This window comes from Lynx canadensis, chromosome A2 (genome assembly GCF_007474595.2).
Source record: "Lynx canadensis isolate LIC74 chromosome A2, mLynCan4.pri.v2, whole genome shotgun sequence".
Classification (NCBI taxonomy): domain Eukaryota; kingdom Metazoa; phylum Chordata; class Mammalia; order Carnivora; family Felidae; genus Lynx; species Lynx canadensis.
In genome coordinates, this window is record NC_044304.2 from 45,971,359 (window position 1) to 46,215,151 (window position 243,793).

At 38.8% G+C, this 243,793-nt stretch overlaps 2 protein-coding genes and 1 pseudogene across 2 annotated transcripts; 1 reads left to right on the top strand and 2 right to left on the bottom strand.

The window, feature by feature from the left end:
* Nucleotides 1-36,285: 36,285 nt before the first annotated feature.
* On the bottom strand, nt 36,286-40,065 carry LOC115501283 (annotated as a pseudogene).
* Nucleotides 40,066-113,873: 73,808 nt separating this feature from the next.
* On the top strand, nt 113,874-124,838 carry LOC115508501 (histone-lysine N-methyltransferase SETMAR). The gene is made up of 2 exons (XM_030307278.1): nt 113,874-114,312; nt 123,701-124,838. The coding sequence occupies exons 1-2, from the start codon at nt 114,196-114,198 to the stop codon at nt 124,484-124,486; spliced, it is 903 nt and encodes a 300-aa protein (XP_030163138.1). The 5' UTR covers nt 113,874-114,195; the 3' UTR covers nt 124,487-124,838.
* A 22,050-nt stretch (nt 124,839-146,888) lies between these two features.
* Nucleotides 146,889-241,804, bottom strand: SUMF1 (sulfatase modifying factor 1). Its single transcript, XM_030307279.1, has 9 exons — nt 241,507-241,804; nt 223,985-224,158; nt 220,010-220,084; nt 195,409-195,491; nt 193,398-193,520; nt 192,531-192,645; nt 186,887-187,000; nt 158,915-158,974; nt 146,889-148,022 (listed from the first exon to the last, which is right to left on the bottom strand). Exons 1-9 carry the CDS (start codon nt 241,780-241,782, stop codon nt 147,912-147,914), a joined length of 1,131 nt encoding a protein of 376 aa, XP_030163139.1. The 5' UTR covers nt 241,783-241,804; the 3' UTR covers nt 146,889-147,911.
* Between the last annotated feature and the right edge of the window lie 1,989 nt (nt 241,805-243,793).

A 243,793-nucleotide genomic window follows, 5' to 3' on the forward strand; every position in this document is an offset into this window, starting at 1 on the left:
GTACTTATTCCACTAAATGAACTTTCAAGTTTATCAAAAATTAAGTGACTATAAATGTAAATTTATTGGTGGACCCTTTGTTCTATTCACTGGTCTATAGTTCATGATGCCAGTATCACACTGTCTGAATTATTGTTGCTGTATAGTAAGCTTTGAAAATTAGTATAAGTCTTCCAACATTGTCCTTCTTTTCAAAACTGTTTGGTTTATTCTAGGTACCAGGCATTTCCATTTAAATTTTACGATCTATATGCCAATTTCTATAAAAAGACTGCCAGGAATTTGATAGGGATTCTGTTGAATCTATAGATCAATTTGAGAAGAACTGCTGTTTTAACTAAACTAAATCTTCTAATCTATGAATATAGTATACCTCTCCACTTACTTAGGTCTTCATCAATTTCTCTCAGTAATGTTTTGTATTCTTCAGCATACAGTTTTTTACTCTTTTTTTTTTGTTAAATTTATGCCTAAGTATTTTATTCTTTTTGGTTCTATAATTAAAATTTTATGTTATTTATTTTTGGGTTGTTAATTGCTAATAGATAAAAATAATTGATTTTTGTAAAATGATCTTGTACCTTGTGACCTTGACAAATTTGACTGTTAATTCTAACAGCTTTTTAACAGATTCCTTAAGATTTCCTACATATAAATCATACTATCTGTGAATAAAGTTAATCTTACTTCTTACCCTACAACGTATGTCTTTAATTTCTTATCCTTGCCTTACTGTACTGAGTAGAATCTCCAGTGCAACACTGAATAAAAGTGGCTAGAACAAACATTCTTGTCTCCTTTCAAATGTTAAGGACAGAAGGCATTCAAGCTTTTAATATTAAGCATGATATTAACTACAGCCCTTTTATCAGGATGATGAAAGTCTCATCTGTTCTTAATTTGCTGAGAACTTTTATCATAAATGCATGGTGTATAATTTCATTTTTTTTACATCCAGTGAGATAATCATATGGCTTTTGTCCATTATTCTATTGTATCACACAAACTACTTTTGATAATAAACCTTGGAGTATGAGGAACTTAGAAGTCACTACTCTATCCTAATAACAAATAAAATGCTGAAGAAGAAGAAGAAAAAGAAGAAGAAGAAGAAGAAGAAGAAGAAGAAGGAAGAGGAGGAGGAGGAGGAGGAGGAGGAGGAGGAGGAGGAGGAAGGAGAAGAAGAAGAAGAGGAGGAAAAAGAAGGAAAAAAAACCCTGAAAAATCAACAACTCTTCTTAGATCCATCAGAGATGTGAAGCCACAGGACAAACTTCTACCCCAAAAGGTGGAGACAGAGAGGTAGAAAGAGAGAATCATGGCTTACTGGAGTAGAAATACAAGAGTAGAAAAGTCTGCAGGGACTAGTGCTGGCATAAGAAAACCTAGACAAAAACCTGACAACTGTTGGAAGCTCAATATGGATAAATCTGAGAGATTAAAACCTCTAGAGGGACCCAGTCTTCAGGGGCCCCACACTTTTGTGAATTTTACCTACAGAAGTTCTACCATTTTCTCACTGTGAAGAGTGGAGAAAAATCACCTAATGCTTCTGGGCAGGAGGAGAGGAAATGGAACCATTTCAAAAAACAACAGGTCATTCTGTTCTTCTTAACAAAACTTGCCCTCAGCAGAAACAATTTTACCAGAACCTAACCTGCTGAGGTTTAACCAAAGTCTAACCTACCTGGGGAAGGAAAGTACCAAACTCCATCTCCCTGTAGCCATCATGTTCCAGTTAAGTAAGGGAAAAACTAGGAGGCACCAGAGAAGTTTACACTCACAACAGAGACCTAATCCTAGGATGGCACCTGATCCCTACATTACTAAAGCCCTTCTTACCATAGTTCCTTTTACCCAGTACTTCCTGTCCACTATCACAAAAAATTAAAAGGCATACTAAAAGGCAAAAAGCATAGTTTGAGGATATTCACAAAGCACCAGAACTGCAGTCAGATATAGCAAGAATGTTGGGATTATCAGACCAGGATTTTTTTTTAACTGTGATCAACATACTAAGAGTTTTAATGGAAAAAGTAGGCAATATGCAAGAATAGATGGAAAGTGTAAGCAGAGAGATGGAAATTCCAAGAAAGAATAAAAAAGAAATGCTAGACATCAAAAACACCATAACAGAAATGAATACTGGACACAGCTGAAGAATCTCCCAGCTTGAGAAAATGACAAAAGAAATTTTCAAAACTGAAAAGTAAAGAGAAAAAAAAGACTGGAAAAAAAAACAGTATCCAAGAACTGTGGAACTACAAGAGGTATTAACATTCATATAATGGAAATAATTGAAGGAGAATAAAAAGATAAATCAACCTCACATTCCCAGAATAAACATGATTTTTTTCATGGTGATAATCCTTTTTATATGTTACTAAACTCAGGTTGCTAACATTTTGTCAAGGACCATTTGCTTCTATGTTCATAAGAGATACTGGTCCATAGTTTTCATTTCCTGTTATTTCTTTAACTGCTTTTGGTATTAGAGTAACAGTGGCTTCATTAAATGAGTTTTGTTGGATCTATTTCCTGAAAGAGTTTGTATACAATTAGTATTATATGTTTTTTAAATATTTTATAGAATCTTACAGTTAAACCACCTAGACCTGAGCTCTTCTTTGTGGAATATTATTCTTTCAATTATTCAACTTAATAAACCTTTATTGGATACCTATGATATATGCAGTTCTGTAGCTGTCTTTGAAGAAATACAATTTCCTATTTTATGGAGTTTGCAATCTAATATAAAGAAAAAAATATTCCACATCACAAGTCAATCATGCCTTAATATAAAGCACTGTTTAATGGAGACACCATGGTGAATAAAGCAGTGTACTGAGGCTTACATTCAAATTCAGCCTCTGTCATTACCTAGTAGTTTGGCCATAATCACTCAGACATTCTAAGCCACAGTTTCTTTATAAACAGATTGAGTTTATACTAGAATATGTGTAAGATCCTTCTAGTATTTAAATAATTTGGTCCATGGTGAAAGCACAAAAATGAATTTTACCACAAATGGTAATGTGAGAAAAACTTTTATTATAACTCATACCAGAGAGAAAATAGTATTCCTAGTTTATGAGGAGATCCCAAAAATCAAGAAGAATCTCACAAAACAACATAAAAAATGGCCACAAATGGTCCTCAAACACATGAAAAGTTTTTCAACATAGCAAATCAACTGTATACTAAGAACAACCAACTAGAAAATGTAGTCCAAAATGTATTGTAGAAAAATATAAACATTTAAATAATAAAAGACATCAAATATCTTTGAATTCATCCAATAAATTTGTGAGCTAACCACTGAAAACTCTAATATATTGCTAGGAGAAATTTTTTTTAATTTTTTTCTAATGTTTATCTATTTTGGAGAGAGAGAAAGAGAGAGAGACAGAGAACAAGCAGCGGAGGAGCAGAGAGAGAGGGAAACAGAGGATTCAAAGCAGGATCCAGGCTCTGAGCTGTCAGCCCAAGAGCCTGAAATGGGGCTCAAACTCACAAACCACGAGATCATGACCGAGATGAAGTTAGCCACTGAACCGATTGAGCCACCTGGGCACCCCACTGAGCCACCCAGGCTCCTCATTGCAGAGAGAAATTAAAGAAGGTTTATATAATATTTATAGATTGAAAAATGAAAAGTGTTAAAAGGTCAGTTCCCCCCCCCCAATTTATCCATAAATTCAATGTAATCCAAATTTTGAGCTGAGATTTTCCACACTTACACATTTATATGGAAATGCAAAGGACATAGAAAAGCAAATACAGTATGAAGGAAGAATAAAACTGGTGGATTTACATAACCATGCATCAATACTTAGAAAAAACCTACAATAATTAAGCCAATGTGCTCTGTGTAGTGATGGAACAGAATAAAGAACCCAGAAATAAATTCAGACACACATGGTCACCAGTTTACAGAAAACACACCACTGCAGTTCAGAGGAGTAAGGATAATTCCTCTTTTCCTCTGTAAATGGTGCTGGATCACTGGATATGTAACAGAAAAAGATGAATCTTGACCCTTAACTTACATAATGCACAAAATTAATCTGAAAAGAGTAATAGACTTAAATGTGAAAGATAAAGCAAAAGAACTTCCAAAAGAAAACATAAGAGAGAATCCTCATGACCTTGAGATAAGCAAAGACTTCTTAAACAAGATACAGAAAACATCAGCTATTAAAAAAAGATTGATAAATTCATCTTAATTTAAATTAAGACCCTTAGTACTCCAAAAGATAGCATTAAGAGTGAAAAGGCAGGGTATAAACCAACTAAAATAAACAATAGGTTTGAAAAACAACCATAAAAAGGAAGCATGGAAGATGGCAGTGTAGGAGGACGCTGGGCTCACCTTGTCCTGCTGATCGCTTATATTCCACCCACATCTACCTAAATAACCCAGAAAACCACCAGAAGACTAGCAGAATGGACTCTCCAGAGCCAAGCGTAGACAAGAGGCCCACAGAAGAGTGTAGGAAGGGCAGAGAGGCGGTGCACACTAAACTGACTGGTAGGAGGGAGCCGGGGCAGTGGAGGAGCAGCCCATCTGGCAAGGCAGAGCCCCTGAAGTCTGGCTTGCAAAAGCAGAGGGGCCAGACTCCGTGAGTTCTGAAATCCAGCAGGACTTAACATCTGGAATGTTAAAAGTCAACAGCTCTGCTCTTGGAGAGCAGGGAGGGTGAGGGGACACTGGGAGGGAAAGTTCTTGAGCCCTGGAAGACAGAGTTCAGCTCAGTAAAGGAACAAAGGTGCTGGCAAGCACCATTCTCCTCTCCCATCCCCCAGCCGAAATTCCAAAGGGAACCAGTTCCCGTCACCGAACTTGCTTGCACCACGCAAACGCCCAATGCTGTGCTTCTGTGGTTCCATCCCTCCGACGGGGCTGATCCTTCCCAGTGTGGCAGGACCCCTCCCGCAGGGGACCACCAATGGCAAAGCAAGGTAAGTCTGCCCCTCCCACCCCTGTGCACCTTGCAGATCCACCCTGGCTAATATGCCCTTGGCCAGATCCCATTGAAGCAGCACCACAGCCTGGCAGTGTGCAAGTAGCCCAGACTGGGGCCACACCACTCCACAGTGAGTCCTGCCCCTGGGAGAGGGGAAGATAAGGTACACATCAGTCTGACTGTGGCCCCAGCGGTGGGCTGGGGGCAGACATCAGGTCTGACTGCAGTCTCGCCCACCAATACAAGTTACTGTGGACAGCAAAGTGCCCTGCAGTTTGGAGCTACTGCAGGGACCACCCAAAGTGACAAAACAGAAGAATTCTCCTCAAAAGAAATTCCAGGAAGCAGCGACAGCTACAAATTGATCAAAACCGATTTAAGCAATATAACAGAATAAGAATTTAGAGTAATAGTCATAAAATTAATCACTGGTTTTGAAAAAAGCATAGAGGACAGCAGAGAATACATTGCTACAGAGATCAAGGGAGTAAGAAATAGTCATGAGGAGCTAAAAAATGCTATAAATCAGGTGAAAAATAAAATGGAAGTGGCCACAGCATGGATTGAAGAGGCAAAGGAGAAAATAGGTGACTTAGAAGATATAATTATGGAAAAAGAGGAAGCTGAGAAAAAGAGAGATAAAAAAATCCTGGAGTATGAAGGGAGAATTAGAGAACAAAGTGATGCAATCAAACAGAACAATATCCATATCACAGGAATTCCAGAAGAAGAAGAGAGAGAAAGAGGCTTAAGGTGTACTTGAACAAATCCTAGTTGAGAACTTCCCTGATCTGGGGGAGGAAAAAGGCACTGAAATCCAAGAGGCACAGAGAACTCCCTTCTGAAGTAACTTGAATCAATCTTTTGCACGACGTATAATAGTGAAACTGGAAAAATACAAGGATAAAGGGAAAATTCTGAACACAGCTAGGCATAAACACACTCTAACATATAAAGGGAGACCCATAAAACTAACTGCAGACCTATCTACTGAAACTTGGCAGGCCAGAAAGGAATGGCAGGAAATCTTCAATGTGATGACCAGAAAAAAAATATGCAGCCAAGAATCCTTTATCCAGCAAATTTGTCAATCAAAATAGAAGGAGAGATAAAGGTCTTCCCAAACAAACAAAAACTGAAGGAATTCATCACCACTAAACCAGCCCTACAAGAGATCCTATGGGGGATTCTGTGAGTGAAATGTTGCAAGGACCACAAAGTACCAGAGACATCACTACAAGCATGACACCTACAGACATCACAGTGACTCTAAACCCATATCTTTCAATAATAACAGCGAATGTAAATGGGCTAAATGCTCCAACCAAAGACATAGGGTATCAGAATGGATAAAAAAACAAGACCCGTCTATTTGCTGTCTACAAGATACTCATTTTAGACCTGAAGACACCTTCAGATTGAAAGTGAGGGGATGGAGAACTGTCTATCATGCTACTGGAAGTCAAAAGAAAGCTTGAGTAGTCATACTTATATCAGACAAACTAGACTTTAAATTAAAGGCTGTAACAAGAGATGAAGAAGGGCATTATATAATAATTACAGGGTCTATCCATCAGGAAGAGCTAACAATTATAAATGTCTGTGTGCCAAATATGGGAACCCCCAAATATATAAAACAATGAAAACATAAGTAACCTTATTGATAAGAATGTGGTAAATGCAGGGGACTTTAATACCCCACTTACAACAATGAATAGATCATCTAGACACAGGATCAACAAAGAAACAAGGGCCCTGAATGATACATTGGATCAGATGGACTTGACAGATATATTTAGAACTCTGCAACCCAAAGCAACAGAATATACTTTCTTCTCAAGTACATATGGAACATTCTCCAAGGTAGATCACATACTGGGTCACAAAACAGCCCTTCATAAGTATACAAGAATTGAGATCATACCATGCATATTTTCAGACCACAATGCTATGAAACTTGAAATCAACCACAGGAAAAAGTCTGGAAAACCTCCAAAAGCATGGAGGTTAAAGAACACCTTACTAAAGAATGAATGGGCCAACCAGGCATTAGAGAAGAAATTAAAAAATATATATGAAAATGAAAATACAAAAATACAAATGCTTTGGGATGCAGCAAATGCAGTCCTGAGAGGAAAACACATTGCAATCCAGGCCTATCTCAAGAAACAAGAAAAATCCCAAATATGAAATCTAATAACACACTAAAGGAAATAGAAGCAGAACAGCAAAGACACACCAAACTCAGCAGAAGAAGAGAAATAATAAAGATCAGAGCAGAAATAAACAATCTAGAATCTAAAAAACCTGGAGAGCAGACCAATGAAACCAAGAGTTGATTTTTAGAAAAAATAGACAAAATTGATAAACCTCTAGCCAGGCTTCTCAAAAAGAAAAAGGAGATGACCCAGATAGATAAAATCGGGAATGAAAATGTAATTATTACAACCAATCCCTCAGAAATACAAGCAATTATCAGGCAATACTATGAAAAATTATATGCCAACAAACTGGACAACCTGGAAGAAATGGACAAATTTCTAAGCACCCACCCACTTCCAAAACTCAAACAGGAAGAAATAGAAAACTTGAATAGACCCATAACCAGCGAAGAAATTCAATCAGTTATCAAAAATCTCCCAACAAATAAGAGTCCAGGACCAGATGGCTTCCCAGGGAAATTCTACCAGACATTTAAAGCAGAGATAATACCTATCCGTCTCAAGCTGTTCCAAAAAATAGAAAGGGAAGGAAAACCTCCAGACTCATTCAATGAAGCCAGCAATGCTTTGATTCCTAAACCAGACAGAGACCCAGCAAAAAAAGAGAACTACAGGCCAATATCCCTGACGAATATGGATGCAAAAATTCTCAATAAGATAATAGCAAATCGAATTCAACACCATATAAAAAGAATTATTTACCATAATCAAGTGGGATTCATTCCTGGGCTGGTTCAACATTCACAAATCAATTAATGTATACATCACACTAATAAAAGAAAGATAAGAATGATATGATCCTGTCAATCAATGCAGAAAAAGCATTTGACAAAATTCAGCATCCTTTCTTAATAAAAGCCCTTGAGAAGGTAGAGATAGAAGGAACATACTTAAACATCATAAAAGCCATTTATGAAAAGCCCACAGCTAATATCATCCTCAATGGGGAAAAACTGAAAGCCTTCCCCTGAGATCAGGAACATGACAGGGATGTCCACTCTCACCGCTGTTGTTTAACATAGTGTTGGAAATGCTAGCATCAGCAATCAGACAACAGAAGGATATCAAAGACATCAAAATTGGCAAAGACGAAGCCAAGCTTTCACTTTGTGCAGATGACATGATATTATACGTGGAAAACCCGATAGACTCCACCAAAAGTCTGCTAGAACTGATACATGAATTCAGCAAAATCACAAGATACAAAATCAATGTACAGAAATCAGTTGCATTCTTATACATTAATAATGAAGCAACAGAAAGACAAATAAAGAAACTGACCCCATTCACAATTGCACCAAGAATCAAAAAATACCTAGGAATAAACCTAACCAAGGAGGTAAAAGACCTGTATGCTGAAAACTATAGAAAGCTTATGAAGGATACAAAGAAATGGAAAAACATTCCATGCTCATGGATTGGAAGAATAAATATTGTTAAAATGTCAATACTAGTCAAGGCAATCTACACATTCAATGCAATCCCAACCAAAATTGCACCAGCATTCTTCTCAAAGCTAGAACAAACAATCCTAAAGTTTGGATGCAAACACAAAAGATCCCGAATAGGCAAAGTAGTATTGAAGAAGACTAAAGCAGGAGGCATCACAATCCCAGGCTTTAGCCTCTACTACAAAGCTGTAATCATCAAGACAGCATGGTATTGGCACAAAAACAGACACATAGACCCATGGAATAGAAGAGAGACTCCAGAATTGGACCCACAAAAGTATGGGCAACTAATCTTTGACAAAGCAGGAAAGAAGATCCAATGGCAAAAAGTCAGTCTCTTTAACAAACGGTGCTGGGAGAACTGGACAGCAACATGCAGAGGGATGAAACTAGACCACTTGCTCATACCATTCACAAAAATAAACTCAAAACGGAAAAAGGACCTGAATGTGAGACAGGAAACCATCAAAATCCTAGAGGAGAAAGCAAGAAAAAAACCTCTCTGACCTCAGTCGCAGCAATTTCTTATTTGACATATCTCCAAAGGCAAGGGAATTAAAAGCAAAAATGAACTACCGGGACCTCATGAAGATAAAAAGCTTCTACACAGCAAAGGAAACAATCAACAAAACTAAAAGACAACCGATGGAATGGGAAAAGATATTTGCAAATGACATATCAGACAAAGGGCTAGTATCTAAAATCTATAAAGAACTCACCAAACTCCACACCTGAAAAGCAAATAATCCATTGAAGAAATGGGCAGAAGACATGAATAGACACTTCTCTAAAGAAGATATCCGGATGGCCAACAGGCACATGAAAAGATGCTCAACGTCGCTCCTCATCAGGGAAATACAAATCAAAACCACACTCAGATACCACGTCACGCCAGTCAGAGTGGCTAAAATGAACAAATCAGGAGACTATAGATGCTGGAGAGGATGTGGAGAAACGGGAACCCTCTTGCACCGTTGGTGGGAATGCAAACTGGTGTAGCCACTCTGGAAAACAGTGTGGAGTTTCCTCAAAAAATTAAAAATAAATCTATCCTATGACCCAGCAATAGCACTGCTAGGAATTTACCCAAGGGATACAGGAGGACTGATGCATAGGGGCACTTGTACCCCAATGTTTATAGTGGCACTTTAAATAATAGCCAAATTGTAGAAAGAGCCTAAATGTCCATCAACTGATGAATGGATAAAGAAATTGTGGTTTATATATACAATGGAATACTACGTGGCAATGAGAAAGAATGAAATATGGCCTTTTGTAGCAACGTGGTTGGAACTGGAGAGTATTATGCTAAGTGAAATAAGTCATACAGAGAAAGACAGATACCATATGTTTTCACTCTTATGTGGATTCTGAGAAACTTAACAGAAGACCATGGGGGAGGGGAAGGGAAAAAAAAAAGGTTAGAGAGGGAGGGAGCCAAAACATAAGAGACTCTTAAAAATTGAGAACAAACTGAGGGTTGATGGGGGGTGGGAGGGAGGGGAGGGTGGGTGAGGGGTATTGAGGAGGGCACCTGTTGGGATGAGCACTGGGTGTTGTATGGAAACTAATTTGACAATAAATTTCATATTAAAAAAAATAGATCTACCCTATGGCCCAGCAATAGCACTGCTAGGAATTTACCCAAGGGATACAGGAGTGCTGATGCATAGGGGCACTTGTACCCCAATGTTTATAGCAGCACTCTTAACGATAGCCAAATTATGGAAAGAGCCTAAATGTCCATCAACTGATGAATGGATAAAGAATTTGTGGTTTATATATACAATGGAATACTACTTGGCAATGAGAAAGAATGAAATCCGGCCATTTGTAGCAACATGGTTGGAAGTAGAGAGTGTTATGCTAAGTGAAATAAGTCAGGCAGAGAAAGACAGATACCATATGTTTCCACTCATATGTGGACCCTGAGAAACTTAACAGAAGACCTGGGGGGAGGGGAAGGGGGGAAAAAAGTTACAGAGAGGGAGGGAGGCAAAACATAAGAGACTCTAAGAGACTCTTAAATATTGAGAACAAACTGAGGGTTGATGGGGGGGTAGGGGAGAGAGGAAAGTGGGTGATGAGCATTGAGGAGGGCAGCTGTTGGGATGAGCACTGGGTGTTGTATGAAAACCAACTTGACAATAAATTTTGAACCCAAAAATTAAAAAAATAATAATAATAAGGATGTATAAATTACAGCTTTGTGTAACAACATGATGAATCTCACAAACATGGTGTGGATCAGAAGAAAGCAGATTCAAACAATTTCCTACCACATGGTTATGTTTATGTAAATACAAAATATCAGGCAAGCTAAACTATAGCAGGTAAGGATGCAAGTGTAGGTGTTAAAACTACAAAGCAAAGTAAGAAAGTGTTAAGTAAAATAAGAATTGTTAACTTTGGAGTGCACAGAGAGAGAGAGAGAGAACAGGGAAGAGCAGGGGCGAGTCCTAAGGTGGTGACATTGTTCTATTACTCTGTTTTTGACCTGGGTGGTAATTAATTGGTTGTTGGGGTTCTATAAATGTGTGCTATATTTTCCAATTAAAAAAATTGTTTGTGTGTGACAGAGAGAAAGAGAAAAAGAGAATCAAAAAAAATTGTGGTTTTAGTTTATACTCCCTGATGATGAATGATGTTGAGCATCTATTCATATGTTTATTGATCTTTTGGATATTCTTTTTTATGGTTGTCTTTCTTTTATTTTTTTTAATATGAAATGTATTGCAATACAATAAATTACAATTTATAAGCAATACAGGGAAAAATAAACAAAAAGAAGCCAAAGACGCAAAATAACAATAACAACAAAAACAAAAGCAAAACCCAGATTTTGGCTCATCAAGAAGTCACAATAAAGTCAGCTAAGGTCACTAAGCTGTGACTGTTCAGAACAGAGCAAACCCCAGCCTGTGCAAGTGTTCTGTGAGTGGGGTCAAGGCCAGAACATCAAATCAGACTTTACATGAGGGCATCAATTTATAAACAACCAGAAGCCTATTTTTCTTGTAATTCCTGTAGGCAATGAACATAGTATCCAAACTGAAAACTAGACCAAGTAACCATGAAGTCTTCAGAGACAACATTTTGTACATATTTCATGATTTCTTTTTAGGGAAATGCACAAGGTCTAATTACACAAGCTGTTTATTCTCCTCATTAGCCTTTTGGGTTTCAGCATATGTGGATTTTCTTAAGCTTTTCTCACTATTAAATCAGCCAAATTCATACTCACAAAGGAAGTTAGATTCCAGCATGCAGCTCTACAGCAGGTCCCCAAGCTACCCAAACCCATGGGGTAATCAAAAACATTCTGTCTGCTGCTATATGACTTTTTTATTTCCTCCTACAAATAGCTGTAGCAGGATTAATGTCAACACACATGCCCCCACAGGTTTAGCCTGTTTAACTGCAATTAATCTCCTGAGTGAGATCTTTTGTGTCACTTGGTAAAGGTGAAGAGAACAGAGGGCAAAGAGAATACATTATTAATAGAAATAAATACATAATGCCTTATATTATTCAAATTATTTACCTTATGTTATTCCAAATTTCAAAGCACTTCCACATATTTGATCTTTTATAACTCAATGAAGAAGCAAGGTATTTTGCATTCCCATTTTACTGATGAGGAAAACTAAGGTACATGGAAGTCAAGTGGCTAGCCAAAAAGTTATATGGTTTGTAGGTGGCTGAAACCCATACTCATATCTTCCATTCCAGAGTTCTTTCCACTATGCCAAATGTCTAAGAGGCTCAAGACAAAAAAGTGGTGAAATGGCTTTACAAATTTCTTTCCATCCATGAGATGCAAATTCTCACACAGTCATGGTTTGCAGTAGACACAATTCCTTGATGCTTTGGAGACCAATCTTCACCTAAATTTCTCTTTTACCTCTCTGGCTTGCCACAGATCTGCATTTTCAACATTAAAGGTCATTCCTCTGGCTATAAAGCTGGACTTAACTATGTAAGCCAATTTTTCTCAGTATTTTTCATGAGGAAATACTTTCATTTCCCAGAAATAAACTGGGAATATGTTAAGAATATAAATTCCTGGGCATCATCCTAGATCCATGGAATCAGATTCTCTTGGGCAGGTGTGTTTAGGAATGAGCATTTTTAACAAGCTCCCCACCATGGACTTGTTCCTAGTTTTCAAGTTGAGAAGCAGTGCTCTCAGCAATGAAAAGCCTGAGATGTTTTGAGCCAAAGACTAGAACTATCAACGGATTATTTTTAAAAGATAACTGTGGAAGCAATGTTTGACATGTATTGGAGTGAAAAGAGACTGGAGAACTGATCTGACATTACAGCAGTAGCCCAGGTACAGGATGGGTGGGAAGGGTAAATATGGGAATAGAAAGAAAAACTGTAGGGGTATTGCATAAGTCACTATAATTTCCTCCCTTTGTCTTCTACAAAATGTCTACAACTACTGTACATTATTTGTTTCATTTTACCTAAGCTCCATTACCCATTACTAAGAGGCAGAGTTGATTCTGGGAGCATATTTCATGGGTGCCACAGTTCAGCTCCTCTTCCTGTGTGTGCTATACTTCACATAAGGGGATTTAGCTATGGTTCATGCAAGATGGCTTAATTAGTGTCCTGTGACTAAAATTTGACCTCCTTTGCTAAATTCATTTAGATTAGAAGAAAAGGTAGTGAGTTACCAATACTGGAGTCCAAAGCATTTCAAATTCATTTTTAAAACTATAACTCTCCAGGCTTCTCATGTGTGTTGGAGAATTTCATGAGAGCATCACTTTCCAAATCATTGTGTGTGACTCACATTTTGTTCCCTCAAAGTTAAAACCACAGAATGTACCATCCAGGAAAGCTCTCATTTTCATTTGTTTCCCTTTGCCTTTTGTTCTCACTTCCCCTCTTCTCTATCTTGCCTCCTTTCTCTTGCTCTATTTATAAAACACATTTAAATAGTGTCAAGTGTTGTTCTTGGATGATTTAAGTTTTTATCTTCCTCAGAAACTCAGAAATCACATCAGCCTAGATCAGAATGCTTGAGTTCTTTTCTTTTTAATTATTTTAAATGTTTATTTATTTTTGAGAGAGAGACAGACAGAGCGTGAGCAAGGGGGACAGGCAGAGAGAAGAGAGGGAGACACAGAATCCAAAGCAGGCTCCAGGTTTCGAGCTGTCAATACAGAGCCTGACGTGGGGCTCAAACTCACAGAACAGTGAGATCATGACCTGAACCAAAGATGATGCTCAACCGACTGAGCCACCCAGGCTCCCCCAGAATGCCCGAGTACTAGTTCATTTTACCACTAACTTGCTATAGGAGCTTGAATAATTCAACTCTCCCTCCTGGAGCTCAGTTTCCTTATATGTAAAATGAGAAGACTGTACTAGCAGTTATTCAAAGTCCCTCCAGTTCAAATATTTTACAATTCCGAGTCGACTTTTCTGGATCCCTTCCAGCAACATGAAAGTTTAAAATCTCTAGATCCAAATTACTCTTTGGTTCATTTGAGTTCAGAGCATTTAAAATGTCTGTAAGAGTGTGCAGTAGAGTCCTGTGCTACAGCAGCGGAACTATAATAAAGTTGGTTTAGCTACTTAACTGTCTGCCCACACATATTTCTCATTGCAACTTCTTTAATCAGGTCTAGTAAAACTAGGTAAGGGAAAGGAATCTTAATGAAATAAGCAATCATCTTAGCATCTGGCCACATCAGAGAAGCGCTGTATGCCTTCTATTCACCACAAGGCTTCCCTATGGGTAATTTCCCATCGTCTTCCCCCTCCAACCATCACACAAGAAACATGTGCTGATGCCAAGGACACATATGGCATAACATTAGCAGTACTAAGATAAACATGTTCCCTGTTTTCCTAGAGCTAGCTCACAAGATCAGTACAGTGAAAGGAGGAAGTGGTTTAAGTTGTCCTGAATCTTAAGAGTCAAAATGTCCTTTCTCATTAAGTTAAAAGCAGCATAAAGTTTGGGTTTGGCTTAGTTGTTTTTGGCTTGTTTGATTGTTTTTCTTTCCCCTTTGGCTTTAAAAAAAAATGCACTGCTAACTATACATAAGGAAAAAGCCATAACCTGGTATCCATACTTCTGAAAGCCTGATCCCATTTCCCAGTGATTAGACAGCACTCTCATTATCTCCTAATTTAAGATCCACCACAAAATGGACATGCCATTCATTTATATGGCATTTGAAAAATATTTATTAAATGCCTATTATGTGCCAGGCACTATACAAGGAGCTAGGAATACTCTGGTGAATGGGAGAGACACAGTCTGCTTTCATGATGGTTAAATTCACTTGGGGGTGGATGAAAAATATTAATCAAACATCTACAGGAATAAAATGTAATATGTATTATACAGATATATTTTACATACATACATACACACACACACACACAAGTTTAGTTTTAGTATATGTGCTGCTGAAGTGAGCACTCACACACACATTTAGAAAAAAGTCACGAAGTATATGCATTCAAATGTTAATGGTAGCAACTGCCAAGAGGGAAGGTTATGTAACTTTTTTTTTGTTTTCTTCCTTATAATGTCTTAAATATCCTCTGTGGGTTTTTTTGCAAGCATTGGATTTTTAACAGAAAAAGCCAATAAAAATATTTCATGTTTTTGAAGATTTATTGACAGAGAGAAATGTCATATATTGTTAAAAATTAAAGTTGTAGAGCAGCATGTATAAGATTTCATTTTGATTATATAATGCAGTAATAACAAACTAGAAAGATATATAGCAAAATACTAATAGCAATTACCTCTGGTGCTATAAGAGATCATCTCATTTCTTATTCTTTTAAAAAATTACCCAAAATCTCTACATTGAGCATGTATTAACCTTTTATTTATTTTATCTTACCTCCTCTGGGGAGCATTCTTTGACCATCAGCACCCTTAGCCCACATGCTCGTTCTGCTGAACGCCTATAGCACTTGGTGACTCTATGGCCATTTTAACACCATGACATAATGTTCATAATTATTTTCCTTGTGAGAAAGGTATCAGGTGTTTTATTTCTTTCACCTACACTAGTATTTGATCATGGTCAGTAAATGGCGGGAGCTTAACTGATTACTCTCAAATCCTACTAGGACACATTGCCAGCAGTGTATAGAATCAGGTTGTGAGATACACAGACAGTAGCACTCCCCAACAGCCCCACACCTTATTCCAAGCTCTTTCCCAGAATGCCTATCATCTTTGTCCTCTCACACAGAGGGTACCTCCAAGGGGTAAGAACTCATTTCTGAAGTGTGAGATTTTCTGCCTCAACCCATCAAGGTTCACTGCAAAAAGGAGTACCAGCAGACACAAGAAAAGGGCTCATTATTATAGAACATAATTTATTACCCACAGGATCCCTGAGTCACTGCTGCTGGGCAAGGGAATAGAGATTCAGAGAATCTTGAACCTTGAAAGGAGGCAAGTGTGAAACTCAAGCTTACCAATGAAGAAAGAGGGTACAGAGATAATAAGTGACATGCCCTGGGTCCCACAACAAATTGGTGACAGAGTCGCTTCTCCCACTCCAGCAGGCTGAGAGATAAACTAAAATACAAAAATCTGCACAGAATGAAAGAACAACAATTGAAATGGGAAACTGTCACATTTGCCTCTGATTCTGTATTGTTAGACTCTTTTATAAGGAAACCACAATATTTCTTAATAAAGATATATCTTTTTAAAATAAAAATACCAGACAAACAGTATGATTTTTACTAATATCAGCTCTCTGGATGGATTTCATGGGACTGTTTGTTGGCTTCTTATCAAATTCATGCAGCACCCTCCAGCAGCAGAGCATTGTGGTTAAGGAAAAGGACTTCGGGGTCAAACAGGTTCAAGTTTGTATATAAACTTTGCTTCTTAGTAGCTGTGCAATTCGGGCAAGTTAATTAACTGCTTTGTGCCTCTGTTTCCTTAGCAGGAAAACAGAGATAATAATATTACATAGCTCACAGGGTAAGAATGAAAAAACATGATGCATGAAAGTGCTCAAAACAGTGCCTGGAGCAGAGCAGCTGCTCACTTTGCCTACTCGTTTTTCATCATCACATTCCTTGAGGCCACTGTTCCTACTATCACCACTCCCAGGCTGGTTTTGTGACAGAAGACAGAAGCCACTTCTCACTCAGCTGCTTTATTCAGGTTGCTATTATTCCCTAGAACGGCCTCCCCTCTCCTTTCTATCCACCAAAAGTCTGCATTTTCTTCCAGACACAAGATTCATCCCTCCAAAATTATCCCTAAATCACTGTCACAAAAAAATTTAAAAAAAAATTATTGGGATGGTGGCCATATGTTTAAATACAATGAGCAAACACGATAAGAGAATATGGGGAAGAGGAAAGACCCTGAGCTTCCGAGTCAGAAGGCTCTAAAAACTGCTAATCTGCCAACCACCAGCTGTGTGACCTGGAACAAATCACCTTAAATTCTCTGAGCCTTCATTTCTTCAATCTGTTCGATAAATTTCATAATCCCTCCAGCCATTTTTTCTGTCAGGAACTGCCTGATATAGAAAAGCATTAAGGATAAGAGCAGGCAGAAAAGATCAGGAAGAAAAACAGAACAATCAAGCGTACTCAAAAAAAAAAAAAAAAACAAAAAAAAAAAACTGGCAAGGACGGTGTGACGGCTGATGAAGATGGAAAGAGCTCGGCTGAGGGGAACCGTGCGGGGTCTATATGTCCGTCCTTAGGAGAAAAAGCAGTTATGATTCCTTTGGGCAGAGTCAGAGGAGCCTCATACTTCCAGACTGGTGAATAAAAGAGCTTCTATCAGAAAGAAAGCAGGTGACCTTGGTATTGGTTAAGAAAACACCTAGAAAGGGAAGGAAAAGGCAAGAACTGAGCTTTACAAGTATCAGTTGAGAGCCTGGTTGCGATGCTTAGACCCAAGCTGTGTAACTAGGGACTATTTTTTAAAAAAATTTTTTAATGTTTACTTATTTTTCAGAGAGAGAGAAAGAGAGTGGGAGGGGCAGAAAGAGAGGGAGACACAGAATCCAAAGCAGGCTCCAGGCTCTGACCTGTCAGCACAGAGCCCAACGTTGGGGGGGTGGGGGTGGGGGAGGCTGTAACTCGAGAACCTCAAGATGATGACCTGAGCCAAAGTGGGATACTTAACTGACTGTGCCTCCCAAGCGCCCCAACTAGGGGCTATTTTATTATTGAATTCAGCATATAATGCTTGAGGCATATTATGATACCGCACAAATTTTTTAGGTCCTCAAAACATTTCCCCCTCTTATTTTTATAAAAAACCATGCCATGTATGGGACGCCTGGGTGGCGCAGTCGGTTAAGCGTCCGACTTCAGCCAGGTCACGATCTCGCGGTCCGTGAGTTCGAGCCCCGCGTCGGGCTCTGGGCTGATGGCTCGGAGCCTGGAGCCTGTTTCCGATTCTGTGTCTCCTTCTCTCTCTGCCCCTCCCCCGTTCATGCTCTGTCTCTCTCTGTCCCAAAAATAAATAAACGTTGAAAAAAAAAATTTAAAAAAAAAAAAACAAAAAAAAAAAAACCATGCCATGTACACCCCGACCACTACTCTGAGTTCACTGAGATAGACACATGATTAGATCTGGTCAATAAGAATACCTCACTTCTAAAAATGCTACTTAGGATGTTTCAACCAGCACAGCAAGGGCTCCAAGAGTGAGGATAGGCTCCTGCCATAAATAACCATTATGACTATACTGGCTAAACGTAAGCCCTGCCCACTTCCCTGGGCACATGATGAATCTAACCATGGATCCATGACAAAGTAGGGCCAACTGGATCCTTTTCTGAGAATGACAAATGGGCGTTGGGAAAAAGAAGCAAAGCTCTTTACAATGGAATCGCTAAGACATAAAGCTAGATATAAGACAAAAAAAATGAAAACAATCAGGGACAGGCAGAAATGAGAAATGAGCAGAAAGAAAATCCTGGTGAAATTGTGTCCTGATTCTCAAGTCCCTGGGTCCTGCAGTTCTTTCTTTAATTCTGTGGTCGGCACCATCATCCTTTCCAGTTATCTGAGCCAATCAACTCTATTTTTTCTTAAGTTTGTTCAAATTCGACTTGTCACATACAATCAAGGGTTCTAACTAAAATCCTTCTGCTCACTGTGGCAAACCTCAGCTTGAACAAGAAGTGACCATGTACCAAACTAATTACTCTAGAAAGACAAGGAATCATTAAAGCAAGAAAGGAAGTTAAGTCCCTGAATCTGGGTATTCGATCTTGTGTGAAAAAATCTCCTCTCCACCTATAGCACATTTAACCACTGGTGATAGTGTGATAGTTAATCTTAGATTAAGTGTCTGCTGATAATTGTGCCCAAGAGGCAACCCTGTACCATGTTAACCCTCACCCCAGGTCTCCAGTTTTCAGTCAGCTTCAAGTTATTATGCACTTTCTCCTGTGTGCAAATACAACTGGCTCTAGATTGTTTCAAACAAGTAAGTCCCATGGTGACAAGCTATTACTTTCTTAGCATTTCCCAGAAATGGAGGCTCAAGGACTTATATACAGTAAACGCCCAATGAAATGTTTACATCTAAAAGAGTGGCCACATACCACATTACAAAGTTCTTCAGTCTCCCACGTGCCTCAGTCTACATTTATAGACCCTGTTGATATGCATGCAAGCAAACAGCACTAAATAGTCCAAATCCTTGGGGACCAGAGCTCAAATGACCAAAACTGATGGGCTTGTTAGATTGGAATCTGGGTGATCTTGAATGTGAGCAGTGAGTAGGGAAAGGTCAGCCGAGGTTAGAAAAGCCTCAGTAGTTTCTAAGAAAAACCCCTGAAGTGAAACTACTCAAAAATGCAGAGCTCAGGAAAAGTCTATACAGCAAACACCTTCAATTAATCCCACCTGTAAGAGTTCATTATTATGGTCATATGACCTTGGTTAGAGATCACTAGGCTTACAAGTGCTTGTGGCTTATTGTAATGCTATGCATCAAGGGCAGCCAATAAGTTAGGAACGTACATGATAGATGACTCATCAGAAAGTGGTAAAGTGGGAACAGACACAGAATAGGAGGTTAGACATTACACCCACTATGTCCCAGGTCATACAAATGTCTGATCAACCTTTACCAATGTTCCCTGGACTAGGGAAATTTTTGACCCACTCCAAATAGACAAGATCCATTAATTCTCCATATATAAGCAATAGTGGTAAGTATTCAATGAATGTTAGCTACGTGCTAGGCACTGTGCCAGTAAGCACTTTGTAAACATCAAATAAGTTAACACTTGGTAAAAAGTTGGCATCATGTTTGACACTTATCAAGAGTTGAATATATGTCAGTTACTATAATCATCATCGTTTTTAATCTTCACAGTTCTTCCATGAGTTAGGTACTTATTTGTTATGTTTATTTTATAGATCAGGAATTGGAGACTTAGAGACATTGAGTGAGCTGTACAAAGTTACTCTATTAACAGAAGAACCAGGATTCTAAACCAGAAAATCTGACTCAAGAGCTCTTAAACTTTATACTCTACTGCCATCCTTCAGCTCAAAAAGGAGTTTTCAAAATCCAGATAGCAGCCATTGCCCATAATGTTTATATGACACAGCTGTAGAAGTATGATCTTGCTTCCTTCTATCCCCTATTCCAATGGTTCCAAACATTTCTATGAATCAAAATCACCCAGGGAGCTTGTTAAACACAGGTTTGCAGGTCCCATCCACAGAGTTCCTAAATCAGGTGATGCGTGGGGCAGGGCCTGAGAATTTGCATTTCTGGCAAGTTCCCTGGTGATGCTGCTGCTGGCCTAGGCACTATACTTTAGCAGCCAGTGCCCTATTCTTGCCTTCAACTCTTGTCTCTACCAACCACTGAAATGGCTAGATTCCTCAGGAAATACTCCACAGCTTCTTTAGGTGTAAAGATATGATCACAACAATCTGTCTCCCTTCTTCTCCCATACTCTGATTTCCTTGACTATTTAATTCATTCATTCCACATGTAATTACCAAGCTCCTATGTGCAAGCACAGGCACTAGAAAGTACCACAAGAACAATGTAGAACTGATTGCCAACCTAGAGAGGACACAGCAGACATTAACCAAATGAACACACAAAATACACTAAATTTCCAATTGGACAAGTGCTATGAGGAAAAACAACCAAATTCTGTAAGAGAAAAACCATGAAGGAGACTACAGTGGAGCTTTGTTGGCTTTCACCCATTCAGTATGCATTCTTCCCTGTGTCTCCCTTCCACACTCCTCACCCCACTCCACCCCATGCACACACATATAAGTTCTCCACACTACATTGGTAGAATATCTCAAACACAGGACTCAATGCACTCCTCTAATCTAGGCCTAGCCAGGCCCAGGAAAGAGGGATGTAATAAAGTGGTCTTTAGACATGCCTCCTCCTCCTCCCCACCACCTGGTAAAGTAAGTCTCCAGACAGAGAGAATGAGTTCAACAGTGAACCAAGCTGAGAGATGAGAAAGACAGAGGAGACGCAGAACCTAGGAAGTATTGTTTTTGACTGCCTGGATCCAGTCATGCCTGAAGCCAACTCCATCCCTGGGCTCCTTGGTTCAAAGACCCCTGAATTCCTTTTTCTGCCTAATTTTTATCATCTTATTAAACATAACAATTACAAACATAGAAACCTTAATCGTATTTGAGAGCAATATTTCTTTGAAGAAGTAACATTTGAGTTGAGACCTAAAGTATAAGCAAGAGATGGGGCACCTGGTGACTCAGTCGGTTCAGCGTCCCACTTAGCTCAGGTCATAATCTCACAGTCAGTGAGCTGAAGCCCCACATTGGGCTCTGCGCCAACAGCTCAGAGCCTGGAGCCCACTTCAGATTCTGTGTCTCCCTCTCTCTCTGCTCCTCCCCTGGTCACACTCTGTGTGTGTGTGTGTCTCTCTCTCAAAAATAAATAAACATTTAAAAAATTAAAAAACAAAAACAAAAAAAACAAAAAGAAGAAGCAAGAGAAGTAGCCAAGGGAAGAGTTAAAGGCTAAGATTTTAGGTAAAGAGAACAAATATGCAACGACCCTATGATGGGAAAGAGCTTTCTGAAGGAACTAAAAGCGGGAGTGGCATGGGGGATGGGTGTGGTGGGCAAGGAGGTAGGTGAGTTATGTGGGGTCAGATCCTACGGGCTGTGAAGAGGACTTTGTAACTCATTTTTACAATATTATCCATGACTATAAACTTATGTTTAATAGCATGATTTAAACTAAAATTAGTTAAACCAATATAAATTTTCCTAGACACCTGCTCTAACTCAAAACACAACTATAACCATACAAAGCCACTCTACCATGCCTCCTTGATTCTTTCAATATGCATATTTCCTCCTGCATTCAGCTGACTGAGTCCAAATATCCCTCATCCTATACTAGAACAAAGCACACATCCTTTGGTAGCAGATGGCAGGGGACAGAATACTCAGGATAACACTGCTGTTCCAATAACTAAGTTCATGGAAAGTGGCCCCCATGGGGCCAGTTAGAACCAATACCCAACTTTAATTAATGGCAGTAGCCACATTCTCTGACATGCCCTCACCTTTATGCAACTCTGCTTCGCTGCTTGTCTAGATCAAATATAAGCAGAATTTAAGGATGGTGGAAAATATGGTTACAGAGAAATTCAAACACCTGATACCTCTAAGTAAAGAACATTCTTTCCTCCAGCTTCCTAAGGTCCAAAATCAAAAAAAAAAAAAAAAAAAAAAAAAAAAAAAAAACCCTGTAAATTCTTAGACCTCTGACATATCAATTCTTTTATTTTTTTCAGTCCTTTTAAATGGACCTCTTTAAGCAGGAGCAGCAGCACTAGATAACTTTCATAGCCATTATGAGATGTCAGGCACAGAGAGAAGCCTCTGCATGCTTTGTCTCAGAAACCCATGAGGTAAATGTTATAATTTTTCCCAAATTACAAATAGAGAAAATGAGGCCCCCCAAAACTAAATTATTATAACTAAGGATACCCAATAAGTACAGATAGGAAATAAGAATCAAACCCGATGCAAAGACGATGCCCATAACCACTGTGTTATGTAAACTTCACCATCAAGAAAGAGTGCTGACTGGTTTACAAATCAATCAGTCAAGGTCAAGACAACTAGTTCTAGGAACATAAACTCTAAATGAATAAAACCTGTAAAGGATATACAGACAGATAAGTAAAACGCCAGATAAATAAACACACACTGTATGGCCAATTTCTCTCTGGCTGGTCTAAACCTAGGGCTCAGGATAAGGCCTATTCCTTCCTGCATTCTTCCCTCATCACATGCATATATTGCCCATCCCACCAATAATCTGGCATCTGGCCGCATACATTTTACTCCTGTGAGATCCTCTGATGAATCTTTGATGACAATCCACCTTTTAGTTAAATGTTTACAGCCCCAAAAGTCAAGATGAGAAACTACTGTAGCATGCCTTACTCAAGTCATTTCTCCTAAGAGTTTCAGCCCCACTCCTTTCTAACTGAGTAATATGAGGCACATTATTTAACCTCTCTGAGCCTTAGTTTTTCATCTGTGAAATTACCTTCCTTATGGAGTTGCTGTGAAGATTACATGAAATAATTCATAGTTAGCATTTGGCATTTGGCATTATGCCTAGCACATAGTAAACATTTAATAAATTCCAGCTATTATTGGCCATATTATTATGTATGATATGCTCTAAGGAAATGTAATTTATGAAAATCAGAATTTGCAAATACATAAATTAAAGATTATTAACAATATTAAAAGAACTTTCATTTTACAAATATTTCTCATGGGAATTTTTTTTCTTTTTAGATCAAAACTTCTCTAGGAGACAAATGAGACTTGGTCTGTGCTGTTTCTACTCACAACACTTCTGATACCAGATGGGTGGGTTTTTTTCCTCACATCAAACAAATTCTCCAACTCTCTAAATACCAGCTGAGTGGCCTATAATTCAATGCAATTCCAACACTAGGCAGAGTTGGCGTCAGACTCCACAGGTTTAAGAGCTGAATCCCATAAGACTACCCTCACTTCTGATGCCAGTTCCAAGTATTTGGTGCCCACAGTACCCACACTTCTATCTGATGTGGCTACAAAGTTGACAGTTCCCACAATACCCCCCTTCAGGTTTGGTAATTTGCTAGAACAGCTCAAAGAACTCAGGGAAAGACTCTACTTACATTTACTGGTTTATTATAAAGAATATAGCCAGGAAGAGCCAGATGAAAGAGATGCGTAGGCCAAGGTAGGGAGGGGGTTCAGATATTCCATGCCTTTCTGGGTACACTACCCTCCAGCTCCTCAGTGTGTTCACCACCCTCCAGAAGCTCTCCAAACCCTATCACTTAGGACTTTCTGAAGGCTCACTAGGTAGGCATGAGTGATTAAATCATTTACTGTTGATTAACACCAATGAATGCTGGAGGTCACAGGTTGGACTGAAAGTTCCAATCCTCTAATCATGCCTTAGTCTTTCTAGTGACCAGTATTAATCCTGAAGCTATCTGGGGGGTCCTCAGCTACCAGTCATCTCATTAGGTTACAAAAGATACTCTGATTATTCCAAGGATTACAGGGCTTTAGGAGCTATATGCCAGGAACCCAGGACAAAGGCCAAATACATACTTCTTATTGTATCCACATTTGGGTACCCAAAAGTTAATTTACCACAACATTTGAATTACAGAATTTAATAACCTTATGCCCACAAAGATTTATAGCAAGGAAAAGAATATCATAAAAAAGATATTCTCATTTCTAGAGAATTCAAGCCAGCTAGCAGATATTCCCAAATAATTTATTGTGCAAGAGAACAAAAGAAAGTCCTTCTGCCCTGGAACCAACTAGAGAGCTGGCCTGCTAATAGCTGGGCGCCACCCAGTTTTGAGAGGTGAGAATGAGTTTATTATAAGAAATTGAGGAAGAGAAGTATCATGTAGCCAACCATTCAATCTTAGCTGAATCACAAAACCTTTATGAACTTGAGTTTCCTCACTAATGAAATGAGATAGTTATAAAATAGATGATTTTTCAGGCCCCTTTTTGCTTCCAAATGCAATCATCCGTTGCCTGGGGCGGGGAACAGTACAAAGAATTTGTCTCAAATAACACAACTCTTCCTTCAAGTGGAAAGCATGCTGTTTTATTTCAACCTCTCACTCTATCCCTTGCTGTAACCCAAACTAGGCAGCAATTTTATCTGCAAGAAAGGAAATGAACTGATGATTTTAAGGATCAGGTCACAGAGGTGCCATCCTGACAGCCCCAGTGATATGCCCTTTACAGCTTATACATGCAAAGAAGAGACATCTTCTTTTTCTTCCTTCCAGTTTTATTGATAAGTTCTGGGAAAGAGAGATTTTAAGCAGTCAGGGGCAGGTGTAACAACCTTCCCTTAAAAAACCACTACGCCTTGATAACATAGCTCTTTATGTTACAAAATCACGGTATTTATCAGAGGAGTAGGTCAACAGTGCATGCTATTATCCTGGCAAGGGAGAATCCTCACAATGGGAGGGAAATATGTATGCTGTATGGGAATCTTGGGTATAAAAATCACCCTACCTTTATAGCATGGTCATCGATATTATATTGACTCTCAGGGTGATCTCATTACAGAGGAATTCATTTCATGTTTTATTAAGCCTAGGGAAAAATATGTATTTCTTAATCTGTCAAGTGGTAAAGAGTACAGGTGAAAATTAAATTGGAATGATCAGAAGATGTAACTACAACTAGTGAGTATCCAATGAAACTACTCCCAGACACTCATTCATAAATGTAAAATGAGTTCATTTTAGGCCACTAGACTTGGACATCAGAGTTCTTGATCATAAGTAACACAATCAAGGTTGATTAACAATCAAAAGCCAATATATTGGGTAGAATGTCACAGAACCAACAGGAGCCTGGAAGAGCAGGCTTAGCATCATGCAGCAACCAAGCAAATCCCAGAAAGCCAAGAAGCAAGAAACACAGCAAGCACACTATTGCAGTTGGAGCAGGAAACTACTGCAGCTGCTTCCCAGAATGAATTATTTCCAACTGTAGTTTGTGTCCTTAAATCACTCACTCAAGAGAAAAAAAAGAATCTGATTGCCAGGGCTAGGTCACATGTCAACCCCCCAGAGCACAGAGCAGAGGCTCTGTCTTCTTCAGATTCCATGGAGGGAGACAGGCACCTGGAAATTTACTGTCCCAGCAACACTAAATGAAATGATGGAGGGCAGTTCTCCCAAAGGAAATCAGGGTACTCTACAGGAGGAAGAATTTATGCTTTCTTGCAGCCAAAAGAAAAAAGAAAGCTATAAACAAAATCTGTACGTGTATTTGTTCATTAATCATTCAATAAAACTTTCAAGGTCATATGATATTATAAAGATAATCCCAGGGCAGAGAAGATCTCACCAGCCAAAAAGTACAATCTCTGATACACTTTCACTACCAGAGATATCCCAAACTGTTGTGCATTAAGGAAGAAAGAGATTCTGATATGGTTGCTATGCCTGTAGTCAAAACAAGAATGTTCAAGCACTTGAGGGCTGGACCAATCCCCACAAGGTCATTGGGTTATTTTACTTCCTCTCCTCCTTCATCTATAGAAGGATAAAAAAATTAGGAGATTGCACAGGTCTAAGAGTCCCTAACTCTCAAATTTAGTAATTCCATGTGTGCAGATGCAGTTGAAAAAGCCTATGGACTTAAGTAAGGCAAATATCTGTACCCTCTGCTAAGCTAGGTTTTCAACAGTGAATCTAAAACAAATGATGTGGACTTATGAAGACTCATCCTCAGATCCGGGTACAAATGGGGTGTTTGGCAGCAGTATGCCCTTTGTAGATCAATGGGTAAACACCTCACCTTCTGTGGGAGCTTGGCCAGTGTTTATACTGAGATCTGCAGATGGCATCATGAGAGATGTCATTATGGCCTATCATGTCAATGTGAGTTGATGTGCTTCAAAAACCATCTACATCAAATCTTCCTACTCTGCTGAACAATGAGTTATAAGTTATAGCAATAAAAGTCCTTGTAGGGAGTTTTTACCTACAGAGGGCAATTTTCTTATTTTTTATAACCCATTTTAACTTTTTAATTTAATTATCACAAGCTGTTATTCCTATTCCATGAGGAAGTAGTCAACATAGATAATTTCAGTCAGTGATTACTAAACTACAAAAAGTGCCACTTTAATATGGTCATTGTTTTTTAATATCCACAAAAGGCTACTCTGCTCTGCTAACAGAACACACTACCAATTTGAACAGTTGAAAATAAAGTATGCAATTCAGTAAGGCCTTAAACTATCACAGTGCAGTTTCAAAATGACTGAGTCATGAAAAATTGTTTGGGCACAGAGGAGCCAACATGAAATGCTGTTAAAGAAGTTTCTTGAGGTAGTCCCTGAATCTGGGTGAGTTAGGTGGGAATATGAGTTATGAAACTGAAGTCAATACTAAATAAGCCCCAGAAAGAAGGGTAGATGGGAAAAGCAGAGTATTGCTGTTCCCTTCCCCAAATAAAAGCGCCAGTGTTTCCAATGATACACCAATAAATATTTCAAGTATGCCAAGACGTGCCCCAACAATTACCAGATTCTCCCAGGGACTAACCAGATCACCCCTGCCTAATTAGTTATTAGCTCCTTGTTGTCCATCAGTGTCCCATATGTACTGGACTGATTACATCCTAACCTAAAAGAATTACTCCCATTTGTCTAAGGTATCTAAACTGAGAACTCGGATAATTTTCTACAAGAAACATAATGCTATTTTATGGGTGCTCATGTATACATGGTGCCTGAAAGTATGTGGCATCTGGTCCTGACTGTTTCGAGAACAAGTCACTTACCCTCTGTAAACCTGTGTTTTCTTACTTTTAAAATTAGTGATTAGGTGAGGCACCTGGGTGGCTCAGTCAGTTAAGCGTCTGACTTCGGTTCAGGTCATGATCTCACAGCTTGTGAGTTCACATTGGACTCTGTGCTGACAGCTCAGAGCCTGGAGCATGCTTCGGATTCTGTGTCTCCCTCTCTCTCTCTCTGCCCCTCCCCTGCTCACACTCTGTCTCTCTCTCTCAAAAACATTAAAAATTTTTTTTTAATTAGGGATTAGGGAGAGGTAGTTCAAGATCACATCATAGGAGGATCCTAGACTTACCTGTTCCCATGGACATAACAAATCTACAGCTACATATGAAACAATTCCCTCTGTAAAAAACACCTAAAAACTAGCTTAACAGATCCTCCACTGCAACCAATAAAAAGGCCACATTAAGACAAGAAGGAGAAGCAGAGACACAGTCTCATCAAAAATCCTACCTCTGGCACAGCAACCCACAGCAGCAGGAATTAGGAGGGACACACAAATATAGAGTTTCTCTCTGAGGAGTGAGAGGGTTTCTGGCCCACATCAGGCACCCCACCCATTGGGACCTGTTATGGAGAGATGAGCACCCAAAACATCTGGCTTGGAAAACCAACAGGCTTAAATCTAGGAGAAACATATGATTGTGGAGAAAGGATATTCCACTCTGACAGGGCTCAAATGCAAGCTTGTTCACTCTGGGACCCAACATAAAAGCAGCAGATTGAAAAGCATTTATATCATATGTGAAGGAGATTCATTTTCTAACTTTAAGGTGTCTGCCAAAGAGGCATAAACCTTTGGGACCTTCTCTGAGGACAGGGGAGCAGATGAGTACTATTCTCGGCATTCTGCCTCTGCCTTGCTAGTGCTGACAAGGTAGGCACCATCTTTGTGCTCTCCCTCTACATTTCTGGCACTGGCAGAGGCAGGTGTCATTTTCACTCTAGCCCACTAATACTGGCAAGCAAGTGCCCTGGCCCTCTGTACTGTTCATACAGCTGCTTCTAGACCCAGGAACCCGCACAAGGGACACTTATTGAGTGCGTGGCCCTAATGGCCTGGGGGAACTGCATTTCTGGGCTCCGTGGGTTGGAAACAATCAGAGAGACAGTTAAAGAGACAACCAAGAGCTAGAGCAAACTTAAAAGATAAAGTTCATCCCACATACAAGTCCCTTCCTTCAAGACTGTAAGAGATAGCTGTTTAACCTAATATATAGAAACAAACACAGAGAGTCAAGAAAAATGAGAAAACAGAGGAATATGTTCCAAATGAAAAGAAAAAAGATAAACCACCAGAAAAAAAACTTAATGGAACAGAAACAAGTAATTATGTAATAAAGAGTTCAAATTAATGGTCATAAAAATGTCAGCAAAATGAGAAGAAGAATGGAAGAACACAGTAAGAATATTAACAAAGAGAAAATATCAGAAAGTACCAAACAGAAGCCAGAGAGCTGAAGAATACAATAAATGAACTGAAAAACTGGGACAACTACAAGTGAAATAACATTCATGTTATAGGGGTCGCAGAAGGAAAATACACGAAGGAGCAGAAAACATTTGAAGAAATGGCTGGTTTTCCTAACCTTGGGAAGGAATCAACCTCAAAATTCAGGAATCCCAGATAATTCTAAACAAGATGTACTTAAAGAGACCCACACCAAGATATATTATAGTTAAAATGTCAAAAGTTAAACAGAGATTCTTAAAAGCAGCAAGAGGAAATAACTTGTTACATACAAAGAAACCTCCATAAGGCTATAAGTAAATTTTTTTCCACAAAATATTTGCAGGCCAGGGGTGCCTGCGTAGCTTAGTTAAGTGTCTGACTCTTGATTTCATCTCAGGCCTCATGATCTCATGGTTGATAGGATCAAGCCCCACATGGGGCTCTGCACTGATAGCATGGAGCCTGCTTGGGATTCTCTCTCTCCCTCTATTTCTGCCCCTGCCCCACTCACATGCACACTCTCTCTCTCAAAACAAACAAACAAACAAACAAACAAACAAAAAACTTTATAAGCCAGAAAAGAGTGGCATGATATATTCAAATTGCTGAAAAGGAAAAATTTCCAATTAAGAATATTGTACCTAAAAAAATTATCATTCAGAATTAAAGGAGAAATAATTTCCCAAACAAGCAAAAGGTAAAGGAGTTTGTCACCATTAAACCAGTCTTACAAGAAATGTTAAAGAGACTTCTTTAAGCTGAAAGGGCACTAATTAGTAAAAAGAAAAAATATGAGAGTAAAAATTTCACTGATAAAGTTAAGTATATAGTAAAAGTGGTCTTACAAAGCTAGTATAAACTTTAAAGATAAAAGGAGTAAAAATAAATATAACTATAATAATTACTTATGGAATACACAAAATTCAAAGATGTAAAATGTAACATCAAAAACATAAAACAGGGGCGCCTAAGTGGGTGGCTTAGTTGGTTACACATCTAACTCTTGATTTCAGCTCAGGTAATTTGTGAGATTGAGCCTCGAGTCAGATGTCAATACAGCACAGAGCCTGCTGTTTGACAATGTACAAATTCAGTGCAATCTCTATCAGTGGAATCTCTCCTCTCTCTCTCTCTGCCCCTCCCTCTCTCTCTCTCTCTCTCTCTCTCAAAATAAATAAATAAACTTTAAAACACACACACATACACACACACACACATACACACACACACACACACACACACACACACACACATAGGGGCACCTGGGTGGTTCAGTTGGTTAAGCATCCAGCTTCGGCTCAGGTCACAATCTCAAGGTTCATGAGTTCAAGTCCAGCATCAGGCTCTGTGCTGACAGCTCAGAGCCTGGATCCTGCTTTGGATTCTGTGTCTCCTTCTTTCTCAGCCCCTTGCCTGCTCACAATCTGTCTCTATCTCTCAAAAAATAAAATAAAATGCTAAAAAAATTTTTTTTAATTATTAGCAAACTGAATTCAAAAATATATAATAAGTATCATACATCATGATTAAGTGGGATTTATTCCAAGGGTGTAAGATGGTTCAGCATCCACAAACCTGTTAATGTGATACACCACATTAACAAAATAAAGGGTAAAAATCATATGATCACCTGAATAGATGCAGAAAACCAATTGACAAAGTTCAACATCCATTTACGATAAAAACTCTCAAAAAGGTGGGTAATAGAATGTACCTCAACATAATAAAGGCCATATATTAGCTACAGCTAACATCATACTCAATGGTAAAAAGCTGAAAGCTTTTCCTTTAAAAGCAGAAACAAGACAAGGATGCCCACTCTCACCACTATAATTCAACACAGTATTTAAATCCTAGTCAAATCAAGAAAAAAGAAATAAAAGACATCCAAATTGGAAAGGAAGAAGTGAAACCATCACAATTTGTGTACAACATGATTTTGCATATAGGAATCCCTGAAGACTCCAAAAATAAAACAAAACAAAACAAAACAAAAACAAAAATAACACCTGTTAGAACTAATAAAAAATGTTGGTAAAGTTGCAAAGTATAAAGTCAGTATACAAAAATCTGTTGTGTTTTTATATACAGACTCTCAGAAAGAGAAATTAAGAAAACAATCCTGTTTATAATTACATCCAAAAGAATAAAATGCCTAGGAATAAAATTTAACCAAGGAGGTGAAAGAGCTCTACATGGTAACGTGTAAGAAACTGATGAAAGAAACTGAAGGAAAAACAAGTAAATGAAAAGTTATTCCATGATCATGAACTGGAAGAATCAGTATTTTTTAAATGTCCATATTATCCAAAGCAATGTACAAATTCAATGCAATCTCTATCAAAATTCCAGTGGCATTTTTCACACAAATAGAAGAGCCACAAAAGACTGAAGAGTCAAAGCAATCTTGACAAAGAAGAACAAAGCTGGAGGCATCATGCTCCCAGATTCCAACTGTATTACAAAACTTTAGTAATTAAAACAGGGTGATATTGACATAGAAACAAACACAGAGATCAATGGAATAGAATAAGGACCCCAGAAATAAACCCATGAATATAGGGTCAACTAATTTATGACAAGGAGATAAGAGAATACAATGAAGAAAAGATGGTCTCTTCAATAAAAGGTGATGGGAAAGCAAGACAGCCACATATAAAATGATGAAAATGGAACTTTCACCATACACAAACATTAACTCAAAATAAATTAAAGATCTGAATATAAGCCTTGAAACCATAAAACTCCTAGAAGAAAACAGGTGGTTTTCCTTGACATTGCTCTTGGTGATATTTTTTTGGATCTGACTCCAAAGGAAATGGCAACAAAAGCAACAGTAAACAAATGGGACTACATCAAGCTAAAAAGTTTCTGCATGGTGAGGGAAACCATCAACAAAATAAAAAGGCAACCCAGTAAATGGGAGAAGATATCTGCAAATCACATATCCAATAATGGGCTAATATCTACATATATATAAAGAACTTACACAACTTAATATCAAAAGAACAAATAATCTGATTTTAAAGTGGACAGAAGATCTGAAGAGACATTTCCCAAAGAAGACACACAGGGGACCAACAGACATATGAAAAGATGCTCAACATCACTAATCATCCGGAAATGCAAAATCATGATCAAAATCACAATAAGGTATCTCACAACTGCCAGAATAACTATTATTTAAAAGACAAGAAATAACAAGTGTTAGAGAGGATGTGGAGAAAAGGGAACTCTCATGCACTTTTGGTGGAAATGTAAATTGGTGCAGCCACTATGGAATGTAGCTTTCTCAAAAAATTAAAAATTGTACTACCATATGACTCAGCAATTATACTTCTGGGAATATATCCTAAGAAAATGAAAATACTAATTTAAAAAGATAGACGTATCCCTATGTTTATTGCAGCATTACTTACAACAGCCAAGATATGGGAATAACGTAGGTCACCACTGATGGATGAATGGATAAAAAAAAGTCATGGAATACACATATATATAGCAGAATACTACTGAGTCGTGAAAAAGAATGAAGTTTTGCCATTGTGAAAATATGGAGAGACTTTGAGGATATTATATTAATTAAATAAGTCAGAGGTAAACATACACTGTATGGTTTCAGTTATATGTGAAATCTAAAAAAAAACCAAACAAACAAAACAAAAGTCACAGACACAGAGAACAGATAAGTGGTTGCCAAAGGGAACAAGAGCTAGAGGGATGGACAAAATGCATGAAGGAGACCAAGAGGTACAAAATTCAAGTTATAAAATAAGTAAGTCATGGAGATGTAATGCACACTATGATGGTTACAGTTAATAATATTGTATTGCACATTTGAAAATTACTAATAAAGTAGATCTTAAAAGTTCTCATCACCAGAAAAAACAATTTTTTTGTAACTTCTATGAGGACAGATGGCAATGAGACTTGTTCAGATGAATACTTCACAATGTATACAAATACTGAATCGTTATTTTCTATATCTGAAACTCATACAATGTTATCTGTTAATTTTATTTCAATTTTTAAAAGGGAGAAAAAATACTTCAATCCTATTTCCACTATTCATTTTTCTCAAGAGAAAATATTTTGATCCTTTTTCTACTACTCATTTTTCTCAGTATTTTATGGAACTTTATACTTCTTCCTGAAAATGGCCAAATTGCTAGAATGGCTCCTGGAATATAGTAGGCACCAATAAATAGTTATTGAATGAATGAAAAAAATCATGGGTCAGACTAAAAATGAATAATTTTTATGATTAAATATTTCTATTTTATGAATTAACATTCAGAGAAAAGAACCAATTTATCAAAGATCAAAGGGAGTATGAATTATTTCATGTCTTTCTCACTTTAAGTAGAAGCAATAATTGGAAACTTTACCTTCTGGTATTAAATGTTTTCTTTCATATTCTTGCTTTTATTTTTTTTCCTTTCACAGACTTCTTTTTAACACCAAAGTCCTATGTAGATGCTAGATAGAATCTTTCCATTTCTCAGTTCGCCTACATACTCACTCAATAAGCATGCATATAGGGGCGCCTGGGTGGCGCAGTCGGTTAAGCCTCCGACTTCAGCCAGGTCATGATCTCGCGGTCCGTGAGTTCAAGCCCCGCGTCAGGCTCTGGGCTGATGGCTCAGAGCCTGGAGCCTGTTTCCGATTCTGTGTCTCCCTCTCTCTCTGCCCCTCCCCCGTTCATGCTCTGTCTCTCTCTGTCCCAAAAATAAATAAACGTTGAAAAAAAAATTAAAAAAAAATAAGCATGCATATAAATACTTACGTGTTTTAATACATGCACAGAACTCAGCCTGCTGGGATCAAACATGCAAACAAGAATTATTATACATCATGACAATATACATTGATGGAAAAAGCAAGAATATTTCCCAGGGAGGACCTCTGAATGATACCTATTCCAGAGTTCAGTGATAAAGGAAAGATTAAAGGAGAAAAAGATATGTAAACCGAGTCAAGACACAAAAGATAAGAATGAGTTACCAATTAAAGAGGGGTAGGACAGACAGTCCAGGCAAAAGAAATAACCTGTGTGACATTCCAGAAGCACAAGAGAGTAAGATGGCCAAGGAAAAGAAAGAAATTCTAGCAAGAGGAGGCTATGAGGTCTGTAGGCACATGTCCTCAAGAACATGTCTGTGTATGTGTGTATGTATGTGTCTGTATGGAGACATAGATGGTACATAGATATAGATGATGTAGATATTAGGTATCTCCATATTATGATAATAAATTTTATAAGTCAACTTGACTAGACTAAGGGGTGTGCAGATGGGTGGTAAAAACATTACTTCTGGGTGTGTCTCTGAGGGTGTTTATGAAAGAAATTAGGATTTGAATCATTAGACGGAGTAAAGCAGATGGCTCTTACCAATGCAAGTAGGTATAATCCAAACTGTTGAGGACCTGAATAGAATGAAAACATGGAGAAAGGAGAAATTCATTCTTTATGCTTGAACTGATACACTGATCTTCTGCACCGGTGCATCAGTGCTCTGATTCTTGGGCTTTTGGATTCAGATGGAGGCTTAGACTATCCATCTGTGGTTCTCATGCCTTAACACATAGCCTGAATTACACCATTTCCTGGTTCTCCAGCTTAGAGACAGCAGATCATGGGACTTCTGGGCGTCTAAAACCACATTAGCCAACACCTATAATAAATCTCCTCCTATATATTTCTCTACCTATATCTCATCAGTTCTGCTTCTTTGGAGAACCACAACTAATACATACATTTTTATGTTAGAGATTTAAGCAGGAGAGTAACACTGATTGAATTTGTATTTTAAAAAGATCACTCTGGTTGAACACAATGAGCAAATCAGACAGAAAGCAGCTACAGTAATCCACTTGAGAAACACAGTAGCCTGGACCAGGACAACAGTGGTAAAGATAGACGTGAATGGAACAGTAAAAACAAACAAACAAACAAACAAACAAAGAAAAAAACAATAAAAAAAAAACATGTAGCAGGTAAAATCAACAGGACTTGAGGACCAACCAGATGTGGGGAGGATAAAGGAGACAGAGAAATAAAGGATGACACACATTTTTTTTTCCCTGAGCAATTGTTTGATAGTGGTCATATTCATTGTACTATGGAAGATTAAGAAATTCTGGAAAGAAAGGACAAGAGCAGTCATGAATTTCCTAAGTCTGAGGAACATGTTCAAGGAGAGTAATAACAGATGACACAAGACATGCAGATTTGGGAGGTATCAGCATTCTGCAGGTAAGATCAGTGAGGGAGAATGTGCTAAGAAAGAAGAGAATACAACTCAGAAAAAAAGCTCTCAGGGATAATCAGTAAATGACTAAATTAACTATTATACAACTCTGTAGAAATGATGCAAGTCCTGAAACTATAATTAGGAAAAATGCTTTATAATATTCTGTTGAGTACCTCATGTCCTCACCTTTCTTACAAAAGTAGAAGGTTGGGACAAGAAGCAAGGGAGGCTATCCCGCTGATTTTTTTTTTCCAGTTTACTGCAGCACTTTATTTTCCTCAAACAATGACATGTTGCTGAGAGCCTAATGTTCTCACATGACAGGAGAAAACCAAAAAATGTTATCTCTTGAACAATTGAGAATTGTGTACAAAACCTTAGTATATTAAAAGGATGAATAAATTTACAGGTGTAAATGTAAACTGTTTTCCAACACAAGGCAGTTAGTAACAACCCACAGTGTTCTGGTAGGAAAACACTGGATAAGAAAGGAAAGTGGGTCCTAAACCTCAGACCTTCCTAATCCTGTCAGACCAGAAAGACAAAGAAATTTCAACTGGTTCAAAAATCTTGCCAGCCTCTAGATAATCCTGAAATAGGCAGCTCTCACACATTAATACCCAACTCAGATCAAGAACGTTATGGGGGCGCCTGGATGGCTCAGTCGGTTGAGTGTCTGACTTCAGCTCAGGTCATGATCTCACAGCTTGTGAGGTCAAGCCCCACATCAGGCTCTGTGCCGACAGCTCGGAGCCTGGAACCTGCTTCAGATTCTGTGTCTCCCTCTCTCTCTGCCCCTCCCCTGCTCACATTCTGTCTCTCTCTCTCTCTCTCTCAAAAAATAAACAGTAAAAAAAAAAATTTTTTTTTAAAGAACCTTAGGGAGGATTCTCATCAAACCAATGGATTTCTCTTCCATAAACATGTTCTCCCCTCAGCCATGAAATGACTAAGCCACATTCTATAAAAGAGGTTTAAATCAAGGTTATGTACAAGGTATTAAACATATACCAAGAGAAAATTTAATTTGAATACAAAGTCAAAATCAGCAACAATCTTCCATCCAGGGCTGACATCAGATACAAGCTTCAAGGACAAATTTATTTTCAAAGGCGTATTCCAGTTTATGAGGCTAGCATGAAGTGTACACATTTGCCAGGGTAAATTTATACTTAGGAATTAACTCATGCAGCAAATGCTACATAACTGCTTGCAAGGCATTTAGAAGCATCTGCAGTGGGAAGTGGAGGGGCCCAACTCTTCATACTCCTGTTTGCTGATTCACATCTGCTTAAAGGTGAACAGCAAGGCCAGGATGGAGCCCCTGATCCACACAAAGTATTTGCATTCAGGAGAAGCAATGACTTTGATCTTCATAATGCTGGGTTCCAGGGTAGTGCTCCCTTTCTGCATTCTGTCCAAGATGCCTGGGTACATGGTGGTCCCACCATTCGGCACTGTGTTAGAGTACAGGTCCATCCAGATGTCAGAGTCACACTTCATGATGAAGTTGAAGGTGATCTCATGGATACCAAAGGACTCCATACCCAGAAAGGATACCTGGGAAAATCCCACAGGGCAGTGGTACCACTTCTTGCCCATAGTGATCAGCTGACTATCAGCCAGCTCATAGCTCTTTTCCAAGGAGGAGGAGGACACCACAGTGGCCATTTTCTGCTCAAAGTAGAGGTTGACCTAGTAGAGCTTCTCGGTTATGTCACACACGATTTCCCACTCAACTGTGGTGGTGAAACTGTAACCACTCTCTGTGAATATCTTCAAGAGGTAGTCCATCAGGTCCTGGCCAGCCAGGTCCAGGCACAGGATGGCACAGGGCAGGGAGTACCCCACAAAGATGGGCATAGTGTGGGTTACCCTGTCCCCAGAGTCCATGACAATACCAGTGGTGGAAGTGTTGTAGTGCTCCTTGGGGGCCATGTGCAGTTCATTGTAGAAGGTGCGGTACCAGATCTTCTCCATATCCTCCTTGTTGGTGATGATGCCAGGCTCAATAGGGTACTTGAGGATAGGATGCCTTGCTTGCTCTGGGCCCTGTTGCCCACATAGGAGTCCTTTTGGCTAATGCCCACCATGACAACACCTTGGAGGCAGGGGGTTTCTGACAATGGATGGGAATATGGCGGGGGGACAAGGGACATCATTCCCAGCAAAGCCCACTTTGCATATACCAGAGTTATCATCAGTGATGAGTGCAGGGATCTCCTCTTCCAGGGTGATAGGTGGAGGTGGCAGCAGTGGGCATGAAAATGAGTGGTGGGAGGACAAGAAGCATGGGTGGACTGCAGTGAGCGAGACCCTCAATTTTCTTAATGTGTAAGCATCTCAGATCTTTTCCAGTTGACATTGCTAGAGACTAATGTGCCATCTCCCTCCCTTCTTTTAACTAAACGCTGCCCTGAATTACTGCATCCTTCCCCTAGTACCACCATGCCAATTTTTTTTTAACACAAATTCACTGGAACTTCTTAAATGTACCAGTCTTCAGGAAAAATGCATGATAAAGAAATATATTAAATGACACAAAGAGCATATGATCATCCAAATTCAAAAGTGGGTCAAATGGTTGTTTCTATAATTAAAAAGTGGCATTTTAAAAGAAAGGGAGCATGAACCATATGGATTACAAGACTCTTAAGAGCCACCCCAAACAAATGAAATATATGGATTTTACCTGAGACCTGATTTAAACAAGCCAACTGTAAAGGTGTTTTAGACTTACAGAAAAGTTGCCATAGTGCAAATAATTGCTTCCCCTAGATTTCCCAAATGTTAACAATTCATTATATTTACTTTAGCATTTTCTCTATATATATCCACATTCACTGTTTGAAAGTAAGTTGCAAATAAATGCTCCTTTACCCCTAAGTTTCATTGTGTATTATCTAAAGACAAGGACATTCTCTTACAGAATCACAGTACAATTATCAAAATCTGGAAATTAACACTAATTAACATTTACCATAGGCTTTATTAAAATTGTCCCATTTGTCCCACTATATCTTTTATTAAAAAAGAAAATACATTTTTTTCTTAATCCAGAATCCAATCCAGAACTACATGTTGTAGTATCTCTGTAGTTTTCTTTAATCTAGAATAATATTTCAGTCTTTGTTATTCATGACTTTGACTTTAGAAGAATAAAGGCCAGTTATTTCATAGACTATCCCTCAACTTTAGTTTGATTACTTTTTCTTTATTATAGTCACGTTACCACCATGCCTATTAATCTTTGAGGTGGCTTTCATGACAGTGGTGAAGTACTGAGAAGGAAAGCCAAACACTTCGCTAACCCAAGGTGTATACTACATTAAGATTAAGATACCAAAATATAGTTTGAAATGTACAAAGGAAACTACTGGTAAAACTATATAGCAAACAAAATTAGTGGGGGTAGAGGATGATAAATATGAGCTGAATTCCTCATCTTTCTTAGCACAGCAACAAGAGAAACCTCCCAAAGCTGAAAAATCAAGGGTTAGATATAAGCATCTTACAATTACCAGAATAACTAGCAAGAGAAATGAGAAATGAGAAATGGCCAAAGATGATTCTTTTCTAATAAACGGACCTGTAGAAATAGAAGGCTGGGGTGGAGGGGCTTTTTTTATTAGATAGACTCTGTCTTCTAGAGTAGTTTTAGGTTCACAGTAAAACTGAGTAGAAAGTTACAAAGAGTTCCATATATGCCCTGCCTCCACTTAATGAACACACAGCGTCCCTGTACCACAGTGATACATTTATAACAACAGATGAACCAACACTGACATACCATCATCACCTAAAGTCCAGAGTTTAAATAGGACTCACTCTTGGTGTTTTAAATTCTATGGGTTTGGACAGACATATAATGGTATGTATCCACAATTATAATATCATACAGAATAGTTTCTTCACTGCCCTGAAAATTCTCTATGCTCTGCCTATTCATCCCTCCCCCCATTCCCATCTTCTGGCAACCACTGATCTTTTTACTATCTCCATAGTTTCCCCTTTTCTAGAATGTCATGTAGTTGGAATAATCCAGTATGTAATCTTTCAGATTGGCTTCTTTCACTCAGTTAAGCATTCAAAGTTCCTATGTTTCTTTTCATAGCTTGACAGCTCATTTACTTTTAGTAATGAATAAGATTCCATTGTCTGGATATACCACAACTTAATTATCAATTCACCTACTGAAAGTGAATTCACATACTTTTGGTTCCAAGTTTTGGCTATTATAAATAAAACTACTATAAATATCCGTGTGCAGAGTTTTGTGTGCATAAGTTTTCAACTCTTCTGGAGAAGTACCAAGGAGCACAACTGCTGGATCATATAGTAAGAGTATGTCTAGTTTTGTAAGAATATGACAAACTGTCTTCCAAAGTGGCTCTACCATTTTGTATTCCCACCAGCAAAGAAAGAGAGTCCCTGTTGTTCCACATCCTCACCAGGATTTGGTATTGTCAGTGTTTTGGATTTTTGCCATGCTAATGGTGGTATCTTACTGCTTTAATTTACAATTCCCTAATGACATATTATGTCACATATCTTTTCATATGCTTATCTGCCAACTATAGATCTTCTTTGGTAAGGTGTCTGTTCAGATATTTTGCCCATTTTTCAAACAGATTCTTCATTCTCTTATTGCTGAGTTTCAAAAGTTCTCTGAATATTTTGAATTTAACAGTCCTTTATCATAAATGTCCTTTGCAAATATCTCCTCCCAGTCTGTGGCTTGTCTTCGCATTCTCTGGACAGTGACTTTGTAAAGCAAAAATGTTTTAATTTTAACACAGTCAAAATTATCACTTATTTCTTTAATAGACTGTACCTTTCATGTTGCATTTATAAAGTCATTGCCAAACCTGAGATCATCTGGATTTTCTCTTATGTCATCTCCCAGAAGTTTCATAGTTTTTCATTTATATGTAGGTCTATGGCCCATTTTGAGTTCATTTTTATGAAGGTTAAAAAAAAGGCTTTTAATTTTTATTTTGAACTCTTTGGTACTATTTTATTATTGTTCCCAATTTTATGTTTTAATTTTAGAAAAAGTGATGATTTTTTTCATTATTGCCCATGAACCTGATGATTCAACTTCTAAGCAATTTCCTAAGAAGATAATCGGAGGTTTGGGGAAACAAGTTCATCCAACACCATTTATGATAATGAGATATTAGAAACAACCTAAGTATTATAAAATTGCAAGGATGGTTATATAATTATATTCAAATAATAGAATGTTATAAATCTATTTAAAATAGTCTTTTTAAATAATTTTTACTTTCCTGAAAGGGATTATACTAAATGTTATCATTAGAATAAGAAATATGGATTATGTTTATTCTTTATACTGTTTTATATGATGTGTGTTAGTTTTGTAATCAGAAAAGAATAAGATGTTCATAAAGCCCCCTCAAAATGAGATTTACAGTGACAAATTTTTCAGCACCCTGGACCAAAATAAAGATACGATGTTCTTTCCCACTGTTATCATGTAATAGATTTAAGTATCCAAAACACACATAAAAGTCCAATGCAGAAGTCAGTGGAAAGTAATTAATAGAATTTGGTTTATTAGGGAGATAATTCCAATGATTAGAAGGGGGCTTGGGAGATAGGAAGGATAAAATGACAGAATTATAGTCAGGAACCAGAAAGGGATCTTCAGGTATCTCTGTGAAACATGGTATCTCAACAGAGAACAAAAGATCTTCAACTTCGGAAACCTGTGATATAAACTACATCCAGCCTATCCTGATATCTATCATTTACCTTTATTGTGGACAAGGGGCTACCAAATGAAATTCACTGATTCCTTGTTTCCAAACAATATGTCCACTTAGAGAAGAAAAAAGCTTGGCACTGGTAGACTAGGTTATGGATTGAAGTCTAAGGCCCAAGCTTAAGTCCCAGCCTAACTGCTTATTTAGGGCATGATGTGGGTAGGTCGCATAACCAATATGGGACAGTTATCTCATTTGTTAACTATACCAGCTCTGCCTCTATAGTAGAGCTATCATGATGACCAAATGGGATCATATGAATGAGAGCTAAGAAATGTTAAACAAAAAATTAATAATAAAATAATTCTCACCCTATCAATAATTGTTTGCCCTCCAATACTAATTCAGAAGATAAGAAATTAAATCCATGGTTGAAAGAGAAATTGACATATTGATCTGGCTGCTGTTCCATGTGTAGTGTAACTAAATCTGGATCCAAAAGGCAGGTCGACAGAGAACATTCTTTGGCTAAAGTTTATGTGTAGCTGTGCTTCCAAGATGGTCTACCAAACAAGTTCTCAAATGTACCACTAGCCATTCATATTGTTTTGCTTGATCTGAATCATTCATTTATTCATTGAAGGCAAATTATGTGCCAGGCACTGGAAACAAACAATAAGGAACACAAATCAGACAAAGCCCTGCCCACTTGGAGCTCATACCAGGATGGAGAAACAAATATTAATCACAGAATCACATATGAATGTATCATGAAAATTGTGATGACAATAAAAAGAAAGAATATTTAGTTGGAGGGGCTAAACAGAGACATCATTCCTGAGTTGAGATTTGAGATGACCCAGTGGGGACACAAGAGCCAAGGATCAAGTAGAGGAATCAGAGTTACTAAAGTTCCTGTGGCCCAAAACAGTGATATTCAAGAAACCAAAAAGGGGACAGTATGTCCAGAGCAAAGAGAGTGAAAATGAATGAAGTGTAAGATCAGAGTAAACAGGTAGGCTGTGTTAAGGATTTCTGCCATTATTCTGAGAGCAATGGGAGCCACTGAAAGCTACTAAGTAGAGAAGTGACAAAATCCATTTTGTGTTTTGAAAGACTGCTCTGACCATAATGTCCCAGGATGCCAGGTCACTGTGTATGAGATTCACATACAAGTTTGTTTTACACACAGAGTTAGGTACAGGGTCCTACAGTTGAAATTTTTCTATTTAAGTTCTAATTTCAAAGACCTCTGTATTTCCTTGACCCTATTTCTACAAGACAATATTGATGAGCACACACAAGAGATTCTTGATGATTCCTAACATGATCAATGCTGCCTAGGAGGAATTAATAAAATGTAATGAGTTTTTAGCCCCACGTTTCTCATCCTTTTCCAACATGGTATGCCAGCAGGTTTTGGTTAACGAAAAGAAAGAAACAGATTAAAAGAAGCAAAGGGGCCCAAGTCTGAAAAAACTGGAAAATTCTAGCAAGCAATGTGAATTTAAACGTCAACAACTAGAATGGAGTTCTTATCCATAGTGTTAAGATATACTAATATGTTAATCAACAGTGATATAGCAAAAGTAACTGGATTCTAATAACAGCACAAGTAGTAATACACTGAAGTTAAGAGATGATCAACATGTTTGTGGACATCCTTATAATAACTTCAGTCTCACTCGTGTCCGTTCGGAAATGTTTTCTTGAACTAAAGAGAAAGGAGCTACTATAGGCTGGGACATTACACACACCCTTCATCTGTTCTGAAAACTCACTGTCCTCTTGTTACTAACATATAATTGGAAATTGAAACTATTTAAAAAATTATTGTACCACATGCTGTCAATAACTTAATTTTTTTTTATTTTCTCACATAGGCATAAATATTTAGTAATAAATCAAGTACAGATTAAGAAAGCATAAGTGGTACATGCACATTTACCTAGGGCAAATGTGAAGAGGCTGCCAAGAACAAATAATGACACAACAATTACAATTTCTAGGTCAAAAACCATGTGATAGTACAAGTGAACTTTGTAGTAATGCTAGTCACACAGATAACATAGTTAAAATCTTGAAATTATAAATCTTATAATCATCACAATAAAATAAAACATTTTATGTTTATTCTTTGATGATATATGCTTATTTCATTACCTTGTAGAGCATAACTCCTCTACTAAAGTGAAGATAAAAATCAGATTAGTCATGTTAACTGATTTTCTTATGTAAATTATAATTTTGAGATTATAAAATCGGTAAACTGTATTACTGACATGCCAGAAAAATATCTTACTGAACGCCATGTGAAATGAATATAAATTGGTGGTACTATTTGCTTATATACTATGGATTTTATCGAACTCTGGGGTGTACTTGTAGAACAGTAATATACACGGGAATAACACTCATCTTGTGCATTCTGTCAGTAAAAGTCTGATGTCCAGGGGCCATGGCAAGACAAAGTAAAGTGGGCAGCCCAGATTAGAGAGACAGGAGATCAGCACAGGTGGGAAGGAGAAAGTTGGCATCAAAGAGCCACAGGGTCTGGCTTTTACCACAGTGTGGACATCATTAGCATAAAGTGAGGGTACAGGGAGCAAGAAGCAAGAACTTCAGTTAGAACAGAGGGAGCACAGAAGTAGTGACACAGACACTGAGACTGACAAGAAACAGAATTCAGGCTCAAAGACGCTAATAATACAAGTCAGAGACCAAACCTTGAGAGCACAGAGTGCAGGACTTCAGCAGGAGCTGGAAGACATAGATCGAAAAAACTGACAGGAGGAACAGAGGGGTGATGACACTGACTGCAACCTTGATTGGCTAAGGGCAGGAGGACAAAGGTGTATACTGGTAGCCATGGAGGGGCATATACTTCTCGTGACTGGAAGGTTTAAACTTCTAAGGAAATCTGACCTAGAAACTCAAGAAAACCCAGGGGAAACCTACAATGAACAGAATATCAATTGGGAAAGATTCATTGTGTGACATGCTTCAGATGGAGGGATGAGGAACCACCACTGGGTTCAAATCCTGGCTTTCTTAACTGCAGCTCAAATTTAGGTCAGTTCTTCAATTTCTGTGTGCTTCAGTTTCCTTTCCTAAACAAGATAAGTAGGGCTAATAATTCCCATTTTTCAAGGCTGTTAAGGAGATTAAATTAGAGAACACAAGTGAAAGATAATGGATCTTGGCAAAATAAACACTCATTTCTGTACCTTCTCCCCTACATCTACCAATACCTATTACCTTTCATCAACTGGGCAGTAGTGCTGACTTCTGTTCCACATGAACTTTACAAAGCTACAGTGGCCTTTTCTACATGCATTTGTTACTTCCTCCCTTGATTTTTTTGTGATGTTTCTTTCTATACATGTTGTCATGATTAAACAATATTCTTAGTCTTAGAAATAAGTGACTTTGCTTGAAATAATCTGTTCATTAGCTGAACAGTGTGTTATCCATGGAATAATGGAAAAAAATCACTGGTTTGCAATTCTTTTTGCCAAGGTAGCTTCAATGCTCAAAGTAGCTAATTGGCTCTAGGAGTCTTTTCTACCAAAATCACACCTCTCATTCAAATGACAGGCAAAAGAAGTAGCTGGATCATAATAATGTAAAATCCCTGCTGCTTCTAAACAAACTTAATTAAACTGCTCCATTTTTGTATAAAGAGCTTCAAATGCAGATAAGCATAACTCACTGAAAATGCCAATTTAATGACAGCATTGTCTAAACTGGTCCCGTTGGGAGCAGAACATTTCAGAGAAACATATAGAAAATAAAGGGATTAAAAAGAAGAAGAAGAAGAAAGAAAAGTTAACTGTAAAGTTGTTTAGGTAGCTACCCTCTCTTATGTTTTAATAGTAAATACATCCCTTTCCCCATATATGTCATGCTGAAACATCAAATCCAAAATCAGCTCTGTAAACTCCATGACCTCAATCAATTTTTGCCATAAACCTGATAAGTTAGCTAGCAATCATGGCAAATAAAAAACTACAAAGTGGGGCGCCTGGGTGGCTCAGTCGGGTAAGCGGCCGACTTCGGCTCAGGTCATGATCTCGCGGTCCGTGGGTTCGGGCCCCGTGTCAGGCTCTGTGCTGACCGCTCAGAGCCTGGAGCCTGTTTCAGATTCTGTGTCTCCCTCTCTCTGACCCTCCCCGTTCATGCTCTGTCTCTCTCTGTCTCAAAAATAAATAAACGTTAATAAAAAAAATTTTTTTTTAAAACTACAAAGCATTACAATAACATAAATCCTGTATTTGCATTATAATTCTTGATTGATTCAGTCATTCATTCAATTTAACAAATAGTTATTGCGTGTCTACCACACATTTGTGGCATGTAACAAATTATGATTTTGCCCCTCAAATTAAAAGATAAAACAGGGGCACATGGGTGGCTCGGTCAGTTGAGCGTCCAACTTCAGCTTAGGTCACGATCTCATGGTTTGTGGGCTCCAGCCCCACGTTGGGCTCTGTGCTGACAGCTCACAGTCTGGAGCCTGCTTCAGATTCTGTGTCTCCCTCTCTCTCTGCCTTTCCCCCACTTGCACTCTGTCTCTCAAAAATAAACAAACATTTAAAAAGATTTTTTAAAAAAGATAAAACATTAAAAAATGTTACTGCAAATGAAGAAGGAAAGATGGAAAACACAGCATTCTGAAAAGCCAAAAATTTTTAAATTCCTTTAACTACTCCAAGTGACAGTGTTTCTCTCTCATTCACAGTCTATTTCAAATCCCTAACTCCCATAAAAGTTAAATAATTCTGATAACTAATTTACTAAAGTCATGATCCTGTTCTTAGCAGAATTGTTTCTCTCTTTCTGAGGTAATTATTAGAACCTCTTCTATTCTGCCTCAGAGTGGAAACCAGTTCCTGATTTGCATTATTTTCATTGAATATATCTACCTTACTATGATAGAGAAAACTGTTAAAAATCCTTCTGCCAGACCCCACCATCTTTTGTTGTTTTGTCCACTGATGTAATTACATTTTCACATCTTTGTCCACAATTTGTATGATACCTGGTCTTGGTAAACAACGTTCTAACACAGGTATTCATTAGAAATTCCCACAGTCACTTGTCACTCCTTTTTAGTTGCCACTGTCATCTGAGCTTTTTGTTTTTCTGTTTCCCAATGTCTTTTATTTAAGCACTTTTTAAAGCTTTTTTTTTTTTTTTCATTTTAGGGACAGAGCACACAGGTGCGAGCAGGGGTGGGAACAGGGAGAGGAAGAGAATTTCAAGCAAGCTCCATGCTCAGTGCAAAGCCCAATGCAGCGCTCGATCCCACAACCCTGGGATCACGACATGAGCTGAACTCAAGAGTCGGATGCTCAACAGACTGAGCCACGAGGCGCTCCTGTTTCCCAATGCTTTCTTTTTTAAATTTTATTTTATTTTTCATTTACATCCAAATTGGTTAGCATATAGTGCAACAATGATTCAGGAGTAGATTCGTTAGTGCCCCTTACCCATTTAGCCCATCCCCCTCCCACACCCCCTCCAGTAACCCTCTGTTTGTTCTCCATATTTATGAGTCTCTTATTCTTTGTCCCCCTCCCTGTTTTTATATTATTGTTGTTTCCTTTCCTTATGTTCATCTGTTTTGTCTCTTAAAGTTCTCATATGAGTGAAGTCAAGTGATTTTTGTCTTTCTCTGACTAATTTCCCTTAGCATGATACCCTCTAGTTCCACGTAGTTGCAAATGGCAAGATTTCATTCTTTTTGATTGCCGAGTAATACTTCATTGTATATATATGCTACATTTTCTTTATCCATTCATCCATCAATGGACATTTGGGCTCTTTCCATACTTTGGCTATTGTGGATAGTCCTGCTATAAACATGGGGGGTGCATGTGCCCCTTTGAAACAGTACACCTGTATCCCTTGGATAAATACTAGTAGTGCAATTGCTGGGTCATAGGGTAGTTCTATTTTTAGTTTTTTGAGGAACCTCCATACTGTTTTCCAGAGGGGATGCACCAGCTTGCATTCCCACCAACAATGCAAAAGAGATCCTCTTTCTTCCCATCCTCACCAACATCTGTTGTTGCCTGAGTTGTTAATGTTAGCCATTCTGACAGGTGTAAAGTGTTATCTCATTGTGATTTTGATTTGTATTTCCCTGATGATAGTGATGTTGAGCATTTTTTCATGTGTCAGTTGGCCATCTGGATGTGTTCTTTGAAGAAGTGTCTATTCATGTCTTTTGCCCATTTCATCACTGGATTGTTTTTTGGGTGTTGAGTTGGATAAGTTCTTTATAGATTTGGTACACTAACCCTTTACCTGATATGTCATTTGCAAATATCTTCTCCCATTCTGTTGGTTGCCTTTTAGTTTTGGTGATTGTTTCCTTCACTGTGCAGAAGCTTTTTATTTTGATGAGATCCCAATAGTTCATTTTTGCTTTTGTTTCCCTTGCTTCTGGAAATGTGTTGAGTAAGAGACCCAATGCCTTTTAATTGAAGATATTTCACAAGTCTCTAAGAGATGTGGTTATGTTGCCAGCTTTAGACAGCAGCCCCCAAATCTTGACATTTTCATAACTCTTTATGACATGAGAATAAGGACAAACACAACAGTAATCAAAGGAAGTACAGCACTAATTCTATAGATCACAGACCCACTGTTTTTTTTAATTACATATTTTTTAACACACATTTCATTTTTGGTTAAGTTCAACCAATTTTTTCAGGGCTAATGAGTCCCTAGAAGCTAATGAGCTTTAAGTATATATCACATACATTGATTTCAGGCCATGTCTATGAATTGACTTTGTGTTTTAAGCATGAACTTCCATCCTGCTACTTAAATGGATCCTATGTAAATAGTAAAACAATAAAAAGTACATGGCACAAAGACAAATATTCTGCACTGCCCCATTGCCTAGATGTTGAAAACAATGAGTCAGCAGCAGAAGTGGCACCAGAATCAAGGCCAACTAATTAATTCACTGTGCAACATTCATTGCATGAAAGATACAGCACTTAGGAACATGTGTTCTACAATTTCCACATTTGGCCCAGTCTCCTCTGAGCTAATATGTCCTTGATGTTCCCCACAATGAGAAAATCCATTAATTCAACTCTTCAACTCTATGTTAGACTAAAATCAGCAGACCCCAAAACACCAATAAAGATTTCTAGGTAAAGCTATATTAAACTCAATATTAGGTTGTAAAATTATAATTCAGGATTTGGGAAAGTGGAGATGTTCACTACTTACTACATTAATCATCCAGGAAATCTGATTATAATCTACATTAAACAAGCAGAGGAGGATGAGATGGGTGAGAAACCTAGATGGAGCTCTGAAATGCTAACTGTGGGAGAGGACTGGCTTAGATTTGTTGTAGGCAAAGAAAGACATGAATTGGAGAGAGCAGCCAACAATCAGACTAAAATTAAAAGTGCACGTTTCAACATAGAGGGAGTACATCAAGAACAGAAAAGCAGTGGCCCACTAGACCTAGAAAAGCATCAAGCTGAATTTAGTGACCCAAACAAGTCACCACAAGACTTATTGATTCAGAAACCAAGACTCTGATGAAGTGCAAAGAGTACATGGAATCAGAATGCCTCAGTTCCAGTCTAGAATTGAAATTCTTGACACACGTGTGCTTGGGATAGCCTCTTGATCCCTCTGAGTCTTAATCCCCTCATACAAAAAGGGAATTTTAAAAAGCTACCTTGACAAGTTGTGGAAGGTATTCAGTATTTCATCAGAAAATGGTCTGTAAGATGCAAATTGACACACAAATGTGAACTGTGGTGGTGGCATTATTATGGCTCTTGATTTTAGCAGTATTGACTTGATGAGCTAACATTTCGAATATTGTCTGCTACATTTTCATCCTGTCTAAATTTTGTTGACCTTGTGATCCTCTAGCCACTGAGGCTAAACATCCACAGCTGGAGGGCAGAAAATAAAGAAGTCATTGCCCAACCTTGACTTTTTTAAGTAATAAAAAATGTAACAGTCATGAATGCAATAGGTATCAGCTGTAAGAGCCATATAATAAGGAAGGGGGGAAAAAAGCTTTTCTAAGTCACAGAAGCTTCTCTTTATATTAAAAACCAGACATTGACTAAATCAAGGCATCTGGTTTTTTCCTGTAAGCAATAGAGTAAGAAACATATAGGACACAATGCAAGAGGAACCTTCCACTACAAAAGAAAGCCTTCAAAACCATTCAAAAGCTTAATTAAGGAGGTGAGAGAAACAAAAGAGCATTAGATTTAAGTGAAGGCTTCTTTCACATCCTCCCACACATCCCCATAGACCTGGGGTTTCATTCCTGGAATGGGAGAATGGGTAGTTGAAATATCCTTCCTGGGAAGCCTGAATGGCTCAGTCAGTTAAGCTTCTGACTCTTGATTTCAGTTCAGCTTGTGATCTCACAGTTGAAACTGAGCCCCAAATCCAGCTCTGCACTGGGTGTGGAGCCTGCTTGAGATTCTCTCTCTCTCTCTCTCTCTCTCTCTCTCTCTCTCTCTGTCAATCTCTCCCAAAAATCAACCAACCAACAACAACAAAAAAACATTTTGGGGGCGCCTAGTGGCTCAGTCAGTTAAGCGTCTGACTTCGGCTCAGGTCATTATCTCATTGTTCATGAGTTTGAGCCCCACATCAGGCTCTGTGCTGGCAGCTCAGAGCCTGGAGCCTGCTTCAGATTCTGTGTCTCCCTCTCTCTCTGCCCCTCTCCTGCTTGCACTCTGTCTCTCTCTCTCCAAAAATAAATAAACATTAAAAAAATTTTTTAAAAACACACATTTTTTCCCTTACCTACACTTTGAGTATGTAAGCGTAGAAGGGACTTTCTTCCTGCTTCCACCTGGACTCCTGGGACAAGGCAAACTTTCAGAATATATTCCACCAAAAGCAAGGGTGTAGTAGAGAAAAATGGCTATAGACAGAGGGAGAGAAGGTACATGCAGAGAAAAGGTCTGTGAGAGCAACACAGTCCCAGAGCCTACATGTGGTATAGAGGAAAACCAGAAGCACCCAACTGCCCCTCTGGGGCCTGCAGACTTGCTGAGAGAATCAAGGGATTCAAAGAGGCTTGACATAGAGTTGAGACACAGATAGCATTTGCATGAGCTTTTGTCTCCTTCTCCTAGTTTCTTCTCTTCTCCTTGGGCTACATAAGTGTCATCTGTGGACAAACAAATCCCCTAAAAAGTCAACAAAAAAGTAGCAAATAATAATTCTGCAGCCATTTTTGGATTCCCCTTCTAATGTGCAGGCACATGCACATGCATGCATGCATGTGTGCACACACACACACACACACACACACACTCCCACACATACACACACACACTGTGAGCTGTTGAAAAACATTTGTACAACCTGCCCACATTATCTTTATCATAAAATAAAAAAAAATAAATAAAGTAATCCCTAAATATATTCACACTTAGGAAACTACTGAACTTTCAAATATTGAAAAATAAAACCCTGAGTGGCAAGAGTAGGGAATGAACACAGCCAAGCTCATTACCAGCCTGCCTTTTTGCCTTTTTTTTTTTTACAGATACAGTGAACTCAGAGGTCTCAGGAAGAGAATGAAAACTAGGAAAATTGAAAGTTACAACCTCAAGCAGTTTCCATCAAACCACTTTCTTCCCAATTTGTTATATACACCCAGCCTACCCCTTCAATGGAGGAGAAAATCTGTTTTTTCATCAGATACAGTGGGAAACCATAGCAAAGCAAGGAAGTCTACTTCCAAGAGGAAAAACTGCAAATTGCCTGATTTGGTGAATAGTCAGGCACTCAACAGACAATCTCAAATTGCACTCCTGTATCTTTATATTTAAACACAAAAATGCACCCTAAAACAAAAGTGTTCATAGTACAATCTTATCTAAAATGCCAACTTTTCCACTGACTCATTGCACTTCTGAAATCATAATTTGGGAACATTTGATTTAGATCATGTGACTTTCAAAGTAATTCATCACCAATTAGACTTTATTTGTACTTTTTCAGAAAGGTTTTCAATTTTTTAAAAATCCAGCTAACTTTTATATGTCCCATGAGTTGTAGTGTGAAAAAAGAAAAAAAAAGTCACCGTTAAAAAGTTTTTAAGACATAAGTTCAATTTATGTAACTAATTTATGGTTTGCTTTCCATCTCTTATATTCTCTTCAAAATGGGATCACAGGTTGAGGACGAGTCTTGCCTATCTCTAGCAAAATTTCTTTATATTATTCCCATATTTTCTTAATTTAAATTAATATTACCATGTTTGACCTATATAGTACTAAGGCAAAAAGCTTTCCGGAAATCTGCAGTTATTTAAAATGGTATGACCATTTAACATCACATGAAAATATCAGACATGAGTTATTTACATGTTCCTGCCTTTTCAACAAAGTAATATTTGGATTAGATGTGGGATATGTGACTTTTTTGGACTATGGACTGGTTTTTGTTTATTTTTTTCAATCAACAAATCTCAGCACCTTGCCTTTTGTTTATAAATGACTCTGAATAATCTAGGAAGGGAATTGCAAGTCTCAAAATATCAAGCAATGAATAATTTTCCATTCAACTCTCTTGCCTAGAGCTTCATAGTGGTAGCACAAAACCTAGTGGCAAAAGGATGTTCTTTAAATAAATAATTTCCATTACATTTTTTCAGATTATACAAGTATCACTTGCACTTAGGACAGCTGGAAAACATTTTCAAACAAACATGAAACATAGGTTTCAAAACAACCTATGATATACTACCTAGAAACAAAGAATTATCACCTATTTCCTTATTTCTTTTTTTTACAAAAAGAAGGAAGTCAAAAATACTGAAAACCTTGAGAGGCCTGAGTGGCTCAGTTAGTTAAGTGTCTGACTCTTGATTTAAGCACAGGTCATGATCTTGTGGATCATGAGAATGAGCCCTGAGTGTGGCTGTGCACTGACATAGCAGAACCTGCTTAAGATTCTCTCTCTCCCTCTCTCTCTGCCCCTCCCCTACTCATGTACACATTCTCTCTCTCCACCCCTCAAAATAAACAAACATTAAAATAAATATTGAAAACCTCAATTAACTGTCTTGCTCAAAAGAATGGGTATAGTTGTAACGAGTTGGAAAATTTTCTCAAATACGATATGTATTGTTTTTGAAATCAGGAAAAAAAAATAAAATACAGTAATCGGTTTTCTAGCTCAATAATTAATAAACATAGCATAATTAATGACTCAGGAACTCTTAGTACTCCTAGTCATCAGGGTAAAGTCAATTTTATAGTAAGGATGAAGTTACAGAAGGGATAAGAATATCCCCTTCTTAGGGATACAGAAGCTTGAAAATTCAAATGTTTATACAGGGACCAAGCAGATAATATAAATAAGCAACTACAAAAATCCTGTCAAGGGGGCGCCTGGGTGGCTCAGTCAGTGAGGCATCTGAGTTTGGCTCAGATCATGATCTCGGGTTTGTGAGTTTGAGTTCCACAGCAAGTTTTGCACTGACAGCTCAGAGCCTGGAGCTTGGTTCAGATTCTGTGTCTCCCTCTCTCTCTATCCCTACCCAGCTCATGCTCTGTCTTTCCCTCCTTCAAAAATAAACAAATATTTTTTTAAAATCCCATCAGGACAGCAATTGGTAGACACTCCCTAGTGTTATTAAATTCTCCTTTTTGTTGATCTTGTTGTTTCTTCAAGAGAAACCAGATATTTGTGTGCTTATGTGACATCTCCCAATTTAAAATTTTTCAGTTAAGCAAACATTTTTAAAATAAGTCGGCCAATCTGAATGACTATAAGCCTAACTTGGCCTATCAATTACCAGTGTGCAGCCCTGCTTATCAAAGACTGAGTCGAATCTGAGTTAACTCTAGACCATATTCTTGATTTACGAAACACTACTGGAAAAAAAGTAAGCTTCCATACAATATTGAAAGGGACTTTCAGAAGGCAGATGAGGGGCGCCTGGGTGGCGCAGTCGGTTAAGCGTCCGACTTCAGCCAGGTCACGATCTTGCGGCCCGTGAGTTCCAGCCCCGCGTCGGGCTCTGGGCTGATGGCTCAGAGCCTGGAGCCTGTTTCCGATTCTGTGTCTCCCTCTCTCTCTGCCTCTCCCCCGTTCATGCTCTGTCTCTCTCTGTCCCAAAAATAAATAAACGTTGAAAAAAAAAAATTTAAAAAAAAAGAAGGCAGATGAATAACACACCCCCCGTCAAAGATGTCCATACCCTAATCCTCACAACCTGTGAATATGTTACCTTGCACAACGAAAGGGACTTTGCAGCTATGATTAAGGTTAAGGACCCTGAGGGGGGGGGGATTATCCTGGATCATCAATCTGGTGGGCTCAACCTAATCAGACCAGTTCTTTAAAATACATGAGTAAGGCAGAAGAGTAGATCAGAAAGATATGATATGAGGACTTGATCTGCCATTGCTGACTCAGAAGATGGAAGAAAGGAGTCATAAGCCAAGGAACACAGTGGCCTCTAGAAAGGCAAGGTAACAGATTCTTCCCTGGAGCCTACAGGAGAAAAAACAAGAACAAAAAACTAGTAACATCCCTGCTGACAGCTTGATTTTAGCCCAGTGAGATTCATATTGGGCTCCTGACCTACAAAACTGTGAGGTAATACATTCATATTGTTTAAGCCACTAAGTTTTTGATCATTTATTATGGCAGCAAAAGGAAACTAATATAGTGATCCTAGTTTGACATTTTACAGATTGGAACACTAGGGTCCACAGACAAAGCCAGGAGAAAAATACGTTTCAACATTCCCGGGCCAGTGATATTCCCACTTTACCAGCCCATGTTGATTGCTTTTGTGTTTGCCTTTATGTGATTCTCTCATAAGGGAAGAGCTATTAACTTGCAAAAAATGGAGGAATGGATGGGGAGAGAGGAGGGAGGGAGGAAGGGAGGGAGGGAGAGAGGGAGGGAGAGAGGGAGAGAGAGACAGACAGAAGGAGCTGGGGAGAGGGAAAGAGAAACACTCTAAGTAGGACTTACTAGAGTAGTAACATTTGGTTTGGGATTCACAGCTAGATAAGAGGACAAATAAGTAGAGGGAAGAAAGAGATGTATTAAGATTAAAAATGCAAAGCTGCTACAATATATAATCAGTCTACCTTTTTATTATTACTTAAAATGCCTGCCTCTAATCCTTAGCTGTCTAACCAGTTTGGAATTTGCAGAAATTTAAACAGGCTGGGCATGGATTGCACGTCCTGCTGTCTGTGAAGGATTTGTAAGGATCTGTTAGCCCAGGATTATGCACATTTTCTGTTGGCTTAGGTGTCAACCATCTGCAATATAACTAAAGCTGTGATATGCCTGCCGAGATCATGATTGCAATCACAGCTCAACAGCAAGAGCAATGCCAGAGTCAGCAGCGTGAAGGACATCAGAGCTCAAGCTTGCTTGGAAAATCTGTCCACTTTCACGTCTGTTCCCCCTTCCAGTGTGTAGTAGAAGAACCACCTTGGTGCCACATATACACTTCTCCCAAAGGCCCCACAATTAGTGTCTGTGCTGCTGGCACCTGAGCACTAATACAGAGAGACAGGTGGAAAGGACAGGAGATGCTTCTGCTCTTTGGTCCTAAAAGTACACAATAAGTCCACAAATAAGGCTGTCCTTGATGTTCATTTTAGGCAGATTCGATCAGGAAAAATATTCGGGATAAGAACAAAAGGGAGAAAACCACGCATATGACATGATCTGCACCTCTTTTTCTCAAAATGGCCAAAATTGACCACATCTCCAATCCTCTCTCTATACACTCAGAGCTATTGTAACCAAAAGCATGTCTGTGCCTTGTCTCATCCCAGGCATACAGTTGAAAGGTGGGGTGGCTGCCCACCTTTTCTAAAAGCTGACCTCAAGGGTACCTAGAAATGCCCCTTCCTTGGCCAGGTAGGCTGAAGCACACTGCTCAGCAGAACCCCCAGAGCATGAAGGACAGAGCTGAGCCCAATCCAAACCCATTCTTCAAAGTTCATTAAAAATGCCATCTCTAACATTATGACTTCCCAAACCTTTTCAGTTCCCATGAACAGGCTTCTTCCTTTGAGTTTGAACCCTAACACCTAGAATATTTCTTTAATTGCATTCATCAGTAACAGAAACACAGTTCAAAATAGCCAAGGAAATTATCTATCTATCCTTACCTATCTATCTATCCTTATTATCTATCTATTCTTATTATCTATTCTTATCTATCTACTCTTACCTATCCATTCTTATCTATTTTTATCTATCTATTCTTATCTATCTATTCTTTATCTATCTATCTATCTATCTATCTATCTGGGCAGACATAACTAAAAGAAAATCCAGAGTATAATGCCAATTTCTAGCATGGCTGGTACTTAGTCAAGATCATTGGTAATCTCTCTCTGGCTCTTGGTTCTGTTTTTTCTGCCAGTTGGCTTCATTCTTACCTAAGTGATAGCAAAATGGCTACCAGCAGCATTAGGCTTATATTCTATTTTCTCAGCAACCCCAGTAGAAATGCTTCTTTTCTAAAAGTTCTAGCAAAAGTCACAGAATTGAATCTGTGGTTCTGAATGGCTGACCCGGCATGAACACCTGCCCATCTCTAAGCCAAACATAATAGGCAGGATAATGCAACTGTTGAGTTGGCTAGTCAGGATCCTTCAAGATGTAGCGTAAGTCAGTTCTATACTAACTCCATGGCCCAAGAGTAGTTTGTTTCTCCAGGGAAAATCAGAGTGCTACATAAGGAAAAAAAAAAACAAAAAAAACAAAAAAAACAAAAAAAAACAATGAATGCCAGGCTGGCAAAACCACACAAGTCCAACTTTGCCCTAATTCCTGGCGAGAGTGATAGCAGTAGTTCTATGAGAGGAAAGGACTCATGGGTATGTTTTTCTCTCTGTTTCTAAACTTTCCATAATGTTATTATATTGTCTTTATCATTTAATTGAAGGTGGAAGGCATGGAATAAAAGGAAAGAAAGGCATTGCTAAGTTTTAAATAAATGTAGATATGATAATATAAAGGTCAAGGCTTTCCTTCAGAATAGAAGAATCTCCAATTTGTAATAGATATTATCCTTTTCAAAGTGTCTCCTTGTATATTATCTCATTTGATCAGGTTTAAATGATTAAATAAGACAAATGGCATCATGAACTTATTTTCCAAATGATTTCTGTTTCACCAAAATGTGTTTCTCTGAAAACAAGAGCATGACTCTGAGACCCTTGGATAGCTCAGTCAGTTAAGCCTCTAACTCTGAGCCTATAACTTTGGCTCAGGTCATGATCCCAGGGTCATGGGATCGAGCTCTACACTGGGCTCCAGCTGAGCATGGAGCCTGCTTACAATATTTTATATCTCTCCCTCTGCCCCTCTCCTGCTCACACATTCTCTCTCTCTCTCTCTTTAATAATAATAATAATAATAATAATAATAATTTAAAAATTTAAAAAAAAACACATGACTCCAAAATAATTCAAGGAAAAGGTCTGTGATGTTTTTTAAAGAAAAAAATAATTCAACTGGTTCTAAACTCTGTGGGAAGAGATCTAGATTCCCCAGACTAAGACCCTCCTGGCTCCTGCTCCAACATGTCTCTTTAGTTTTGTCTCCTAGTACACACAACCATGTACCCGACACTCATTAATAATGGTCTGTTTCTACTCCAGCAACCCATCAAGCATTCTTAAGACGCCTGTCTTTTTCCACTCAGTTCACTGACTAGGAAATGCCCCCAGCCTCCTCTTGGCCTATAAAGTCTTTTCATCTTTAAAGCCCTACATAAATACCACATTTTCTAGGGAGCACTCCCTGATCCCCTTTTAAGTACTCTGAGCTCTCAAAGGACACTATGAATACTCCTCTGTGATCTTCATTTCAGTCTGCTTTATATTACAGTAAGCACTATAAGTAGGCAAGGCTGTGTCATTTTCTACAGTGTCACTTTACCATACTGAAGATTGCAAATGAACTGCTTATTTTATTTTACTTTATTTTGTTTATTATATCACTGCATGATAGGAGACCAAAAGAAAAGAATAGAGAGTTGTTCCTCCAAAATCTCCAGAGAGGAAAAATATATAGCAAATCTTTAGTATTATGTATATAACATTTTCTAGGTAAGTCTAACATTTTATTGCCTTCTCCTAGTGGCAAAATACAAGAAGAAAAGAGTTATGAACTCCACTAAATAGGGAGGAAATTGTCTAAAAATGAAAGGGAGCTCTCCTCACTACGATCAGACTTCAGCAATCATCTGAAAGAGAGGCGAGTTAAAAATAAAACTCTCACCCAAAAGGCAGCCAGGATACAACCCAGTTGCTTACGCTGAGCCAGCATCTTTCCAGAGCCACTTCCCAGGTGGTTAAATACAGCCATGCAGTCCTCTGGGCCAGAGCCTGAGCTAATTAGGGAGTCTCTGGAAAGGAATACAAGGACTTTTAATAAAAGAGCCACCACAAGCCACTGCATTGGTGTTATACCTCTTCAAAATGCCATTCCCTTTCTTACCATCAAGCATCACCACACTAACAAACACAGGAAAGGGGAGTTTGGGATGACAATAATTCTCTGAGTCATAAATGTTTCTGTGATCTACAGCATCAGAATCCTTTTTTATGGAAAAACAGCAGGGAAAGGCACACACTTTACTTTTCTATAGATATGACTTCTAAACGTCTAACTTGGCTGTCTTTGACTCTTTAAAGTGCTTTTTTTTTTTTTAGAGAAATAACATCCCATTTAGGTTTTCCATAAAGCTTATTAGTTTAAATGATAAAACAGATAGTATTATAAAGTACATCATTGGAAAGTAGGCTCATTGTAAATGTCAGGGAAAGACAGCCCTGACTCTCTCAGAGTATAAAAGTGATGCTTAACCAATATCAGATGTCATTACAGGAGCAATTTCTAACAAATCTGAATCCAGCTCTCATCAGTTAACATATAGGACAAAACTGTGCCCTCTGTATATGGTAAGAACAGGGAGAGCCATGGTTGTGTTAATATTTTTGTTATTTTTGAATTATTGCTTGTGTTTTCAGAGAATCTCAAGGTTGATTACCATAAAGATCACCTTGTCAAACCTTGAATCCAAACACCATAAAACTCGTGGAACACACTACTCTTCTTTAAAATTCCTTTAGTCATTTATAAGTGACTTCAAGTGTGGTTTGTCTATTTTTCTTTTGGCAATAATGATTATGATTCCTCATAATAAATAATACTCTATAGCTTACAATACACTTTTTCACAAATAATACTATCTAAATTCTCACAGCATATCTCTGTTAATTGCCCCCAAGCTTACCTAACTAGCCCCCGCAAATAATAAGACAGATATTCTGTATCTTCCCAATTTATTTTTAAATACTAAAATATGATTTTTTAAAGAAGCAAAGAACTATAGAATCACATTTCAGAAATGTGAGTGCTTAATTAGTTCATTTTTAGCAATACACATTTACCAAAGTATATAAACCAATGCATTGGAACTATGGCATTCCAAATTTCCAAACCTTAAATGCAGAAATATAATTTTAATTTGGTTTACTCATAAATTATAATTAAAGGATTTTTAGTAAATATATGCAAATATAAGGCAATTTCAACAAAAGTGCCATATTTCAAATTATTTGGTATATGCACAAGATAGGGCAGCACTAACAGGAAAGAGAGCCTTAATAAAGTCCATAAAGGAAAGGAAGAATGAATGGGTAGTCATCCTGATAATCAAAAATTCAAGTTTCCCAAAGCCCAGCAGTCATGGCCAAACACAAAACAGGTAAATTCCTTATGTGGAATAATGTTGGAAGTCACGAAGAAGCTAACAAACACTCCATGAGATCCTTCCATTTGACTAATTAATTTGACTAATTAATTCCACCAGAGATGCATCCCTTCTGTTTGAGGATTTGGCCCTGTTAGATTTCCATTCTTTGCATGATGTAGTAGGAAATGCAGGGTGTATAATACAAGCTGCTTTTGGTTATCTATACTCCGTGTAACTGGCAATCTCAAAGAGGGAAATTTTGAAGGTAAAGAGTTGATAATTATATAATGAGTGAGTGTTATGTGCTAAGCATTTTAGAGCTACCATCTCATTTAATCCTCACATCAATGCTATGAGTTAGGTGTTCTTAACCACATTTCATATATAAGGAAACAGAGGCTCAGATAAGTTAGATGATTTACCCAAGGCTCAGGGGGAACAAATGAGAACCTATGGTCAGAGCTGGACCATTAGGAAAGATAAAGAGATGCTAAACTGATACTAAGTCAATGGCTTTGGGTTCCTTAAAAAGAAACCTCAGTACCAAAAGCACTGTTGAAGCATGACTGACTCTTCAGGTGATTAAGTGGCCTCTGTCTGAATCTAGAAGAAAACAAACAGGAAGACCAACAGAGAAAATATCTTTCTCTTCTCTTTTCTTTCCTCTCCCATCCCTCACCTTACTCCCTTCCTCCTCCCCCACACACTCTCTCACACACACACACCACTTAAATTCAAAGCACACTGATAAAGAGATAGAAAACTTAAATCACCTAATAAGCAATGCATGTATAATTACACCTCCTAATTCTTTAGGATTCTGCCACAACAAGGGTACATATTTACAGAGACAAAAGGAATTGAGTGTAAGGGGAATTTTAATTTGTGGCAAGAAGGTCATCAAAAAATAAATGGCACTGAACTTTGCCTCAGATTTGAACAAAGGACAACCAGCATGTGGGATACTCCCTAAATATAACTGGAATTAAAACTTAATCGGGTCTGGTAGCAGAGTACTTCCTGGTTTTGCCAAGCAAAGATGTTAGATAATTTAATATTGATATTAACAAAGATAAAGGGAGTAGTTATTTGATTTTCATCATGTTAAGAACTTCCCTAGAGGGTTTTATATTCTTAAACTGTAGGATTTCACCCAGAAGAGTTTTGGACACCACAAAATAAAACAAGGTCATGAAAGATGGAAATTGGTCAACTAGATCTGACTTAGAAATAGAAAGTGATTTTAAATATGAACAGTCACACGCATCAAAAACAGTAGTATTAAGAATGACTTGGGGCGCCTGGGTGGCGCAGTCCGTTAAGCGTCCGACTTCAGCCAGGTCACGATCTCGCGGTCCGAGAGTTCGAGCCCCGCGTCGGGCTCTGGGCTGATGGCTCAGAGCCTGGAGCCTGTTTCCCATTCTGTGTCTCCCTCTCTCTCTGCCCCTCCCCCGTTCATGCTCTGTCTCTCTCTGTCCCAAAAATAAATAAACGTTGAAAAAAAAATTAAAAAAAAAAAAAAAAAAAAAGAATGACTGGAAATGCAGAGGAAAACAAATCCTGGAATATGCCAACTCAGTAACTGAAAAGACCATTGTTAGCCTGATTTGCCAATGCTAATACCTATTACCAATCACATTCATGAGTTATCTGTAGTGGTTTTTTTTAATGAATTAAAATTTTTAGCTCCATGAAACAATGGAAATAACCAAAGTCCTGTAATACAAAAAGGAGAGCAAGGTTTAACTTAAAAAAAAAAAAAAAACATTTGACCAAATTTTAGGCCTTGTTCTTCCTGGTGTTTATGAACCAAGCATTCCAAGTCTTCTGAGTCATGTATTCTTACCTATAAAATTAGGAGGTTGAACTAGATAAACTTGGGAGTATTGTAAGTCTTTTTTTTTTTATTGCTTATTTATTTTTAAGAGAGAGAGACAGAAACAGAGTGTGAGCAAGGGAGGAGCAGAGAGGGAGACAGAATTCGAAGCAGGCTCCAGGCTCTGAGCTGTCAGCACACAGCCTGGCACAGGGCTTGAACTCATGAACCATGAGATCATGACCTGAGCCGAAGTTGGAAGCCCAGCCGACTGAGCCGCCCAGGTGCCCATTAAGTCTTCTTGATTAACTTTTAAAAATCCACTTTATTCAAATGTTTCTATACTATCAATGGAAATACTAATTAGTTAAAAATTAAAAGCATAGCCTATGCTGACAAGTGTCCTTAAAAAAGGAATTCCTTGGAATTCTGCTGTTTTTTAGAGTATACTAAATGAAGTTTATTCCTACATATTCTGCAGATCTCTGGATGATATAGGAACATCCAACAAAAATAATTATTTTGGAGAACAAAGTGCTGGAAATTTCAGAAATAATTAAATTCTCCTTTTTCTTACCACATGTTTGCTAGTTTAACTAGCATCTCACTGCCCTCTCTTGGTAGATTAAAATAACAGAAGCTGATTTCTTTGCAGGGATTGGAATCTGGCCTCAAGCTTCAAGAAAATAGTCTGATTATTGCCAGTAGGGGGATCTACTTAATAAGACAAGTGTCAATGTAATCTGTAATATTTAAAAAGTAAGAATTTGTTAGTTTCAAGGCTAGCCTCTTCCAAGAACCAAATTAGAGAAAGAGTAACATGCAGAAAGTTTAGTAGGGACTCAATACTTGCGGAGAAAAGAAGGAGGAAGGCAGAAGCTGGGCTGTAATGCAGTTCCAACAAGGGCTGAAAATGACCCCAAAGTTCTGAAGCTAGAGGGCCTTTGGAGCTGACCTGAGTTGGGGCAAGAAGACCCAAGGCCCATGTACTTCATAAGCCACATTTCAACCACTTATGGGATACTGACTTACCTTGGAAGCAGCTCTGACCATGGGCAAGGTGACTCTTTAGCCAGGGACAATTTCTGGGGAGGGCTGACACCTGAGGACTGTCAATTAGCACTTCTGGAAGCTGGAGCAATAGAAGACCCTTCAGTCCTGAAGGAGAATCAGAGGTGTCACATCATAGTGTCTGCTATATACTGTCATTAATAACTCTCTGTTTCTTAATAAACACCATACAACTAATCTTACAATAATTACAAAAATAAAAGGTAATGAATACAGGAAATGGTAATAGCCACTTTGGAAAGTAAACTGGTACTTCCTTTTAAAAGTAAATATAGGGGTGGGGCACCTGGGTGGTTCAGTTGGTTGAACATCCCACTCTTGATTTCGGCTCAGGTCATGATCTCACATTTCATGAGACTGAGCCCTTTGTTAGGCTCTGCGCTGAGAGCACAGAACCTGCTTGGGATTCTCTCTCCCTCTCTCTCTGCCCCTCCCCAATGCATGTGTGTGCTCTCTCAATAAATAAACAAATACTTAAAAATGTTTTAAAAAATAAATATAAATTTACCATGTGACTCAGTAATTCCACTCCTAGGTCAAAGAGAAATGAAAATATATGTCCACACAAAGATTTATACAGAAAAAGCTCATAACAGCATTATTCCTAATAGAAAAAAATAAAACAACAATTCAATGCTAAATGGATAAACATAATGTGTTATATGCAAAAAATGGAATAATACTCAGCAATAAAAAGGAACAAAGTACTGATACATATATGCTACAACATGGATGAACCTCAAAAACATTATGCTAAGTGAAAGTAGACAAAAGCAAAATACTACATATTTCTGATTCCCTTTAAATGAAATGTCTAGAAAAGGCAAATCTATAGTGAGAAAATAGAACAAGGACTACCTCAAGTTGGAGATGGAAACGTGAAATGACTGAAAATGGGTATGAGCAGTATTTTGGAAGCAATGGAAATGTTCTAAAGTTGGACTGTGGTGGTGACAATACTATGTGAATTCACTAAAAATCTTTGAAATGTAAAATTAAAGAGTATATTTTATAGCAAGTAGATTATACTCAAGGAAGTGGAAAGAAGAAAGGCAGACAGGCAGGCAGGCAGCGAGGCATCATTCATCAAACACTAGGTGGTGTGACCTGATAAATGGGGTTTTTTCTCCAAACTTAAGACCATAGGGTTAAAATAACAGCCTAGTTTACATCTCAGAATATGTCATATCAGCAAGACCTTGAACATTAATGTTAGTGAATATTTGAATTCATTTTGGGTAAGGATCAGCATAGTCTAGGGCTCGTAAATAGTGTGACAGATACTTCCCTAAGGCAGCTATAGAAGACTAGCCTATAGATCATATTTAAAAAAAAAAAAACAAAAAAACAAAAAGAAAAAGAAAAAAACACAGAGGCGCCTGGGTGACTCAGTTGGTTGGGCGTCCGACTTCGGCTCAGGTCATGATCTCATGGTTGGTGGGTTCAAGCCCTGTGTTGGGCTCTGTGCTGACAGCTTGGAGCCTGGATGGAGGAGTCTGCTTCAGATTCTGTGTCTCCCTCTCTCCCTCTGCCCCTCCCGCTCATGCTCTGTCTCTTTCTGTCTGTCTCTCTCTCAAAAATAAATAAACTTAAAAAAAAAAAAAGTAACAAACAACTCTGATACATACCAATGTACCTCTAAAATTTCCAACTTCACCCGGACTGACAAAGAGGATGGCTCTTCCTCACTTCTACATATAAGTGTGTGTATGTATATATGTGTGTGTGGGGGGGGTATATATATATATAATTCATAATAATTATAATTAAGTATAATCATTATAACATTAAAATTATTACTTAACAGTATTATTATTTAATAATTATTAATCTTCAATATTATTGCTTAATAATATATATTTACACATAAGTATGTACACTTAATATATATAAGTACATTTAATATATATAATATATATTTATATATAAGTGTACATATATACTTAATAGTACTATGTTTGACTTATTTCTTCCTTCATGATCAACCTTGATGTTCACTGTAATTTTATTTCATTAAGATACAGAATTCAGGGGCACCTGGGTGGCTCAGTCGGTTAAGCGGCCGACCTCGGCCCAGGTCATGATCTCACGGTCCGTGAGTTCGAGCCCCGCATTGGGCTCTGTGCTGACAGCTCAGAGCCTGGAGCCTGTTTCAGATTCTGTGTCTCCCTCTCTCTGGCCCTCCCCCATTCATGCTTTGTCTCTCTCTGTCTCAAAAATAAATAAACGTTAAAAAAAATTAAAAAAAAAAAAGATACAGAATTCATATGGGGTTAGCCAGGAGTGAGAATTTTAAGAAATAAGAAAAAAGAATCTAGCCTCAACTGAGAACATACTATATTTAACACTCTCCTAGGCATTCTTCATATATCATTTATTTTAACTACATTGTGATGGGAATAATTATTTTTATTTACTGAATGAGAAAGCTGAGGCTCAGAGGATTAAGCAACTCACCCAAGGTAACCCAACATGGCAAACAAAACAACTATGGATAACACTATATAAACCTGACAACACACAAATATCACACTCTTTTGTAGTTGTCTTTTTGGAGTTATACAGTGAAACCCTGCCCCTATGAATAGGGATGGCAGTTCCCTTGGCGGGGTGGGGGGGTGGGGGGGGGACAAAAACTGAATACCCTATTGTAAAATATCCTGGGAAGCTGCAAAGAAGTCTTTCCTGTGCTTGGAATCAATCTCTGAAAAATTAAATTTAAAAAAAAAAAAAAAGCTTCTGTGTGGTCAATTTGCCTAGGACACCAAAGTTCAGAAGATCTTGGGACATGAGCTGTCCCTGGTCACACAGAGACAGGACAGCAGTTACACAGGAAGCTGGCCTGGAGTCTCAGGTGGATTCTCTAGAAGCAGATGCCAAGATGGTGTTTGGGGTGTGAGGCGTTTCTTAGGGAACTCTGCCAGTGAAAGGAAGGATGAGGAGGCAGGACTGAAAAGAGGAACAAGTTCAAATGTGATGCAGGCCCAATAAACCCCTGATCAACCTGTTGGGAATATCTGCAGGAGGCATCACACTTGTCCTGTACTGCATCTGTGTCTACCGAACCTGGGAAGAGACCTTAGAGTGGGTTTGGCTTTATGAGTCTTTGAAAATTATTCTCTGCACTGCATATTCATTTCATTAGAGTCTAGTCTGTGATCTAAGCATTTGGAAAAAGAGCCTGTGACCATGCTAGCATAATAGACGCAGCAGCAGTATCACCATGAGAATGACTTCAGCTGCAAATACAGATTGTTTCAATGTGTTGAAACAATATATTGTTTCCTATACAAGGCAGTTCAGAAGTAGAATGATTCCAGAATTTGTACCATCAGGGTTCCAGCTCCACATCCCTGTGATTATCATGCTTTTCCTCTCATCTGTGTTGGCTTTATCCTTAGGCTGGTGGTAAAACAAAAGATAGTTCCAAATAAAACATACAACAGTATAATGTCAAGAAGCAGAAGAAGGATGGTCTTTTCTGGTATATCCTCCACAAAAACAACAACAAAAAACTCTTCCCAGTACCTGCCACTGCTACCCCAGCAGTCCTTCCCTCACACCTTACTGGCCAGAACAAACCATACTGCATCCCTAAACCAACCACTGACAAGTGATTCATTTAAAACCATTATGACCGGGGCGCCTGGGTGGCTCAGTTGGGGAAGAATCCAACTTCAGCTCAGGTCATAATCTCATGGTTTGTGAGTTCCAGCCTCACATTGGGCTCTGTGCTGACAGCTCAGAGCCTGGAGCCTGCTTCGGATTCTGTGTCTCATTCTCTCTCTGCCCCTCCCCTACTCGTGCTCTGTCTCTCACTGTCTCTCAAAAATAAATAAATGTAAAAAAGTAAATAAGTAAAAACATCATGACCAGGACACCTGGGTGGCTCTGTCAGTTGAATGTCTGACTCTTGATTTAGGCTCAGGTCATGGTCCCAGGATCGTGGGAGCAAACCCCACATCAGGCTCCACATTCAGCATGGAGACTGCTTGGGATTCTCTCTCCTCTCTGCCACTCCCCAACTCACATGCACTCATGCTCTCAAAATAAATAAATAAACTTAAAAAATAAAATAAAATCTTCATGACTGGCTCACTCTAATCAGGATCTACCTACTATACTACACATGAGGCCAGCTTCCCCTAAAGCACATAGCTCTGAGAGGAGGGGTGGATATTTGGACAAAATCAGAATTCTCTTAGGAAGAAGAGAAAAGCAAACTGTTGGTTGGGCATGCAACCAACACTATTCCCTGTATAAGAGCTCTATTGCTGAAATCAGCAAATGTCACCCAGCCAACTATGCCACAAGGGTCAGAAGTAGCAGAAGCAGCATCTTCAGAACAAGAAAGGAAAAAATCATATTGGCTAGTTTCAGCTCATCTCATAGTGTCCTAACAGAATGTGTACCCTGAAAACATCTCCCAGGAGGCTAATTTCCCCAATCACTTTCACCTTACTGTGGTTCTGGTTATCTAATACATGACAAGCAAAGTATGTGAACTCTGATCTGTCCGAGTTCATGGGTTCAAGCACGGGTGCTAATTTTTCTCAGATCCCAAGTCCCTTGGGGGAATTTAGAGACCAGACCAAACACCATTCTCTGACAAGAGATCTGAAAGGGTCTTATACAAGAGACAACAAGGATGCTTAAGCTTAACTGCTGCAGGAATGGGCAGAAAATACTCTTTACTGCATTTCCTAAAACTGAAGCCATATGACAGCACCCTGTGAATGTGTAAGTTAATTTAAATGAACAATTTTTTCATTTGTAAAAAGCAGGTGATTTCTAGGTTCTTTCTAAGCCTCTCAATCTAGGACTGTAAGATATTGATTCCAAGAACCAATAATACTATGCTACACTATACATCTCATGTAGTTCTTGGAAACAAGGTATTTCTTTTTGTTTTCTTAGTTACCAAATATGGTTTCATAGGCCATTGGGTGGTAATGTATGTCTCTCATTAGTAGTTTTATTTTCTAGGATTAATTGCAATGCTGTACATTTTATTGTTAGCCATTGAATTAAACTGAATCATTGTGTAAACGTTAACAAAATAATTATATAAATATTGATACAACAATAATCCTCCAGTGCTTTAAATGGGTTCATACTTTTAGCTTTCAAGACTTTCTAATAGAAAATAGGGAAGATGAAAGACAAAGAAAGATGAAGTAAAATATCACACAAATAATTTCAGAACTGCAAAACACCTTGGAGGTAATCTAATCCAGTGGCTGGAACACTTAGATATGTAATCTAGTGACATGCAGAACTGGATTAAAATAAAACTCTCCCCCACCAGCCATTCCCAGCCTCCCATCTCCAAAAGAGACTCACTAGTTTTAAATTAAAGCAAGGCTGGCCATCTGTATTTTTATCAAATTCCTTGAGTGATACTGAAGCACAGGCAGGTTTGGAAACCAATGATAGAAACCAACTGAATTATATAATAAATGAGAAAACTAAAAGTTCAAGTAGTTAAAGAACAAAAGCAAAACCAAATTACTCAGTTCTCCTTTACCAAAAGTCGAGGGTTCTTTCTATTACCTCATCAATATACATCTTAATTATGTAAAAACAGTATGCTCAACATTAAATTAAGAACTAGTTGTAATTATTCAGATCCAGGAAGAAAGATTACCCAAGGAAGAGCAAGAAAATGAGGATTAATTAGGGGAAAACAACTGCATGGAATGAGGTAAAGCACATAGAGTAATCCAGACCTAATAAGAAAGAGAGAACTGGAGAGCACCTGGGTGGCTCAGTTGGTTAAGAAAGAGGGAACTGGAGGGGAAAAAGTAGGGTACAGGAAAGGCAGGGATGCTATCCAGGTTAGTATAGAAAAATAGCAGGGCAGAATCCTGAATTGAACTGAAAGTGAAGAGCACTTAAATTCTTTACCTCCAGAAAAGATGGACAGAGCTAACATAAATAAGAATGACTTCATATGTACTATTTTTGTGTTATACTTTCTGATTCAGCATAATAATCTGAGAAAGTATAGTTATATTGGAAAAAAAGACCTAAAAGCTGTGGTAGAGGATCTCCATTAAAAAACAGGCCAATACCTAGATCACTGGTGACAAAAGTAGAGCTTCCCCTGAGGGTCTATCATTTCCAGGCAATTAACTTTAAGCAGGGCCCATCCAAAGATTTAAGATACTGATGGGATGACTTAATCATCATCATCATCATCATCATCATCATCATCATCACCGTCATCAAGTATGTACTACATACCCACTATGCCAGGTGCTAGAGATTAAGGGACAAAAAAACTTTCTTCCTGTTTGGCCAGGAAGGTTGAAAAGCACAGAATCAGGCCTGAGACATCTGGAAGCAGTAGTACACTGGTAATGTTGAAGAACCATGGGAAAGCCCTGATTAGTCCATTTGCATGCTGTAAATACTCCCATGACGGTCAGTTTCATGCTACCAGGATGATATCAACCAGCTAAAAAAATACCTATAAATTTAACAATAGATTCTTATGAGCTGAAATGAGCTAGCCTCAGTCCACCACTGTTTAAAGACCATAAAAACCAATGCTTCTATTCTCCTCATATCACATTCAGATAAAAAAACAAAGAGATAAAGTGACTTGTCAAAGGCCACATAACTAGGTTATGACAAAACTAAGAATAGAACCCACGTCCTTGCTTTTTCCATTATAACTCACCTCGTAAGTTCAAATATGGTATTTTATGGCATTTGAATTTAGTGATTGAAAAATCAGGTCCTGAAGTCCACATGCCTAGGCTCAAATCCCAGCTCCAACTGTGAATGAAGACTATGACCTTAGAAATTTAATGAATTTGTCTGAGCCTTATTTTTTTATCTGTAAATTGAGGATGATTACACTACCTACATCTAACTAGATTGTAGTGAATATTAAATATGATAAAATGTGTAAATTGCTTGCCAAAGAGCCTGGCATACAATACAAATTCAGTATACATTGGCTATTATTATTATGGCATATTAATATCTGCTAGGCCAGCACTGATTCACAGACTGTTATGGTCCTTGACAGGATAACTATAGAATCTGACAGTAAATGTTTAGCAATGTGTGGGGCACGTGGGTGGCTCAGTTGGTTGAGTGTCCGACTTCCACCCAGGTCATGATCTCGCAGTTCGGGAGTTCAAGCCCCGAGTGGGGCTCTGTGTTGACAGCTCAGAGCCTGGAGCCTGCTTCGGATTCTGTGTCTCCCTCTCCCTCTGTCCCTCCCTTGCTCACAGTCTGTCTCTCTCTCTCTCTCTCTCTCTCTCTCTCTCAAATAAATTAAAATGTTAAAAAAAATTTTTTAAAAGAAACTTCTTTAGCAATTTGACATTGACACAATATCCAAGCATAGGACCGTGAACTCATTTTGATAAACGGTATAAACAAGTATGGATGCTGTTGAACTCAAGCAGTGATCAGCATAGGGCCCAAAATGCATGCTAGTTAAGCACAAAAGATTGCTTAAACACATGATATTTTATGTTAGTTTATCACCTGTAACCCACAAGTCAATGAAAATCTGATAAAATATAGGTATTTGTTTATCTTAAAAATGCATTATTTTTACAATCATCGCGATTTTAGGTCAAGCTTATTTTCTAAATTAATACTTTAGTAAGCTAAATTAGGAAAATAATATTATTTTATTTTTAACTCTAATTTACATATATTGAGATAAGCCTCACTGAACTTCTGTCAAGAGTAGACACTCATTTTTCTGAATGCAGCAGTGCTAGTAAATCAAATGATAATGATGGAAGCTATTCCTAATAAATGAGAACCAAAAAAGTTTGTACTAATTCTCTTAGGAATATGGTTGGTACCTTGTATATTGACATTGGTTGTATAGCCATAATTCAGAGTGAAGTACTAACATAACAGTGTGATTATTTTTGAGATGTACTGACTAATCAAACTTAAATGGATCTTACATATAAATCATAACTAAATAAGCTCAAAACCAAAGAATTGTTTTAAAGAAAGGGCAATGAGTTAAAAAGCTAACAGAAGCATGTGCTCAATATCCCACATATAAATATTAGTAATTCTCAGCTCTTTTTTAGGTAGCAATTCAAGTTGCTAACACTAAAAGATTACAGACAAAAATGTTTGCTTGGAAATACAGGTGAATCTAAGGCAAAGAATGTAGCTCAAATACCACTTTTCAAGGTATCTGAATAGCCCAACATAGCTAGGCACTGGCTAACGATATAGAAGACCAACTCACACAGCACATAAAGCCAGTTGAGTAGTTTTCATTGTTAATATAACTATTTTTTAACTATGTTTTAATTTTTTTCCAGCTTCACTGTTGATAAACACAACTAGTTCTGAACCGTATAATATCCTAAGTTGTCAACATTGTCAACATATGGAATTTGGAATTTTAATTTTGTATAAGTGTGTTCAGATGGCATAGCTCCAATTACAGGAAATGTTTTTGAATAGCTAATCAGATTAAGGAGTTTGAGTGAAAACATAAATCATCACACTACCTCCTTCAATGACAAAGTCCTGTTATTCAAAAAAAGTCAACAGAATTAAACAGTGTGCTTATAACGTAGCAAAATGGTGTCATAATAAGAACTAATTCACTTAAATCTTATACAATTCTGTTTTTTAAGTATTGATATAAAAATTGATAATAAAGGGGAGCCTGGGTGGCTCGGTTGGTTGAGTGACCGACTTCAGCTCAGGTCATGATCTCAGGGTCCGTGTGTGTGAGCCCCTGGTTGGGCTCTGTGCTGACAGCTCAGAGCCTGGAGCCTGCTTCAGATTCTGTGTCTCCTTCTCTCTCTGCCCCTCCCCTATTTGTGCTCTGTCTCTCAAAAATAAATAAACATTAAGAAAACTTTTTTTAAGATAATAAAAATACTTGTATGTGTAAGTACAGCACTTATCAACTGGAAAAAGTCTGTAAAGAATGTTTGAACTCAAAAATGAACTTGTTGTGCTGCTATGATATAAAGAAATAGATGGATCCCAATCTTTTAAGGATATAAAATGAATGAACAGACTTGCCTGTTTGTCTAATATTTTTGGCATTTTAAATTCTCTTAATATCTCTATTGAAAGGAGTGCAATAAGAACAAAAGACAAAATAATTTTAAAATCTTGGAAGTACATACTATGACATTCTATAATTTATCAATATTATCAAAGAAATAAGTAGTCTTGATGTACCAAACACCTTCCCAATTTGATAAAATTTCTAGATTTTAGTTTCCATTAAAAGGAGATCTACTCGGGGCGCCTGGGTGGCGCAGTCGGTTAAGCGTCCGACTTCAGCCAGGTCACGATCTCGCGGTCCGTGAGTTCAAGCCCCGCGTCGGACTCTGGGCTGATGGCTCAGAGCCTGGAGCCTGTTTCCGATTCTGTGTCTCCCTCTCTCTCTGCCCCTCCCCCATTCATGCTCTGTCTCTCTCTGTCCCAAAAATAAATAAACGTTGAAAAAAAAAAAAAAAGGAGATCTACTCATAAGAAATTCATTTATTTAGGATCTATTAATTTAATTGATTTATCAATAATTTTAAATGATAAAATTGTTAGAATTTGTGAAACTGATGAAAAACTGAAGAGGAACTTTAAAAATGTGGGATCACTTGCTTAATTTTGAGTCAAATGTTAAAAATTAGTACCCTGAGCTTGATGAGCTTGTTTTAAAATTTCTTCTTACATTGTCATCAAATACTTCTTGAGACTGGTGTCTATACTAGAATGTTGTTAAAACAGACCATAGACACAGTTCAGATATACATTACCTCCTACAATTAGCATTATCATCAAGCTAACCAAGATGAAATAAATTTAATAAGCAAAAAGCAAGTCACATTGAATTTCAATATGAGTTTGTCACATTGAAAGTGTTAAATTTTGATATAAATGGTATTCTTTTTTTAAAGTTTATTTATTTTGAGAGACAGAGAGAGAAAGAGAGATAGCACGTGCACAGAAGGCAGGGGTAGAGACAGGGAGAGAGAGAATCCCAAAACAGGCTCCGTGCTGGCAGTGAGGAGCCTGACATGGGGCTCAATCTCATGAATCGTGAGATCATGACCTGAGCCAAAATCAAGAGTCGGACACTTAACCAACTGAACCACCCAGGTGCCCCATAAATAGAATAGGTGCTATTCTATTTATGCTATTTAAATAGCATACTATGAAAAAAATAAATAAATAAATAAATAAATAAATAAATAAATAAATAAATAAATAGCATACTATGTATGCTATTTAAAAGTATGCTCTTCTTTTAAAGTGGGCATAGATATTTAATACAAGGAGACACTGTTTCACTTACAACATGCTGTGTAGTTATAATGGGAGAAAAATTAAAACTCATAATAGAAATTCTGTGTCAGCTGTTCTTAAACTTTTTGGTTTCTTTACATCTGAAAAATTATTGGAAAACACTTTGAGAACCACTCCTCTATATCATATAGACTTTTTATTTTGTATGCTTTTTAAATTTTTATTTTTCTGATTATTTGTTTTTACTGCACTTTACAAATCTATCAGTCTGAAAAGGACTGGAATTTTTTAAAAAATCTAAATCTATCACCACAGATAGTTTGAGAACTGCTCTAATTCAACCCTGTATGACTCAGTTAGACATTTCTATTTTAATACTGAATAATTCATCAGCAATTTCACTTGACAGATGAAGTTTATTAGTATTATATTGAAATACTACATGAAAGCCATGATGACTGAATAGCTCATTAAAAACCAGGTATGTGAAGAAAATCATCTAAATGCTCTTAACCTTTTATTCTATTTCAGAATGCCAATGTTAAAAAGTCTAATCCCTTTAAGAGGTCAAATATGTGTTTTTAACAGTTAAACGAATGACAACAACCTTCATGTCCATCAACACACCTATAGCCCATATCATGGCTTTTAAATATCTTTCTCCACTGAAAGGAACCAAGATTCCCTGGAGAAATGGCTAATTACAGGACTGTAGTATGAAAAACATAACATAAACCTGTAACATCTTTTTTTTATGCCAGAAAACTAAATAAAGGCTCAAAGGATAATGGCAACGTGTCAAAAGAACCCAGAGCAAGCTTGAAGGGGGTTCCCACTGGCCAATTCTGAGATAATATGAGCATCTATATAAATAATGATGGTAATCATTTAAAAATTAGGCATCTATGAGATTATAACTTACATAAATAATAATGAATAAATCAGTAGGAAATGAGAAAGCTCTTTCCAACTGATGAATCTAGAATGAAGTCATTAGAAAATCACTATTTTCAACCATCATAGTTATAATTAATTCAGCCAAAAAAATATTTATGGATGCTAAAGCCAATGGATAAAAGTTTGAAGAATAATAAGAAATTTACAGGGAAAAGACAGTCTCTTCAGTTAACAGTACTGGAAAAACTGGACAGCTACATGCAAAAGACAGAAACTAGGACTACTATCTTATACAATACACAAAAATCAATTCAAAACGGAGGCATTTGACTCTTGGTTTTGCCTCAGATCATGATCTCCTGGTTTCCTGAGTTCGAGCCCCAAGTAGGGCTGTGGGGCTCTGCTCTGGCAGTGCAGAGCCTGCTTGGGATTACCTGTCTCCCTCTCTCTCTGCCCCTACCCCATTCACACTGTCTCTGTCTCTCTCAGGATAAATAAATAAACTTCAAAAAAATTTTTAACAAAAAAATCAACTAAAAATGGATTTAAGCCCCAAATGTGAGACCTAGAACCATAAAACTCCTTAAAGAAAATATAGACAGGAGTGCCTGGGTGGCTCAGTCAGTGAAGTATCCTACTTTGGTTCAGGTCATGACCTCGCCATTAGTGGGTTAGAGCCTGCGTAGGGCTCTGTGCTGACAGCTCAGAGCCTGGAGCCTGCTTCAGATTCTATGTCTCCCTCTCTCTCTTTGCCTCTCCCTCACTCATGCTCTATTTCTGTCTTTAAAAAAATAAACATTAAAAAAAATTTTAAAGAAAATATAGATAGTAATCTCTGGACAGTGGCATTAACAACATTCTCCTATATATGTCTCCTCAGGCAAGGGATGCAACAGCCAAAATAAACCCCACCCCACCCCCCAAAAAAAAACTATTGGGACTACACCAAAATGAACAGCTCTTGCACACTGAAGGAAACCATCAACAAAAGGAAAAGGCATCCTACTGAATGGGAGAAGATATTTGCAAATGATGTGTTCAATAAAATGTTAATATCCAAAATATATAAAAGATTACACAAGAGGAGCCAAGATGGCAGAACAGCATGGAAGCTTTTTGTGTGTCTCACGTCCGTGAAATACAGCCAGACCAACACTAAACCATCCTACACAACTAGAAAACTGATTGGAAGATTAACACAAAAATCTGCACAACCTGAACCACAGAATTCAGCAGGTACACAACATGAAGAGCTGAACTTAGGGAGCAAGAAGCTGCAAAAGGTAGGGAACCCCTTTTGCAAGCAGAGAGAGGATGAAGACTGGGGAGGGGGGAGCATACAGGAAAAGCACCCCTCCCCAAAAGCAGCTGGAAAGAAGGTGGAAAATTGGAAACAGCTGCAGGGACTAAACTAAAAAGGGAGAAAGGAGGAAGGAGAGGGTTTAAATTCCATTAAGACTGTAAACAAGGGGAGCGCAAAGGCTGCAACTCCACAGCTCCATAACCGGCAGTGCTCTAGTGGGAAAGGTGAATCCCCAGGAAAAGAGTGAGGTCAGGGAGGTTCTTGGGCCACACGGGAAAAATCAGTTCCACTGCTGGAAGGACATTTGGTAGAGACTGTTGAAGCCACCTGGTCACAGCAGACCCCAGAAGGCAACCACATTCACTGGTGCTGGGCAAGGTCGTTGAGGGTGAAACCTGGTGCCAGATGTGTGTTGCAATTTTCCACAATCCCTGAAACACTGATGCCACACTGTCTCGTGATCTTTTTTGGGGGCAGGCTGGCACCTGGCCACAGTCTTGGGGCACGTGCAACAGCAGGGTCCAGTGAGCGTTGCTGGGTGCAGCCAACATTTGACCATTGCATGTTCGGCCATTGCTCAGCAAGACCCTCCACAGAGAGGTGGAACAGGTCAAAGCCCCAGTTCTTTGGAAGTAAGGGGCCGGGGAAAACAGCCACATTTGAGACAAAACTTGGGAGAGAGGTACTGCCTGGGGCCTGGTCACAGAGAGTGGAAAAGCGGGGAGGGAGCGAGAGCTGAAGACACAGGACCAGTGCGCGATTGCTGATCCGGAAGAACAGACTGGGTAGCTGGGTGGCGCCATTTTCACCGCTCCCGCGCATACGCACCTACCAGCACCACAACAATCCACCCCAGTAGGCTAGCAGCGCCATCTAGTGGAGAGCAGAGCTGTTACACCGAGCCTCACCCAACTGGGCAACTTCGCTCCTCAAGAACACAAACCTCACCACCGGCTTAATTTATGGACTATAAAGAGCTACATGGACTGACCTCTAGGGGAAAACGAAGCAATTTCAGGCCTACTTCAATCTTTTAGCAGTTTCATCTATTTAATTTTTTTCTTTTTTTCTTTTTTTTCTCTTTTTCCTTTTTCTCTTTTACAATTCTTTCCTTTTTCTTGAATACAGAAAGAGAAAAAAAACTCATTTTTATTTTCAACTTTTATTAAAGATATCTGTCTTTAATTTTTATTACTATATTTTTTGCTTTTATGTAAATTTTTTCAAATTCTATCTTACTCCCATCATTTTATTTCAGTCTACCACAGTGTATTCACTTTTTCAAATTTTTTTCTTTTTTCTTTTTTATCTTTTTTCTTTTTTGTTTCTTTTCTTTTTTCTTAAATACAGAAAACAAAAAAATTCATATTTATTCTTAATGTTTATTAAAAACATTTTTCTTTAATTTTTTATACTATATTCCTTACTTTTGTATATATTTTTTCAAATCTATTTCACCCCCATCATCACATTTTAGTCTACTTCAGTGTATTCATTTTTTCAAATTCTCAAAAGATCTCCTTTTTTTTTCTTTTCTTCCCCCCCCCTTTTTTTTCCTCTAATCTGTCAAACCACTTTCTTTCTTTTTTTTTTCCTTTTTTTTCAATATATGTAGTTTATTGTCAAATTGGTTTCCATACAACACCCAGTGCTCATCCCAAAAGGTGCCCTCCTCAATACCCATCACCCACCCTCCCCTCCCTCCCACCCCCCATCAACCCTCAGTCTGTTCTCAATTTTTAAGAGTCTCTTATGCTTTGGCTCTCTTCCATTCTAACCCCTTTTTTTCCTTCCCCTCCCCCATGGGTTTCTGTTAAGTTTCTCAGGATCCACATAAGAATGAAACCATATGGTATCTTTCTCTGTATGGCTTATTTCACTTAGCATCACACTCTGCAGTTCCATCCACGTTACTACAAAGGACCATATTTCATTCTTTCTCACTGGCACGTAGTACTCCATTGTGTATATAAACCACAATTTCTTTATCCATTCATCAGTTGATGGACATTTAGGCTCTTTCCATAATTTGGCTATTGTTGAGAGTTCTGCTATAAACATTGGGGTACAAGTGCCCCTATGCATCAGTACTCCTGTATCCCTTGGGTAAATTCCTAGCAGTGCTATTGTTGGGTCATTGGGTAGGTCTATTTTTAATTTTTTGAGGAACCTCCACACTGTTTTCCAGAGTGGCTGCACCAATTTGCATTCCCCCCAACAGTGCAAGAGGTGTCAAACCACTTTCAACAACCAGACCAAAACACACCTAGGATCTAGCGTCATCTATTCGATTTTTGTGTGTATGTGTGTTTTTAATTTTTAATTTTAATATTTTTTTAATTTTAAGATATTTTAACTTCACTTTTTCTACCTCATTAATTCCTTTTCTCCCTTCAAAATGACAAAACAAAGGAATTCACCCCAAAAGAAAGAGCACAAAGAAACGACAGCCAACACGGATACAAGCAAGATGTCTGAACCAGAATTTAGAATCACGATAATAAGAATACTAGCTACAGTTGAAAATAGATTAGAATCCCTTTCTGCAGAGATACAAGAAGTAAAAAATAGCCAGAATGAAATTAAAAATGCTATAACTGAGCTGCAATCACGGATGGATGCAGCGGCAGCAAGGATGGACGAGGCAGAACAGAGAATCAGCGATATAGAGGACAAATTTATAAAGAAAAACGAAGCAGAAAAAAAAGAGGGAGATTAAGGCAAAAGAGCACGATTTAAGAATTAGAGAAATCAGTGACTCATTAAAAAGGAACAACATCAGAATCATAGGGGTCTCAGAGGAGGAAGAGAGAGAAATAGGGGTAGAAGGGTTATGTGAGCAAATCATAGCAGAAAACTTTCCTAACCTGGGGAAAGACACAGACATCAAAATCCAGGAAGCACAGAGGACTCCCATTAGATTCAACAAAAACCGACCATTAACAAGGCATATCATAGCCAAATTCACAAAATACTCAGGCAAGGAGAGAATCATGAAAGCAGCAAGGGGAGAAAAGTCCCTAACCTACAAGGGAAGACAGATCAGGTTTGCAGCAGACCTATCCACAGAAACTTGGCAGGCCAGAAAGGAGTGGCAGGATATATTCAGTGTGCTGAATCAGAAAAATATGCAGCCAAGAATTCTTTACCCAGCAAGGCTGTTGTTCAAAATAGAAGGAGAGATTAAAAGTTTCCCAGACAAACAAAAATTAAAGGAGTATGTGACCACTAAACCAGCCCTGCAAGAAATTTTAAAGGGGATTCTCTGAGGGGAGAAAAGATGAAAATAAATAAATACATACATACACACACACACACACACACACCAAAAGCAACAAAAGATTAGAAAGGACCAGAGAACACCACCAGAAACTCCAACTCTATAAGCATGATAATGGCAATACATTCATATCTTTCAGTACTCACTCTAAACGTCAATGGACTCAATACTCCAATTAAAAGACAAAGGGTAAAAGAATGGATGAGAAAACAAGATCCATCTATATACTGTTTACAAGAGACACACTTTAGACCTAAATATACCTACAGATTGAAAATAATGGGATGGAGAACCATCTATCATGCTAATGGTCAACAAAAGAAAGCCAGAGTAGCCATACTTATATCAGACAATCTAGACTTTAAAAAAAAGACTGTATCAAGAGATGCAGAAGGGCATTATATCATAATCCAGGTGTCTATAGACCAAGAAGACCTAATAACTGTAAACATTTATGCGCCAAATGTGAAAGCACCCAAATATATAAATCAATTAATCACAAACATAAAGAAACTCATCGATAGTAACACCATAGAGTAGGAGACTTCAACACCCCCCTCACAGCAATGGACAGATCATCTAATCAAAAAATCAACAAGGAAACAATGGCTTTGAATGACACATTGGACCAGATAGACTTAACAGATATATTCAGAACATTTCATCCTAAAGCAGCCGAATATACATTCTTCTCCAGTGCACATGGAATGTTCTCCAGAATAGACCATATACTGGGACACAAATCAGCCCTCAACAAGTACAAAAAGATCGAGATCATACCATGCATAATTTCAGACCGCAATGCTATGAAACTCGAAATCAACCACAAGAAAAAATTTGGAAAGGTAACAAATACTTGGAGACTGAACAAAAGTCTACTAAAGAAGGAATGGGCTAACCAAGCAGTTAAAGAGGAAATTAAAAAGTATATGGAAGTCAATGAAAATGATAGCACCACAACCCAAAACCTCTGGGATGCAGCAAAGGCGGTCATAAGAGGAAAGTATATACCAATCAAAGCCTTCCTAAAGAAGGAAAAAATATCTCAGATACACAACCTAACCTTACACCTTAAGGAGATGGAAAAAGAACAGCAAATAAAACCCAAAACCAGCAGAAGACAGGAAATCATAAAGATTAGAGCAGAAATTAATGCTATCAAAACCAAAAAAAAAAAAAACAAAACAAACAGTAGAACAGATCAATGAAACCAGAAGCTGGTTCTTTGAAAGAATTAACAAAATTGATAAACCACTAGCCAGTTTGATCAAGAAGAAAAAGGAAAGGACCCAAATAAGTAAAATCAAGAATGAAGGAGGAGAGATCACAACCAACACAACAGAAATAAAAACAATAATAAGAGAATATTATGAGCAATTATATGCCAATAAAATGCGCAATCTGGAAGAAATGGACAAATTCCTAGAAACATACACACTACCAAAACTAGAACAGGAAGAAATAGAAAATTTGAACAGATTCATAACCAGTAAGGAAATTGAATTAGTAATCAAAAATCTGCCAAAAAAACAAGAGTCCAGGACCAGATCGCTTTCCAGGGGAATTCTACCAAACATTTAAGGAAGAGTTAACACCTATTCTCTTGAAGCTGTTCCAAAAAATAGAAATAGAAGGAAAACTTCCAAACTCTTTCTATGAAGCCAGCATTACCTTGATTCCAAAACCAGACAGAGACCCCACTAAAAAGGAGAACTATAGACCAATTTCCCTGATGAACAGGGATGCAAAAATCCTCAACAAGATATTAGCCAACCGGATCCAACAATACATTAAAAAAAATTATTCACCATGACCAAGTGGGATTTATACCTGGGATGCAGTGCTGGTTCAATATCCACAAAACAATTAACATGATTCATCACATCAATAAAAGAAAGGACAACAACCATATGGTCCTCTCAACAGATGCAGAGAAAACACTTGACAAAATACAGCATCCTTTCTTGATAAAAACCCTCAAGAAAGTAGGGATAGAAGAATCATACCTCAAGATCATAAAAGCCATATATGAATGACCCAATGCTAATATCATCCTCAGTTGGGAAAAACTGAGAGCTTTCCCCCTAAGGTCAAGAACAAGACAGAGATGTCCACTCTCACCACTGTTATTCAACACAGTATTGGAAGTCTTAGCCTCTGCAATCAGACAACACAATGAAATAAAACGCATCCAAATCGGCCAGGAGGAGCTCAAACTTTCACTCTTCAAAGATGACATGATACTCTATATGGAAAACCCAAAAGATTTCACCAAAACACTGCTAGAACTGATTCATGAATTCAGCAAAGTTGAGGGATATAAAATCAATGCACAGAAATCGGTTGCATTCCTATACACCAACAATGAAGCAACAGAAAGAGAATTCAAGGAATCAATCTCATTTACAGTTGCACAAAAAAATATAAAATACCTAGGAATAAATCTAACCAAAGAGGTGAAAAATCTATACACTGAAAACTATAGAAAGCTTATGAAAGAAATTGAAGAAGACACAAAGAAATGGAAAAAGATTCCATGCTCCTGGATAGGAAGAACAAATATTGTTAAAATGTCGATACTACCCAAAGTAATCTACATATTCAATGCAATCCCTATCAAAATAACACCAGCATTCTTCACAGAGCTAGAACAAATAATCCTAAAATTTGTATGGAACCAGAAAGACCCTGAATAGCCAAAGTAATCTTGAAAAAGAAAACCAAAGCAGGAGGCATCACAATCCCAGACTTCAAGCTATACTACAAAGCTGTAATCATCAAGACAGTATGATACTGGCACAAGAACAGACACTCAGATCAACAGACACTCAGAAATGGACCCACAATGGGCCAACTAATCTTTGACAAAGCAGGAAAGAATATACAATGGAATAAAGGCAGTCTCTTCAGCAAGTGGTGCTGGGAAAACTGGACAGCAACATGCAGAAGAATGGACCTGGACCACTTTCTTACACCATACACAAAAATAAACTCAAAATGGATGAAAGACATCAATGTAAGATGGGAAGCCATCAAAATCCTCAAGGAGAAAGCAGGCAAAAACCTCTTTGATCTTGCCCGCAGCAACTTCTTACTCAACACGTCTCCAGAGGCAAGGAAACAAAAGCAAACATGAACTACTGGGACCTCATCAAAATAAAATGTTTCTGCACAGGGAAGGAAACAATCAGCAAAACTAAAAGGCAACCAACAGAATGGGAGAAGATATTTGCAAATGACATATCAGATAAAGGGTTAGTATCCAAAATCTACAAAGAATTTATCAAACTCAACACCCAAAAAACAAATAATCCAGTGAAGAAATGGGCAAAAGACATGAATAGATACTTCTCCAAAGAAGACATCCAGATGGCCAACCAACACATGAAAAACTGCTCAACATCACTCATCATCAGGGAAATACAAATCAAAACCACAATGAGATACCACCTTACACCTGTCAAAATGGCTAACATTAACAACTCAGGCAACAGATGTTGGCGAGGATGTGAAGAGACAGATCTCTTTTGCATTGTTGGTGGCAATACAAGCTGGTGCAGCCACTCTGGAAAACAGTATGAAGTTTCCTCAAAAACCTAAAAATAGAACTACCCTATGACCCAGCAATTTCACTACTAGGCATTTATCCAAGGGATACAAGTGTGCTGTTTCAAAGGGACACATGCACCCCCATGTTTATAGCAGCACTATCAACGATAGCCAAAGTATGGAAAGAGCCCAAATGTCCATCAATGGATGAATGGATAAAGAAGATGTGGTGTATATATATACAATGGAGTATTACTCAGCAATCAAAAAGAATGAAATCTTGCCATTTGTAACTACATGGATGGAACTGGAGGGTATTATGCTAAGTGAAATTAGTCAGTCAGAGAAAGACAAAAATCATATGACTTCACTCATATGAGGACTTTAAGAGACAGAACATAGGAACATAAGGGAAGGGAAACAAAAATAATATAAAAACAGGGAGGGAGACAAAACAAAAGAGACTCATAAATATGGAGAACAAACAGGGTTGCTGGAGGGGTTGTAGGAGGGGGGATGGGCTAAATGGGTAAGGGGCATTAAGGAATCTACTCCTGAAATCATTGCTTCACTGTATACTAACTAATTTGAATGTAAATTTTAAAAAATAAAAAATAAAGTTAAATTATAAAAAAAAGAAGGCACCCATATGACAACAAATGTTTTCTTAAAAAAAAAGTTTATACAACTTAATGTTAAAAAATAATCTGATTAAAAATGAGCAGAGGACCTGAAAAGACATTCTTCCAAAGAAGACATACAGATGGCCAATAAACACATGAAAATTTACTCAATACCACTAATCATCAGGGAAATACAAATCAAAACCACAATGACATATCACTTCAGTATGGGTAGTACCAAAAAGACAAGAAATAACAAGTGTTGTTAAAGTTGTGGAGAAAAGGGAACCCTCATGCACTATAGTCAGGAATGTAAACTGGTGCAACCACTGTGGAAAACAACATGGAGCTTCCTCAAAAAGTCAAAAATAGAAACATCATATGATCTAGTAATTCCACTATTGGGCATTTACCCAAAGAAAATGACAACACTTATTGAAAAATATATAGGCATCTCTATGTTTATTGAAGCATTATTTAAAATAATAATCAATATACAGAAGCAAACTAAGCATCCATCAATAGACAAATGGATAAAGAAGATGTGGGGTTTGTGTGTGTGTGCATATGCACATGCACACACGTGCAATGGAATATGGCATGTGCCATAGAAAATAATGAGATCTTTCCATTTGCAACCACATTGATGGACCTAGAAAGTGGTATGCTAAGTGAAACAAGTCAAACAGAGAAAGACAAATACCACATGATTTCACTTATATGTGGAATCTAAAAAACAAAACAAACAAAGCAGGCCCATAAATACTGAGAACAAACTGGTGGTTTCCAGAAGAAAAGGGGTATCAAAATGGACAAAATGGGTGAAGGGGGGTGGAAGGTATAGACTTCCAGTTGTGGAAGAAGTAGGTCATGGGGATGAGAGGTACAGCACAGGGAATATAGTCAATGGTATTGTAATAGCGTTGTATGGTGACAATGGTAACTACACTTGTATTGAGCACCACGTAACATAAAGAGCTGTCTAAGCACTATGTATGCAAGCAATAAATGTAATATTGCATGTCAACTATACTTCAATAAAAAAGAAAAAAGAGATTTACATATTTTCAAAGTAACTCCCCACAAATATTTACTGATTAGAAATGGAAAATGAGTAACTTTCCAATGGAGAAACTTGGTAAATATTATCTTAAAGAAATGACCAAGGTTAACACCATCAATAACCAGTAAAGTAAAGTCTAGCATCACCTGATGGATGAAGCAAGAACATAGCATCATTTCTGTTGATATTACTGACCAAAATGAATATAATCATGAATAAATATGATACAAATCCAAATTGAAGGACACTCCACTAAATAATTAATCTTTAGCCTTCAAAAGCATCAATGTCATAGAAGTCAAAAAACTAAGGAAATGTTCCAGACTAAAGGAGAACAAAGATATATGACAGCTAAATGCAACATGAGAAATTAGACTTGGTAGTAGTGAACAATGAATAGAAAAGATTAATAAAACTAAAAGCTGATTCTTTGAAAAGATAAACTAAATTGGCAAACCTTTAGCCATACTTATCAAGAAAAAGAGAGAGGAGTCAAATAAATAATTTAAAAGGTAAAATAAGAAGTTACAACCAACACTAGAGAAATGCAAAGGATTCTGAGAGACTACTGTGAAAATTACATGCCAACAAATTGGTCAACCAATGAAAATGGATAAATTCCTAGAAATATATAATCTACCAAGACTGAATCAGGAAAAAATTAAAAGTAGACCAATAACTAGTAATAAAATTGAATTGGTAATCAAAGAAACAACAAAAATCCAGAGCCAGATGACTTCACATGCGACTTCTGCCAAACTTTTAAAGAAGAGTTAATACCTATTCTTCTCAAACTATTCCAAAAGTAGAAGAGAAAGGAATGTTTCCAAATTCATTCTACAAGACCAGCATTAACTTTTACCAAAACCAAAGACACCACAAAAAAAAGTTACCAACCAATATCCCTGATAAATATAGATGCGAAAATCCTCAGCAAAATATTAGCAAATCAAATTCAACAATATATTAAAAGGATTATGCACCATGATCAAATAGAATTTATACCAGGGAGTCAAGGACAGTTCAATAGCCACAAATCATTCAATGTAACACACCACACCACAATAACAAAATGAAGGTTAGAAATCATATGATCATCTCAATAAATATAGAAAAAGTATTTAACAAAATTCAACATTCATTCACAATTAAAAACAACTCTCAACCAAAAGGATGTAGAGGGAATGTACCTCAATATAATAAAGGCCATATAGGACAAGCCTATGGCTAATATTATATTCAATGGTGAAAAGCTGGAACATTTTCCTCTAAGACCAGAAGCAAGACAAAGATACCCATTTCTGACCATTTCCTGACCTATTTCTGACCCGTTTCTTGACTTTTATTCGATATAGTATTGGAAGTCCCACCCAGAGAAATTTGGCAAGAAAAAGAAATAAAAAGGCATACAAATCAGAAAGAAATAAATAAAACTATCACTATTTGCGGATGACATATTATATATAAAACACCATAAAGACGCCACCAAAAAACTGTTACAACTAATAAACAAATACAGTAAAGTTGCAGTATACAAAATCAATATACAAAAATCTGTTGTATTTCCATATACTAACAACAAATTCTCAAAAAAAAAAAGAAATTGAGAAAACAATCCCATTTATAATTGCATTCAAAAGAATAAAATACCTAGAAATATATTTAACCAAGGAGCTAAAAGACCTATACCCTAAAAACTATAGGTCATTGATGAAAGAAATTGAAGAAGACCCAAATGCATGGAAAGATATTCCATGCTCATGGACTGGAAGAATTAATAATGTTAAAGTGTCCGTATGACCCAAAGCAATCTACAGAACAATATAATCCCTATCACAATTCCAGTGGCATTTATTCACAGTAATAAACCTAATCCTAAAGTTTGTATGGAACCACAAAAGACCTTGAATAGCCAAAGCAATATGGAGAAAAAACAACAAAGCTGGAGGCATCACACATTCTGATTTACAAAGCTATACTAATCAAAAAAGTATGGAGGCACCTGGGTGGCTCAGTTGTTTGAGCATCATACTCTTGATTTTGGCTCAGGTCACAATCTCAGGGTCATGGGATGCAGCCCTGTGTAGGGCTCTGCACCAAGCATGGAGTCTGCTTAAGATTTTCTCTCTCCCTCTCTCTCTGCCCCTCTCCAGCTTTCACTCTCTCTCAGGGGAAAAAAAAAAGTATGATATTGGCATAAAAACAGACACAATTAACATATATCAATGGAAGAGAAGAGAGAGCCCAGAAATACATGGTCAACTAATTTATGATAAAGGAGCCAAGAATATACAACAGGGAACAGACAGTTTCTTCAACAAATGGTGCTGGGAAAACTGGACCACCAGCAAAAGAATGAAACTGGACCACTCTCTTATACCATACTCAAAAATTAACTCAAAATGGATTAAAGACTTGAATGTAAGACTGGAAACTGTAAAACTCCTAGAATAAAACATAGGCAGTAAGGTTTTTGGTATCAGTCTTGGTGATGACTTTCTGGATTTCATACCAAAAGCAAAGAAAACAAAAACAAAAATTAAAAAGTAGACTACATCAAACTAAAAAGGTTCTGCACTACAAAGGAAACCATCAGCAAATGCAAAGCCTCAATGGGTAAAAGTGGTCAAAATGTACAAACTCCCAGTTATAAAATAAATAAGTCATGGGGATATACAGTCATGGTGATTGCAGGTAATACTCTATTCCACATTTGAAAGTTGCTAAAAGAATAGATATTAAAATTTCTCAGCACAAGAAAAAAAATTTTGTATCTGTATGTTTATAGATACTAACTAGACATTTTCTGGTAATCATTTTAAATATATACAAATATTGAATCGTTATGTGGTACACCTGAAACTAATATTATGTTATATGTCAATTATACCTCAATAAAAAAATAAATCAAAAAATCCTAAAGCATCCACTCATACACAAAAAAAATTAGAATGAATAAAAGTAGTTCAGCAAGTATACAGGGTACAAAGATCAACATACAAAAATTAGTTTATATACCCAGAAATGAACCATGTGAAAATGAAATTAATAAAACAATTTCCTTTAAAATAGCACCAAAAAAGGAGACAAAAACAAGTATAAGACTAATACGCTAAAAACTACAAAACAATGTTGAAAGAGATTAAAGACCTAAATAAGTAGAATGACATCCCATATTTACTGACTGAAAGATATAATACTACTTAGATGGTAATCTTTGCAATTCTGGATTAGGCAACAATTTCTTAGAAGTCTAAGAAACTAAAGCACATGAACACAAAGGAAAAATAGATAAACCATAAAACATCAAAATTTATAACTTTTGCATATCAAAAGACACTATCAAGAAAGTAAAATAACAAGCCACAGAAGAAAATATTTGCAAATCATATAAATAGGGGTCTAGAATAAAGAATTATTGCAACTCAACAACTAAAAGACAAATAACCCAATTTTAAAATGGTCAAAGGGGAGGCACCTGGATGGCTCAGTCAGTTGAGCATCTGATTCTTGATTTCAGCTCATGTCAAGATCTCACAGTCATGAGATTGAGCCCCAAGTGGGGTTCCACACTGGATGTGGAGTCTGCTTAAGATTCTCTCTCTCTCTCTCTCTCTCTCTCTCTCTCTCTCTCTCTCTCTCTTCTGCTGCTGTCTCCCACTTGGACTCTCTTACTCTCTATAAAATAAAAACTAAAAAAAATTTTAAAAGATTCTCTCTCTCTCCCTCTTCCTCTGCCCCTCCCTTGCTCTCAGGCTCTCTCTCTCAAAAAAAAAAAAAAAATGGGCAAAGGATCTGAATAGACACTTCTCCAAAGAAGACATACAAAATGCCAAAAGGCACATGAAGATGCTTTACATCATTTGTCGTTAAGAAAATACAAATCAAAGGCACAATGGGATACCACTGCATACTCACTAGGATGGCTATAATAAAAAGACAGAAAATAACAACCATTGACATAAATATGGAAAAAAATAAATGTTTACACATGGCCAGTAGAAAGATAAAATGATGCAGCTGATTTGGAAAAATGTTTGACAATTCCTCAAAAGGTTAAACATCATATTTCTATATGACCAAGGAATTCCACTCCTGGAATTGAAAACCTATGTTCACACAAAAACTTCACACAAATGTCTACAGTAGCATTATTCACAACAATCAAAAAGTAGAAACAATCCAATTGTCCATCAGCTGGTGAACAGCTAAGGGAAAGGTGGTATCCACACAGTGGACTACTATTCCATAAAAAAAGCATTAAGTACTGATACATGCTAAACATAGTGAACCTTGAAAACACTATGTTAACAGAAAGATATTAGATACAAAAGGCCACATGATGTGTGATTCCATTTATATGAAATGTTCAGGATAGGCAAATCCATAGAGACCAAACATAGATTAGTAGTTTCCAAGGGCTGGGGGAGGGAAGAATGGGGAGTGACTATTAATGGTGTGGTTTATTTTTGAGGTAATAAAACGTTCTGCTGTGAGATGGTGGTAATGGTTGCACAACCTGGAGAATGTACCAAAACCACTAAATCGTAACCTGTAACAAGGGGTGAATTTTATAGTATGTGAATTGTAGTTGAATAAAATACATAGGTAGGTAAATAGGTAATTAGGTAAAGAGGTAGATAGATAGATGATAGATAAGGATAATAGGTCTTTGGTTGAGGTAATTAATAATAACAATAATAACAATAATAATAATAATAATAATGGCATTTTGTACCCTAGGTGGACATCAGACTAGTCAATTAACTTGCTAACTTTACCCAGTATTATCAGTGAAGAGGGAAAGAGCATCAAACAGATATGGCCCTGAAAGGGCCAATTCTGCTCCCAATCTGAAGTAATCAGCTCCCAATAATTATGTACAATGGATCCCAATCATGCCAGCAAGTTCAAGAGTTGGCCAGACAAAGCAGATGAAACTACATTCTTATTGAGGGTCATCACATAATTTGACAAAGAGGATGTGATATGAAGCTGTCAACTGAGGTCAGCCAGGGAATGTAGTCTAGTCCTGAAAGGGGTAATTATTGTCTAGGGGACCTGAGACTTGAACATACTTGAGAGTAAGACATTTGTCGGCAGAACCTGTTGAAGCCACCATACTTCCATGGTGTTCACTAACCATAAATGTTAAGGCCAAAAGGCTGTAAATCAGATATGAGATTGAAGTGTTTAAGTGAAAAGTACTAAAAAGAAAGGGAATGAGACTATTCTGACAACAGAGTACCTGAAAAGTTATGCAATTGAGCTGTGACTATATTCTCTATGGGAGATGGAGGTTCATCATAGCAAAACTGGGGGTAACAAATGTCAAAAAGAAAAAGAAAGAATTTTTTGTTTATACTTTGAGAGAATGTTCATAATATGATCCAAATTACATATGCCAGTTCTGCAGGCTGGAAGATAACTTTTTTAATGTGACCACTTTTTCCCAGCTCTCAGCTGTATTCAGGGAGCCCAGTTGCTAAGATTCTCAACTTTAGTACACACAAAAACTAGTGTACCAGATGGTACATACCAAAAAACTGCACATACTATATTTTATGAGGTATTTTTCAAGATTTTAAAGAGAATTTGGACAATACCTTAAAGATAACTTTAAAGAATCCTTAAAGCTGTATTCTTTAGAGGATTTGGCTCAACTGCAATAAAAACATATACATAAGAAGTGACAATATCCATCTATAAAAAAGAACAATTCCAAGAAACATTTTATGAAAATGCACTGCTAATGAAACCAAGGATCTGGGAGGAACACCTTAGGGTTTTAAAAACACTTTAACTTAGGTTTACTTAGTCCATACTATGTGTTATGGACCACATGAAATTCAAAAGTGAAAACACACAATGCCTGTCCTCAGGATCTAGAAGTACTTAATGTACCTTAACTTAAAATTTTTTAATAAAACAAGATAATCCAATAGAAAAAAGAACAAAGAACACAGAGGCAGGAACGCTTTATATGGGAGGAAGGTCAGGAAAGCTTTATAGAGAAGGTGACATTTGAGACAAAAATTTTAATTTTTTTTAATGTTTACTTATTTTTGAGAGAGAGAGAACACAAGTGGAGGAGGGGCAGAGAGGGAGAGGAAGACACAGAATCTGAAGAAGGATCCAGGCTCTGAGCTGTTAGCACAGAGCCCCATGTGGGGTTCAAACACTTGCACCACGATATCATGAACTGAGCTGAGGTCAGACGCTTAACCGAATGAGCCACCTAGGCACCCCTAGGATGAAATTTTTAAAGACTGCATTAGTTTCCTGAGGTTGCTGTATAACATACCACAAGCTGGCTGGCTTAAACATCCGAAGTTTATTGGAGGAGGGGTGGGGGAGAAAGAGGGGAAAGAGGAAGGGGGGAAAGAGAAGGGGGAGGAGGGAGAGGAGAAGAAGAAGAAAAAGAAATTTATTGTCTCATGTTTCTGGAGGCCAGAAGGCCAAGATCAAGATGTCAGCTGGACCACAGTCCCACTGAAGGTGCTAAGGAAGAATCTGTCCTAGGGCCCTCTCCCAACTTCTGGTAGTTCCTTGGCTTGTGGCAACATAACTCCAATCTTAAAATGGCATTCTTCTTGTGTGTAAACTGTCTGTGTGTTCAAATTACCCCTTAAAAAAGACATCTTATTGAATTAGGACCCACCCTAATAACCTCATTCTAACTCAATCATCTGCAAAGACCTGATTTCCAAACAAAATCACAGGCACCGGGGGTTAGGACTTCAACATTCTTTTGAGAATGGGAGGCACATTTCAACCCACAACAGCTTGTTAAACGGATACGCAGGTACTGAGAAGTATGAGCAAGGGGGAAAAAAGACACGCGCAGAAGAGCAAGAAAGAGTACTTGCATGAAAACAAGGGTGAACAGGTAAGAAGAACCTAGATCATGAAGTGTATCACATGATCTCTGAAGTATATCCTCTGTGCAGAGGATAAAAGTCACAGAAAATGCTCTACCTGCAGTGTGACTGATAGATGGACAGAGGCTGTACTAGAGACAGGGAAAGTGTGAGCTTACTGTAGCTTTAATTCAGTGAATACTTATGGAAAAGGGTGATTGCGCTTTGGGAGAGAGAAAAGGCCAGAGTAAACGGAATAGAAACTGACATATATTAATTGCCCACCAGAGGCTACTAGCTATGTATTACCTCATTTAAATCTCACAGCACATGTCATACGTCCTGATTCTTCTATTTTCATAAGTAACTGAGAACCTTAAGTTTAACCCAAGATTACACACTTAGTAAGTAGTAGAACCAACACTCAAATACAGGTTCATCTAACTAAAAGGCCAAAAATTCTAGTGCAAATATTTAGTGTTCAGGAGTGAGAGGAATAATTAGAAGAAATAACAGTAACAAAGATTCAGAACGGTCAATATGTTAAGTGAACTTTTAGGGGAAAAACTGGGCTGGAGAGAATAAATATATGTATTCATATAAAGAATAATTTAAAGATTTATCAGAAACTAGTAAAAGTTGTTACCTGGAAGTAGAGTGTAGACAGCAGAGAAAGAAAAAAAGTAGAAGTAGGAGTAGGAAGAGAACACCTGACACATACTTTTTATACTGTTTTGATTTTTTATCCATGTGACATACTTCCTTTTCAAAAAGCAGCATTAAACATTTTACAAAGAAAGAAAAATTCACTGGATTATGTGTTTTTTGGGGGGTTGAGTTTGGTAAATTCTTTATAGGTTATTGATAGGCAGAATACAGAAGATTATACAGGTACTTAGAAATTGCCTTTGGCCTTTTGGTAAAATCCCACAATATTGATCTTGTTTATTTAACATACCTGATTTGTCATTATCACTATACATTTTATTTAATGTTGTTTAGAGAAAAGAGAAAACATCTTTAATGACTCTGTGCTGGTTAAAAAGACAACTAAATCCGGTAACAATGTAGAAAAAATTAGAATCAATAATCTCTTATTTTGTTAAACCACTAATCTCCATGAAACATAAAATCAATGTACTTATTTAGACATAGAAAGAAATTGCATGCAAATGAATGGGATGGTTGGGGGAGAGCTTTATTACAGTTATACCAGAAGTAATACCGGGCCATTAATAAAATACAATACTAAGAATTTAAAACCTTGCTGTTTACAATGAAAAAACATACAGGGGGAAAGGATGTAGAATTAATGCACTTCTATTTCTATTTAATTTCTTTTTTTTTTTTTAGTAGGCTTCACACCCAGTGCAGCGCAGAGACCAGTGTGAGGCTTGAACTCATGAACCTGAGATCAAGACCTGAGCTGAGATCAAGAGTGGGACACTTAACTGACTGAGCCACCTAAGCACCCCTATTTAATTTCTATACTCATTAATTAAAATCAAAAATTGATTCACACAAATCTTCCACAACTTCTCTACTATACAATTCTTGTCTTATCAGAGCAAGGAAATATAACTAGTTGGTACTGAGAGTGGGAAGAAAACCCTTATAGCAACATGAATGGCTCTTAGACCACAGTTATTATTATTTCAACCCTTTTACACTAAATGGCCCTTTCAGTGAAAATGATAGCCACACAAGAGTGGAAGATGAGAGAGCTGGTGCTTAGCCAACCCTTATTTTTAAAAAACCTTTAAAGAAAATTTTATTTTAAAATTTAAAGGTCATAAAGCACTTCTCTTAAAAGAAGTTGTCTGGTTTTTGTCCTGCATCAATCATGTATTCCTTTCTCCTGTAACTGCTATTGGACACATAATATCTTCAAACATACTGTCAAACAAGAACTCCAAAAATGTCTTTATTGATTGGATGCTCTGCCCAATGAAAAATTATCTTTTTATTGGAAATGGCTGTCAGAGCTATTTTTATTGCTTTCCTAAGGGCTCAGTCTGTAATCATGTACACACTTCTCTACTCTGAGAAGAAAATGAATTAGATGACTGCATCTCTTTTTCAGACTGCATATTTATGCCATTTTAGGAGTTCAAACTGTGGATGTGAAAGTAATTGATACTCTGCATTTGGTGCCTTTTCCTTGAAGATCTTTAGAGTCATAGAGATAGAAAAATCACTAAGGACAGAAGGCTTGCAAATCTGCTACAAGTTCGTTACTTTTAGTTTAAATCTCTTGAGGAAAATTGTCCCCATATTTAACTTCTGGAGGCAACAGTAAAGCCTATAAAACCTTGTAGAAAAGGATTTTCCACATGCCTATTTGCATTAAAGGCCACAAGTAGCACTTCCCTCATCTATTCTTTTCAAAACAGAACTATCTATTCAACTGGAAGTGTCTAGCTGTCCATACGATGAACTGAAGGGTCTGTGTTCACAGACTGGTCTCCAAATATCTTCTCCAACACATCTGAAAATTTAACAATAAATATTTGTTCATCTTAGTTAAAGCTTTGCCTCCCCAGAAATTTTTTGTCAAACTTCAAATAGGCATAAAAGATTAACAAATTTAAATATCCTAAAAACATCTTTGGGGAAGTCAGCCTATTGGCTTGTTTTCCAACACGATAACCAAGAAAACAGCCAACAGTATGTGTTTAGCTTTAATAAAGAGACAAAGCATAGGTCTAAGTAATGGCTACCATATAAATAGGACAGGAACAGGTGTTACCCACCAAAAAGGAACTACAGAAAAAATAGCAAAGGAGAGCTAAGAATGGGGAAAGCTAAGAGAAGATGTGCAAGTACAAAAAAATGGGTTTGCTCTGTTCTTCCATTATGCATACTGGTGGCCCTGCCATCAACTGTCCATTACCTACATGTGAGTGACCCACTTGAAATACTATTTTTGAACTATTGTTCACTCCATTGTGATATTTTCTTGACACCAAAAATGTCTTTAAGCTAGCTCCTCCAAGGAATTCATACTAGTATCAAAAATTACTTAAAAGATAAAACAGGAAAGGGAGAGAAATCTACCAGGGGAAAAAAATAGATTCCAACACAAAATATAAAGAAGCATGGAATCAGTTGATTTTTTTTTTAATGTTTATTTATTTTTGAGAGAGAGACAGACAGACAGAACGTAAGCAGGGGAGGAAGAGAGAGAGATGGAGACACAGAATCCAAAGCAGGCTCCAGGCTCTGAGCTGTCAGCACAGAGCCTGACGCAGGGCTCAAATCCACAAACTGTGAGATCATGACCTGAGCTGAAATCAACGCTCAACTGACTGAGCCACCCAGGCGCCCCTCAGTTGATATCTTAGACTATCTGTGACAAGATGCTTTTAAGTGAAAAAAATTGAAGAAAAAGGAATTTTTTAATATATTTTCCTATGAATAGAAAATCTTAATAAAGTGAATGCCAATTCAAATACAAAGATTAACTGCTAACTTTTATGTGGGCTTAGTAGATGTGCTAAGATTTCACCTCTCATGTATAATGTCTCTAAGAATCAACTGACAGTCCTTCTCTTCTCTGAAGAGAAGGTTCACTTTTGTTTCTGAGTAGAACCTATCATATTCTTAGAACTCTATGAATGAAATTTTCCTGTTCCTAAGCCAGCAAGTGAGAAAGCTGCATTCTCTTTCGATGTCTTGGGCACAACTATGAAGTTAAACCCATAATCATGGCCAAATCACTACTGTCCATAAAACTATGTATGATTAAAGTAACTTGTCCTAACAGCATTTCCTCTTCCAAAATCACCAATACCAAGGGTGGTATGTAACATTTGCATTATTCCTAGAACTATACTGGAATGAGCATCCTTACAAAGCACTTTTCAAGAGTCTACTTAAAATAATGAAGTGGATGGGGCGCCTGGGTGGCGCAGTCGGTTAAGCGTCCGACTTCAGCCAGGTCACGATCTCGCGGTCCGGGAGTTCGAGCCCCGCGTCGGGCTCTGGGCTGATGGCTCAGAGCCTGGAGCCTGTTTCCGATTCTGTGTCTCCCTCTCTCTCTGCCCCTCCCCCGTTCAGCTCTGTCTCTCTCTGTCCCAAAAATAAATAAACGTTGAAAAAAAAAAATTAAAAAAAAAAAAAATAATTAAGTGGTTAAAGCAAACACCAAAATATTAATGATGATAATTGTTATGTGAAATTTAAAATTACAAGCATTTTTTCTTCTTTTTGACTTCCTAGAGTATGAATTTTTCACAATTAGAATATATTATTGTAATAAGGAAAATATATACAGTTAATTTCAATCTTTGACAATAAAATTTCCCAAACAAAACTAGTATCTCTCCATGAATGTAATTTTTGTTACTAAAACTTCTTTTCTAGTACTTAGCATTTTCGTCCATATATTCTATTTTCTTGTGCAGATATGTCATAGATTATAAGCTCTCTGAGGACACATTCTGGGTCATACATGTGTTTGTACCTCATATTTGGTAAGTGAGAGTACCTCATGTTTGGAAAATGATCAGTAGGTATTTGAGGAATGAATACTTCCATGAATGCAAAAGGTTAGAATTTATATATTCATCAGATATTTACCAGAACTGGTAAAATGTTGAAATACTTCTGTACTAATCAGTAAATACTATAATAGTAATATACTAAGCAGAAAGATTTACTAAAAGTATCAATTATACCTTAAATTCATTAAAGGTGCCTGGATGGCTCAGTCAGTTGAGCACCCAACTCTTGAATTAGGCTCAGGTCATGATCCCAGGGTCATGATCAAGCCCCACATTGGGCTTTGCACTGAGCATGCTGCCTGCTTAAAATTCTCTCTCTCCTTCTGCCCTTCTCCCCTGCTTACACACACACTCTCTCTCTCTAAAATAAAATAAATATATAAATAATTTAAAAGTAATACATAATAATTTAAATTCATTAATTCAAGGTAATTGTCAGGGTATATCATGAAAATAAATCCTAAATGGTCCTCCCATATGAGAGATAAGAAATATAAGCAATAACCACCTGTGTGGCCCACATCACAGTACACAGCAAGAGTATACTGCACAGGGCACCTGGGTGACTCAGTCGGTTAAGAATCTGACTTCAACTCAGGTCATGATCTCACAGTTTATGGGTTCAAGCCCATGGGTTCAAGCTGTCTGTACTGACAGCTTAGAGCGTGGAGCCTACTTCAGATTCTGTGTGTGTGTGCGCGTGTCTCTCTCTCTCTGCCCCTCCCCCTCTCACACTCCCTGTCTGTCTCTCAAAAATAAAATAAGCATTGGGGCGCCTGGGTGGCGCAGTCAGTTAAGCGTCCGACTTCAGCCAGGTCACGATCTCGCGGTCTGTGAGTTCGAGCCCGGCGTCGGGCTCTGGGCTGATGGCTCAGAGCCTGGAGCCTGTTTCCGATTCTGTGTCTCCCTCTCTCTCTGCCCCTCCCCCGTTCATGCTCTGTCTCTCTCTGTCCCAAAAATAAATAAACGTTGGAAAAAAAAATAAAAATAAAAATAAAAATAAAAATAAGCATTAAAAAAAAGTAAAAAATAAAATAGTGTATTATATTCCCAAATTACATAGTTACTTCTATTTTTAAGTGGTTTAGTTTTTTTTCTTTGGTTTTATTGACAGGACTTCACATTTTTAAAATAGTAAGTGCATAGTTTCTTGGTATTTACACATGCAAAACTTTATAATAAAATATTAAATACTCAGAATTAAAAGACTATAAAGTTAGAATAGTTTCACACTGTTCCTTATGAATATTATAAATATTAATTTTCTGGATCTGTAGGAAAACAAAGCAGAAACCATACTAATAAAGAACATCTTCTAACACTGTACAAAGTGATAATAGTCTAGGATATCTTTTGATGCTGAATATGAATCCGTGCAAAGAAAAAAATTTTACTTCTGGAATGAAAAATGAATTATTTGAACAAAAATATGACTGGCTTATTTTCTTAACAAAATTTTGAATAAAAATGATGATCAAAAGTGTTATTGATTAAAATTCATTTTCATCAGCACAACACTCAAGTTCCAAAAGAGAAAATGCAATTAATTAAGGGTTACTGCATATAAATTTCACACACTAAAGCATTTAAAATAATTATAAGGTCAAAAGATATTTAATCAGTATCAATAAAGCAAATAAAAAATATTAAGATCTCTCATCACATAATACTTAACATGCATTTATAACACTATGCACAATAAAAATCATCAAGCATTTTTATATGTGAAATATTTACACATAACTTGAAAAAAAAAAGAACACTGCTATTGTATATCACTACAATCCAAATTTAGATTTTCACTTATTGTAAAAACTTATCTACTGCAAATGTTCTCAAAGTGTGGCCCAGGGGCCCCTGGGATCTCTGAGACCATTACAGGGAGTGTGGAAAGTTAAAATTATTTCATAGTAATACTTGGATGTCATCTGCCTTTTGTAACTATCATGCCCTGTTTTCATAAAACTTTCATAAAAGTGAGCCCTCCCATCCTTGCATGTTTAAATAAGTTAATATGCATACATGTCTTATAAAAGCATATCCTTGACAAATATAAAAAGATATTATTTGGTTGCTAATGAGCTACCTGGGAAGGAAATGAAAAGGTAGAAGAAGGAAGAGGAAAGCTAGCAAAAATAGAATAAAATACATTTTAAAATAGGTAGATGATTACATTTGTACATTTAGATAAAATAATGGGGAAAAAATACAAGAGCTTTTCAAAAGAAAAAAAAAGGCCACCCAAACAAGTTTTTAAAAAGAATTTAAACTATTGGTTGCCAGGGGCACATGGTGAATTAGTCAGTTAAGCATCCAACTCTTGATTCCATCATGATCTCATGGTAGGTAAGATCAAGCCCCATGTTGGGCTCTACACTGACAGCATGGAGCCTGCTTGGGATTCTCTCTCTTTCTATGTCCCTCCTCCATGAGCCTGTGCACACGCAAGTGTGCTCTCTCTCTCTCTTTCAAAAACAAACCAAACTAAACTAAACTAAAACTACTGGTAGCTAAACTTTTTGGTTCACGGTAACCTTTAATGTTACCTTTAATGTCATTGACTTAATTTTTTCATGACATCTGTAGTCCAGAAGAAATACATAAGAGTTCTGTTAGGTACAAACAACTTAATAACTCTTTATATCCCAACCGCTCAATTGCTATTTAGAAGGACAATTAACACAAATTGAAAAAAAGAATATTTTAATTTCAACCACATTTACTTACTAATGGGATGCTTGTGTCTACTGATCACTGCACAACTTCTCAAGCCTTAGAATCAGTTAGAAAACTGACACTCTCATTTCCTGCCACACAATGATTGGCAACGGTACCTGCTTTATAAAAGAGTAGTCACCAAAAACCCAGGTTCCTGAAGATACTACCTAATCAAAAGGAATGTAGGATAAGGATAATCTAACATTGAAACTATGAACCATCCCAGAGCAGTAATTTGTGTATCACTGTGTTTCCCTTGAACATTTAAAATATCCTGCAGTACCTCTGTGAGTTGTCTTCAGTGCCCCAAGGCACTTCAGTGCATTTTTAAAGCTTTAAGTGCTTTTCTTTGTCACCATGGTTAGTTCTGCATTAGCCAATTGTCTGTGGTTAGAAAATTCCATTATTAACAACTAAGCAAAGTTTAAAGTAAATTAGCAAATCTTCCAGCACAGGGAAACAGGATGTTTGAGAAGATTTTTGACAGCTCATGGATTTGGAAAATTCATGCTGCTTGCTCTGATACACATGCTTTCTTTTCTCCTCATCTTCTGAGATCCCTTTCCCAATTCAACAGTGGTATGAAAAATTTAAAGATGATTCCATGTAAAAGTAAAATAATGACCCTGGAGAGTTCAGGAACCTACTATCTTCGATACAGGCCTATGACCATTTAGAACTACTGCACCAGAAAACACCTAGGGAAGGTAAGGAATATACAATGATATAAACCAAGTTCTTAATTGTTTCATTATTGATGCATAATTCCAGATCCCCAATCTCAGTGAATATGTGTGAGCAGCACACAAATAGTACTGACAAGTAGAAACACTATGTATGCATGGACAGAATTTCCCTCTTGGCAAAGCACAAAAATATCATCAGCTTTAGGCAAAGAATAAAAAAGCAGAAATTATTGTTTTGCACAATTTCCACTTAAAAAATAAATATTCTAAAGCTTTTGACTACGTGGAAGGAGTCTGAGAGAATTACTATGATTGGTCTCCATCCCCAAACAGTTAACTGTTCTTGTAGGGTTAACATTTAGTTAGCCCCTCTAACCTAGTTTAGGATTACAATATAAACACCTCACTCAGAAACTACAAGTTATGCAGCCCTCTATCTCTAAACAAAATTTAATTTCCACCTACCAAAGAAGGTTTCAAAACTGCAAACTTCCCTTTATTTTGCTCCTTTCTTATTTATTGTTTATCTATGACAATCAAGAAGAATCACAGGCCCACAGAGTGTTACTATTCTATCAACTCTATCTCACTCTTCATTGCTATCCAGCTTTTTCTGCTACAGTACATAGCATAATTTTCTCCTGGTGGGATGTAATGGCATTACAATTAGAGTGAGGGCTATTTTCACCTTATCTCCATCAAACCAGAACTGAACTAGATTAAAAACAACTGGAGGGTTGAGGGTAGAGATAGGGAAAGGGCTAATGACAGAAAGGAATCCTGAGAAACTCCAAGTGAAGGCGACAGAATAGCTGAAGGCTGAGACAGGGTCACTTGGGGATGGGGGCAGGAATCTACACATCCCCTTCGCCTCTTAATGCTTAAAAATCACTTTCCAGTTCCCATGTCCCACATTTCCTTCCTAGTTAAATCTTCAGGCCTATCCTATAAAGGCTGCGGAAATGCTCTGTGAGAAACTGGTCACTCACAGATTGTGTGTTGGGGGCATGTTCTCACATTGCTGTTCCAACATTTAGAAACTTGCAATAAGACTGAAAGGAACCTGAGACAGGCCATAATTCCTTGCTTTCAAGCAAGTCTGTGTTTTAATCACACCACTTCCGTTCTGGAACATTTCTGCAGAAGCACCACCCTTCACATTAGCCCTCCATCACCCAATCCACTACTGTTTCTGCTACTGTAGAATGGACCTACCATCTTTCTTAATTTAAACCCATCTCCTTTGGAGCTATCATCCATGTGGGATAAAATGTCTAGTTGTAAAGTTTCCAGCTGGAGCATTCAGTGAACTAAATGATCATTTAAAATAGCACCTAGCACAATCGATGACACACAGCAGGTACTCAATAAATGTGTATTAAATAACCAAATAAAAAATGCTACAAGTTACAAGTAACTCTAGCATCAAATAAACTGTGTTCTTGATAAAAAACACACACACACACACACATTTTAAAACTTACACTGTAATTGGTTAAGTTGCATTTTTGCAACTATTAGCAAATCTAGACACAATGAGATTCAGATACAAAACATAACAGGTAAAAACACGTGGCATAATGACTGGCACACTTTAGCCATTCAAATCTGATGGCTGAATTTAAATTATGTTAGACTGGGGTTTTTAATCACAGTGAAACTTAGATGTCAGCAATTCTTAACCTCAGACAAAATGCATTCCCAAGGTTAGTACCTCTGGACAGTACTTTATATCTTTGTCAAATTTATTCCATACCTACTCAAGTTATATCTTCAACATGAAATTCTCTTAGATTGTTAGAAATGAGCAGAAGACACGAATAGACACTTTTCCAAAGAAGACATCCATATGGCCAACTGACAGATGAAAAGATGTTCAACATCACTCATCATCAGGGACATACAAATCAAAACCACAATGAGATACCACCTCACACCTGTCAGAATGGCTAAAATTAACATCAGAGAAAACAACAGATTTGGCAAGAATGCAGGGAAAGGGGAACCCTCTTGGACAGTTGGTGGGAATACAAACTGGTACATCACTGTGGAAAACAGTATGGAGGTTTCTTAAAAGTTAAAAATAGACCTATCTTATGACCCAGCAATGGCACTACTAGGTATTTACACAAAGGATACAAAAATGCAGAGTTGAAAGGACACATGCACCCTGATATTTATAGCAGCATCATTAACAATAGCCAAGGTATGGAAAGAGTCCAAATGTCTATCAACTGATGAATGGATAAAGATGTGGTATATATCTCCAATGGAGTATTACTCAGCCATTAAAAAGAATGAAATCTTGCCATTTGCAACAACATGGACAGCACTAGAGTGTATTATACTAAGCAAAGTAAGTCAATCAGAGAAAGACAAATACCATATGATTTCATTCATATGTGGAATTTAAGAAACAGAAAAACATATGGAAGGAAAAACAAAGAGAGAAAGAAGCAAATCATAAAATGCTCTTAAAGATAGAGAAAAAACTGAGGGCTGATGGAGGGAAGGGTGGGGATTAGGTATTAAAGACAGCACTTGTTGTGATGAGCACTGGATATTATACGTTAAGTGATGAATCACTAAATTCTACTCCTGAAAACAGTATCATGCTATATGTTAACTACACAGCAAAAGAAAGCATTTCTCTGAAATTCCTCATCATGATTCCCACAAGAATTTTTTAACTCTTTCCTTATTTTCAACAGAGAAAAACTTCTTGTCCAGTTATGTAAAATGGGTAGTTTGTCATTTGCATTTAAAATGAGCAAAGGATAGAGTTATCCCACCACCTTGTGGACTATTAGGGTATTGCTACTTCGGAGCCAAAAGCACATTTTAATGGGAAGCTTGTGAACACTGAACACTGAACAGTGGTTTGCTCATGCTTTTCCAAATCCCCGCAGCTGTGCTGTCCCTGATTCCACATCATCAAATCTTACCCATTCCTCAAAGCACAGTTTAAAAGTCCCCTAATACAGCCTTCTATAACTGCAAATTAAAATTACAAGAAAATAGCTAAGTGAACATGTATCTCTGCTCTAAATTTCCATTCCACTTATCTGGTTCCTCTTATTTTCTAGTTGTATTACATAGTTTTATCTTCCCTATTGGACTTTAAATATTTTTAGAACAAGTAGACAATCCCTTTCAGTGGGGTACTGAAGCCAGCTCACACCTGCTCTCATGAACGGTTTAATACACAGAAATTTTGCAAGCCAGTTACTAAACTGTTGAAAGCTTAAAATCATCCAAGCTTGTATGTATATTTATACAACAGAAATCACAAAACATCACAAATCATGACACTTTAAAAAAAATTATTTATCTTTAACTTCTCCACATCTCATTTTCTCTACATGTAATACATAGTGAGAAGTAGCAGTAACTTCTACCTCACAAGATTGTTGTAAAGATTAAACAAAACCTACATAAAAGGCTTTGTCTAGCATCTGGCATATGGTATTTGCTCACCAAATATTATAATTATTCCCCATACTCCATCACAGTTCCTGGCAAGAGTAAATCCTCAATATATACTCAATTGTTGAATGACAAATAAAATCAAGAATTCCAATGGGAAATTTTAAGAGACTTTAGTTAACAGTGATAATAGTCTCAGGTTAACAATAGGACAAACCATTACCAGGGACATAAGCTCATACTTAGAAATAACCCAGACATTTTCTTTCTTTCCCTCTTCCTCTAAATCAATCTCTGAGAGAGAGAGACAGAGACAGAGAGAGAGACAGAGAGAGAATATCCTTATCTCCTTCAGTATCTCTCCGATTCTCATTTACTCTAAAGCGCCTTCCTTCCTCATTTCTCTTTTAACTTTATTTCATAATGCAAAATAAATAATTTATGCTGTACTCTGTTCCAAAAAAGCTTTGTGGTGAATAATAGATAACTTGGTTTCATGTTTAGTGAAGAAGCATTTTAAGTCTCTCCAAGGGAAGAAAATGAAGTAGGTTTTTAACCACCTCTTTCATTGATCCCATGCTCCTGTTTGGCTTTTGGCAGAAAATGGGTTCTTTATATTGACTTTTGGGGAAAGACAAAATTAATTTTGCAACTACAAAGCTGAAAACCAAATTACCATTAATTCCAGACACTCTCCAAAAGAGGAAGCAAGAAATGACCCTGTCTTTTAAAGTTGATGTCACTCTTTTATCTCTACACCTATCTCATCCCAATCGTAATATGGTGTTTCTTTAGATATAAGGCAGCTTCTGGTAGTTAACTATGTCCAAAGATCTGCCATAGCTTTACTTGCTTACTGAAAAATAAAACCAAAAAATTGGAACAACCAATTAGTTGTACATAGAATATTATTTACTCCAGATGGTTTGAAATAAAATTCTAACTGTTCAAATATAAATTTATTCGCCTAAAATAAATTTTCCCTTGCTTAGATATTATTAACTACTATGGAATTTTTTAATGGTGAAAAATTAAAGTATTATAATACTACCTCTAAGATGACCATTTGCCCTAGAACATATAAATTCTGTCCATGATCATTTCTAGTTTAAAAATACACATAGGTTGAAACAAAGAGCAGGTCCACAAGGTAGTGCAAGGCACTCTGTTTAGTGGAATATGTACATCATTGTTGGTCTACATAGTGCCCTTGTCCAAGAACATGTGGATGACAATGTGTGACAGGAAAGGGTTTCCTCCAAGAAGTGGAAATAAGGTGGGTGAATCAGAAATTAAAACTCCAACTAACCTGCAGGCACCTATATTTAAGATAATATATTGTGTTTGACTCAACTCCCAGACTGTTTCCAAAGGACACTGTCAAACACAACGATTCTTTTCTCCCACCAGCTGTCACCACCAAGTTGGCTATACTTTGTGTTTTCCCTTTGTGTTTGAAAGTCAGACCTAAAGCAGATGGCTGGACTCAGTGCCAGAGCAAAAGTAAAATTTGTTGTCTCACCTCAGGAGATACTGCCAGACTTCAGTAAGACAAAACTTGTAGCAACAAACACCTACAAAATCTGGGGTCTGGAAAACACAAACTGAACCTCCTGTTTAATTTACCAAGTAAAAACAAACAAACAAACACACAAACAAACAAAAAACATGTAGGGAGGAATTGTAATTAGTTTGCTAAAAAATGATGAGAAAACTCACATATTTCATCTTCAGTGAGACACTGTTCCTGTGTCCTCAACTCTATAATTTCCAGGCTCTGTAAAAAAGCAAATTATATTCAATGTTCTTCTAAACTGAGCTCACAGATAAATTCTAAAACATGAAATATAATCTTCCAGAGCTGAAACTTTACTAAAGCAAATATATGTTAAGCTATTTGACTAAAAAAATACTGCAAATTAAAATTACAAGGGAACTAAATGGAAGGTGAGACTGTCCAACTAGGGTATTAAAGCTAGAATCAGGATTAAAGAGGGGAATCCAGAACTGCAAGAAATGACCATTCATTAACCACAGTGTAATTATAACATATAACTGAGAGTGGAAGAGTTAGGATCAGTATAACACTGAAAAACCCCTCTTACTATTGCAAAAAAAAAGTTTTACTTCCCATAAAAATAATCTTCTGGCCTTCCATTTTGAAGCTGAATGGTTTCTGAGTTCAAAGAGCCACCTATTTGGTCTGTCCTAGGTGGCACAGAAACAGAGCAATTTGTTGCTCCCATTAACTTATTAAAAATGTCTAAAAAGACAAGAAAATAATTAACTTAGTAAAAATGTCTAAAAAGACAAGAAATCACTTTGACAGCCATTCATAAATTGGTGATTTTCTCTGCATTTTTATTACTACCAAGAGAGATGAAATCATATATGCAATAGATTTCTCTTATTCAGTCCCCTAGCTCAGATTACTGAAGACTAGTAAATTTATATAATAACAGCTGACTGTCACAAGGCGGAGACCTCAGTGGCCTAACTGACCATTTTCAGTAGTCAGGCTTCAAGAGTAGGATACCCAGCAGTAAGATAAAGGTTTCTTTTGAGGCAGACTAATTAATCTGATTATTTAATCAAAGACCAAGGGCAACAGCCCTCAAAATAAAACTTTTTTCAGACCTTAAAAAAAGAATCTCTCAAATTACATGGTGCCCTTCACTACAGAAATTACTATACAATTAAACAATGTGAGGGTTAGAGGCACTGACCCCTCACACAGTTGAAAATACACATATAAATTTTGACTCCAATACTTAACTACTAATAGCCTACTGTTGACTGGAAGCCTTACTGATAACATAAACATTCTATTAGCACATATTTTGTATGTTATATGTGTTTTATACTGTATTCCTACAATAAGCTGGAGAAAAGAAAAGGCTATTGAAAAAATAATAAAAATACATTTACAGTACTGTACTTTAAAATATCCATGTATAAGCGGACCCATGCAATTCATACCTATGCTGTTTGAGGGTAAATTTTACTTTCAAATAAGATGAAATATTGTATATATTTTTTAATTTCATGATTTCTAAGCCTTAACTTCCTCCACAGCAGCTGGTGGAAAGGTAGCCTCTGAACATGGCTAAGACTTGGCAACACAACTTGTGAGAAACTTTGTCTTCAGAGAGGCAGCTTCAGACCTGGGCCCAAATCCCACTGTACCACTCATACATATAGGAGAGACAAAAAACAAAAAACAAAAAAACTATTTATCTGAACTTCGGTTCCCAGATTTTATCCAAGACAGCAAATATTGCCTACTTCATGAAGTGATTGTGAAGATTAAATAAAAATGTATAATGTTTAGCATAGTGTGTAGAAATGTAGCATCCAATACAGTAGTCATTAACCTCTATGTGACTATTTAAATCAAATCTAAATTAATTACAATTACATTTTTTGATGTTTATTTATTCTTGAGAGAGACAGACAGACAAACAGAGCATGGGTGGGGGAGAGGTAGAGAGAGAGGGAGACAAAATCCAAAGCAGAGTCCAGGCTCTGAGCTGTCAGCACAGGGCCGGATGCAGGACTCAAATCCACCAACCGTGAGATCATGACCTGAGCCGAAATCGGATGCTTAACCAACTGAGCCATCCAGGTGCCCCTAAAGTAATTACAATTAAATAAAACTTAAAATTCAGTTCTTCATTCACACTAGCCATATTCCAAGTAATCAATAGTCACAAGCAGCTTGTGTCTACTATACTGAACAGCATAAATACAGAACATTTTCATCATCATAGAAATATTTGGACATTGCTACAGAATGTAAGTGCTCAATAAATGTCCATTTAATCTGCCTAGCATTTTTTCCTTCTCCTCATCAATTTCACTAAGTTCTCAGGATGCCCAAGATATTTCCATATCAGGAAAGAAAGCAGTATGATAAAACATATATGTGTTTATCACTTCTTTTACTTCCAGGAATATTGGAGTTCTAAAAGAGGACCAAAGTGCTTACCACAAATGGGAGTTTTACTGATGGGGATTTCAAGCCTTGCAGTCAGATACTGGAGAAGGTCTTTTTGCAGAAAAAGAGTATCCACAATGTTCAATTCATACCTAAAAATCTACCTATTCACAGCAATGACATTGATTTTAACACATTAACATTTACTGAGATGATGAAAAAGAAAAGAGCTTTTTCCCCTATAGAATTAATTTCACAACATTTTTTCCTGGTTGGAATATCTAAAAATAAACATAAATTATCAGCATTTTTCCAGAAATACTTTAACCATGTTCGTTTGGGTATTTGAGTAGAATTCTTTGCATCAGTCTTTTTGTTTCTTTGATTTAATTTCCTTTATCCTTCCAAATAACCAGAATTGGAGCTGGTAAGCTACTAGAGTGAACATACTGACAGAGGTATAGAAAGTTGCAGGAATTATAAAACATTGAAATTTAATAAAACTCCTAAGAAAAATCCTGGTGTCAGATGATACTTGAGGGTATCTAGTGAAATTATCTCATAGATCCTTGTAGACATGGGCTTAAATGTTCCAGGTAGATTTCTCTGCAACACGACATTTGTGGCACTAAACTTCAAAGGATACACATCTTTGCTTTCAAAATTATGAGTAGAAGAGGCTGGCCTATGTGCCTTATTATAAATGAGGAGAAAGGAGATGTAGTACTTTTTAAAAATCATGACCTTCGCTTATGCATGGCATCTTTCTAGGTAATATGCAAAGCTACATTCTCGAGTCAAAATGAAAATATGTGAACCTAACTCCTTGAATGGCTTTTGCAAACAAGTTGCAAACACAGCCAATCTATTCTCATAGCCTTGGTCATAGTACTTGAATACACCTGGTAATAAATCTGATCATAGGTCTTTAATGAGTGAAATAAATTCCCTGCTGGTGATGTTTCAGGTTAAATAAGTACATAATTCTCTTCTTTCACCTCTTTTACCTATGTTACTTATGCTAACAATATTCTGTACTTATGCTAACAACATTCTGATTGTGATTATTCCTCGATGCGTTTTGTTGTCAATATCAACAAGGTATGGATTTCATTAAACTACAATGCAATGCGAAAAATATAGGACATGAGCAAGTTTTTTATTCTTCTGAAACCATATATTTGCTAGCAGTCTAAACACAAAAACATAAGCCACTGTCTTGTTAAAAGTACAAATAACACAGGATCATAATTTTGTAAACTACAACTCTCAAGTTATTTTAATCAATAGCCATATTTTTTTCTTACTGCAAAATGATCCACATGCCATCCACTTTGACATACAATTTCAGCTAGTAAAAAGACACATTTTCTGAACAATTTACTTTCTATTCTGCTATCATTTTACAATATTGGGCACATATTATGTACAGTATAACTCATTATTATCCCTTCCACCAGGTATAAATTTTATGTTTCTTACTATTGTTGGATGTAAATTTCTACTCATGTTATCTTGGGAGGCATTCTGTAGTGAAAACCCATCAAAAAGACAAAGTATTCAAAATAAAACACATAACTTACCAACTTGTAAAATGAATACCAATTCATAAATATCAACTAACTTCTGTACAGAGCAGAGTGGCTGATATTCTAGCCTGAACCTTCTAATAATGATAATGGTAATAATAGTGCCGTCATCTCCAGTGGTCTAAATTCTTTGACTACAATTAAAGAAACCACACTGACTTCATCTAAATCCAAAGGAAGAATTTATTATAAGAATACAAATATGTAGTGTGAATTAAAAAGCGATCAGAACCAGAAATATCCAGGTGTTAGGAACTAAGAAATCCTCTCTCCTTGTCACTTATCTGCCTTGTTTTTCTCTGAGAAAACTATCTGCCTCTCCATCAATATACCTCTGCTTCTCCACCAATATACCAAATAAAGCTACCTCCTGCTCCCAAATTATACATATAGTTTTAGCTGGGTTTGGTCTCAGTTACTCACAAAAACAATCTTAGTGGCCTAGTGTAAATAAAGTATGCATCAAGAAGTCAAAAGTATGAGTTAAGACTTAGGAGTCGTGTAATACCAGCAAGCCCACTCCATGATTGGGATGGGATGGGATGGGATGGGATGGGATGGGATGGGATGGGATGGGATGGGATGGGATGGGATGGGATGATGGGGAGGGGCATGTTCTCAGAAAGTAAAGAGTCAATAAGTAGGGCAGAAACCCCCAGAAGTATCAACAGCTGTGCTTTGTTCTCTTCAAAATGATTTCATTTACACAATCTTATTTGATGAGAGGATCCAGGTGCTTATACTAGGCCTACTTAATATTAGGTAGTGATAATTATTATGGGAAAGTTAAGATTTCCAAATTATTCTATTCATGCTGTCATTAACACTAACAACTATATAACTTGTGCTTACTTTAGGCCTTTCATCACTGACTATAAAGTATATCCAAGATTAAACTCAAATAATGCTAGTAAGACTTTGAGGAAAGAGTGGCTTCTTAATACAAAATCATGCAGAACTTCATTAAAACATTGCAAAAAAGTAAAAAATAATATATACATATATATATGAATAAAACTATGTCTATTATAGTCTATTTTTGTTAAAAAAAAATGGTAAGATCATATGGTCATACTCCATAATTTAGCCAAACATCATTCAACCTACATAATGTTAGAGTTTTAGTATACTGAATTATTTTTTATTAGTGATCCAAGATTCATTTTTCTTCTGCCAATGAAAAAGCCAAAAAAAATTTTGAATAATCAATGTAATATTCAGGTCCAAGACTATTCATAGCAATTTGGGCTACTCATTAATGTCCAGGAATACATCTTTTTCTTTTTACCTGTAACAGTTTTCAGAATAAATTTTGAAGATCTAGGTTTCTGGTAGTGAAGAGCAGGTGGCTAGAGAAAGCAAGGTAAGTTTTTAGACGTGGAAAAGATGAAAGACTGACTGCTTTGCACTCTGAAGATTGGATATATCAGTCTGCAAACATCCTCTCATTATTTTAATCTCACACAAAAGTATATAAAATACTTTTGGATCCTTTGTTAGCAAGATAAAAACAAATTAAACTGAAGGGCTGACATGAACTGAATCTTATTCAGGAAGCACCGTCACCAACAGCTTCAGGAAAAAACCAAAGTGGATCCTTCAAAATATCATTCCAAAGGGCAGATGATACTACCACGAAAGAGTAAAAAAATAAAAACAGCATGATAATTGCAAATACAGGATAGTGGGTCTTCTCATTCCTCCTATAATTCTTTCTTCATAACACTCTTATTATTCTTATTAATTTCTGGGTATATGCAATTATTTGTTTGCTGGAATGGAACATTCCTTGGACATCTTGTCTTCTTCATGAGTACTTTCCCCAAATTGGTAAACAGACCACTATGCATGTAATCATTGTTCAAAACTTTTCTTAAAATGGAAAAATAGCATGTTCTTTAGGTATTTGCAAAATTTTTTCATTGTTTACAATTCCTGAAAAATGAAATGAACCTATCTTCAGCCAATCTGAAATTACTCTTTTCTATACACATCTTTCTCTTTATTCCTTTACTCATGCTATTCCTTTTGCCAGGAATGCCCTCTCTTAATCTTCCTAAATCCTATCCATTCTTCAAAGCCTATGGTAAATAGACTCTTCTCTGTGAAGATTTCCCTGGTCTCCCCAGCTAAAAATTTTTCCTTCTGTTGAAGTTCCATAGCATTTTACCTAAACCTTCCTTATATCCCTTATTTATATTATAGCCGATTGCATTACATAAATGAATATCTCCTAAGTTTAAGAGTAAGTACACAACCATGTCTGATGAAGTATTTACTAGGCAGCTACCTTTAAGCCTATGGCTCTTAGGGGTATAAGACTTCGATTTCAGGAAGCTCCCACACTCTATTAATGAGGTTCTCTTCTACTTGCATTTGAGCCATTCTCTGGGAAGACAAAGAAGAATGCTCTGAGGCACCTTTGTGACCTGCCGTGTAACTGACCACATGCACTATTCCCTCAAAACATCTGAAGCCTCTCTGATGGCAAGCTGAACATTCTCAGTGAACCTAATGCCACATGTGGCCTATGAGAGTCCTGTGAGTCTGAACATTTAGTTAAATCTAACTAAAATGATCCTTGGTAGGCCATTTTAATAAGGATTCAAATACCTAATTATGGAAATTAAATAATTAGTACATGGAAAGATTTTAGTGGTGTCTGGCACATAAAAACAAATAAATAAATATTAGCTACTGCTTCCCATGGTCAGAAACTGGTCCAGTAGAACTATAAACTTAGGCGTGTCTGATTCCAGATTCTATGCTCCATTTCTTTGGGGCATTTTACTACATAGAATCGATTTCCTATTTTCCCCTCTAAACCTGCTCTCAAAAATGAATTTTTTTGGGAATGCAAACTGGTATATCACTCTGGAGAACAGTATGGAGGTTCCTCAAGAAACTAAAAATAGAACTACCCTATGATGCAGCAATTGCACTGTTAGGTATTTACCCAAAGGATACAAAAATACAGATTTAAAGGGGTACATGCACCCCAATGTTTATAGCAGCATTATCAACAATAGCCAAACCATGGAGAGAGCCCAAATGTCCATTGACTGATGAATAGATAAAGATGTGGTGTGTGGGTGTGTGTGTGTGTGTGTGTGTGTGTGTACACACACACAATGCTATATAACTCAGCCATCAAAAAGAAATCTTGGGGCACCTGGGTGGCTCAGTCAGTTAGGGGTCCGACTCTTGATTTTGGCTCAGGTCATGATCTCCTGATTTGTGAGATGGAGCCCTGTGTTGGGCTCTCAAAATAAATAAACTTAAAAAAATATGAAATCTTGCCATCTGCAGTGACGTGGATGTAGCTAGAATGTATTATGCTAAATGAAATAAAGTGAGTCAGAGAAAGACAAATTCCATATGAGAAATTCAAGAAACAAAACAGATGAACATATGGGAAGGCAGGGGGAGAAGAGAGTGAAACAAACCACGTGAGACTCTTAACAATACAGAACCAACCATGGGTTGATGGAGGGAAGTGGGTGGGGGATGGGCTAGATGGGTGATGGGTACTAAGGAGGGCAGTTGTTGTGATGAGCACTGGGTGTTGTATGTAAGTGATGAACCACTGAATTCTACTCCTGAAACCAAAATCACACTGTACATTAACTAAATTTAAATTTTAAAAAGAAAAAAAATGGGTTTTTATATCACACGTGTACTTCAGTGCAAAACTAAGTTACTTTCTTACTTGTTCCTGGATACACATTATAAGCCTGATTATCTATTTCTAAACCTATTGGGTATGGACTGAATGTTTGTGACCCTCTAAAGTTCACTTGTTGAAGACCTAATGTGATGGTATTTGGAGGTGGGGCCGCTGAGGGTAATTATGTAATGAGAGTAGAGCCCTCATGATGCGATTTTATAAGGAGATGAAGGGAAAGCTAGCTCTTTCTCTTTCCCCCACATAAGGATACAATGAGAAGAGTCAGCCATTGCAAACCAAGAAGAGGGCCTTCACCAAGAAACTGACCATGCTGGCACTCTGATCTCAGACTTCCAGCCTTTAGAACTGTGAAAAATAAATGTTTGTTGTTTAAGACACTCAACCTACAGTATTTTGTTATAGCAGCATGAACTAAGACACTATTAATACCAAGGGAATGGTATGAACTATGAGTGTAAACAGTTTCTTCCCTCCAGAAAAACTAAGAGCAACACTCTGGAAAACATGGGGAAAAAAAAAGAAGACAAGTCACCAAAAACTATTTTGTATTGAAATGGGTCTAAGAAAAGTATAAAAAAATGGGGCAGGGGGGAATGGGACACAAATCATGAACTCAGATTTCTTCACTGTCTTTTCGTTCCTGCACCATTTTAAAGACCCCAAACTGGAATTGAGAGTAAGCATGGCATGGATTCTAATCAGTATACCCCACACCACCCCCAGGACACACACACACACAGACTTTGGCCCTGTATCAAAAGACATACAAATAAATGTACCAAAATTACTTGTTAAAATGTTTCTCTCTCCCTCCCTCTTTTCTATATCTCTTCCATGTATATGTAATTTTTATGACTTTAATAAGAGAGTTTTGCCTGCGAGTATACTAAAAAGTTTCAGAAACCAAGAGAAATACCTTATAGAGTAAATTGGGAGCCCAAAGAAAAGAATAACCAAACCTATAGAAAGCAGGATCAGGAAAGATAGAGAAATGAAGACACTTGAGCTGAGTAAACAGACAGTATGGGGAAAAGGCAATGGAGACACAAGAATAATGTGACCAAAGGTACGGAGGCCCAAGTAGCATGACTGGTTGAGAAAATGTAAGTAGAACAAGGAGTTAAAATTTGAGACCAAAGAAATAGGCAACGGCCTTATAAGCCAGGATACAGAAGGTGGACTCTGAGAGAAACATGGAACAAACACGGGATTTTAATTATTATTTTTTAATATAATTTATTGTCAAGTTGGCTAACATACAGTGTATACAGTGTGTGCTTGGCTTTGGAAGTAGATTCCCATGATTCATCGCTCAATTACAACACCCAGTGCTCATCCCAACAAGTGCCTTCCTCAAGGCCCATCACCTATTTTCCCTTCTCCACTGCCCTCCCACCATCAACCCTGTTTGTTCTCTGTACTTAAAAGTCTCTTATGGTTTGCCTCCCTCTCTGTTTGAAACTATTTTTCCCCTTCCCTCCTGCCATGGTCTTCTGTTAAGTTTCTCAAATTCTACATATAAGTGAAAACATATCTGTCTTTCTCTGACTGGCTTATTTCACTTTGCATAATACTCTCCAGTTCCATCCACATTGTTGCAAATGGCAAGATTTCATTCTTTCTCATTGCCACGCAGTATTCCATTGTATATACAAACCACATCTTTATCCATTCATCAGTTGATGAACATTTGGGCTCTTTCCATAATTTGGCTATTGTTGATAGTGCTGCTATAAACATTGAGATACATGTGCCCTTATGAATCAGCACTCCTGTATCCTTTGGATAAATTCCCAGGAGTGCTATTGCTGGGTCATAGGGTAATTCTATTTTTAATTTTTTGAGGACCCTCCACACTGTTTTCCAGAGCAGCTGTACCAGTTTGCATTCCCACCAGCAGTGCAAGAGGGTTCCCGTTTCTCGACATCCTCACCTCCATATCTGTTGCTTCCTGACTTGTTAATTTTAGCCACTCTGACCAATGTGAGGTGGTTTTCAATGTGGTTTTGATTTGTATTTCCCTGATGATGAGCGATGTTGAGCATCTTTTCATGTGTCTATTGGCTATCTGGATGTCTTCTTTGGAAAAGCTTCTATTCATGGCTTTTTTCCATTTCTTCACTGGATTATTTGTTTTTCGGTGTGGAGTTTGGTGAGTTCTTTACAGATTTTGGATACTAACCCTTTATCCAATATGTCATTTGCAAATATCTTCTCCCATTCCATCGGTTGCTTTTTAGTTTTGCTGAAGGTTTCCTTAGCTGTGCAGAAGTTTTTTTTATCTTGATGAGGTCCCAATAGTTCATTTTTGCTTTTATTTCCCTTGCCTTCAGAGATGTGTCCAGGAAAAAGTTGCTGCGGCTGAGGTCAGAGAGGCTGTTGCCTACGTTCTCCTCTAGGGTTTTGATAGTTTCCTGCCTCACATTTAGGTCTTTCGTAATTTTGAGTTTATTTTTGTGTATGGTGTAAAAAAGTGGTCCACCCATTCCTCTGTATGTTGCTGTCCAGTTCTTCTAGCAACGTTTGCTGAAGAGACTTTTTTCTTGGATACACTTTCCTGCTTTGTCAAAGATTAGTTGGCCATACATTTGAGGGTCCAATTCTGGGTTCTTTATTCTATTCCACTGGTCTATGTGTCTGTTTTAAGTAGAGATTTTAAACAAAGTATAATAAAGTAGGGGTGATTTGGGAGAATGTTAGACTCGAAGAAAAGAATTTCAAGAGTCAAAGGAAGAAACCACAACCTGAGACTAAATAGAAATGAAAATGTGAAAAATTACAAAAGTAGAATCAACAAGATTTGGCCAGGAAGCTCCTAGCTATGGAGGTCTAAAGCGAGGAAGAAATACAGGGAAATGCCTTGGTTTGTTGCTTTAGTAACTCTGGCAATCATGGACAAATTACTGTCCCGATTTATTTTAAAAGAGAAAAGGAAGATTTGCAGAAGAATTAGTCACCTAAGGTCCATATGAACTTGTGGTGTCTGTAAGACAGGAAAAATGTTCAATAATCAGGGGCACCTGGGTGGCTCAGCTAGTTAAGCGTCTGACTTGGGCTCAGGTCATGATCTCCAGGTTCGAGAGTTGGGGCCCTGCGATCCACTCTGCTGACAGCTCAGAGCCTGGAGCCTGCTTCAGACTCTCTCTCTCTCCCTCTCTCTCTCTCTCTCTCTCTCTCTGGCCCTCCCCCGCTCACGCTCTGTCTGTCTTTCTCTCTAGAATAAAAAAACATAATTTTTTTTTTTTATGTTCAATAATCGGCTATCCACAACCAGAGCGAAGCAGATATCCACGTCTGAGCTGGAGAGAGAATACCTAATACTTTATAACAGTATTTGAAGCTATGTGGGGAAATGCTATTACTGAGGAAGCCCAGACAAGGCAAGGGAGAAGGAGCAGAGGCAGAAACCTGAGGGACACCCACCAATATTTCAGAATCAGGCGGGAAAGGACAGTCAGCCAGAGGGCAGCCCATCCAGGGCAGGTGCCACAGAAGCTGCAATGAGACGGGGTTTCAAGTAGATGCGACAGGACAATCAGGTCAGACAACTTGGGAAATATCCCACTGGATTCAGCAATTTCGAGTTTTTATCAGAATCCTTTGTTGAGGCAGAGTTTTTTCTAGGAAACGGGAAGCTGATGGGAAACAGATACCGCAATCAGGGCGTTCCCACACATGCCTTACGACGCCCTAAAGGCTATTCTGCCGCCTGAGAGCAAACCCCTTCACACGTCACCCAACTTCCACGCAAGTTCCAGAACCTGAAAAACCCTGGTGTGCAACTCCCCACTCAGCTTAGAGCGCGCTCCTCCCCCCACTTCCCCAATCTTCCCAGCCCTCAGAAACCTACACAAATGACTTCACCTCCAACCCTCCCTGAGGCTCACAGGAAAAATTAAAGCACTTCATTTTATGGTTCCAAAGCTATGTCCGTACCTTACAAAGCTTTGTATTATGTGTTGTGCATCTGGCTCAAAAGAGAGCGAGCCACACCAAAACGTAGAGGAAAGCTGAGAAGACGCCCTCACAGGCCACTTGTGAAAGGAGAGAGAAAAACTACGACTCCCAAAAGGCAGCGGAGGCGCACGACCCGTGATTCCCAGCATCCTCTGCAAGGCTCAAAGTCATCTAGGTGGCCAGCGCCTCGAGACGACAGGAAATGTCCGCGGGAGAGTAGAAAGAGAGTCTTGCGGGAATGGCAACGTCTAAGGAGGGGCCTGAGAGACCGACGGAGCGCCTGGATATTGCGCGCGGCCTGGAGAACGTGCCCGTGAGCGCGTGGCCCCCGGGGGCGGAGCCAGAGCCTTTCCAGGTAGGGGGCGGGGCTCGGCCGCAGAGAGTGGGGCTGGTGGGTGCCGGCGCCCAGCTCTCCGGGGAAGTTTGCACGCCACGGGCACTGAGGGCTCAGCCACCCGGGTGGAGCTGGCGCAGGTCCAGGTGGGGGGCGGAGCTGAATAGCCCCAAGGACCAAGTGCGTTGCTTCCCCACCAGGCCGAAGTTCTGTGGCGCTCATACCGCAAGTTGTACCCGTACTTCTCGCCGTTCTTTCTTACCCCATCGCAGAGCTGTTTCGCGCAGGAATAGCTCTTACATGCTCAGGTTTTCGTCTTTATCTTTTTTATTTATTTATTTTTATTTTTTTTAATGTTTATTTTTCAGGGAGAGAGAGAGAGACAGAGCATGAGCGGGGGAGGGGTAGAGAGGGAGACACCGAATCCATCTGAGCTGTCAGGGCAGAACCCGACCTAGTGCTCCAACTTACGAACTGTGAGATCATGACCTGAAGCGAGGTTGGCGCTCCACCGACTGAGCCACACAGGCACCCCGGTTTTAGTCTTTTTCTATGAACCCTCCGTAATGACCTTAACAACAAGAATATTCCTCTTTTCTGCCCGTAGACTGGCAGTTCCCTGAAGGGCAAAGCCAAGCGTTTCGTGTGGTCCCTTGGAAACAGCCCTGAGAAACTGGCCTTTTTTCCCCCTGGTTCTGCCCCCAGAACTCATTGAGGGATCGGGGCAAATCATTTACCTCTTTGGTGTCAGGTGTCTCATATGTAAGATAAGGCATGGGCCGTATTAACGGCCCTCAGCCTAGTGGTAGGGTTACAAACTTAGGTCCTAGTCCCTAGGATGAGACTTTGCTGAGTCTCCCTCGTGGTCTGAGGTCTTTTGCAAATATAAACTAGCCTCAGCTAAGCCTTGGAATCCTCCCGTGTACGATTAAAATAATAGTGCCTCTCCCGGATTGCTTTGAGAATTACAAGTAAAATGCACTTCTGGTTTGCTAAAAGAACTCAGGAAATGTTCTGCACTGTTACCACATCAAAACCTTTCCTGAAATAACTTTCCCACTCCTGTGACTTTGGACTGCTTGTTGTCTAAATAATATGACTAAAAAACAATGATGGGGTGAAAGGAGCGCTGGACTTGGAAGTAGGAGAGGGTGAGTTCAGGGCTTGGCCATCTTAGCTATTTCTTGGAGCCTGAGCTTCTTCATCTGTAAATGAAAATAATTAAAAATGTATAACCCTTGTCATGTACATTGTCAGAATTGAGCCCCGTGTGCCTCTCCTTCCTAGGGTTGTTGTGAAGCTCAAATAAAACAGTAGATTCAATAGCAATTTTCAGAGTGGGCAGGATATTAATGTCAGAAAAGGTTATTTTTCCTCAAACTACCTCCGGCAGTTTATGGTTAATAATATAGTTGGCTAGGACCAAACACTTTAGGGATTCAACTGTAATCCCTAAAAGCTTATTCAGTACCAAACATTGCCGAATATGTGGTCCAAAATCCTGACAAATGTTTTCTTTATTCAGCAAATAATTGATTGTGTATAATGTGCTAGGCGTTAAGCTAGACATAGAAGATAAAATGGTGACAACTTTTCTTTTGAGCTTACAAGACCATATAGAAAGCATTCATTTGCTATGGGGGTCAGGAGGAGAGGGTAGAGGGAGGAGAAAGGAAGCCTTATGACTGATACTTACACCTACAGTTAATGGGCATAAGTGAAAATCTGGAGACCAAGACTCAATCCCACAGTATTCTAGCTGCCAGCCTATATGCATAGCTCTGGATAGAGTCAGGATTACTAAGATCCTTCCTCAAGGAGCTTATAGTCTTACCAAGAAGATAAAACATGCTTGAAACATATTTATGACAAGCCTGAAGTGCCTTTAACTAGTTTGCTTTCATATATTCATAGAGCACAAAACAAGTCTTATGAAAGGTCAAAACAGCTTGCTTACCCCAAACCCTGCCTTCACAGGCATGTACACACATAGGAATTAAGGCATGAAAAACTCAAGTTAAAAATAACTTTGTGTCTAGTTTGCCTTTGAGTACTGTGTGAAAAGGCAAAAAGAACATTCACATGTTCATACTGGAAACAAGCCTATCATAATGCCATCTGTGTTGAAAGCCAAACAGAAAGTAAACTAATTGATTTTCTTCAACTGAGTGTTGAATCTAGCCTTTTTTTCAGGTTTCTGAAACCAGCTTTCAGGTTTCTGAAACATTAAGATTTCAGCTTGGCCTTGACAAGAATTATCTGGCTCACACGCTCTTAATAGCTGCTTGAAGCAAAAACAAACTCATGGGGTAGAGGCCAAGTACAAAGATTCATGTAGCTGGTGTTTCAACACAACCAAAAAAGGAATGAAGATTTTCACAGTACTTCCTTAAAATTCAGAATCAAGGCCTAGGTTTTAAGCCCAAAATATTATGCAGTGTCATAGTTAAGTTTCTGGGGCTTTGATATAGAATGTGACTTAGAAAAGTCAGACTTCTGATCAGAAGTTATCAAGAAGTGCAGTCAAGCAGCCAAAAAATATTTCCTAAGCCAGCTGCCCTGTGCCTAGCGCTCTGAAAAGTAACTCATCCCCCATTACCGTGTCATACCCCAAATCACAGCACCATTTCTTTGAGACATATATTTGTTAGAAAAACAAGACTTACACTTGTAGTAGAACTGGAGACCCCTACAGGCCATGCCATTTAAATCCCAAAGTTCATGCTTTTAATAAGTGCAGGTCTAGTTCAGAAAAAGAGAGATTGCGTTTGAGACTAGCCAAGGAGGTGTATTTGCTTTTCAACATGATGTCTCCTGGGCTTCTTGAGTGATGATGGTTTATAAAAAAGTTTTAAGTTTTGTGTCAAAAAACTTGAAATCTCCACCCAGTTCTTCAAGGATCTGGTTTCTGCTACATGATTTTGCCTTTGTCATTTTGCATTTATTCCCAACTCTTGCATGATCAATGTTTGCATTTTGATACATACCAAGAAAAAGTAAAATTTATGTTATTACAATACAAAGAAATGATAAAAATCCCATTCTTTGTGTCCTTTTTGTATTTTTCTGACTGGTTCTTTCTAAATCCTGGCACGTGAACATAATGGGCAATAAGGCAATATTTGTGGATGAATGAAAGATGTGTGTGCTGGGTCAATTCTTAGTTTCCTCCCTTTCAAGATGAATAAGTAATGGAAGATAGGAATATAGTCACATGGTCTCCTAGAGATAATTTTGGTTTGACTATGTTTGAACCTGGAAAATTTAACTTCAGAATCTGTTGTTTCCACCACCCTACTAGATAGCCTACATAATTCATATTGAACACTTATGTGCCAGCCACTAGAGTAAGCTTTGTACATGGATTCTTTGACTTTATTTTCCTTCACAGCCACCTTTGAGATAGACAGAAAGGAAATACTTAGATTAAGTAATGTGCCAGAAATATATGATGTTTTAAATATAAAACCTAGAAATAACATCTAGAAGCATTGAAGGAAGCTACTATTCTAAAGATATAAAGGGCCTGGCACTGAGTATGGTGTTAGTTATTTAAATTTAGTAATACCTGGGGTGGGGGGCAGGTACAGGTATTATTCTTGTTTTATAGGTGCTTCCCTGAAGCTTGCCCTAAGTCACAATGCTAACAAGACGATTGTATATGTGTCTATGTTCTGTACGTGTCTCCTTTAGGACATTCCATGCTCTACATTAAGAAGTTCTCCACTGGGGAGCCTGGGTGGCTCAGTTGGTTAAGCATCCAACTCTTGATTTCTGCTCAGGTCACGATCTCATAATCTGTGGGATTGAGCCCTGTGTACGGCTCTGGACTGACAGTGCAGAGCCTGCTTGGGATTCTCTCTCTCCTATCTCTCTGTCCCTCCCCCAGCTCATGCTTTCTCTCAAAATAAGTAAAAATTTAAAAAAAAAGCTCACCATTGCCTGTCACAGGCATCTCTGGCCTCCTGCACATTTTGCCTTAGCCTCATCTCCTAACTGGAGACCTGAATTCTCATTACCATTTATATCTTTGACTAAATTTTTCAGCCATCTCCTGGAACCATTGTCAGCTTCCACCATGAGTATATCAATAAAGAGTCATTTGTCTGTGGGGCACCTATGTGGTTCAGTGTCTGACTCTTGATTTCAGCGCAGGTCATGATCTCACAGTTCATAGGATCAAACCCTGCATCGGGCTCCACACTGACAGCACGGAGCCTGCTTGGGATTCTCTCTCTGTCTCTCTCTGTCTGCCCCTCCTCTGCTCACTCACTCTCTTCTCTCAAAATAAATAAATAAATTATAAAAAAGAAAAAAGAGTCATTTGCGAGAAATAAAAATACAATATAAACTAACTCAAGCATAAAAAGGAAGGAATTGCCTCATAACAGCAAAGTCCAAGAGTGGTAATTATAGGCATGTCCAGATATAAGAACTCTAACGATGTCATCAGGTATTTCTTTCTACCACCTCCACCCTTTGCACACCTGCTCCTCTTTCCACTGGTTGGCTACACATTCAGTAGGTCTTACGTATGCAGTAGAATTTGAGATTTCCAGGTGAACAGGTAGAATGAGAATGTCTCTTGCTGATTGTTTAAGCAGAAATCCCAGAATCTTTTTTTCTTTATGTTTATTTGAGAGAGTGAGCATGAGTGGGGGAGGGGCAGAGAGAGAGGGGGTAGAGGATCCAAAGCCCGCTCTGCACTGACAGCACAGAGCCCAATGTAAGGCTCAATCCCATGAACCGTGAGATCATGACCTGAGCCGAAGTTGGACACTCAACTGACTGAGTCACCCTGGCACCCCAAGAATTATTTTTCATTGATCTGGCTTAAGTACCGAGCAGATCCAACCAAACACTGTTGAGAGGAACAAATGATGACCTGATTAACCAAGTATCCCCCATCCTAACCACTGAGACAGTAGTGGGAAGGTTTCCCTGAGAAGTCAAGGTGCTGTTATCAGAAGAAAAGGAACAGATGCTGGATGAGTAAAAACATGTCCTCTGTGGTCTCATTCCTCAAGCTTTGATCTCTCCTTGGTTGAAGGTAAGCACAAAAATCCTCAGAGTAACACCCTTTTTTCTGAATCAGTTTGGTCCTGGGCTTTGTTCCAGGAAGTAGAGGACAGACTATGGAAAGAGCTACAAATTGGGAGCCTTTAAACTCAGGTCAACTGACTCCCCATTTATGATGCACTTAACATTAGCTTTCAGATTCTCAAGAGTTAACAATTTGCATAACATAATATTTGAATAGAATATCAGGTCAGTGACATCAGATTATTTCTGAAAACAATTTTTCAATATGTAGTTAGATACCTGTAAATCGTGTTAAATTAGAAATGGTTTTCAAAAGATTATTCTTTAGCCATTTTTCTAAGTCAGGTGAATCATCTTCCTGGAGTGGTATTTTACTGACTGTTTATGGAAGAGAAAATGGAAATATATGGAGATAAAATGATTTGTGTTAAGCATTGGTATCAGGGTTAAGGATTACATCCATAAGGGAAAACAAATATTCTCTTCAAACAAGAAGTTTATCCAGAGGTCTCTATTATCTTTTGGAAGGTGTCTGCAGCTCATTTGGAATTATTTATAATCTATCTCTAAAAGACCTTAGATTGTGCATCAAGTTTAAATTCCAGAATTTAAAAAAAAAAAACAAAAACTGTATCACTAGATTCTCCAATATATTTTTTTAAATATGTAAATAAAAATAAGCAAATAAATGTATTTTTCCAAACCTCACCACACCCAAATAAATTCAACAAAGAATAATATGCTCTTCTGGTTAGAAAACGGCAATAAGTCAGACTTGATTTTAAAAGGAATTATCTGTATCCAAAAAAAAATCACTTTAGACTTTAGTGATTTATATGGTACTTTAAAAATATGTGCACTTTTAAGAAGAAATTAATTTAATAGAATTCTTCATGAGAAGTTTAACAGAGAAACAGTAAAATCTTCATTTTGCAAGTACTTTTTTAAAATGTCTCATAACCATTTATGTTTCAACCTTGACTCTTTCAAAAGCTGGAAGTAGATTCTGTATAAAACAGCAGCCATTGAATTTGACTGATAGGGCATCTTTTTCTAAGCCATTCTTTATCCCTTTAGGACATCTCTACTAAGCTAAAGCTGTAAGAAATGACACAAACAAGAGAAGCTATTTCCACTCTCCACCCCCAAATCACTTTTTAAGCAGAGTGTTGGCCTTCCCCCGCAGGTGCTCCCACTCATACTCCTCATCTTACACAGAGGATGTCAATCCTTACCCCAGCTCAACGTTTTTTAAAATGTAGGGTTTTGAGCCTAACTGCATAGCTCCACCCAGGCTCCACCACAAGGTATGTAAGTACATGTTGTTTAATACTTTCTCCAAAGCTTAGTCCTGAGAGATAGGCCGTTCAGACATTCCTCTAGATACTCTTAAAATCTATCCCTGAATTAAAGCCTCTGCAGCTGGTCCCTCACAGTACTGTTCTTACTCTCTCTGCATGGGCAGCATGCCAGTAGCCTTTGTTGAAAGTCAGAATGAGAAACAGCCCATGAAACTGCTTTCTGGAAGAGAATGGTTTAGACAGACACAATGGTGAAATTTCCCTCCAGTTTCCATACTGGAAAAAGTCAGTACTTCTGAACAGTGAGAATGTTCTTTATGGATAGTGTAAGCCATATGTCATATCGTATTTCCCTCTTGGAAGTGGCTGTGCTCAGAACCAAACATCCAGTTTACTTCTGGATAGGCACACTTTGTGTGCCTAAGTTCTCTCAACTAGCTCTTCCTGTTCTTCACCTTACATTTCCTATGTATTCATTTATCTTATATCTTTGTAAGTCTCATTAAATCCTTTTTGGAACAACGCAGCTGTGCAGCTGTGATTTTGTGATAAGAAATACATATGTGATCTTTGTCCCCATTTCTGGCACCAAGTTCCTAGAACCCTTGTTGTTCACTAAGTGATGAGAGCAGCCAAAGGTATCTTTTGTTATGTTAATGAGGCAAGTTTTGGAAAGCACCTGAAGGTGAGAGCTGGTTGCCAGTGGAGCCAACCAGGTGATTTGAGAGTTGGAACTTTCAGTACCCTCACCCCTAACCTCCAGCTACAAGAGGGGCTAGAGGTTGAATCATTTGCCAGTAGCCAGTTTTAATAAATCTTGCCTCTGTGATCAAGCCTCCATAAAAGCCCAAGAAAACAGGGTTCAGAGAGCTGGGAGCAAAGGTGCTTCGAGTGTGGCATGCCTGCGGACAGCATGGAAGCTCCTCTCCCTCTCCCCATACCTTGCTCTATTTATCTCTTCCATCTGGCTGTTCTGAGTTGTATCCTTTTACAATAAACTGGTGTCTGCTATGTAAATTTTTTCTCTGAGTTCTGTGAGCAATTCTAGCAAATTAATCGAACCCAAGGAGGGGATTTTGAGAACTTCTGATTTACAGCTTGTTGGCCATAAGGTCAGTAACAACGTGGATTTGTGACTGGTGTCTGAAGTCCAAGGAAGGGGTCATGGGAACCTCCAGTATACAACCCATCAGTTAGAAGCACATATGACAACTTGAGCTTGGGACTGGTTTCTGAAGGTGGTGGGAAGCAGTCTTAGGACTGACTCCTTAGACTGTGGAATGTGATGCTATTGGATAGTGTCAGAACTGAGTTGAATTATAGTATACCAACCTGGTGTCCGATGCATTGCTTGTTAGAGGTGTGGGAAAACCCCACCACTACCACCACACTGAAATTGGGTCCAAGAACACTAACAGCAGGTATAAATAAATGAATTAGTTTCCATTTAAGGAAAAATTATTCTATACATAAGGAAATATTTGGGCTTATAAGAGATACTTTAGGGGCGCCAGCGTGGCTCAGTCAGTTAAGCGTCCGACTTCAGCTCAGATCATGATCTCATGGTTCATGAGATCAAGCCCTGTGTCGGGCTCTGTGCTGACAGCTCAGAGCCTGGAGCCTGCTTCGGATTCTGTGTGTGTGTGTGTGTGTGTGTGTGTGTGTGTGTGTGTGCGCGCGCGCGCGTGTGTGTCTCTGCCCCTCCCCTGCTCATGCTCTGTCTCTCTCTGTCTCAAAAATAAAGAAAAACATTAAAAAAGTAATAAGATGTACTTTAATCTTTAAGGTTTGGAAATATGCTTCATTATGCTAGTGAGGAAATAACCGGAGATCAGTTTTCACACAGAGATTTTAGACTTGAGACTTTCTTCTTTTTCTGTAATGTAAGAAACTTTTCCATATTATCTCTTTACCATTTAATAAAAACAGGATTTCTTCACATGTATGTAATACATCTACATTTATTAATATCTATATAACAAGTATGATTTTTGGAATTCTGTCTGCAATTTCTTGGCCAATTTTGCTTACTTTTAACATTGTGAAGACTCAAGTAAAACTCTGAAGTAATAGTGTCTTTTTTGAACATCAAAGAATATTTAGGAATTTAAGTAATCTTCAAGTTAAGAATTCCTTTAAAAATCAATGGAAGACTTTCTTCCACAGTCCACTTTTCATTAAGTTATTTATCATTTATGACTTTCTTAGCCCCAAAAAGCATCTGCGATGACTCAATAAAATACATACATGCAGGGGTGCCTGGGCGGCTCAGTCATTTAAGCATCAGAATCTTGATTTTGGCTCAGGTCATGAACTCATGGTTTGTTGAAGCTCCAAATGGGATTTTCTCTCTCTCCCTCTCTCTCTCTGCCCCTCCCCCCGCTTGTGTGCGCACACATGCACGCACTCTCTCAAAATAAGCAAACATTTAAGAAAAATACATACATACATTTATATTGTCAGATAAATGTGAAAAGATCAAGAGCCAAGGGCAAAATTCTTAACTGCATTCAAAAACTAAACTCAGCACTGATTTTTCTGATATTAAAGAAGAAAACAAAATGAGTTACCAATCTTCCAATTTCTGATGAGAGAAAAACTTCTCTTTTCTTTTGTTACCCCATACCTAAAATAAAACCACAGAGTTTTAAATGTAAAAATTAATCTTGGGGTGCCTGGGTGGCTCCGTCAGTGAAGCATCCAATTCTTGACTTCAGCTCAGGTCATAATCTCACGGTTCACAGGTTCAAGCCCCACATCAGGCTCTGCACTGACATTGCCAAGCCTGCTCAAGATTCTCTCTCTCCCTTTCTGCCCCTCCCCCACTCACTAATTCTCTCTCTCTCTCAAAATAAATAAACTTTAAAAAAGTAAAAATTAATCTTTTTAAATTGAAGAGGTATGTTTTCAAAAAGTATTTTAACAGATTGTTGTTCTTTGTTAGTTTCGTTTGAACCTATTTTTATATATGTTGGAATTAGGAAGTGTCTCATCCAAAAGCTGCTTGAAATGTGTATGAAATACATGCCATGGCATGCTGACTTACAGCATTTCTGGTTTTGCAGTATACTCCTGACCACATAGCTGGACCTGGAACAGACATCGATCCCACACAAATAACCTTTCCCGGATGCATTTGTCTCAAAACCTGCCTCCCTGGTACTTGCTCCTGTCTCCGTCATGCAGAGAACTATGATGATAATTCCTGCCTTATAGATACAGGATCCCAAGGCAAGTGTGCCAACCCGGTTTTTGAATGCAATATCCTGTGCCAGTGCAGTGACCAGTGCAAGAACAGAGTGGTCCAGCAAGGTCTACAGTTCCAACTCCAGGTGTTCAAGACGGATAAAAAAGGCTGGGGACTTCGTACCTTGGAATTTATACCAAAAGGACGGTTTGTCTGTGAATATGCTGGAGAAGTTTTGGGATACTCTGAAGTACAGAGAAGAATTCAGTTACAAACAATACAGGACCCAAATTACATTATAGCCGTCAGAGAACATGTTTACAGTGGGCAGGTAATAGAAACATTTGTTGATCCTGCCTCTATAGGAAATATTGGAAGATTTCTTAACCATTCTTGTGAGCCAAACCTGTTGATGATTCCTGTCCGAATTGACTCAATGGTACCCAAGTTGGCACTTTTTGCAGCCAAAGACATTTTGCCAGAAGAAGAACTCTCTTATGACTATTCGGGAAGATTTCTTAATTTAATGGACAGCAAAGACAAAGAAAGGCTAGATCAAGGGAAAACAAGAAAACCTTGTTATTGTGGCACCAGGTCGTGTGCTGCTTTCCTCCCTTATGACAGTTCACTATACTGCCCCTTAGGAAAGTCAAACATAAGTTAGGAATGAAAAAATTCCTAAGAGTCAAAAGAGTCTATTCCAAGTCTTTCCTAAACACTGAGTTAAATGCATTTACTTTATTACCATGTTTTTAAAAATGGTGACACTTCTATTTTTGAGAACAAACATTAATAGCTATGCTTCTGTGTAACTGTTAATATAATAATATGTAAACATTTTATAATTATAAATTACTGTAAATTAGAAGGTTAAAAGGTAGCATATATCTTTATGGAATTAAAACATAAAAATTGGCTTCAATTTGAAGTCAATTTCCACTGACTTCGTTGAAACTGGAAATGTGTACCTTGGAAACAATTTTGGCCCAAGAGTAATGAAGATCATACTTGGAAAATTAGGCTTTTCAAATTGATTTTTAATGATTTTTTAAAATTCCAAATTTATATTTACAAATTATCAGTGGCTAAATGGAAATTTTTGCTTTAATTGGAACTATTTCCTTCTCCCTCTTATTCTCAATATTATGTCTCAGTACCAGTTAGCTCTGAAGCATAAAGCAGGAGTAGATTCAGGATATCAACGGGAGACTAACTTGGATAGAACAGAAGATTTTAAACTCAGGAAGGTCTTGTTAAAAGGGTGGGGGGAGGTGAAACTTGCCCAAATTGTTTTCATTCTCCTGAGTGTTCAAAGAGTATTTGTGCAACATATTTCTAATTTCAGCTTTGGCACTTTTCAGTGTATTAGTGTTAAGCAAGTTACTGAACCTCTCTAAATCTGAATTCCCTTTTCTGGATATAGCAATATTGGGAAGATCAAATGAGTTAAACCTTGTAAAGGGTTTACCACCATTACTCAGTACTAGGATAGCTATAACAAAAAAAGACACAGGGGCACCTGGGTGGCTCAGTTGGTTAAGCACCCAACTCTTGATCTCAGCTCAGGAACTCGATCTCACGGCTGTGAGTTCAAGCCCCACACTGGACTTAAAAAATTAAAAAAATTTTAAAAGACACAAGTGGTAACAAGGACATGGAGAAATTGGAACCTTCATATATTGCTGGTGGAGGTGTAAAACTGCACAGCTATTTTGTAAAGCCTTTGGGTTAATTCCTTAAAACATTAGATATAAAGTCAACCACATGTTCCAGTAACTCCATTCCTAGGTATGAGCTCCAGAGAAACAAAAACATGTTCACAGAAAAGCTTGTACACAAATATTCATGGTGGCATTATTCATAATAGCCAAAAAGTTGACCCACCCCAAATGTCCATTGACTGATGAATAAATAAACAAAATGTGGTATCCTTACTGTGGAACATAATTCACCCATAAAAAGGAATAAAAAGTATTGATATACACCACAACATGGATGAACCTTGAAAATATTATGCTAAATGAAAGAAGCAAGATACAAAAAGGCTACATATTATATGATTCTGTTTGAATGAAATATGCAGAATAGGCAATTCCATAGAGATATAAAGAAGATTAGTATTTGCCAGTGGCTGATGGGGAGGGAGGTATAGGAAGTGATTCCTAATAGGTACAGAGTTGCTCTTAGGGTAAATGTATGTACTAAAAAACACTCTCAAGGGGTGAGTTTTCTGTTATATGATTTATACCTCCATTAAGCTGTTATAAGAAAAGGGAAGAAGACATGAATGCCTCTCCTTTGGAAGCTGATAACCAATGATGCTGAACATTGCTCTCAGAAAAAACTCTTCAGGTCCCAGAGAAATGCTTCTCCAGTCACCTTATGCCCTAAAACCAGACACAAGTGTGCCTAATGCTGTGATTGTGGCCATTACCACTATCAGAGATGACCACTGCTTCAGAGTACAGTGAGATTTTGAAGCACACAAGTGTTTGGTTTGATAAGAACATAAATGAAGCCATTAACTTGTCAGGTCCTTCCTTTCAGATGGCATGAATGCAATTCTTAAATAACAAAGTGTGGTTCCCTTGTAGTGTTGAATGCTAGTTTTCTCCTTTCTCTTTCTGTTTGTTTGTAGTTGCAGGCATACTCACACATTAGCACTGTATTCATTACATTTGCACATGGAGACACACATTTGGCAACATTAAACAATTCGTATTACTTTTAAACTTGTAGATGTGCAGTCTAGAAGTTTGATATTGGTTCTGCACATTACTTCACACTACTTGGTTGTCATTATATTACTTTTAAGAAACAGTTAAAATTGATAGTTGTGATAGTTTATTTTTTAAAATTAAAATATTTTCTGCAATAATAATTCATTAAATGCAATCCCATTACAGTGTTTGAACAGGATAAGTAAATTCCATGGTTTATTTTCAAATCTGTCTTTGCAGAGTGAAGCTTTCTCAAATTGAAATTAATAAAAAAAAATATATCAAAGAGCTACACTGACTCAGGAAAGATGGTCTTATTTATTTATTTATTTAGTGTTTATTATTTTGAGAGAGAGATAGACACTAGTGGGGGAGGGGCAGAGAGAGTGAGGGAGACACAGAATCCAAAGCAGGCTTCAGGCTGTGAACTATCAGCACAGAGCCCAACGCAGGGCTCAAACCCATGAACTGCAAGATCATGGCCTGAGCTGAAGTAGGGTGCTTAACTGACTGAGCCACCAGGTGCCCCAGGATAGTCTCATTTAGTATCATTGTTAATAGAACACGAACTATATGAAAATCTTGCTTATAACAACACAGTTTATGATTTTACTAAAAAGAAAATAAGAAAAAATAGAGTCTTTGAAATAAGTATATAATAATTTATGACTCAGGTCATTATTTTATTATCCATCTAAACATTGCCAGTTCGGTTGGGTGCCCATGCATGAGCAAGGATAATTAAGTTTAGTCATATCTGATATTTTGCCTATTTTCAGTCATATAAAAAAATGACTTTATACATGCTTTCCATTCTTGTGATTATGAAGATATTTTTGTCCAAGTAGGAAGATAACTTGGTTTGTAACTCTTAACTATTTCTACGTATTGCCTATAGCTCTCCCACAAGCTGTCTGGCCTTCACACTTATAAGGAAGGGATGAGCTAGCTTCCCTAGCAAGGCTCACATAAAATAATGGATGTATATAGGCTATAACATACTATATAAATTTTGATATCATTTCAGACCTATTTCTGTGTTAACACTGCTATACAGAATAGAACAGATAGCATATTACCATAGACATCTTTGGTTACATCAAAATTCATTTAGATTCAATATAACAGTAGGAGTGTCTTGGTGGTACAGGTTATGAAAATATTAGAATAAACTCCTAAAGGAGGTCTGTGAATCATTTAAGTGAAAGGACACCTGTCTTTGGCCATTTAAGTGTAGCTAAAATTATAGGCAAAATCTGAAGTTGGAGTTCCTTTTTGCTTTAAAACTATTAGGGATTTCCCCAGGATAATAAAAATCTCTATTCTTGTGTATACACCTATTCAGTTAATAGGATTACTTTTCACTTCATTGGCTAAAGCTACAAGCTGTCCGTGCCTCTTCCTCCTCCTCCTCACTTCAACCACGAAGTCCTGCAAATCCCCTGCAGATGTGTCTAAAACCTGTTTTATTCACCTGTTTTATCATTTTGTGCCACGTTTCCATCATTTCTTCCCTGCAACAGCCTCTCGGCCTCCAGCCTCACCATCCCTACTGTGCATTCTCCCCACCTCTAAACCTTCCCATGACTTCTCATCACACTCAGGATGGAGCCCAAACTTCTCAACATGGCAAGAAGGCCCCTTCCTACCTTTCCACATCATCTCTCACTTCAATTCTCTGTGGTCCTCTTTGAAAAACCATATGCCCTCTCTCATCCCCCACCTTAACAACTGGTGTTCCCTTTGGGAAGAAGCTTAAGGAAGCAAGTTGCTTACCTTTGCCTTCAGAGGGCATTAGAGGGGTGGGGGTGGGGGGGAGGAATTTTGCTTTATTTTTTTTTAAGTTTATTTTGACAGAGACAACATGAATCGGGAAGGGGCAGAGAGAAAGGGAAAGAGAGAGAGAATCCCAAGCAGGCTCTGAACTGTCAGCACAGAGCCTGATGCAGGGCTCAATCTCAGGAACTGTGAGATCATGACCTGAGCCAAAATCAAGAGTCAGATGCTTAACTGACTGAGCCACCCAGGCGCCCTGAGATATTTTACCTTTTTTGTTGTTGTTGTTGTTGTTGTTGTTTTTACTGTTTATTTATTTTTGAGAGAGAGAGGGAGACAGAGCACAAGTAGGGGACGGGCAGGGAGAGAGACACACAAACAGAATCTGAAGCAGGCTCCAGGCTCTGAGCTGTCAGCACAAAGCCCTATGCGGGCTCGGACTCACGAACCACAAGATCATGACCCGAGCAGGAGTTGGGAGATTTAACGGACTGAGCCACCCAGGTGCCCCGAGATATTTTACTTTAAATTATTCTTACCCTTTCCTTCTTTGTAGAATACTCTGGAGTTTCTTCATCCTGATATTTTTTTTTTATTTATTGCTGGGATTTCTTACATTCCATTTCCTATGCTGCGTATTTAAAGGTGGCTAAAATAACAAAACAGCCAACGATATATTCTGTTTTATTTCCCTTTCTCTTGCTCCTTCCTTCTCCTGTTTCTGTTTGCTGCTAGCTGGCTATTCACCACTCTCATCAGCCTGCTGTCTCCTTGTCATTCATTTTCCTCCGCCAGCTTCCCAGGTTGTCCTCAATGCCACATTCCCATGGTTGAACTGGGAAAATACGAATTACTTGATTTACTGTATAACCATCCCTGCTGCGTACTGCTTTGCTAACTTTGTTAGTTCTCTGGTCCAGACACACCCAATGCTCCCTGCTTATAAGGGAAGCCAATTACAGAGTGCTGATGCCACTAATTACAACCCCATATGTCCCATGGCCTCTGCTCACCATGCCCCCCTCTGGCCAGCCCACATTCTACCCTACCTCCACCCCTTGTCCACTTCTGTCTTCTTTTCTGAAACTGCCAACACCTCAAAGCATTTACGCATAGTAAGTGGACACAGAGAAGTGCTTCCAAACAAATTTGAGACCTATTTCTCCTAACCTGTATTTGAACATAATGGAATCTGCTCAGAGCTTCCATTTGCCCTCAAGGAGTTTTACAAAGTGCATTTGTATTTGCTGTTTATTTTAGAGGTGTTGGCTTTTTTATCAATCTGTTCCTCCTATCTTCCCCAACTCATGAAAATAACCTCCTTCCCCTTTCCTCACTTCCTCCCACCCCACCTGCAATCCTAGACTCATTGCTATACATCCGAAGCTCTTTCAAGGGTGGGAATTAAGAACAGCTCAAAGACTAATCCTTGACCTTCAACAGACACCAGAACCTTTCACTATCTTAACTGACCCTGTAGAATTGTTCCCAAATTCTGGCTGGTTTAAAGCAATTTTAGCTACTTTTTTTTTTTTTAATTTTTGCATAGTAAGAGTATTTAAAAATAAATTAATACTATCATCATCCTTCCAGGAAGAAAAGGCATTTTAACACAGGTAAAGGGGCACATAATCACTTGAAATCTCTTAGCAATTCTTAAAATGAAGTCAGTGTAGCTTCAGAAATATGACACCTTGTCCTTATCTTTCTTTGTTAAGACTACCACTAGGGAAGGAGTTCTGGCTGAACCATCTAGGCAGCTAAGCAATTTTATTATTCATTCATTCATTCATTTCATTCATTCTTTCGGTCACAAACATCTGCTATGTGGTGCGAAGTCGAGTTTCTGAGCTCATAATTCATTCAGCAAATGTTTCTGAGTACCTACTATGCTACATTCTAGAAATGGGGACAAAAAGTTATCTTTATTCTCAAAGCATTCATAGTCCAACTAGAAAAAAACAAAAAACAAAAAAAATAGAGAGGGTCTCAACTTAGGGTCCACGCATCGTGTCTACACTTCATAGGTCTTTGGAACACTTTAATTTGGTATGTGTGTGCAAATTTGACATTTGTGTGATTGGTTTATGTCTAGCCCTGCATTAGACTGTTAGCTCCTTGAGGACTAGGACCAGATCCATTTTTGCTCACTGCTGTCTGTCTAGCACTTACTGGACACTGTTGAGTGAACAAACTAATAAATGTTAGTGTCATGAATCTGACATTATCTTTAGGATCAAGTCCAAATTCTTTACCAGGGCACCTTAATGCTTCCACAACCTACTTTTTCATCAAAGCCCACAAGTCCCTTCTCATTTTATCATCTGGCCTATCTGGGTAGTTCTCCATTTCCTAAACAAGCCTTAGGATAAGTATGGCTCACAATGCTTTCCTCCTGTGGAACATGTCCCATTTCAGATCCTACCACCCCCTCCCTTCGTTGCTAATTGACTTCTTTCCCATCCTTCTTTAAAGCCTCAACTCAAATCCCATTTCCTCTTTGAGGCATGTGTTTGGGTTCCTGGAGAAGGAAACTCTGAGAAGAAGAGGGGGAGATTATTACTGGGTGCTGTTAAGATTAGCACCTGTGGAATAGATGATAAGGAAGCAGACTGGGCAAAGGAGAGTTGGGCTGCAATGAAATTTCAGCTAAGACCACAGTCAACCCAAGGAGCTCTGAAGATGAGGTGGCCTTTCATTGGAGTGAGAAATGGGGCTTTTAAATTCCTGCATCAGCCAGTCACTGGATGCAGACAACCTCTGGAAAGGGGTGTGGGCTTGGGTGAGAAGACCCAACAGCATTCTCAGCAGCCAGGGAAATAAATCCTTCCATCCTTCATGGGGCGTGTGGGCACAGCACATAGCATTCACCACACTGATTTTCTCAAGTTTTAGCACTCATCAAAATCACCCAGAGGGCTTGTTAAAACACAGATGATTTGGCCCCAATCCTAGAGCAAAACCTAAATCAAAAGATCTACTAAATCAAAAGATGTAGAATTTGTATTCTAGAAGTTTCCAGGTGGTGATGTCGCTGAGCTGCAGACCACAATTTGAGGACCACTATACAACACACTGTAACCACATAATGCCCAGAAATGTAATTTCTGACCATTCATATTGCTCTTACCACTTGCTGCCTTGTGCTATGTAAGTTGTGTGTGTCATATTTTTCTGAGTCTCATCCTCCTGAGAATGCAAAGCTTACAGGTCATGTTATGGTATATGTTTGTTACAGACTGAATATTTGTGTCCTCTCAGAATGCATACATCAAAGCCTTAACCCCCAATGTGATGATATTACCTCCTTTGGGAGGGGCAGGGCCCTCATGATGGGATTCGTGCCCTTACAAGAAGAGGAAGAGACACCTATGTCTATCGGTGTCTCTCTGTCTTTTTCTTCACAAGCACACCAAGGAAAGACAATGTGGACACACAGGCAGAAGACAGCTGTCGATAAGCCAGGGAGACAGCCTCACCAGACACTGAACCAGCCAGCTCCTTGATCTCAGACTCTTGAGACTCCAGACTTCAGGAAATAAATATCTGTCGTGTAAGCCATCCAGTCTGTGGCATATTGTCATAGCAGCCCAATCCAAGTAAGACAATGTTCTTCCTGAAAGTACACGGAAAGCCACTAGTGAAGTTGGAGCAGAATGGGGACGTGATCACACTTATATTTCTAAAAGAAATGGCAATAGTGGGGACAGCTGACTTGAAATGAAGGGCAAATGGTTTGTCAGAGAGGATCCAGGGACACCAATTAGGAGATTGTACATAACAGTCCAAGAGAAACAAGCAGCTTGGACTACTGATGGTGGAGAAAAACAGACTGGAAGGTGTATGTCAGAGGCAGTAGTGACAAGCCGTGCAGATGGACTAGATGCAGGAGATGAGAGAGACGGAGAGGTCAAGAATGACACTGCAATTTCTGGCTTATGCACCTGGATGTACCGAGGAGCATTTCCTGAACACTGTGAGGGAATCAGCTTATAAGACCAAAGGGTCTCAGCTACCTGATTTTTCCGCATTAATATTCCCAGTGTAAGGAGATGTATGTGACGTAGCGTTTGTCTTCAGGAATGCTTCTTTGCATATTTGACCATCAAAAACAGGTTTAAAGTCTCATAAGAGAACATCTTGTTCTAAACTGGCTGTACCCAAAAAAAGTGACAAAGAACATCACATGGCATTATTGCCAGAAAGCATCAGCATCTGGCCAAATTTGTTCTCCCATCTCAGATACAAGCTCTGGGCAGTCTGATGACAGGAGAAACAGGAGAACAATAGGAAGGGTGACATGGAGCAGAATATGAACAGTGTAGACAATGGATTCAGTTCAAGCCAACCTCCCACCATGAAGCAGAGGTGCTTAGAATAATGATACATTTGGGAGACCAAGGGCATTTTAGTCTTTCAAAAGGAATGGCTTTTCCCCATTTAGATCAGTTTTCATTATTTTTTCCATTTAACACAGTTTGTATTACTATTGTTATTTTTATAGAATATATCTTTAAATGGTTTTAATATTCAATATTTTAATGTTTAATATCTTGTGGCATACATTTTAACATGACAAAGTGGTAGAAAATAAGTGTGTTTTTAGGGTTCATTTCAAAAACATAGGTAACGTTCTGCAGTACTTTTTAAATCTAGGCTTTTATCCCCCTTTCTGTTTCTTTTTTCCACTGAGATACAATTGAAGTATAACATTGTGTAAGTTCAAGGTGTACAACTGTGTTAATTTGAAATATGTTTGTAACATGTTATATATATTGCAGTAAGATGACCACCCTAGTGTTACCTAACACCTCCATCAAGTCACATGATTACCACTTCCTTTTTGTAGTGAGAACATTTAAGATCTAGTCTCTTAGCAACTTTGAAGTATGCAATACAGTATTGTTGACTATAACCACAATGCTGTGCATTAGATCCCCAAAACTTCTTTTAAACCGGTAAGTTTTAGCTATGAACAAATATATAGCTTTCCTTTTTTTCTATTAAGATACCAGATAAAAATAAGAATTTAAATTTCAAAAAATCAGAAGACTTACAAGGCTACAAAGCAAAGGGGATTTTTTAGAACCTGTTGTTTAAAATAATTTAAGATACAAAAAGCATTCCGTAAACATTCGTTACTGGGCAGGGATCAAATGGATTCGCTAACAATATTTTCCCTTTGAAAGGACTCTATTTCTTGGGGTGTCTGGGTGGCTCAGTCAGTTAGGCATCTGACTTCGGCTTAGGTCATGATCTCACAGTCTGTGAGTTCAAGCCCCACGTCGGGCCCTGTGTTGACAGCTCAGAGCCTGGAGCCTGCTTCAGATTCTGTGTCTCCCTCTCTCTCTGTCCCTCCCCTGCTGGCACTCAGTCTCTCTCTCTCTCTGAAAAAAAATAAATAAACATTTAAAAAATTAAAAAAAAATAGGACTATTTCTTTACCAATACACCTATTATGTACTTGGTATTTACTTACCCCTATGTTTGTGGTTAGATAGGCACGCGGTCCACCTCCCCAACAACCGCCACAAAACATGAAGGGTGATGACAAATGTTATTCATACTTTTTCTTTTAACTGAGAAGAGATTTGGTTGGAATTCTCCAACTGCAGTTTCAGCTTATTCATTTATAAATAGTGCCACTTTGAGGACGCATAAGGGAATAAGTAATAATTTATTTTCTACCACAAAGCCAACTTGGCTGAGTGTTGCAGACATTCTGGGACCTAACAGTTCCAAGTGCCAAGTTTATATTGCAAAATCCATAGGTCCCCACAAAGAAAGCACATACCAACGGTAACCAACAGGCCACACACCATTGAGAAGTTGCTACCAGGTCGACCTTAGGTCCTCACTTCCCACACATGTCAAAACCTCAGCTTTTAGCCAACATTTCTGGAGCATACCAACATATCTGCTATTGTTTAAGGGCTCCCATACTATGGTAAGCTTTCTGTTGTGTTTTTGTTTTGTTTTGTTTTGTTCAAAGATTTTATTAAGTAATCTCTACACCCAACAAACATGGGCTCAAACTTACAACCCTGAGATCAAGGGTTGCAGACTACCGACTGAGCCAGCCAGGCACCCCACTGTTGGTGTTTTTTTAAAGCTACTATAAAGTGAAAGCTACTCCCTAGGTTTACGTGGGTGGTTTCATCTTTGTTTTACTTCACCCAGAAAACCCCATCACGGACTTCCAGAGTGGAACGTTCCTCAAACCATATGAAATGAGAGGTCTACAACAGATCTATGTGAAGGGAGGTGTGTACAGTTTTTTCCATCTTACCCTCTTCCCAACTGGTTTCCTGTCATCTGGTTTCCTCTCTTCTGGTTTCCAGAAGAGTCAAGAAATAGAGCCTAAAGCAGAAGCAGCATCCATCAATGTTTCAGCAACAGGGCCATCCAGATGGACACCCCAGTGACTTCCGGGAGCAACTGTCCTAATGTAAAGCCTCCAGGCAAAATTTTCATGACAACCCTCCTCTCCTTTCCCCTACAGAATAGCTCCAGTAATTGAAACCCTCATTATACAGAGAATGCAACTGCACCTTCTAAGGGGTAAAAGGCTCAGGGGGTGAGAATGGGGACTTGGGAATGTATCTAATCCCAGGCCACATTTCAGTCCTAGTCTTCCTGGGAAAGGACTCGTAAAAGTGTATTTTTTACAATCTCCCCAAGGTACTTCTATCACAATAATCCAGGTGAGGCAGGGACCAGCTCTGAGGACATCAGATAGAGGAGGGTGACAGGTGAGAGGAGGCTGGAGAGATTAGATAACATGTAAGATTCCTGACCTTCAGACTGTGATTTTTTTTACTTTTTCAGAGGCACGTGAGGTCAGATGCATCCCCCACCAAGCCATACTTAGGAAAAGTCAGAATTATTAACTCAGCGAGGGGTTCCAGATCACCAAACCACAAAGAGAAAAATAACATGGTAATTAGAAGCAGTTAAGAGGTCACTGTGGGGTATGGGCAGGGGTGGAGAGTGGAAGCAATTTACTCGTGAAAACTGATTTCATTAACAGTGAGTCACTTTTTGCAGACCAGAGTCATTTGCAACCAAGATTGGACCGATTAGCATGCCCTAGAGTTGTATTTCAGCAACAACCAGGAAGGAATGCTCTAGTGCTGAGGCCAGATGAAGACCTCAGTTTGATTTCATTCACCTCCCCTGACAACTATTCCTGAATCCTATAGATGAATTTGCCTGATGCTGAGCTACCTTGGTTGTTTTCAGATTCATTTTAATATTAAAAAAAAACATCGAAAAGCTGCAGATTCATGGCACGTGGGATTATAAATTGGTTCAGCCTTTTTGAAAAGCTGTCAATCTATATCCATCACAACTTAAAATAACCATGTGCTTGGATACAGGATTTAGACTCCCAGGAATTTATCCTACAGAAATATCTGCACAAATTGGCAAAGATATATGTAACTACAAATAGGTTTATTGAAAGATTTTTAAATAAAAAACTGAAAATAACCTAAATATTCATCAGTAGTGAAATGTTTAAATATATTAATTTAATTAATTCAGCTATTTTAAAAAGGGCTAGACCTATATAGTACTTTCCTGAGATGTACAAAATATATTAAATGAGTAACATTTATAGAATGATTCCACTTTTTATTTTATTTAAAACATTTTTAAAGTGTATTCATTTATTTTGAAAGAGAGAGAGAGAAAGAGAGAAAGCACAAGTGGGGTAGGGGCAGAGAGAGGGAGAGAGAGAGATTTCTAAGCAGACTCCTTGCTGTCAGTGCAGAGCCTGACGTGAGGCTCGAACTCACAAACCATGAGATCATAACCTGAGCCAAAACCAAGAGTCAGACGCTTAACCAACTGAGCCACCCAGGTGGCTGATTCCATTTTTTTTAATTATTATTATTATTTTTTTTATGAGAGAGAGAGAGCGTGAGCAGGCGAGGGGCAGAGAGAGGGGGGCAGAGGATCCCAAGCAGGCTCTGCACTGATAACAGTGAGCCCGATGCGGGGCCTGAACTCACAAACCATGAGATCATAACCTGAGCCAAAGTTGGACTCTCAACCAACTGAGCCACTCAGGTGCTCCAATACGATTCCATTTTTTAATAAGAACCAAATATGTTATATACACTGTGCCTGATTTCTGAGTGTGTGTGTTCAATATACATCAATATATACATGTATGTCTCTAAATGCAAAGAAAAAAGGCCTGGAAAGATACAGTAACTGTCGGTAATAGTTACCTGCTGGCACAGGTTTGGAAGAAGACTGGAACCCACAGGACAAAGGGTTTCCAAGGATACTTCGAGTATTTTTTAGAGTTTCTAGTTTTACCCTACGCATTTTGCTGTTCTTATATTTAAAAATAATAGTAAAGAGTTTTCTAATGAAACTTGATGGATAGCTATTAACAACATAGTTATTAATAAAGGCATAGGAATTCAGAAAATAATCAGAGCAAAAAGAGATGATTCCAAAGCCTCTCCTCCCTTCTACAGACCACATTCATCATCTCCAACTCCTCATTAAAAAGCTAGATTGGGCTGTCCAGCTGGCTCACTCAGTAGAGCATGCAACTCTTGATCTGGGGGTTTTAAGTCTGAGCCCCACGTTGTGTGTAGAGATTACTTAAACTAAATAAAATGTTAAACAAAAATTAAGATAAAAAGCTAGAGACTGTAATGGACAAACACTTTAGAACAATTTTTTCCTGTGGAAAAGAAGTTTGTGTCCCCCTTTTTTTTAACCCCTCTCCCTAGCCTTCCCAAATCTAGAGTACCCCTAACTAAAAGGTTCTCCCACTCAAGAGATGATTTGTACAAAAATAGTAAAACCACAAACGATCTGGCCACTAGAGGGGGAACATTACATATAAAACCATCCTAAATTGCCACTTCACATAAAAAAAAAAAAAAAAAAAAAAAAAAAAAAAAAAAACGTTCCCACAGATGGAGGTCCAAGGGCCAGCTCCAAAAGAGGTTGTTCAAAGCTAACAGCCCACAAGCAATAATCCATGTGATTCAGCCTTTGGCTTGCCTAATATGTCCCGAAGCAAAAGGTTTTGTTAATAAATAAAAAAGTACACATGTGAATGTGGTTCACATATTAGCGAGGTTTTTTTCCTTTACCCACAGAACTATTTACAAATGTTCTGGAATGGAGGCAAACGTTGAGTTGGAAACTGCACTGAAAATTCGTCCAGTTTTTAGCCCAGCAGCACAGTTCAGAAAGAGTGAGAAATTTTAGCCTAGATTCTCAAGGACCAGGGGGATTTCATCTTATCAAGAAGTCCCAGGGGCGCCTGGGTGGTGCAGTCGGTTAAGCGTCCGACTTCAGCCAGGTCACGATCTTGCGGTCCGTGAGTTCGAGCCCCGCGTCGGGCTCTGGGCTGATGGCTCAGAGCCTGGAGCCTGTTTCCGGTTCTGTGTCTCCCTCTCTCTCTGCCCCTCCCCCGTTCATGCTCTGTCTCTCTCTGTCCCAAAAATAAATAAACGTTGAAAAAAAAAAAATTTAAAAAAAAAAAAAAGAAGTCCTCTCTGGCTTTTTCACAGTGCTATTTAACAAGCCTGGTGCAGGACACTTTTCTCAGCGGTCTTTATCAGCTGTATTCTTTTCATGGATTTGAGCTTGGTACAAATGAGCTGATAATGAACCTTGTGATCATTATTTCCAGAGGATCAGTGTTTCCCATATACCCAAGCCTTCTTCCAACCCCCACCAAAAATCCCCTTCTTTATGGATGCATAATCGATTTTATAAAAAGAAGTGATGCATTTGGGGGTTGGGGGGAGGGGAGGGGATGTGATGAAAACATGCCTTTTGAAAACATGTAGCCTTAACCTTTGGCATCTCATTACCATATGGAGAATAATTACTGCATCAATCTTCAAAGTTGGGATGGACGTAAAGCAGGTCAAAGGTTTAGATGCAGATAACACTATTCTATTTTAAACCTTCCTGACTCCAATTCCACCTTTTCTAAAAGTACTTTCACTTCATTTTCAAAATCAGAAAAACAAATACGTTTAGTAACTTGCCCAAAGTCACAATACTAGCAAGTGGTAGGACAAGAATTCAAAGCTAGACAGTCTGGCTCCAGAGTCCGTGTCCTTAACCACTAATCCATTTCAATTTCTTGCTCTTTGCCTTTTTCCACCTCGGGGCCACTTCCTGCCCCATTATTCTCCCCTCTTCACTCCACCTCTCCCCACGCCAAATTCATGATTGAACCATGGGTTTAATGGTACAGTGGAGAGAACAGAAGTCTCAAAAATGGTATGAGTTGCTGCTTCTGCCTGATTCAGCTGTGTCGCCTGAGTACCTTGGAAATACTGTGAGTCCTAGTTTCCTAAGTGCACATCGGAAATGCTAACCAAAAATAACTGGTTCCTCCCAAGATTGCCTGCAGATTAAATTAGATCAGAAAGCACCCAGCACAGTGCCCGACTAAGAGGTGCTGAAAATTGTTGGCTGGAAGGCACACCGGCAAAGAAAAGAAGCAGAACAATCACAATTTATGGCAAAATGAAGACAAAATCCACCAGGAGAAAGAGTTGCTTCATGGAAGCAAAACTATGATCTTTCACACTAGCTTTATAACACAACCACCATCTGAGGAGGCAGACGTGGGTGACATACAGGGTCCCACCATAAGGTCACCTTGGGCAGAGGCTGCAGCAGTGGGGATGGGGGGCGGGGAGCTGCATGTACCTACACTTGTGAGTCTCTTTTGGAGAGTTCTGTATCAAAGTGATTCCAAGTACAGCACTGTTCACACACAGAACAGTCTTTCGGAGGACCTGGTCCCTGTCACCTCTGCGTTTACTAGATCTCCCCAAATGAACAGGAGTGGTCCTTAACAGTTAATTTTACTTTCTCTTATGGTCACTTAACCTCAGTTCCTCTTGACTGTTTTCGAAAGAAATGGAAAAGAACTCGTCATTATTCCCAAAACGAATTCAGACACCAGCAGACCTTGCTTTTCTCCTAGATCCAGAGTTCCCCAATGTTTTGCTCTCAGGACCCTTTTACATGCCCACAAATTACTGAAGACTCCAAAGAGGAGCTTTTGTAATTGGGTTAAATCTAGAGACATTTAGCGTATTAAATTTTTTTTTAACTTTTTTTTTTTTTTCAACGTTTATTTATTTTTGGGACAGAGAGAGACAGAGCATGAACGGGGGAGGGGCAGAGAGAGAGGGAGACACAGAATTGGAAACAGGCTCCAGGCTCTGAGCCATCAGCCCAGAGCCCGACGCGGGGCTCGAACTCACGGACCGCGAGATCGTGACCTGGCTGAAGTCGGACGCTTAACCGACTGCGCCACCCAGGCGCCCCTTTTTTTAACTTTTTTAATGTTTATTTTTGAAAGAAAGAAAGCACATGAGCAGAGGAGGGGCAGAGAAAGAGACAGAGACAGAGACTGTGAAGCAGACTCCAGACTGTCGGTGGAAAGCCCAATGGGGGGCTTGAACCCACAAACCGTGAGATCATGACCTAAGCCTAAGTCAGATGCTCAACCGACTGAGCCACCCAGGTGCCCCAAGACTAGGACATCTTTAAAACATAAAAATATACAAGCTTATATTTTATGTAGTCTCTGGAAAATCCCACCACACAGTCAATGAAATAATGAGAATAAAAAAGGCAAATAACATCTTAATAGTATTATGAGAATAGTTTCAACTCAACCCCCTGCGAAGGAGTTAGATAGAGATCTCCAGGGGTCCACAGACCCCATTTGGAGAACTGCCCACTACACTAATCCCTAGGAGTGCTGTCTGCCAAACCATCAACTATTCTCCTTTGGACATTATATTGATTTTTATTTTTAATCTTTTATGTGCTTATTTATTTACTTTTGAGAGAGAGACAGAGAGTGTGAGTGGGGGAGGGGCAGAGAGAGAGAGAGGGAGGGAGAGAAAATCTCAAGCAGGCTCCAAGCTACCAGCATAGACCCCTACACGGGGCTCGACCCCACCAACCCAGAGATCATGACCTGAGCTGAAATCAAGAGCCAGATGCTCAACCGACTGAGCCACCCATGCACCCCTGATTTTGAAATCTAGTAATTTATGAAGTCAGAATCTATATCCTGGACCAAAAATTTCAAAGAAGGATTAAATGAGAAAGAAGAATTTCAATGATTAAGCAGAATTTCCTAAACAACTATTATCCGAAAAGCAAATTGTTTTCTCTAGCATCAAAGACACCACTGAAAATGTTAACAGGCTGATCAACATATTGCAGGCCAACTACCCTCCTTTTTCTGTGGTCCTCTTAATTTTTGTTAAGAATAATTATCTCTCTTGGGGCGCCTGGGTGGCTTGGTCGGTTAAGCGTCCAACTTCTCACGGTCCGTGAGTTCGAGCCCCGAGTCGGGCTCTGTGCTGACAGCTCAGAGCCTGGAGCCTGTTTCGGATTTTGTGTCTCCCTCTCTCTCTGCCCCTCCCCTGTTCATGCTCTGTCTCTCTCTGTCTCAAAAATAAATAAACGTTAAAAAAAAAATTTAAAGAATAATTATCTCTATGATATCCAAGAATGATACTTTCATTGGTATTAAACGTAGCAGAGGTTTTCTTTGTGAGGGTAGATTCAAGAGGAAAAGCTTAATAATTATATAATATATGTAGCGATAACCAGATCTCCTTTCATAAGAACTTTATGGGACCATGTAGTATCAGGATATTTTCAAATTCAAGCATTAACAGATTTGGGGATCAATCATGTGGGCTTATTTTTTTAATGTTTGAGACAGAGGTCAATTTCATGGTTTTATATTGAGCCTCTTAACCTTTCTTACTTCTTGTCAATTAAACTCTCCGTTCTATAGCTGTCTCCCCTGGCTGACCAGAACCATCCAGTAGTACCTTCTTGGTCCTCCACCTTTAATAATAATATCGATAATAGGAACAAGAGCCTAGTAAACACTTAACCCAGTACTTTATTTTTGCTTTACTCCATTTCATTCCACAACCCTAACAGGTAGGTACCCTTATTATCCACATTTTACCTGAGAGGACACTACTTGCCTATAGGTACCACACAGTTAAGTATCTGGTTGGCTAATTCCAGACAATCTTATTCCAACGTTCTCTTCACGTGATGCTAAACTGCCTTTTAAAGACAGTCACTGAAGAGATTAAAGGGACAGCCTTCCATGTCACTTAAAATTTTTTTTTCAACGTTTTTTTTTATTTATTTTTGGGACAGAGAGAGACAGAGCATGAACGGGGGGAGGGGCAGAGAGAGAGGGAGACACAGAATCGGAAACAGGCTCCAGGCTCCGAGCCATCAGCCCAGAGCCCGACGCGGGGTTCGAACTCACGGACCGCGAGATCGTGACCTGGCTGAAGTCGGACGCTTTAACCGACTGCGCCACCCAGGCGCCCCGCATGTCACTTAAAAGTAAATAAGTAAAACCTTATTTGGAGTGTCTGGAGCAGAGAAAATTGTGGCCTTCGAAAAATCAGCCACAAAGAGCCTTTCCTCATCAGCACCAAACTAAATGCAGGTGAACCTTTATCAGCGCCACCTGACAAGGCACAGCTTATCTCTTTTCCTGATAGTTAGCTGGTTTCACTTTCCACCCATTTGTTGATTCAGAGCTCTTAACGTTACTCTGTTGAGGTGCCAAATTGACAGGTTGGAAGAGTTGCTCTGATCAGTCTCCCATTCCCTCAGCAAAGAAAACAGGAGTTTGTCAAACATGGCCCAGACCAGGAGGTGGGAGAGCAATCCTATCTGACCTTCAATTATTCTGAAAAGGAATCACTTTCTTGCCTGACAACTGTGACTAATTCCAAAGGCCCAACCAGGCTTCTCATAATGATGACTTTGGGGTCAATTACCATCTGGGGGCAGATTAGAATCTGAAGCTGAAACATTCCACCCCTTAGTGCTAATCCCCTGAACTTTCCAATCCTAAATAGGGCAAGTTTCAGAAAAGAGCATTTCTCACTTTATAGCCTACCTGAATATTATCTGTAATGATTTTGCTTAATCAAAAAATTAAACTCCTGCTCTAATGGTCTAAACAGAAGAGTCAGAGGAAGGAAGAAGTTCTGGCCAGCTGCCAAAGCTCCATCTGAGGCTCTAGGCTCAATAATTTCCATGGTGTTTTAAGCATTTGAAACAACAAAGGCCAGCTTTCACTAAGAGCACAACGGATTCCAGCAAATCTATAAATACAAGGCCTGCTCTAGGGTAGTTTGTATTATAGAGAATTAAGTTTCAATAAATGAAATGAAAACCAAAGTCAGGAAAGTGACGTTTCTGCTATTTTCGGGTAGGAATAAGTGCTGAAGCTAGTAGGAAAGGACTGTCAGGGGCGCTGCTGAGCCTGCCTGTGTCTGTTAAGTGGTTTCAGGTGGGATAAGCTGGGGATGAAGGGCGAGTCTCATAAGGCCTTTCTATGTAACATGTCCTTGGGCTCAAGCCACAGCCCTTTTTCACACTTTTCCAATTGGTATCTGATCAGTATTTTTCAGATAAAAATACATGAGATTTCGTGTTCCATGAAATGAATCAAATTTTCATAATCCAGGTTGAAAAGTGCCCCCCGCCCCCCAAGCCAAATCTGGCTACAGAAACAATTTATTAGGTCTTCACAGTGTTTGTTTTTTCATCTGAATTGGTTGCCAACATACTCAAAAAAAGACTTCACATGAAAAGGCAGGTACTCAGTTACCCTCAGAAACTGGAAAAATTGAGCAACTCTGGACTCTTATTTCTTTTTTCTTTCTTTTTCTTGTTTATTTTGAGAGAGAGAGAGAGTCCCAAGCAGGCTATGGGCTGTCAGTGCAGAGCCCAACACAGGGCTCAATCTCATGAGAACTGCCAGATCATGACCTGAGCCAAGATCAAGAGTTGGATGCTTAACCGACTGAGCCACCCAGGCACCCCTGGTCTCGTATTTCTGATACAGCAGCCCCTTTAGAAAGGGCATCACTCATACACAGCCTGCATCTTGCCTGACCCCATTCCCACAAGGACCCCACTCCGTACCTCCGGTTTTCCTCCTAATATCCAGCCTGTAGATTAATTCCCTTATGAGGAATATTGTTAATGGTAACGTTAATATTTGTTGGAAAGGAGAGGAAGAAATGCATGCAAAATATCATGTTAAAAAAAAAAATAAATCCCTTGGGGCCCTTAGGTCATGATCTTGCCATCTGTGGGTTTGAGCCCTGTATGCTGACAGCTCAGAACCTGGAGCCTACTTCAGATTCTGGGTCTCTCTCTCTCTCTCTCTGCCTCTCCCCAGCTTGTGCTCTCAATAATAAATAAATAAGCTTAAAAAAATTAAAAATAAATAAATATCACACCAGTCTCTTTTATGAACTTCCTGAAGTCTCAGAAGAAAAAACACCATAAGTCACTGTGTTTTTCAAGATATTCTTTTCACCGTCAACTATGGATTTTACCACATGCAGTAATTGTATGTGTAGCTTGAAAACACGATCTATTCTGAAAAGGTGAGGACTAGAGTTCTGAGATTCTTGTGTATCAAAGGCCCATTGCCTTATTTATGTCAAAAGCAGAATTCTTGGTAAAGAAAATCTGTGGGAAAATAGAATTTACCTATACACTAGTTGGGAGCTACTACTTTACCACACCTCAAATCAATACTTACTAAAATAAACAGCACCTTCCATTTCTTCAGTGTCATAGTGACAACAGAGAAGCTTTGTAAGAAAGGAAGAAGAAGGGGAGGAGGAAGAGGAGGAGGAGGAAGAGGAGGAGGAGGAAGAGGAGGAGGAGGAGGGAGATAGGAGAGGAAGACGGGTGCCTGGGTGGCTCAGTCAGTTAATCGTCCGGCTCTTGATTTTGGCTCAGGTCATGATCTCACAGTTCGTGAGTTCGAGCCCTAGATTGGGCTCTGTGCTGAGAAGCATGGAGCCTGCTTGGGATTCTCTCTCTCCCTCTCTCTCTCTCTCTGCCCCTCCCTCCTCACACTCTATCTCAAAAATAAACATTAAAAAAAAGAAGAAGAGAGGAATAAAATGTCTAAACTGATGCACATCAATATTCCATTTTCAGTTGAATGACACAAAGTCTGAGGCATCCATGTAATATATTTTCCAAAAGGGAAATTTCACTCTTCACCACCATCACCTTCATTTTCCATTCCCTCCCCACTTCTAATCATGTTTACAAGGCTTTAAAAAAGAAGATATGACTTACTTCCCACTTGGCTCAGCAGGTACGGCCCTGAAAATAAATTAAGACTGTCCAGGAATGAAGACCAAAGCAGACTGAAGACCAAACCTCAAATTCCCTCCATCCTTCAATGGGGCAAAAAATAAGAGTTATAAGCACAGACCCAACATAAGAGCTCCTTAAACAAACAAAACCCAGATTTTCAATACTGGTACTAGCACATCAACCAAACAGTCTGTACTGCTACAATAAGTATTTCTTTAATGCAGAATAAGTGACCAGTAAAGAGACAATGGAGGACAGGAGAATGCAGAAGTCATGTTGGGGCATGTGCAATCTGAAGTATGCCTTGTGATAATCAGGGGTAAACTTTCTTGTAGTTTAACAGAAAACCTCAGCAACATATGGAACTTGCAGAAAAAAAAATTAAAAATCTCATGAAGTGCAAGCAGTAGTTCATTTAGCGGCTTCAAGAACTGCTGTGCCTTCCACCACTTAATTAAGCTTTCTGAAAAGCTGAGGGTGCAGAGAAAGATGTTACAAAGACAATGCCCATACCCCTTAAAAAACGAGTGATCAAGAAGTGTACACCCCAATATTTTGAGTTTTGAACTGGTCTCTGTTAAAAGCAAATGTCTTGGGGCTCCTGGGTGGCTCAGTCAGTTAAGCATCCCACTCTCTCTCTCTTTTTATTTTTTTAATGTTTATTTATTTTAAGAGAGAAAGAGAGCATGAGCACCTGTGAATTGGGGAGGGACAGAGAGAGAGGGAGAGAGAGAATCCCAAAGAGGCTCCGAGCTGTCAGCATAGAGCCCAATGCAGGGCTTCATCTCACGAACCATGAAATTATGACTGAACCAAAATCAAGAATCAGACGTTTAACCAAATGAGGCACCCAGTTGCCCCAAGCATCCAACTCTTGATTTCAGCTCAGGTCATGATCTCATGGTTTGTGGGATGGAGTCCTGCGTTGAGCTGTACACTGACAGAGCAGAGCCTGCTTGGGATTCTCTCTCTCCCTCTCTCTCTCTGCCCCACTCTAGCTCACATGCACTCACGCTCGTACTCACTGTCTCAAAATAAATAACAAAATAAACATTAAAAAAAAAAGCAAATGTCTTTCAGAACTTATATCCTGGAGAACAAAGAAGGAATCCCAGGGCATATGGATGCAAAGGGCTGACTCAGGCTGGGATACTGGCTACAAATGCCCCTGGATAGTTAATGGAGCTACTGTGTTTCATAGGATAGTTATTATTTTTGTTTATGTTCTAGTTACAAAGTTCCTTAAGCTTTGAGTGGTCTGCCCTAGCCATATTTTTCCCTTATGTCCCCTGTTTTTTGCATGCAAAAACAGGTTTTTCAGGAACTAATCTATGGCATTAAAGCTGAAGTTATCCGATCGCTGTCTTGTTGGTCTGTTCACATATCAGTACGCAGTTGTATGAGGTGTAGTGGTCACGGCTGTCTATAGTTTGGTGTACTTGTTGGTTAATAACCTAGAAATGTGGTTCTTAAGGCTTTTTGGGATTTAATTTTAAATGCTTTCCAATATTATGCTGCTGCTAAAAATCAATTGTGAAGACTAAGCCAAAACACACCCAAAAATATTTATGCTATATAACATTCATTAACAAGAATCTAAATATACACACTAAAAACATAACTGTGTTAAAAAAAATTCAAGCAGGTGGGAGGTAACAAGTAAAACAAAAACTGTACTTGAGTAGTGATGACTTTAAGAATAAAACACCTTATTTTTTACATTAGCTTTTTCAATTAAGCAAGTGCATTTTTTGTTTGTTTTGCCTGGAATTCATCATCAGTTGGTAAAAGTTTGCAGAGAAACATTTTGTATCCACAAACTGACAGATTAACAAATATAGCTGAACACCCCAGCAACATGATTGCTTTTTAAGACAAGTGTTTTAATGTTAGGTGGCTATGTATGAAAGCAGCAATCAAGTGTTGGTGGAATACTTATGAGTATTATCTGACTTAATTTTTGAACACTGACATAAAGATGAGCCATTTCTTTCAAATGACCCGTCTTTTTGGGGTCTTCAAGGGCTGGGGAATCAGGATGGGATCCTGATGAAGGGACATCTGGTTGAGAACCATCGCTTTAGAACAAGGTGCTCTCCTGACAAGCGAAACTGTCGGGTTTTTTGGGACCACCAACCGAGGCAAACGCCCCTGCCTCTGCCCCATCTACTGAGGCACAAAGAAGCAAGGTTATAATAAGTTTCCTGGCCAAATGGTTTTGCTTTCTGGAACAAAAATTCCCGCAAACTGCTCACACATCAAAGTTGTCAAGTATCCAATGGACATGAAAGCTTTATAGCAAACAAAATACATACATGTCACAAAGACATTTCTTTAAAAGAAAACACAATGGAGAGAAACAAGAGGAGAAGGAAGCCTCCTTTAGCAGATACCAGTTTATTCGACATAGTGCAGGATTCAGAGCATCTGATATTCCACAGCCAACAAGATGTCCTACTTCCCTATTATAAAATACTGGATACCCTGAATAGAGTTAATTCAAGGTTCTCTTTCCTCTTCTCCTCCAACTAGAATTAAACGTTTCTTCGTGTAGCATACATTTCACATTCACCGAAGGCTTTGGGGAGAGGGGGGGATATAGGGCTTATAACCGCCCCCCTGAACCAAAGGCACTTAATGTTAAAAGATAAAGCACAGTAGAGTCACCCCACAGACATTCCTGCATGTTCAGACTGCTGAACTTGAGTGCACCACCAGGGGCCCACGTGGGATTCATCCTAACCATGTAAAAGACACTGATTTCCTTGAAAACACAAAGTGCAGTATGAATATAAAGACTCATCACCACCACCTTTTCCACCACCCCATCCTTTTCTCAAAATAATACATAAGAGAACTCTTATTTTACATGATTAGTATTACCCAAGGTTCACACATGGAAAAAAATAGCTAAAAAATAATCTGTCATAAACTCTTACTATGAAATCACAATAGAATCTACTATACGCATAGAATTTGTCGGAGAAGGCCTCAGAGGTCATGCTGTGCATCCCCCCCACTGGATAGAGGAGGTCACGGAGGCTCCAGAAGGTCAAGTGTGGGACCCTGAGGTCTAGCCCTGGTGGCAGAGCCTGGGAAGAACCCATGCCTTCTGAAGTTTCGCCCAGGGTCTCCTTCACCCCCTTCCTCTTTGAGAGACTCTCCAAACTCAAGCACAGCGATGATCTCCAGAAGTGCGCCACACCATAAAGCACGCACGCTGACACAGGTCAGCAGTCTGGTCCCGCAAGGCAGCTCCTTTGGCCCCTGGGCAGGTATGTAACCCAGCTCGGAGTGGGGATTCTTCACTCGAGGTTGGTTGTTCAGCGTTCTGAGGAAAGCCAAGGGCGGGGCAGACGCGACTTCTGGGCGTAGGAAGGCTCTTCTTGGCTCTTAGCCCGTGGTGGGCTGACGGTCGGCTGCACAGCGGAAGCCCAGGTTGGAAGCAGAGCTGTCGGGTGTGTTCTGGCTTCGAGCGGCACAGCGGTACCGATAGCAGTAGGACTGCACAGAGACGAAGGGAAAGGGGAGAGTGCTTAGTTTCTCGCTTAAAGGCTCTAAACTGTCAGATGCATGTTGCACCCGAGCACCAGCTACTAGGAAGTCATGCCTACCTGGAGACAGGGCTTCCCCGCGCCCCGCCCCACCCCAAACACCCCCTCGGGCCTACTTGGCACGTATGTTTTGAAGAAGGCAGCACGTCCAGAGTTTGACCAGTAGTTACCTTATAAACAGACAGAGACACGGTGCAAAGATGCTAGTACCAGCATTACTTACAACAGTAAAAAAAAAAAAAAAAAAAAAGGAACAACCGATGACTACAGAGGTTATGCACATCCATCCACAAGCTGGATTACTCAGCAGTCATTAAAAGTCATGTTTTTTATGTAATACTTAATGACACAGGAGATTCTCGCGATACACACACAGTTAAATGAAAAAGTCAGAATGCAAAACTGTGTGTGTGGTATGATCTCAAGCTACACAATTATATACGTCAAGGAAACAAGACTGATGATTCAAAACGGACCACAATATATTTGCGCAGTGGAGTTTCAAATTTCCCACAATAAGTGTATGTTACTTTTATAATTTGAAAAGTTATTTTTACATTTACAGTATATGACATTAAAGCAAAAAGTAAAGCTAAATGGCAATCAAGGAAATATTAATTATGAGTACCAGTAACATATTAAATATTCAACAGACTGGCAAAAAATAATTTTATTTATTTAGTTATTTTTAATTTACATCCAAGTTAGTTAGCATATAGTGCAATAATAATTTCAGGAGTAGAATCCAGTGATTCATCCCCTACGTATAACACCCAGTGCTCCTCCCAACAAGTGTCTTCTTTAATGCCCCTTACCCATTTAGCCCATCCCCCCACCCACAACCCCTGCAGCAACCCTCAGTTTGTTCTCTGTATTTAAGAGTCTCTTAGTTTTGTCCCCCGCCCTGTTTATTATTTTTGCTTCCCTTCCCTTATGTTCATCTGTTTTGCATCTTAAATTCCTCATGTGAGCAAAATCATGTGATATTTGTCTTCCTCTGACTGGTTAATTTCACTTAGCATAATGCCCTCTAGTTCCATCCACGTAGCTGCAAATGGCAAGATTTCATTCTTTTTGATTCAGATTGGCAAAAATTAAAAAACAAGCCTAGGAACATAAAAAGTATGAAAGGCTGTGAAAAACATTTTTTGAAATACACTGCTTTTGGATTGGCTACACACTGCTGTGTGTGTGGATGTTTTGTATCTGTTTTCTCTTACAGGGACAGAGAACACATATATACATGTGCACAAACACACACACACACAGACACTGAGCACCTAGTACACGTCAGGCATGTTAGACACTTCAAGTGTTATTTCATTTAATCATAACAGCACAGAGGAATTAAATGAGTCATCCAAGATGACATAGTTGTTGAAGGAAGCAGAATTTGAACCCAGGTCTGACCATGGCGCATGTGCCTCCGAGGCAAGATTCTATACTCCTAGATGGAAAGACAGCACATCTCATGCTCCCCTCCCACCTCTAATGCATTCATCCTGCATGTACATGCATACTTGCACAAATAAGAAGGACTAACACTCATGGATGGGCACGTAGTAGGTATTCAGTGAATAACCACAGCTGACTTAAATACATCAAAAGTTTCCACATTCCAAAAACAACCATGCACAGAACTCTCATATCCTAGGACTGTACTTTGATCCAAAATAACAGAGAATGAAAATAAACTAGTTATCTTGTGTAGCATGAGCATTAATGCTGAGTCAGCCCACTGAAACTAAAGCGTCTGCCAGGTGGTTACAGAAACTACTACACAAAGAAACTTTGGGACTCAGGAAGGAGAGATCATTGGGGGGGGCGGGGGGGGTGGGGGAAATAGGTCTGCATGAAAGAGGTTTTTATTTTTTTCTGAATTCTTACTCTCCTTTCTCAAACAAAAGGTGAGTGTTTCTAACCTGCATAAAAATGATCTCTTGAGGTGCCTGGTTGGCTCAGTTAGTTAAGCTGAGATCTTGATTTCAGCTCAGATCATGATCTCACAGTTGTTGAGATTGAGCCCCTCATCAGGCTCTGTGTTGAGCATGGAACCTACTTGGGATTCTCACTCTCTCCTTCTGCCCCTCCTCTCTCTCAAATCAAAAAAACCTTAAAAACATTTCTTAATTAAAAATAAAAAAAATTATCTCCAAAGCTGCCACAGAAATTCTCCAGAGTATATCTATCATAAAAAGAAAGACACAGTGGTTTGTCTTCCATAGATAGTGAAACAGTAGCAACCAATTTTCTCATTTTCCCTGTGGTCAGTGAGGAATATAACATATTACCAATACTCAGGCAGAGAGAGGGAAGATGAATAAAAAAATATACCTGGAAGAGTGAAAAGCTGATGGCATCTGCTATACTGCCTGTGCCTGGCGTGCAGCTCTAAAATGTCTAGTTTATCACACAGGGGGATGCAGCAGAAGCCTCATCCCACAGAGGCCCTACTCACCAGGCTGCTGTCAAGCAGTGCTTTGGTATTTCTAGAATCAAACTCCGGGGGACAATCCAGGACTCCGTGCTACCAACTATGTGTAGTGAATTTGACACTGGAGCAAGAATCGAATTCAGGGAGAGGCAGGCATCTAGACATGGACATTCTTGTTCCATAACTGCACCACACACGGCAGAAAACAAGCAAGCACTTCCTGATTGCCTGTTGTGCACAGCCTAGAGGAAGCCTGACTGTACGCATGGTCCTGTCCTGCTGCAGATCACAGGCTGGTTGCGGAAACAATGGCTGTACATCAAACGGTTATAAAACAGGCTAGGGTTAAAAGAGCCTGAGGTTTTTTGTTTTTTGGGTTTTTTTTTTTTTTTTTTTTTTTTTTTTTTACTAATTCAGGTGAAGGAATTGTCCCTTGTAGAATGCCAAAGTCTTTAGTAAAGACTTCTAGAAGGCAAAACCGGGCCATGGCTGGATTGACATAATTACAGCAGCGGTCTTCTAACTTGAGTATACATTTAAGAATAGCCTGAAGACAATCAAAAAGAATGAAATCTTGCCATTTGCAACAATGTGGATGGAACTAGAACGTATTAGGCTAAGTGAAATAAGTCAGAGTAAGACAACTATATAATTTTGCTCATATGTGGAATTTAAGAAACAATAAAATAGGGGAAGGGAAGCAAAAATAACAGAGAGGAAGACAAACCATAAGAGACTCTTAAATAGAGACAACAAATTGAGGGTTGCTGGAGGGGTGCTGGATGAGGGGATGGGCTAAATGGGCAATGAGAATTAAGGAGGGCCTTGTTGGAATGAGCATGGGGTGTTATATGTAAGTGATGACTCACTAAATTCTATTCCTGAAATCATTATTACACTATTATGTTAACTAACTTGGATTTAAATTAAAAAAAAAAAAAAAAAAAAAAGAATAGCCTGAAGAGCTTAAGTACCTATTCCCAGGCCAGACACCTAAAGGTTCTGATTCAGTACATGTGGTGCAGAGTCCAAGAATTTGCATTTCTAACAAGGTTTTAGGTGCTGCTGATGCTATGGGACCAATAGGCTGCAGTTTGAGCAACAATGATTTATAGAATTCAGAAAGGAAGAAAGAAGGTATATTAAGTAGAGAAGACAATGACATCAGAGGCATGAAAATGGAAAAATTCAGGCAACTTAAGGGGATAGCAAGGCCATAGCCTGATCATGTCAGAGCAGGGTTTATTTACTCATTAAATATTTGAGATTTCACAACATGCTAGATGCTATTCTGGGCACGAGGGATAAGATGGGGAACAAGACAGACAATGCAACTGTCTTCAAGAAGCTTACATTCAACAGGGATTAGTTAGACAATAAATGAATGGATAAATTCAAGATGGTTTCTGGTAGTGGTCAGCTTGGAAGAAAGTAAAATAGGGAGAGAGGAGTGGCACTGACTAGGTGGCTACTTTAGACAAGGTGTCCTGGGAAGGCCTCTCTGAGGTGGTGCCAGATGAGCTGAGTTGCCCAAAGGTTTGGAGAACAGTAATTCCAGGCAAAAGCAATCACTGTATAAAGACAATAAGTGATAAAAAGCAGGAAACATGGGTAAATAGGATGGAGTTACAATACAGGTGGTCTTCTCACCAGAAAGAATTTGGGCTTTATACAAATGGAAATCATGACAAACATTGCACTAATTTATGAAAAGAAAGAGCAAAATCCAAGACGCATTAGCGATTTAACCTCAGGTAAAGCCTTTCTCAATCTGTCCCCCCATCGATGAAATGGGGCTATTAATGGGAAAATGTCAAAATGCTTCATCTTGGGGCGCCTGGGTGGCTCAGTCGGTTGAGTGTCCCGTCTCACAGGTTGTGCACTGCTAAGTGCAGAGCCTGCTTGGGATTCTCTCTCCCTCTGTCTCTGCCCCTTCCCCACTCGTTCTCTCTCTATATATAAATATATAAATAAAATAAACATTAAAAGACATTTTTTAAAATCCTTTATCTTCTCTTGACATAAAAAAGCAAAGCATCAGACACATGGAAGTTACTGTAACTGTTACTTTATAATGAACATAACACTCTTAATTATAGAAACTAACTTTGTCTTACCTGACATTTTGGGGTTCATCTGCTTTCTCATTAAAACAAAAGCAATAGCCAGCTTCTCTACAGGTCTTAAAACCTTATGTTGGAAAGATAATACTGCCAGTATCCGAATATGGATTTACAGCTGACCCTTGAACAACATGGGTCTGAACTACACAGTTCCATTTAGGTACAGTTTTTCAATAAATACAGGACTACTGTAAATGTATTTCCTCTTCTCCTTATAATTTTCTTATTGTTTTCTTTTCTCTAACTTACTTTAAGAATACAGTATGTAAGGGGACCCTGGGTGGCTCAGTCGGTTAAGTGTCCGACTTCAGCTCAGGTCATGATCTTCTGGTCCATGTGTTTGAGCCCCGCGTTGGGCTCTGTGCTGACAGCTCAGAGCCTGGAGCCTGCTTGAGATTCTGTGTCTCCCTCTCTCTCTGCCCCTCCCCCACTCGTGCTCTGTCTCTCCCTCAAAAATAAATAAGCATTAAAAAAAGTTTTTAAAGAATACAGTATGTAATACATATAACACACAAAATGTGTGTTAATCAACTATGTGCTTGATAAGGTTTCTGATCAACAGGAAGTTACTAGTAGTTAAGTTTGGGGAGAGTTAAAAGTTTTATGCAGCTTTTTGACTGCCTGGGGGGTTGGTGCCCCTAAGTGCTACATTGTTCAAGGGTCAACTGTGCATTTGCTACATAAATGCCAAAGGCATTTGCTATAAAAATGGGAAAAATGAGGAATATGTGTAGGAAGGCATGGGACTAAGGTCTTTGTTGGATGGCATATTTCTATATGCAACTTATCCCTCAAATTATATAAAAAACTATTTTAAAATAAGATGTTGTCCATATGCCACAAAACGCAGGCTGTAACAACTCTGACAAACCATGCCTGCCCGGAGCACTGTGTTCAGAAGGAACGTGAGGCTGTGACATAAGATAGAAGAAAAAAGATCCATGATACGTAAGAGATTTTTACAACAGCCGTATCTGAAGACCCTGGCACATAATGAATAATTCCATTTGGGGAGGGAAAGAAATAGAAGTGTACCAAAAAGTGTGGGTAAAATACTATCAACAGTTTACTTCAGGAAGCAGGATGAGTGGTTTTTATTTTCATTTTTATGTTTATTATTTTCTGATTTTCATGTAATGAATGTTTGCTTCTGTAAAACAAACAAGCTTAAAATCAGTGACAACAAAAAGAGCTAGTCTTTATGAGATCATAGCAGACCCTAAAATCTTCCATTAACCTAAATGGCTGTGAAGAATTGAGCCCTAAAAAGCAAGGCCACTGTAAATTAAAGTTTGGGAGGTCAGGACCACCATAAGAGAGACCGTTCACATCATCATTCCATTTCAAATGAACTCATTCACTCAGCAAACATTTATTAGTAAGTAGTTCATTTTAAATTCGAATAATGGGCAACTAATGGAACACATATTTAAAGCAGAAAATGGCCTGATTTTAATGTCCTCATTGCTTTTCCTTTTTTTCCAACTCTACTTTTAGCACCAAAAATGGTTATTAATGATGTTAGGTCTTTGAGTGGCTGAAATATGGGTCATTTTACTAATTAAGAACACAGGTAGTGGCAAGGACCTGTATTAGCCCCTTTTCATTAAAATGGATAATTATTGTGTAAAACTGATCTCAATATCTACACTAAGAATGTGATCCTGGACTCAGAAACAATCCATTTAAGATAATGACTTACCAGCCTTGGGGCACTGAAGTCAAGTGGGACAGCAATATGGTTTTTATGAGAAGACAACTTTCAGGAATAAAGGGAAGTTTTAAGGAAATTATAGCTCATTGTGAAAAAAAAAGAAATCATTACATAAAATCACCTCAGCAGAATCCTGGTCTCTCAATTTCACATCCACTGCTCTTGCCATTGACAACTAAATCAACTCCTTTCTTGGTAATCTTGGTGTAAAATGGCAGGAGAGTGAGGATTTCCTCCATATTATGAGTTGGGATAAATACCCCACAGGGATTAGTCTAACAACATCCAAGAACAACAGCTAATATTTCTTGAGTACTTACTATATGAACTGTTCTAAAAAGTTCACATGTATTAATTCACTTAGCCCTCCCACTAATCCTCTGAGGAAGGTATTATTCACATCTGCATTGTACACACAGGAAAAATTGAGGCACAGAGATGCTAATAGTGTGCCTAGGGTCACCCGGTTTTGTAAGTGGTGGATCCAAGCCTTTTCAATCCCATTTCAGAGTCTAGGCTCTTAACCCAATGCTGTGTTGACTCATAGTTTTTCATTCTGTGCTCTCTTCTCATTACTAAAGCTGTACTTCAGATGGACTTTCAAAAAGTTATGAATAATCATCAGAGCTTACTTTAATCATGCCAACTAGCTCTGGTCCATGATCAAAAGTAAGTCCTCTTCTAAGCAGGGTGATTTTTTTCGAAATGAACTTCAACATTTTTTTTTCTTTTTTTTTATGTTTATTTATTTTTGAGACAGAGAGAGACAGAGCATGAACAGGGGAGGGGCAGAGAGAGAGGGAGACACAGAATCTGAAACGGGCTCCAGCCTATGAGCTGTCAGCACAGAGCCCGACGCGGGGCTCGAACTCACGCACCATGAGATCATGACCTGAGCTGAAGTCGGACGCTTAACCGACTGGGCCACCCAGTCGCCCCAACATTTTTTTTTTCTTTACAGCAATTTCCTTTCTTTTACTGATCTTCACCTATGCCGAAACAATCATTTCAAGGATTCTGCCTCTCAAGTTAGTTCATTGGTTGGCTCCTTATTCAAAAGGAGAGGGGAAAAAACAATCTAATGATAACAAACATGATGGTTAATGATGATGGTATTAGTCATGCTTATATACTTGGTCCATTCTTTACTCATAAGAACCATACAGTAGGTGCAATTATGGTGTGCATTTTACAAACGTGAAAACTGAGGCTGAGAAAGGATAAGTAATTTTCCTAAGACAACAGACTAGCAAGAAGTTATAGAACTCCAACTCAGATCTAATTTCAGAGTCTATAGCTCAATAATTTAATAATAGCTGCCACTCTTAATCTAGTGGAAAGGATAAGTGCTCTGAAAGCAATTCACAGCCAACACTGTGTTGTTTCTCCTGACAGACTGATGTTAATTACCTCTATCATCTACAATTAACTTGATCAAGATCCTAGAGCTACTGTTTTTTTGTTTTTTTTTTTTTCTGAAAATTCCCATGGATCTAACTATGTTTTGTTACTCTGCTATTCCTCTTCTAGAATACTCTATCACTCTGAGCATAACTAAATTAAAATTTATCTTGCAAGTAGATTAAGAAAAGCTAAAGATATGTAATATAAGCTCTAAATGAAACCCTAAAATTTTAAGACAAAGAGTTTTAGCTAATAAACCAAAGGAGAGAGAATAGAGCGATAACAAATGCTTAACCAAAAGAGGTCAAAAACAGAGAAAAGAAACAGATGAGACAAAAAAGACTAAAAATATCAAAAGGGCAAATTTAAATTCACCCATATCAATAATCACATTAAATATAAATGGACAAACAGCAGGGCAGAGATTTTGCCAGTAAATTCAACAACTCAGATGAAATAAACAAATTCCTTAAAGACACAAATTCCCAGAGATTAATAAAGAGGAAATATAATCTGCATAACCTTGTAGCTATTAACTAAATTAATTTTATGGTTACAACTCTACTCCTAAATGGTTTCCCTGGAGTGGGGGAATTCTATCAAACATTTAAGGAAGAAATACTGCTAATTCTACATGAACTATTCCAGAAAATTGAAGATAAGGGAATATTTACCAATTCAATGTATAAATCCAACAGTACACTGATACCAAAACCCAACAAGAAAACAAGCGACCAATACCAATCATGAACATATATGCAAAAATGCTCAACATTTTAATAAACTGAATCCATAATTTATACATAATACATCATACCTCATGATAATACATCATACCTAAATTAGCACACTCTAGGAAGGCAAAGATGGTTTAACATTTGAAAACTGAAAATCTATGAATGTATTCACCATATTAACAGAGTGAAAAAGAAAAACCATACAAACATCTCAACAGCTGCAGAAAAGGCATCCAGCAAAATTTATATCTATTTCTGATAAAAATTCTCAAGAAGCTAGGAATAGAAGGAAACTTCCTTGAACTTATACAGAACATCTCTGAAAACACTATAGCTAGTATAACTAATTTTGAAAAGTTGATTTTTTATCCCCTTAAGATAAAAAATGAGGCAAAAATGTCTGTTCTTACCAGTCATATTCAATGCTATACTGAAGGTTCTAGCTAATGCAATACGGCAAGAAAAAAGTAATAAATATTTTAAAAGAAGTAAAATTGTCTATATTCACAGATGATATAACCAGCTATGCAGAAAAACCAACAGAATCTACAAAAACATTACTAGTACAAATGAGTTGACAAAGGTTGCAGAACACAAGATAAACCAATTATACCACGTATATTTATTTATTAAAAACATGTATTAGGATAAAAAATATTTTAAAATAATAAACTGAGAAGCTTATGAAAATACAGATTTAAAATAAGCAAATAATATTAAATGTTAAAGTAAACACATTCATATCCATGGCAATGAAATACATTTAGTGTTCACACTTAAATGTTTTTTACAAGCTTCATTTTCTCTTACTTTCTTGAGGGAAAATCTTCTGGTCCTCAATTCTTACAGAGTAAATGGATTCTCAATTTTTAAAAGTGCCATATGTCAGAAACACAACTGGAGGTAATTAAGGTTTTGAGATACTATTCTTCAAAGAGAAATTCACCTGTTTTTCATGGAATTCCATTTCCCCAGTAAGAGGATTCAATATACTTGAAGTAACAGCTTGAATAAGAGAAAAAATCTGGGACTAAAGACTAATGTATGTGAACATTTAAAAGTACTGGGTGACCTAGGGCAATGTTTTTATTTCAAGTTAGAATTGTAAAGATAAATTTCTATGCATCTTGTTATTAATGTAGGTGTAAAGCATAAAATAAACTCAATTATAAACCTCACTTAAATAACTGGATTAAAATTTTTAAGAAATACAGAAGACACACATACAATCTACAGAGATTCTCTTAAAAACATTTTTTTATGTTTATTTTTGAGAGAAAGACAGAGTGTGAGTGGGGAGGAGCAGACAGAAAGGGGGACATAGAATCTGAAGCAGGCTCCAGGCTCTGAGCTGTCAGCACAGAACCCGAGGTGAGGCTTGAAACCACAAACTGCGAGATCATGACCTGAATCAAAATCAGATGCTCAACTGACTGAGCACCCCCAGAGATTCTCTAGAGACTAGTGGTTTCCAAACTTTGCAGAATGTTTTAAACCCCTTGAGACTTTAAAATCCTGAAGCCCAGGCCACACTCCAGAGAAATCAAAATGAAGTGAGTGGGGAAACAGGCAACAGTCTTTTTTATGGATCCCAGATGATTATAACATGCAATAAAGTTTGAGAACCACAGTTTTAAGGTAAAGTTTGATAGTACATCCATCGTTAAATTAGTAACTTAACGTGGAGCCCTGATAGGTTGTTTTAAGTCTCTAACTGCCTGGACTGACTGAATTACCATAGGAAACTTCTTGTAATAACCATCTGCAAAATGCCATCTTTGCATAGGGATAGAAAGAAGCTCAAGTGTTGGAGATACTAAAAATATATGATTTAAAGAAAAAAGGGAGAGGTGGTATTCAATTTCCAAACTCCTTAAAAAGGTTATTCATGAAACACCAACTCACGCTGACTACCCAAGAACAACCAGTTCTGACACTGAAATCATAGCCCAAAGAGCAGAAACACTCTCTGAGATTGATGCTTATTTCATAGAGCACACCCATTATACCTAGAACATTTGTGATGTTTCCATTCCAGTACAGCACAATCCACCCTCCATTTCTAACCCTACCTTAATCTCCAGAGTATCCAGATATAATCTCAAATAAATTAAGGGTGTACTTCCAAATAAGCATGCTGGAAATAGTATATAGCCCACCCTGGTTCAGGGGACAATAAAGGTCTCTCAAAGGGATCAAGTTTCAACAGATGGAATCTGGTTAACAAAAGATTCACAACCTCTGCTGTTTTTCCCCATGCCTGTGTCCAAATTTGAGATGACTATTTTTTTATTTTATTTTATTTTTTTTTTGGTTTTGATGAAGATAGGTATATATTCACAGAAGTGATGGGACATTTTAGGGCTAATGACAGTGGTTCCATTAATGAGCTGTGAGTACACCAAAACAGAATGTAATGACCTGACTCACCTTATGGCACATGTAGGATCCACCTTTCTTCACCCGGTCTTTCCCAGAAGGGGGGCCTTTCTGTGGATTAAGAGAACTCATTAGCCCAGAGAACACAGATGCTCCTCACAGACTGGCCGAGAGTTCATTTTAGTCCAACCAGCTCTTCCACAGCTGCCTTAACTTTCTACGTGCTTTTCCACCTGTGGGCAGAAAACCCGTGAACCCATGCACCCTGAACCCATGCACCTTCCCAAATGCCCACCTCTCCAAATCCTACCCATCCTTTAAGGTCCCGCTCAGGTTCCCACTTTGATAAAATCTTTATGACTATAGTAAGCAATCTCACCTCTAAATAGCATTTCTCACCTAGATGACTAACAAGCTGCTTGGCAGTACGTTTATATCACCTTCTCAACTGATATGCAAATTTATCCTGCATAACAACTGACTTGTTCAACTAGACTGGCTAGTCTCTTTGAATTATGTTTTTATAATCCTACTGTGTAACACCTAGTAAACCCTTTGCTGACTGAGGAAATTTGCCTTTTATCTTTTAAAAAAAATTTAGGTCAGGTTTATTGAGGTATAATTTACGTACAGTAAACTTTAACCTTGTTAAGCCTTTTTAAATGCACATGCCTGATGAATTTTGACAAATGTATAGGCATGTAACCACCACCACAATCAAGCTATAGAACACAGTTTATCTTTTCCAAAAAGATTTATATAGTGCTTACTATGAACCAAGCATGGATGCAAATATTAACCCATGTAATCTCCATAACAACTTTTTTTTAAGATTTTAGTTTTAAGTAATCTCTGTACTCAACATGGGGCTCAAACTCACAACCCCAAGATCAAGAGTCACATGCTCCACCAACTGAGCCAGCCAGGTACCCCTCTCTATAACAACAACTTTTTTTTTTAAATTTTTAATGTTTGTTTATTTTTGAGAGAGACAAAATGTGAGTGAGGGAGGGGCAGAAAGAGAGGGAGACACGGAATCCGAAGCAGGCTCCAGGCTCTGAAGTGTCAGCACAGAGCCCGGACACAGGGCTTGAACTCATGAACCGTGAGATCATGACCTGAGCCAAAGCCAGACACTTAACTGACTGAGTCACCCAGGCGCCCCTCCATAACAACTTCTGATGTAAGTTAAGCAAGTGGCAGAACAAGGATTCACACCCAGGCAGCTGGTTTGAGTCCATTACACTCCCTGTAATGGGACCAGAAATGGAGGAAATTGGACAATCCCTAAGAGGAGGCAAGAACACACAGTGACTACCACTGTAATGAAAATTGAAGCCAGAAACAGCCAGCCAAGAGGTAAGACTATTTTTTCTAAGGAGAGCTTTGGATAGAAGTGCACTGGAAATGAACATCCTAAAACTTCAGTTGCCAGGATAAAAGGGCCTCAACATCAGATTAGCCATGCAAAGAACATCTGAGAAGTACCAATAACCTCCTACAAACCAGAACCACATACGGGAAGTTTGGGGGCTACAAGGATCTTTTTGCTTTTCCCCTATTATGCAAAAAAAATCAACTAATCACACAGCTGCCTACTTTTTGTCTACTGAACACAAGAGACAGTTGAATAATGCTGCTTATCTTAGTTTTCCTTTTTCTTGACAACTACTTGTCTAGTGTCAAGGGCTCAGACAAAAGTGGCAGAAGTTAAAAGAATCATGTTTTCTCCAAGCATGGTTAACACACTGACTTGCAAAATTTTTTTTTGAAGTTAAAGATTTTTTTTTTTATTTTTTCAATATATGAAATTTATTGTCAAATTGGTTTCCATACAACACCCAGTGCTCGTCCCAAAAGGTGCCCTCCTCAATACCCATCACCCACCCTCCCCTTCCTCCCACCCCCCATCAACCCTCAGTTTGTTCTCAGTTTTTAAGAGTCTCTTATGCTTTGGCTCTCTCCCACCCTAACCTCTTTTTTTTTTTTTTTTCCTTCCCCTCCCCCATGGGTTTCTGTTAAGTTTCTCAGGATCCACATAAGAGTGAAACCATATGGTATCTGTCTTTCTCTGTATGGCTTATTTCACTTAGCATAACACTCTCCAGTTCCATCCACGTTCCTACAAAGGGCCATATTTCATTCTTTCTCATTGGCACGTAGTACTCCATTGTGTATATAAACCACAATTTCTTTATCCATTCATCAGTTGATGGACATTTAGGCTCTTTCCATAATTTGGCTATTGTTGAGAGTGCTGCTATAAACATTGGGGTACAAGTGCCCCTATGCATCAGTACTCCTGTATCCCTTGGGTAAATTCCTAGCAGTACTATTGCTGGATCATAGGGTAGAGATATCTTTTCCCATTCCATTGGTTGCCTTTTAGTTTTGTTGATTATTTCCTTTGCTGTGCAGAAGCTTATCTTCATAAGTTCCCAGTAGTTCATTTTTGCTTTTAATTCCCTTGCCTTTGGGGATGTGTCAAGTAAGAAATTGCTACGGCTGAGGTCAGAGAGATCTTTTCCTGCTTTCTCCTCTAAGGTTTTGATGGTTTCCTGTCTCACATTTAGGTCCTTTATCCATTTTGAGTTTATTTTTGTAAATGGTGTGAGAAAGTGGTCTAGTTTCAACCTTCTGCATGTTGCTGTCCAGTTCTCCCAGCACCATTTGTTAAAGAGGCTGTCTTTTTTCCATTGGATGTTCTTTCCTGCTTTGTCAAAGATCAGTTGGCCATATATTTGTGGGTCTAGTTCTGGGGTTTCTATTCTATTCCATTGGTCTATGTGTCTGTTTTTGTGCCAATACCATGCTGTCTTGATGATTACAGCTTTGTAGTAGAGGCTAAAGTCTGGGATTGTGATGCCTCCTGCTTTGGTCTTCTTCTTCAAAATTCCTTTGGCTATTCGGGGCCTTTTGTGGTTCCATATGAATTTTAGGATTCCTTGTTCTAGTTTCGAGAAGAACGCTGGTGCAATTTTGATTGGGATTGCATTGAATGTGTAGATAGCTTTGGGTTGACTTGCAAATTTTAACTATGTGGTCAGAAGTTCATGTTTTCTAAGCATTTCCAGGTACTTAGAAACAGTCACAGACTAAGCCACTGTCTATTCTTCATTCCACTGCAGGGTCGCAGTATTTCCATGGCCTTAAATGCTTAATGTTACACTAACAAACTTTTAGGACTTGATCTCACCAACTGTGAAATCATGACCTAAGCCAAAATCCAGAGTCAGTTGCTTAACCGACTGAACCACCCAGGTGCCCCCAAAACTGCAAGTTCTAAATGTCTGCCCCAATAATCCCAAAAGGCCAAGGTGCAGCTAAAGTTCTCAGGAAAAGAGATAAAGAAGCAATCTCTGAGTGTTAGTGCAGGGGAATATATCTTCATTCAAAACACGTAGGAAGGCATGAAGGCCATCAATAATGAAAAATCCACACAAGATACCACAGAACCCTCATCAGTATGACTGGCTTATTGAATGAGAAACAAGCCTGCAGGAAGGAAGGTGGCCAACGTGCTCAAGGCCTGCCAAGATGTATTTCATAAGAGAACTAACAACGACATTTTGTGTAGTCAGGAGACACTTCCCTGTCCCTCCTTTTTATACCCAACACAATGGCAAGGGAAAAAACAGAAAGGACAGAGTTGGACAAATTTTCATCAGTCAGCAAAGAGTCAAAAAGCACTACTATTAAACATGCTGTTTGATAAAGTCCACAGTGTGGACTACTAAACAGCTATTAAAAAGAATGAGGCATGAGGCATTTCTGTAAGAGTCTATTGCACTATCACTTTTGCTTAGAACATAACACGGAATCAAGCATTTATTCTGATTTTCTTATACATGGTGTCCCAGTGGGGAGTTGGTTACCCGGAGCGAGCATCTGGCCCTGGGGCACGGGAGGATGCCACGTGGGCCACTCCTCGCTGGTAACACATTCATCTACGTCTTCATTCTCATTCAGTTCAGGGCACTGTTTGATTTACCTCAAGGCTTGCCCTATGACCCATGGATTATTTAGAAGTGTGTTGTTTAGTTTCTAAGTGTTTGGAGATTTTCCTATTTTATTTCTGTTATGGATTTCCAGTGTGACTCCACTGTTGCTGGAGACTATACTTTATACAATTAAAACTTTTTAAATGTACTGAGGTTTATATGATGGTGTGGGATGTGGTCTCCATTGGTATATTTTCCATGACTACTTGAATGGATATTCTGCTGTTGTAGGGTAATTGTTCTAGAAATCTTGGTTAGATCCTATCCACTGATTGTATCACTGTTATTTTATGTCCTTGCTGATTTTCTATGTAATTATACTATCAATTGTTGAGAAAGGGGCATGAAAGTTTCCAGCTACAATTGTGGATTGGTCTATTTCTTCTTTGAATGTTCTGTTAAATTAGTTTTTGCTTCATATGTCTCAGCTGTATTCAATGGTATATACACATTTAGTATTACTATTTCCTGGGGCACCTGGGTGGCTCAGTCAGTTAAGCATCTGACTTTGGCTCAGGTCATGGACCATGAGTTAGAGCCCCACATCAGGCTCTGTGCTGACAGCTCAGAGCCTAGAGCCTGCTTCAGATTCTGTGTCTCCCTCTCTCTCTGCCCCTCCCCTGCTCGCACACTGTCTCTCTCTCTCTCTCTCTCAAAAATAAACATTAAAAAAAATTTCTTAAGTATTTCTATTTCCTCTTGTTAGATTAACCATTTTATCACTATAGAATATCCTTCCTTGACTCTGGAAACTTGCTTTGCTTTAAAGTCTACTTTATAGGAGTGTGTGGGTGGCTCGGTCATTTAAGCTTCCAACTTCAGCTCAGGTCATGATCTCATGGTTCATGGGTTCAAGCCCCGTGTCCTATGCTGACAGCTCAGAGCCTGGAGCCTGCTTCAAATTGCCTCCTTCTTTCTCTGCCCCTCCCCTGCTCACACTATGTCTGTCTCTCTCAAAAGTAAACATGAAAAATTTTTTGAAGTCTACTTTATGTATTAATATAGCCATTCCTGCTTTCTTTTGATTAATGTTTGTATCTCTTGTCCCAACATTTTATTTTTTTTTTTAAGGTTTATTTGTTTTTGAGAGACAGACAGAGTGCTAACAGAGGAGGGGCATAGAGAGAGGGACACACAGAATCCGAAGCAAGCTCCAGGCTCTGAACGGTCAGCACGGAGTCCAACGCAGGGCTCAAACTCACGAACCATGAGATTATGACCTGAGCCGAAGTTGGACACTTAACTAACTGAGCCACCCAGGTGTCCCCCAACATTTTGTTTTCAGTCCACTTATATCGTTATATTTTAAATGAGTTTCTTGTAGACAGTATATAATTAGGTTATATTTTTTAGTCCCCACTGCCAATCTGTCTCTTAACTGATATATTTAGAGCATGTACTTTTAATGAAATTATTGATATGTTAGAACTTAAATCTACCATTTTGTTGTTTTCTGTCAGTTCTCTATGATTTTGTTTCTGTTTGCTTTTTCCTGTCTTCCTATATATTACCTAAACATTTTTGTTAAGAAATCCATTTTTACTTACCTATAGAGTTTTGAGTGTACATTTATATATATATATATATATATATATATATATATGTGTGTGTGTGTGTGTGTGTATACATGTATATTATCACAGTTTTATATACAGATCACAGTTTTATATATAAATCACAGTTTATATCTTATCATTTATACCTACATTACAGATATATATGTGACATGTAAACATATATATAAAACTGTGATGATATAAAACATCAGAGTCTACTGGTGTTATTTTACCAATTCCAGTGAAACATAGAAAACGTATCTCCTTTTATATCCCTTTAGCCTCCCCTGTTTATAATGTAATTGTATGGGGGCACCTGGGTGGCTCAGTTGGTTAAGCATCTGACTTTGGCTCAGGTCAAGATCTCAAGGTTAGTGAGTTTGAGCCACAAGTCAGGCTCTATGCTGACAGCTCCGAGTTTGAAGCCTGCTTCGGATTCTGTTTCTCCCTCTCTCTCTGCCCTTCCCCACTCTCTCTCTCTCTCAACAATAAACATTAAAAAAATAATGTATGAAAGACTTCTTCTAAATACATTTAGAAACACATCAGACTATGCTATAATTTCTGCTTCAACCATCAAACAAAATTTTTAAAACATGAGAGAAAACGCTTTAAAACTATCATGCCATTTCCTCGGGCCTTTATTAGGATCTCTGATGAGAAGTCCACTGTCATTCGATTTGACTTTTTCCCTATAGGTAAGGTATTCTTTCCTCTGCCTTCTTTCAATATTTTTCTTTGTCTTTTATTTTCAGCAGTTTAATTATGATGTCTTGGTATGGATTTCTTTGGGACAGTCCTGTTTAGGGTTCACTTAACTTCTTGAACCTACAGGATTAAGTCTTTCCTCAGTCTGGGAGGTATGCATCCAGTACCTACTTTGAGTGCTCCCTCAGCCCCACCCTCTTCCTTCTCTCCTCCAGGACTGCCATGACACAAATGTTAGATCTTTTGTTAAAGTCACATAGGTCCCTGAGGCTCATTCGTTCGCTTATTTTCTCTTTTTTCTTCTGTTGTTCAGAATGGGTACTTTCTTTTATTCTAGTCTCCAGTTCACTGATTTTGTTGTTGTTGTTCTTGCTGTTGCTATTCTGTCCCTCCTATTCTACTTTTGAGCCCATTCACGAAGCTTTTATTTTGGTTATTCTATTTTTCAGCTCTAAATTTTTCATTTGGTTCTCATTTATATCTTCTATTTCTTTCCCGAAGCTTTCCATTTTTCTTTCATTTGTTTCAAGCATGTTCTTAATTGCTCACTGAAGAATCTTTATCATGGCTGCTTTAAAATCTTTGGTGGAAAATTCTAAAACCTCTGCCATCTTAGTGTTAGCATCTATTGTTTCTTTCGTTTGGTTCTGGGTATGATTAAATGATTATTCAGTTGAAACCTGAATACATTTTTATTATGTTGCAAGCGTCTGAATCTTATTTAACTGTGCTGTTTCACCTGGCTTTCTATGACCCACGCTGGCAGGGGAAGGGAGGGAGGGAGTGATCTCATTATTGCCAGGTGAAAGTAGAAATCCAGGTTCCCCACATGGCTTCCACTGACACCTCAGGAGAGACTCTCGTTATTTACTGGTACATGGAGGGGAGAGCTCTGGTTCCCCACAAAGTCTCCACTTACACCACAGTGAGGGTGGCAGTATTACTGCTTGGCAATGATGAAAGGCCTTGTCCTTACTTTACCTTCTCTGATGCCACCCTGGTGGGGGTATTATGGCACCTCAACACAGACTCATGAGGGTGCAAGTCTAGGCTCTCCACATGGACTTTGCAGGCTTGGATGAGAACATGATTTTTTATGCAGCGTTTGGATGGAATAGAGTAGTTACTGCCTAAAAGTTTTCTGTATGGTTAGACTACCCCTTTCCTATTTTCTCTTTTAACTAGATAGAGCAGGCTTTCCTTGGGACTTTATCTATATCTGCTGGCATTTGTAGGTTGCTGGTTTCCTCAGCTCCAATTCTGAGACATATGGATCAAAGAGAAAATGCATGTAACTCACTACCATTTCATTTCTAAGGTCCACAGGTACTCTTCCTTTTTTTCACCTATCTTATTTATTTATTTATTTATTTATTCATTCAGAGAGAGAGAGAGAGAGAGAGAGAGAGAGAGAGAGAGAACACGAGTGGGGTAAGGGCAGTGAGGGAGGGAGAGAGAATTCCAAGCAGGCTCCACACTGTCAGCTTAGAGCCTGATGCAGGACTCAAACACATAAACTGCGAGATTGTGACCCCAGCTGAGATCAAGAGTTGGACACCCAACCGACTGACCCACCCAGGCACCCTTCTTTTCACCTTTCTTACATTTATTTTATTTGTAGTATCCAGAGTTTTAATTACATTTAGTGGGAGGAACACGGAAATGTATGTCTCCTCCACTTTGCCAGAACCAGAAGAAAAACCTCCTTCATCTTCATTTTTAAAGGAGAGTTTTCTTGTACACAGAATTCTTAGTTGATGGTTTTTTTCAGCACTTGGGTTTTATCACTACACCCTCTTCGGGCTTCCATTGTTTCTGATGAGAAATCAGCCATTCGTCACATTATTCTTGCCCTATATGTGATAACAGGCTTCTTCTTTCTATTCTCAAAATACTATCTTTATTTTTCAATAGTGTAACTATGACTTGTCTAAGTGTGTTCCTCTTTGTGTTCATCCAAATTGAAGTTATTTCAACTTTTTGGATCTTTCAGATAATTTTCATCAAATCTGGTATGTAAACCACTTGTTCAGTAATATTTTGTCCCTTTTTCTCCCTCCTCTCTACCTGGGACACCTATTATACATGTGTTACATAATTATGTTGGAGCACCTGATATTGTCACACAGTGCTCTACTGACTGGTGTCCCATTTTTCTCCCCTCTCTATTCTTTGGCTTGGCACATTTCCCTTGACTTACCTTCAAGTTCACTGATTCCTTCTTCTATTTCTAACCTACTGAGTTAATCTAGTGAAATGTTATTTGAGTTATTGTATTTTTCAATTCCATAAATTTCACTTTTTTAAAAATCACTTCCATGTGTCTATTGTGATTCTCGGTGGACTCACGTCATGTTTCCTACTGTACCTTTGCCTACATTTTCCTTTAGTTTTTAAATACAGTAGCTGCTGGAAGTGTTTGTTAAATCCAAATAGATTTTCCTTTAGTTCTTTAACTATAGTAGCTGCTGGAAGTCTTTGTTAAACCCAAAGGTGGGCCTAGTCTGTTTCTATTTAACTAATCTTTTTCCTCAGTATGGGTTGAACTTTCTTAATGTGCATGTTTATTATTTTTCAGGTGAAAAGTAAACACCTATTTAGATTATCAGCTCACTTGTGCACGCCTGCGTGTGCAGGCACGCATGCACACACACACTCCTTGCTATGATGACTGGCAAGAGATAAATTTCTCTCTACTCTTACTAATTAGCATTTCCATAACAAAATCCTAGAAACAATGACACACTCATTCATGCTAATACAAGCATAGACTCCCTTTAGAAAAGGGGCCACTAAAGAACAATTAAAGTTGCTTGAGGAGGAAAGAAGGGATTTGAGATACAGGATGAACACGTGTACCTTTTGAAATTCACATCCACAAACTACCTATTCATTTAAAAAACAAAAACAAAACAAAACCAAAAACAAAGCTGTTTCACTGATACTCAGCAACAGCACTGTGCATTAAAACCTAAAAGCACCTGTTATTTTGCATTTACTACCTTCTCATTATAATCGATTCTTAACTACGAAATAGCAAAATGCATTTTTAAAGCAGGAAACAAGAGTTAGCCTCCAAAACATGGCTAAACCGCCACATCATACACTTTCCTGTTTACAACCATCATCCTTTTATGAACCAAATAAGTGAGGTACCACTCCAATGGTATTCAGATGCTAGCTGACCATTAATTAGCCTTTCAACTACTGACAGTGGGGACAGGTTTGGAAATACTATTCCGTTTCAAAGTAGCAAGCAGATCTCTTTTAACACGAAAGGGACTCAGAGCTGAGCAGAAAAGGTGAGAGCAGTGAATATACTCCTGGATGGCAAAACCTAGGTTGGCTGAAATCAGAAAATGCTTTTGAGATCAGCTTGTTCAGAAGCTCCCTATCTGAGATCCTTGGAACTGAGAAAACAGAAACGGGATCTCCTGCACTTATTCAACATTTCAAGGAGACTTTTTAAAGACCTCATTAATATTATGAATGAAAAAGCTGCTCTGGATAACAAAACAGGTAGTTTTTTAGGCCCTACATCTTTCTGGTCATACCAGCATTACCAACATTATTTCTCATCATCAGCCCCCAGGACAATAAGTTTCTCTTGTCCCCTCATTGATACTACATTCTTTCTACCTTATACGCCAGTCCCCACTGTCCATTAAACTTCTCTTTATCTTGCAAGATCCACCTCAAGTATTATCTTTTTTTTTAAAGAACACATTTTTCTTTGTTTTGAGACACAGAGAGAGAGAGAGAAAGAGAGAGAGAGAGAGAAAGAGAGAGACAGAGAGAGAGAGAGAGAGAGAGACAGAGAGAGAGAGAGAGAGAGAGAGAGAGAGAGAATGCGAGCACAAGCAGGGGAGCAGCAGAGAGAGAATCCCAAGCAGGTTTAACCAACTGAGCCACCATGAGTACCATCTCTTAATGAAAATATTATCTCTTAATGAAAGCATGAGCTGTGCAGCCAGACTACCTGCCTGGGTCCAAGTTGCAGCGCTAACACTGATTGTAAGACTAGTCTAGGTCTCATCAGGTATCTCATCTGCATCCCAGGTTCTTCCCCAGCAAAATGGAGACGATAGTACCTACTTCATTGGACTGAGGTGGAGATTAAATAAGATAATGCATATAAAGCACTCGGCGAGTCATAAACAATAAACGTGCAGTTGATGTTACTATCATATAATATTAGTTCTATAACTAATCAGGTTTCCCAAAGGTGCCCAAAAACTTAATAATCCAGGTGGCGTGTCCTTTCTAAAACTCCAAAACCAAAGATATCACTTGACTCAGTTTTTCTAAGGCCACACACCCAAAGGGAGTCCAAGTTCTAATAAAACACCCGACATGTTAATAACCCTGTAGAAGGAAGACAGGCTATCCTACCTTACGATGAAATTCACAAAGCTAGTCATGCGTGCAGATGTTATCACCACAGCATCAGACTGAGTAGAACATTTTCAATGATAAAACCACCACACAAAAAAATTCTGGGAGCCCTGAAAAAAGTGGAGTGAACTTCACCTCAAGCAGATTTTAAAAGCTCTTAAAAATGTGATTTGCCTCTGTACTTCTTAGTCTCTCCTTGCCTGGACCAGATGATACTACCAACACCTGAAGAGAACGCTGAAATTCATTATTTTGAATTGGACAATGCCAACTAGCCTTTATTTAATATCATTCCTGATAACACCCAGTAATCCTGTAAATATCTTAAAGTGCTCCAAATACAGTTTTTTTCATCTGCCGTTCAAGTACTGCTTCAAATCAACCAATGATAATAATGACAGTTTTGAAGAAGCGAAGGACATCCAGGGAAGGACTGAATCAGGAAACATCATACATAGCTGCTCCTCACTGAGTCTCCTCCCTTTCATCACACTGTCTTCCTGTGCTCAAGCTAGAATCCTCAGGAGTAATTCTGGATCCGACCCCCACCCCCACCCCCGCCCTAACCCCCAAATCCAGCTGGTCTGATTAGCTCTACCTCCAAAGCAGATCTCTAATTGTGGCAGCTATCATCTCCATGGTAGTAACCACGCTGGTCCAAACCACCATTTCTCACCGGGACTACTATAATATCTGCTAAAGGGTCCTGCAGCTTCCTAAATGGTACCTAGTCACAGCATGATGATATTGGTAGAATAGACAAAGACTATGCCACGGCTGGAAAAAAAAAAACAACTGGATCAAAAAAAAAGTACTTACTTTATGATCTCACTCATCTAGAACTCTAAAAAATAGAAACTAATATATTGTGACAGAATGCAGATCAGTAATGGGTGGCAGAGAGGGGCAAGAGGAAAGGATGACCAAGGGACACAAGGAAACTTTTCGGTGATGGGTATGTTCACGATCTAGACTGTGGTGGTTTCATGGATATGTGTGTGTATATACTTTTTGGTCTGTGTGTATACACATCCACACTGATGTATAAACTTATCAAATAGCACACTTTAGTGTCCTGCAAGTTATGCCAATTATACTACAACAAAACTTTTTAAAAATAAAAACAAACTGGATGATATTTTTAATGAAATGCAACGTGTGGGATTTGCTTCAAATAAACCAGGGGAAGAGGGGAGCAAGGACAAAACGGGTAGAAATACAGATGAAACAAGATTAGACATGAGTTGATAATGTTTACAACTAGGTCCTAAGGACATGGGGGTATAATATACTATTTCCTTGACTTTTACATATTTGAAATTTTCTATAATAAAAACAATTTTTAAGTTAAAGGGGAGCAAATCGTGAACCAGGATAAACGAAAAGAAGAAAAATACTATGCTGGCTCCAGAGCCCAGACTGCTGGTAGCCAAAGACTTCCTTAGAAGTTGAAGAGCAGGGGAATGTGGAGTTTAAAGGGACACATTTTATTCTCTACTCTATCACCTGAGAAAGGTGCATGTTCCTTTGAGAGCTATGCCATCGTTTCCCTGGTTGGCTCAAAGCTGGGCTCCCTTGCACACTTGACTTCTCATGCAGCCTTCAAGCTGTCAGATCACAGAGGCTTCCACAGATATGCTTCCAACAGCCTGAAGTTTAGGTTAAAAGAAAAACCGTCTTGTCGCCCATTTGAAGTATTTCATGCATGCTGAAGAAGCACCCGGTTAGATAGCCAAGTACTACAGCCACAGGCAACTCAGAAACACACAAACAGAAGCAGCATTTTTATCTACTTTGCCTCCAAGCCTCTGCTCATGGATCTTACAAAAGGAGTCCCAATCACATCAACCAATTTTTAAAGAAAGGAACTCTTGGCCAACATTGGCTTAGAGCACACTAACTCATCATCCCATTTGAGCCTCATGCTTAACCTTGGGAAGCAGCACATATCTTTACCCCCTTTTTAAGCGTGCTAAATACTGAAACGCAGAGAGATGAAACAAATGGAGTGCCCAAGGTCACACAGCTAGCCTGTGGCAGGGCCAGGAGTCGAGGTCCGTCCCACCTCTGTGCCTGTCTAGCATGACTACCTCACAAGTTTAGCAGAAACTCTGATCAAGATGCATATATGAAGAAAAGTCACATCCCAATTAACCCACTATTTTTTTTACCCAATCTCAAACACGTCAAAGGATTTTAAGAGTAGGCACATGAAACCATTACTGCAAATAAAGCTTTTTCAGTTTTGTATAATTTCTTTATCCCCTAGCACAAGAATGTATGAAGAAGGGACAGCAATTGACTTTAGACATGACATGAGGAGAGGACAAGGAAGGTAATGCCCAAAGAAAGAAAACTAGCGATCAGACTCGAAAGAACAGCACATTAAACACAAAACCCAAATTAACAACCCCCATGGTATTTTCTCTGTAAAACCAGCATGTCCTGGGTGGTGATTACCCTGTTAGTGAAATGAAAGAAAATGGACATTTTTTTCAAGCTACTTGTTTCACCCATGCTAGGTTAAAGTGGAAGAGAATTTTTCAAAACTGTATTAAATTTGCTCACACTGTGGTGATTCTCCATTTTCCAACAAAACATGTCACTTTCAGAGTTCAAGGTCGACAGTAACAATCCTTTCTGCTGGGGTAATGCATGAAACTGGATATTTAAAACATGGATTCTAGTTGTCACAGCTAATAATAGCAACTAGTACTTACTGAGCACATAGTATAAGCAGGTATTGTTTTTAATGCTTTTAATCTTCAAAATGGATCTTCTGACACAGGTTCGATTATTGTTAGGGCAACAATATAATTTATTGTCCAAATAAAGATACTTTGGGAAATCAAAGGGGAAAGCCATTAACAATTGTGCCAGGCACAGCCACAATCCAGAAACATTTGGACATACAATCATTAGCCTCATTTTGCAAATGGAGACTTAAGGAACGGAAAGGTTAAATAGCCTATCCAAGGTCACACATCTAGTAAGCCAGGGTTTAAGCCCAGGTCATCTGGCTCCAGGCTCATATTCAGCCATTCTGCCATGTGCCCCCTCTGAGATGATATACTACCTTTTTTAAAAAAGTAAATCATTCCACTGTTCACTTTGAAGCACACAGACCTCTCTGTATTTCAGAATACATTTGCTACAAGGAAATGGCTAAAACCCAAGGAGAACTATGACCCAAGAGTTCGTATCTTTAAAAAATAAAAAAAGACAGGGTGCCTGGGTGGCTCAGTCAGTTAGCCGTCGGACTCCTGATTTCAGCTCAGGTCATGATCTCACGGTTGGTGAGATCGAGCCCTGCGTCAGGCTCTGCACTGCCAGATTCTCTCTCTTCCTCTCTCTCTCTGTCCTTTCCCTGCTTGCATTCTTTCTCTCTCTCTCTCTCACAGAATAAATGAAAACTTTAAAAATACATACATACATACATTTGCTCTTGGATATGCAACTGAAACATGTCCCTTGTTAGACATGCTTTTCTTAATTACTTTTCTCTGCATATAGTATCTCCTCATTTCACTCAGGAATAAGTCCACATCTAAAGCAGCAACACCTACCACTCAGACATGCATACTTAGATTGATACCACAGATACATTCAGTGGTTTCACTGGCTCAAACCACACTGGGCTTTGGGGTCTTAACCTTATACCATAGAAGCAAAGTCTCATCTTCCCTTGAGTATTACTGGAATGGTTTTCAAAAATTTCCAAGGAAAAATGATGTCCCAGAAATCAGTTTGGTAAGTAGGGAGTTCAACATTTTCCTTTCATTACTAAAAAAAACTACAGGCATCATAAAACTTCAGAGAGCCACAACGTCAGGTAGGTAGAAAGTGTTTTTGTGAATATACAAGACCGCATGCGGATGTGCTTTTTAAGGCAACACAATACTGGCGTGTTTCACATCATCCCCTTTCTCAAATCCCTCAGTGATACCACTGTCCTTTTACACTTACAGCTCTTCCTGCATCTTCCCTCAGATGAATGCACGATTGCTTCAATGCTCCATTTAGTGTCTCTGTCAGATGGCACTTCACCAGCCAGGCTGAAAGATCATGCCCTCCCTCCAGCCAGCATTACTCTCTCTCCTCTTACCCCATCTATCCCTTTCTTCCTAGCCATGGTAGAAGAAAAAATAAACATTTGGTCTTTGTCCCTACTTCCTGGCAAACAGCTCCTAAAACCCTGACAATTTCCTAAGTGCTAAAAAAGAAAAAAAATTCTTTTGTAAGACAAAGAGATGTTTCATTAGAGATAGGGGCTGGGTGTAGCTACCTTCAGGACGGGGCCTGGTTGCCAGAAAAACCAAGCCATTAGAGGGGTTGGAACTTTCGGGCCCACCCTGACATCCAGGGAGCGGGGTCGCAGGGGGGATGGACATTGAGTTCAATCACCAATGACCAGTGATTTGATCAATCACGCTTACTTAATTAAACATCTATAAAAACCTCTAACCAACAGGGTTCGGACAGCTGGATCAACAAATGGATGTGCTGGGAAGGACATGGAAGCTTGTGTCACTCCTGTTCCTGATCTTTCCCTATGCATCTCTTCTATTTCGCTATTCCTGACCTGCGTCCTTTAAAATTAACCAATAATGATAAGTAAAGTAACTTCTTAAGTTCTGTGAGCTGTTCTAGTAAATTACCAAGCCTGAGGAGGAGAACATGAGAGCCCCCATGTTTGCAGTTTGCTGGCCAGAAGTGTGGCAAGCATGGTGACCTCATTTGCAACTGGTGTCTGAAATCTGAGACCTTGATCTGTAATGACTAACACTAACTCCAGAAAATAAAAAGTCCTGGGCTTAAGACAGATTACAAGCAGGAAGTATCAGTGAGAAAACTTCTGAGACCCCACAGGATGAGCCAGGGCAAAAGGTATCATCAGGGAGCCACCACACAGGCCAATAAGGTGGGAGAACCCGTGTCTACTCCAGGCTCTGCCACTTTACTAGTGGCCTGAGTTTCCTCACTCATGAAATGCAGATGCTGCACCAGAAACCTTACGAGGCCCTTTCTTCACGACCATTCAACACAAGCTAGTGGACACATCCCCAGATCCTTCCACCTTAGAGTTTCTCCATCCCAAATCACTTCATTCCCTCCAGGGATCCTTTCCACTAATTCTTGCCAAGACAGGAGACAGGCAATTAGCAACACGATTTTCTTTCAGGTGCCTTATCCAAGGACGTTAACTTTTTTTTTTTTTTAATCGTGGTGAAATACACATGACCTAAAACTTACCATTTCAGCCATTTTTAAGTACAAGTTGATCCTTCAACAAACTGGGTGTGAACTCTACAGGTCCACCCATAGGTGGATTTTTTTCAATAAACACATTATAGTCCTATATATGTATTTTCTGATTTCGGTTCATCCTAAACAATGCATGGTATATGGTGGTATCATTCTAAAGAAAGGTAACTTCTGGGTCAACTGACCAAGCCGCCAACATCACAGAGTATAGACTACATTTGCTGAAAGGTTTGCTCCAGACTCAAATCACTTCCATCTCTCAGAATAATGTTATAAACCTGTTCAATCCTCCTTGCAAAGTCAGACATGGCTCTAAGCACTGCGTGAAGTGAGACACATAAAGTTTTACCCTTTCTAAGGATTTCATTGATCACATTCTCTTACTCTCACAACTTCCTTTGTCCTTCAGTGAAAACTCATTAGCAAGTTAGGAAGAGAGTATAAGCAATAAGCTTATACCAGATGGTATTTAGAGATAAACATTATTTTCAATGAGTGCTTGAAGGCTTCCATGTTTTTATTTTCAACATTTTGAAAGTGGACAAGTGCTAAGGGCCCAATTCTCTAAGTTCTGCTTAGAGGAAGTAGTGTGTACTTCCTTTAGTAACTATAAACTAAAGACTGTCCACAGAAAGAAGTGTTATTTATAACTGCATGCTACCAGATGGCTTATCTCCTTATCACATCCCTAAAAAAGTCTAGAATAAATGTCTTCCGTGGACTTGATTTCAGAGAGAGGTATCAGTTCATAGCTTGCTAACTTACTGTACTTAAACGGTCATTGCACATGGAACATAGTGGTCATAATTAGGTTTATCAAGTAGTTACTACAGAACAGCCACGTTAAAATTTTTCTCTGCATTATCTTACTGAAACCACAAGGGGCGCTCCTATTTCCTCACCAATGAGGAAGCTGTGTGAGAGTTTAAGTGACTTGCCCCAGGCTATTCAGCTAGTAGTGGGCAGAGCTAGGAAACCAGGTCCAATTCTAAAAATGCATGCTCTTTTTCTTTTTTAAAAGTTATTTTTTAACTTTTTTTAATGTTTATTTATTTCTGAGAGAGACAGAGAGAGAGAGAGAGAGAGAGAGAGAGAGAGAGAGAGAGAGACAGAGCATGAGCCATGGAAGGACAGAGATAGAGGGAAACACAATCTGAAGCAGGCTCCAGGCTCCCAGCTGTCAGCACAGAGCCCGACACAGGGCTCAAACTCACAAACTGTGAGACCATGAGCTGAGCCAAAGTCGGACGCTCAACTGACTGAGCCACCCAGGCACCCTAAAAAATGCATGCTCTTAACTATCATGTTATATATACTTCTTCCATATGTACAATTAAATACATATGCATATATATGTATACATACGTATGCATATATATGTATGTTTATACATATGCATAAATGTATACACACACACACACACACACACACACACACACACACACAATTAGGTGCATTTGCTTGATTCTTTAACATCTACAAGATCCTTGAGGGCAAGGAATTTGTGTCTGTTGGACTCCCAGAACCCAGCACACGAGTCTGGCATTGAGTGGGCTGCCAATAATTTTCCTGAATGAATAAAAGTATAGACTTACATAGAAATCATAGGTGTAGATATGTATACGCCTATATTATAAATGTGTCTACATATCGACATGAAAAAAAAAAAAAAACAGAATATCCTGGCAAAAAAAGATGATTTAACTGTTGTGTTTTTCTCTTCTCAATAACATGATTTTATTTCCAGATCCTTAGGGAAAGAACAAATGAGTCACACTATAGCATAGGGAGTCATGGAAGGTAAAGCTATAGAAATGGGAATGACACTATATTACTCTGAAATTAATTAACAAGTCAAATGTTAGGTACAAAAGCCAATTTGCCAGATCAATATTTTTAAAAAATAATTTAGTGGAGATAACAGATTAGGAACGTAAGAACAGAAAACTGATTTAAAATCTCAAGATATAAAGAACGAGAGGCATAATTCACTGCCTCTCCCTTGCTTTTGGAAGAAGCCACTACATGACACAGCAATTCACATCTCTTAAATTATCTTTCATATTTATAACACTTCCTGAAATTCCTGACTTAATGTATGCAGTTTGTGATAAAATACTACGTGGAAGTAAGTAGCCTTTCGTGTTTTGTTTTTCAAATAACATCTGGAGTCTGGTAAACACTGTACAAGTCTCAACATCAGAAGACCTGGGACTTAATCCTGACTCTGAAAATCAAATTCAAAATCTGGGGCAAAGTCAACACCTCTCTCCATTCCATGAATTCTCATAAGAAATGAATCTAAGACCACATTCCTCTTTTTACACAAGCAGGAATATTTTGAGGATATGAGAAATGAAGGGAGAGAGAGAGAGGGAAAGCACTTTGGACTCTTCAGGGGGAAAGAAAACCTCTATAAATGTAAAGAATAAGCACTTTGACTGGACTCCTCCCAAAAGCACTAGGCAGCCCGGGGTATAGTCAGGGTGATCACACCAGAATGCAGGGTCTGAGGCTTATCTCTTTGTCTGGAACCAAAAACACACTTCACACTAATAATCTAGAAAGCTAATGTGGGGAAGGGCTTGGGGGACTGTCTTCAAGCTGAGAGACTCCACTTTTTCTTCCCAAACAATTGGTAATGATTCTGACAGAGAGGTGCCATGGGAAAATGGTTTATGAATATGGACTGTTGTGTGGGAAAAACTATAAAGAACAGAATTATTCTGTGTGTTGGAAAATACACATAAGTGAAGTTAACTTTTGCTGACTTCCACGTGGGATGAGATAGAGGTCTTAACTGCAATCGTTAAGCCTAAGTTAGGGGCTAAGATACCAGGGAGATATTGGGAGATTCATTGTAAAACCAAGAAGAAAACTGCCCAGGGGAGCCCACATATGCAAGAGATGGAAAGGGAAGCCCACAGAGTGGAAGACAGAATGTCAAGCCCAGCTGAGAGGGTCTGGTCCTGGAGGTAGCATATAAGCTTCTGGCTGACAATTCATACCACAAAGCACACCAAGACAGGAGATTCAAACCTCAGCAAGTGGCCCGCACTGCACGCCTACTCCACCTAGAATTTCATGAGTACCCCTCCTCTGGCCAGAAAAGCTGCTCAGACCTGGTCTTTGGGCTTTGGACCCAAATAAATAAGGGAGCCTTTGCAGGCCCTACCATGCTCCTTTCTTCTCAGCCCTTTCCAGGTAAACAGAGCACATGGAAAGAATAAACAGCCTTTGAGAGGAAGCCAGAAACCTGGGCTTTGGTTCTGACTTCCTAAAGGTCAGTGGGGCAAAAACTTCCTATTACTGTTGAAGTAGGGGACCATAACTAGGGATTTTGAAATCCAAACTCTCTGTAGGCAAGGACTAGGATTTTTTTTTTTTTTTAATGTTTACTTTTGAGAGAGAGCATGCGTGCAAGAGGGAAAGGGCAGAGAGACAGGGAGAAAGAGGATCTAAAGTGGGCTCCTTGCTGTCAGCACAACCCAATGTGGGGCTCGAACACATGAACCGTGAGCTCATGACTTGAGCTAAAGTCTGACGCTTACCTGACTGAGCCACCCAGGTGCCCCAACGACTGTGATGTTTATCACAGCAATTAACTGCCCCTAGCACACAGCACATGCTCATTACATGTTTATTAAATAAATGAAAGAAAAAGAACTTAATCTGGCCCAACAAAAAACAAGAGGAAGTGCTGAAGGGGACAAGATTTTCAAAAAGGAAATGTTCCAATAGACAGGTACTTGGAAAAAAATAACTGGCTCTAGACTAATGAGTGCTGACTATGGGGCAGGCACCGTGTTGACTGCTCTCTCTAACCTCTTTCTAATCCTCCGAACAACCCAGTATCCTCATGTGTTGTTGTTAGTCCCATTTTGTAGATGAGGAATCTACAAATGACAGATGACAGAATCAAAAGATGTCATCCTCTTCCCATGAGGCCACCATGCCAGTAAGTGGCAGAACTAGGATGTGGGCCTATGTCTGAATCATTTTAAAAGCAGTCCTCTTAACCATGTTACTGCCAGCCATTTCACCCATCATGGCCTACTCTCGAAGCCAGCACCAGACGCCAGGGCGATTGCCAAAATTTACTGTGCACCCCAAGAATTGCTTGCTACAACCCCTAGCAAAATGTACAGATGAAGCAGTAAGCCAAACAAGGGCAAGAACACCTAAGGCCCCACGACTCTTTAAAGCTAAATTTCAGATGGAAACCCAGGCTACTGACCTCTGCTTTCATCATGTAACAATGGTTCTGTTATTCAGCGCAGCAGGACGAACCTGACTGAGGATGGCAAATAATCACATTAGCAAACTCTTCACTCTTTCATTTAACGTTTCTGTTATAACCCCAATCCATTATGCTGACCTTCTGTCCTCCCAATCTTAGAGCACACATGGCTTTCCCTTCCCAGGAGTGCCATACACTGTGAAAAAGATAGCTTATAAAAGCCCTTTTACTGAGCACATACCAAACTAAGAACGACAACTTACAAGTCATTCTCCAAAGCCCTAGCTGGTTAGCTAACAAATTCTTTAAACAGCTCTAATGCTCCTATAAGGATGAGGTAAATATGTTACAGCAAAACTAAAAAAAGGCAAGCACACAAGGACACAGGCATGCACACGTGTGCACTCGTGCACGCGCACACACACACACACACACACACACACACACCTCACTATTTTTACTTTTACTTTGAGCATGGAGAGGGCTTGATGTTTCAGGACTAAAGGGCAAGGACAGGGCAGCTGTGGCTCAGGGTACCAACGGCTGAGCACTTACTTCAAGAAAATGAAAGCAGTGGAAAAAGACAAAACTCCTTCTCTGCTTACTATGAATTCCTCAAAGGGCTGTGCCCTGTCTTCCCTGTCTGGATGTCAAGGACCTAGCAGAGGGATCTTGCCAACTACTGCCATCCTTTCAAAGGGCACCTCCTCAGAGAAGCCCTTAAAGCTCCAACCAGCAGAAAACAAGAGTTCATCGAGGCTCCCACCTCTACCATACCAGCAACAATTCTTACCACGGTGCCTCTGGATTAATCTGATCACTACCCAACCTACAGGCTTCTCAACAACCAGGTCTGTCTCATGCATCTTTGCATCCCCAAGAGAGCCCTGGAACATAGTAAGTGCTCAGTAAATGCAGGCTGAGCCCCCATTCAGAGTGTATCAATGACAAAAACACAGCCAAATCTGTCAATTATAAAGAGCTGGAAGGGAAGGCTACTACCATAAATGACAGTGCTGATAGTCACAACAATTTCTATACGCTGTTTCTCAAAGTTGAAAATCATAAAAAAAATTGAATTTCATGGACAGAAGACATAGGCTCTGAATTGTTTCAAAATGCAGCTATAAACATAGAGAAATTTCTCAAAAGTTTTCTTTCAAACTACTTTAAAAAATAGTTGCATAAAAAAATAGCTGTATGGGGGCGCCTGGGTGGCTCAGTCGGTTGGGCATCCGACTTCGGCTCAGGTCATGATCTCGCGGTCTGTGAGTTCAAGCCCCGCGATGGGCTCTGTGCTGACAGCTCAGAGCCTGGAGCCTGTTTCAGATTCTGTGTCTCCCTTTCTCTCTGACCTTCCCCCGTTCATGCTCTGTCTCTCTCTGTCTCAAAAATGAATAAATGTTAAAAAAATTTTTTTAAAAAATAGCTGTATGGCAAGTGTATGTGGGGGGGAAATAGCCTAAAATCAATGTATATGGTGGTGGAGGGAAGGGAAGTTTTATTTGGTTACAAGCTTACTAGGGGCCAACAGTGAGAAGCTGCCCTTCCTGTTGCTGCTGCACTATTCATAAAAATAATAATAGGACTCTCAAGAATAATGCTACAGTACTAATAATGATTAAAATGTATCATATGCTTGCCATTTGCTAAATATCATGCTAGGTGATACAAACTTTCTCTCTGTCCCTCACAATTCTATGAAGTCAGAATCTTCTATCCCCACTTAGGAAAAGAAGCAAACTGAGTTCCAGAGTAGTAAAGTGACTTTCCCAGGATCATACAACTGGTAAGCCAGAAGTATAGCAAAAACATTCAAACCCAGTTCTATTGGATTCCACTGGCTCACCTCCTCACTGCTGACATAATCTGAGATCTGATGAGAGAAAATGATGGAAAAGGACAGTCCTAGAATTAATAGCATGGATCAGGGGACATATTGAATATTGCGTACAGTTCTGGGTGCCCGTTGAGAAAAAAGGATTTTTCCCTCCCACTCTTGTTATTCAGAGGAATGTAATGCAGCTTGCCTTGGACTGGAAACCAAGTTATCCAAGGTGCACCTGAAGGTTGGGGATCCTTATCTAGAAAGACAAAGACAGAGGGGCACAGGCTGGGACTATCTCCAGGTATTTGGAAAGCTTTTGTGTACAAGACAGAGAGAAGATGTGTTCTGTGTTCTCACCAAGTACAGAATGAGGTGAAACTTCAGGACAGGATACTCTGGTTGGTCACAGCAACCTCACAACAATGAGAATATCTGATAACACAAGTTGCCGCAGGTGTTAGAGCGGCTGCGGGATCAGAGCTGTCTGGTGTACCAAAGAAGGGATTCCTACAGAGGCAGAGGCTGAAGGTCTTCATTTCCCACTTTTAAATCCACTGGTCCTCCAAACTGAGAGGGGAGGCCAAGATACACGTGAGTGTCCTGCTCTGTTTGCTCAGGGAGAGTCAACAGTAACATGAGGCTGTAAAGGCTTTCTCTCCACTTGGGAGAAAAAGAATTATTTTCCCTGACACAGTCCCAAGACACTGTTTTCCTTTTAGCACATACTAAGTACAATGTAAACCATATTAATTTACTATCAAATTTAAGTCAGCTTCATTAACACCTGAATGTTTTTTTTTTCATTTTTGATACTAGGTTACTTCTCCTTCAAATCGATTTATTCATGCCCCTAAAACATCCTCATTAAAAATATGGGAATGAGGTCCTTAGAGCAGGTAAAAGTCCTCAGTCAGCTCCTCGTCCTAGCACAACCTAGGTACCAATGATGGCTTGCTGCACTGATTAGGCTGCTGTTGGGTAATCGCTGAGTGTGGCAGGCTCAACTAAGAACGATGACATGATATTTACCGGGTTTTGCCAGACTGAAACAAGGACAGTCGCATGCCAATGGCAGAGGAGGACTAGGAAGACAGGCTAAGTAGGAATCTAACATTCTTGCTGTACAAAATTCATTGATTCATGCAGTGGCAGGAGACCAGAGGAGGGGTTACTGGGAAAAGAAGTAATCAAGTGTGGAGTGTAGAGGATGGACCAAAGTGATGTCCCAAGTGCCATCATCCCAAGTCCCAAGGGCAATCACCGCATGGAAAACAAGATTTTGAGCAGGACTGACAAGTGTGGCACCTGCCAGCACACTGTACATGCAGATTTCAGGTCAGAGGGAAGGCATGCGCCATGTGTGACAGCCAGGGGCTCCGAGTGTCATTCAAAACCGTGTCATTCAATGTAGACAAGGAGGGCTTACCACCTCCCTGGTCAATCCTATACCGTGACAAAGCAGCCTGGCAAAACAGGATACAGTTCCAAAAATGTCTGGAGCTATACAATCTAATTGAACAATCAAATTACACACCAACAAAAACAAAACAAACTCAATCTCTGGCTAATAGAATTTGGCAAGCAGCCGGATTCATTCAAAGCAGGAATGGTTTTTGAAAAACTTTATTCCCGCTGGACTTGAATGAACCATGAAGCACTAGCAAGTTTCTCATTTAAGGATGACAATGTGTTATGCCAGCCAACGGTAAGGAGAGAAGGAGTTCTGAGCATTCTTTATTTATAAATATCACTTTCTTCCCCAACATTCCTCATCAACTCTGCCTGAGAGAAGCATATAATACCCCAAGTAGGCAGTCAAAACATAATTTAAACAAAAACAATACACAACAACACTTCTGAGGTATAAAGTACTTTCACATGCAGCATCATCAAATTTAACTTCACAACAAATTCATGATAAAAGTAAAATTATTCCCAACTTGTAGATAAGGAAAGTTAAGATATCCTAAGTTTAGGGGTACCTGCGTGCATTCGTCAGTTAACTGTCTCACTCTTGGTTTTGGCTCAGGTCATGATCTCATGGTTCATGAGTGTGAGCCCCCCTCATTGGGCTCTGCACTGGCAGTGGAGAGCCTGCTTGGGATTCTTTCTCTCCCTCTCTCTCTCTCTGTCCCTCCCCTACTTGTGCTGTCTCTCTCTAAAAATAAATAAATAAACTTAAAAAAAAAGAGAGATATACTAAGTTTACAGAAATTCCTTTAATATTAAGTGGCACAGCTATAATCCAAGTTACTTTGACTCATTCCAAGACTGGAGTTCTTTCTCTCAGGAAAAAAAAGCTGCCCGAATGAAACCATATACCTCAAAGTTAGAGTGGAAAATATATCATAGATCACACCATCCTCTCACACAATCAGCAAGCAAGTCGGCATGGTACGTGGGTAGTGTGAGTGAGTATGCGGGTGCTGGAAATTAGGGTGCTATGTAAGCTCAACACATTCTTTACTGAAAGCACTACATACTGCCATAGATTAATATGGGCCTTGGGGTGAGGTAACTGAAAAGGGAAAAAAATGACCTTTTTTTGTTTGTTTGTTTGGTTAAAAGAAATAGTAGCAGCAATGGTAACACTCTGGACTGTATCTGTGTGGAAAGAGGTGATGCCATCTTAAGCAGCTCCAGAAGACACACACACACACACACACACACACACACACACACACAAACACATATGCACACACCCTCCACATAACCTCCTACCAGCTAAGACCAAACCAACCCTCACTTCATATGGTCAAATACATCAGCCTCTCTCAGAATTGTGTGTACAAAGCACACAAGATATTTCCACCACCTGCTTCTGCCATAAATGACTGCCCAATAAAATAAGCACTAATGATTAACTTTTGCTCCCTGGAAGTCACTGAATGAGAAAAAGATATTCCCTGAATAGCCTTTGCATACAGAACACTGACTTTTCTCAAGCTCCCCAAAGAAGCTTTAAAATGATTTGCCATTATGAGTTAGTCTTGGAACTAACACATATGCATGGCATGGAAGAGGTCAGTTCCTGAGTTGAAATGTTTACTAATCACGTGGACATTTTGGTTCAAAACTCTCCCTGAAAATGTCTGTTTCCAAGCAGCCTTTGCTTTTGAAACACCTGAAATATGAATAGTGGTCACACTCAATTCTAGGTCTCTGGAACTGGTTTTGTTACAGGACCAGCTATTATGCACCACATTCTTTGCTAGGCACTGGAGATACACAGGCCATTAGGGAAAGAAGGCAAATAAATTGAGACCTCAGTGAGAAATAGGAGTTTTAACCAAACCAGATGAAAACTACTATAGTTGTGAGGAACTGCAGAGCTCAAATTCCAGAGAAGAGGGAAGCTCAGAGATGACCTTTCCCATTCTTAGTTTCACCTAGAGGTCTGCTGATTCACAAAGGCAGCAGCTATAAGGCTGAGAAGCTGAATAGAACTCTCAATAGACTCGTGGCCTAAGGAAACAAAAAATGGAATTACAAGACCCTTCAAGGAAGAAGAGCCATAGTAAAACCCCTGACTTTTGGTTGGCATACTAAAAACTACATCCAGACAAGCCCTCACAGGGACTGAAGCGCACCTTCAAAACATCCCAACTCCTGATTGGAATTAGCTCATCTGAAATGGAAGTTTCCACAGGCAAAGGTACATCCTCTCTAGAGAAAGATCACGCTATCCAGATCTCCAATAATATCTATAATTTTTCATATGCATTGTCCGGTACTCAGCCAAAAATAGCCAGGCATGTGAGAAAACAATATGTGACCAAACCCAACCATGACAACAGAAGCAGGTCAAAGGGTAGCTAGAGACTAGAGTTATGAGATGCAGACTTTAACATATGATGACTAAAAACCACAGTGAGATTGCACTATACATTGACTAAAACTGTTTAAATTAAAAATATTAACAATATCCAGTGTTAACCTGGAGACCAGTTTTTGTCCTTTTCCTCTGGTTAAAAGAAATACAGTACATACAGTAAACTGTTAATATATGTTACGTCTAAATGGCAGGTATGTATTATACTATTTTCTGTACCATCCTGAATTTTTATTAAATTTTATAACTAAATGTTTGAAGAAGAAGTAAAAGGTATGGCTAGAAAGATCAGCAAGGATTAAATGATCTTAGCCTTGAGAACTTGTGTTCAAGAAACTGTACTTTCTTCTTTAGACAAGAAGCCACTGAAGGGTTTTAAACAGAGGAGTGACTGCGTTAAATCTGCTCTCTGTAGACGTCATTGTAGCTGCATAGTGCAGAGAGATGGAAGGCAGGGGCCCAGCTGGGAGGCTGTTGCAGTACCCCAGATGGGACATGCCAGTGGCACTGGAAATGAAGGAAGTTGTAAAGATTTGAATGATGGAATCTGAGTTCTCTAGGAAGTTGGGGTTTAGTTCTCAAAACAGATGAATTTTAGCCCATTCAAATCAGGAAGCAAATGAGGCCACTGTGACCAAGAGAAATCTAAAATCAGAACAATTTATAAAGCAAGGACGACATCTAAGATAGCTCCTGGGACTGGGGAAAACAAGAGAAATGTGAATTTTTCTGTAAATCCTTAGAAGACACACAAGCAGTTATAAGACTGGAAGCTAATAAGCGCTCAGCTCGACAACAGATGGTCAGATAGATACATTCACAACTTGCCAGAATCCTGAAGCCTTGTGCACCCCCTTGCAAACATGCAGATGCTTTTATCCGAGGGGGAAAAAATCTATTTCTGACTCTGACAGCAAATGCCAAGTCACATCTTGCCAGTAGAGAATGGCATCTCCCAACCACAAACCTACCGAGAATTTCACAACCTTATTCTCATTTTGGAGAGAAGAGTTGTCTTTGACCGCTACTTGCACCAGCCCTGCCAGAAAGTATAAGGGAAATGAGTGGGGGAATGACAGTTTCCGAAGAACTCAGCTTTTTCATCTGCACCCAAGAAAGTAGGTTTGTGTCTCCAGATTATTCATGAGCAGCCCACGTGTTATTCTGTGAAGAAAAATCAAGCACATCAAACAAATTTATCCTTATATTCCGAAAAATGGCCTGAGGCACAGAGCCTGACAGTTTCTTCAATTACTCGAGCTGCTTAACCTTCCACTGACAAGAGACTGAAGAATTAATTTTCTTTATAATTACTCTTAGTTGCCTTTTCAAAAGGTTAAGGTTTAAAATTGAGCATATTAAGTTCCCAGTCTAGCTAGTTTTGGTATAAATATATATTCTTGGTTCTGACTTATGAATGTCTAGCTTGCTAGAGATAGGATTTTTAAATGGTTCTTTCCCCACACACAACAAAAAATATTCAGACACGGTTGTTTTTTTTTAAGGAAGTACTTCTCACCTACATGCCCATGTAGTCCCTCAATTTTTGTATGTTCTTCTGACAGAGCCTGGTTTTAAGTGGCACAGTTGAATGTTAGTTGCATTTAACATTCTTCCCATACCAGAGTAGGTAAAACTTAGATAAACGTGGTTGTCTTAATTCCCAAGGCATATGATGTACCGAACTGACATACTGCAGAGTGCAGGAAATAATCACTAAATGACTCAACTTCCTGACTCAACATTGACCAGAAAATACTTTCTCGTTTTTCTCTAAATAACACTCCTGAATCAAAATTTCAGCCAATCAAAACTCAGGCACTTAGCTGCATGATAAATACCATCTAGCATATCTCACTGGTTATTACTAAAAACATTAATGAATTTTGCATAGTTATTTAGATATCTTACTCTGATCAAATTTATGAGGCTGAATAATAATTTCTAAAGTTATAGGCAGATTCACTCAAATAATTATTACCATCACCATCCAGAAGTACATAAAATGCTTGTAGATATTTCTACACAGCGCTTTAAACTTGAAATGAGAGACACGTACTTAATATCCCTTTGGGGAAATTCCAAGATTAATTTCAAGAGCAGACAAATACTCTTCAGAAACACATGAAATTCTTGCCACAGACCGCCTAGGGGATGGATATAATCTTCTCATGATACAGTCTGAGAATGATACTCACTGGGTTAAGTGTTTTTTCAACAGAATGGTGAACGGTCCACCAGTCTGAAGTCCATTCCCATGCGTTCCCCACTATATTGTATAAGCCATAACCATTGGGAGGAAAGGCGTCGACCTAAAAATTAAAAAAAGGGAATATGCTGTCAAAGTATTCACCTTCTTTGGAAAATCTCTTTGCTGCAAAAATGCACTAAAAGAAGTAGAACTTCAAGGTATGAATATTAATTTTCATTCTGACCATCAAACTGCAATTTGGCCAATGTAAAAACAAAGAAAGAGACATGTTTTGCTTTGATTTCTCAAGGGGAGTTTAGAAACCTAAGGAGAGTTTATACTACATGGTAAGGAAGCCAACAAAACTCTTCCTAACAGACAAATAATGACCAAATCTGTACCTGATGGGGGAGGGGGGAGATGATGATTTCAACTCTCAAAAGCGTAACAGAAACATCATATCAGACCCACTATAAATTTTACCATCAGAGCTAAGATATGTGGCCACATAATGTCTTTTACATTGAAAAACGCCAAGTCACTTCTGTCCTCTCTACCCACCAGCCCCCTCCAACTCACTATCTTATCTTTAAGCCTCAGTCATTATCATCAAAACACTGAGACGACTTGTTTTTCTAAAGAAAATGTGAATTCATTATCAAGCATATTTGTAAGAAAAGGTTTGCAGTCAGTCTCTGGAACCTGGAAGTATGAGGCCAACTGAGATTCATCAGCAAGCAATCATATCACATTTCAGAGGCAGGTCAGACAATCTGCCACATAATATTGTCACAGACAAAGAGCCAAAGTATAAAGCTTTTTTAAGAAGGAGGGAAGGGAGAGGGGTAAGAAAAAACTTTAACTGAAAAAGTTAGTGTAGACAATTACACTATTTTAGTGACTTAAAATATTTTCCCAACATTTTTTAATGGAAATTCTCAAACATAAAGAAAATTTTCATTTTTTTAAATGAAAATATATCAAGTTATCTTTGGGTTTTTATTTTTTATTTATTTATTTATTTATTTTGAGACAGAGAGAGAGAGAGAAAGTACAATCAGGGAGAGCAGAGGGAGAGAGAGGGAGAAAGAGAAAAGGAGAGGGAGAGGAAGAAGAAGAGAGAGAGAGAGAGAGAAGGAGAGGGAGAGAGAGAGGAGGAGACAGAAAGAAAGAGAGAGAGAGAGAGAGAGAGAGGGAGAGAATCCTAAGCAGGCTCCACACTCAGTGCAGAGCCTGACACAGGGCTCCGTCCCACAACCCTGGGACCATAACCTGAGCGGAAATCAAGAGTCAGATGCTCAATCAACTAAACGCCCCAGGCGCCCCTATCTTTGGGTTTTAAAAAATATTTTTGTAAAAAATAAAAATAATAATATAAAATACAAAAATACATATGTTTTTGTAAATCCATGGGTTTTTTTTTTTTCCCCATACTAATGACGTAGGACTAAAGAAATGAATAAACTAAAAATTCACCTCCATTTGACACATGAATATGGAAGCACCTGATACTTGGGCAGTTCAGAGCACTTCAAAGTTATGAAGCTACTTCCTAAAAGAACTTCATCTGGATAATTTGGAAAGCTAAAAAATTTTGCCACTCTCCTTCCATATTCAGCATTCATCATGGAAACAGCAGTCTTTATTTACTGCATCATTCAGTAATTCCATGCATGTCAAGTGAAGGCAGGAAGGGATCAATGGCATAAAGACATCAAAGAGCTTACTGAGGGAGAAAAAATATATACCCAAAACAAAAAATCTAATTTTGTAAGACAGAGTGGGATGAGTAGGGAAATGAGTGGGGAAAAAATGTCTCAGAAATTCCCAAGAGGGAGAGGATTTCTGGCTGCAGAGATTTCCGGTTGCAGATTTCTGGCTGTATCCTCCTCTACAAAGGTAGAAGAGTCTCATTGGAATCAAGTTCACAGTTCTAAACTGAGAGAGACAGTAAAGGTGGAGAGGCCACAGGCATAAACCGTTCTTCAAGAATTTAGAGATGATCGGAAAGAGTAAGGTGGGATAATAGCTGCAAGGAATGGAAAGAAAAAGAAGAAATTAATTTGTTTCAAGAAGAGAAGAGAAAGAGCCAGGGGCACAAGAGCAATTAAAAGATGCAACAAACATTCTGGAGGGAAGAATCATTTCTCAGGCTCATAGAACACACAAGCGGAGGGGGCTCAAGTTCATGTGCCTGAGGTCCTTTTTATGTGCCCACACTTAACAGCTACTGAGCAAGCAATTTAACCTATCTGGTGCTCTTAAACCATTCAGATGGGGAAATAAAATTGACTCAAACTTTGGGGTTTTCTTCCCCCTTTAAAAAAATCTGATGTTTAGGGGCGCCTGGGTGGCGCAGTCGGTTAAGCGTCCGACTTCAGCCAGGTCACGATCTCGCGGTCCGTGAGTTCGAGCCCCGCGTCAGGCTCTGGGCTGATGGCTCGGAGCCTGGAGCCTGTTTCCGATGCTGTGTCTCCCTCTCTCTGTGGCCCTCCCCCGTTCATGCTCTGTCTCTTTCTGTCCCAAAAATAAATAAACGTTGAAAAAAAAAAAATGAAAAAAAAAAAAATCTGATGTTTAAGTGAGATAAAATCTGGAAGTCACCATCCCTAAAACTACCATCTATGAGTATGCCATTAAGGAGAAGAAACTGTGTAACTGCTCATTGTTAAATTAATTGCACTAACCAAAGCTTCCTTCCAGGAACCTCACAAGAAAACAAATGTGCATGAGAAATATTTCAAACCTGCTGAATGATTGCTATGCATTAAAACCAAAACACACTAATAGTTGTATGAAAGCGGCTAACAAAATAAAAATCCAATTCGTAAGATTCACTGTGGTCAGAATAGTTTGCTCCGTCCAGACCAGAAGTAATAGCATACATAAAATATCAGGTGAGAGAGCTGTTTCACTGTAGTCCACCCCACCATTGAAGTTAAATTCCTTCTCTCTAATGAACAGACTGTGTGGACACAACAGCTCAAGTGGACTCAAGGTAACTGTCTGGGTCAACAGTCCTATTTTGAAGATACAGATCTTGCTAAGTCTCATTCCAAACACAGGTGGAAGCCACCTCCCTGTGCCCTCCTGCTGCTTTCTCCCCAGGTCATGTCTCTCAAATTGGTTCTTTGAGGGCCCCTGGGAACTGTTCTAACTTTGTCTTAGGAACTTGCATGGTTGCTTCTTGAGGTAATTTCTGGTGCATATATTCCAGGATAGACATCTGCTGAACTCCCAGTTAAATGTTCCCACTCTAAACATCTGTAAAGTGTCCTTATTTCACAGGGAACTTTGTGTTTTCTGAACAGGTGCCCTTAAGGATAAATGACTGTTTTCCTTGGAGACTCAAGTACTGAAATAGGATATGAAATTCCATAGCAGTAAGCACTGTAAAATATTCATAACTGCCCAGTCCAGCCTTTTCATGGCCTTTTACTAAAACTGACAGGCGCTTATATAATTTGGTCTGTCGGAAGCCCACACCTTAGGATTCAAGGCTTACTGCAGTAGCCCTACTTCTCACAGCCTACCATCTAGGAAGGGGACCCAGGCTGCTAAGTCCCTTGTGCCAGTCTCTCTAATGAATCTGCTACCAAAGAAGGCCGGGTATGAGCCCAATGTTCTGAGCCATCCATGTTGAAGGTTAGCGCACCACAGGTGAGTTGCTGCACGCTCTGTGGCAGTGTATAACACTTCGATGGCCACTGTCCCACAGCCTCCATCTACCAACATCTTTCCTACGGACTCGTGAACATCCTCACTGAGCACCTACAATTCCAGTTTCGCTGACCAAAGCTGGCCCATCATTGGCTAGGTTTCTCACCCATGGAAAGTCTGAGAAAGGGTGGAACTCCTTTAGTCCCTGACATGTCTAATCCCTCATTTTGCTGAATACAACTATGTGCTTGTGAGAGTAGTAGCTATCATGAAAGAAACTTTGGAGGAACCAACTTCTAGATCAAATGATCAGTCTTCTGCTTCCTTCGGGTAGTACATCATTTCCCATTGGTTTGTGTTGGTTCCTTTATCACATGCTTACACATATATATGGAATTTTATATATACACATATGCACCCCAATACCTCTTGGAAGGCTACATCTTCTCATGTAATCTATTATTTACATCAATTGCCCCCCCAAAATGAAACTATAATGCTTTAACTACTATAGCTCAAACTATTTTTAGATTTCTGGTAGGTCAAGTGTCTCTCCACTCTTCATCTTTTCCAAAAATGTCTGGGTCTTTCTCACTACTTTATTATTTTCAGTCAAATTTTAGAGTCATTTGGCCATCTTCCAAACAATGTATCTGTGTTACATTTATAAGTAAATTTTGGAAGAATTATTTTTGTGTGAAACAAAAATACAAATATGAAAAAAATGACAACTGTTTGAAAGAGTGTTGAAAGAAAATCATTCTCTGTAACAACAAACCCAGTAAGGTGTTACTTCCCCACCGCAAGATTTCTTTCCTCACTGTTAGGAGAAAATGAAATATTTCCAACATTGCTTCATTAGTGTATGATTTTGCCAGCAAAAGAGCAATGAGAAAAGAACTCTTATATACTTGTGGAGGGAAGTATGCGATACGCACTCTGGAAAACAGTTTAGCCATATATCTAAAACCTTTACCAAGAGTGTTTACTAGTCTTTGGCTCATTAATTTCATTTTGGGAAATCTATCTTAAACAAATCATCAGATATACAATTTAATATTTATGTACAAGATGTTCCTTGTTAAATTATTTAGCAAAAACAAAACATGACAAAACAACAGATATAACCTAAATTAGTGAATGATTAATAAAAGGCAAATAAATTAGGCCTTATTCAAATGACAGGTTATCCATCTGTTGAAAGACAATGTATTTGTTCCTCATATTAAGCAGGGAAAAACAAGATTTTAAGTATTACATTCAGCATGACCCAAAAGCAACATGTAAAAAGTATATACATATACATATATATATACATATATATATATGCATATATGTATGTGTGTGTGTATAGACACACATATATACACATATACACAGCTATATATACACCAGAAAAACATATGCTGGCATATATGGTAGTTCAGAACATGGGCTTTAGAAACAAACAGACCCAGTTCAAACTCCAACTGTGCTACTTTCCAGCTGCGTATCCTTGGGCAAGTTAGTTAACCTTTCTGTCCCTCAGAATGCCCACCTGGAAAATGAGGATAAAATACATGGTACCTACTTTACAAAGTTGAATTAACATTAAATGCATTAACTCATAAAAATGGCCTAGCACCAAGCCTGCCACACTGCAAACACTCACTAACTACCAGCTATTATTAGCATCAATAAACATGGAAAGGAGCAGAAAGAAATGTACCAAAATGCTAACAAGGTTTATCTCTGGGTGGCAAAATTCCAAGTCCTTTTAATTTTCTCTTTTATACTCTTTTTGTTTTCCGAAGTTTCTCTAAGTATGATGGAATCAGAAAGAAAACTGTGTTATGAAAAAGAATATTTGATTAATTATTAGGAACTGCCACGAGCACAGGCGGATGAACACAGGAAGACAGCAACAGACTGGTCAGAGAGCGCGCAATGCCTTCCGCGCATGTCCGCGTTCTCTGCGGCTGCCGCCCGCCTCCGGAAGCCTCGCTACTCACAGGCGCAGTCCCTCGGAAGCCGTCCTCCCCAGTGTTGGTCACAGGAAACTCGCCCTGCCAAATGTTGGCATAATGTTGGCCTTTCGGCTGCAGTTTGTTGCCCCAGGGGAAAAGTCTGTCAGAAGAGACACAGGCATCAGCCTGTCAAACAGGCACAGGCTTCTGGATTAAAGTCAAGAGAAGGAATGCAATGAAAGAGAGGGCATTGCTCACTTGTTCTGAGTGAACTACGTTTTACATTTCAAATATATAAATAAATAAAGCTTTTAACCAGAACTGTTTTGCTTTTGAAACTTCCGCACAACCAGCTCATGTCAAGTTCACCACAATCTCCGTGTTTCCCGGGTACTAGAGAGGCCTGCAATAAGTCACATAGCTAAAAGAAGGGCTTATAGAAGGCTGGGAAAGTAGGCATCATTGTGGACTTATATGGTAGCACAATCAGGCAGTATCACACCACACTTTTTTAAAAAGCCTCTGCTATTTTAAGGAGCCTTTCCTAGAAGATGTGACCCAAACATGAGCTTTCTGTCTCATGGTTCTAGAAGCAGAGAAATACCACTGCTTCAGGACATGCCTAAAATAAGAAAATCCTAAACGCAAGGCAGCCTGCCAAGAGGCTCTGAGGAGGACTCTGTAAGATCATAGGGAGATGAATGCGTGAAGCACCCTTTGGGGCTGCAGGGAGCCCACTTCACCTGACGCTTTGGTGACCCAGGCATCAGTGTCTCCTAGTAAGTTCATGCAGATGAAGAAAGCCTAGGAAGAAAAAGCTCTTGTTTTCAATCAACTTTCTAACCGAAGTAAGTTCCACAGATTTAGAAAAAGGTCAACACATAGTTAGGCAAGGTGAGACCCTCCGAGTACCTGTTTTGCAGGCCTCCTCGACAGCTGTATTCCCACTCAGCTTCCGTGGGCAGCCGCTTTCCCGCCCACGTGCAGTAGGCCACGGCATCGTTCCAGGAGACATGCAGAACTGGATGATCAGGCCTGGGGAAGAGCAAAGGCAGAGTGTAGAGGGGCACGAACTAGAACAGGAAACAGAAACCAGCTTCAGCAAAGCGCCTATAATCACCCTCAGTCCAATCTGGGTGTCCAATCTCAGTCCAATCAAACCCCCAGCTGTGCCACATCTGTCACCTTCCACCACAGGTGTCTGACATCCGAGTCTCCCAAATGGGTTATAATCCTCCTTGGAACTAGACTTAAAACATGTCCTCCCCAGCAGGCAGGCCTAGACCCCCAGAGAATCTCACTTGGTACACTGGGTGTGGAGATGCACCCCCCATGTCCCCCTCGAAGGAAGGAGTGCTGTTCCAGCTGCTGGGAGTGCCCCTTCAGGGTCTCCCACAGCTGTGGAGAGTCACCTAAGAACAGCCAATGACGAACCACAGTAGGGGCATAAAGGTCCAGCCATTTCAGAACACCCACAGCTCCGTCCTACAGGCCCTATTTACCCCAAAGCCCTCAAAGGGATCAGTGGGGACTTCTTGGGCCTACATTATAATCTCAACTTTTCCCTCTGCACAATCTTGCTTTTCCCCTCCTCTGCACAGGTTGCTTGGCTTTAAACTTTGTGCCTTTCTACTACAGATTAGTCAGCTATATGCACCTCCTGCTAGCAGATACCGAATGAGTATTTTTTCTAAGGGCACAGAAGGATAAGGAAGGTTAGGGGGAAAGTTTGCAAATAAGGGGATCCGCACGTTCATACAGCACTAGATAATTCTAATTCCCTGTTCACCTTTTTTCAAGTGAGCTACACACTCCTAGTCCATTCCTTAAACACCTCTGAATTCCCTCCAGCAATTACACCATGACTTTCATTTATTCCTTCAACATATGTTTACTGAGTACCTGTTATGTGTCAGTTACTGTTTTCAGCAATCAGAGACATACTTTGCTAAGAAAATATACTCAGTGGAAAAAATACATTCCCCTCTGGGTTTTCCTTCTGCCTTAGCTTTTTCTTCTATTAAGTTCATGAAAGAAAATACCACTTGGGAGCTAAGAGGCCCAGTCAACCTGTGGTGCCCAAGAATTCTATGACTTTCTGCCTCACAGTCTATTTCTACCACGAAGGCTGCCAGCTCAGGCTTTGCAAGGTTTCTGCCCTTCGTCAAGGGGCTATATCCCTAAAGCTGAACTTCATGAGCTCTTAGCTCCCTGACAATGAGGGCAATAACCAGGGATGTTGTTAAAAATAGAGGCTCAAAATTCCCATCAGAAAAAGTGGGTTAGGAGAACAGTTTTCTTAGGCTGTTGAGATGCTGAGTCCTGACCCAACCTTTCTCCATCTCCAGGGCTTAAAGTGCTACTCTATTTTTGCTTGAGATAATTATTTCCTTGCCACCCTGGAGACTGGCTGACCGACTTGCAGCTCTGTGGTTTTTCAGTCAGATGGTGGCCTCAAAGTATGTCAGTCCAGGACTGGAGATAACATGAATCCTATACCCAAGGCTTGAGTTTCCACAGTGACCACCTGGCCAGACACAACTACTTATCCACAGCACAGATGGTCTTCTTCCTCATCGTGACCCACTCATAGGAGAGAGCAAACAGACAGGTTGCAAACATTAAATATGTCAAGAGATTTATAATAGGCCTGTCAAAGGAGGAAAAAATTTTGCAAAGCAAACTCTTTGAGAGGCCAAATGAGGAAGAAAGAGGTCACTTGTTAGGAGCCTTCTATGAGTTACAACAGTGTTTGGGTCTCCACATATGTTATTTCCTGCTATGTTATTTTCCTACCAACCAACGAGAGTTGGTCATTAGCACTCTTTTACAGATGAAGATGGCCACCGAGTTCCTTTTCAACAGCACAGGAATCTTTTTAGCAATTAAAAATGTCCACCAGGGAAAGAACCACCAGCCTCACCTGTGTCGAACAGTAGAGTCTGGTCCTTCTGGGTGTCTCCAGTTAGCGCCTTTAACAGGTAACCACCAGGGAGCAGCTGCAACCTCAAAGCAACACCCAGAAAAGCTGAGGTTAGTTAGGATGACTTTAGAAAAACAATGACTCAGTATGTGCAGAAAAAAATCTGACTTATGATCTTCAACTTCCATATCAGTTACCAAACAAATACTTTTACCAGACTATCAAAAATAAATCTTCAACAAAAAAGTATTATTTCATATCAAAAAGCACCACAATGACTGAATAGACATGTATTTAAATGATGTGTATCTCCAAGAATTGTTTAAAAGAGGAAGTGCTAGCTAAACCTCTATAATCTCTAACAAGTGAGAGACAGGCAGTACTGCTCCTGTTTAAAACATGGGGAAACAGAGTTAACCTTACAAGTATGTGCTGGGCTGAAGGTCCAACCCAGGTGGTCAGATATCAAGCTGAAGCATAGGGTGAAAAGCTGCAGTGTGCTTTCAAAAGACCCTGGTTCAATTTCTAGCCCAACATCAGATGTGCAGCCCCAAGCAAGTTCACTGTTTATCTGGCTTCATCTGCAAAATGGGCGCAGGACCCTGGCCTCACCTACCTCAGAGGTTGAATTAGATAGGGAAGTGCTCAGCCAGATGTTCCCAGGACCTTAATTCCTACTTTACAGTTCCAGTTACCCAAGTAAAATACCAAGTGGGCCTCATTTATTGACTGGTTAAGAGCTTGGCTTTGGAACCAGTCAAAACAAGAGTCAAATCACTCATGATGTGACCCCTAGCAACCTACTGAACCTCCCAAGGCCTGTTTTCATACTTTTAGATGGAGACAGTAACAATACCTACCTCATGGGTTATGACAAGGAGGAAACATAACATATATGAAGGGCTTACGAGTATGCCTGGCACTAGCATGCACTCAGTACAGAGAACTCATCTCAACCATGGCCTCATGACAGGAGGAGAGTCATAAAACATCTTCATCACCACTGTTCCTAATACTAACCGAAGAACAGAAATTTGCAAATGACTCTTGTAATATAAACCGAAGTAGACTCAAGGTTGTCCCCATGACAATGCTACTGTCAGTCATTTGCTCCCTGATGAGCTGGGTTGAGTGGAAGAGAAGGGGGAAGTGTTTCTGCTAACAATTACAGCAATCACTGAAAACACCAAACTCTGTTCTTGTTCTTTTTTTCATATCAGCACAATCAAAACATTCATGGGATTCCAATCACAACCTGATGGGAAAAAACAAATTCTCTTATATTTTTCAATGATACAGGCATTATGTCCTTAAAGGACACTATTGCAAGGTGTTTTATTTTTCTGAGACCAGGAGAGGCGAAAGGCATGGCTTATTTCTGTTTCAAGTATGGCGCTGCAGACACTTAAATCTGGGGATGTTCTCACTGACTTGACTGCTGGATGCTTAGGGTCCAGCGACAGGTAACCCCTTCCATGTCAAGGGCAAAGGTGCATAGAAAGCTGAGGTTTTCCCACTTTCGAGTTTCAGTAACTTCAGATCACTCACCCAACCCCAACCCACCCCCAACACTGATCAGAGAGGGCACCAGAAGTTCTATTTCTTAAAATAATAAAAGAAGTAAAGAAGACAAATGTGACAAAATGTTAACCTTTGTTAAATCTGGGTGGAAGAAATGAGATTGCCTAATTTTCTTGTACCTTTTGTGTTTTGAAACATTTCATCAGTAGCAACTATTTTTAAAAAACTGACTTATTGATCTATTCTTCTACTGATGGGCATTTGGGTGGGTTCCAGTTCAGGGCTATCTATTTTGAACAGTGTTTACTTCTATCAACATTTTTAGGTGCTCCTGACTTTCAGCAAGTATACATATGCATTTCTGTGGACTGCACACCACAGAGTGGCACTGCTGAATATGCACAGCTTTAGCGAAGACAACCAAACCCAAGCCCGAATGGCACATGTGCTCCAAGGTTTCCAGCCCCTTCTTCAGAGGGGAGCTTCCATGGACCTGGCTGATGTAGAGCAGACCCTGGTACGGCTGCTCCAAGGGCCTCTTAGACTGTTTCCTTTCCTCTCCTCTTCCCCTCAATTCACCCTGGTTACAAATATTTGCTGAACACCCACTGTCGGCCAGCACTGAGCCTGATTCCTAAAAGATTTCTTCCACTCCAGGAATCCTCAGAGTATGAGTTAAGACAGTATATTGAGGGGCACCAGGGTGGCTCAGTCAGTTAAGCGTCAGATTCTTGGTTTTGGCTCAGGTCATGATCTCGTGGTTTGTGGGTTCGAGCCCCACGTCGGGCTCTGCACTAACAGCGCAGAGCCTGCTTGGGATTCTGTCTCCCTGTCTCTCTGTCCCTCCCCCGCTCATTCTCTGTCTCTCTCTCTCTCAAAATGAAAGACAAGACAGTATATCGATAGTTTTTAAATTATCTTGTTTATCTTACATGGTTCATTGCACAAAGTGGGGAACAAAATGTGGACCTAGTCACTTCATTTTCCTTTAAAAATGTCTACAAAACTCAAACTGGTGGATCTAGGTACCACCTTACACACACTAGTGCTATAGGTCTGACTCAGTTTCCTCCCCACCACACACACACACTTTCTCTCATTCTAAATATCTGCTTTTCACTTCTCCCAGGATTTCTCTTCTCCGGAACCTTTCACATTATCTTAGCAACGCATCCCAAACAGACCCCTAGCTTACATGACTTGAATTCATGGAGGTTCACAATGATCAACAATCTCAGGGATGTGCACAGTGAAACACGAAGAACAGACTGGCTTGAGATGGGGAGGGGACACCACAGTAACACTGCCCTCATCCAAAGGCCACAACCTAGTTTTTCTCCAAGATACTAAGACCTGAGGTAAGTATGCAAAGATAGATCTACAGTATTATAGTATTATTTCTAATTAAAAATTACAAAGTAACCCAGCCTTGGCAGCCATCCATCCAAAGGAATACTGTACAGTTATCAAAAGATACTCCAAGGTGGAAATATGTATATAATGTGTTATAAAGATAACCTATAGAATAGGATATGTATTTGATTCTGTAAAATATATGCATACGAATGTATATGTAGTATACTCAGAAAAAAAGTCTGGAAGAATATACTTGCAATTATGGGGGTCAAGACTAGAGGAGTAATATGTTTTTTTAAGAATGAGTGTGTATTACGATAATAAGAGTTCTCAACCTCAGCAATGACTGACATATTAGACCAAGTAATTCCTTGTTGTAAGGGGATGTCTTGTGCCCTGTAGGATGTTTAGTAGCAACCCTGACCTCCCCCCACTAGATGCCAATAGCACCCTCCCCCTAATTGCGGGAGCCTAAAATGTCTCCAGACATTGCCAAATGCACCCTGGGAGGTGCAAAATAACCCACTGCACTATGGTAATCAGGAAAAAAAAAAAAAAAAAAGATCGTCTTTCTTAAATGTTAATATATAGTTCATAGAGGCATAGTAGTAAGAGCATCCTATCCTGGAGCCTGGCTACCTGAGTCTGAACAATAGCACCACATTTTACAAGCTGCATGATCTTGGGTTTCTTAGTTTAACCTTTCTAGGTCTCAGTTTCCTCATTTGTAAAATGGGATAATAATACTTCTATCCTCTTCCTTGGGTTGTTGTGAGGATTAAATAAAGAAATGTACATAAAGAGCTTAGAACAGTGCCTGGTACAGAGTAAGAATTACGTAAGTGTTAGCTCTCATTATTACTGTTATTCATTTACACTATTGCATGTTGCAATATTCTCTTAGAACTTTTGAAGAATATATATTCTATCAGTGAAAATTTGCCCCCTAATACTTCTTCAGCATGAGCCCCAGCCACCCCCCAGTTCAACCTTTTCAGAAGATAGGCTGAGAAATTAGAACATGTGTCATTTCCAAAGAATTCTCAAGAAGAGTGTATAGTTGTCAACTTTCATCACAATCATGATGTGAGAACCATCTACACATAAACTAACCCATTCCCTGAAGCAAGTAGCACCACTGAGTTGGGGGGTGGGGAGGAAGAGGGTAGGGTATAGAGGATGCAGGAGGAATCCACAGTCGCCAAGCCCTAAGCCAGACGAAGCTTTGGGACCTATAAGAGTACCTATACCACATGCCTATCTGTGATAAAGACCTTAAGTCTTCACTGTAATCATCAGATACACAGTCAGGAACGATCTCCCCATCTGACACATGATGAAGAAAAAACAGGTAATCAAAGTCACCCCACAGGAGAGGACCAGTGCAATCAGAGGTAGGACATCACTTATCCTGGGAATCACGCTCTGGGAAAGCCATGATGTTTTCCAGCCCAATTTTAGGCAAACCCCATCCAAGGTCACTAGATGCCTTCCTTTTTCCAATTGTTACTGTTAACACTACGTTTTTAAAAACTTGTTCTTGAACTCCTGGTTTGTCTTGAAAATAAATGCTATCCTACCATGTTGAGGAACTTATGAAACAAATAACTTCTGAGAGCCATATATGAGTCAGCTAATCAAGGTCATACTGCAAATTATGGTATCTCTAAGCTCCTTTACTTCAACAGCAAGGGTCTGCAGGTGTGTTGCTCACAGAGTCGAGCAGACTGGCATGTATGATAAGCCTCGTCCTACAAAAAGGACTTTTTTTTTTTAAATGTGGTTGCCCACCTACCCATTTTCTGTTCAACTGAGACAATTCCACAGTTACAGCACTCCCTTATATCCAGGGGGAAAAGGATTTTAACTTGACCTATTTCTACTCAACCATCTCCATAGCAACTGTCTTGGGTTTTAAGTTGAAACAGCTGTACCAGACAGCTAGTGACCAATTACAATGTAAATAGAAGCCATGTGAGTATTGATGTCCCCTTGAGAAATGGACTTCCTGGCGCAAAGACATCTTTTCTCACCTCTCCCTAGGGAATTATAGTAACAGTTTAAAGAAAACAAATGGAGAAGATATCAAAGGCATCTTTATTCTTGCCAGAGGTGGTAAATTATGCTTCTTATACACACACAGCCTAGAATACAGTCGGCACAGGAAAAAGAGCACTGTGTAATTATGCATATTCAAGTGTAAAGATGTCAGGTTCACAACTTTACAGCTGTTCTCTTAAAAACTAAATGCATTTAAACAAGCAAATTAAAAAGATGGACATTTCTTGAAACAGTTTAAATATGACAGTTACCCCTATAAAAACAGCCTGGGAGAAGTTTCAACTGACACTAGTGAACAATGAGAAATTATAGACCTGTTCAAATTCACGAAGTGTAAGTTAAAACCGGAGGAGAATCCAGCAACTGAAGGAATCAAACAAAATAGAAAGCACACAGTGAGTTAAAAATCTCTTCCTTCAGGGGCCCCTGGGTGGCTCAGTCAGTTAAGCATCTGACTCTTGATTTTGGCTCAAGTCATGATCTCAGAATTTGTGAATTCAAGCCCCACATTGGGCTCTGTGCTGACAGTGCAGAGACTGCTTGGGATTCTCTGTCTCCCTCTCTCTCTTCCCCTCCCTACCCATGTGTGCGTGCTCGCTCTCTCTCTCAAAAATAAACAAACAAACAATTAAAAATAAAAGAACTAGGCTTTAATAAAGAACAAAAATGAATTCATCATTGAAATAGGTAGGCAGTCAATTCTGAAGGCTTATTTTAAATTAAATCCTAAATTAGGTATTCATTAACAGAATTTGTGTGACAGAAAAAGGCATACTTTTTCACACAGAGTACAAATATTTATGAAATTTAAGACATATATGAAAATTTTCAATACTTTTTGCTTCAGTTCTTAGTGAAATTCCTCATGCTAGAATGCACTACATTCCCACGGCATCAATCAGTATACTCTAAATATTCATTACACATCCTTAAGAGAGAAGTGGGTAGATAGCCTATATATAGTCATTCACTATATGTAACATGAAAAAAATCGCTCAAAGAATCACTGGGCTCAAAGAATCCTTAAATATGATCTAGTTTGTCTCCTTTTTTTTTTTATCTTATTTTTTCCTTCCCTTCCCCCCATGTTCATCTGTTTTGTTTCTCAAATTCCACATATGAGTGAAATCATATGATATTTGTCTTTCTCTGACTGACTTATTTTGCTTATCATAATACATTACCCATAAGAGACTCTTAAATACAGAGAACAAACTGAGGGTTGCAGGAGGGGAGTTGTGTGGGGGGATGGGCTACCTGGGTGATGGGCATTAAGGAAGGCACTTGTTGGAATGAGCATTGAGTGTTATATGTAGGCAATGAATCACTATATTCTACCCCTGAAACCACTACTACACTATATGTTAACTAACTTGGATTTAAATAAAAAATAAATACATTTTAAAATTTTTTTTTAAATAAAATAAGTGCTCTAGTTTACTTCTCAGTTGTATGAAGAAAGTTGATTTGGGATTTTTAAAAAAAAGAGAAAGAAAAGGATTTTTTTTAATATATATATTTTTTACTTCTTTAGGCAAAGAGGTGTCCATGTAAATCAACATAACAGCAATTTGATAATACTCAGCAGAAGACTACATCATATGCACACACAGCGAGGAGACCGGCTGAGTTGCTTAGCTTATTTGTACATCCAGAGGAAGGAACAGAATGTAGTCATTAAAAATTATATGCAGGAAAAATGTAAAAATGTAATTGCTTAGATAAATGTTTACCCTACACAGAAAATGAAAAAAGCCACTTATAAGTATGTGTAGACAAGTCTACTTAAAAATGTGTTTACAGACAGACACCATAAACACACCCCAAGAAAAGATTAGTAGTACATATACTGAAGTGTCTGCGATGGTTATTTCTGGGTAGTGAGATTATGGATAATATTTAATGTTCTTTTGTGGGCACCATTTTTAATTTGTAAATTATCTACACTGAACATATTTTTACTCAGCTTTTCTGTTTTCTTTTAACAGAGGTAAAAGACTTAAGTTTGCAATGAAACACCAAAAAATAATCAATATTAAAAATATTTATTAATTTAATTAAAAATTATTTATATCCACCATTCTTCTGCAAACTTTATTATTTTTAATGTTTATTTAATTTTGAGAAAGAGAGAGCAGGGAAGAGGCAGAGAGAGAAGGAGCAGAGCATCTGAAACGGGCTCTGTGCTCACAGCAGATAGCCCAATACAGGGCTCAAACTCACCAACCGTGAGATCATGACCTAAGCCAAAGTAGGACGCTAAACTGACTGAGCCACCCAGGTGCCCCTGCAAATTTTATTTTTATATTCATCTTCCAGTTTCATCAATCAGTGTACACATTTTTACATATTTTTCCCAAATTATATATTGATTGTTTTCATTCATTTTACTAAATATTTTCCTATTTTTAATCTGGACTTCACAACAAACATTTTTAGTGGCCACACACAATATTTTGTCATCTTGATATATCATAATTTACCAAATAATCTCCTAACACTGAACCACTCAAGTTATATTAAACTTTGTTGCTCTTGGGGGGGGGGGGGCAGCTATTACAGATAACAATACAGTAAACATCTTCAAACACCTTTACTTACATTTTGAATTTTTTTTGCTTCTGCTAAATTTCCAGAAATAGTACCTAAGAGTATATCTCTATAGTTCTTTCTAAAACTCATTTTTAAAAATCTTCAACATTAATAGATTTTGTGAGTAGTTTCCCTCTGCAAAGAGGGCTGAGTATATGTAAAAAAAAATCATGGCACTCCACAGCAAGGTATTTATTACAATTCTTTACAAGGAGGCTCCATTTAGGCTCCTTAAATTGTTAGTGGCTTACTTAGATCCTTTTCAATGTATAATACAGGGAAATTGCACAAAGTCTGAATGCCATTTGATTTTTTTCTTCATGCCTTCCAAGTTCTGAAGCTTCTGAGAAAAAAAAGGGCAAACAGAAGACAGAATGTAGAAAAAGCATCCTAAGAATGGGAGATTTTGGAGGTAAATCAGAAAATGAATAATCCTGCCTGTTTTTTGGAAAAGAGAAGAAAAAGAGGAGAATCATCACCCCCCAAAGTATCATGATAAAGGGGACAGGACTCTTGCTGCAAAGGCAATCAAGGTCCACAGTCAGAGATGATCTATCTACTTCCTAACTGTGGTTTAGCGACAGGCATCTGCAGAGGGTCACACAGCGTGGTGGTTCAACTCCTGTCCCTTGAAACTAGAGGCTACTAGGGGCGCCTGGGTGACTCAGTCGGTTAAGCATCCGACTTCAGCTCAGGTCATGATCTCGCGGTCTGTGAGTGCAAGCCCTGCATCGGGCTCTGTGCTGACAGCTCAGAGCCTGGAGCCTGTTTCAGATTCCGTGTCTCCCTCTCTTTCTGACCCTCTCCCATTTATACTCTGTCTCTCTCTGTCTCGAAAATAAATAATAAATGTTAGAAAGAAAAAAAAAAAAGAAACTAGAGGCTACTACTGAGCTAGCCCATCTCAGCCTAGGGCTGCAGGACCACAGAACAAATTCTGAATACTCCACAGGGCTAACTTCTTCAGGTTACCAGCCCGACATGTACGTTTCACTCTGCAGCTGGACACTGTGCCAGAGGCAGCATAGTGAATGCTGATTCTCCTTGTGGTGACAACACACAATATAGGAAACATATGCATAATTTTTAACAACATTGTGTATCTTGCAAAGCTCTGCTAGAGTTGGGGAAGCAAAGACGAGCTTGGCAGGGAGTGGAAACCTGGCTCTACACTCAGGGATGCCATGTTTTCCCAGTATGACTGCATGCTTAACACAGGCATGCTTACAATGCTGCAGGGTTTTAAAGGTGGGATGGATCTGGGAGGCCATCTATTTAAACTTCCTCATTTTACAGATGAAAAAATAAGCCCTGAAAAGCAGCAGGCAAATCCAGGAAAAGAACTTACAACTGCAGATTTTCAGTTCATAACTCTTTTCTACTATCCAAGCATTTTCCAACAGCTGTTTCCTAATAGTTTACAAGATGTTGGTAGGTGAAGGGGGAGGTGGTGGTGGAGGTGGGGAGGCTCCACAGTCACAGCAGTCTAAGTAGTTAGGAAGGCACAGGGTCAATCAAGTTAAACAAGTTTATTATTATTATTATTATTATTATTATTATTGCAGAACTTTTCAAAATCTTTAAACTGTAACATGTAATTAAGTTTTGAATAAAGGGATATAGTATGCATCTGAGCCCAGTAGTTCACCAAGTTGTTAGTAGGTTCCAATCCTGCCTCTCCTACTATTTACTAGCGATGTGACATTGGGCAAGTTACTGAACCTCTCTGAGCCATGGTTTCCTCAATCAGTAAAATTAGTACACTAAGAAATCTTATCTAATATACTAGATATTAGTAATATACTAGTAACATCTAGTCAGTTTATTACTAGAAATCTATAAAATTAATTCACAATGGGGGCACCTTGGTGGCTCAGCCAGTTAAGTGTCCAACTTCAGCTCAGGTCACGATCTCACAGTTTGTGGGTTCAAGCACCAAGTCAGTCTCTGCACTGACAGAGCCTAGAGCCTGCTTCAGATTCAGTGCCCACCTCTCTTTCTGCCCCTCCCCCATTCATGCTCTGTCTCTCTCTCTCTCTCTCTCTCAAAAATAAAAATAAACATTTAAAAAAAAACTAATTCACAATGGTTTCATTCACTCATTCATTCATTCACTCAATAAACATTCCATGAACATCTGCCCTACGCCAGCCCTGTGCTGGGCCCAGGAGGTGCAGAAACGAAGCATACAATCTGGGGGTGAAGGCAAACAAATGAGTAGATGACTTTAAGCCTGCATTAAATACTGTGACCAAGAGGAACTGGATGAGCTATGGGAGCCCAAGGAGGGGCACCCAACCACAGTCAGGGGATGCTACTTTGCAAATGCTTCCCATAGGAGGTGAGAAGGAAGAGCAAGTGAAGCAGGGAAGGAGTGGGTAGGGCATTCCACACAGGAAGCTGCCTGCATTGTAAGTGTACTTCACTTAATCAGAAAAGTTGGGCATCAATATTTTTGGTTCAATAAAACATACCACAGATCTTCAGAACCTTAGATCTGAATGGAATGTCAAGAGGTCACGTGATTTCAACTTTTATACCCAAAGGCATCCTTTCTACAGTGTCCCTAGGAGGATAGGTAAGGTAGGATAAACACTGGTCCTCATGTGATGGAGCAGTCCAGATTTATACCTCTTATCCAGCATAATTAAGAGCATCCCATTTCACTCTCAAAAGTGTCCTGATTTGGACAATAAATTGTATGGTCACTCTATCAATAGATGGTCTCCCTGTCTCAGCTTGAACAATTCGGGTGACCGACACCACTTCCTCACAGGCAGTCCCTCATGTCTAGGTCATTCTAGTAAACAGAAGATTCCTAATCAATGGTTAAAATGAAATGCCTTCCAGGGGCGCCTGGGTGGCGCAGTCGGTTAAGCGTCCGACTTCAGCCAGGTCACGATCTCGCCGTCCGTGAGTTCGAGCCCCGCGTCAGGCTCTGGGCTGATGGCTCAGAGCCTGGAGCCTGTTTCCGATTCTGTGTCTCCCTCTCTCTCTGCCCCTCCCCCGTTCATGCTCTGTCTCTCTCTGTCCCAAAAATAAATAAACGTTGAAAAAAAAAATTAAAAAAAAAAAAAATGAAATGCCTTCCAGAGGCCTTCCAACTGCTGGCACTCATTAGGCTCCCAAGGATCACATGGAATAAATCAAATTCCTTTCAGATCACCTTTCAGACATTTGTAGAATAATTATAATTCAGTCAACTCTTAGTTTTCACTAGGTTCAGTAATTTCTCCAACCTTCTCCAGGTTCTCTACCATCTCAAAGGCAATCACCATCTCCCCAGCTTCTCAGGCCAAAACGTAGTAGTCATACTTGAGTCCCTCCTCTCCTTCTCCCCTTATGGGTTCAGATGTACTTCCAAATATCAGACCACTTTGAGCATCTCTACTCCTACCACCCTGCTCTACAGCAATCAAGTCTCACCAACTGTGACAAAACCCATGCAGAAGCCAGAGCAACCTCTTTACTTTTTTTTTAATTTAAATTTTTATTAGTTAACATATAGTGCAGTATTGGTTTCAGGAGTAGAATTCAGTGATTCATCAGTTACAGACAACATCCAGTGCTCATCCCAAGTACCCTCCTTAATGTCCATCAACCATCTAGCCCATCACCCATGCACCTCCCTCCATCAACCCTCAGTTTGTTTTCTAACATTAAGAGTCTCTTGTGGTTTCCCTCTCTTCTCTTCCCCACCCCTTCCCATATGTTCATCTGTTTTGTTTCTTAAACTCCACATATGAGTGAAATCATATGGTATTTGTCTTTCTCTGATTGACTTTGTTTAGTGTAATACATTGTGGCTTCACCCACGTCATTGCAAATGGCAAGATTTCATTCTTTTTGATGGCTGAGTAATAGTCTACTGTGTATATATACCGCATCTTCTTTATCCATTCATCAGTCAACGAACATTTGGCTCTCTCCATAGTTTGGCTATTGTTGATACAATACAGAGCAGAGCAGCCTCTTTAAAATGTTAACTAGGTCCGGGGCACCTGGGTGGCTCAGTTGGTTGAGTGACTGACTTCGGCTCAGGTCATGATCTCATGGTTTGTGAGCTCGAACCCCACGTCAGGCTCTGTGCTGACAGCTCAGAACCTGGAGCCTGCTTCGGATTCTGTGTCTCCCTCTCTCTCTCTGCTCCTCCCCCACTCATGCTCTGTCTCTCTCTGTCTCAGAAATAAACAAAAAAAGTTTTTATTGAATGTTAACTAGGTCCAATGGCTTCTCACTGCACTGAAGAAGAAACCCAAACTTCTCTAAGGCTGCAGAGCCCTATGTAATCCACTTGCCACCTATTTTTCCAACCTAACCATCAACTTACATCACAATCCCCCTCGTTCATCACTCCCTCATTACTGGTCATGCTGGCTCCTATTCCTCATTTAGGTTTCTGCTCAAGTGTCAGAGAAGCCATCCCAGACCCCACAAATAAAAGAGCCAAAAGAACCCGACCACAGTACATTACAGCCACTTTCTATCCTGTTACTCTCTTTACTTTATTCATAGACCTTTAGCATAGTCCATTACAACTTCACTTGTTTAGAGTCTTATAGAGTTCAACCTTCAAGAGACTGAGGACTCATACCTGCTTCCCTGTTGTATCCACAGCACTCAGAACACTGCCTCGCCCATAGCACATACGAGATAAACATTTGTTTAATGAATAAATTCACCTGTTCCTGAGGTTTCCATGTTTTCCAAACCCCTCCCCACTTTGGGTGACCATGTTCTGGATAAATACCAATTTTAGATATAGTCTTTCAATGGGATGTCCTTTTGTAAAGAGAGAGACTCAGCTCCTGGCTTATGAGTTTTACACAGTGGGAAAGGTCCTATACTGGTTCTCATGGACTAATAGGTAGGTACCACCCTCGACATTATCCAGAACTGAGGCAAACCATTTCCCCTCCTGGGCCATAACTGCCTCATCTATAAAGAAAGGGTTTTTTGCCAAATGGTTTTGAAAGTTCCATTGACTCAAAATTCTCATTTTTGCATAACTTCTTCTTAAAGCTGGATCTCTCCTAGGCATGACTGCCTACTCAATAGTCAATCTTTGTCTCACTTTAGAGGTTTACAATGCAGACACCAATATTTGGGAGGTACGGGGATGTGAGAATCATTATTATTTCTTCATTGAAGTCAAATCACAAAAGACCTAGGACTTGGAAAGAAACTTAAGGGGGTACCTGGGTGGCTCAGTTACTTAAATGTCCAACTCTTGATCTCAGCTCAGGTTTTGATGTCAGAGTGGTGACTTCAAGCCCCGTGTTGGGTTCTGTGCTGGGTATGAAGCCTACTAGAAGAAGAAGTAGGAGAAGAGTAAGAGGAGGAAGAAGATGGAAAAGAAAGAGAAGAAGAGGAAGAGGAGGAGAAGGAAGAGGAGGAGGAGAAACTTAAGGACTCCTTAAAGAGATATTTCAAGTCTGAGCCTCTAGAACCCCAATATGCCTTGCCTCATTCACACTCATTCTGATCAGGTGCCTTGTTTCAGAGCAGGTTGGAAAAAAAAAAAACTATGCCCTGTTATCCTATTGTATTGGGTTCTCACCTTCCAGGGTTATCAGGCTTTGCTTCCTGAGCCTACACCACACATTGACTCCTCAATCAGACAGACAACTATTCTTTTCAAAAACAGACACAAAATACAGTTGTGTGACTGTGTTTTCTTCTTATCTTATCCCGTCAGCCACCCCTGGACCACTCTTCCCAAATAACTCAGTTACTGTGAACCTACCTCAACCCCGATTGACTAAGCCAGTGTTTTCTTGCCAAGAAAAAGCAACTTTCCAACATGAGACAGGTCATGTGAGGTCTGAGCCCCGTAGCTTTCAAAAACTAAATGCTCTAATGGATGATACCCAAATGGCATTCTTTCATTTTTTTGGCAAATATTTATTAGGTGCTTAAGTGATAGTTACTATGCTGGGGACATAGTGGTATAGTGCATTCTCACACACCATTATAGAAGATACCTGGTAAAGGGGAAGGCATTCAACAAATACCTACAGAAACAATTATAAGTGAGACAACTGACATAAAAAGAAAGCACAAGAAGCGACAAGAATAAATGGAACAATCTAAATCTGGAATATGGGACAAGAGAAAGCCATTTGAAATGGACTTCCCAGAGTAAATGTAGCTAAGACCAGACCATAGAAGGCTGAAGGTGAGTAGCCAGAGCATAGGAACATAATAAGTCCTTCACCAGATGCTTTGCTCTAGTTGATCCCAAAATTAGTTATTCCATATCTGCAAGGCTTCCCTTAAATGCCTCTTCCTCACACAGTCCTTTCCTGGTCAACAACAAATGCAGCTCTCCAGGCACCTCCCCTAACTGCTCCATAGCACTCCTTACCACAGCACCTGTCCATGCCCTTCCCAATTCATTTCTCAATGTTATTTCATGCTACCTCCAGGACATTCCACGATGGTATGGATCTCACATACTCTCATTCTTTTTGAAAATTTGAAAAAACATGATGTATGTGTCTTCGTTTTTATTTCTCTAAAACATTTGATATAAAAAATTCATAAATCAGAAAAAAAACATCTAATTTTGGTTTAGAGCCTATATGACCCCATCCCTTAAATTGTGAGCCTGTAAAGGGCAACAGGGTGGAATATCTTCCATTTCTGTATTCTCAGGAATAGCAAAGTATCTGGAGGACAGTAGGACATTTTTGATTGTTTGCTAAAGAGGCCACATTTTAAGCCAAAAAGCAAACTTTCAAACAGAGGGAGGTAGACTCATTTCCATCACTAGAAGAAGTCAAAGAACACACCACAGGGATAATGGCAGGTAATTAAGGAGGCATGAATCCAAACAACTACTCAAAAAATACGTCACTGTACATAGTCAAAAGAATTGAAAGCAGGCACTCAGACACTTGTAGACCAATGTTCACAGCAGCATTATTCACAAAAGCCAAAACAGCTATTAGATGTTAAATAGCCAGAAACAGCACAAATGTCCATTAACAGATGAACAGATAAACAAAATGTGGTCTATAGAAACAATGGAATATCATTCAGCCTTAAAGAGATGAAATCTAATACATGCTCTAACATAAATGAAACTTGAAGACATTTTGCTAAGTCATGTAAGCCAGAAACAAAAGGACATTTCTATGAGACACGGAGAGTAAAGAAACTTATAGAGAGACCAAGTACAATTAAGGTTACCAGGTGATGGGAGGGAAGGGAGAATGTGAAGTTATTGCTTCATGGGTACAGAGTTTCTGTAAGGGATGGTCAACAAATTCAGAAAAAATACAGTGATGATGACTGCATGACATTGGGAATGACTTACTGCCAGCGAACTGTATGCTCAAAAATGGTTAAAAAAGGGCGCCTGAGTGACTCAGTCGGTTAAGCGTCCAACTTCAGCTCAGGTCGTGATCTCGATTCGTGAGTTCCAGCCCCACATCGGGCTCTGTGCCGACAGCTCAGAGCCTGGAACCTGCTTCAGATTCTGTGTCTCCCTCTCTCTCTGCCCCACATCCCACTCACACTCTGTCTCTCAAAAATAAATAAACATTAAAAAAAATTTTTTTAATGGTTAAAATGTTAAATTTTATGTTTTTGTATATTTTCACCACCCCCACTAAAAAAAAAAAAAAGAAAAAAAAGAAAAAAAGAAAAGGAAAGGATGTATCACTGATATTTCTCCAGCCAAGGACTCTGAGATAATCCAAGAGGATTTATTCCACAATACCAAATCCTTTCAAAATATCATTACAACTTGGCAGAGTGCTATATATGATGTTATCAAATCTTACAAATGGGCAACAGTAAAGCAAAGCAAAGAAAATTTAACTCAATTTTCAATTAGAGATAGCACACTGGAAGAAGCCAGCATAATGACATTTACTAAAAGACTTTTTATGTGCTAAGTACTGTAGTAGGTGGTTCTTTGTACATGAATTTGATCTTTACAATACTCTCCTAGTTAGGCATTATTACCCATACAAGAAATTGATTAAAAGAAGCAAAATGCTAGTTACAGTAAAGAAAAAAATAATTAACCACAGTGATGCACTGGCAAAAAAGGAATGAAGAAACAAAACTACAAAATCACCACTGGCAGTAAACAAGACAAAACTTGGGGTCTACACCTAACCAGGTTACCAGATTAACTCCCGTTAAAAAAAAAAACAAAAAAAAACACCCCAACATTTTCCTGAGAATTATATCAAGATCAGAAACTCAACACTGAAGGGAAAAGAAAATGAACCAGTGCCATCCATAAGATACCCCAGATGGAATTATCAAAGACTATTTTTAAGGGCATGGAGCCCAACACAGGGTATGAACTCACAACCCTGAGATCAAGAATTGTACACTGAACCGACCAAGCCACCCAGGCACCCCGGAATTACCAAAGACTTTAAAGCAGCTATTACAATCATCAGCTATGAGGTAAAGGTGAATATTCTTGAAATGAATAGATAGGTAGGAGTTATCAGCAGAGAAACAGGAACTATTTTTTAAAAAGAAACTTTAGAGGGGCGCCTGGGTGGCTCAGTCGGTTAAGCGGCCGACTTCGGCTCAGGTCATGATCTGGCGGTCCGTGAGTTTGAGCCCCGCATCCGGCTCTGTGCTGACAGCTCAGAGCCTGGAGCCTGTTTCAGATTCTGTGTCTCCCTCTATCTGACCCTCCCCCGTTCATGCTCTGTCTCTCTCTGTCTCAAAAATAAATAAATGTTAAAAAAATAAAAAAATTTTAAAAAAATAAAAAAACTTTAGAATTGCAAGATATAATATCTAAAATTAAAAATTCACTGGATAGGCTCAAGAGCACAATGACAATAACAGAAAAGGGGGAACTTGAAGATGTATCAATAGAAAGTACACAATCTAGGGGCGCCTGGGTGGCGCAGTCGGTTAAGCGTCCGACTTCAGCCAGGTCACGATCTCGCGGTCCGTGAGTTCGAGCCCCGCGTCAGGCTCTGGGCTGATGGCTCGGAGCCTGGAGCCTGTTTCCGATTCTGTGTCTCCCTCTCTCTCTGCCCCTCCCCCGTTCATGCTCTGTCTCTCTCTGTCCCAAAAATAAATAAACGTTGAAAAAAAAATTTTTTTAAAAAAGAAAGTACACAATCTAAAGAACAGAGAGAAAAAAACAATTTTAAAACAATGAAGAAAGCCTTAGGAACCTGTAGGATAATATCTACATGGGATAACACCCATGGATTGTAGTCCTAAAAAGAAAGGAGACATTAATGTTGAAAAAAATAATTGCCAAAATGGCTGAAAACTCCCCTAATGTGGTTAAAGCCATAAATCTACAGACCAAGGACCTCAAAAAATAGGATAATCCCTAAATCCTAAGAAAACCCCAAATGTCCAAATCATAATCAAACTACAAAGACAAGATTTTTTTTTTATTTTTTTAATGTTTATTTATTTTTGAGAGAGGGAGAAAGGGAGAGCATGGGCAGGGGAGGGGCAGAGAGAGAGGGGGACACACAATCTGAAGCAGGCTCCAGGCTCTGAGCTGCCAGCACAGAGCCTGATGCGGGGCTCGAACTCACAAACTGCGAGATTATGACCTGATCCGAAGTCTGATGCTTAACCGACTGAGCCATCCGGGTGCCCTAAGATTTTTTAAGTCTTGAAAGGAGCCAGAAAATAATGACACTAATAGAAATAAGAGAACAGTGATTGAACTGGTGCTATCAGAAACCACATGACTAGAAAAGAGTCAAACATTTTCAAAGTGATGAAAGAAGTGCCAACCCAGAGATCTGTTGTATCCAGTGAGAACATCCTTCAGGAATGAAGGGGACATAAAGACATGTCTCATCTCAGATGAGAACAAACTAAGAGAATTCATGGATATAAGACTTGTTCTCACATAAATGCTAACAGAAGTTATTTAGGTTGAAAGGAGATAATACCAGAGGAAAACAGGCAACTTCTGAAATAAAGAACAACAGAAATGGTTTGGATAAATATAATAGATTACTTTTCTTCTTTAAATTAAAAATATAGGGGCACCTGGGTGGCTCAGTCGGTTAAGCATCCGACTTGGGCTCAGATCATGATCTCACTGTTCATGAGTTTAAGCCCCGTGTCAGGCTCTGTGCTGACAGCTCAGAGCCTGGAGCCAGCTTCAGATTCTATGTCTCCCTCTCTCTCTCTCTCTCTGCCCCTCCCCCACTCGTGCTCTGTCTCTCTCTCTCTCTCACTCAAAATTAAATAAACATTAAATATATGTGTATATATATATATATATATATGATGTTGCAAACAAAAATTATAACACCATCTTGGGTCTTTTCAATGTATAGAGATGTACTATATATGCCAAGTATAGCACAGGGGTAAAGGAACCTATATGGTTATGAGGTACTTACATTTACTTGAAGCATTAAAACGTTAACTCTATGATAGACTGTGAGAAGTTATGTACACATCTTGTAATCCTTATGGCAACTACTAATATTACCAAAGACATAGCCAAAAAGCAACGAAAATTAAAATAAAATATATAAATGGAATATATATACCTATAGATTCAAAAGTGGGTTTAAGAGATTGACAAGGGCTGACTCACACCTAACTGGAGTCCCTAAGAGGGGTAAGTGAGAATGAAGAAAAAGCAATATTGAAAACAATAATGGTTAAGAATAGTCTGAAGTTGGGGTGCCTGGGTGTTGGTTAAATGTCCAGCTCAGGTCTTGATCTCAGGGTCGTGAGTTGGAGCCTCGCGTTGGGCTCCACATGGGGCATGAAGCCTACTTAAAAAAAAAAAAAAAAAAAAAAAAAAAAGAGTCCACAGTTGTTTAAGAAACAGTCCTCAGATCCAGGACACCCAATGACACTCAAGCTGGATAAATGATAGAAATCAACAACTATAAATATCACAGTCCAAATGTATAATCACAAAGACAGGAGATAATCTTAAAAGCAGCCAGAGACAGATCACCTGCACAGGAAAAGCACCAGACTGAAGAATGGCAACAACAGAAGCCAGAAGACAGTGAAATCATCTCTGCGGTGAACAGACAGTAAATAAATTGCCAATCTCAAGTTTTTACTTCATGAAAATATCTCTCAACAATAAAACAAAATTAAAGATATTTTCAAACTATTAATAACAAGAACATTTACTACCAAAGGATGTCCTTTAGTCAGAAGATACATTCTGTCTGGCATGCAGAAAGGAGGGCGCAGACAGCAGTAATTATAGCCACAACTGAATATTGATTATATAGAAATGTATTGATAACATCTAAGTACTGGAGGAAGAGAACAAATTGGAATAAAATAGTGGATATCAGTAATACATAAGTTGGATGGGGATGATGAGAGCACAGTCCTAGTATTATAGAGCAGAAAAATGAACAGACTCAAAGTTAGACTTTAAATGAACGTTACAATAGTTTAGTAAATGAAGATGCATACATATAGAACTTCTAAGGAGACAAGTGAAGTTAGAATGAGGAGAAAAAAGAAAAATATGAAAGAAATTGAAGAAAAAAGAAGAGAAAAAAATGTGATAAAGAGAAAGAAAAGAATAAAATGGTAGAAATAAAGCCAATACATACGTAATCATAATAAACTATATATAAACATAAATAAACTCTTGACTAAAAGACAAAGACTATTGGAATGGATTTCTTAAAAACAGTTATATACTGGTTCTGGGTGGCTCAGTCAGTTAAGCATCTGACTCTTGATTTCAGCTCAGGTCATGATCTCGTGGTTTCTGGGTTCGAGCCTCTTGTTGGGCTCTGTGCTAACAGCACAGAGCCTGGCTGGCATTCTGTCGTTCTCTCTGCCCCTTCACCACTCACTCTCTGTCTCTCAAAATAAATAAATGAACTTAAAAAAATAAAAATAAATAAAAACATCTGTATACTATTTACAGGAGATATACTTAGGGGTGCCCCACTGACTCATTTGTAAGAGCATATGACTCTTGATCTCAAGGTCATGAGTTCAAGCCTCACACAGGGTATAGAGATTATCTAAATAAATAAAACTTTGGGGGAAAAAAAACAAAAAATCTACCTAAAAACATAGATACAGATAGAATGAAAATGAAAAGATGGAAAAGTATGTATTAGATAAAAATTAGACAAAAGAAAGCTTGTGCACCTATGTAGATATCAGAAAAAATAGACTTGAAGATAAAATTTACTAGAGAAAAAGAGAATCCCTTTTTACAAACTACAAAATATTTAATTCAACAAAAAGAATACATTTCTACACTTATGCACTTACAATTTCAAGCTTAACAGCATAGCTCTGAAATATATAAAGCAAAAACAGACAGAATCACTAAGAGAAATGATACTGGACATTAGAAAATATTTAGGTATAAATACAACTATACTATAGAATGTGGAACTAATGGGATCATAAAAAAAAAAATCTGTAGATCAAAATGCTTAAAAAAGATGACCCAAAACTTTCAAAATAAACTCTCAAACTTGAAAAGAAAAAAAAAAAAAAAAAAAAAAAAGAGTAGCAAAGAAATTAAGTGCCTTTTCCCAAAACCAACTGGTAAAAGGCATAGCTGAGGTTTAAAACCAGGTCTCCCTCACTCCAAGGCTGTGATCGTTTCCTTATGGCTTCTCTGAATAAACAAGCCCCAAAATCAGTTTGAGAAACAAAAGCTTCGTTGGTCCTGTGAAAGCAGAAACTTCTTAAAGCCAAAATGAAGTTGTTCAGGGAAACCGTGGTTGAGCTACCAGAAAAGTAAAACTTCTAACATCAAAAACGAGCCTGAGCCATTTAATCCGTCAGGTTCATGTTTTGAGTCATTTGAATTTACTTTTCCTATGTACTGGAACTTGCCTTTCTGAACACTTTCTGGCTTGGCTTACACTAGTTGACTTACCAGGGCTTTTTCTAAAAATTATTTTTGCGGTATGACCTCAGAATCTTGCTGGGCCCCAAGGCATTTCTCATTACAACCCATGCACATTTAGGTAACTGAATCACATCCTTACTAACGGCTCTCTTTCTACCTCAGAGTCATCACCCAGTTGTGATTATGTAAGAGACAGTCAGGCCGCATTACTCCTTGCGGTTTGTGCTGGTCCAGCCTCATCCAAATAACACAGTACCCAGCATTACTTGGGCAGGAGATGGCTGTCTCGAAATTGTTTTTTACTTCAAAAAAAAAAAAAAATGACTTGGTAATTCTGATTCCTCACTTGAAATTGGCTTTCAGTTAAAAAGAACTTCTCAAAATAGTCTACCTCCTCCTTTATCAAGGACACCTATTCAAATTTGTTTCCTTAAAATGTTAGCAAATTCAGAAAGTGCCAAACCACAAACCAAGAGCAACTGTTTTCACCCTACCCCATGGCCATTCTTCATGTCAAAGATTTATGAGACAAATTAATAATACAATTATTAAAAAGAAGGTACTTTTTAAACATTAAATATTTTAAACACTATCTTTTTCAACAATAGAAGGTTAACTAGATTAAAATACCATAAAACAAAAATAGCACAGCAACAAAAACTAGCATTAATCCTTTAAAGGATTTAAAAGCTATACCTTTTAAGATGATTGTTTCAAACTGAGCATTCAAAAGATAATCACAACAGGGGCGCCTGGGTAGCTCAGGTTAAGCATTCAACTGTTGATTTCAGTTCAGGTCATGACCTCAGAGGTTCCTGGGACTGAGACCCGAATCAGGCTCTATGCTTAGCAGGGAACCTGCTTGGGATTCTCTCTCTTCCTCTCTCTCTGCCCCTCCCCTTGCTCACTAAGGCACTCTGTCTCTCTCAAAATAAATAAACACTTTTTTTTAAATCCCTTCAAATGATAATCACAACTAAATAGATTTCATCATGCACATGTACTCTGTTTTAAACAATTAAATTCACACAGTTTCAGATATTTTTGCGGGAAACCCTAAAAGCCAGTTCAATGTCTTGCCTCAAAACTATACATTAAAAAAAAAAAAAAAAAAACCTACCTAAGTTGAAAGCAGCAGTATAATTTTTGGATATCTCCAAATCTATGCATAAAACAGACAAAGCAACTAAACAGCAACATCAAAAACCTAAGAACAATGTATACAACAAACACCATATTATCTGAGGTCTTGTCATAGGGCTCAAACACGAGTCTGATCAGGCCTGTGGATCCAGCTCCCAGACCACAGGAAATGCAGAGGACAGAGAAAACAGGTGAAGTGCACCATGAGAGGGAAAACAACAAGATTCAGACCAGGGAAACATCCACAGGATTCTTCCAGAGATAAATTGTTAGGGATAAAAGGGGGGGGGGAGCGCAGCAGAGGAAAGAGGACAATGGAAGGGAAACTTGTGATTTAAAATGTCTTGAAAAAGCCACAAATTTATGCTTAAATGGGTAGGATTAAACTATAGTATAGTAGTCTTGGGATGTACAAATGGTGATAATACTATAAAGAAATACAGGGAAGCATTTACTTTATTTTTTTTAAGTTTACTTATTTATGTTTGAGAGAGAGAGAAAGCGTGACTGGAGGAGGGGCAGAGAGAGAATCCCAAGCAGGCTCTGAGCTGTCAGCAGAGTCTGACTGGGGCTCAAACCCATGAACTGTGAGATCATGACCTGAGTCAAAGGTAGACAACTGAGTGAGCCACCCAGGTGGCCCAGGAAGCATTTACTTTAAAAAGCAGGATAGCTTGATCTGATCTCAGCCCAGGTCTTGATCTCACAGTCATGAGTTCAAGCCCCGCACCGGGCTCTGCACTGGGCATGAAGCTTACTTAAAAAATAAAAAAATAAAAAGCAGGATAATGGCAACTTTAGGGACAGAGAAGGGGGACAAAGCTGTGGTTCATGGAGGGGGTTACTGGGACAGGCAGCAAAATTCTTGTTCCTGACTTAAGTGATAGTTACAAACATGCTCACCTTAGAACACTCAGTAAACTAAACATTTGCTTTGTGCGGTTTTCTGTATTTGTGTTTTATTTTACAATAAAAAGGCTTTATTAAAGGAAAATCTGTATCACCAGTGCTGTCACAAAAAGATCATTTATGACATTTAAAATAATTACATTCATTTAAAAGTTGTATGAGTTATTTTAAATAATTATATGAAAATAAATAATATTATAAAATAATTACATGAAAGTAAACAATATTACTAAATTCTGTTAGCTACTGTAGCCTGGGGAAGGTTCCAAGGTCAATTTTGCATGTTTAAAAGGAGACTAACAAGTGTCACCTAGTGCTAATGACGTTATCACTCAAATGAGACTTACGCCTTGATGTATTCAGGTTTAGGAAGAGACCTGAAAAGGAAATATCTGTCTCACTCCATGATTCAGGATTAGCTTATGCTTAGCTGCCTACCACCTTAACTTAACTCCTGTTTCACTTCAAGTCCCCCTCCTGGGCCATCCCATATGCTATGCTTGTGGAAACACTGGGTTAAAAAAAGGTCTGGTGCATGAGGCTATGTCAGGCCTAAGAAGGGGTTGAAAACAAAAACTTAGCTCTCTCAAATCACGAATAGATTCATCGTATTCATTCCAGCCGTTTCTAAACATGCTTAAAAGCTTTGCTTTTCCATTATGAGCATTTAAGCAAGTAAGCAACACTAGGATCCCGTGAGAGCGGCTTGTTATTGTCCTAGTTACAGCCACACACTCTTCGCTAGGCACTTACAGGGCACCTTCAGAGCCTAGCAATAATCTGCCTGTGCCTTTATGCCTAATGTGTTTGGAGGTTCTCAAGTGACAGGAGGTTCTGTATCTAAAAGAGCAAATTGCAAAAATAAGTACAGATGCCCTCCCTCATCTGAGCTCCATATCTTAGAACAAGGTACTGCATCCTGAGTTGCTGGCTCATCAACCCTAGGCCAATGTGACCTCAAAGGCCTTTAAAAAAAAAAAAAAAAAAAAAGGATCGGATTACATAGTAGACTTGTAATAAAAACTTGTAATGAGCAAAGAAAACTGAAATTCAGATGCAGCTTGGTCACGTTTTAAAAACATTTATGTAAAACACATACAAAAAAGTGGCCTGATTCTCCTATAAATGAATTGAGAGCAAGTCTGGTTTCATCTCATGTCTCCCCCCCCATCACTTTTGCTACAGTCATTGGAAAAGAAAGAAAACGGGAGCCAGGACAGTTTAATTTTTTTGGCACTACTGCTCACAATAGAGAACAGTGACACCAATACAGAAAGACCAAGTTCAGCCAACTGAAAGGGAATCTGTGTAACAAAGGAAGATTAGGGTTGAATTCCTGTCTTCAATCTCTGTATCTTAATCAGTCTCCCTTGCAATCAAGGCGGCCCCCAATTCCCTTCTCTCTCACCACCTCCTGCCTCTTCTGCATTCCCTAACCTCTTTGTTTTGTGAACCTTCAACCTCCTAGCTTACCCACACCCCTTCCCTTGTTCTTCTACTTTCTGCCTCCTTCTGAGACATGTGTGTAAACAAATATTCAAACATACAGAAATCCCAAGATCCGCTCACCACACAGGTTATGGAAGCCCAGTGCACTATTCCCATGCTTTCTGAGAAAAACACACCTAATTCACATTCCCTGGATCCTCTCTATGAAAGCAGGTACACCCTGGGTGGTAAGGCCAGTTCCGTGGCTCAGTGTCTTGTGATTATCCAGAGCAAAGGTCCCCCTTTCATGAATACTACTCTGATCATAGGAATTCATGAATGTTTAATTAAATAGGAAGCTCTCTCTCCACACTGGCACCTGATGAGGTCAAGACTTTAAGAAGAGAACTTAAAAAAAAAATTCACATTTAAGCCTCCATTCTAGACATGACTGTAAGTAAAAGAAACCCAGAAACATCTAGTGGCCAGCTGAGTTTTCCTCAGCAACACAATGTGTCACTCAGGTGCACAAGACAGAAACCCAAGTCAGACCCAACACTTCTTCAAACACCATCCTGGACTTGTGGCATTTTCAATTCAAGGTGGTCTGGCCCATGGGCCTGTTAGCACAATAAAATCTAGAGCAGAAATGGTTAGGTGCTGGGGGTGGTGAGGAGGGTGGCACTTGTAGTTTGGAGTTTTCAAGCCCTTTCCAACAAGCAGTAGAAAAATGTGAGAGTCTGTTTAAACATTACTTACTGCCTGCTGGATATCAGTCTTCACTTGCTCACTCAACATGCCTTCAAAGACAAAGGAGTCACCAAACTTCTCAGCCTGAAAGGAAAGAAGGCAATAAAAATCCAGGAAGGTTGGAGTAACATGTTTCACAAGTACCATTTTCTTTGCACACTGTTAAAGTGATTCTTCTTGTCCAGATGAACTTAAGTTTTTCTTATGATTTCCCAGAGGATTCAGAAATGACTTAAAAGCATCTGGCTTCCTATTAAAACAGGTTAATATCACTTACAGAGGCCACTGTCTTTTCAGGTTCATTTAGCTGATAAGAACGCAGACTGGAAGAGATTAGCTTTTGAGAATGTGATTGCTCCTGTTGATGGAAATGCATCTCCCCAAGTATTACAAATGACTTGGAAATAATAGTATTCCTTACATGTCAGATTACATAATCAACCTTTGTCCTTTGTTCTGCTGCTGCAATCTAGCTAAAAGAACTAAATGGCATTGCTTGCTGATATTGTGATATGATACTCTGGCTCCATGAAAGTGTCAACTGTGTTTAAAAATCTCAAGTGGCCAATTCAAGCATCAGATGGAAATTTGTATTTTGATTATTTTCGTTTAACATTACCGTCTCAAGTCCTCATCTACCTGGTCTTATTTGTTGCATGTGACCTCATTCTGCAAATGCCTACATTAACCCCTTGGTCTCCATGGTTCTATTCTGCTAGTTTTCCTCCTCTTTCTGACTCTTCCTCCTCATCCCCTGAAATACACAGACTCTTCTAGTCTCTAGACCACTGTTCCTCCCTAGTGCTCTGTCTGGGCTCTCTACTCTTCTTTCGCTACACCAGTGGCTCTTGGGCTTTGCGCAGTGGAGATCACCTGGCCAGCCTATCAAAACTACATATTACTGCTTCTCGGTTCCAGAGATTTTGATTCTGGAGGTCTGGGGTGAGGTCAAGGAACCTGCATATGTGAACAGCTCAGCTGGTGATTCTAACACAGGTGGTCCAAGAGATCACACTTTGAGATACAGTGACAAACTGCTACACAAAATCCTTCAGTCTCATCCCTTTAATGGCCACCAGCACACACTGCAATTGACCCTCACATCTCTACCTCCAGTCCTATCCCCACTAGATGATATTAACTGCCTACTGGATCCCTGTAGTTCAGGCCTTACAGACAGCTCAAACTCCTTTTCCTCATCAGAGCTCATCATCTTTTCTTCTCCCCTGCTCTTCTTCCTTCTTCCCTTGTGGGGACATGCCTAAGCATCTAAGCCAACCCTTCATCCAATGAACATGTATCAAACACCCATCTCTGTTCTGTGCCTGACTATGAACTAAACGACAGAGATACAAGATCAATATAAAATAGGCACAGTCCCTGTCTTAAGAGCAGTTACTTGGTGCAAGGGGAGGATGCAGACAAAAAAAATCAAATCAAAGAAAAAAAAAGGAAGAAAATAATTACAACTTACTTGACCCTGTAAGATGAAGAGTATCAAGAAAAGCCTCTGTTTGATAGAGTGTGCCGAGAAAGCCTTCTTGAGAAGGAAACATTAAGCTGATACGAATCAAGAAAGAGAAGAAGCCAGCCACAGTAAGAGGGGGACAGGCAAGGAGAGAGGGAAACTCCAAGCAGGAAAAAAAAAAAATATGGGCCACTGGGGTACCCAGGAGGCTCAGTCGGTTAAGTGTCTGACTTTGGTTTCGGCTCAGGTCATGATCTCAAATTCGTGGGTTCAAGCCCCATGTCAGGGTCTATGCTGACAGTGTGGAGCCTGCTTGGGATTCTCTGTTTCCCTCTCTCTCTCTCTCTCTCTCTCTCTCTCTGCCCCTCCCCAACTCACGCTTTCTCTATCTCTCTCAAAATAAATAAATACACTTTAAAAGAAAAAAAAATACGGCTGAGATCTCAAGATGGAAAAGAATGCTGAGTTTTCAAGGAATAGAAACAAGACCAGCTGGGCTAGAACATGGTGAGTAAGTAGAATGTGATATGAAATGAAGATGCAGGGGAAGAAAAAAAATGTAGTGTCATAAAAAGATGAAGTATTTATGCAAAGTAGGGGTTCTTAACACTTTTTGTGCCCTGGACCCTTCAGGCAGTATGGTGAAGCTTAGGGGCCTCCTTCTCAGAATGAAATGTTTAAAGGCATAAAACAAAATCAATATGATTACAAAGAAAACTAGTTATGTATAAATATTAATAAGGTTAATTTATGCTATAGTAATATACATGTCCTCTTTATTAATAATATTAAGTGAGATCTAGTGGAAGGTCTCATAATTATCATTTCTAAAGTGGGGATAAATGCAAATATTTTAAGATATATACAACAACAATAATGTGACAAAAAACATTTGTGATTTCTATTGGTGACAAAGTTAGAGGTGCTACTACCATTAGTATGATTTGTCATCTGCCTCAGAATTGAAGGAAAGCTAAATTTTAGTAAAAAATTGATGTCATTTTTCCCCATCCATGTTCCTGGGTGCCCTAAATTCTGTTGATTCTATCTTCTTTATGTTAAATGCTAATCTGAAGGGAGCTCCTCTCCTTCCAAGTCTTCTTCGAACTTACGTAGACTATTGAGGAAACTGATCTGAGAGGAACCTTATGAAACAACGAAAAAAAGAGGGACTTCTTGTACTCTAAACACATATAAAAGAGAAAAACAGTTTATATATTTTAGGAAATTCAAAGGAATGTGATGCTGCATAACCACTGTTTGAACACTTTTGCTTTCAACATTTACTCTCAAATTACTATTTTTTTTTAAGATTTTATTTTTAAGCAATCTCTACACACAATGAGGGGCTCAAACTCACAACCATGAGATCAAGAGTCATATGCTCCACCAACTGAGCCAGCGAGGTTCCCCTCAAATTACTTTTTTACTTAAAAGAGAAAACTGAGGGGCACCATGATGACTCAGTTGGTAGAACATCTGAGTCTTGATCTCAGCTCAGGTCTTGATCTCAGGGGTATGAGTTCAAGCTCTGCGTTGGGCTCCATGCTGGGCATAAAGCCTACTTTAAAAAAAAAAAAAAATGATGTCTTGGGCCTGGGCAGGGGGAAATAAAACAAAACAAGGATCCCACAAACTGAAGGCGAGGGTAAAGTCCTCTGGTGAGAGAAAATGGGAAGTCTACAAAAGTATACTCTAGACACTTAGAGAAAGTTTCATAAACTAGAAAGCCTCCATCTACTTATTCCCTTTTAGAATAAATATCCACTTTCAGAACCTTGCTTTGGGATTCAGAACCAGAGAATAATCTGGAACTGCTACAGGAGAGCTTATGGGTTGTCAGGCATTGAAATAAAACCACAAAAATGAAAAGCTGCACTTCTGCATCTATAGCTTAATGAAATATGTAACCAAACTGCAATTTTTTGAGAGGGAAAAAGTGGTCTTACTCTAGATGCTATGTGCTATCTCAAAAACCCCGAGCATTGGTACTCTGCATATTAAAGCCCAGACACAATATAGGCTACTGGTTAAGAACACAGGCCCTGCCATCTCACTAGCCAGGCCTGAATCCCAGCCCCAACACTAGCTGTGTAACTCAGGGCAAACCACTTTCTAATCCTCAGTTTCCTAAAACATAACTGGCCTCATGGGGTTGCTATGAGAACTAGATTAGATGAAATATACATAAGGTGTTGAACATGGTATTGGGCACATAATAGAAAGTGGATGATCGATATTAGAAAAGAACAAGTTCGGGGCACCTGGGTGGCTCAGTCAGTTAAGCATCCAACTTCAGCTCAGGTCATGATCTCGTGGTTCATGGGCTCAAGCCCTGCGTTGGGCTTTGTGTTGACAGCTCTGAGCCTGGAACCTGCTTCAGATTCTGTGTCTTCCCCTCTCTCTGCCCTTCCCCCACTCATGCTGTGTCTCTCTATCTCTCAAAAATAAATAAACATTTAAAAAATTTTTTTTAGAAAACACCAAGTTCTTCCTCCCCATCCCAACCCTATTACCTCTGTCAAATAGCCAGTTGAGTTCACAAACTTCTCAAATTCAGCATTACTGACTTCATAGGCATCCATGTAAAAGGCATCAATAGCAACTCTCCTCGCAGGTGCTTCCCCATCTTGCTTTATCTGAGGATCATCTGTGCCCATTGTAAACACTCCGGCGGGGATGAGGACCATCTGCAGCGAAAGGGGAGACGAGGAGTTGTGCCATCAGAGCCAAAGTGGACCTGTGTCAAGCACAGAGCACCTAGCACACAATAAGCACCCACGGTATTACATGCCCACCACATAAATCACTGCACAGTGATATCACTCATGCTCCTATGCAAGTCTCAAAAACACGTGAAAATTCTTTCGCAAGGTAGTTTCCTTAATCAAAACTCTACATGATATATGCCATGGAAATAGGTCTGGAGCAATAAATAGTCACCAAGCTGCTAATGGCTGGAGTGCAAAGGCAGGGAAAATATTCCACTTTTTTATACATTTCAGTATGATTTTCCTTTAATATGCTCTCATTTCCTTTGAATTTTTTTCAAATTTTATTTTTAAAAATAAAATCAAATGCAAAAATGCCATATATCATATTCTTAAAAACCACTGAGTGAATGTGGGTCTCCAATGAAATAGAAAAGACTTAAATCACTGAAATGGAATATGTAAAAAGTTTAATAAGGGACCATGTCTTGCCCTTATTATGTCCTTGTCCTTAATTGATTCCTTATTAAAACTCTAATTGCAATTACTTTGCTCCTATCTACGGTCTCAAATAAAATCTAATCTCCAAGAGAGCAGTGGACTGCCTTGTTCACAACTGTATGTCTAGCCCTAAACAGAGCACCTAAGGACTGCACCGAATATATTCACCTAACAAATGCAAGCCTATGCTCAACATCATGAATCATCAGAAAAATATAAGTAAAAACTAAAAAGAGACTCTACTTCATGCCCACTAGCATGACTACAACCAAACAGATTGACAATAACAAGTATTGACAAGGATGTGGAAGTTGGAACCTTCACATATTGCTGGAAGGAATGTGAAGTGATGCAGCTGCCTTAGAAAGCAGTCTCTTGGTTCTTTAAAAATCTAAAAACAGAGTTACCATATGACCCTGCAATTTCACTCCTACAAAGATATCCAAGATAAATGAAAACAAATGTCCACGAAGAAACCTCCTACACAAAATGTTCAGAGTAGCATTATTCACAACAGCCGAAAAAACAGAAACTCAAATGTCCATCAAATGACAGATACACAAAATGTGGTACATCTATAAAATGAAATATTACTCAGCCATAAAAAGAAATGAAGTGCCAATACATATTACAATATGGATGAACCTTGAAAACATTATTCTAAGTGAAAGAATCTACTCACAAAAGGCCACATCTTGTATGATTCCATACCTATGAAATGCCCGGAACAGACAAATCCAAAGAGACATAGTGTAGACCAGCAGTTGCCAGAGGTAGGAGAAAAATAAAAATGGGGAATGACTGCTAATGGATACAGGGTTTCTTTTTGGGGGTGATGCAACGTTCTGGAATTACTGATGCTGGTTGTGAAACCTTGTGAATAAGATATGAAACAATGAACTGTTCAACTCATAAAGGTGAATTTCATGGTATGTCATTCTATCTCATTTTTTTTTAAGTTTATGTATTTATTTTGAGAGAGAGAAAGACAGCATGCACACACATGCAAGCAGGAGAAGGGCAGAGAGAGGGGGAGGGAGAGAATCCCAAGCAGGATCCACACAGTACAGAGCCTTGATTTGGGGCTCAATCTCATGAACTGTGAGATTGTAACCTGAGCTAAAATCAAGAGCCAGACAGGTAACCAAGTGAGCCACCCACGCACTCCTAGCTCAATGTTTAAAAAAAAAAAAACACACACACACAACCATACCATCTGTCAGAAATATACTCTGCAGGCACAGTATCTTACTTTCTAATCAGCTGAATGACAAATCAATTCATTGACCTCCCGGCAGCTTAAGAATTGTGAGGTATCTAATCTATAAAATAAGGGTTCTCAGGGTGCCTGGATGGCCCAGTCAGTTAAGTGTCTGACTCCTGATTTCAGCTCAGGTCATGATCTCACAGTTTCATGGATTCGAGCCCCACAATGGGCTCTGCACTGACAGTATGAATGGAGCCTGCTTGGGATTCTCTCTCTCTCTCTCCCTCTATCTCTGCCCTTCCCCCACTCACATTATCTCTGTCTCTCTCAAAAATAAGTAAACTTTAAAATAAAATAAAAATAAAATAAAATAAGGTTCAAATTGAGGAAGGAAAAAGAGGAAGTCAAAGAGAGATAACTAGGAATAAAAAGAAAGAATGTGGGTTAGCAGTAACAGCAGAAGATCTGGAAAAACAAGATCAGAAGAAATGGAAAGTAGTAATCAACAATCATTGATTCCTACTATTTCCATTGATTATCTTTGCTAGTGGTTGTCTTTAATTCTGTGCATATATTTCCCAATGAAAATGAAGCTCTTTTCATCTATGATATATGGGTAATAAATGCTTATTATTTGTCCAATGTATTACTATTCCTCTAAGGAATCATGCCTGGGGCACATGGATGGCTCAGTTGGTCAAGTGTCTGACTCTTGATTTCAGCTCAGGTCACAATCTCATGGTTGGTGAGACCACATGCGTGCACACACATGTACATTCCCTCTCTCTCAAAATAAATAAGTAAACTTTAAAAAAAATCATGCCTGACTATTCCTGTCCCCTAATCCCAGCATTACAGAGGTCACCCTGTCTTACTGGATCTCCTAAATGTATTTCCTTCTGATTTGTCCCCTCTTTTCTATTCCCAGACAACTGCAGGAGCCTCACAACCAGTCACCCTGTCTCCAGTCTCATCCTTTCACATCCCTCCTTGCTCCACGCTAAGCTGTTTATCTTCTGTTCAGTCATTCATTCAGCAAATATTTAAGGACCTACTGAACTTTCGGAAATGCCAATCTTTGGTATCCAATACAATTTATTACAGCTCTGTTTTTAACAGAAGATTGGAAATAACCTAAATGTCCATCAGAAGTAGACAGGTTAAGTAAATTGTGGACCATCCACAAAACAGAAAGTTAAACATCCACAAGTAAAGGAAATACATAATAAATATATTTACCAATATATAGTAAACATAGTGGACTAATCACTTATAAAGCTAGCATGAAGATTAAAAGACACAGAAAGTGAAAACAACTCATCACAATAACTAGTTAAGGGATATGTAAAATGAAAAGATACAAAATGAGATATCAAAAACATGAAATATGGCAGCAGGGAGTAAAAATGTGACACTTTAGAATGCAATAAAACAAGTTATCAACTTAAAAATAGGCTATATAAAAATCTCATGGTTGTTATATGAAAACCTCATGGTAATCACAAAGTGAAAACCTATAGTAAATACACAAAAGATAAAGGAAAAGGAATATAAGCATACCCCTAAAGTAACCAATCAAACCACAAAGAAGGAGAGCAAGAGAAGAAAAGAGGAACAGAGAGGAATAACAACAACAAAAGCCAGAAAACAATGAACAAAATGGCAATAAGTACATACCTATAAATAATTACTATAAATGTAAATGGACTAAACTATCCAATCAAAAGACAAAGAGTGACTGAATAAATTAAAAAACAAGAACCATCTATATGCAGTCTACAAGACACTTACTTTAGAGGTAACCACACACAGACTGAAAGTGAAGGGAAGGAAAAAGATATTCCATGAAAATGGAAACCAACAGGAAGCTGGAGTAGCTATACTTACATCAGACAAAATCAACTTTAAAACAGAGACTACAATAAAACACAAGGAGCATTACATAATGATAAAGAGGCCACTCCAACATGGGGATATAACACTTGTAAAAATGTATGCAACCAACATATGTAAATATATAAACATGTAAATAGATAAACCAAATATTAATAGACCTAAAGGGAGAAATAGACAGCACCACAATAATATATCCCACTTATATCAATGGATAGGACACCCAGAGAGAAAATCAATGAAGAAACCACAACCTTAAACAACACATTAGGTCAAATAGACTTAACAGACATATACAGAACATCCCATCCAAAAGCAAAAAATACACATTCTTCTCAAGTGCACATGGAACACTCTCCAGGATAGATCCCATGACAGGCCACAAAACAAGTCTTAATAAATTTAAGAGGTCTGAAATCATGTCAAGCAACTTTCCAAGCACAATGATATGAAACTAGAAATCAATTCCATAAAGAAAACCACAAAATTCACAGTTACGTTAAGATTAAACAACAGGCTACTTATTAATCAAGGGGTCAAAAAAGAAATCAAAACATAAATTTAAAAAATATGAGACAAATAAAAATGGAAATATACTAAAATTTATGGGATGCAGCAAAAGAAATTCTGAGAAATTCAGAGCAATAAATGAAGAAACCAGTTCTTTAAAAAGATAAAAATGATAAATCCTTAGCTAGACTCACCAAGAAAAAAAGAGAGTGGACTCAAATAAATAAAATCAAAAATGAAAGAGAAGATATTATAAATGATACCACAGAAACACAAAGGATCATAAGAAACCACTATGAACAATTATATGCCAAAAAATTGAACAACCTAAAAAACTGGAAAAAATTTCCAGAAACATACAACCTACCAGAATGAATCATGGAGAAACAGAAAATCTGAACAGACCGATTACTACTAAGGAAATTGAATCAGTAATCAAAAACCTCCCCCAAAAAACAAAAGTCTAGAACCAGACAGCTTCACTGGGGAATTCTACCAAACATTCAAAGAAGAATTATTACCAATCCTCCCCAAACATTTCCAAAAAACTGAAGAGAGAGAACTTCCGAACTCATTTTATGAGGTCAGTATTATCCCAACACCAAAACCAGACAGGATGCTGCAAGAATAAGAAATTATAGGCGCATATCTGTGATGAACATAGATGCAAAAATTCTCAACAAAGTATTAGCAAACTGAATTCAACAATACATTAAAAAGATCACACACCATGATCATGGGGGATTTATTCCTGGGAAGCAAGTCTGATTCAACATCCACAAATCAGCCAGTGTGATACACCACATTAACATAACATATGAGAAAAAATCATATGATCATATCAACAGATGCAAAAAAGCATTTGACAAATTTCAACATCCACTTAATTTTTTTTAAGGTTTATTTATTTTGAGAAGGCGGGGGCAGGGGCAGAGAGATGGAATCCTAGCAAGCCACAAGCTGTCAGCACAAAGCCTGACACAGGGCTCTATCTCATGAAACATGAGATCGCGACCTGAGCTAAAATCAAGAGTCAGACACTTAACTGTCTGAGCCACCCAGGCACCCCCAAAATTCAACATCTACTTATGATAAAAACTCTCAACAAAGTGGGTACAGACAGAAAGTACCTAAACATAATAAAGGGTATGTGACAAGACCACAGGTAACATTATACTCAATGGTAAAAAGCTAAAAGTTTTTCCTTTAAGATCAGGAACAAGACAAGGATGCCCACTCTTGCCACTTTCATTCAATTTAATATTGGTAGTTCTAGCCAGAGTAATTAGAGAAGAAAAAGAAACAAAAGACATTCAAATGAGAAAGGAAGAAGTAAAACTATCATCATGTACAGATAACATTATATAGAAAACCCCGAAGACTCCACCAAAAAACTGTAAACTAATAATCAAATTCCAGTAATGTTGCAGGATACAAAATCAATAGCAAAAAATCCTGTTACATATCCATACAGTAATAACCAAATATCAGAAAGATAAAGCAATCCCATTTACAATTGCATCAAAAATAATAAAATATCCAGGAATAAATTTAACCAAGGGGCTGAAAGACTTGTATACTGAAAACAACACATTAAGAAATTGAAAACAACCATGGAAAATATACTCCATGCTCATGCATTTAAAGAATTAATATTGAACTAATTAATAAATTAATAAAGAATTAATAAAGAACTAATCGCATTCTTACAATTCAATGCAATTCCTATCAAATTCCAATAGCATTTTTCACAGAAATAGAAAAAACAAACCTAAAATTTGCATGAAACCACAAAAGACTCTGAATAGCCAAAGCAACCTTGAGAAAGAACAAATCTGGAGGCATTGCACTCCCTGATTTAAAACAGCATTACAAAGCTACAGTAATTAAAACACTATGGTATTGGCATAAAAACAATGAAACATAACAGACAGCCCAGAAATAAACCCATGTAAACATGGTCAATAAGTTTACAACAAAGAGGCAAAGAATATCAAATGGAGAGAAGAGTCTCTTCAATAAATAGTGTTAGGAAAACTGGATAGCCACATTCAGAAGAATGAAACTAAACCACTATCTTACACCATACACAAAATTAACTCAAAATGGATGAAAGACTTGAACATAAGACCTGAAACCATAAAATTCTGGAAGAAAACCTAAGCAGTAAGCTCCTTGTTACAGGTGTTGGTGATGATTTTTTGAATCTGACACTAAAAGTATAACAAAAGCAAAAATGAACAAGTGGGTCTATATCAAATTAAAAAGCATCTGTACAGCAAAGGAGACCATCAATAAAATAAAAAGGCAACCTAATGAATGATAGAATTTTTTTGCAAATCATGTATCTAACAAGAAGCTAATATTCATAATATATAAAGATCTCATACAATTCAACAGCAAAAAAAAAATCTGATTAATAAATGGCCTAAATAGACATTTTTCCAAAGAAAATATATAGATGGTCAACAAGTACATGAAAAGATGCTCACCATCATTATCACAGAAATGTAAATCAAAACCACAATGAGATTGCACCTCATACCTGTTAGAATGGCTGTTATCAATACACCTCACATTTGTTACAATGGCTCATCAACAGTGTAAGAAATAAGTGCTGGCAAAAAATGTGGTTAAAAGAAACTCATGTGTACTGTTGGCAGGGATGTAAATTGGTACAACCACTATGGAATACAGTATAGAGGCTCCTCAAAAAGCTAAAAAGTATTATTTAAACAATGATCACATAGAGGCGCCCCTGTAGCCCAGTCAGTTGAGCGTCCAACTTCAGTTCAGGTCATGATATTGCGTTTCACAAGTTCGAGCCCCACAATGGGCTCTGTGCTGACAGCTTGGAGCCTACAGCCTGCTTCAGATTCCGTCTCCTGCTCTCTCCGCCCTCCCCCACTCATGCAGTCTCTCTGTCTTTCAGAAATAAACAAACATTAAAATATATTTAAAAAATAAAAAAATAAAGAACCACATAATCAGTAATTTCACTTCTGGGTATTTACCCAAAGATAACTAAAACAGAAATTCAAAAAGATGTATGCACCCCAATGTTCAAGGTAGCACTATTTATAATAGCCAAGATATGGAAACAACTTAAGTTTCCATCAGTGGATGAATGGATAAAGAAACTGTGGAATGTATGTAAGTATATAAATATGTGTGTATATATAAAAATATACTGCCTTGTGTATATCATATACATGGTATATATAATGTATATATACATATATTTCTCAATCGTTCAGTCATAAAAAAGAATAAAATCTTGTCATTTGCAACATGGATGGACCTTGAGGGCATTACGCTAAGTAAAGTCAGACAGAGAAAGACAAATAACATATGACCTCTCTTCTATGTGGAATCTAAAGAAACAAATAAAAAACAAGCTTACAGATACAGAGAACAGATTGGTGGTTGCCACAGGCAGGGGGTGGGGGGCAGGAAAGGAGGTAAAAGAAAATTGGTCAGTTACACCTCAATAAAAATAAATTTTTAAAAAAGATTGGTCAGGAGGGACTGGATGGCTCAGTTGGTTGAACACCCAACTCTTGATTTCAGCTCAGGTCATAATCTCATGGTTCATGGGTTCGAGCCCTGCATCAGGCTCCACGCTGATGGTGCAGAGCCTGCTTGGGATTCTGTCTCCCTCTCTCTCTGCCCCTCTCCTGTTCCCCTCTCTCAAAATAAATAAATAAACATTTTTAATTTTTTTTTAATTAAAAAGACTGGTCAGTTCCAGAAAGGCATAGCTTTTTACTTCTCTAAAAAAATACTGTGTACTTTTTGACAGTTCTATAAGGAATCAGGTGGAAACCCAACTTGTAACCAATACAAGATTTCAAATTTATTCTGGGGCTTCTTTAGTGCCCCATACACATCATTGCTTAGAAAATTCAGGGCATTGTAGCAACGTGGATGGAACTGGAGAGTGTGATGCTAAGTGAAATAAGCCATACAGAGAAAGACAGATACCATATGGTTTCACTCTTATGTGGATCCTGAGAAACTTAACAGAAACCCATGGGGGAGGGGAAGGGAAAAAAAAAAAGAGGTTAGAGTGGAAGAGAGCCAAAGCATAAGAGACTCTTAAAAACTGAGAATAAACTGAGGGTTGATGGGGGGGTGGGAGGGAGGAGAGGGTGGGTGATGGGTATTGAGGAGGGCACCTTTTGGGATGAGCACTGGGTGTTGTATGGAAACCAGTTTGACAATAAACTTCATATATTGAAAAATAAAATAAAATAAAAACTTAAAAAAAAAAGAAAATTCAGGGCAAATGGCTGTTTTTGTTATTGTTCTTGTTTTAGGAGAATGGACACCTTTACTGCACCACCTAAAACCTAAAATCTTTTTTAGTTGTAACAAATATTTTAAAAAGCATTACATATATTGCTTAATAAATTGTAAGGCAAACATCTTTATAACCCACCCTCCATGAAAGAAAGTACTTTGCCAATTACTGCAGAAGCCATTATTATGCCCATGGTGAACATAAATCCTCTGTCTCATCAGAGAGGAAAACCACTGCTCAGACTTTTCACTTTTATTTAAGATACAATTGATACAGGACATTATATTAGCTCCAGGTGTACAACATGATTCAATAATCCTATATAGTATGAAATGATTACATAATAAGTCTAGTTAACATCCATCACAACAGTTAAATAATTTGTTTTTTTTTATGGTAAAAACTTTTAAGATCTCTTATCAACTTTCAAATATATAATACTGCATTAACTATAGTCACCATACTGCACTATCCTTTTATATGCACTGTTACCTTATTTTATTTGCAGTTTAATTATTTAACTATGCATCCTATACATTACAGTTTACATTTTTTTTAATATGGTATTTAGGTATCTAAATCTGTAAGTTCTCCCTTAACTTTTTCCTTTTGCAATTTATTTGCTGAAGAAACTGGGTCATTTGTCCAATAGATTCCCAGAGTCAAGATTTTGTTGACTATAAACTTATAGTGTAGTTTACCATTATCCCCTGTCCTCTGCACCTCCTGAAAACTGATAGCTGAATCTGGAGGCTTTATCAGATTCAGGTTTGATTTGGGGGTAGTTAAAACTTCCCTAGAGGTGGTGATGTCTTCTTCATTAAGAAGCACATAGTGTAGGGGTGCATGGGTGGTTCAGTTAACCAACTCTTGGTTTTGGCTCAGGTGATGATCTCAAGGTTCATGTCAATTTAATCATATACCACTTTCCTACTTAATTTGTTTAGGTGTGCCCCTCACCTTTTCAGGGTAAAATAAAGTATCTAAGCCTTGAAGCCTAATCTCTCACCATCTCCCTCACCCTGTATTCTACCTACACTGTCTGTAAACAGTCAATATTCAAGATCACTTCCTCTAGGCCTATTGCCTACAATTCCCTCCTCTGTCTGAGTCGTATGTCCCTCATTTGGGTTCCTCAAATAAATACCTCTATGTATCCTAAAAAGTGGCACACACAGTAACTTAATGATGGGTTTTCACCTCCCCTAGATCCTAGGCTCTTTAGGAATCACAAATAAAGTTTTCACTTCTATATCCCCAGGGCCTAGCATGGCACATAGTTCAGGGCAGACACTTAAAAAAAAAAAAATCTTTATGGACTGAATGAGTGAAATCATGAATATGATGAGGAATTAGCTATTTGAATTATTCCTAATTGTAAAAATTCTTTTTCTTTTATAACACAGTCCCAGACTTGGATAGCATGGTTGCATGATAGTGAAACCTGTGTAAAAGACACTGCTTGACAAACATTCTATATTTTCTTAGTAGAGTTTGGGCCTCATCTTACCTTTGAACCTCAGATCCAAATGCACTGTCTTCTGGAATCTCAGGCCAAAGGAAATTCTCAAAAGCAACCACAAGGTAATTTTATGGGAAGAAGAAACCACGGCCCAAAGCCAGATCACCAGCTCGGTCTTCCCTTTTAAGGAAGAAGCCAGTCCACACCCTCGGGTAGTACGCTGATCAATTACAAAGCAACACAGCTCTCCACCAGAAAATGCTCCAACCTACACAGGGAGGAGTTTTCCAGTGTGAAGAAATTAGAACATTTGGAGACAGACCAAATGAACAGGGTCAATATTATTTTGGGGTTCCTAGGAAGTATTCTTGCAGTATTTCTGTGACTGGGTATAATGTAAAGCTGTTGTAGTATAGAGGAGTAATAGGCACAGGTTGAATTGTGTGACATAAAAGCTTTGCCTCCCCTCCCCCCAAAAGAAAGACTGTGCTCAAGGACTGAACTAGGTTCATGCATTATTCTCATAATCCTCCAAACATCTGAGACACAAGATTCCTCAGGCCTTGGAAGAGAAGGCAGAATGTTAAGCAGTTCTGCAGAGAAGCAGAAAAATAGAAGACTACAGACAAAAGCTTCAAGTGTAGTTTTAAAATGATTATTAAAATGGTCTAAAAAAAGGTTTAATAAAGGACTTAAAAGGTAAAAATGAAAAAGCTCTCCAGCAGCAGACAGGTAGGTCCTATCCTGAGAACAGGTGTTCAGACCCACAGGAAGCTGTGTGCCTTGTTCCTAATGAAGTTTTACAATCACCTCATTTTCTCATCCTCTTCTTCCTCAAGGTGAGTACCAACAATGCTAATACAATCACAACTTCCACTGTGGACTCCTGGCCTAGTTTTTCTTTTTCTTCTTCTTTCATTAACCATCAGAGATAGCCAACCCTGAATAAGCCAAGTTTCCGTTCTGGAGGCGTTCTGGAAGTAATAGATAACAGTAGCCTGCATTGCTCTGAGTAGATCAGAATTTCCAATTTCCATGAATGAGATAAAGTTTCCTGTCCTACAAATGTGAAATGTGGTGCTGGTAAAATCCAGAGCACCAGGTGTTTCAATCTGTAGGACCGTAAGTCAGATGAAAGAACCATTCTAATCAAGTCTTCCTTTTGAAGTTCCAGATTCAAACAATCCATTCCTCCTTGAAAGTATGTTAAAACCCTTTTGCCACACCATAGTTTGTGTCAATGCCACTCAAGCCAAAAGCACAGAAGTCAAGGTGATTCTTTTACCCCTAGAACCATATTTGGGCTATACACTCCAGCCAGGTGCAGTGGGCATCTATTACTTTTGCCCACCTGGCATTCAATGCTTCCTGTTCTTGTCAGAGCAACTGACATCCCTTTGAAAACCATGTATTCAACTCTCTAAGTATAGAGAGTCATGAGCTCTTACCCCATCTACTGTGGCTCAGGTTGGCCAACTGTGACTTTGAGAAAAGGGGTACTCTCTCTTCCATCAGTAAAAAGAGATAGACAGAAAGAGAGAGATTGCCTGAAAACGGAGCAAACACATAAGAAAGAAGAGCCAGGAGACAGTCAAAAAGGAAGATCTGAAGATACTGCCTCAGGCCCTGGAACCAGTTGTGTCTGGGGCCTTATCTGCTCTTGAACTTTCCAACTATGAGAGCCCATAATGGCCCTCCTCCACTTTTTTTCCAGCTGAGGTCAGCTTTGCCTTTTCTTTCCCTTGCTGTGAGATTTTTATCTTACATACAAAAATGAAATAAGCTTATATGAACACTTTTGGGTAGGCCTCCCTTTTCCTTCTTTCCTCCCCTCAAATCTAATAAGCTAAAGGGTCAGAAGAAAGTGAGGTGAAAAAGAGAAGCATGATCTCTGGATCTGCCTTAGCTGTCTAGACAAGGCTTATCTATCTATACCATTCTCTTAGTCTACCGCCTACACAGACAGACAATAATTATAGACGGAATAACATTAAAGTTCCTTCAAGCCCTGGGATTTATGAGTCTATTAAGCCTCAGTGGCCTCATCTGTAAAGTGGGCAATAGTATCTCTTACTGGATTCTTGGGAGGATGAGACACAGCAAAAGATTGTTTTACAAAGTTTTCTTCAAAGTAGGGGACACCCTTTATTCCCACAGCAATTTTTTCAGTATTGTATCCACCAAAAAAAGGTAACAGATCATTCAAGCAATTATTAGAGAACGTCTAAAATGTGTAAGGCACTCTGGCAATAGAGATACAGAGATTTAAAAAGGTCTAAAAATACTTCCCATGTAGAATATCAGACAACTACACAGAAAATACCAAAGAAAATATACAAGTTGCCTTTAATACTACTTTCTGGAGGAAAGGTTTCATGGAAGAGATGGCATTCGATCATGCTTCGACACATGGGAAAGCATTACTCAATCAGAAACATTCTCAGATGGGAAATCAGGACTGGAGTTACCCATACATACAGAGCCATGACATACAATTTAATCATCCCATGATTCCAAATGCCTTTCAAGCAACAGTTTTAAAAGATACATGGAGATCAAAACATCTTGCTACCTTGTACAAAATAACCCCAGTAGAAATCGTTAGGACAATTTTCTCATTGAGAATTATATATATTTTTAACCAGAAGGGACTTGAGTAAAATTTTAAAATATCTAAGTTGTTTCCCATACAATTTTTACTGCAAGAACTTTCCAATGAAACTGTAAATTCCTTGAGGGTAAAGCCAGTGCTATTTATTATTTTGTGTCCCTCATCTTGCCAAGTGCTCATTAAATGAATTGAAATACAAAAAAAAGACTCACAGTTGAAAAGCGTTACGTTAAAAAGTGTGAAAATGTCATCCCCAGAAACCTTACATTACTAACATTTCCCAGAACACACCATGCACTTGCACAACGCTCTGTTTGTGCCCACGCTCCTCCCCTTCTTGGAATGTCCTTCAATCTGTCCTTCCATCCCAGCTCCTGAAAATATCTCCTTCAAGCCCTAGCTCTAATGTGACCTTTTCTTTAAGATATTTCCTAATTTGTCCAGGAAGAATGAATTGTTGCTTCCTCTCCAAGGGCTTTGTAACATATTTCTCCTGTAGTGTTATCACTATGGAAAAATGATGCTTACATGTAATTGTGCGTGGAGGTGGAAGGCAGAGAGAGAGAGAGTGAGAGAGAGAGGAAGGTAGGGGGAGAAAACGATGGGGGAACAGAGAGTGCACATGTGCAGACGCTAGCAAGCGCACACCCACCAGAGAGTAAATGGTAAATGCTTTAAGGGGAGGGCATAGGTCTTTTTCTTTTCTTTATGCCTAGGACATAAGGTAGTGTTATCAAATATGTGTACCAAATAAACATCTGCTGAATTAAACTAAATAAACACAAAAGAAAAAAATTAGATTTAATACAACCCCAATCCAAACCTCAGAAAGTTATTTTATGATATCAACAAAGTGATTCTAAGTTTATATGAACAGACAAAAGGCCCAGAATAGCCAACACAACACTGAAGGAAAAAAACAAAGCTAGAGGGTGGATGCTACCCAACTTGAAGAGTTACTGTAAAGTTACAGTAATCAAGATGGTGTATACTGGTGAAAGAACAAATAGATCAATAAAACAGCAAAGAGAGCCCAGGAGAAAACATCCGTAAGGAAAGTCAACTGGTCTTTGAGGAAGGAGCTAAGGCAAAACAGTGGAGCAAAGGTAGTCTCTTCAATAAACAGTGCCAGAACAACTGGATATTCACATAAAAATAATAATCCAGACACAGACATTATACCCTTCACAAAAATTAACTCAAAATAGATCACAGACCTAAATCTAAAATGCAAAACTGTAAAACTCTTAGAAGATAACATAGGAGAAAACCTAGATGACAATGGGTATGGTGATGACTTTTTAAATTTTTTTTATGTTTATTTATTTTTGAGAGAGAGACAGACACACAGACAGACTTGAACAGGGGAGGGGCAGAGAGAGAGGGAGGCACAGAAACTGAAGCAGGCTCCAGGCTCTGAGCTGTCAGCACACAGCCCAACACGGGGCTTGAACTCACGAACCATGAGATCATGACCTGAGCTGAAGTCAGATGCTTAACTGACTGAGCCACCCAGGGGACCGGGTGATGACTTTTTAGACACAACATCAAAGGCATCATCCACAAAAGAAGGTGCCAAGCCAGGCTTCAATAAAATTAAAAATTTCTGCTCTTCAAAAAATAATTCAAGAGAATGAGAAGACAAGCCACAGACTAAGAAAAATTCGCAGATGACACATCTGATAAAGGACTGTTATCCAAAACAAAGAACTCTTCAAACTCAACAATAAGAAAACAAAACAATCTGATTTAAAAACAGGCCATGGGGCACCTGGGTGCCTCAGTCAGTTACGTGTCTGACTCTTGATTTCAGCACAGGTCATGATCTCATGGTTTGTGGGTTCGAGCCCTCATCAGGCTCCACACTAACAGTGTGAAGCCTGCTTGGGATTCTCTGTCTCCCCCTTTCTCTGCCCCTCCCCTGCTCACTCTCGCTCTTGCTCTCTTTCTCTCTCAAAATAAATAAATAAACATCAAAAAAGAAAAGGAAAAAAATTAAAAGGAAAATAAAAATGGGCCAAAGACTTAACAGACACCTCAACACAGAAGACACACAGATGGCAAAGATATCATATGTTAAGCAAAAAAATGCAAACTAAAACAACAGTGAGATACCACCACATACCTCAGAATGCCCAAAATCTGGAACAATGACAACACCAAATGCTGGTGACAGTGTGGAGCAAGAGGAACGCTCATATATTGCTAGTGGAAATGCAAAATGATACAACCACTTTGGAAGACAATTTTGCAGTTTCTTAAAAACCTAAGCATATTCTTGCCATATGTTCCAGCAATTGTGCTTCTTGGTATTTATGAAAATTTATGTCCATACAAAAACCTGCACACAGATGTTTATAGCAGCTTTATTCCCAATTGCCAAAACTTAAATGCAAGCAAGATGCCCTTTGGTAAGTGAATGGAGAGATAAACTGTAGTTTATGGATATTATTCAGTGCTACAAAGAAACTAGCTATTAAACTATGAAAAGACATCGAAGAATCGTAAATGCATATTACCAAAGAAAGAAGCCAATCTGAAAGGCTACATAGTATATAATTCCAATTGTGGCATTCCAGAAAAGGCAAAACTATGGGCACAATAAAAAGATCAGACGTTGCCAGTGGGGAGGAGGGGAAGGAATGAATAGAGGGAGCACAAAGAGTTTTAGGGGAATGAAAATACTATACTATATACCACACTATATGATATTATAATGATGAATATACACCATACATTTGTCCAAACCCATACAACGCACAACACCAAGTGTGAACTCTAAGGAAAACTATGGACTTTGGATAACTATGATACATAAATGTAGGCTCATCATTTGTAACAAATGTACCATTCTGGTGGAGGATGTTGATAACTGGGGAAGCTATACATTGTGTAGGGGCTGGGGATATATGGGAAATTTCTGTACCTTCTTCTCAGTTTTGTTTTAAATGTAAAAATCATCTAAAAGAAACAGTAAGTTTTAAAAAAAAGAAAATTAAGGGAAACAATGTCAATCACTACAACCAAGTATCTCTCTCATAATATTGGACTTCTTGAATTCAGAATAATGGCTAAGTGTCAGAATTAGACCAAAGTCACCTCCACATGAACTGAAACACTTGAAACTAAGGAAAACAGAGAGATAAAGAACTGCCTCTTATGAAGTCTTTTGTCTTGATAACAAGGCTACTTTGGGTTCAGTCATTAAGTAGAGTCCTTGAATGCTTGTGAGCTGTGTTCTCAGCAACAGCTAGTTCACTAATAGCATAAGATGCCTCCAAACATTAGAGAAAGTGAATTCAAGGGAAGACTAGCATAAAATAAAAACATGTATGGAAGAAACAAACAAACAAGCAAACAGGAACTTGCCAAAAATGACCCAAACAATACCTAGGCCAGACCCAAAACCACTCTGAAAAAATGGAAAAAAAATGTTTATCTTATGAACATAATTAAACAGACATTGGCACCCACATCTCATTCTGAAATTAAAAAAGAAGTTAGAGCACTTAAAATGAGCAATGTTCTGTACTGGCCAAAAGGTTCTAGGGAAAAATTTGATATACATCAATCTGTAAATGTCACCCTGTTAGTAACAAAGCAGATAAAAAGATACAAGGCATTCTCTTATGAAGGAGGGAGGAACTGATTATCATTTACCACAAAGGTAGAAAGAAATTAAAATCATCTATGGTCAATACACACTACAACAATAACCAGGGCTCCTACCACACAAAAGATAAACACTAATAAATCAGGGCATCCTCTGAGTAACAACCAGAAAATGTGTAAGGCCAAAAATTACACAGGACAGAGAAACAACCAGAAGCCCAGCTACCAACCTCCTAACCCTCTATACCTGAGCCACAAAGTTAGAGTCCTCACCCCCAACATCCTCACTCCCTAGCTGGGGAAAGGCACCCCCAGACAGTATCTTTGGTAACTGTAATGTGAAAGTAAAGAACTACTATGGTGGCAGCATACGGAAATACTGAAGAGGAAGAAAAAGGAAGAAGTCAGGCATGGCCTGATGGAGGACACTACCTCTCACCTAAGTCCTGAGTACTGTTCAGAATTAAACCACAGGAAAGAAAAGGGGGATAGAAAAAATAAGGAAAGGATGTACTAGATATACAAGAAGGAGTTTAGGAGTCAAACATCTGGGTTCTAGTCCCCATAATTCCACACCCATACCAATATGCAAAGTACCTGGAAAGAATGAAGTAACTGTTGTTACTAATGTTATTATTCATATATACTAACACTTAACACATCCAGGCACTAAGAGAGGCACAGATAAATAACACTAATAAAGGAACTACAATTGGTTTGGTCCTTCCTATGTGCTGAAGTAATAAGGATAATAAGATAAACAGGACAAGTCCTTGCCCTCAAGAAAGTCTACTGAAAAAACAAAACAAAAGAAGCAGTGTCTACTGGAAGAATCTATCGATAAACATACAACAATGTTAAAGACATTTAAAGACCACTGTCCAGATTCCTTCACAGTTAATAAAACCTGTCGCCCGTAAACGCCTGAGAAACTCAAGAGGAAGATAGGGTGGAGTAAGGAGGAAATGAGTAAGAAGTGAGAAAGGGGAGTGTCAACTGTCCTCAAACCAAATTCCCTAACAAGCAGGATTCGGCCGGGCCCCAAGATCCCACCGTCTTGAGGGGGAAAGGGGGGAGGTGCTTTTCATCGAATCGAATCAGCACGTGAGCGACTTGGGGTGTGGTTATAATCTTTACCTGCCTTCCTGCAAACCCCTTGCCTTGCTCATCCCGACCCTGTCCAAGAACCCCGAGGTCCCCACCCGCCTTCAGGGAATCGAGAGAGCACCTTGGTGGGCGCGAGCGGCCGCTCTCCCAGGACCTGCCCGGGGGCGTTCGCTTCCCGCGAGTATCGGTGCGCGGCCGCCGAGCTGCCATGGTCCCCGCGCCGCTGGGGAGTGCCACAGCCGCATGAGCCCGCCAGGGAAGCCGCGCCCGCGCCCGCGCCAGTCCTGGCCTCTTCGCCCCCAGCCGCCTCGCCCGGCAGCAAGAACAGTGGCAGCAAGAGGACGAGACCGAGCCGGGCGCAGGATCCACCAGCCAGCCCTAGTGAGGGCGCAGCCATGTTGTCCCGCAAGCCATGTGACCAGGTGGGTCACGTGACTGCGCCCTCCTTAAAGGAACCAACCCTGAGTTGATTTTTGAGGTAGCCTTGCTCTCTCTCCAACTTTCTCTGGGTACCATTCCTATGGAGCGCCTCTGGTAGGCTCCGCTGACCCTGCAACGCAAAACCCTACAAAACTCAAGGCCTTACAGCGACTCTGAGCCTCATCATTATTTCTTGGTTGAAAAATGATAATCAAATTTGTTGAGCATTTGCTAAATGCCAGGCAGTATGCTAAGTAAGTACTTAACTTTTTGAAATCTCATTAATCCTCACAGGGACCCTGTAATATTTTTTAAATTTTTTAACGTTTATTTTTGAGAGAGAGAAAGAGAGAGAGACCACAAGCAGGAGAGGGGCAGAGAGAGAGAGAGAGAGAGAGAGAGAGAGAGGGAGGGAGACAGAATCTGAAGCAGGTTCTAGGCTCTGAGCTGCCAGCACAGAGCCCGACGCAGGGCTCAACTCACAAGCCCTGAGTTCATGACCAGAGCCAAAGTCAGAGGCTCAACCAACTGAGCCCCAGGTGCCCCGAGGATCCTGTAATACTGGGTTCACAGAGCAATTAAATGACTTGCCCAAGGTCACATAGCAAATTAAGTGTCAAAAAACAAGTTTTAAGCCCAATCTAACTTAAAACCTGAGTTTAGTCATTATGCTGTACTGTAGGCAATTAAAGAAGCTTCCCTTAATAAGAAATAAGGGGAAGATGAGCGTATTGAAACACTTCACTGAAGGTATAATTAGAGAAATCCTAGGTACACTGGGATAGGTACAACAGTGGCTCTTGAAGAGTCTCAGACCAGCCAGCGTCAGCATCATCTGGGGACACGTTAGAAATGTAGTATTCAGTCAGAATCTGTGGAGACAGGATGCAGCAACCTGTGGTTTGTTGTTGTTGTTGTTTTTAATATTTATTTATTTTTGAGGGAGAGCGCCTGCAAGCATTTGGGGGGAGAGCAGGAGACTCCCAAGCAGGCTCTTCACTGTCAGCACAGAGCCCAATGTGGGGCTTGTGAGATCATGACCTGAGGTGAAATCGAGAGTCAGATGCTTAAATGAATGAGCCACCCAGGCACCCCCAGCAACCCGTGTTTTAACATGTTTTCTAGATGATTCTGATGCATACTGATGCACACTAATACACACTAAAGTTCAAGAGCTACTGTTTTACAGGACCCAGTTTCCTCAGGAAAAAAAAAATCAAAAGAAAAAGAGGTAGAAAGAATAAAATGATACCTCAACCAGCTGTAATATATGCATCTTATTTTTAAAAAAAATTTTAACGTTTATTTATTTTTTGAGAGACAGAGACAGAGCATGAGCTGGGAAGGGGACAGAGAGGTGGGGGGAGTCACAGATTACGAAGCAGGCTCCAGGCTCCGAGCTGTCAGCACAGAGCCTGACACGGGGCTCGAACCCATGAACCATGAGAGCATGACCTGAGCCGAAGTTGGCCGCCCAACCGACTGAGCCACCCAGGCGCCCCTGCATCTTATTTAAATATTGATTTAAACATTCTTTTGATATCTAAACATTTTTGAGATAATCAGGGAAATATGACCCTGAATCAAACTACCGTATTCAATAAAATTAAGGAATTAATATCAATTTTGCTTGTAGATTTTTAAGATTGGTAATAGTATTTGTGGTTATGTTTTTTAAAAGAATCCCTTCCTTTGAAATTTATGTGGTGGAATCTATATATAGATAAGGAGATATGCTGTCAAGGATTTGCTTTCCAAAAAATGGGTGATGGGAGGAAGGTGGTGACTAGAATTGAAACAGAATTGGCCTTGAGTTGATATTTGTTGAAGCTTTTTGTTTATGGGTATCTAGGTGTTTGTTATATCACTATCTAGTTTACATTTGGATTTTGTTTGTTTGTTTTTTATTAAAGAATATAGGGGCTCCTGGGTGGCTCAGTCAGTTGGGCGACCAACTCTGGATTTCAGCTCCGGTCATGATCTCATGG

Bases quoted from the DNA above. Each gene is read 5' to 3' on its own strand.
- SUMF1 (XM_030307279.1), bottom strand. From the start codon at position 241,782: ATGGCTGCGCCCTCACTAGGGCTGGCTGGTGGATCCTGCGCCCGGCTC. The intron at 195,492-220,009 runs GTAAGTAATGTT...TGTTGCTTTGAG, and splicing joins AGACTGATATCCAGCAGGCA to GTTGCAGCTGCTCCCTGGTG. The intron at 148,023-158,914 runs GTGAGTCAGGTC...GTCTCTGTGCAG, and splicing joins GATCCTACATGTGCCATAAG to TCCTACTGCTATCGGTACCG.
- LOC115508501 (XM_030307278.1), top strand. From the start codon at position 114,196: ATGGCAACGTCTAAGGAGGGGCCTGAGAGACCGACGGAGCGCCTGGAT. The intron at 114,313-123,700 runs GTAGGGGGCGGG...CTGGTTTTGCAG, and splicing joins CGGAGCCAGAGCCTTTCCAG to TATACTCCTGACCACATAGC.